Here is a 281,507-nt window from a genome sequence, read left to right as displayed (position 1 = left end):
TGCCACCTCCTCGCCCCCAGGCAAAATTCTGCATTTATAAAATGACCGAGTCCGCTTGCACTGACTGCCTTGCCTCTCCTTCAGTCATGTGGCGAGCTGCGTCCCGTGGATACAGAGGAGTCTTTTAGAACTCAGTCTCTGCACAGCCGAGCTCTGGGGACTGTAGAGTCTTCCCGGCTGTAACGGGCGGGTCCGAGGGGCCTGGGAACCCTCATGTGGTCCGTGTTTGCACCTGGGCAGGTCGATTTCCTGAACACTGAGGCCTCGTTATGAGCCGGGCAGATGTGAGCCCCCGGGGACCACATTGTTCTCCTTATTTCTATCTGTGTTATAGATGGGAAACCGAGGCATGGAGCGGCAAGCTGACCCGCCCAGGTCACACAGCTGGGAACCGCAGGCCCAGGCCCTCGAGTCCAGGTCCCCAAGTCCAGGATGGGAATCACGCTGCGATACAACCTTGATGGTGACCTTGAAATAGAAGTAGGGAGCTGGGGGCTTGGGGCCAGGACTGTGCCCTTGGGAAACGGGGCATGGTGAGGGAAGGAGGTGGGCCTTCCAGGCCACTGCTCACTCCGGAATGGCAGGTGTTTGTGTGACCTTGCATGGTTACGTCACCTTTTCCATCCCAGTTGGTGGTCCCTCAGTTGTGTGGCTCCAGGCCTCACAAAGGGTGGTTTGGGGCAAGGGTGACTCACCCATCACCGATGCTCCCTGGCAGCTCTAGGGCTATACCTCAGTGCCACCGTCACTCCTCTGGGCTCTGCAGAGCAGTGGAGTGGGGGAGCGTGGGGGAATGTCCTAGAGTCCATGGCCGTGCTCGCTGTGACCTTGCAGGGCCATGCTTCCCTCTGCAGCCAGGAAGGTGGTGGAGGAAAAGCCCAGTGATGGGGTTGGCTTCTGGAGGGCCACTCCTTCCTTCCAGGGACACAGACCCTGCCCACCCCCTTGTCTTACTGCTCCTTCCAGCTCTTCGGTTTTCCCATCTTGCATCCTCATCCCCTTACAGTCTTCTCTGCTGCATTCAGCTCATTTCCCCACCTCCATTTATTAAGCTCCTACTGTGTGCTTACGAGTATGCTCAGAGTACCTGGTTCCCGTCTGTGGTCATTGTGCAGTGCGTTAATTTATTCACACAGCCAGCATGTTACAGCCTTTGGGGCTGTCTGCCTGGCTAAGCTCTGGAAACTAAGGGTCCTGTTGAGAGTCTGGCTTACTGCTCTCTCGGCCGGTCCAAGCTCCCTAGTCCTGCCAGGTGCTGAACTGACTGGTTCCGAAATGCTCACGGGCAGGCACGGAAGAGCAGGTGCACCAGGGACTTGGGTTCTTGGTGAAAAGAGCCACAAGAGAGGAAGTTCAAGGTGCTGTAGGAACAGTCTTTCCGGAGGTCATGAAGTTGGACTTGGGTTTTGAAGGATGTGCAGGAGCTTGTGAGATGTGGAGAGCAGAAGACGGAGTGTTGGAGACTGGAGGAGGACCTTGAGCTGCCTCCAAGAGAAGCTTGAGCAGACCAGAGAATTAGGGAAGGGCCTCTTAGGCTGGGGGCGGGGGATCAGAGGTGGGTGGTTTCCTGGACAGCATGGCCAGAGAGGGAAGCTGAATCAGCAGAAGACCCCCGATTCTAACAGCCCCCTCAGGGGTCAGATTTGGGGTGAAGAGGCATCAGCAGCCCTGGCCTTTGGTTTTTAGATTGTTAGTGTTTGCGTGGATTCTTTCTCGTTCCGTGGGCAGCATGGTACAGACGACACCAGGAACAGTGACTCCAGAGCTGCGTCCGCAGACCTTTCTTCTGTTTTGCTTTGCTTTGCTTTGTTTTTTGAGACGGAATTTCCCTCTCGTTGCCCAGGCTGGAGTCCAATGGCTCGATCTCGGCTCACTACAGCCTCTGCCTCCCTGGTTCAAGCAGTTTTCCTGCCTCAGCCTCCCGAGTAGCTGGGATCACAGGCATGCACCACCATGCCTGGCTAATTTTGTATTTTTAGTAGAGACCGGGTTTCACCATGTTGGCCAGGCTGGTCTCGAACTCCTGACCTCAGGTTATCCGCCCGCCTCAGCCTCCCAAAGTGCTGGGATTACAGGCGTGAGCCACTGCGCCCGGCCCACAGACCTTTCTCTCTTGCTGGGAAGTGTCCGCATCTGCAGCGCCCTGTGTGCCAGCAACAAGCTGCTCATGGCCTGGGCAATGCAGGAATGGAATTTTAATTTTTTTTCATGTTAATTAGTTTAACTTTGAATTGAAATCACCGCCTGTGGCTCTTCTACTGGATGGCTCAGGTCTAGAGTGAGACAGAGAACCTCTCCCTGCCCCGGCCAGCCCTTACCCATCCTGGATGGGCTGTTGAGCCGGGCTGGTGGGATTTTTCTGAGCCACAGCCCTGCCACTGAGATGTAAGAGGCTGGTGGCCCCTTCATATTGGTGGGTGCCCGGGGCCGGGGGTCCACCTGGAAACCAGGTGGGGTCTGCCTCTGCAGTTCTCAGAACCGCTGCGGAAGCTCTCAAGCAGAGACAGGCGGTGGCACATCGCCCCTCCAAAGAGCAGGGACTGTGCAGCTATTAGACATAGGCACGTGGCCCAGCGCCCACCCCACAAGCTGGGCTTCATTCACAAAGCGGCTAAATGGCCCGCCCCGCCTTAAAAGAGGGTCGCTCTTCCCAGCTGTACCCCCGGTGTGGTGACTCAGACCCCGTCTGAACTGGGGTGAATAGAGTGTCCCCCTAAACGGCGTGTCTGCCCAGAACCTCAGAATGTGACCCTCTTTGGAAATCGGGTTTTTGCAGATGTCACTGGGTTAAGATGAGGTCACATGGGACTGGTGTGGGCCCTAAATCCAATCCGGTTGGTAGTTCTCAGGAAAAGAGGATAGACAGGCAGGAGAGGCCACGTGACGACAGACGGAGAGTAGCACTGTGGCGACCGCACCCACCAGGAGCTGGAAGAGGCAGGAAGGACCTCCCTTAGAGCGTTCTGAAGGGGGCGCCACCCTGCCCACACCTGAATTTCAGACTTCTGGGCTTCAGAGCTGAGAGAAGAAAGTTCTGTGGCTTTAGCTGTGCCGTTTGCAGTCCTGTGTGATGGTGGCCCCAGGAGGCGTACAGATGGGGGTGGTGGCAGAGACCTACCTTGGCCTGCTGGCTGCTGCCCAGGCCTCCCCTGCGCTGGATGTTAGGTGGCATCCCGGCTCCATGCTGAGCCCTCCCACAGGCTGAGGGGCCCATCAGCACCTCCTGTTTTCTGTGTTCGCTGCAGGACACAATGTTTTATAAACCAACAACAGCCGTTAGGTGCTCATGTGAGCAGGCGGGGTCTTCGTGGATACTGTGGGTGGCCCAGGGGCTGGGACCCGTCTGTCCCTGATTCTGCTACCCTGGTGCACACCCCTGGGCCTTGGTCTCCTCATGTGTGAAAGGGGCAGCAGGGTAGGGCAGGTGATAGCTACAGAAGCGCTCATTCCCGCCGCCCCCCGCCGCCAGAGGTCTAGATCTTGAACTTGACCTCCCAGGCTCAGGGCATCGTGGCCAGAAGGAATGATGGTGCAGGAGGCTGTCACCATGACTACCCGCCTGGCTCCCAGCCTGCCCCTCACCCGAGAGCTAGCTCCTGAGGCCCTGAGAAGGTGCCCGGTCACCTCAGAGAGGCACCCCGAGTGGAGGCGACCACACGGCGAGTGGGTGCTGTGGCTGCCCCGACTTCGATCCCTGGGCAGGGACAGAGAACACTGTGACTCCAGCTCTGGCTCGGAGCAGCGTATCCATCAATAGAAGAGGAAGGCTCTGTGCACTAGTAGAGCGGGGCCTGCCGGGCAATTGATTTAAATCATTTTATAGAGAACCTATGTAAAATAAAAAGCCTTTAATCACATTTGTATCCATTTCCAGGCTCAGTAAATCAATTTGAATTGAGCTGGGTGCCACGGTTACAGCTGATTAGCGTGTGTATATATGGTCAAATTAATGCTGGCCAAGTCCGCTGGATGGGGGCACAGCCATTAGTGTCCCCGGGAGCCTCCCCACCTCAGGGCTGGACTCCACACCCCGATCTCTCCCGCTGCCCCTGGCTGCCAGGGTACCCCGAAGCCCTCCTTGAGGTACATCCCGAAGTTGCCAGGGGAGGGTGCAGCTAGGCTCCCCCTGCCCCATCACGAGGGGGCGGCACTGGAACAGCTGGAAAAAGTGTTAGAACCTTCTCAGCTGCAGCTCAGCCCGGAGCCGCTAGCAGGCGCTGTCGTGTTCACGCAGCAACAGGCCTCAATTCAGACCCCCCTGGGTGCCACCTGGGGCCACGATAAGGGACCCAGGAGCCATCTGTTTCTTCACCCCATGTTCATTGAGTATCTGCCAGCACCTGGGGTGCCCCGGAGCCACAGGGAACAGTCCCTGTCCCCGGAGACAGACAGGAAGCCCCCCAGAGGAACGAGAAAGCTGGGGTGTTGGAAGATGCGGGTGTCCTGGGGGTTGGGGGTGGTTTTAGAAGAGTGGGTTGGGAAGGGATTAAGAAGGTGATATGTGCACGATGACTTGGGGGCGCCGGGGTGTGAGCCCAGAAGCTGCTCTCTGGCAGGGGTGCTGGGCGCAGGGGAGGGCTGGCCTGTGGGCATGGAGGGCGAGAAGGCCCATGTGGCAGATGGAAAGAGCTTGGGCTCAGGCCGGGTCATGGGCTGCTTGAGGAGTCAGACCTGGTGGTGGAGGAGGCGAGGGAAGTGGCCAAGCCTGGTCTCCTTGTAGGAAGGGGCAGGTGGTGCCCCGAGCCCTGCTGGGAGCCTGAAAGCCAGTCTCAGTGGCATAGTCTGATGAGGACGGGGCAGAGAGAGGTGTGACACTGGGCCTGGCTGGATGCAGCCTGGTGGGTGCCCTTTCCTGGGAGACACAACGCCTCTCGGTGGGCCAGCCTGCGGGTGGCTGTGGCCTGTGTTGACACCACATGGCTCCCCTCATGTGGGCAGGAGGTGCCTTCTGCCTGCCTGTCCCTGTCCCCCCGCCGGGGCCTTGGGGCTGCCCTGAGGACCCTGTGGGCTGGGGCATCTTTTCTGTTCACCTGGGCACCACCAAGGTGCTAGGAAGCTGACCCTTGGCGCAAGCAGCCAGGCCTGGAGAGCTGGCTACCACTGGCCACGCCCAGCCCTCAGAGGCAGCAGGTGCCAGACGGGCTTGGCCAGAGGCTTCAGTCGACTTGCTTTTCCTGCTTGTCAGAACCAGCTTTTTGGCGGGGACACAGGGACCTTGATGGCGAATGTGTTTGTTTGATCTATAAATAGACTGCAGGCTGCGCTGGCTGGGAGCCGCACCCCCCCACCCCGCCCCGCCATCCCCTGTCGTCCTGTGCTGAGGTTTCTGGGGTTCCATCTCCAGCAGTTTGGGAACCCAGCAGGCCCCATCCCTGTCTGAGTCTCCCTCTCAAATCCAATCCCCTTCCCTTGCTGCAGTCTACTTTCTTAGGAGTTCTTTCCCTGGAATTCCAGCAATGACGGCAACAGCAGTAAATGCTTACCTGGTGTTTACAAAACACCAGCCCCTGTTCTGAGGGCCCCTCCCACATTGACTTGTTTAATATCCACAAGAGTTCAGCGAGGGGAGGTGCTTTCATATAACCACTTTACAGACGGAGGACTAAGGCCCAGAGAAGCTCTGCGGGTTGCCTGAGGCTGCACAGCTCCGAAGTGGCAGAGGGTGGGTTTGAACACAGGCAGTTTCCAGATACAACGCCCTTAAGTGGCCACACTGCCTACCAGTGGTGACACACACTCAGGCCTCTTCCTTTCCAGAGGGAGCCGTCCCTGGGGGTTCTGACACCGTGAACTCACGGTGCCTTTCTGTTCCTTCCTGAGTTTGCCTGGCATGGAGCTGGGCCCAGATCACACGTGTTCATCCTAGGAGTGTTTGCTGAGCATCTTCTATGAACCTGGAGCCGGGGACAGAGCGGGGACAGAGGTCAATACCCCTGCCCTGGAGAAGCTTATATTCTCTGTGTGTTGGGGGTGACAGTAAACGTCTGAGAGTAGGTGATTGGTCTGTGGCAACGTGCACTAAGAGAGCTCAGAGCCAGGGCAGGGCGTGGAGCCACAGGGCTGGCGCCAGTGGCGGGCAGCGGAGGCTGGTGGGGGAACATAGGAACAGAAGCCTGGCAGAAGGAAGCCATCGAGCCCTGTGATCTCCAGTGAGGGGTGATGCAGAGGCCTCAGGCAGAACTTTGCGTGGTACATTCCCAGTGCACCTGGCTTGAAGTTTAGGACTTTGTATTAGCCGAGGCAGGAGGATTGCTTGAAGCCAGAGTTCAAGGCCAGCCTAAGCAACATAATGAGACCCCATTTCTACAAAAAATTAAAATAATATTAGCTGGGCATGGCGGTGCACATCTGTAGTCCCAGCCACTTGGAGGCCAAGGCAGGAGGATTATTTGAGCCCAGGAGTTGGAGGCTGCAGTGTAAACTGTGATCACACCACTGTACTCCAGCATGGGCCACAGAGACAGACTCCATCTTTACAAAAAATTATAGTATTAGCCAGCTGTGGTGATATACATCTGTAGTCCCAGCTGCTTGGGAGCTGCTCGCTTGAGCTCAGGAGTTCAAAACCAGCCTAGGCAATGTACATGAGACCTTGTCTCTAAGAAAAGAAAAAAAAGAATTAGCCGGACATGGTAGTGTATGCCTGTAGTCCCAGCTACCTTGGGAGGCTGAGGTGGGAGGATCACTTCAGCCCAGGAATTCGAGGCTGCAGTGAGCCGTGATCACGACACCGCACTCCTGCCTGGGTGATAAAGTAAGACTCTGTGTCAAAACAAACAAACAAGCAGGACTGTGTATGAGTTCCCTAAAGCTGCCATAAGAACCTTCCCCAAACAAGGGGCCTTACAACCACAGAAGCGTATCCTCTCCCAGTTATGGGGGCCGGAAGTCTGAAATCCAGGCGTCAGCAGGGGCGTGTTGCCTCTGCAGGCTCTAGGGGAGGACGCTTCTGTGCGCCTTCCACTTCTGGTGGCTCCAGGTGGCTTTTGGCTTGTGGCCTCTTCACTGCAGTCTCTTCCTCTGGCTTTAGGGGGTTCTTGTAAGGACCCCAGTCACGTTGACTTGGGGGCCACCGTATCCCAAAAGGACCTTATTCTTGGTAACTCAGAACATCTGCAAAGACCCCGCTTCCAAATAAGGTCACTTTTTTTCCCCCCCAGGACAGGGTCTCACTTTGTCACCCAGGCTGGAGTTCATTGGTACAGCCCTGGCTCACTGCAGCTTCCACCTCCCGGGCTCAAGTGATCCTCCCACCTCAGCCTCCCGAGTAGCAGGGACTACAGGCTTGCACCACCACACTCAGCTAATTTTTGGTATTTTTGTAGAGATGTATTTTGTATTTTGTAGAGATGTTATTTTTTTAGAGATGAGGTTTTGCCATGTTGCTCAAACTGGCCTTAAACTCCCGGACTCAAGCAGTCCTCCCGCCTTGGCCTCCCAAAGTGCTGGGACTACAGGTGTAAGCAACTACACCTATCCCAAATAAGGTCATGTTCTGAGATTCTGGGTGGATATGAGTCTGGGGGAACACTATCAAATCTGGCATAGACTCAGGTGCTGGAAGGGGCTTTAGGGCTTACCAAATGTGACCCCTTCTTCTTCTGCTGAGGAAGCCCAGCCCAGGAGGGCGAGGTGCCTCCATGGCAGCCCCCATACAGAAAGGAGGCGCCGGGCCCTGTCCCCTGCCCCTGCCACTGCAGGCTTTCTGCACTGACCCCCTGCTGCCTGAAAACGGGGGGTGGTGGAGAGGTCGACCCCTGGGCACAGGGGCAGAGCCCTGCTGGGTCCAGCCCTGCCCAGGAGTTTCTAGGTCAGGCCGGTAGCCTTCCTGTGGGCTGTGATCATGCTGGACTCTTTCCAGCACTAAATTATTTAACACGTGGCTATTCCAGTGTTCTTTGCCCTTTGAGAGGAAGGGAGAAAGGGAGAGAAAAGGCCAGGATGACCGGGCCCTTTCCCCAATAGCCAAGGTTGGGGTCCCTGAAACCCCTGACCCTGAGTCAAGCTAGTTTGGAAGCCCCTGCCCATCATGTTTTCTGAGGGAGAGGATGGCATGGGGAGACGAGGGGCACTGGAGTGGGACTCCCGGCCTGTGGCCCCGTGCTGGCCGCGTGAGCCCTGCCAGGCTGCTTGGGCCACCGACAAAGGCAGATGCTGTCCCGCTGGGTTTGAAGCTCAGATGAGGACATGCTGGGGGCATTTATTTATTTGTTTGTTTGTTTATTTCTATTTTATTTTATTTGAGACAGAGTCTCGCTCTGTTGCGCTCAGGCTGGAGTGCAATGGCGGGATCCCAGTTCACTGCAGCCTCTGCCTCCCGGGTTCAAGTAATTCTTGTACCTCCCAAGAAGCTGGGATTATAGGCGCATACTACCACATCCAGCTAACTAAAAAAAAAATTGGCTGGGCGCGGTGGCTCACGCCTGTGAGCCAGCACTCCTAAATCCCAGCACTTTAGGAGGCCGGGGTGGGTAGATCACGAGGTCAGGAGATTGAGACCATCTCCCGGCCAACATAGTGAAACCCCGTCTCTACTGAAAATACAAAAATTAGCTGGGTGTGGTGGCAGGTGCCTGTAGTCCCAGCTACTCAGGAAGCTGAGGCAGGAGAATAGCTTGAACGAGGGAGTCGGAAGTTGCAGTGAGCCAAGATCATGCCACTGCATTCCAGCCTGGTGACAGAGCGAGACTCCATCTCAAAAAAAAAAATTTTTTTTTTTTTAGTATAGATGGGATTTCACCATGTTGCCCATGCTGGTCTCAAAACTCCTGGCCTCAGATGATCCACCCACCTTGGCCTCCCAAAGTGCTGGGATCACAGGCATGAGCCACCACACCCGGCCATGCTGGGAACATTTTAAACCCCTGCGAGGGCAGTTAGGGCCTAATCAAAGCCTCCTGGAGGCTGGAGGAGGGGAGGCTGAGTTTGAGGCCTGCCAGAGCAGCTTGTCCTGACAGAAAGGACGCAGGAGCCTGGAGACCTGGGGTAATTCATCCGGTGTCCATGGGTCTCAGACTCCTCATTTGTCAAAAGCCCCGGGGGCTAGGGGAATCGATTGTTCTGCAAGCCAGAGCTGGATCTCGGTGTGGAATCCATCCAGACACACTCATGGGGGCACAGCCTCAAACAGGGTCTCCGGCTTCATTTCCCCAGGGCCTGAGCCTACGGTGACAGTGACTTGACCCCACTCCCCAGAGGTGAGAGGTGCCCACTTTCCAGCCGATGGCAATTCCCAGAACCATCCATCTCCCGCCACCCCATGGCTCCAAGGCCGTCCTCAGGGATGAGTGATGGGCCGCCCCTCGTGAGCCTGCGGGGATGGTTACAACAGGTTTATGCCGCGTGAGTGATGGTGTTCGAGCTGCTGATGCCGAGCGCCGCTGGGACCCGACAGTGCCGGAAACGAGATTCACAGAGAGCAGAGCGATAAAACACCGTGTGGAAGCTTCCAGAGCGGGAACCATTACTGCACCCGGGGGACCAGCAAAGGGTAGGGAGGCGGGCAGCCTGGGAGGCCTCACTGGGGCGTGTCTGCGGAGTGGCAGCCAGGCCGGCTGTGGGCAGGGGGGCTGACCTACCCAGCACTGGGCAGCTTTTGCAGGCTGAGGGCGGACATGGAATTGGGGAGAAATTGACTTGTTTGCAGGGAGCTGGGACCGTGGTGTCGTGACAGATAGCTGGAGTGCTTGGGAGATTCAGAGCCTGACTCGAGGCCAGGTTCCATGGAGGGTGTAAGTGGGGGTGGGGGTGCAGGAGAGGGAGGCGGGAGCAAAGAGACACTGTCGCCAGAGACCCAGGACAGGCAGCTCTGTCAAGTGCCCCTCACCTGTTCCTGTACCGGCCAGTTTGGGGCTCAGGGCAGCCCCTGTGGCAGGAGGGTTTCAATGTCTCCCCTTTGGGTCTGGGTCTTTTTTTTCTCTTGAGTAAGAGTCTCACTCTGTCAACCAGCCTGGAGTGCAGTGGCGCGGTCTTGGCTCACTGCAACCGCTGCTTCCCAGGTTCAAGCGATTCTCCTGCCTCAGCCTTCCTAGTAGCTGGGATCACAGGCGTGTGCCACCACACCCCGCTGATTTTTGTATTTTTAGTAGCAACAGGGTTTTGTCACGTTGGCCAGGCTGGTCTTGAACTCCTGACCTCAGGTGATCCACCCACCTTGGCCTCCCAAAGTGCTGGGATTATAGACGTGAACCACCGCACCCAGCCCTGGTCTGGGCTTTTCTGGTTTCATTGAAGCTGCTGGATCTCCTGAGGGTGGAGCAGGTGGGTGAAGCAGGGTGGGCGCGCCTCTTGTGTTAGGCCTCCTCTGCCTTCTGCGCTTTACAGTGGGACTCCTGTGGCAACAGGGATTCCTGGATCCCAGCACGTGTGGCACCTGGAGCGAGAGGCTTCAGCCCTGTGCCTCAGTTTCCTCATCTGTAGAATGGGCCTCTAGAGCTCTCCAGGGGCCACAGGATGGTTGGGATAGGCAAGACCATGCACGTGAATTCTTCAGCCAGTGCCCGGCACAGAGCCATCGTTCCCGGAAAGGCACCCCATTCTCATTTTTAGTCATTATTTTTAAAGGGAACCTATTTTTCTCCAAACTGTGATCACACAGGAACCTGCTGAAAGGGACCAGGCCTCTCACGTCCGGGCAGCAGCACGGTGTGGGTTGAACTTACACCTTTGTCACATCTACAAAGACGCCGTCACTACATAATGTCCCATGCATGGTCCTGGGACTGGACATGGGCACGCCTCCTTGGGGGATACAACCAGCACTTTCTTCAAGGTCTGAGATGGGAACCCGGGGTGGGGCGGGCTGCACTTCTGCACCCCCCCAGCCCAGAGCCTGCACCTTCTCAGCAGCTGACGTGGCAACACTGTGAATCCCCACAGCCTGCCTGGGAGGGTGGCACTGTTGTTAGCCCCTGTTTACAGACGGGGAAACTGAGGAATGAGGAGCTAACATTGCTTTTAACAGAAGTGTGACAGCTGGGATGTGGGGGGGGCGGGTTACCTAGGGACCCCGTGCCCTGACCACCATGCCCGTGTGCTATGTAGGAGTGCCACACCCCAGTGGGGCGGGGTGGGGGGTGGGGGCCTGGTGTGTGTGGGCAGGGCTGTGCTGGCTGATGAAGAAGGGGTGGAGCTGGTGGGAGAGGGAAGCGCAGTGCCCACCCGGATGTTTGCTCTGCAGGCTGTGGTTCCTCTCCCAGCGTCCTCCCAGCCTGTGCCCATCCTTCCCTCCATGGCACTGAGCTGCTGGGGTGTCCTCAGTGTGCGCCCTTCCCCACCCCAACACACATGTACAGATACACACACAGACATAACATGCACAGATGTACAGACATACGAACACACAGACACACACATGTACATACAGATATCCCTGCAAACAGCTGTACACATACACACAGACATGTACACACAGGGACAGACACCACACATACAGACACATACACAGAGATACGTGCATGTACGCAGACATCCATGCATATAGACTTACGCATGCACCCACATGCATACATACATGTGTGTAAACACAGATGTGTGCGTATATGTACATACACATGCACACAGATACACATCTGACATAAGAACATGTACACAGACCAACATCCACACATGCACACATACAACGTAGGCAACCCCCACACTCACACGTGTTTGCACACGTCGGCGTGCGATGGTAACTGTGACAGCAGGGGACAGGGCTGGGGTCTCCCAGGGCTTGGGAGCTTTTACTTTCCTCAGCTTGGGCAGTGGTGCAGCTGGCCAGGGGTGGCACAGGCAGCTCTCACTTGGACTTCAGTTGAAGGAACTGCTATCTGGCCTGGCCACCCTGCCCCCTGGAGACTGGCAGGGCCATTGTGGTTAGAACAGCTTGCACCTGGCTTGGGCTGACTGACAGCGAGAGACATCGCACAGACCAGGAAGAGAAAATGCCAGGTCCAGCAATTGGAAGCTTGATGCCAGAGCGGGGAGACAGGCAGGGTGGGGCTACCATGTGACCTGCATTTAGTGGAAGGGCTTTTTTTTTTTTGAGACGGAGTCTCCTCGCACTATTGCCCAGGCTGGAGTGCAATGGCGCAATCTCGACTCACTGCAACCTCTGCCTCCCGGGTTCAAGTGATTCTCCTGCCTCAGCCTCCCAAGTAGCTGGGATTACAGGTGCCCACCACCATGCCCAGCTAATTTTTTATATTTTTAGTAGAGACTGGGTTTCATTATGTTGGTCAGGCTGGTCTCCAACTCCTGACCTCGTGATCCGCCTGCCTCAGCCTCCCAAAGTGCTAGAATTACAGGCATGAGCCACCGCGCCTAGCCTGCAGGGCTTTCTCCAGGAGGAGTTGAGGCCTGATAGGAAATGCAGAGGAGGAAGCCCCCATGGTAGCCCTTCAGTATAAGTAGGACTCAGGACACTCCTGGAGTGGCTCCTGAGGTCAAGGCTAGGGCACAGTGAAGCTCACTGGAGCTTCGGCATAAAGGACAACCCAGTTTGCCATCAGCCAGAGGGCGCCTGCCAGCTGTCACAGGGAAGGCAGGAAAGTCATCTTTAAGAATGCAGCTCCATGTAAATGCACTTAATATCCCAGAACTGCACACTTCGAAGTGGCAAAGATGGCAAAGTTCATGTGCAGTTTACTGCAATTAAAAATAATTTTTAAAAATTTACATAAAAGCTGCAGTTTGAAGCCACCCTACAGTACCATTTTATACCTGCTCGGTCCGCCCCAAACGTAACATGATAACATCTCTTGCTGGCACAGCTGTGGTGAAGTGGACAGACCTCTGCAGCCCTCGCATCACATACATGGCAAAACCCTTTTGGAAAAGCAAAAAGGCCAGTGGAGATGTTTCTTCGTTTGAATTCCAGAAATCCCTTGCTGGGGAATTTATTGTAAGATAGCAAGTCAAACGGACACACGAACGGGGGTATGCAGATGTTTGTTTCTGCATCAGAATCGCGGGACCCCCCTAAACACCCCAGCACAGAGCAGTGGTGCTAGTATGGCAGAATTTTTTTTTTTTTTTTGAGAAGTACTCTCATTCAGTCACCCAGGCTAGAGTGCAGTCGTGCGATCTCGGTTCACTGCAACCTCCTCCTCCTGGGGTCAAGCGATTCTCTTGCCTCAGCCTCCCAGTATCTGGGACTACAGGTGCTCACCACCATGCCCAGCTAATTTTTCATATTTTTAGTAGAGACGGTGTTTTACCGTGTACGCCAGGATGGTCTCAACTCCTGACCTCATGATCTGCCCACCTTGGCCTCCCGAAGTGCGGGGATTACAGGTGTGAGCCACTGCGCCGGGTCAGTACGGTGGAATATTAGGGCCCCCTCCAGGTCAGCATCCCTGATGTTGCAAGAGCTAGAAAATAACAGGCTGCCAGGTGCAGAGTGAGGCCTGCTCAGTCTGGAAAAGGCTTGTTCTTTTTTCTCCTCCTGTCCTTCTAGGGAAGGGAAAAACAAATGGGAATGTGTTTTGTCGCTCACGTGGATTTCCTGCAAACCTCCAGAGAAGTGATAAACAGATCTTTGCATCCTGGTGCTGGCTAATTTGTTTTCAATAGGTTTCAATCAATTACGTGTGGTCTTGGGGAAGGGGAAGTGCACCAGTAATTGGCTAAAATAAATCACTCGGCACTTCAAAAGCAGCTCTCCGCTGAGATGTGCGCAGCCCAGCCTTCGATTCCTAATAAACGGGCACGTTTGTACCCCACCCTGAGTCCCCGAGCTCCATGGGAACGGAGCACCAAGGGTCTGGGGGGAGGGGCACGTCATGGCAGCGATGGATTTGGGCATGCCACAGAGGGCACTGAGCAGGGTGTGCCAGGGCATCAGCCAGCTGCTCTGCTCTGCCCCTGTCCTCCATGTCACCCCCTTTCCTCCATCAGTGTCCCATGGCTGCAGACACAAAATACCAAAACTAGGGGCCGGGGGTGGGGGCGCTTCCAACAACAGAAATGTATTCTTTTATGTTGTAAAGGCCAGAGGTCCCAGATCGAGGTGTCTGCAGAGCCATGCCCCCTCTTAGGCCCCAGGGAAGGATCCTTCTTCACCCCTTCCAGCTTCCTGACGGTCTCTGCCTCTGTCCGCTCGTGGCTGTCTTCCCGGTGTGTGTGAGTCCCTTCTCCTCTTTTTCTAGGGACTCCAGTCTTGCGATGAAGGGCCCACTCTACTCCAGGATGGCCTCTCCTTAACTAATATCTGCAAAGACCCTCTTTCCAAATCAGGTCACATACATGGCACTACGATTAGGACTTCACTTTTTTTTTTAAGAGGTGGAGTCTTGCTGTGTTGCCCAGGCTGGAGGGCAGTGGTGCAATCCTAGCTCACTGCAGCTTCAAACTCCTGGGCTCAAGTGATCTCCTGCCTCAGCCACCTAAATAGCTGAGACTACAGGCGTGTGCCACCATGCCCAACTAATTTTTAAAATATTTTTATGCAGAGACAGGGTCTCTCTGTGTTGCCCAGGCTGGTCTTGAACTCCTAGCCTCGGCAGTTCTCCCGCCTCGGCCTCCCAAAGCACTAGGATTATAGGCATGGACCACGTGCTTTGCCAAGACTTCAGCATATATTTTGGAGGTGCCAGTTCAACCCACAACACCCCCTTTGGGGTGAGAACTGCCCAGGTCAGGCTGCCGCCCGATGCTGCCCCGGGGCTGTGTGGGTTTAGAATAGGAACCGACCCCCGACGGGGTCCTGCCTCCTCCGCTCACCACCCAGCGCTTGCAGGCTAGATCTCCTTCATATGAGTAATTTCCTTTCTCAGTTTCCACCAGGCCCTGGGAGAACTGTCATCTCAGAATATTTTTGTTGGGGCGGGGTTGAGGGACTGCTCCCCTCACGGGGGTCTTGGCAGGGGAGTTGGATGCCCACCGAGAGCTATCTCTGGCAGGAAGATCCCGGCAGGAGGGGAGTGGGCCGCAGGAGCGCTCAATGGGGTTCCGTGGGAAGGGGCTGTGCTGGCTGCAGGCGCTGAGCCCAAGGAAAGGCAGCTCGCGGTTGAGCAAGGTGGGATGGACCTGCCCGGCCGAGCTTGGGGCGGCCACGGGGGCCATATGGGCTGAGTCCCGAGCCAGCCTTTGTAGGACCTGTGTGGTTGAGTTCTATCCTGGCAGCTTCCCTAGGAGGTCAGCCTGGCCCCTCCCACCTCCACCATGGGTAGCGCATCTTCACGGTCCTGGGTGTGCGGCCGGCTGTGAGCACCGTCAGCTCATCCGTTTGGAAGGACAGCTCCCGGGAGGAAGGAAACAGGACTCTTCCCATTTTACCAATGGGGAAACTGCGGTTCAGCAGGGGGCAGTCTGGACCCAAAGTTCCAGCTATCACCAGTGCACCCTGAGGCTGCAGAGAGAGGTTCTGAGGGCAACGGGCCTTCCCAAGCTCCGCCGCACTGGGCGAGGCCTGAGCCAAGACCTCCTCCAGGTGGTGGTCCGAGTTCTTGGCTTGTCTGCCATGTTGGCTGTGAGGCCTCTGCCCTCGAGATCATGAGCTAAAAGAAGCTGGAGAAGGAACCCTACAGGGTCAGAGGCAAGGCCACCCCTGACCTGCAGAGGAGCCTGGGGGCAAGGTCAAGGAGCCAGCATGGCAGGGCGATCTTGGCAGCTGGGGAGCCAGGAAGCGTTCACTCTGGCTTGTCCAGGGATCCCCCTGAAGCTTGAACAAGGTCAGCCTGGGCTGGAGAGCAGTAGTGGCCCTGGGGGACCAGGAACAGGCAGTGGGGTGAAAAAGAGCTGCCTGGCCAGGCCAGGCCGGGGCCGGGTCCTCACAGAAGGCAGTTTGCAAGGTGGATGGAGGATGGTCCCAGGGGGGAGGATTATCGCAGGAGACAGCAGGGTCTGGGGCTGGAGTGTGATGTGGGTAAGAAGGCTGGGAAAGGCCCCATGAGGAGGCCGGTGGCACCGAGCTTGTATGTGAATAAAGAGAGTGGCAGGAAACCTTCCTGACATTGAGGGACGGGTGTCCCAGGCAGAGGCACGGCCAGTGCCAAGGCCCTGAGGTCTCAGCATGCCCAGCCCATTTGCAGAACAGCAGGAGCCCGGAGTGGGTGGGAACCACTCACGGGGTCGAGGGAGACTCTGAAGCCTGGATTTTCATTCCCTATGACTTTCTCCAGCATCCAGGGGTCGCCGCACTGGTGTCTCAGGAGGGTCAGCTTCCAAAACGACCTGGTGGAGAGGCAGCGCCCGGGTGGGAAGGGCATGGCCAGGCGCAGCCCCTCCTGCCCTAGCTCCCCAGCCTCCACCTGGCCTGGGCTGCTGCTGCTCCTCCTCCTCCACCACCAGCTCCTCCCAAATCACGGCCTCCCTAATGAAGGACCTCAGGCCTGCAGACAACTCTGGGGCCTCTTGCTCAGAGCCAGGTCAGAGCCTCTGCAAAATTACAGCTGTAAGACACGGCGAGGGGGAGCGGGGCCTCTGGCCCTGCCGGTAATTACGGCCCACGGAGCTCTGATTGCCGCAGTCCAATTAATTAAACACGGCAGCGACCCAAATTATGATCTCTTGCCTCGTACCAAGCAGTATTTTTAACCTTAACTGTCGGGGCTGAACTTAAATTTCCTATCTGGACAGAAGTGTCACCCGAGGGAGAAGAAGGCAGTGTCGAAGCAAACCTCGCCGATGACAGACTCTGTAATTAGAAACTGTGGTGTCCCCGAGACTGGTCTTTAAAACTGTCAGAAGCCAAGCGGCCGTCATTTGATACAAGACTATCATCACCCGTGAACCCATTAGCTGCAGGTAAATAACATATTATGCCAGGGACAGAAAGCAGCCAGGCCGGGGAATTTGCTGGCGCTTAATTAGGACCGGCGGTGCGGAAGATAGATGGTCATCCTTTTTGCTCCCTTCATTAGGAGGGAGGGTCAGGTGTGGCGGTGGTCTTGGGAGCCCGGGCTGCTGACCCTGCAGAAAAGCGCCATCGGCTGCCCGCCCTCTGCCTCCCATGGCTCCGCCCGCACCCCTCCTCCAGGCCTGTGTTTACTGCTGATCCCTACCAGCTGGTAGCACTCTGCAGGACCCCATGCATGAAGAGGGGTCGGATGGAACAGGGACCCCGCTCAGCGGAGGCATCTTGGGGTAGGTGGGATGAGGAGTGGGGGTATGGACCCTCCTTGAGACGGGCACTGGGGGTTTGCAAAGCCTGTCATGAGCAAGTGGGTTTGGGCTCGCGCTGTTGCCCACACGCTTTCCCCTTAGAGGCGGAATGGTGGAGCCCGGATCTGGAAAGGTCTTTTGAGACCCAGCGGTCTGGCTTTCCAGAGCTGGGTGTGAGGATAGCTGCAGCCCTCAGAGAGGTCACAGGGGCACACATGTGTGTCTCTGACTCACCAGGCACCCGATGGCTGTTTGAAGGTATTTGCAGGTAGCGTACAGTTAGCGTGAAGCCCATAGGTCCTTGGGTGTCTGGGATCAGGGACAGTCGGGTTAAATAGTGAGTGATTGCCACGTAGTTAAAATTGTGAAATAAAGAGGTGAAAAAAAAAATTTCTGGCCAGGCGAGGTGGCTCACGCCTGTAATCCCAGCACCTTGGGAGGCCAAGTCGGGCAGATCACGAGGTTGAGATCGAGACCATCCTGGCTTACACAGTGAAATCCCCTCTCTACTAAAAATACAAAATCAGCCAGGTGTGGTGGCACATGCCTGTAGTCCAGCTACTTGGGAGGCTGAGGCAGGAGAATCACTTGAACCCGGGAGGCAGAAGTTGCAGTGAGCCGAGATCACACCACCGCACTCCACCTTGGGCGACAGAGCGAGACTTCATTTCAAAAAAGAAAAAAGATTCTGCTTTCGAGGAGCTGGATTCAAAGGAAAAAAAAAAAGGAAAAAAGAACATTTTTAAACACAAATAAGAAAGGTAAATAAAAAAGAAAAAAATGGCAAGTGAGCCAATTTAGATAATAAGTATTAGGTAAATTTATTTGTCCGGATGGGTGGGGCTGCAGGTTACAGCAAACCTTGACTCAAATTGGCTTAAACCGTCTAGGGAGTTTTAATGTCCCAGAGCAAGGGGTGCAGAGCTAGGGCGTAGGGGGCGGCTCCAGGCCAGTGGCTCTGGCCCTCTGTGTGAGCATTGCCCTTGGGGTTGTTTGCTGGATGCATGAAGAATTTATAGGAAGAGGAAGGCCTGAAAGGCAGTTATGACGATGAAGTCGCTGCACTGAGAGAGTTCCCTCTGTTCCCAGCCATTCTACTCATGGGCATCCTGTGTGCACACACACGCGTGCACACACGCACACGCACGTACACACACGTGTGCATGCACGCACACACGCATGCACACACACGCACGCACACACACTCCCATGGGACCCAGCACTCCCATCCCTCACCCAGGCCGAATTTGCCTTCTCCTTCTCCAGTTTGGACCCTGGTTTGCTGAATGTTAGGCCTGGCCCTGTCGTGTGCCTAAGGATGGAATCTCTGACGCACATGGAAGGGTGGCACTGTGGGTGGGAGGTGCGCCGAGAGCAGGGGATGGGGTGATTTCATTCCTGTCACCTGAGGCCTTTCCCTCACCTTTCAGGGCCTGCCATGTGGCCAGGGGGACCAAGGCCACTTCCAGCCCCAATCTCTCATGAGCCCGGGAGTCCGACCTGGGAGGTCTTCCTGAGGCTACCACATGCCCACATCCGTCACAGCGAGTGCACCTGGGCCTGCGATGGTGCCCATCACTTGCCTGGGTGGTGGGGAAGGTCACGGAGGATGGCCCTTGGCTGGTCCTACCAAGAATTTAGAATGGAGCCCAGGCCCTACAGCAGTGATTTTAAGGCACTGCTGTAGCATCACACCCACCATTCCAGTGCCAGCTCCATCACCTGTGAGGGCATCAATGTCAATTGATGTGAAATCAGACATCACAGGGCGAAGGTAGAATTCGGGGGCACTTGCTCCGGGTCTGGCCTGTCTAGATACCTGTCACACATGATTGTGATACAAAATCTTTTGGAAATTGCCTCCCTGGAATTAAGAACAAAAGGTAGACCGGGTGCAGTAGCTCACACCTGCAATCCCAGCACTTTGGGAGGCTGAGGCCAGGAGTTCAAGACCAGCTTGGGCAACATAGCGAGACCCTGTCTCCACAAAAAATAAAAAATAAGAAACTAGCTGAGTATTGTGGTGCAAGCCACTTGGGAGGCTGAGGCAGGAGAATTGCCTGAGCTTGGGAGGTCAAGCCTGTTGTGAGCTATGATTGCACCACTGCACTCCAGCCTGGGGGAGACCTGTTTCCAAACCCTAAACATCTCCAGTTTGTATGCAAGTTTTGAGTGCCTCCTGAATGCCAGGTTTTAAGAGGGACGCCACTGAGTCTGACTGGGCACTCATCCCCAGGGAGCTGACCTGCAGGCACCAGCTGTTGCGAGCAGTTGTGCCACAGAGCTTCCTGCGGTAGCTGCAGCCAGCAGAACTTCCTGCATCCGTGGAGCAATGTCATGTGTCTGGTGTGTCCCTGACGGTCACCGCCAGCCACATGTGGCGCTTCAGCATTTGGAATGTGGTCCGTGAGGCCCAGGAACCGAATTTTTCCTTTGATTTTATTTCAATAATTTAAATGTAAATAGCCACATGTGGCTACCGTATGGATGGCGCGGCTCTGTTGGGGGTGGGGAGGAGCAGGCGCGGTGGTGGAAGGCTCAGCTGATGGATGGCATCCAAGCGTGGCCCTGAGGGATCTGGTGGGTCCACCGGGGAGGGAGGGAGGGACGGAAGGGTTATTCCAGGAAAAGGGTGTCCTTTTCTTAAGTGAAGAAGGAGCCGGAAGAGCAGGGCCCGTTGACAATCCAGGGAACTTCTGGAGTGGCTGGTGCAGAAGGCGTGTTTTGAGGATGGAACAGGAGGTTGTCCCAGGTAGGGGAAACGCACTCTCCTGGGTTGGGTGTGTTCCTGTACGTAGATGGGGTGTGTTTCCAATGCATTTTAACCTGGCGCCGTAATCATAACTGCTGACATTGATTAGCCCTGTGCCAGCCACTGTCATTCATTCATTCATTCATCAACCATTTCGTGAGCTTCTGCTACTTGCTGGGGGAGGTGATCATAGCAGAGGAAGCCTTTGTTCCCCCAAACCTTACAGCTTAGTGGGGGGACAGCGCTAGCAACCCAGCAATTGCTCAGCCACCCTCCCCTGTTGAGCCAGGGGAGGCCCTGACAGCCCTCTCCTCCCAAGGCATGGTCCAGAGATGCATGCACACCGCCCCGCAAGCTTGGAGTCTGTAGCCTTAGTGGCCTGTGCACGCCGACCGGCAGTTCTTCCTCCCTCCTGGCCCTGGGGTAGCCGTGTGGGGTTGCGGTTTCTGAGGAGTGCATCATGGTGACATACTTGGTTGGCGTAGCTGCGTGGCTGAGGATCCATCAGCGGGCGTCCTCGCCACTCGCCGGCCCCGAACCACGTTTTAATTTGCCAGTCTGTGGGTTTCCCATCCACGGATTCATCTAGATTTGTGTCAGGCGAGATTGCTTTTGTCTCCTCCGCCTGCTCATACATCCCTCGGCAGAGCCCCGTCCTCAGCGTTCTGCGTATGTGGTATCCGGTTTGAAAACCGAGTGGGGGGCTGTGGTAGGTGACCCCACAAGGCCAAACCCCACTCGTCTCTCTCTTCCTCTGGCCTCAGACAGGCTTCTGGGCTAGGGTGGAGAGAGCAGCCGGAAGGCTGGGATTCCCATTCGGGACCGCAGGGTTACTGCTCCTTACCCCAGGGTGTGCTACGTTCATCTGCTGGGGCTGCCATGACAAAAAGCCACACACTGGCTTCAGCCACAGAAATGGATGTCCTCGCAGTTCTGGAGGCCAGCAGCCTGAAGTCACGTGGGAGCGGGGATGGTTTCCTCTGGGGCCTGTGGCCTCGGCGTGTGAATGCCGCCTTCCCTGTGTGTGCAGATCTGTGATCGCACCTCCTCTTCTTACTGGGACACCACTCCTATTGGATGAGGGCCACGCAGGTGACCTCATTTGAACTTATCACCTCCTCAGAGGCTCCATTGCCAAATACAGTCACATTCTGAGGCCTGGGGGCTGGGATCCCAGAAGATCAACTTGGGGAGGATGAGAATCAGCCCATCAGAGGTGTCATTTTCCCTTTTTTTTCCGAGACGGAGTCTCACTCTGCTGCCCAGCCTGGAGTGCAATGCTGGGATCCCTGCTCACTGCAACTTTCGCCTCCCAGGTTCAAGCGATTCTCCCACCACACCCTCCCAAGTAGCTGGGATTACAGGCACCCAGCACCACGCCTGACTCATTTTTGTGTTTTTAGTAGAGACAGGGTTTTACCATTTTGGTCAGACTGGCCTTGAACTCCTGACCTCATGATCCGCCTGCCTTAGCCTCCCAAAGTGCTAGGATTACAGGCATGAGCTACCATGCACTGCCTTTTTTTTTTTTTTGAGACAGAGTCTTACTCTGTCGCCAGGCAGGAGTCCAATGGTGCGATCTTGGCTCACCGCAACCTCTGCCTCAGCCTCCCGAGTAGCTGGGATTACAGGTGTGCGCCACCACGCCTGGCTAATTTTTGGATTTTTTTTGTAGAGGCAGGGTTTCAGTATGTTAGCCAGGTGGTCTCAATCTCCTAACCTTGTGATCTGTCCGCCTCGGCCTCCCAAAGTGCTGGGATTACAGGCGCGAGCCACCGCTCCCGGCCCATTTTCCCTCTTTTTCAACTTGAAATGGATGCGTCATATTCATCAGAACAGTTGCGAATACACGCCTCGTGCATTTCTAGGACCTGAGCTCACTGTGTCATAGGCCCCTAGAGGAGAAAGTGTGCGCAGCCCCCAAAAGCCCCCCTGGCCCCCTGCCGAGGCAGCCAGTGCCCCGACTTCTAACATCATCACTTAATTTTTTTTTTAATTTTCGGATGGAGTCGCTCGGCTGGGGTGTAGTGACTCCATCTTGGCTCAGTGCAACGTCCTCTTCCAGGGTTCAAGTGATCCTCGTGTCTCAGCCTTCCGAGGAGCTGGGATTATAGATATATACCACCACTTGCGGCTGATTTTTGTATTTTTAGTAGAGATGGGGTTTCACCATGTTGGCCAGGCTGGTCTCGAACTCCTGACCTCAGGTGATCCAACCACCTCGGCCTCCCAAAGTGCTGGGAAGACACCACGGCCCCCAGCCTCCCTCACTTAATTTTTTGGAACACATGATATTACTACAGAGTGACCCACACAGGTGGCTTCCGCCCAGCACCTGTTCTGTTTCTGCACCATCAGGGGAGAGAGTTAGGACCGGACGGGGGTGAAGCCACCAGCTCCAGGAGGAGCACAGGGCCCTGGAGGGCTTTGTAGGAGCCTGCCTGCGAGGGGGGAGAGGTGGTTGAACTTCACCCTGAACGTCCAGCCATCCATACCCCCAGCTGTGGCCTGGGTGGGTGTCAGGGTGGCGCCCGAGGCCTCTAAAACATCCTGAGGGAGCTGCCTCGTGAACACGTGGCAGTAGTTACGTCCTGAGGGAGCTGCCTCGTGAACACGTGGCAGTAGTTACGTCCTGAGGGCGCTGCCTCGTGAACACGTGGCAGTAGTTACGTCCTGAGGGAGCTGCCTCGTGAACACGTGGCAGTAGTTACGTCCTGAGGGAGCTGCCTCGTGAACACGTGGCAGTAGTTACGTTACCCAGACACAGCCTCTCAGGGCAGGCTGCCCTTGCACCGGACATGCTGGTGGCAGCAGGTATGTTGGTCTCTTTTTCTGTAGAGACTGAAATAAGCAGGCAGCTCTTCATGCTGTGTCTTTTACCTGAACTGGGGCCCTTGAACTTGACGTCCAGCGGAAAGGTTGGTCACCGTGCCCAGCCTGGTGTCAGGTCCTGGGGAATGTACAGTCGTGCGTGTCGGGGTCTCCCCCCACCGCACATGTCCACCGGTTGGGCACACATGGTTCATTGGTCAACAGCACTCCTGGTCACTGGCACCTGGCTGTCTGGGACGCAGTGGATACGTCTGGTAGGGCTGGGCAGAGGCGGGAACGGCAGGGAGAGGGACTTGAACCAGGACCTGAAGGAGAGGAGGGACCCATATGGCCTCTGTAGAGAAGGGCTCACGAGCGGGGTCACTGTGTGATGGGGAAAGTGGCCTGCCCACATGATGGGCGTGTGGGTTTGTGTGAGTGCATGTGGAAGCGAGGGGGCAGGAAGGGTTGGATCCATGCTGGTGACAGCCTTGGGTGGAGGTAGCAAGCTCCCGGCCATGGGAAGGTAGTGTCGGTGGGGGGACCGAGGCTGGGGCCTTCAGAGGCTGCCTGAGTCTCACTCAGTGGCCCCTCAGAACAGTGGGGGAACAGCTGACTCCCACACCGTGTCCTGTTTATCTCAGAAGCCCCCAGCTCCACGTACACATACTAGGAGGAGCCAAGGCCAAGGCCAGGGCCCTACCAGCCTGCTCCAGAGTACAAAGGGGCCGTCGTCTTTGGTGGACAACGCCTCGGCCTCCCAAAGTGCTGGGATTACAGGCTTGAGCCACCGTGCTCCGTCCGAGCTCCGTTTGGCCGGCCACCCTGGCCCTCGCTGTTGTCAGCAGATGCTTTGCAGGCGCCTGATGAGTATGGAGTGACATTGAATGGAGGGGCCTGGAGGCTCCATCTGAGGCCGTGTGCTGGCCCCAAAGACCAGCGTGGGGACCAAGGGCAGACTGGTCATGCTGGGTGTGGGACATGCGTGCTGTTACCGGCACACCTCTGCTGCCCGCCTGCCCCCGACTGTGTGCCCTGAGCCTTATTCTCGAGGGTAAATGTGTGTGCGTGAGTCCTTTCCTCACCTCCGTCAGAGCCTGTGGAAACCTTGCAGGTGTTGGGAAGGGAGAGGAGACCCCCGCAACCCCCCACATCCTGATCCCTTCGTCCCCCGCAGACGGTTCCTCTGACAGAAGCTGACAAGAGCCATTTCCAAGATGGATTGATTCAATTTAGCACAAATTTTTGCTGGATTTGGTGACGTATGGCTCCCTGTTGGAACCACATTGAATGTGACTCCAAAGAGAGAGACTTTATTAGGCCAGGCAGTGCCTAGCAGGTGGGGCCCGGGGGAGGGGGCAGGCACCCCCACGCAGCCATCATCAGATGCACCCGCCCGGGAGCCCCCAGGGCTCCAGCCTACCCCTCGGCTCTCCCATCATTAGGGGGCCGCTCAGCCGCTCAGAGGAAAATGCTTTGTGAGCCGGCTTTTCATTATACTCCGGGGGCTGGATTTCCATTTTATTCCCAGAAGCAAAGTTTTGCTGCCGGGAGGACCCCACTGTGTGAGGCCCAGCCCGAAAGACTTCTTCCCTCTGGGCTGATAAATTCTTAATGGAGGCTGCACTCCAGGGTCCCCTGGGCTCACCCACCACCTCCCCCAGCCTAGGACCAGGGGGAGGACCTAGGGCCCCAGCATGTGTGTGTGTGTGTGTGTGTATCTCGGTGTTGACTGCACAGGCCCCAGCATGTGTATGTGTATCAGTGTGTGTGTTGGTGTGGCCTGCACAGGCCCCTGTGTGTGTGTGTCAGTGTGTCTGTCGGTGTGGCCTGCATGGGCCCGTGTGTGTGTGTGTGTCATGGTCTGCATGGGCCCCAATGTGTGTGTCAGTATGTGTGTGTGTGTTGGTGTGGCCTGCACAGGCCCCAGCGTGTGTGTGTGTGTTGGTGTGGCCTACACGGGCCCGTGTGTGTGTGTGTGTGTGTGTGTGTGGTGTGGCCTGCACAGGCCCCAGCATGTGTGTGTGTGTGTGTCAGTGTGTGTTGGTGTGGCCTACACGGGCCTGTGTGTGTGTGTGTGTGTGTATGTGTGTGGTGTGGCCTGCACAGGCACCAGCGTGTGTGTGTGTGTCAGTGTGTGTTGGTGTGGCCTACACGGGCCCGTGTGTGTGTGTATGTGTGTGTGGTGTGGCCTGCACAGGCCCTAGCATGTGTGTGTGTATGTCAGTGTGTGTTGGTGTGTCCTACATGGGCCCATGTGTGTGTGTCTCTGTGTGTGTGTGTGTCTCTGTGTGTGTGTGTGTGTGTGTGTTGGTATGGCCTGCACACACCTGCCTTGGCAGGGGCACACATGGCAGCCTTGCTTTGTGCCCGGAGCTGTGTACCTGGGAACAGGTCCTGGGCTTGGTACCTCGGCAGGGGTCGGGGCTGTTTCCGAGGCTCTGTGCTGGAGGAAAATACTGGGAGGGAGGGGAACCCAGCCTTCTTAGGGAGGCAGGCCCCCAGGTGTGGGTGCATGTAGCTTTGGCCTTGTAGGAACCCTTCCACAGCTCCCACCCACCATGAAGAGTGAAAGTCAGAGCCCCAACTGGAACCCCAGAACTCCCCAAGACCCCCGCAGGCCTCCTGCTCATCCTGCTCCCCACACCGTGTACCCAACTGCAGCCTCTCAGGTCTCATGGCTCCTGCCTCACAGGTCTCGTGGTTTCTGGCTCACGGGTCTCATGGCTTCTGCCCCAGGGCCTTTGCACCTGCCATCCCCTCTCCCTGGAGCGCCCTTCCCAGATCTGCACAAGCTTATGCTCCCAGCTCCTCCAGGCCTTTATCCAAAAGCAGCCAACTTGACCGCCCTGTCAAAAATGGGGTCAAAAAACACGCAGTTCCTCTTCCAGCTTTTCTTTTCCACTTGTGTGCATTGCTTCCCCTTTTTATTTCCTTTTTGAGATGGAGTCTCGCTCTGTCTCCCGGGCTGGAGTGTAGTGGCATGATCTCGGCTCACTGCAGCCTCCGCCTCCCGGGTTCACACAGTTCTCCTGCCTCACCCTCCCAAGTAGCTGGGATTACAGGTGCATACCACCACACCCAGCTAATTTTTTGTATTTTTAGTTGAGACAGGGTGTTGGCCAGGCCGGTCTCGAACTCCTGACCTTGTGATCTGCTTGCCTTGGCCTCTCAAAGCGCTGGGATTACAGGCGTGAGCCACCGCGCCCAGCTGTATGCTTTGCTCTTTGACAGCAGGTACCCATAAGCTCCACGAAGACAGGGGCTGTGCTCTGTTTTCTTCACTCCTGTGTCCCCACTGCCCAGAGCAGCGCCTGGCACTCCGTGAACATTAGCTGGATGGAAGAATTGCTGGCCCAGTACCTGGCTTTCTGTGGCCATCTGAGCTGCACTCAGAGAAGCCAGAACCTGGAAGGCTTTTCCCTTTGTATGTGTGATAGGCTGAAAAATGGCCCAAGGCTGGCCGTGGTGGCTCAAGCCTGAAATCCCAGCACACTGGAAGGCTGAGGCAGGCAGATCTCTTGAGGCCAGAAAAGTTTAAGACCAGCCTGGCCAATATGGCAAAACTCCTTTTCTACTAAAAACAAAAAAAATTAGCCAGACATGGTTGTGCACACCTGTAATTCCAGCTACTCACGAGACTGACACATGAGAATTGCTTGAACCCGGGAGGCAGAAGGTGCAATGAGCTGAGATCGCACCACTGCACTCCAGCCTGGGCAACAGATCGAGACTCTCAAAAACAAAAAATGGCCACTCAAATGAGGCCCACACCCTGATGCCCGGAACCTGTATACGTGATCTTATTTGGAAAAGGGGTTTTTTCAGAAGTGATTAAGTTAAGGATTGGAAGATGAGATTATTCTGGAGTATTAAGGTTGCCTAAACGCAATCTCAGGTGTCTTCCAAAGAGACAGGCAGAGGGAGATTTGAGACACTCAGGGGCTAGAGTGATGCGGCCACAAGCCAAGGAATGCCTGGAGCCCCGGAGCTGGAAGAGGCAGGAAGGCGCCTCCCTAGAGCCTCCGCAGGGCGCGGGCCCTGCCTCTGCCTTGCTTTCAGCCCAGTGCTACTGATTTCCAGCTCTTGGCCTCCAGAAGTGTGAGGAGGCTGTTCTGCTGTTTTAAGCCAACACAGGGCAGGGACCCCTGCAGGCTGCTTGGACGGCTCCGATCCCAGCCTCTCCATGGCTCTGTAGCTGGGGTCCCCATGCAGGACTGGGGGAAGCTGCTTTGCAGTGGTGGGAGGTTGCCAGGGTGGATGCAATGTGTGGGTGGGAGCAGAGGGGAGAGAATTTGCACAAGGTATAGGGAGCACTGTTCTGTGAGTCCAGAGCCCGGCTGGGCCCACCATGGGCATCGTTAAACCTCAGCTGTGAGGCAGGGGTGTGGCCCTGGGGTCATCCTCAGGCTCAGCAGAGCGCCCTCAACTCCCAGCCTGGACCCAGGCAGTATTCACTGGAGTTGAGACCCAGAGGGAACACAGCAGGCTGCTGTGAAGGGGTTACCGTCGGTGGCAGGACCAGCCAGTCGCTGGAGACAGCTGTTGGGCTCCAGGACGGTGTCTTGCACAGAGGCCTGGCTTCTCCAGAAGGGACTCCTCACTCGCGGTGCTTCTGTGAACCAGGGCAGCCTGTGCCACTCCCCAAATCCTGGCTGTGCCATCCGTCTGCCTGGTGGGAACCCCACGCTTCAGAGTGCTCATGTGCTAATCCAGCCCCTTCCCCAAGATTTTTTCGGGGACTGCTTGTGAGATGTGTGGTGTTTTCTTCCCTCTCTTTTGAGGCAAATGGCTGATTGATTGCTTTTCATCTCCTACTTTGAGTAGCTGTAAGAGCTACTTTATATAAACATCAATTACAGGCACGTAATAAATTAAGGGTCCCTCACACCGCACACATTAGAGTCCACTCCGTTATCAAAGCGTTCCCATCACCCAGGGAACGGGAGCGGCGGGGGCTGATTAGCCAGTGATGTTGGTGAAGACAGAGGCTAATTTAATTGCAGGTCTGAGAGGGTCGGGGATGGGGGACTCCAATCTTGCCTGCGTATTCCGGCCTGCTGAGTCATAGGGACAGCTGGGCAGTGGCACATCACCAGCCAGGGCCTTGAGGGAGTCGGAAGGGCCAGCCACAGCCATGCTGTTCTGCCCACCGCGCTTTACCTGACCCTAAAGCCCAGCTGCTGTGGGGAGCTCTGAAAGCCCTGAAAACACTCCTGTGCCTTCGCCGCTGTCTGCTGTCTCCAGGCCCGCAGCCTGACTTTTGGGCCCTGCAGGCATCCCTATCACTCTGTCCTGTGGCCCATCAGCCATCTGGGCGGTGTCTTAGCTGGCCTGGCAGGGACCCTCGAGCCACACCTGACTCCTGCCACCTCTGTGTCCTGCCTGTCCTCTCCCGGCTCAGAAGTGGTGAACCTGGACTCTGGCCCTCCTGGGTCCCTCTCCCGGCTCAGAGGTGGTGACTGGGATTATGATCCTGAACTCCGGCCCACCTGGTTCCCTCTCCCAGCTCAGAGATGGTGACTGGGAGCATGAACCTGGGCTCCCGCCCACCTGGTTCCCTCTCCCGGCTCAGAGGTGGTGACTGGGAGCATGAACCTGGGCTCCCGCCCGCCTGGTTCCCTCTCCCGGCTCAGAGGTGGTGACTGGGAGCATGAACCTGGGCTCCCGCCCGCCTGGTTCCCTCTCCCGGCTCAGAGGTGGTGACTGGGAGCATGAACCTGGGCTCCCGCCCGCCTGGTTCCCTCTCCCGGCTCAGAGGTGGTGACTGGGAGCATGAACCTGGGCTCCCGCCCGCCTGGTTCCCTCTCCCGGCTCAGAGATGGTGACTGGGAGCATGAACCTGGGCTCCCGCCCGCCTGGTTCCCTCTCCCGGCTCAGAGGTGGTGACTGGGAGCATGAACCTGGGCTCCCGCCCGCCTGGTTCCCTCTCCCGGCTCAGAAGTGGTGACTGGGAGCATGAACCTGGGCTCCCGCCCGCCTGGTTCCCTCTCCCGGCTCAGAGGTGGTGACTGGGAGCATGAACCTGGGCTCCAGGCCACCTGGTTCCCTCTCCCGGCTCAGAGGTGGTGACTGGGAGCATGAACCTGGGCTCCCGCCCGCCTGGTTCCCTCTCCCGGCTCAGCCACTTTGCAGCTGGGTGACTTAAGGCCACTTGCCTAACGTCTCTGTGCCCTGTTTGCCCCTGAGTAGTGTGGGAAGAACAGCCTTCACACAGTGCTCGGAGAAGCACTAGCTGTCCTCGCCGTGGGAGCTCGTGCTGGCTGCCCCCCTCAGCACTCGGGTACCCAGGACTTCCCTCCGTCTCTAGCTGCTTCCTCTCTCCTCTTCCCCACTGCTGCTCCTCAGCCTGAAAACACTTTCCCAGGCTTCACTGGGCCAGCCCTTCCTTGTCGCCTGGCTTCTAGAGGGAGCTGGGGGAATCTGCTGCCTCCAGGCCCCCCCCCTCCTCCTCCAGGAAGCAAAAGGAATCCTTCCCGAATCCCCACAGCTCTCCTGGGCCTGTGCCTCCCGCCTGGCCCCTGGGCCATTCTTCCCTGTCCTCCTGAGAAAGGGCTGCTCTTGGAGCCACCCTCTCCCCGCCCACCCCGGCCCCAGCGCAGACTGGGAGGGGTTCCCACACTCCTGCAAACATCAGAATCCCCCTGGGGCCAGGCACGTGGACAACACAGAAATCGGGGGCCTGCCGCGGCCTCTGGTTCTCTGGGCCAGGGCCCCGGGATCTGCGTCTGCGTTTCTGCTCCCACGCAGTGTGGCTGCTGAACGGGAGTCTTGCGTTGAGACCACTCCACATTCAATCCCTGGGGCCTCCTAAAGACAACAAAAGGCCCCAAGGTCCCCAGGTGTTTCCAGGGTGCGCCATGCTGGAAGAAAGAGGGGTTCTCTCTTGGGTGCACAGCTCAGGGCTACTGACTCCCCACCTCCTCCTAGAAGACCCCCCTGCCCATCCGGCTTTCCTCCCCTGCTCTCTGCCACCCCTCAGCGTCCCTCCTCTGCTCTTCCTCCTCTTCTGTCTCCCCTCTCACCTCCCGTTTCTCTCCTCCCCTCTCCCTCTCTCTTCTTCCTCTCCCTCTAATTGAGTCTCAGGGGAGGAGGGCCAGGAGCCCCCAGGGCTTTCCTGGAAACACCTTTGCACTGCTGCCTGCATTTCCTGCTTCGTGGGACCCCCCCATCCCCGGCACCCTCAGTTCTGCCCCCAGGATCCTGCCTGCTCTTGAGTCCCCCCAAGAGGGCAGCTCCTGGGGCTTCCTTGGCCCCGGAAGGAGGGCAGGGCAGTCAGGCCTAGAGGTGGCAGGCTTGGCTGTGTAGACCCCTTGCCTGGGAGAGTGACGCCGCAGAAGGCTTGGCACGGCCTCTGGGAAGGCGGCCAGCCCCGTCTTCACCCTGCCGGCTCCTCACACAGGCGGCCGAGCTCAGAGGCTCTGCGCCCATTGTCCCTGGGAAGGGCCTCTGCTGCCAGAAACCTCTCATTCCAGGATGGAGGTTTCCCAAGGCCAGGTCACACGTCCAGGCCCCAAGTGCCTGCCCTCTGCCTGCCCCTTGCCTGGGGGTGGTCAGGGCCTTGGCGGGAGGTTCCTGAGCCCCCAGCAGCTCCTCTCCCGGTCCCTGCAGGGCAGGCTGGTGAGTCAGAGGCTTGGCAGGGATGTGTGTGCGCGTGCACACGTGTGTGTGTTTGTACGTGCGTGTGGGCATGTATTTTTGTGTTTGTGTGTGTGAGTGGGCATGCGTGTGTGTGTGTGTGTGTGTGCAGGCATACTCATGCACACATGTGACTATCTGTGTGGGTGGATGTGTGTACACGTGTGTGTATGAATGCCTGCATCTGGATGCGTGCGCACACGTGTCAGGGGCACTCTGCCTCCGGGGACCACGGGAGCCAGCCTCGCCACTCCCAGTGCGCCTCACTTTGACAAACAAGCCCTGATATTTCCCAAGCTGCATTCCAGCTTTCTGAAATCACTGTTTCCATCTGCCGGTGCCCGCCTCACCTCTGCCCCCATCCCTGTCCCAGGGGCCTGCACTCCAGCCTGGGGGCAGTGCCTGGGGAGCCAGGACCCTGCTGGTCTCAGCCCACGCTCCCCCGAGGCCCCTCCTGCCAGCCTCCCGGGCCGAGGGCTTCCGTGCTTGGTGGGGTTAAGTAGCAAGCTGGCAGTGACTGACGAAGAAACACAACTGCTCCTTTAGCTTCGGGGCCTGGGGTCACCCTGAGAGCCTGCTGATGAGATCTGGTAGCGGGTGGGCGGAGGGACGTGAGGGAGGGCAGGAGCTCAGAAACAAGGGCCAGAGGCTGGTCTCTGCTCTGCCTGTGCCCTCTCAGGACTCGGGCAGCAGGGGCCTGGGCTGGGCCAGGCAGTTTTCTGTGTGAGGGGAGATCGCCTGAACAGGTCAGCGGCGTGGAGGGCGAGGGCTGGAGATGGAAATGCCCCTGATGCCTTCCAAGGCGCCTGCAGCTGGTCTGTGCAGAGCTGAGGTCTAAGGCTAGGATGAGGTGGGGTGGAACATTGGACACCACCCCAGTGCTCTTCAGTGGCCCCCAGCACACGTGGACACAGCCCTTTAAGCACCCCAGAAACCCAGGGGAAGAGAGCCTGCCTCCTCCTGCCTCTTCTACCGAGGCCTTAACCCTGCCCTTCCCCGCTGGCTCAGGCCAGTGGGTGCCCCCACCTGGAGCCCAGGATGCCACTCTCTGCTGTCTCAGCACTGCACACGTGGGACGGGGGGCAAGCAGGGGAAGGGATGGAGAAGAGATGGGAAGAGGAGGAATAAGATGCTGGTGCCTGGCAGCAGCCAAGGCTGGGAAGGGAGGCCTGGGGGCAGTGGCATCCCTGATCTTCACTCCAGTCTTGACAGAGCTTCCCTAGAGCTAAGTCTCTGGTCCCTGCTGGGGACAGATCGTTGCATGTGAGGCTCACAGCGACCAGCCCCCTGGAATACTCACTCCTGGGAGGCCTGGGGAAGGGGCGGAGCTGGGCTGTGATCTGGTGCCAGCACCTGTGATCGCAGGATCTTGGGCAGGCTGCTGCTCTACCTGTGACCTGTGACTGGGCCTCTCAGATGGTGCCGGCACCCACTCACCAGAGTTCAAAGGGGCGGGAGGCGGTGTGGTGCAGCCTGCGGGTGGTAGATATTTCAACGATGATTAAATATTCTCTGGAGATCAGCCTGGGCTACACAGCGAGACCCCCATCTCTGCAAAAAATAACAAAAATTAGCCAGGCATGGAGGATCTCTTGAGCCCAGGAGGTGGAGGTTGCACTGAGCCATGATGTTGCCACTGCACTCTAGCCTGGGCAACAGGAGAGACCCTGTCTCAAAGAGATGAGATGGAGTCTCACTCTGTCACCCAGGCTGGAGCGCAGTGGCGTGATCTTGGCTCACTGTAACATCTGCCTCCCAGGTTCAAGCAATTCTCATGCCTCAGCCTCCTGAGTAGCTGGGACTACAGGTGCCCACCACCATGCCTGGCTAATTTTTGTATTTTTAGTAGAGATGGGTTTCACTATGTTGGTCAGCCTAGTCTTGAACTCCTGACCTCGTGATCTGCCTGCCTTGGCCTCCCAAAGTGCTGGGACTACAGGTGTGAGCCACTGCACCTGGCCAAAAAAAAAAGTTTTAAAAATTACCCTAGACTCAGTTTCCCCAGCTGTAAAATTAAAGACATGAACCAGGTGGGCCGGATTCTTTCTAAGGCCCCCCTGCCATTTCTTCCACCTCCATTTGAGGAGCCAGCTGGTATTCATAGCGTTACCACTAATCAGGGGGTGCAACTTGGTGTGGGGGTGTGTCCTGGTGTTTGATGTTCCTGGTGGGTAAGGACTTCTGCCTTCACTGACAGCAGGCTATGTCCCCCTTGCTGGGGAGATGAGAAAGGCACACAGGCCATCATATGGTTCCCTCCTGGTGTCTTTGACGGAGATGGGAGGAGATGGGGTCCCCCGAGGACACACTCGGGGACCTAGGTTCTAGCATAGCCGTGGGTCCTTGGTCCTGCCACTTAGCCTCCCCGTGTCACAGCTTTCTCATCTGTGAAATGGGGCAGTAGAGCTGCCAGTGACCAAGTGAGCTCTGTGCATGAAAAGCTTCCCGCAGACCCCTGGAGAGAGTGACACGAGCGCCCGTGTGTGTCATCTTGTACGGGGAGAAGACACTGGAGCCGCAGCCTGGAAGCTTCCACCTGCTTTCAGGCCTTGTGCCGAAGCTGTTTGCCTGGAGAGAGTGGAAGTGGCTGACCCTCCGGCCCCCAAATCCCACGCTCCCCTCCAGCCCCGCCACCTAAGCGCGAAGCTCGCCCCCGCCTCCAGCCCCGGCAGCTTTTTCTCCTTTTCTCGTTTTATCTCGCCAGCAGAACATCTTGCAGTCGGTCATTCCATTTCATTTCTGGTCTTCGGAGAGTGACATTTACATATTAATATTTTCTAAGGGAGCCCCGTGCGCGGAGCCAGCGCCCGCCTCGTGGCCTCACATACCGTGCGGGAGATAAAGCAGGCTCCGCCGTGAATAACGACACGCCGAGCCGCGTGGCCGCGAAAGGCCTCGCATGTGCCCTGTCAGCGTGTGGCGGCTTGCCGCAAGGCTGATGGAGCACCCCTCTCCCCTCCGAGGTTTATCTCTGCTCACAGAGGACGTGTGCTTTGTCAGGGGCTCTGCCTCCCTGTCGCTTCTTGCTGCTGGCCCCGAGCCGGGAGCCAGGGATGTGGCTCCTGGCCCGAGATGTCCTGACAGGTGCATCTGCTGAAACTGGGCACAGCCCGCCAGCGCCAGCCGGGTTATCACTGCCCTGCAGAGGCTGCTGCCACGGCCTCGTCATCCCCGGCCACCCAGACATCTGTGCCTGCAGGCCCAGGTCCAGTGACCCTATGGCGGGGAACTTTGGGTGTGCCCCATGGGGTCAGTTTTCTCTGGGTGTGAGGGTCCGAGAGAGAATGCAGGGGGTCACCGGGCGCAGTGGCTCAAGCCTGTAATTCCAGCTCTTGGGGAGGCAGAGGCGGGAGGATAGCTTGAGCCCAGGAGTTTGAGACCTGCCTGGGCAATATAGTGAGACTCCATTCTCCACAAAAGGGAAAAAAAGAAAGAGAGAGAATGCAGGCGGTCTCTGGGTGATGAGGGCGCTCACCGTGGATGGGGCAGGTTGTGGAAGGAGCTATGGAAAGGAGCCACAGGGCGGTGCCCTGACCACGTGGCCGCGAGTGTCCTGTGTGCTATGTCTGCATCATCTCATTCGTTGTTATGCAACCATCTGAGGAAACCGAGGCACAGAAATGACTTGGCCAAGGTCACACGACTGGGAGCCGAGGCTGGGCTGCTGAGTGTGTTTCAGAGTGGGTCTTGTTCAGCTTCTGGCCCCAACTCTGCCTTCGGCCAACAGTTGCTCTTTCTGAGATTCTGTGTCCCCAGCTATAAATGGGGACAGCACAGTACTGTGTCTTATGCATAGAGGAGACTCAGAGTCAGGCTATGAAGCCAAAATGTGGTGTGGAAATCACCCAGTGAGCGGGGGATGTGCCCTCAGGTTTGCCCAGAGCCATTACCATGGGTTTAGCACCCCTGTGGTATAATAAGGACCTATCCTTACACAAGACTGGCACTTGGCACTGTGAGATGCCCATGTAGAAAATAAGGGCCTTTCTTGCCACCCAGCTCAGGCTCACACCTGGGCCCCCAACACAGACCCCCGTCCTGTCCCTCAGCCAGCTCATTCTTTTCTTCTGTGGACCTGGATCCAGGCAGGACCATGTGGTGCTGAGGACTGCACACTGGACCCGTCCGCCTGGGTTCAGATCCCAGCCCCTCCCCCACCACGTGTGACTACAGATCACTTTTCCTTTTGTGCCTCAGTCTCTCCTCTGGACAGAGTAATGCAGCCACTACCTCATAGGGATCCATGAGGGTTAAATGAGGTACTGGGTATCAAGTGTTGGGACCACTTAGGTTCTAGGTATTTGTTCATGTTTTCACCTTCGTCACCTTCACCACCATCTGTATCACCACCATCACCATCACTGTCATCATCAGCACCATCAGCACGGTCCCCATCACCACCACCATTTTTGCCACCATCACCATCATCACCATCACCATCATCATCACCATCACCATCACCACCTTCACCATCACCATCATCATCACCAGTCTCTGTCATCACCATCACCACCATCACCACAGCCCCCATCACCACCATCATCACCATCACCATTTTTACCACCATCACTATCATCACCATCACCACCATCATCACTAGACTCCATCACCTTCACCACAGTCTCCGTCACCATCATCATCACCACCATCATCACCAGCATCCTCATCTCCGCTACCATTTGTCATTGTCATCGTCATTCATGGCTAAGGATCCAAGTGTTCCCCTTTCTTCCTGAGGCTGATGCCCTGGGATTTGGAAAGCCTGGCTGGGGGTGAGGAGCAGGAAGGTACCTTTCTCTCATGCTCTCTATACTCGGGAAAGGGTCCCAGAGGCTTCCCCTGATGACCCACTGTGCTTTGGGGCTTCCAGCCCTTCTGGGTGCACAGGGAGGCCCTGTCTTAGTCAGCTCAGGCTGCTGTAACAAGATACCACAGAACAGGAGGCTTAACAACAGAAGTGTATCGCTTCCATTTCTGGAGGTGAAAGTCCAAGATCAAGGTGCTGGCAGATGAGCTGTTTGCTGAGGGCTCACCTCAGGGATCATGGACGGTGTCCTCTCACTGTGTCCCCACATGGTGGAAGGGGGGGCCTTTAACAAGAGCTTGATCCCGTCGTGAGGGGTGTGCTGTCATGCCGCAGTCACCACCAAAGGCCCCAGCTGCTAATGCCATCTCTTCAAGGGTGAGGATTTCAACACAGCAATTGGGGGCAGGGGACACAGACATTTGGATGGTCACAGACCCCCGAGATAAGACATGGAGGGTCTCTGAGGAATCTTCCCGGCCCTGCTGCTTTTTTTTTTTTTTTTGAGGTGGAGTCTTGCTCTGTCACCCAGGCTGGAGTACAGTGGCACGATCTCCGCTCACTGCAACCTCCACCTCCCGGGTTCAAGTGATTCTCCTGCCTCAGCCTCCAGAATAGCTGGGATTACAGGCACCTGCCACCATGCCTGGCTGATTTTTGTATTTTTAGTAGAGATGGGGTTTCACCATGTTGGCCAGGCTGGTCTTGAACTCCTGACCGCAGGTGATCTGCCCGCCTCAGCCTCCAAAATTGCTGGGATTACAGGAGTAAGCCACCGTGCCCGACCCCTGCTCCTGTTTTTATTCCCAATCTCTCGGAGGCCAATACTCCCCAACACACACCCACATTCTGTTTTTCTGATTTTATGCCAGAGAAAAGGGCTCTGTGGATCACAATGGGGACCAGCCTCGGGGGAAGGAGAAACAGGGCAGTGTCCTAGGTGCAAGACCAAGGACGGAGTGGGCCTGGTCCCGCCGGCCTCTGACAGTGGGCCAGCACCGCCCTGGATGGAGGTGGCTTGGCAGAGAGACTGGTTGAGCAGGTCTTGGCTTGGGGCTGGAAGGTCTCAGCTGGGGTTGAGGAGCCTTTGGGAGCCCAGTGAACCGGTTTGTCTGGGTTCTTTGCGAAGATCTCAGAGATCAACACGGTCACTGCTGACACTCTGACCTCCAGGCTGCACCTCTGTCTTGACCACTGCCCGGAGGCCTTCGACCCCTGACCACTGATTGCCATCCAGCGATACTTGGTGTGGTCCCAGGGCAGGGTCAGAGATCAGAGGCACCGCCGCCAGGCCTGGGAGCTGGTTTTCTGTTTAGATTTAGAGACATAAACCCGAAGAGTGACCCTGTGCCTGTACTTAAAACTCACCTTGTGCTCACCTTTGTAGAAGAGGAGCTGGTGCCCAGAGCAAGTTTGTGAAGCAGCCAGGATGGGGTCCGAAGCTCCTGCCTCCAATCCAGTGCGGTCCTCCCATCCCAGCATCTCTGGGCATATGGGCTCTCCTCCTCCCTGCTTCAGAATCCTATCCAGGGCCAGGCCCGTGGGCGTCAGGAGGCCGGGGTTTCAGGCCCCAGCTTTACCTGCCATGGTTCAGCTCTGGGCATGTGTGGGTCCTCTGTGGACCTCGGTATCTTCTGCTTTGCAGTGGTGTCCCTGAAGTCCCCTTCCAGCTCAGGCATCCTTCCCTTGCAGTCAGTAACGTGTGTTTGCAGCCTCCCTTTTCCTCGGCGTCTGAGCAGCGGCTAAGGGGTTTCCAGCTCCCGCCTGGAGGAGCAGGAGGGTGTTGTGTGGAGGGCAGGGGCCTGGCTGTGCACTGCGAGTGCCCTGAGAGGGGCCAGCCTCTTCTGTCTGAGTGTTCTCACCCCATAAACTCCGGAGTGCGCTGGCACTCGGCCCAGGGGGTCGTGAAGGGTTTCCACATGACTGTTTTCAGATCCTCTGCTAATGAGGGCCCGGTGATGCCAAGTGTTCCCATGACAGAGCGTGCCAGCGTGAAGCTGGGCCCCTCTCACAGAAGCCAGGGGCATCTTCTAGCTGCAAAGGTGGCAGCGGAAGCAGCCTCCCACGGGAGCCTCTCCAGAGCCTCCTAGAAACTCCAGGAGCCCCATGGGAAGGTGGCGTTTGGAAGCCAGGCAGGCATATCTGGGTGGGTGGTGGCACTAAGAATTTAATGAGACAATCGCCAGCCCCCACCCAACCAGCCTTAGTGGATGCCTGAGGAACTGGGGCTCCTTCCCGTCCTCCTCCCACAGCCCCGGATGAGTTGTGGGATTGGCCGGGCTGATGGCTTGTCCAGTATCCCCGTCTCTTCCCCTGCACTGCGCCCTTCCCCACGCCTGCCCGAGCTGTGGTCAGGGCCATCAGGGCTGGGTCAGGTATAAAAGATGCCCACAGGCTGGGCATGGTGGCTCACGCCTGTAATCCCGGCACTTTGGGAGGCTGAGGCAGACGGATCACGAGGTCAAGAGATGGAGACCGTCCTGGCCAACATGGTGAAACCCCGTCTCTACTAAAAAAACAAAAATTAGCGGGGCATGGTGGCACGCACCTGTAATCCCAGCTACTCGGGAGGCTGAGGCAGGAGAATTGCTTGAACCTGGGAGGCAGAGGTTGCAGTGAGCTGAGATCAAGTCACTGCACTCTAGCTTGTGCGACAGAGAGAGACACCGTCTCAAAAAAAGAAACAAACAAAAAAGATGTCCACAGCCCGGGCCACCCGCCACCCCAGGACACAGTCTTCCCTCCCCTCCCCCACCCATCCCTCCCCATGTCCTTCTGGGGTCAGCACGACCCCCTCCCTGGCATAGGAGACCTTCCTGCCCACCTCGTCCAACCGACTTGCCCCTGCGTGTCTCATGGGGTGGGAGTAGCCAGTGGTGCTGTTCTGAGGACCGCCTGTGCCTTCAGCCTTAGCTCATGTGTGGCTCACAGATGGGGAAACTGAGTCACCTGGCGGTGACATGACTTGCCCAAGGTGCATAGCAGGCCAGCTCCAAGTCTGTGGGTGTGAGGGCTTGTGTGGGTGTCTGTGTATTGTGCAGAGTGTTGGAGTTTTACTGTGTGTGTGTGTGGTTGTGCTGTGTGGTGTGAATGGGTGTTGGATACATGTATAAGTGTCTTAGTGTGTTGTATGTGCATACAGGTGTCTGTTGTCTGTGACTTTGTTGTGTGCATGGCTGTGTGTTGTGTGATTTTGTGTTTGTGTATGTTGCATGTGCATGTGACTCTGATCTGTGTGGGAGTATGTTGTGCGTGAGATTGTGCATTGTGTATGAATGTGACTATGTGGGTGTGTATGTGTTGTGTGTGTTGTGTGACTGTGTGCATGTGATTGTGTTGTGTGTGACTGTGTGTTTGTGTGTGCCTGTGGTTGTGTGTGCCGTGTGTGTGTGTGTGCATGTGGCTGTGTTTGTGAGACGTGTGTTGTCTGCCTGTGGTTGTGTGAGACCTGTGTGTGTTGTGTGTGCCTGTGGCTGTGTGTGAAACGTGTGTTGTGTGCATGTGCCTGTTTGTGCATGTCCTGTGCATGTGTGCGTATTTGTGAGACTGTGTGTGCACAGGCATGTGGTTGTGCATGCCCTGTGTGTGTGCGGCTGTGTGAGATGTGTGTGTGTGCATGCCTGTGTGAGACCTGTGTGTGTGTATGTGCATGTGTACCTATGGTTGTGTGTGCCCTGTGTTTGTGTTATGTGCGTGTGCCTGTGTTGTGTGTGCCCTGCGTGTGTGTTATGCACATGTGCCTGTGGTGCCCTGGGTGTTGTGTGTGTGTGCCTGTGGTGGTGTGTGCCCTGTGTGTGTGTTGTGCGCGTGTGCTTGTGTGTGTGTTGTGCGTGTGTGCCTGTGGTGGTGTGTGCCCTGTGTGTGTGTTGTGCGCGTGTGCTTGTGTGTGTGTTGTGCGTGTGTGCCTGTGATTGTATGTGTCCTTTGTATGTGCATGTGCCTGTAGTGGTTGTGTGTGCCCTGTGTGTGTGTGCGTGTGCCTGTGTTGTGTGTCCTGTGTGTGTTGTGCACGTGTGCCTGTGGTTATGTGTGCCCTGTGTGTTGTGTGTGTGTGCCTGTGGTGGTGTGTGCCCTGTGTGTGTGTGTGTGTGCCTGTGTGCGTGTGCCTGTGGTGGTGTGTGCCCTGTGTGTGTGTTGTGCACGTGTGCTTGTGTGTGTGTTGTGCGTGTGTGCCTGTGATTGTATGTGTCCTGTGTATGTGCATGTGCCTGTTGTGGTTGTGTGTGCCCTGTGTGTGTTGTGTGCGTGTGCCTGTGTTGTGTGTCCTGTGTGTGTGTTGTGCATGTGTGCCTGTGGTTATGTGTGCCCTGTGTGTGTGTTGTGTGTGTGTGCCTGTGGTGTGTGCCCTGTGTGTATGTGTGTGTGTGAGCGTGGCATTGTTCCTGTTGCACCCGTCCAGCAGAGCTCCCTCTCCTGCCTTCATTAAACCTCATCTCTGTCCTCCCAGTTTGGTTAAACCCCATCACCGTCCTCTGTGCTCAGGACAGTGCTGGGTAAATGTGTTGCGGACTGTCGCATGGAACAGCCTTGGGGTTGGGAGGAGCTGGCCACACTCCCCAGGTCAGGGAGAGTCTGCAGGGACTGGGGAAGGAGCCAGGGCGGGGGCCAGGAAGGAAGCGGGGCTTTGGAACCCCCGGGAACCGCCTCCCACCCCTCTCCTGGCCCCAGCCCTGGGGACTGGAGCTGATGCTGTTCCAGGGGACTGAGGGACAGAGTGGGCCCTCCTCTTGACCGCCTGTGCCCCCAAACCTTCCCCGGGTTCCAGTGTCACCCTAGGTGGGCTCCCCAGACATGAGAGACCCAGGGAGTCCCAGCGGCCTGGCCTGGGTAGCTCAGTGTAGGTGTCACATTTTCCCCAGGGGAGGGGCTTGCCCTCAGGCGCAGCCGTGGTTCACAGCCAGATGCCTCAGGGCTGTTGCCTGGAGGGCAGTGCTGCGGGAGGTGGGGGCAGCCTGGCCCAGACTGAGCAGCAGGGGCGGGAGTGCGCGGGAGGGGGCAGCTGACTCCCTCCATTTCCGGACCACTGAGGAATGCCTTGCAGAGAGGAAGGCTTTTGGGGAGCCACTGTTTCCCAGACCCCAGTGTGCCTGCCTTGAGCCCTGCCTCCTGGGAGGAGGGTCCGGGGCCAGCAACCACAGCCAGGAGCCCCTCATCCCTCTGATTTCCAGGGCCTGGGTCTGGGGGCTGGTGAGGTGGGCTGACCTACGTGTCCAAGCCTCCCCCCTCTGACTCCTGTGCTGATGACTGCCTACAGGTGGCTGGCTCTCTCTGGCTGGCAGACTGGTGGCCCAGGTCTTTGCCCTTTGGATGTCAGCGGAGGTGACGCAGGGTGGCGGGGATGGGAAGAGCTCTGGCCTTGAGACCTCAGGGTACCTCAGATGCGAGCCCAGTCTTACTGCTTGCCAGCTGTGTGGCTTTAGGAAGGGAGCTCTGCCTCTCTGGGCCTCTGTCTGCTCGTCTAGAAATGGGGCTGCCTGCGAAGCTCAGAACAAGATGGCGGAGACATGAGGGCTCCTAGATGTCAGCGTGGCCGCCGTGGCTGTGGCAGTTAGTTGTCAGATGGGACCCTGCTCCCAGGCCAGTAGCACCCCTGGGTCCTGCAGTCTTCTTCCTGGGGCTTGCCACGTATGGGAGGGCGGGGTCCAAGAGGAGCTGAGAGATGCTGAGGCCTCATGCCCCGGGTGGGGAGGGGCTGTCAGCCTCAGCCAGGAAGCCAGGTATGTGGACACTGTCCCAACCTGTTTGCATTCCTGGGCCAGGAAGCCTGAGGCCAGGCCTGTAAACACGAGGGGAGAGGGCACAGGGGCAGGTTAGCTTCTCCCGAGGGTCATCTGATAGCCTCATTGCATCCTGTATGGGTGGGGGGTAGGGGTAGGACGCTTACACCTAGGTAAACTGAGGCAGCTGGTCCACGGTCTCGGGATTGTCTGCAGCAGCCCTGCCTCTTCTGTGCACCGCTGGGCTCTCCGGAGGCCATGGAGGCTGCCAGGAGTGAGCCCGGCAGGATTAAACATGAATGAGTGAGCCCCCCAACGCCCGCTTCCCCTTTCCCCAAACAAACAACCTGCCCCCTGGGGTGATCTGGCCGCCTCAAGTCTCACCTGCCACCAGCAGCCTCTGCTGCAATCAGCCCTCATGGTTTCGTCACCACGCCCACTCGCCCGGTGGGGTTGGTTCGCTGGCCTCCTGGCCTCCGCAGGGAACCTGAGGTCAGTGGGCCAGGGGGTAAGTGGCCCCTGGCCGACCCAGTGGTTTCATCGGCCAGGGGGCACCTTGGCAGCGGCTGACCCCTGCCTGCAGCTGGCTCCTCTGGCCCACTTGACCCCCCCAAATGATGGTGAGGTGACCACCAGGGCCACAGACTGCCCCTCTCCTGGGATCAGTGCCCCTCTCCCTGCTGTGGACGCAGTGTGGCTGGCTCAGCCTGAGGGCAGGGCGGCTGTGGGAGAGTACCTGTCGGCGTGGTTATCTGGGAGATCCCGTGGGCTGAGAAGGAGTGAGGGGGCCAGGCTGACCCCAGACTTCCTTGTTTCTTTTTTTTTTTTTTTTGAGATGGAGTACAGTGGCAATCTCAGCTCACTGCAACCTCCGACTCCCTGGTTCAAGTGATTCTCCTGCCTCAGCCTCCCAAGTAGCTGGGGTTACAGGCATGAGCCACCATGCCCAGCTAATTTTTGTATTTTTTAGTAGAGATGAGATTTCACCATATTGACCAGGATGGTCTCGATCCGACCTTGTGGTCGGCCTGCCTCAGCCTCCCAGAGTGCTGGAATTATAGGCGTGAGCCGCCACGCCCAGCCAGACTTCTTTGTTTTGTGGTGTCTCTCCGACCCTGCTCACAATGCCCAGGGCAGGCTGGCAGCCTTTCCTTTGGGGGTCAACGCCTCATGGTGTAGGAGCTGACCCCCCAAATGGGGGGTGTCACTGCCCACATGCCTGGGAACCAATTACCATCACAGAGCCCAGGCTACAGAGTTACCCACCTTTGGGGTTTCATTTGTCCCTCAAGGGGCAGTGTGTTTTGTGATGAGACCACAGACTTTGCCACCAGTGTGTCTAGGCTCAATTCCTGTCCCCACAGTTGCTAGCTGTGTGACCCCAGATAAGCTGTTTAACCCTCTGGGCTCCAGTTTCTTCCTATAATGCAGGGGTAGTAATAGGACCCGCCTGCCTCCTAGAGGGAGCGCTGGCCGCCTTGGGTGCCTCACCGATGAGGCTGAGCCTGAGCTCGCGGCCCTCCGGCCTCCCATCAGCCTTTCAGGACACCAGCCAGCAGCCTTGCATTGGCTGCATGGACTTTGCTGGGGTGGAAAGGCAGGAACTTGCCAGACGTCTCCAGCAAGGGACCGGGGACCATGCAGCTTTCCCTCTGTCCCCTAGGTCCTAGCTCCTGGGTGCAGACAATCCCCACCCGGTACAGCCGCTGAGAGACAGGCACCTGAGCCTTACACATGACTTCCAGCCCACCAACCAGACATCTCTGCCATCCACACCCTGGGCTCAGCAGCAAGCCGCATTCACTGGGCACCTACTGTGTGCCAGACCCAGCTCCCCACAAGGGATTAGCTCGAGAACCCTCTCCACGGCCCCCCCAGGTAGGGACTTGATGTTCTCTTTTGCCACCTGTAGCAATGGGGCCTCCAGGGCACTGCTGGGGACCCAGGCTGCTGTGCCACTGGCCCCAGACCCTCAAGAGCTACATAAGTGCAGAGGGTTAGGCTGGGCGCAGTGGCTTATGCCTGTAATCCCAACACTTTGGGAGGCCGAGGCAGGTGGATCACATGGTCAGGAGTTTGAGACCATCCTGGTCAATATGGTGAAGCCCCATCTCTACTAAGTATACAAAAATAAGTTGGGCGTGGTGGCGGGCGCCTGTAGTCCCAGCTACTGAGGAGTCTGAGGCAGGAGAATCGGCCAGGAGGCAGAGGTTGCAGCGAGCCGAGGTCGCGCCACTGCTGTCCAGCCTGGGTGATAGGGTGAAACTTTGTCTCGGAAAAAAAAAAAGAAGTACAGAGTGTGTGCCCCACTGTTGGCGCAGGGTGAGAACGGCCAGTTCCCCACGTGCTAGCAGCCAGGACTATTGGCATCCAGGACAGAGGGGTCTGAAAGGGTCAGGCTGTGGGGAGAGAAAGGTGGGTCCAAGGGCAGGGGCTGCCTGGGAGTGAGGCTGGGGTCAGCTGGGCAGGCGCGAGGGACGCGGGGTGGGTGGAGCAGTACAGAGAGGACAGGTGTTATAGGCAGGGTGGGATGTGGGTGGAGAGCAGGGATGAGGGGGCGGGGCCACCTGCCCACCATCAGGGATCTGGGCCCATGTCTACACCGCCTGCCAGCCCGGCTGCCTGTGACTGCATAAGAAAGAATTCAACCCAGCCACCTCTCCGCTCACTTCTGATGATGGATAAAGATGTCTGCTCGTTCTCTCACAGGCGACCAGAGCCGATAATTAGCTTTTAACCTGTCCCCACCGTTAACTGGAAAAGGTCACCATTTGTTCCAGGGAGCTGCTAGTGTATAAAGAGCTAAACACGGCCAGTTTTGTTCAGGATGAATTAAGACTTGTAAATGTAAAATGAGTTCATCTATTTAATTAAGTAGCAGCAATATGGATGTTAAATTAAGCTCACAGTGGAAGTGCCAAAACCGTGTTGTAAAAATATTGTCCCTGGTGCAGGGATTTGGGGAGGGGGTGGCCCTCTCCCTGCCCTCGCCTGTCCGGTCAGGATGATGTGGATGAGGCCCTGACCTGCGCCTCACCTCCTCCGTCTTCCTGAGCAGCGGCCTGACTCCAAGCCCAGGGAGCTGCAGCCCGGCTCCTCGTGCCTCCCTCTCGGGAGGAGCTGCTGCCCGGGCCTGTCTCCCCGCGGGTCCGGCCTCGCCCACCTGTGCACACGGGTGTATTACAGGGCACCATGTGGGCGGATGATTGATGGGAAGGCCACTGGCCCTGCTGGGAGGGCAGGAAGCCGAATAGGCAATGCTAAAGAGACTCACCCTCAGAAGAACCCCTCCCGGGGAACAAGCTGGGCTGGGATGGACCAGGGTTATGGGGGAGGCGGGGGTTGAGGACGAGGGCAGCGTGCCCACAGCTGGGGCCAGAGCCAGGCTCTTGACCCTCTTCCCGGCTGCACAGCCATTGCCAAAAAGGCAGTCACTCTGTGCCAGGAGGCGGTTCCTTCCCATGCACCGCAAGCCACACTGCCCCGGGGAGGGCTTCCAGCAGTCAGTGCAGTGCTGTGACCAGCAGCCTGCCCTGGCGGGGGAGGTGGGGTCAGTAGTGGGCTGGGGACAGGGGGCTAACTGTGCAGCCTGTGCTCTGGAAGACAGCACACGGACCTGCCCACAGCGATGGGTGTGGAGCACGTGAATGGCAGCACAGACACATCCAGGAGTGACCGTCGGAGGAGGGATTAACTGGCGGAAGTGGGAACAGAGTCAGGGAATGTTTCCTGAAGTAGGGGATTTCCTCACTGGGTTTTGAAGGATGGATGGGAGTTTGCCTGGTAGGTGGGAAGGAGAAGGCCATTCCCGGAAGGGAGGGAGGAGCAGGTGCGTACATGTGTTCTCACACTCCAGCGGTTCACGACAGGGAGAGACGGGGCCAGCTGCAGAGGTGGGCAGGGGCGTGAGGGGCTCAGCATTAGTCGAAGCAGCTCGCACGGGCCTGGCAGGGAGCCCTTCAGCCGTTGGCACTGTTCTAACCTGGGTGCGTGGCCGTGAGCTGGGCAGACAAGACTCCCGCCCCTGTGAAGCGTGCAGTGTGGTGAGAGCCTCGAACTAACAGATAAATAGATAAATCTGTGTTAGGTTTGATGGTGAAAAGCGGTATGGGGAAGATGTAATGGAGTAAGAAGGATTAGGGGACGGGGCAGGGATGACTGGGGTTTTTTGTTTGTTTTTTGGAGTCGGAGTCTTGCTCTGTCACCCTGGCTGGAGTGCACTGGCATGATCCCAGCTCACTGAAGCCTCGACCTCCTGGGCTCACGCGATCCTCCCACCTCAGGCTCCCCGGTAGCCGGGACTACAGGCGTGTGCACCGCCATCCCCGACTAATTTTTTTTTTTTTTTAATTTTTAGTAGAGATGAGGTTTTATTATGTTGCCAGAGCTGGTCTCAAAATCCTGGCTGTAAGCGAACCTCCAGCCTCAGCCTCCCAAAGTGCTGGGATTACAGGCTGAGCTCCTGCACCCAGCTGTGGATTGCTGTTTTTGTTTTGTTTTGTTTTTTCAAATGGGGTGGTCAGGAAGGGCCTTCTGATACCCTTTGGCAGAGCACAGAAGAGACAAAGGGTGGGAGGACGTCCCATCGTCTGCGGAAGTACACGTTTATGCCTCTTGTTCCAGCCTGATTATTGATAAAGCCCTTTCTGGTCCTATGGATGCCTTGTGGAGAAGGTTAGACAGGCAAAGGGAAGAGTCACTGCAGTGGGCCGGGGGTGGGAGTGAAAGCCAGGACGTCAGCCAGTGGGAGGAAGATAGCTCGGGACACCAGAGGCCATTGTAAGAACTTGGCCTTTACTCAGCGTGAGATGGGAGCCATGGAGGTTCTGGGCAGAGGCACCCACATCTTGGTGGACCGGCGTCCTCTACTGCTGTGCTGAGAATGGACTGTAGGGGGCATGGGTGGCAGCAGGAGGCCAGCAAGGCATTGCTGCAGTGGTCCCGGGTGGTCGTGGCCGGGTGAGACTTGGTCCAATTCCGGATGTGTGCAGGTGGGACTGGCTAGGGGTGTCAAGCTGTCAGGAAGTTTACAGCAGAGAAGCGGCGCCATTGGTGTGTGGTCCGGAAGGACACATCAGTGACTCCGTGGCACGTCAGCTGTGGTCGGGGACACGGGGGCAGAGTCCCCAGATTGCAGCTGGTGGAAGGCCCCGATGGCTCCATATTCAGCCTGCAGCCATGCTTCCTTGGCTCCTACACGGGATTTTATTTTTTAAGATGTATTGCCGATATTTAAAATTAAAAACAAAGAAATTTCTTCCCCACATTTAAACTCCAGAGTTCCTGCATCTCTTTGAAGCTCCGGGTACCCTGGGTCTGTGCACCCCTTGGCACCTGTTGGGGGAGCTGAGCAGCCCCTGCAGCGCTGACAGGGCAGACGCCCTCCTGTTTGCTCTAGCCACCCCCCACCCCTGCCACCAGGTCCCTTTTCCTGCCTAACTGCTCCTCTCAGCACCCAAGTTTCTAAGCCTGGGCTGGAAGTGTCCCTGGCTGGAACATGGAGGCCTGTTTGAGCGTAGGCGAGGGGAGGATAGGTGGAGACAGAACAGGGAGGCTTCCAGAACCTCACCGATTAGACCTTCTAGCTAGAGGGGGTTTGCCAGAAAGACTGTCTTCCTGATTACTAGGAAACAGGACCAAGAATGCTAGGCAGCTGGGAGCCAGGGAACTCCTCTGTCCCTTGCCAGCAGGACCAGCCGTGGCCTCTAGGGCACCTTGCTGCAGATTGGAAAAGGGATTCCTACTCTTTGTGGAGGGGCGCTGGCAAGACGAGTGAAAGGTCAAGTGGACTTCAGCCTGCTGTTCCCCTTTGCCCAGCCCCTTGTGCAGTGCACAACCTGCCTGCATGTACCTGGCCTTCCTGCCCTGATGGGAACCAGCTCTTGAAGCCTGGTAGGAAATGGAAGGACTGTCTGAATATCCCCAAGGGTAGCGCCTGCCCTCCTGCCTCCTCCAGCCCCCGATTCCCAGCTCAGCTGTCTGCCCTGGCTCCCTGAAGCCTGTGGAACCATTTAAAAGACTCCTAACGATATTGATCAATCTCTCTAAAATGGATTATCCTGTTTGCCTCCCAGCCTGACTGGATGCCCTGGGTAAGATCAGAAAGGAATTATGTTAGCCAGAGGCAGAGGGAGCAAGGGCAAGAATGTATCTCCCCCCCAGTGATGCAATCTTATCAGAGCTGAACTTTGCTCTCTATCTTGGGATATAGGATACTTTGGAGATGTCAGAAAGAAATAATAATCTTACGATTTGCAGCCAGCTCGACACTGAGCCAGCGGGGAGGGTGGTGGAGGCGGAGGAGGCTGTGGCATGGACCATTTTTCGTTGGAGCGATTCCCTGGAGAAATCAAGCCCTTGTAGAAATCCCGCTGGAACCCAGCCTTGGGTGACACACCTGCGACCCACTCCGTGAGGATTACAGGCTGCAGCAAGGGCCCAGGGGACAGTTGCGTTCATTAAAATTTGTAACACAAATGGAAAATTGCTACCTGAAGCCTCACGGAGCAGCCAGCCAGGGGACCCAAGTTCTAGTTAGTGGATGGAATACACAGGAAAGGATTACAGCCTGCGAGGCGGTTCCTTCCAAGACAGTCCAGTCTCCTCGGAGGATGGAAAACCCGAACGTGACCGAGACCGGGGGAAGCCATGAGGCCCAAGCGAGGAGGATTCTCCTCCTGTCGCCTCCGTCCCAGGGCAGAGGCGTAGCCCCTCGGGTGCTCCCTGGATGACAACTTGCCCCGGGTTCCCTTTGTGTGACCTGCGCTGTCGGGTTGCCACCTTGGGCTGAACCCCACCAGGCCCAGCCACGTGCTGGGAGCAGGCACTGATCTCTGGCTCTCAGGTTGCCAGCCGATGCCATGCACACACCTTTGCCTCTGGCTTGGTTTGCTACCTGGATTCAGGCCTCCACTGAAGGATCTCAATGCAGGAGCTTTATTTGGGAAATGATCTCTGAAGCTAGCGGGAGAAAGTGGGAAGGGGGCCTGGCTCAGCTCTGAGAGGGCTGGGTGTTGAGCTGCCAGTGCCCCTGTGTCCTGTGTCCTGTAAGGCCCTAAACACAGTGCTGGGGCAGGGAGGTCAGATGGTGGCTGTAGACAGCCTGGGAGGAGGAGCGAGTTGTCCAGGGCCACTGACCCCCGACATGGGCCCTTGCCCAGGTGGGGGGGCCAGCACAGACTCATCTGTAGATGCTCACAGGGCATGTCAGTGTGGTGTGGGTAGGAGAGAGGGAGGAAGGAGCCCTCTAGGAGGGCCTCAGCTGTCCACACAGGCGTTCCCCAGCCTCTACTGAAAGAATCCCTGGAACCCAAGGATGGCTCCGCTGGCACCTTACACAGAATGTTCTGGAACAGCGGCTTCCGCCAGCCCCCTTCCGCCCTGCCCCGGCCTCACGCTGCTGTACGGCCCTGCCGGGATGTCTTTTGTGTGCAGTTGTGTTTATTCGGCCAAGGGACTTGAAGTCCGAGGAAATGGGGGCGGGGGGCTCCCTTGTTCTCCCCCAGGATGGACCGGATGGCCCTGGCTCCTGAGACAATGGGCCCAGGGAGGGGCTAGGTGCTGGGCGCAGGTCAGGAAAAGGACAACTTAAAGATAAACACAAACCCACTGCGACTTGGGCTGCAGAGGCGAGAGACTTTTGGCTGATTGCGACGCTCCTCCCCTTCCCCTGGTGCCCTCGGAGAGAACACAGATTTCCCAGGGAGCCGACGACCACGGAGAAAGGGCCCGAGTGGTGAGGGGTGGGAGGAGTAGGCAGGACCCTGGTGTCTAGGGAGACAGTAACGGCGGCCAGCCTGCAGCACCAGGCCTGCTCTGAGGGCTGTGTGTGTTGACTGTGTTAGCCTTCACAAACACGGACACAGACACTCCGTTTAATACAGCGTGTAGACTGGCTCCTTATATTAGCTTCTTAGTCTTCACAACTTTGATGACCCCAAGCATGGGGAAACTGAGGCATGTAGGATTACGCCTAAGGCCACACAGCTAAGATGTGGTAGAGCTGGGATGGTTTTGTGTTTCGGAGTCTTGCTCTGTTGTCCAGGCTGCAGGCCGTGGCGCATTCCTGGCTCACTGCAGCCTTGACCTTCCGGGTTCAAGCCATCCTCCTGCCTCAGCCTCCCAAGTAGCCGGAACCATAAGTGTACACCACCACGCCAGGCTAAACTTTTTATTTTTTGCAGAGATGAAGTCTCCCTTTGTAGTCCAGGCTGGCCTCAAACTCGTGGGTTTAAGCAGACCTCCTGCCTCGGCCTCCCAGGTGCTGGGATTACAGGTGTGAACCAGCACGTCTGGCCTAGTGCTGGAATGTGAACCTGGGTGTTTCTGCTCTGGACCCCTCCTTCCTGATCACCGCCCTACGTGCCACGGCTGTGTTTCTTCGGTGGTCGCCCCCACCCCTGCCTAGATTCTGAGCAGAGCTCCCAGGGTCCAGCGTCGGGTGGAAGGCAGGATGGGCCTGTGGCTCCAGGCGGAGACTTTGGCTGCTTTGGAGAATTCTGGCGCACCTGCTACATGTGTATTTTGGGGTCACACCTGTTCTAATATGTGAGGGTGTAGGCAGAGGGCCCCAGAAGCTACAAAGTGCATGCGGCATAAAACGGGTCTCCCCGAAAATCCTGTGCCTGTGACCCCAGGTTTGGTGGTTGTCATTGGCAGACTTTAGGGGCTTGAGATTTTCCCCAGAACATGCCCCAGGTACTCCCAGACCAGTTCAAACCAGTCCACTCCCCATGTTCTATCCTGCCGGAGGCGTCAGCCGCTGCCTATGAAGAGTGTTGATCTGGTCTCCAAGGTGAGGATAGCAACCCAGCAGTCTCTGGAAGAAAATGCTAGAATTCAGTTCGTCTTGTTTTTTAGAAATTTCTCTGTTTGGCCGGGTACACTGGCTGTCGCCTATAATCCCAGCACTTCGGGAGGCTGAGGCAGGTGGATCACAGGAGTTCAAGACCAGTCTGACTAACATGGTGAAACCCCATCTCTACTAAAAAAAAAAATTAAAAATACAAAAATTAGCCAGGTGTGGTGGTATGCACCTCTAATCCCAACTACTCAGGAGGCTGAGGCAGGAGAATGGCTTGAACCCAGAGACGGAGATTTCAGTGAGCCAAGATCGCGCCACTGCACTCCAGTGTAGGCAACAGAGCGACACTCCTTAAAAAAAAAAAAAAAAGAAAGAAATTTCTCTGTTTGCATATGTTATAATGGAGAGCTCTTTAACATATAGTACATAAAAATAACTCCTAAATAAATATGCATATGTTGGCAGATGGGTGTTCAAAGTATGTTTTTAGCTTTTAATGTCAATGTTATTGGCCGGGCGTGGTGACTCGTGCCTGTAATCCCAGCACTTTGGGAGTCTGCAGCAGGAGGATCACTTGAGCCCAGGAGGTTGAGACCAGCCTGGGCAGCATAGTGGGAGTGGGACCCCATTGCTACAAAAAAAATTAAAAATTAGCCAGACATGGTGGCATGCACCTGTGGTCCCAGCTGCTTGGGAGGCCGAGGTGGGAGGATCACTTGAGCCCAGGAGGTGGAGGATTCAGTGAAGCGTGTCACTGCACTTCAGCCCGGGCAACAGAAGGAGACCTCGTCTTAAAAAGAGATAAACTCAGCATTACTGAGGGATTGTTTGCATTCAATAAAATGCACCCATTGTGAGGGTACTGCTCACTGGTGTTTGACACACGCATACATCTGTGTAACCCCCACCCTGCTAAAGTCAAGAACAACCCTGTTACTCCAGAACGTTCCTTCCCAGGTATTCCTTCCCGACCTCATCTCTCTGCCATAGCCAAGCCTTGGCAACCGCCATCTGCTTTCCATCCCTCTAGGCTATGTTTTATTTATTTATTTATTTATTTATTTATTTTTGAGATGGAGTCTCACTCTGTCTCCCAGGCTGGAGTGCAGTGACGCGATGGCTCACTGCAACCTCCACCTCCCAGGTTCAAGCAGTTCTCCTGCCTCAGCCTCCCAAGTAGCTGGGATTACAGGCATGCACTACCACGCCCGGCTAATTTTTGTATTTCTGGTAGAGATGAGGTTTCGTCATGTTGGCCAGACCGGTCTTGAACTCGTGATCTCAAGTGATCTGCCCACCCTCAGCCTCCCAAAGTGCTGGGATGAGCCGCCATGCCTGGCCAATTTCTTTTTTGTTGAAGATCGTGGTAAAGTACACATCGTGTTACGTGGAATCCTGCAGTCTCTTTTTGTGACTGGCTCCTTTTACCCAGTGCAGGACCCAGGCTGTGGCATGGGGCCACATTTTCTTCCTTTTTAAGGCAGGGTCATCTTCCACCGTGTGTGCGTGCCACGTTCTGTGGATCCGTCATTCGTCCGCAGACTCTCGGGTTGCACCTGCCTCTTGGCCCCTGCGGGTCATGCTGTATGAGCTCGGGTGTGCAGTGTCTGTGGGGGCCCTGCTGTCGCTTCTTCTGGGTGATGACTGGGGTAGTGCTGCCCGCTGTGGACCTCACGGAAATGCAGTCACACAGCGCTGCTCCTCTGCCTGTGACATCTGTCAGCGTTGCTGTGAGTGTTGATGGCCTGTTCTTTCGCTGCGCCGTGTTCCGTGGTGGGGAGTTACTGGTTGGGTCCATTCTTTGGCTTGGGTCGCTTCCGGTTGGGGCTATGTGAAATGAGGAGTGAGGAGCCCCTGGTCTCGGAGCCTGGGTGCACAGCATGGCAGCAGCTCCTTACACGCCTATTTCTTAGAGCCGGTTGTTTGGGACTGTCTCATACCTGCAGAGACAGTCTGAGCAGGGGCCAGGCATTCTCAGGGCCAGGATACAGACAGAAATGAGACCCAGCCCCTGTCCCAGAGGGCTCCAGGCTCAGGGAGGTGGAGCAGGGCCGCGCCTGCCTGGGGGAGGCGTGAGCAAGGCCTGCCCTGTGTGTCCCCGACTGACTCTGGCTCCTGCCTCATGGTGCCAAGATGGTAAAGCAGCAAGTTCAGAGCCGTGGTCACACTACAAGGTTTCGTCACGGGGCCCTCGGGGATGAGGCGCTCACCTTTGCCTCCTCTTGTCTGGGGCCACAGCCGGGTCTCAGGGGTATGAGAGTCTCCCAGATGGAAACCCCGGCCTCGGCCTTCCTTCTCCACACCTCCTGGGTTACCTCCGGAGTCAGTGCGATTTTATGGACGCCCTAGACCTGTGTGACCTGGGAGCTTTTCCAGGCAGCTGAGGGAAAGCAGCAGAGGGTAAAGGTTGGCCTCCTTATCTGGGCCTGGGAGAGAGGGATTAAAAAGCAAAGGTGTGACAGTTGGCTGATAAGAGGCAGGCTCCTGGGGGTTGGGGTGATACTGGGTGAAGGGAGAAGTGGGTGGGGCTACCAGTAGGTCCTGTCACTGACCTGGAGCTGCATGTGTCATGATACCAGCCCCAGGGCCTGAGAGACCAGCACAAAACCAGCCCCTGGCCTGGCCCCACTGGGAGCCATTTTTCCACCCTCACCCCTACTTTGCCTGCAGAAATAAAGCCGTTGCCACAGGGCCAGTGGATCATTTTTCTTAATTCCCTCCAGCCTCAAAGGCCTGCCCTGCCCGGCCCTGCCTGTGCCGCATGTGGTCTCTGACAGGCATTCATTGGATACCTGCTGTATACCTGGCAAGCATTTATTGAGCACCTGCCATACAGAGGCCCTAGGCCTAGGCTTTGAGATTCAAAGATGGAAGACACAGTAAGGGCTGAGTCATCAGGACGGGGGCTGGAAGAGGGGACAGTGGCAAAGCAGACCCAGAAGGCCACTAGAAAGAGATTCAGAGGAACTCGGAGAGAACATCTTAGGGGAACGGACCCCAGGAGGGAGGCCCAGCCACCTCTAGAGATTCATGGGGTTTGGCCAGGTCACCAACAAGGCTTCTGTGGCTAAAGGCCAGGAAGTTCTGAGTTGTCTCCGTGGCCTCCCTGGCTTGCTTCCTTTAGGGAAGTGGCTGCTGCTCAGGAGATGTAGACTGGGCGCCTCTGAAAAAGGAGAGGCTTTGGGAGGCTGAGGCAGGCGGATCACATGAGGTCAGGAGTTAGAGACCAGCCTGGCCAACATGGGGAAACCCCGCTTCTACTAAAAATACAAAAATTAGTCCGGCGTGGTGGCAGACAACTGTAAAACCAGCTACTCAGGAGGCTGAGGCAGGAAAATCGCTTGAACCCGGGAGGCGGAGGTTGCAGAGAGGCGAGTGTGCCACTGTACTCCAGCCTGGGCGACAGAGTGAGACTCCGACTCAAAAATAAGTAAAAAAAAAATAATAACAAATTTTAAAAATGGAGAGGCAGAACCTTCTCTCAGTAACCAATAGTGGAGTTGGCTGCATGGGGGTGAGAAGTACGGCCCCATCCAGAAGCTGCAGGAGGCCAGGATGGTTGGCCAAGAGCCTTCAGTTCCCAGGGAGAAGGAGGAGGGTCTCCAAGGCGTTTGCCGCTCGCCAGGCGTCTCTGCAGCCCTTGCCCGTGTGGGCTGTGGCCAGGGCCTTGCTGAGCGCGGATGATGTAACTGCTGGGGCTCTGCTGTTTCCTGCTGTCAGGAGGCAGCTCCTTCACCTACACTCCGTGCGTCAAGGATCTGAGATACCGCGAGGCCACAGGCCCTGCGTGGTGGTGGCTTTGAACCCAAGCCCTCTGGCTCCTGGCCCCTGCCCACCCCAGAAGCCTGGCTGGCCTGAACGGCCATCTCACTGTTCCTGTCTCTGAGGGATGGGAGGGAAGGAAGAGGCACTCCAGGCCTCCTAAGAAGGGTCAGGTGTGGCTAATTTTGCCACTTCTACAGGCAAAGGGATGGGGCAGCTATCAGGATAGATCACTGATCACAGGGGAAGTCTCTAGAAACTCAGGACCTGGGATGAGTTGGCGAGGAATGGTGACTCTGTGAGTTTGGAGAAAGAGCAGGAGGCCTGACGAGGTCATCGAGCCTTCCAGCCAGCAGGCCCCACCCCGATGAGTGGGCCTGCCCTCTCCAGCACGTGGCCCAGGAGGGCTCCAGTGAAACCCGGACACAGCAGCGAGACCCGAGAGAAATTCCACCTGCCCATGTGGTGGCTTATTAGTGGCTCTGGGCAGTGTTTGGTCGGAAGGCAGGTGATGCAGGGCCTAGAATTAGGGGCTGCAGGTTAGCTGTGGATGGTGGTGGCTATGCTCTGGCTGTCCCCATGACAACAGATCACTGAGGCTGGGCCGTGTGAAAGGAGCCAATCCTGATTTTGATTTTCACGGGCATCTGCTCAGAGCAGGGGAGTGGAGAGAGGCAGGACAGAGGACCCCTGCCTGCTCCTGGGAGCTCTGCGATCCCTGATCCTGAGTCCAGCTTTAAAAATGCAAAGGCAAAGCTAAGTGAAGGCTTGAGGGCTGCCTGGCTGGGCTCCTGAGAGCTGGGGTGGAGCTCAGCCAGGGTTCGCCCTCCGGGCTGGAGCTGCCATGGAGCAGGGACCCCCTTCGTGGAAGGAAGCTTCCAGAGGGTTCAGAGGTCACAGTCCCCGTGTGGATTCATGCCCAGCTCCCTTTCGAGGTGCCAGTGTGCCCACTGGGGTGAAGGCCAAAGATGCCCTGGAGAGAAGGATGAATGAAAGACAGAAAAGCAAGGTGTGAACTCAGAGACCACATGGTACCTAGAGCCCCACAGGAGAGTGAGGGTAAAGGAGGCTGGGGAGGTCAGGAGGGCCTCTCTGCGGAGGTGGTGTTTGCGTACAGACTGGGATAGAGCCAGGAGTCATGGATAGCCAGGCAGAGGGCACAGCCCGCCTGAGGCAGGGAGGCAAGCGTGGCTGGAGCAGCAGCGGACGGAAAGGCAGCTGAGGCCTTGGGCCCGAACCCCTCCCTGGGCTGCATTCCCCACTGGTCACGGCGGGATTGCTGGCCTCTCGTCTCCCACAGCTGTAGCTGAATCGGGAGACCCAGGCCAGAAGGGGCAGGGAGAAGAAACGCACACTGGCCTTTCTGAGCCATTGCCGGGCCACTCTAAAGCCACCTGTGGCCGCCCGGCTGGCCCGCCAGCCGTGGGTTTTTAATTATCTAAATATTACCTCTGCCCTTTGCTTTCAGCCAGGACTGCTGAGCCCTGCAAAAGGCAAATTGCTTTCAGTGGCTGCGACTTGTGGGGAGAGGGAAGCTTTTGTCCCTGGCCTGAGTGCAGCGACTATCATCTGCTCGGTTTTCTTGTTGACAGGCAATAGGGCTGCTAGGCAGGGAATTGACAAGTGTGGGGGGCTGGGGAGCAGAAATATAGAAACTGCCCTCCGTCCCCAGCGGCCTTTCACCTCCTGCCATGCACCGTCCTCGCCGCCCACCGCGTGCATGCATCCTTTCCTTTTTCTGACTCCGCTTGTAGCCAGGGAGCTTGACAAGGGCCTGGGTCTCCATTAAAGGTGTCCTGGGGGAGCCGGCCTTGGAAGCTGCTGATGGTTTGACTGGGGACTTGCCACCTTTGGAGGCCCTTGAGGGGAGGAAGTGGAGAAGGAGAGGGCAGGTGCCGCTGCTGGCAGGGAGGAGATCACCCACCAGACCAAACAGCTCTTGGAAAAGGACCCAGGATCAGGCTGTGCCCCACTGCCATTCGCCGAACACTGGATTTAAGCCGCCTTCATTTCCTTTCCTACCTTTACCTCCCTCTTGTCCTGGGGGGCCTCTGGAGCTCCTCCCCATATCCCACCAGTCCCTCTCCAGCCCCTAAATCTCTCCCACCTGCCTCGGTATCCCTTGGCTGGAGTGGCCCACAGCTGCATTCACCAGGAGCGGGTCTGCCATCAGCTCCGCCATCCCAGCCACCATGGCGTCCACTCTTAGGTGCTCTTCAAGGCTGCTGCCCCCACACAGCGCCAGCCCCGTGGGGCATGGCTCACCTTCCCTGCCTCCGCACGGCTTTGCCCACTCCTGTAAGTATCTTAATGAAGGAGCTGTGTAGTTTATTTATGTATGGTCCCAGCCTAATTGGTGTGTTTGTCTTTCCTCGTTATTCCCAGCTGGACAGAGTCGTTTCGACAACAAATCCAAAAAGGCTGGATCTCTGCACCGCAGTGTCTATTTTTGCAAACCTGCTTGGTGCCCCTGCTATTAGCTGCGTGCACATGTTTCCCGGCTCCAGCCACATGCCCGTAAGCACTTAATTGTGGGTGCAGTTAGTCAAGGCGGGAGGCTCTCTGCAGATTTCAGGGGTGAGGGAACCTAATTACACCTGCAATTGAGTGCTTTAGCAGGGACAAAAGCTGCCTGTTCAGCTAATTGCAGGCACCAAAATTGCCCCCACAGAAAGAATCCCTGGTAGAAGCTTTTCAAGCCAAGGCTATGAGCTGTAATAAAGAATGGATAACTCGAAATTATAACGGTGGGGGGTGCTTGTTTTGGCCTAAAGGATTCAGCTTTTTGCAATAGTCATTACACCTCTGCGTTGTTTTTCTCCACTGTGGAGGCCGTTCTGTGGCTGGGTTTGTTTTTTCATTAGCGCCTGCCTTCACACAGAGAAATGTCACGTTGAAGGGAAATCTGGGGTTAATCACCTCCTCTCACCTATCTGCTCACTGACTAGAATGATTCACCAGGCTCGCCTGAAACAGGCAGATGGCTGCCCTGTGCCCTCCCTGAAGGTCTTAGTCCAGTGTGTTCATTTAGTTAGTTTGCTACTGAGCTCCCATGTGGGCAGGGCATTGCTCCAGGGTTCATGGCAGGGAACAACGGAGAGCCTGGCCCTCACGGGGCCTGCACTCATAGGGCCTGCCCCTCACAGGGCCTGTGCTCATGGGGCCTGTGCTCCTGGGGCCTGCGCTCCGGTGAGAGGTGAGACTGTGCTGCTGCTCCTCTTGTTAGGATTTCCTGTTCTCTGCAGACAGCTGCAGGCTTGTCTTTTATTTTTTATCAAAGTCAGTGGGGTTGTTGTGCAGGTGCCTGTAATTCCGTTTTCCAAAGTCACCATGGGTCTGCTTCTGTCAGCTGTTGTGGCTGCTGATTCTCAACTGGGAAGTGCAGTTTCTTGTGTGCCTGGTTCTTTTTGATTGTGTACAGCTCACCGTATTTGAAAGATTTTTGTAGGCGTACTTTGAAGCCCTGAATGAAGGTGTTTTTCTTCAAGAGGAGTTGCATGTCTGGCAGGTGCCTAGAGACACAGCTTTGGACCCCCTTCATCCAGTTCAGGACTTGATGTTCGTTGGGCAGCACTAGAGATGCCACCCTGCCTGTACTTCGGCACAGGGGCTGGTCGATTGCCCTTCACTCATGCAGAATGGGTAGTTCTTTGAAGCCCCAGCTCACTGTGGAGAGGGTCTCCTATCAGATCCCCAACTTGTGCAGAGTGCCTGAGGCTTGGCTTTGTGTTCCGCTCTGACTGTCAAGGCCATAAAAACAGAAATTGAAATTTCCTAGCATTGTAGATGTCCTTTGGGCAAATGTGGCCTCTGCACTAGGTCAGCTTGAGGGTTTCCTGTTCCCATTCCTTTTGGTGTGGGAATTCCTTTTAGTCTTCACAGCCCTTTGGTGCCTTTTTTTTTTTTTTTTTTCTGAGACAGTCTTGCCCTATGGCCAAGGCTGGAGTGCAATGGCATGATCTCAGCTCACTGCAAGTTCTGCCTCCTGGGTTCAAACGATTCTCCGTCCTCAGCCTCCCGAGTAGCTGGGATTACAGGCGCATGCCACCACACCCAGCTATTTTTTGTATTTTTAGAAGAGACAGTTTCACCATGTTGGCCAGGCTGGTCTTGAACTCCTGACCTCAGGTGATCCACCCACCTTGGCCTCCCAAAGTTCTGGGATTACAGGTGTGAGCCACTGAGCCAGGCCTGCTCTTTAGTGCTTTTGAGAAGCTGGAGGTATCGAGGTGTGGTGGCTCATAACTGTCATCCCAGTGCTTTGGGAGGCTGAGGTAGGATTGCATGAGCCCAGGAGTTTGCGACTAGCAATGTGGTGAGACCCTGTCTCTACAAAAAATTAGCCAGGTGAGGTGGCATGGGCCTGTAGTCCTGATACTAGGGAGGCTGAGGCAGGAGGATCCCTTGAGCCCAGGAGTTTGAGGCTGTGGTGAGCTGTGATTGCACCACCGCACTCCGGCCTGAGCAATGGAGTGACCCTGTCTCAAAAAAAAGAAGCTAGGGGCACATTCTTACCTAGCTTTTTGGGTTGGTTTTACTGGCCATTATGAAAAACATTCAGGCCACTTCTCCAAGCAGGGTGGTGTGGCGGGACTGGGGTAGGGGTGGAGACAGCGCCTGAGAGGAGAGTCTGGGGCAGTGCCTGCAGAGAGAATGGTGGGGAGCAGCAGACATTTTGTCCAGTGCAGTCAGGGTGGGAGTAGGCAGCTGTGTGCTGTGTCTGGGAAGAGACCAGCACAGAGGAAGAATCTAGAAGTCAGCAGGGGAGGCCGATAAGCCAAGGCTGGGACAGTGAGAGCTGACCATCTGGGGGGTCCAGGAGGACCGCAAGAGGACAGCTGAGTTGGGGGTGACCGAGACTTAGTCATCCAAGACTTCCAGGGCCTCGGCTAGGGCCTTCCCGAGGGACTTTCTCCATTGCGCCCTGCCGGAGGCCATGCCTGGGTACCCGGAAGAAGCCACACAGCAGGCCTGTCCCACCTGGCTGGCACAGGCCTCGCTGTCCTGACCATGTCCCCACCGCCCCGGCTCAGCTCCTGGGCCAAGTGAAATCCCTTCCTGAGTGCGGCTGATGGGAGAGTCTCACCTGGGGGTCCACACTGTCCCCCACTGCCCTCCTCTCAGCCTGGCCTTAAGGACTCACAGTTGCCAGCCACTCCCTGGCCAAGGCAGAGCACGGGCATGGCACAGAGGGTTCGCTTCTGTGCCTGGGATCAGAGTGGGCCTGAGGCCCCGATTCTGCGTCCTTGTGTAAGAGGCAGAACCACACTGCACAGTGAAGGGCTGTGTGGAGGGCAGAGGGCGAGGTGGTGGTGATGAGCATTACAGGGGGAGTGGACCCTGCGTGCCACAGATCATTCTACACGCGTGTACTCTGCCAGGGGCCGCGTCCCTGCCTCGCTGCTTGTCCCTGGTGCGACCTTGGGCTGACTGGCCCCATCTGCAGAAGGGGAAGCAGTCTCCTTCTCCAGCACCGGGTCCGGGCTGAGCACACGGGAAAGCTGTCTCGGCTCGAGGGAGTTGTGAAGTGTCGAGACGTGTGGTTATGGAAATGCATCCCTTGCCCTGGGGTGGAGAAACAGTATAAAGGGTGGGAGGCCAGAAGACTCAGTCGTGTCAGGGTTTTATTAGGGCAGGCCTCTGCCTTGGCTGCCCTGCCCCACCCCCACCCCATCCGTTTTTGACCTTCTGGGTGGAGGAGAGGGAGCCCACTCTGTGTGTGATTGTGTGTGTGCATGTTGGAATTTGTAGAGTCAGGGCTGGGATGCGGGGAGGGTGTGAACCCACATTTGGATCAGCAGGCGAAGGCGGGGAGCAGGCTGCTCAGGGCAGCTTTCTCTTTGGAAACCCGTTCTGTTTCTTAAATGTCAGAGTGAGCAGATGGTGTGTCTGAGTTTTATTAATCATGGGCTCACCGAGCTGGAGGGCCTGGGGGATCATTTCGTCCAAGCGTCCTACAGAGGAGGAGACTGAAGGCCAGAGAAGGCCAGAGTCACGCTGCAGCTGCCACAGGGGCAGAGCCATGCTGGGACCCAGCATCCTCTCCCACACCGTAAGCCCCCCGCCATGCCGACATGAACAGGTGTGTCTCCCTCTGCCCAGGCGCAGGCACCCTACCTCCCAACGCAAAGCCAAAGCGGAGATGCTTCTGGGAGACTCCACCCCCACAAACAGCTGGAAGGGCTGTCTGGGGCACATGGGCTGGGACTGTGGCTGCTAAGAGCGCCCTGGCCTGGGTGCCATGTTCAGCCCAGCACAAGCTGGTGTTCGCCGTAGAGACTGATGGTCTGGAAGCCCGGGGGGACTGGGCGCACAGCACCTGGTTTGTGGGTGGCCCTGCTGGACCCGCCTCTTCGCCATGCTCCCTCTGAGTCGCATGACCTCCCGCTAAGTCCAGCACCAGGCTGGGCCCCTCCCTCCCTGCTGTTGTAATACAGGGCACTCCGTAGCGTCCCTCATCGCATGACCTTATGAGCTGGAAGCCACTGTTTTTAGCTTAAATGCACTTAAGAATGTCTCCTTGCCCTGCTTTTCCCAAATATCTCCTACACCTCTCCCAGGGGCTAGGAGGGGGCCCCAACCGGGGATACAGCCTGGATTCTATAGAGACAGCCGAGGTAAGGCTAACTCATACTAGAGTGTGAATGATTAATAGTAGATACTGCTTTTCAGAGCAGGCCTTGTTTAGGTTGGGGAGAAAGAGGACTGCAGAGAAAAGGGAGAAAACTGAGATGCCAGAGGCACCAGGGCTGCCCACCCCATATAGTCCTACCCTATTCCCTGTGTTTTTGCATGAGCCCTGTTGGGGGGCAGGCCCTGGGTCCCTTCCCTTCTGATCCCGTTGTCCCGAGTCGCAAGGCCACCCCATCTTGGAACCATTGGTTCTAAGTAGCAGTGGAGCATCTGAGACAGCAGGAAGGCCGGAGCCCCCACGCAGGCCTTCTACGTGTGTGTGGTAAAGCTGGGGCCAGGAGAGGGCAGCTGTCTGCTCAAGGCCAGTGGGAGGAGGTCTAACACGGGTGTCGCCCAGGTGCTGGCTTTTTAGGCTGAGTGGTTCTCTACTGAGGCAGGTTTGTTCCTCAGGGGACAGTTGGCCATATCTGGAAACTTTTTTTTTTTAAATTTGACACAGTGTCTTGCTCTGTCTTCCAGGCTGGAGGGCAGCGATCTTAGCTCACTGCAACCTCTGCCACCCAAGCTCAAGCGATCCTCCTGCCTCAGCCTCCCAAGTAGCTGGGACTACAGGCATGCGCCACCACACCCAGCTAATTGTATTTTTTTGTAGAGATGGGTTTTTGCCACGTTGCTCAGGCTAGTCTCGAACTCTTGGGCTCAAGTGATCCACCCACCCCGGCTTCCCCGAGTGTTGGGATTACAGGTGTCAGACGCCGTGCCAGGCTGTAGCGGTGGTGGTCATCAGGACCGTGCTGTTTTATTTGCTAACCATCCCGTGATCCACAGGACAGCCCCCGCAGTGAGGAATCTTCCAGCCCCCAATGTCAGTTGTGCTGAGGCTAAGAAACGTTGAGCCATGCCCATGCTTTGTAAGTGCCAGGACAAGGGAGCCATTCTACCAAATGCCCCGTGCTGGGGACGCATCAGGAATTCCTTCATCAGTTCCGCCATGACCCGCCGGAGCAGGTAAAGGACAGTTCAAGCCACGGGGACAGCCCAGAAAGAGCAGGCGAGGAAGACTGATAGGAAAGGAAGTGGCCAGGGGTGACTCCGGATTTCTTTGTAAGGTAAAGGCAGAGAAGGGCACAGAGGGCCCCCAGGCACCCCACTCCAGTCTGTTGCACTAAAAAGCTCGCTCGCACCCGGCATGAGGGGAAAGGCAGAGATGAAGCCGCTGGGAGAAACCACATCTTGTTGGCCAGAGGGCTACACGGCCTGAACCAGTCAGGCCCAGGGGGAGACAGCGGGATCTGTGTGTCATCCACAAATGGGGAATTACAGCCTGGCAGTGGCTTCTTGCCCGGCAGACCCCAGCTGCGGACAGCGGGCAGGGCTGCTCACAAAGCCTGTTTCCCTGCAGCAGGGCGGTCTCTGGAGGGCCGGCCCCAGTGGGGAGAAGAAAGCCTTGTCGGTTTGCCCCAGGCAGCAGAGCAGGAGCGTGGCGGGAGCAGGATGTGCGGAGGCCAGCCGTGCCCGGGCGTCCACGGCGTCCACAGATGGTGTGGGCCGCTGGTCCAGGGACTGCGGAGTTGTATTTACTCCCTTATTTCTCCTCCCCTCGGGAAACCTCCGTGGTGCCTTCCAGCAGCTCTTGCCAGGCCCCCATTGGCTCTGCACGATGCCAAATGTTGACAACCAGAGCTGTCTGAGATTATGAATGGACTCCCTCCAGAAGTGGCCCGTCTGCGTCCCGGGAGGTGTTCGAGGACAGGCAGAGGGTCCCTTCACGGGGATGAGCTATGTGGCCTGGGCAGTCCCCAGCGCGGCCGCTGTCTGGTTTCTCTGGCATCTCCGTAGCCATAGGAAGGAAGGCCTTCTGTCATGTTGCTGCCTCTATCTTGTAAACCATTATTTTAAAGAGTTCCCAGATCCTGAGCTGGCGGGCAGGCCTGAACTGGAGGTCGGACACGCAGCTTTGCATGTAGACTGCACACACGGTGTTCTTGCCCTTCCTGTTTTTTATTTGTTTTGCTTTTAATTAAGAAGGGTTTCTGGGCAGAGCGTCTTTGCCATCTCCTGCCACAGAGAGATGAGGGAGGCTGCATGGAGATTTGGAAAGCAGGGGCTGGCTTCCAGCTTGTCTGAGTTCCAGTGTGAGCACTCTCCCTCACTGACTGTGTGACTTTGGGCAAGTCACTTCACTTCTCTAGGCCTTTTTAATTTCCTCATCTAAAAAATGGAGATAATAGTTGCCAGGCGCGGTGGCTCACCCCTGTGATCCCAGCACTTTGGGAGGCTGAGGCGGGCGGATCACCTGAGGTCTGGAGTTCGAGACCAGCCTGACCAACATGGAGAAACCCTGTCTCTCCTAAAAAATACAAAATTAGCCAGACACGGTGGCACATGCCTGTAATCCTAGCTACTCACGGGGCTGAGGCAGGAGAATCGCTTGAACCAGGGAGGCAGAGGTTGCGGTGAGCAGGGCTGCCCTCCAGCTTGGGCAACAAGAGTGAAACTCCGTCTCCAAAAAAAAAAAAATAGAGATAATAGGCTTACTTTTGTTGTGAAAATGTAACAAGATAATGTACCTAAAGCAAGTAACACAGTACCTGGCATGACACAGACATCTGGAAAGGAGGCTACGGGTATGTGTTGGTAGTTTTCTTTTTCTTGAGATAGACTCTCACTCTGTCACCCCGGCTGAAGGGCAGTGGCCCAATCTCAGCTCACTGCAACCTCTGCCTCCCAAGTTCAAGCGATTCTCCTGCCTTAGCCTCCTGAGTAGCTGGGATTACACATGTGCACCACCACACCCGGCTAATTTTTGTGTTTCTTAGTAGAGATGGGGTTTCACCATGTTTGCCAGGCTGGTCTCAAACTCATTGCCTAAGTGATCCGCCCGCCTCAACCTCTCAAAGTGCTGGGATTACAGGCGTGAGCCATCCCGCCCGGCCTGTGGTGTTAGTTAATCTCACACAAGCCCCTGTAACCGAGAGGCTCGACACTGCAGGAGCATCTTCTAACAGAACTTATACAGTAGATATTTATTTATTAAGGACACGCCCGCATAATGTAGGATTGGTGGGGAGCCAGGACAGGGGCCTCTGTCCTTTGGGGAGTTGATGGAGGTGTTGCCGGCTTCAGTATCTGCACTCAGGGTCATCCTAGGAGTCGGCATCCATTACAAAGACCCAGGAAGGGAAAACCGAGGCTCACACAGGCAACTCTTCCAGGCCAGGCCTGGACGTGGCCAGTTATTCCGTCCACCACATTCTCTTGGCCAGAACTTGGTCATCTGGCTGCACACAATTGCCCTAGAGGCTGGGATGAAAGGGCATGGCTTGGTAAGAAGCTGGCTACCAGAGATTCTTGTCCTTACAGTCCCCCTGGCCCCGCAGGACCTGCAGGCGTGTGCAAGGCTAGCAGTTAGAGGCCGACCCTCAGGAAGGCTGGCGGGCCATTTCCCGGGGCAGATGGCCACATCCGATGATCTCCTGGGGCCAGGCTTCCACCCAAAACCTGGCTGGTAAATGCGTGTCACGAGGGGGTGAGATGAGAGAGCGGGCAGGTCCCAGTGGAGTGTTGACGTGAGTTTTGTGGAGGGTGGGCAGCCTCACCACACCCCTGTCCAGGGCCTCGGGATACCTTATCTCAATCTGAGCCCTTGTGACACACCTGAAGGACAGCTTGACCCAGCTGGCCCAAAGCATACGGGTTCCAGACCTGGACAGTGCCCAGGGCTTCCCGGGGCTGGTAGGACAGAGGTCGTTTGACAGAAGTGACAGGATGTATGAGCTTCCTGTGGCTGCTATAACAGATCACTGCAAATGGGGTGGCAGCTTAACACAACACAAAGGTATTCTCTCACGGAATGAAACTGAAATCCATGTCAGCGGGGCCTTGCTCCGGACTCCAGCGGACTCTCCTTCCTGCCTCTTCCAGCACGCGGGGTTCCTGGCGTCCCTCGGCCTGTGGCCGTATCACTCCAGTTTCTGCTTCTGTTTTCATGTGGCTGCCTCTCCTGTGTGTCTTCTCTTTTGTATGCTGCTTTTTTAAAAAAAAATTCGGGGGGGGGGGTGGTACTGTGATAGTTTAATACATTTATATAATTAATGTGATAATTTAATACATTTATGTAATTTGTGTAGATCAAATCAGTGTACTGGGGTTGGACGCAGTGGCTCATGCCTGTAATCCCAGTGCTTTGGGAGGCCAGGGAGGGTGGATCACCTGAGGTCAGGAGTTTGAAACCAGCCTGGGCACCATGTCAAAACCCCATCTCTACTAAAAACACAAAAAGCATGGTGGTATGCACCTGTAATCCCAGCTACTTGGGAGGCTGAGGCAGGAGAATCACTTGAACCCTGGAGGCGGAGGCTGTAGTGAGCCGAGGTCACACCACTGCACTCCAGCCTGGGTGACAGAACGAGTCTCCGTCTCAAAACAAAGAAAAAAAAACAAAAAAAATCAGCGTACTTTGTATATTTGTCTTTTCTTTAATCTAGAAATATTCAAATTATTCTCTTCTAGCTATTTTGAAACATACAGTAGAAACTATGGTCACCTGCTGATCTATAGAACACTAGGTCTTATTTCTTTTTTTAATTGTGAATTTGTACCCATTAATGACCTTCTCCTCCGCCTGCCCTCCCCTCCCCCTTTGGTAGCCGCCATCTACCATGTCTTCGTGAGAGCCCCTTTTTCAGCTCCCACCTATAAGTGATGTCATGCAGTATTTGTCTTTCTGTATCTGGCTTATTTCACTTAACGTAAGAATCTCCAATTCTACACGTGTTGCTGCAAGTGACAGGGTTTCATGCTTTTTTATGGATGCGTAGTATTCCATTGTGTGTATGTACCAGATTTTCTAGACTCATTCATGTGGGTTGGACACCAAGATTGACTCCATGTTCTGGCTATTGTGAATTGTGCTGTGATAAAGGTGGGGGTGCAGATGGTTCCTCTCATTATAAAGACCCCTGCCATTGAGTCTGGGCCCACCCTAATAATCCAGGATTATCTGATCTGGAGATTTTTTTTAATTTGAGATGGAGTCTCACTTTGTTGCCAGACTAGAGTGCAATGGTGCAATATTGGCTCACTGCGACCTCTGCCTCCCAGGTACAAGTGATTCTCCTGCCTCAGCCTCCTGAATAGCTGTGATTACAGGTGCGTGCCACCACGCCCAGCTAATTTTTGTATTTAGTAGAGATGGAGTTTGACCACGTTGGCCAGAGTGTTCTCCATCTCTTGACCTCATGATCCACCTGCCTCAGCCTCCCAAAGTGCTGGGATTACAGGCGTGAGCCACCACGCCCGGCCTGGAGATTGTTTTTTTTAGGATGGAGTCTTACTCTGTTGCCCAGGCTGGAGTGCAATAGTGTGATCTCGGCTCACTGCAACCTCTGCCACCCAGGTTGAAGTGATTGTCCTGCCTCAGCCTCCTGAGTAGCTAGGATTACAGGTGCACCACCATGCCGTGCTAATTTTTGTATTTTTAGTAGAGATGGGGTTTCACCACATTGGCCAGGCTGGTTTCAAACTCCTGACCTGGTGATCTGCCCACCTCGGCCTCCCAAAGTGCTGGGATTACAGGCGAGAGCCACTGTGCCTGGCGTGGAGATTCTTAATTACATCTTCACAGACTCTTTCTAAATAGGGCCACATTCAAAGGTACCAGGCGGACATATCTTTTTTTTTTTGAGACAGGGTCTTGCTCTGTCACCCAGGCTGGAATGCAGTGGCATAAACGTGGCTTACTACAGCCTCGATTTCCTGGGCTCAAGAACTCCTCCTGCCTCAGCTTCCCATGTAGTTGGGACTATAGGCACACATGCCACCAAACCTGGCTAACATTTTTATTTTTGTGGAGATGGAGTCTCACCATGTTGCCCAGGCTGGTCTTGAACTCCTGGGTTCAAGTAGTCCTTTCACCTCGGCCTCCCAAGTGTTGGGATTATGGGTATAAGCCACTGTACCTGACAATGTGGACATAACTTTTGGCAGATTACCATTCTCCTGCAGCACGGGGTAGGCTGGCTAGGCCTCGGCTCTGAGATGAGACAGCACACGTGGGTGGGGCGTGCCCTGTAGCTCCCACCAAGCAAAGGTAACAACGAAAGCTGGATATGCAGAAGTCACCGTGAGGAGCGAGCAGACGGAGCTTCCCGTTTCTCTTTCAACCTCAGACTGGCTTGAGACTTGGAATGTTCATAGACAGTCCAGTGACTTCAGAACTAGAGCCAGACAGAAAGAGAAACAGGGTGTGTCCCCTCCGTGTGTGCCCTTGGTGAGCGCCTTCGCTTCTCTGGGCCTTGGCATCCTCATGCACAAAACTGGGTAGTGGCCACTGTGTTGTCCGTCTCAAGGGGCGGGGGCGCTGGGGTAGGTCCCAAGTAAGATGACATTGCAGGAAAGCTGGTGGTGTGGAGCCCTGGTGCCTGAGGCCCCATCAGTGGGAGCTGCCGTCAGCATCCTTACCGCTGTTATCCGAATCGCAGGACTAATGGCTGCTCTGTGCACGGAGTCTCTGTGTGCCCATCGCCGCAGTCATTACATACATCTGCCCCGAGTGCAGGGGTGATTCACCTCATTTTCCAGGTAAGGAAACTGAGGTCAGAATGTTGACATCACCACGCGAGGGCACGCAGAGGGTGGGGCCCAGATGGAATTTGAAGTCTGACTGCAAACCTTTGCTGATGGTAATGAACATGCACTCTGAGCCAGCCTGGGTTCCCACCCCAGCTCTGCCACCCACTGGCTGTGTGTCCTTGGGCAGGTTGCTTGACCTCTCTGTGCTTCATCTGGAAAATGGAACTCATGGTGACTTTGAACAAGATTGTCATGAGGATCCAATGTGCTATCCAGGAAAAGTGCTTAGAACAGCAGCTGGCACAGACTGAGCACATGGGAAGCATCAGCTGGTATTATTACCCTAAGAGGGAAACAGAGGCTGCCCACCCGAGGACAGACAGGGCATTCCAGGTTAGCCATGCGGCTTCCTGTCCCTCCCTTTCCTGGAATCTGGGGAGCAGTGCCCCCTCCACAGAGGTTGGTTGTAGCCTGGCCTTGTGGGACTACCAGATGCCCGTGGGCACAGCTCCCAGCCGAGGCACCCGCCGCGTGCACTCCAGGCCCCAGCCTGCAGCCTCAATTTTCCTAGCACGTGCTGGGAGGCTATTTATATTGCTCTCAGCTGACTCTCTTGGCCAGCTAGGCTGTCTCTGTGCTGTGGCGAAGGCAGCCCTGCTAGGGGAGTCTGGGGACCCTCTATTGTGAAGGTACAGATGATTGGGGGTCCCCGCATCTTCAGAGTAGGGATCTGGTGGGCTACATGCGACCTCCCGCGAGGTTTTTTCTCCCTATAGAGATGAAGCAATTTTCTTTTTTTTTTTTTTGAGACGGAGTCTAGCTCTGTAGCCCAGACTGGAGTTCAGTGGCGCAATCCTGCCTTACTGCAACCTCCGCCTCCCAGGTCCCTGTTCAAGAAATTCTCCTGCCTCAGCCTCCCCAGTAGCTGGGATTACAGGCGAGTGCCACCATGCCCAGCTAATTTTTTTTTGTATTTTTAGTAGAGATGGGGTTTCACCATGTTGGCCAGGCTGGTCAACTCCTGACCTCGTGATCCGCCCTCCGCCTCAGCCTCCTACGCGTGAGCCACCGAATTTTCTCTTTTTTTCTGCCGTGTTCAGAATGTGGCCCTGAGCTGCTGGGCCCCATTCTTCCCTCTGACCCTGGGTGGGCTTGCAGCGTGGGCAGGGTTTCTCAGGTAGGTGCGGGGCGAGTTTGCTCCGTGGTGTCCCCAGCCTTTAACAAGGGGTACCTGGAGGCTCAGGTCTGGGTGGTCCAGACTGTCCAGTTTCCTACCTCTTTTCCATAAATGTCTGACTCCTCTCTAGCGGTGAGCTCAGGGACAGGGAGAGAGGGCATTGCCACCACTGGGCTTTTCCGGAGAAGTGTGGATAGAGAAAAATAGAGACATCTTTTCCTTGGACAGAATCCCTCTGGGATGAAATCTTACAAAGGGCACTGCCCTTCTCACCTGGGCACCTGGCACTCCGTCCTGGTGTGGCCTAGACTAGTGGCCCGTGACCCCTAGCCAGGCCATAGGCACCCTCAGAGGTGGGGGTGCGGCTCCCCTGGGAATGAATGGCTGTAGTGATGGCTTCCAAAAACCACAGCCAAGCCACAAGGGTCAGTGGAAAGGGGAAAATCCTTCCCACTACCGCGTTCAGCCCCATCATGGCAAACAACTGGCCATTTAATGGAAAGCTGCCAGGGAGGCCGCGGCGGGGCACGGTGGGGTTACTTTCTATTCCTCAGCTGCTTGGCATTGGGTCGGCAGCTGTGGTGTAACCACCCTCCCATAGTGGATCTCATGTTTTCCTCCCTTACAAAGGTCCCTGTCGCCAGGAAATGTCACTAACCTACTTTGAGACGTCCAGACCCAGGGCCAGAGGAGGCTGAGCTATCACTAGAATCTTACAGCTCTCTTTCCCAAGGGTGTGGCTAAAAGCAATTAGGTAATTCGATGCAGGCATTCAAATACTTATTGGGGGAGATGCTTGTCTCGGAGAAGGAAGCAAAGATCAGCTAAGAGCTGGCCCACCAGCGTGCCCACTCCTCTCTGGTCCTTTCCTTCCTGGTCTGGCCTACCCACCGCCAGCCAGGCCTGGGGAGCTCTCCAAGCCCCAGCCTTGCCTCTCTCCTCGATCAGTTTCAGTCTCAGGTGGACCTCGATGGCTGGCTCTAAGTGGTCTTGCCTGGAAGTCAGGCCGATGGGAGCTCCAGACTAGAGACCCCTTTCCCTTTCCCCACAGGTGGCTCCCGGGAGGCAAGCTTCTTTCTGGCATCATCTTCCCCACTGGAGCAGGGGAAGGGGGGCACCCAGCAGATTGGGGGAGCACCCCTCCCTCTGTGCCATGCCTGTGATTGGCCCATAATTACAGGTTTATTGCCTGTACAGCTATTGTGTAATGACATGTTTGCAAATTAATTTTTATGGCTCCTGCCATTAGCATATACAGTAGACGAAGGTTTAGTATTAATTACTACTGTTGTTCGTGTAATCCCGGAGAATTAAAAACCAATAAAAGAATGACAACAGAAACTGATAGTTTAGGGTCTTTTAAAAATAGTTTTTCCCCCCTAAGTAAGATGGGAGATTTTTCCAATTTGAGGGGTTACCGGGTGGGTGGTAGCTCACCCGGGGGGTCTAACCCAGGTCCTGGCCACCGCCGCCCCCCCACCCCGGCCCCCCAGGGGCGCAGATTGAACCGCGCGCGGGTGATAAATGGGTGGGAGGGGGGAGCTGGAGGGGAGGCCTGGCGGGGCGCGCAGGGTAGGGGCAGGGAGGGCAGGTGCTTGACCCCGACCCCGCCGCCCCGCTTGCCAGGCTGCCGCCGGCGGCGGGTGCAAGGGGAGGCGCAGAGAGCGCGCCACCACGCAGCTCCGGAAACAAAGGGCCGCCGGCGCCGAGGGCCTGGCGCGACCTCCAGGGTCAGCGCGGGGCGGAGCAGCCTGAGGCTGGCGGCGGGCGCGGGCGGCCCCGAGCGGCCGGTTTCCTCCAGGTCAGCAGCTCTGGTGCCCTCCCCTGCGCACGCGTGCGCTCGGCCGCCCGCGGGGAGGGGGCGCCAGGCGGGGCCAGCAGGGAGCTGGGGGACTCCGAGACGCTCCTCGCACCCCCGGCGGCCGCCTGCACGCCGCAGCCACCGAGCCGCTGGCGGCAGCGGGGAAGAGCGCCACCCCTCCTGTGGCGGCGAGCGCTCCGCCCAGCTCATTTAAGATTTTTTCTGGCGGGGTAGGCGAGGGTTTGGCGAGTGGCTTGGAGAGGTCAAAAGGCACGCCGCTCCCGCTCCCCAACCTCCTCTAATGTGCCCACCGGAGCTTTTCTCTAGGGTATCGTATTCCGGTAGTTCAGCTGTCATTTGAAGCCGCAGCGTTTAGCAGGGACCCCGGGGCTGCCGCTGGGGACCCCTGATTTACGCAGTGGTTGGAGAGCGTTGGCAGGAACCCAAGCCTGGCGTGACCGCGGTGCCCCGCCGTGCGTACCTGCGGGCTCAGGTCTGTTCCTCAAACCATGATTGTATCTGGGGTCAAAAGGTGACCCCTTAGTGTCACCAAGTCGTGATTCCCGCTGGTTGTGCCACCGAGGGGCCCTTCAGGAGGTAAAAGGGCTTGAAAATAAATTGTCACATCAAGAGGCAGCTTTGCAGCGTGCGTTCAAGGAGGGGGTCGGGGGACGTGGGTAAATGGATCCTGTCTCTTTAAAATCGCTGGGCTGGACAATGAGCGCACAGGATGTGGTTTGGCGGCAGGGTTTTTTCCCCTTCGATTTGGGGAATTATCACATGGGGCCTTCTTGAGCTGGTGTGAAAGGGAGGCGGCGTGGGGAGGAGAGATACAGGCTCCACACTCACACACACTCTGTGCAGTTGATCGTTTTCTTAAACCAAATTAGCCGGGGCTCTCGTTACTATGGTGCAGCCGGGGCTTGCAGAATCCCAGTAATAGCGTTTATTAGGTCTATTTGCCTGGAAGCATGCCTTCCCGGATCTGATAATGCACCAGAGCACGGAGAGTGTGGGAGATGCTATCAAGCATTTGATTACACTTGCAACAGGGATTTTTAGGGGGTGGGGTGAGGGGTGAGAGGGAAAGAAAGGAGGGAAACAAACCGCTCGCCCGAGGAACTCACCGGGGCCGGCCGGCGTGTGCGTTGCCGCAGCCCCGTGTGGGTTCCACACAAGGCGGCCCCGAGTCCCTGGGTCACGGTGTGGGGATTCTCCTCCCGGGTCCTGGCGGAGAGCGAACTCCTGGCTCCCGCAGCTGTCAGTCGTGGGTGGGGAGGGAGGGAGGACGGGCGGGCTGGCGGCCAGAGCGCGGAGTTGGGCAGCCGGAGGGGGGACCAGCGGCGCCCGCAGCCGCCCACTGTTTGCAAAGGGCCCCCGCTTGGGAGCGAAGGGGAGCATCCCGCCTCCAGCAGCGGCACCCTCCCCGGGTTTGGAGAGGGGTGCCCAGCTCCCTGCGCCCCGCTCCCGTCCGCATGGATCTGCCGCCCAGCTCGGCGGCCACGCGGGGAGAAGCTCGCAAGTGAAACTATTATTATCGCCCTGCGAAGCATGGAGCTGTTGGAAGATGCCGCGTAGAGACGGAAGGAGCCGCCGCCGCCGCCTTCAGCCGCCCGCCGCTGCGCCCCTACCCTTTCGCTTTCATTAGGGGAGACAAATCTGCTGTCAGGCAGCCAGCTTTCCAATTTACCGATAATGATTCTTGCATGAAAATTGATCGAGGGGCTCTCCACTGCCGTGCGCTCTCGCCTGCCTCCCCGCTCTCCTCCTGCCTCCTTCTGCCCAGGCGCCAGAGCCCCCGCGAGTTCTTTCTCCTCCTCCTTCCACCCCCTCTGTCTGAGTCAGTGGTGGGACGCCGGGCCAGGGAGATAACCAAAAAACGGGGGAGGGGTGTTGGTGGCGAGAGGGGGAGGGGAGCCGGCGCCCCGGCCTGCTTTCTCCTGCCGGAGACTTGTTTGCAATCGTTGCTTCTTTTATTTACGAGAAGAAATCTCCCCCTCGGTACTTCTTGGCTGTTTGGGTATTAATTTTCTCCTCTCCCCTCTCCCGCTCGCCCCCTCCTCCTCTCCCCGCCACCCCGCCCCTCCTCACCCAGTAGCTAAGGGGAAACAAAACAAAGCCGATTTCTCCTTGGCAACAAGAGATACCCCCTCCCGCCGCCCCCCCTTCCTTTTTCCTTCTGGTTCTGAACGTGAAACCCTGTTGGAAACAGGTCTCTTGACCCTCGCCCTTGACATTCAAATGGCTGAATGGAGGAGAGATTGCTACTCGCACGTCTTGGGGGCTGGTTTTTTTTTTCTCTTCCCCCCCTTTTCCTTTCAAATGAGTAATCCCTGAAGATCTTAACCCCCCAATTTCATCACCCTCACCTCCCCCCTTTATTTTTCTCTCGCTTCTCTTCCCCGCCTGCTTCCCTCCGCTTTGCTCCCCCCTCCTTTTTTTTATTTGCATCTCAAGTCCAAAAGGCAGAAAATACACACGCGGCGAAGACACCCGGGCAGCCGTGGAGGCTCCGGCCCGTCCTTGGTCGTCAATTACCTCATTGTGGATCTGCCAGGGCCAAGGTGGCCGAAATTGCCCGGGCGCTGGCCGGAGAGAGAGCCTTTTGATCATCTTGTGTGGGGGGGGAAAAAGACTGATTTTTTTTTTTTCGTCGCTCTCGGGATCGCTCTTCTGCCTTTATTTTATTGTTTTGGACGTTTTTGAGCGCCGTGGCTTGAACGGTGCTTTTTGTTCATTGCTGGGTTTTAATATTATTTTCCTCCTTCATCCCTCTCTGGCCACTATGGAATTCTAATTTGAACCATGTTTGGATTGAAGCCGCCTCTGTATTACTTACCAGGTAAGCGAGCCGTGCGCCTCCCCGGGTCCCGCGCGGCGCCGGCGCGCCCGGGACCCTCCCTCATCCGACCCCCCTCCCAGACCCCCCAGCCAGGGTCGGGGCAGTGGGTCCGCGGTGCACCCCGCGGGCGGGCGCGCGCGTGCGCGCGCGGCCTCGGATCCTCCCGCTGCGGTCAAGCCCGCGGTGTGCGCGGCTACGTGCGGCGGGGAGCGCCCACCCGGCCCGCCGCCCCCACCGCGCCGCCGCCGGGGGTTGTGCGTCTCGCTCCTTTTGTCTGCCCGGAGCCGGCTCCGCCGCGGCGGCGCGGCGAGCGGCCGAGGCACTTAAGCCTTCCAAGGTGAATTAAACGCCGGGTGTGAAGTTACTTTGCTGCAGGCCGCCCCGATCGGGTAGCATGCCCCCCCACCCCAGTCCTGGGGCTGATTTCCCTCTCCCTCCAGCCAACCCCCTTGCGCGGTCTCGGCGCGAGCGTCCCTCGCCGGCACCCCCCCAATCCCGCCGCCCCCCTTCCTGCCTGGGATTCCCTGGAAGGTTTTGTTCCGACGAGGTCGGAGGAGGGGGCCGGGGAAGCTCAGGAGGGTATTTGGCGTGGCTTCCTGTTTCCTTAACCTTCCTGCGCCGTGACAGCCGCTCGCCCTGTAACTTTCTGTTTCGGGGCTAGTCGCGCTTTCAGCCTGGAGGGGAGGGGAGGGGAGGGGGGTTGACAGCTGGAGGTTTGGGGAGCCCCTCCTGAATTCACCTTATTTGGACTTCTAAACCTTAAACTGAGTGTAGACTAAAGGGAAGCTGGTGATCCAGAAATTCTGGCGAGGGAGCCCTCGGTGGTGGACCCCAGGGCCCTCCCCCACGGCGGCCCGGCACCACCACCCCTGGGGTCGGGGAGAAACGCACCGGCCTGCCCCAGGTGGGGCCACGTGACCGCAGGTCAGGAAGGCTGTCCTGATTGTGGCCGTAGGTTCTAGGAATGAGCTGATTTTATTTTTCCTCCCTCCCTTTGAGGTGATCTCCCTTGAGCTTTGACACACCGTACCTAATGAAGGTGGGGTGTAGGGGGAGGAGGTGATGTGGGGGTGTCGAGAGGAGAGGGGAGGTTCCTAGTTTTCCTATGGTGAGGCTTAGAAAATTCTGCAGAAGACGCTGCCCTGGAGCTTTATTTCTGAATTGTTTTGCTGGGGAAAGGTGCACGTGGCCGGGTGTTCGGTTTCAGGTTTTTTTTTTTTTCTTTCTCTGTTCAGAAGATCCTGTCACTTTTGCTGAGGCTTCCACATCGCCCTGGAGTCCCCAAGAAGAGTGTGGGGGGAGGAAGGGGCCTGGACAGCACCCACTTCCCTTGGACCTGGCCTTTGCTGCCCTAACCAGGGCAAACGTTTTCACTGAGTTAATAGAGCAGGGTGGAGGGTCACCAGAGTCCAACTGACTTTAAAAAAAAAAAAAAAAAAAAGGGCAGGAAAAACTCCTCCTTTAGGAACTCTGTACTTAATTCTTTTTGAGTTTCGTGGTGTCTGTTTTAGTTCCCAGTAACTGACCAGGGCCCTTTTTTTGCTTGGTGTCTGTGCTGTTTTTATAGGAAGAATATTGAATATTTCCCAGCGTTTCCTTTCATTCTTGATCTCTTTTTTTACCCCCTCCACTGCCGGAAATGCAAATCAACAAACAGCAAGCTTGGCTTTTCCCTCCCTCCGCACTTCCCTTAGCGGATCCAATCCAAATTAGAACCGGGAATCCCCAACTTAGTAAAATAAAGGTTGTAAGGCGAGGGTGGAATGAGCCTTATGGGAGCTCAGAGCCATCTCCCCCATTGGAGGATTCCAGGTAAATGAGGGCTGGGTGTGAGTCGCGGTGACATTCCCCAGAGCCCTTTAACCCAAAATGTAACAGATCCTCATGCTGTATCTGGGTTTTTCTTGTCTGCCTCCTCCTGGGCTGTGGCTGGGGAAAAGCAGAGAGCTTGTACCTCCTCCGCAGCTGTGCCTGCCTTGGAGGCGCTCAGGACAAGCTTGTGCCAAGAATGAATCTTCTTAAGTACAGGGCGTCTTCAAAGCACAGGTGTTTGTAATCTACACCCCTCTTCACCTGCCACTGGAGGCTGCTGGTGCATATTTATTCATCAGGTGACCGATTTTCTATTTACACAGGGAGTCTCAGAAAGAGGAGGAGGAAGTGTCAGGCTAGGAAATTCAAAGCCATTAAGGAAGGTCTGCCCAGGCTGGTGTAAAGCCCCCAGTGGGCAGGCAGGAGGGGTGACTTTTGTCCCGACCCCCAGGGAGATGAGGGGAGGGGAGGTCCGGGCAGATCTCAGCCTGTGGATGCAGGCTTTTCCTGCATTGTAGTTTTTTTGGTTGTATTTAAAGTCCCCACTGGGGTTTTACGCTTTATTGTCTTAGTGTAATACTCAGGGTGAGGGCTTACCGGGAAGAACCACAGTCAGGTGCCCTGGCTTCCCAGGCCGGGGTTAATGCGTTGAGAGTGATAGAAACAGCAGCTGCCTTGTCCTCCTTGTTTTTTTTGTTTTTTTTTGAGATGGAGTCTTTCTGTGTCACTTAGGCTGGAGTGCATTGGTGTGATCTCTGCTCACTGCAGCCTCTGCCTCCCTGGTTCAAGAGATTCTCCTGCCTCAGCCTCCCAAGTAGCTGGAATTACAGACACCTGCCACCATGCCAGGCTAATTTTCGTATTTTTAATAGAGATGGGTTTTTGCCATGTTGGCCAGGCTGGTCTCGAACTCCCGACCTCAGGTGATCCACCCATCTCGGGCTCGCAAAGTGCTGGGATTACAGGCATTACCTGCCCAGCCCTGGCTTGGTCCTCTTGAGTGCTGTCAGGCCCTGTTACAAATGCTTTGTGGGGTCTCTGTAGATCTCACTTCCTCTCTCTCAGACAGGTACTGCCATCTGCCCATTTAACAGATGAGCAAAGTGAGGCCCAGGGGCTGAGCAGCGGAGCTGGGACATGGAGCTGGCTTCATCTGCCACACTGATCTGAGAATGAGGCAGCTCAGGTGCAGCAGCCAGCCTGGCTTGCTTCGGGCCTGAGGTTCTGGATGACAGGCAGACCCCACCCCACCGAGCCTGACTCCTGGGTGCTCTGAAGCCTCTTGGACTTGGTTTCCATGCCTGATGCCAGATCCCAGACACTGCAGGGAGCAAGGGCCCAGAACCCGCCTGTCCAGCCATTGCCCCGGGGGCAGTTCTCAGTCAGGCTGGCATCAGGCACCTGCTCCTCCTGTTTGACAGGCGGAGGACTGAGGCTGGGTATTAGGTTTGAAGTCAGGCTCTGCCCCTTGCGAGCTGTGTCCTTGGGCAGGTGACTGATGCTCTGAGTTGAGTCTGTTTTCCCATTTGTAAGATGGGATCCATAATTGTATCTCCCTCGGGATCAGTGGAAGGCAAGGGTCAGCAATCCATGGCCGGGTCTGTTGTAAGTCAAGTTTTATTGGCACACAGCCACGCCTGTTCCTCTGGCAGCTTTCACATTATAATGGCCAAGTTGAATTGTGAGCAGAGACTGTCTGGGCTGGCCACACCTAAAATCTTTAGTTATTATCCAGTCCTGAACAGGAGGAAAGTTGCCCACCCTCTGTTGCAAGAAATGGAATGAGCAGGTCCCCTGAAGATGGTGCCTAGGATGAAGTTAGCGCTTGAAATTAGAGTGATAACTGTAATAATCATCATTATTATTTTGTCATGGTCATTATTGTTGTTACTGAGGTGGAATTATTTGCAGCAAGTCACAGAGCTTTTTTTTGAGATGGAGTCTCGCTCTGTTGCCAGGCTGGAGTGCAGTGGTGTGATCTTGGCTCACTGTAACCTCTGCCTCCCAGGTTCAAGTGATTCTCCTGCCTCAGCCTCCTGAGTAGCTGGGATTACAGGCGTGCGCCACCATGCCCAGATAATTTTTTGTATTTTCAGTGTAGATGGGGTTTCATCATGTTGGCCAGGATGGTCTCGATCTCTTCACCTCGTGATGCGCCTGCCTCAGCCTCCTAGAGGATTGCAGGCGTGCACCACCGCGCCCGGCCAGGTCAGAGCTTCTTAGTGGGACCTGAGCTCTTGGCTTTGGCCTGGGCTTCTTGCCACCACGGTTGTAGTGTCTGCTTCTTGCTTCGCTGGCCAGGGGGAAATGGTAGCCATGAGGGGACGCTGGCTGCAGGGAGAGCAAGGTGCAGGGCCGTGTGTGAAAGGAATGGGGCTGGCACGTGGGAGGGCGTAAGGTGTGGCCTCCACCTTCCTGCAATTGGGGCGACTGGGAAACTCAAGCAGAGGTCCCTTCTCAAACCTTCCTCTGTATGTACTTGTGCCTAGATTCCCCCTTTCCTGAACTCCACCAGGCATCTAGCCCCACGCTGGCGGGGTCTGGGTGTCTCCTTTTTACTGGACTCAGTACCAGGCCTATAATAACAATCCTAAAAATAAAAAAAATAATAATGAGGACTGGGCAAGGTGTCTCACACCTATAATCCCAGCCCTTTGACAGGCTGAGGTAAGTGGATCACTTGAGCCCAGGAGCTTGAGACCAGCCTGGGCAACATGATAAAAACCCCTCTCTATAAAAAGTAAAAAGGGGCCGGGTGCAGTGGCTCACGCCTGTAATCCCAGCACTTTGGGAGGCCGAGGCGGGTGGATCACAAGGTCAAGAGATCGAGACCATCCTGGTCAACGTGGTGAAACCCCGTCTCTACTAAAAATACAAAAAATTAGCTGGGCATGGTGGCGCGTGCCTGTAATCCCAGCTACTCAGGAGGCTGAGGCAGGAGAATTGCCTGAACCCAGGAGGCGGAGGTTGCAGTGAGCCGAGATCACGCCATTGTGCTCCAGCCTGGGTAACAAGAGCGAAACTCTGTCTCAAAAAAAAAAAAAAAAAGTAAAAAAAAAAAAATTAGCCAATTTTGGTGGCATGCCCGTAGACCCAGCCCCTCAGGAGGCTGAGGTGAGAGGAAGTCCGCGGCCCAGGAGATCGAGGCTGCGGTAGCTGTGATCGTACCACTGCACTGCAGCCTGGGCGACAGTGAGACTCTGTCTCAAAAAACAAAGCAAAACAAAACAAAAAGGCCAGGCGTGGTGGCTCATGCCTGTAATCCCAGCACTTTGGGAGGCCGGGGTGGGCGGATCACCAGGTCAGGAGTTCAAGACCAGCCTGACCAACATGGTGAATTCCCGTCTCTACTAAAAATACAAAAATTAGCTGGGTGGCGCGTACTTGTAATCCCAGCTACTCAGGAGGCTGAGGCAGGAGAATTGGTTGAACTGGGACCCAGGACGGGGAGGTTGTAGTGAGCTAAGATCGTGCCACTGCACTCCAGCCTACAGAGCAAGATTCTCTCAAAAAAAAAAATTATTAAGAGGAAGAGGCAGTGGCTGCCTCATGTGCTGTTCCCATTCCACACCAGACAAGGTGCTTCCTCGAAGGAACTCTGGGAGATCAGTCTCCTCTCGTCCCACTAGACAGCTGGAGAAACTGAGGTACGGAGCGGTTGAGGTCACAGTGCAGTAAATGGTGCAGCCAGGCGCTGACCTGGGGCAGTCTGGCTCCAGAGTCGCTGTTTCGTAAATATTTGCTGTCCGTGTTGAGGGGAGCTGGCCGCTGGTATTGGCAGCGGCGCCCTTCCAGCCTATTATCTGGTTCCTGTCGTTTCTGGAGGGAGGACTCCTCAGCCATGAGCTGACCCCACCCCAGCCCCACACTGAACTCTGGATGACCTCGGCCTTCTCTCAGGATCACTGTCCACTGCCAGGAAGGCTGCCCCGGGCCCTCCAGGATGCTGGTCTCTGCACAGGCCCTCCTGGTTTGGGGGTGGTGTCTGGAGGTGAGATTAGGCTGGAACCCAACTCCCAGGGTGCTGGGAGCCGAGGCGGGGAGGGGGCACCCATAGGGACAGAGGTCTTGCATGGCCTCAGGCTTGTCATGGGACTTAGGAAACCGTAGCTGTGGCGCAGGAACCACCCAAGACCTGCTCCAGGGGCAGGTTAGGTCTAATGGGGTCTGACTCAGATAAAAGGAAAACATGGCTATTTTAGTTGTGATTGAGAAAGCTGCTTATTCACAGCTCAGAAGCTCAGCGGGGACAGGCATTTCGGCTTCCATCTAGCACACTTTCCAGGCAGTCACTAATTAATCTTCCGATACCCCTGAGAAATGGGGAGGCCGCCACGGTTCCATCTGTCGCCTGGGAAAGCCGGGGGCCCTTTTGTCCCAGCTGCAGCCCAGCCCTTCTCTGAGGGGCCTGGTCTGGTTCCCACCCCCCCTGCCCAATTTGGTTCTCATTAAGGTTTTTTTTTCTTGCTTAAATGTGTTGTTGTTACGCCGTGGGTGGGAAACTGATACAGTCCCACTGGAAACTCTCTTGCTTCTTATCTGCTTGACTCAGGAGACAGAAGACGTTTCTTTGTACTCTGGGAGCAAATGGTCATTATGTTACCTGGATTCCAGTGCAGGAATGAGTGTCCTTCTATGCAGGGGAAGCTCAGGGTGGGAGCCGCAGGTGGGCCGAGCCACAGAGCTCCTGGGCAGAGCCGGCGAGAGGAGGATGTGTCTGGACTTGGCCTCCTGCCTCGAACCTGGTGCTCCGTGTCACTTGTCTATCCTCCCCCTGGATGTGGACACATGTGAGGGGAGCAGTCCCACGGGGCTTCCACTCACCAGCGTGCAGTGGGATCGTGTCGCCTGGTCTACCTGGCATCGTGTAGATGAGGACCAGAGGTCAGGAGATTCCGAGGGGCCTGTTGACTCCACATTCTTTTCCTTAGACTTTCGGGGAGACTGGACAGTAGAGGCAGCCTCTTCGTCACCTGGGATGCATCCCATCGTACTCTTTGTGGGAAAATCATCAGACTGTTGTGGCCCCTAAAATGCCTCTCAGGAAGGATGGTGGGGTCCCCTTTTAGGGGACCTCCTCAGCAAAGCAGATCCTTGTCCCCATCTGGGATTGTCCCCCTTCAGTGGTGTAGCTGCAGGAGCAGCAGAAATTCTGACGCTACAGGGGCCGTGTGTTAGAAGGGAAGACGGAATTTGGGGGTGAGGGAATAAGAGTCTATGTGGTAGCCTCCTCTTTTTTTTTTTTTAAGAGCTCCGTATAGATTTAAAGTGCTTTTGTTAATTTAGGAACATAAAACTGTGTGATGTATAGTTTGATTTGCTCGTAAAATGACTAAGTGTGGCGTATTTAGTGCTGTGAAAGCTTGAGGTAAAAGGAAAAAAAATCAGTGAGCATTTTCTTACAAGTCTTCAGGGGAAAATGTTCTTTTCCGGCTTTTTCCCACCCATGCCAGGCCCTCGGCAGCTGGGGTTGGGGTTGCTTGCTGCCGTCAGCCCCACTTAAGCCATCCTGGAAGCCTGGAGCAGATGCTGGGGCTGGGGGATTACGGGGCAGGGCACTGGCGGGGTTGGGGTCAGCCAGCTCCAGGTCTCATCCCCAGAGCGCCATCACTCCCAGCCCTGGAGCCCAGGCCTGCCGGAAGCCCAGGTCTTGAAGACTCTGGGCAGCTCTGTCATCCTCTCCCTCCCACGGTGAAACAGGAAGCGCCCTCTGACCAGGCCTGGACCGCCGCCCAGTGGGCATTTGGCTGCTTGCTTAATGGCCCGCGGGGTCAGGAAGTCATGGAACATTGGACTTGGGAGGGACCTCAGAGGTCAGACGGCCTGTCCCTCCCGTCTCTGGACCTGGGGGTCTCATGGTCACTTCAAGCTGGGCACATGCAGGTCTTGCCCTTGGTTGGTCCGGGCTGTGCCACTGTGGCGAGGTAGGATGTCGGTTTTTGCACAGAACACCTGCCTGTGACCCAGTCCTGTCTTCCGAGGACACAGACCAAACCTCCCCCTCCTGAGCATCTTCTGGTCTGGCCTCCCCCTGAGCTGGGCAGGGCCTGCGCCAGTGGGTGCCACGTACTGCGCTGCATCTGTTCACTGGGCAGGAGCAGCAAAGGAGGTCTGAGTCTTATCCGTAAGTCACTGGGAGCAAGCAGAGAGCTGAGCAGAGGGAATGCTCTGGAAACTATTAGAAGCACTGTGGCAGAGGGAATCCAGGAAGGCTTTCTGGAGGAGGGGCACTAAAGGCAGGCTTGGAAGTGTGGAGCTCTGAGGTGGGTGAGGCTGGAAGGAAGAGGCTAGCACAGTGAGGAGGGATGAGCAGAAACAGGGAAACTGGTCTTCCAAGACTCAGCACATTGAGTTCACGGTGGGTGTGCCGAGAGCTGGGCATGGTACCTTCCCAGCCCGGGTTGTGGTGGTGGTGTGGGGGTGTGGATTGAGTAATCAGGGTGACAAGTACTGGAGCTGAGAGCTGTGAGTCGGATTGTCTCGGCATGCAGAGGAAAACAGTTTGGTTTGAGACGGGGGTGAAGGCTGTGTCCAAGAAGGCCACAGAGCGGAGGTGACATTTGACCTGTCCTTCCTACTCTGGGGAAACCCACATTCCTCACCAGTGGGGACTTGGGAGGGAAGGCCACCACTCCTGTCCTCAGCAGCACCCTCTAGGGGTGGGGCTCTGAAGCCTGCTCTTCCTTCGGAGACACCATGGGGACACTCCTGGAGGGTGTCCACAGCAGCGGGTTCCAGAAGCCGAGGAACAGTAGGAGAGAGTGTGCAGGCCGCAGGAGAGAGCGCGCGGGCCGCAGGAGAGAGTGCAGGCCGCAGGAGGCCACGTGGAAGGGACGGCTGTGCCTGTTTCCCGCTCCTCCCCGGCCAGCCTGGGAACTGCGAGTCCACATGCCCCAGGCCCTGCAGGCCAGAGAGATGCGCTCGGCCCAGTCCTTGTCCTCAGAGAGCCGGGGGTGCGGCAGATGGGGCCCTGCACAGCTTCCGGTGGGAAGCAGAGCCCAGAGGTTAGGGTGGGGAAAGTGTGGCAGGCGGGGGGGGTAACGTGAGAATGAAGCCGGGGAGTGGGTAGGAGCCATGTCTTGGAGGGTCTTGAATGTCATCAAGCCAGTGACACGTGAACTCGATTCTGTTGTCAGTGAGAACCTGGGTTCTTAAAAGCAACCGACTCCGCCAGGCACGGTGGCTCACACCTGTAATCCCAGCACTTTGGGAGGCCAAGAAGGGCAGATCATGAGGTCAGGAGCTTGAGACCAGCCTGACCAACATGGTGAAACCCCTGTCTCTACTAAAAATACAAAATAAAATTAGCCAAGTGTGGTGGTGCATGCCTGTAATCCCAGCTACTCAGGAGGCTGAGGCAGGAGAATCACTTGAACCCGGGAGGCAGAGGTTGCAGTGAGCCCAGATGGCACCACTGCACTCCAGCCGGGTCGACAGAGCACAACTGCATCTCAAAAAAAAAAAAAAAAATGGCAAGCAGTTCCCCGGGCTTGTTTAATGCATGTAGAGCATGAGCCAGGCACAGGAAGATGCCACCAAGAAGCCCCAAGAGCTGTGTCCTCATGCAGTGCCCACGCCGGTGAGGGGCCCATGGTGAAGGGTCCCTCTAGGGAGACTCTGCAGAGAAGGGGTGGGTGTGGGGGGTGCCGTGTCTGTTTCCTATGGAGTCTGCGTGTTCTTGAGCCCTCCCTGGGATTCCAGTGGCGGCTGGAGTGAGAGAACGGGCCTGACCCCTTTACCTGACCCCGGCCACCAGCAGGAGGTTCGAGAGAGGGCTGTGGGGCGAGTGGTGCTCGAACCTGGCCTAAGGCCGGAGAGAAGGTGTGAGAAGCAGCAGGAGGGACCCCAGGTCTCAGCCATGCTCCAAGAGGAGCTGGGTCCAGACGGTGAGTGTTCCCAGGTGTCCTTGCTGGGTCTTCCGGCAGGCCCTGTGGGTGCACGGGCAGCAGGCTTCTCTGAGGCTGCCGTTCTGCCTCGGCGCTGTGTTCCATCCTGCCTCTGCTCCTTACTGGCTGTGTGACTCTGGGCTGGTTCCTTACCCTCTCTGGATCTGTGTTTCCTCATCTCCTAAATGGGACCAGGAGCAGAGCCTGCCTCCTGGGCTTGCTGAGAGCGTGCGATGAGTTAACTGGCAGGCTAGAGGGACCAAGCACTGTAGGACCCTGAGCTGCAATTACTGTTTGGGCTCCTGGCTATGGGTGTCACACCATCCATGTCTTAGATTTGGGAGTAGCCTGGAAGAGGAGGGCCCTACCCGGGAGACCTGGCCAAGTCACTACACGTGGGGGCAGGGAGGGCCTCAGAAGAGCTCAGGCTCCTGAAATGGCTGTCAGCCAGCCTGGGCCATGCACAGCGCCATGGTCACAAGGCGGCAAGTTCTGAATAAGTAAAGGAGAAATGGAATCGCCTGCTGAGGTCGTCCTGGTCCTCCCTCCACTGCCTCCCATGTAAGCAAAGCCGAAGTGCATGAACCCCGGGCCCCAGAGTCATTGGATGGAAGACGCCATTGGCTAGCCCGGCTTCCATGGAGAATCTCATTGGAATAGATTTCTTCTTTGACCTCCCACCCCCAGAGGACTTGAGTGTCACCCGTAGCGAGTGACAAGCCCACCGCCAGTGCCCTGAGGCCGACGGCACCTTGTCTCAGACTCTGGGGCCTTTGAACTGGCCCGACCCTCCCCACGTCTCGTCATTCTTGTCCTGTAATTCACTTAGGATTAGCTTTCAGACCTCCTCGCCGGCCCTAACTTCTGTCGTCTTGGTAACTGTGTCAACCGTTTGCTGGTTTCCCGTGATTATCTGACAAGAGAAAGGGGGGCTGGCAGGGAACATAAAAGAAGGGAGGAGGAGATAATGCCGGGGTCTTAATTGAACTGGCTGCAGAGGGGCCTCAGAGGAAGGGCGGGGAGGTGAGGAGGGCCAGCCACTGCATGGGCGGTCGGTCCTGCAGGCCTCTCACCCGCTCCAAAAACCTGTGTCGGAAGTGTCACTGCCTTTATCTTAGATCTTAAGGGCCCAGGGACCGAGGTGTTACTCCCACCCCCCTGCCGCCCAGTTTCCCTCCTGGAACATTTCACTCACAGGCAGATTTCCACTGGCTTTATGAGAGCACTCACCGCAGGGTGCTGGCCTGTGGGTGGGCAGGTCAGACCAACTGTTTCAGGGGCTGGTGGGTGGGTCTGCGGGGGACCCAGACTCCTGGTATGGAGGAAGACTTCATGAGCCAGTGTGTGATCATAAAACATGGTTTATTCTCCCAGCTGCTGTGGGTTGGAGATTCAGAAAGGGAGTGGTGGGGTCGAGCCAGTCTCTGGCCAGCTACGCCTGAAGACTAGGAGGCGAGGTGATTGGCCATGCGGAGCCTGGAGTCGTCTGAAGGCTCTTCTCACTCAAGCCTGGCAGTTGGCGCTGGCTGTTGGCCAGACCACAGCCAGGGCCCTCACGTTGGGGCGCCTCCTCGTGGCCCCTAAGTGTGGGATGAGCTTCCTCACAACATGGCGGCCTCAGAGCTCCAAAGGCAGGGGTCCCAGCTCACAAGGGGGAAGCTGCAGGGCCCTTCAGGGTCTAGCCTCAAAAGGCAAACTGTACCACGCCGATTCTACTGGTTGCAAGTGAGGGACAAGCCTGCCCAGATTCAGCTGGAGGAGAGTTAGGCTTCATCTGTTTTTGTTCGGTTGGTTGAGACAGGGTCTCGCTCTGTGGCTCAGGCTGGAGTGCAGTGGTGCGATCACAGCTCACTGCAGCCTCTGCCTCCTGAGCTCAAGTGATCCTCCTGCTTCAGCCTCTCAGGTAGCTGAGATGTTAGGTATGTACCCCCACACCTGGCTAATTTTTAAATTTGTTGTAGAGACAGAGTCTTGCTATGTTGCCCAGGCTGATCTCCGATTCCTGGGCTCGAGTGATCCTCCTGCCCCGGTCTCCCAGTGGTGTTAGGATTACAGACATGAGCCAGTATGCCTGACCTAGGCTCCAGCTCTTAATGGGGGAATGGCACCCTCGTGGAAGGGCATGGGTTTGGGAGATGGGTCTAATGTTGCCTCTCTGGAAGATGTCATCAGCTGCACGTGCTCCACTCACCCACGGCCTCTCTGGTCTGTTTCCAGATAGTGGCAGCCTTGCCTTGAGGAAGGGAAACGATTCCATCTTCTTTCAGGGTCTGCTTCTGAAGTTTCCTGAAGACATGTGACATGGAGCTTTGTGGGCAGAGGCCTTGGTGCCCTGGTGGGGAGGCTGGTAGGCCTCCTGGGTGGGCCTCCGCTGTCATGGCAGCCCCCAGTTTCAGATTCATCAGCTCTCTGAACCGTGAGGGTTGTCTCTGAAAATGAAGGCGCTGTTTCTTGTCACAGAGGTAAGACCAGCCCCTCACTAGATCAGTGGGAAGACGAGAGTGCCTTTTGGGGAGCTACTAATGAGTTATGTCTGATTTTTATGAAACTCCATGGTAAATTATTAATTTGGGCCAGAAATGAAAGTGTGGAGCCGGATGGGTTCATGAATATTCATTGTTAACTTTAGCACAGGGTTGATCAGTGGCTAGAGCAGGCAGCCAGCCTCGTGACCCAGATACGGGCTTATTACCTGGGGCGGAGGCTCTTGGGAAACCCTTCCCCATTCACTGCCTTAGTTTCTTGGTCCAGAGGTAGGGCTGGTAAGTCACAGCTCATTAGCAAAGTTGAAGCCAGACCAGGGCTGGGCTGGGGCCAGCTCAAGATGGGAGCGGAAGTCAGAGGATTCTTGAGCCCCTGGGTCACCCTGGGCTCATGGTGGTCTGTTGCCACTGTGGACCTGCTGATGAGTGTGACGTCGGTGCAGAAGGAGCTGGAAGCTCCTGCTTCTCTGCCCCTGGTCCCCAGGGCTTAGAGCCTCCTAGGGGATGATGGGGACCCCTAGAAATGAAGGTCCCTTTCACAGATAATCTTTGGTTCTGGAGTATGATCATGGTTAGTATCACTGAGGTCGCTTTCTGGGTGGCATGCCACAGAGACTCCTCCCAAATTCGAACCTACTTGAAATAGTGAGTTCACATTTCCAGGATGGTTCTGCTGGGATCCTTTCCTCCCCGCCAAGGCCCACCTTGCCTAACACTCTAGCCTGACCTTCTCTGCTGTTCTCCACACCTTTGTCGAGGCTGTTCCTGCTTGCAGAGCGCTGAGCTCCAGGGTCTGGGAACGGCCAGTGCTCCCTCCTGTTAGGAGTGGCCGCTCCCTGCTGTGTGCGCTTGGGTAGTGAGCCAGCGTGACCTACCGTTGTAACTCTTTAGTAGCTGAGCTCCTGGGCCCAGGGGCCAAATGGTCAGATTTGAATTCTTGCTCTGCCTTGACTCCTTGTGAGACCGTGGGCAAGTTACTGAAACGCTCTGGGCCTCAGTTTACTTGGGTGGTAAACATGGAGGATAGCTTTCCTGAGGCTGGTGTGAGAATGAAAAGGCTGTGTACGTTTAGAGAGCTTAGCGTGGTGCCCGGACTGTCAGGAAGGGCCGACCTGCCCTTGGTATCATCGTTCATCATCGCCGTATTTCCTGCTGGGACAGAAGCTCCAGCGCAGGAACTCCGAGGCCTCCCCGGCCCGGTGCCAGCACACAGGGGCACGTGCGGGTGGCTGGAGTCTTGTGTTATGTGTGTTTTCCCTGCTTCTCAGGATCCGAAGAGCTTACACTGCCACGGCGGTACGTGCGCCTTGGGGAAAGCCTCGCACCGCCTGAGGGCCGTGGGGGTTTTGCTGGTCTCTCTGGGGGGCCTCGCACCTGCCCACTGCCTGGACAGGCCCGTTTGTAATACAGGCCCTGGAGAGTGTCCACCTCTGTGTGCAGACGAGGCCACTTCCTGCCTGAGCTCTAGGGGGTGGAGGTGGGGGTTTCAATTCCCGCCTCTCTTGGAGGAGGACAGAGAAAAGTGAGGTTTCTGGTGGCTTCCGGGGTTAGAGCCGAGATATGAACTGCAGCCCTGAGTTCCCAGGCTGAACTGACCACTTCTGCAGTGGCTTTTTAGAGACGCAGCCGCCGGGCTGGCTGAGTGGCCGGATGGGAGGAAAGGTTGCCTGCCAGAGTCCTGGGCACAGAGGCTGGTTCTGAGGGCCTCTCGCAGGGCGAGGGCAGTTCTGGATGGCCTTGGCGCTTGCTCAGTGTCCGTCTTCGTGGGCCTTGGCATTGGAAGTCCTCAGCACCTCCCAGCGCGTGAGAAGCTGCCAAGTCTGCGTATGGGAGGGGGAGTGCCCTGGGGAGAGGAAGGACCTGGCCTTGACCCGCTGTCACCAGGGCTTCTCTGGGGCTTTGGGGGTTCCCGCAGTGGCCTGCTGGCTGGCAGTTCGAGAATGACACCTGCTGTGTGACAAAGTCGTGGCACTCGATCCCAGCCTGCAGAGAGAGTCATGAAAAGCATGTGCGGTTTTATTTGGTTATTGAAACCCATAACTCCACCTGCCTGGCTTTTTATCTGATTCTGATGCCTTTGACTCAGGGCTCTGTCACCTACCAGGTGCCAGGGCTCTCGGAGAGAGGCGGCCAGCGGGTCAGACTGGTGGGGTGAGCCGTGTGGGAGGAACAGGAACGCAAATAGCCCACAACCAACTTTGTTCTCCTTGCCCTGGTTTGGAAAGAGACGTTGGCTTCTCGCAAGCATAAGTGCCAGGGCAGTTCCTGGGCACCTGTTGGTGCCAGGCTCTGGAGGGGCTGAGGGGGAGGATGGAAAGTCTGTGACAGGCTTCTCTTCAAGGCCCTCCCGGACGCTGGAGGAGGCAGGAGCTCAGCCTCAGGCAACTGACTCCAAGTTTCTGGGGGTTGGAAGGATACAGATGACTCCAGGCATTTGGAGGATGGCAAGTTTCCCTTTGACTGGAGTGATCTGGGAGGACTTCCTGCAGGAGGTGGTGCTTGGAGCAGATTCTGAAGTGTTGGTTGGTTTTGAAAAGGGAAGCAGGGGGAGGTGTGAAGAGGAGTGTGCCACAAACTGTACTGTGTACTCCAATGACCTGGATCTTGCTAAAGGGAAGGTTCGGATTCAGCGGGTCTGGCACGGGCCCTAGGCCCGGCCTTTCTAAGAGGGCACAGGGGAACTTCCTTCCCTTGAGCCCCGGAGTCACGTGCACCCTTCCAAGGCTGGGGCAGCGTCATTGCTGCTGGCGCAAAGGCCTCGCATCGGGTAGCCAGGACACTGGACCTGCACCACCTAACACAGTAGCCACTAGCACAGATCATGACGGTCAGACCTGAACACTAAACTGATTAAAATTAAATAAAATGAAAACTTCAGTGCCTCAGTCACAGCAGCACCATCTTCAGCACCCAACAGCCACCTGGGGCTGGAGGCGGCCCAGTCGGGCAGTGCAGATAGAGAGCATTTCCATTGTTCCAGAAGGTTCCCCTGGACTGTGCCAGTCTTCAGCCCAGAAGCTGCAGTCCTCGGAGCGATACTGGCACGGGCCCGGGAGCGTCGCCAGGTCTTCCTGGGGAGGCTCTCAAGCGCCCAGAGGGGAGGACTTTGCTGTGTTTGGGGCCGCTGGGACCTGGAGGAGGGACCTGACTGACCTTTTGACATTAAACACAGGAAGGACTGAGGAGAAACAGGTCGGAGGCCGCAAGAGGCCCCAGCAAGGGACGCAGAGGTGTGGTGGCAGAGCTCAGGCTGCAGAGGGTCCCTGTGGGTGGCCAGGCCCAGGGAGGAGCTGGCAGCAAGGGGCATGTTTGGAATCTGAGACACTGGCTGTCCGTGAAATGGGGAAGTGAGTTGGGTGTAGGGGCGGAAACCACCAAGTGGCAGTTTCGTGAAGGAAGGAGTGGTTTCCAGTGGCAGGTGGCTTTGGATCTGGGGACCAGGTGGACCCTGAAGGACATCAGTACTAGTGTCTAGTGATGCACACATACAACACATAGCACACACACATGCACAACACACATGCATACACACCACACACAAAACAGCACACGCACCACATAGTACACACACACACACACCAGACACACCACACAAACGCCACATAGCACACAGACACACACACCACATACCACACACACACCAAACACCACACACACCACATAACAACACACGCAACACACACCACACAAACACACCACATAACACACAACACACACCACACACACACCACATACCACACACACAATGCACACCACACACACCACACAAACATACCACATAGTACACACACCACATAGTACACACACAAACACCACATAACAACACACGCAACACACACCACACAAACACACCACATAACACACAACACACACACCACATAGCACACACACCACATAGTACACAAACACACCACATACCACACACACAATGCACACCACACACCACACAAACATACCACATAGTACACACACCACATAGTACACACACAAACACACCACATACCACACACAACACACACACACCACATAAATATACCACATAGCACACACACCACATAGTATACACACAAACACCACATAACACAACATATGCAACACACACCATTCATACACCACACACCACATACCACACACACCACACCACATACCACACACACACACCCCACACACACAACACATACTACACACACCACATAGTACACAAAAACACACCACCTACCACACACACCACATACACCCCCACACACAACACACACCACATACACATACCACATAGTACACACACACACCTACCACACACCACATACACACACCCCCACACAACACATATATACACACAATGTACTACACACTGCATACCACACACAACACACAACACATAACATGCACACCACGTAGTACGCACACATAACACACCACACACACCGCATACCATACACCTCACACACCCAACACACAAACACACATACCACCTAGTATACACACAAACACACACCACATAACATACACACCACACACCACCCACACACACACCACATGTACACACACCACATACACACACCCCACACACACAACACACAAACACACATACCACCTAGTATACACACACACCACATAACACACACACCACACACCACCCACACACACACATGTACACACACCACATACACACACACCACACACACCACACAAACACACACACCACCTACCACACACACCACATACACCCCCACACACAACACACACCACATACACATACCACATAGTACACACACACACCTACCACACACCACATACACACACCCCACACACACAACACATACTACACACAAACAGAACACATAGTACACACACCACATAGTACATACACCACCTACCACACACACCACAAACACACCCCACACACACCACATACCACACAACACATACCATACACACAGCACATACCACACACACAGCACCACACACCACACATACACACCATACAGTACACACATAACACATACCACACAGAAAACACACAACACAGACCACATATACACACACACATCACACATACACATACACACAACCCTGCCCCCCCACACCCCAGGCCGTGTGTGAGCACAGGTGCCTTGCTTTCTTTTCCAGAGCAGGTTAACTGGTGTGCCTGGGATGGGCTGCTCGGAACCCACTCTCCTCCCTCAGTTCCCGAGGGCTCCCCCATCCCTAGGGGCCCCTGCTGCCCCGGGACCTCATCCGGCAAAGGGGGGCCAGAGGGTGGTCAGGGGCTTTCTGGAAGAGGTGTGGGCCTTCGTCTGTTACCTGAAGGAAGGCCCACTTAGGAGAATTTGCAGATGAACAAGTCAGGGCATCGTGAGAGAGAGAAACATTCAGAGACCCGGCAGTCGGCAAGCTTGGGACTGGGCAGGGGAGGTTTCGGTTCTCAGAGAGAGTGTCGCTGCTGGGTGTGGGGGACTCTGCTATGGGGCACCTGGAATTCCAGGCAAGGACTTTAAGGGGCTTTTCATGGCTCGCTTCATTCAACTCTCAGAACTCCTGCCAGGCAGGTGGTCCTGTTATCAGCCCTCAGGGGGAAACTGAGGCATAGAGCCTCACACAGCTAGTAAGAGGTGAGCCAGAGTTTGAACCTTGACATTCTGATTCCAGAGAGAGTGCCGACTCCCTTGTTGTTCAGCCTCCCAGTTGCCCTCAACCCCAGGATCAGGGCACAAAGCTGCTGCGTGGGGTGGAGAGACAGGAGCCCCACCCCAGCCTGCATGCGGCATCACCCGCAGTCACAACTCCGTGCACGCCCCTTACACCTTCCCCAGCCTCAGTTGCTTTTTTTCTCATTATTGAGATGTAATTCACCTACTATGAGAGTCACCCTTGAAAGTGTACAATTCACCCTGGTGTGGTGGCACACGCCTGTCATCCCACCATTTTGGGAGGCTAGGTGGGTGGATGGCTTGAGCCCAGGAGTTCGGGACCAGCCTGGGTAACATAGCGAGACCCCCCTGCACCCCGCCCACCGCCCGCCGACCTCTACAGAAAAATAGAAAAGTTAGCCAGGTGCGGTGTCGTGTGCTTGTGGCCCCAGCTGCTCGGGTGGCTGAGATGGAAGGATCACCTGAGTGTGGGGAGGCGGAGGCTATAGTGAACTGCGATCATGTCGTGGCACTCCAGTCTGGGCAACAGAGTAAGACCGTGTCTCAAAAAAAAAAAGGGTGTACGATTTAGTGGTTTTTAATACCAAAAAGTTGTGCAACTCTCATTACTGTCTAGCTCCAGAACATTCTTTTAACTTCTAGAAGGAACTCAAACCCATTGGCAGTCACCCTCCAGTCTCCCTCACCTGGGCACTGGCAACCACAGGTCTGCTCTCTGTCTCCACAGATTCACTGGGGGCATTTCACACAGATGGACTTGCAGAATGTGGCCTTCTGTGTCTGGCGTCTTTCAGTTAGCATCATGTTGTCAAGGCTTATCCATGTTTGTTGTAACATATATTAGTACTTAATTCCTTCATTCCTTTTTTTGAGATGGAGTCTTGCTCTCTCACCTGGGCTGGAGTCCAGTGGTGCGATCTCCGCTGCTGCAACCTCTGCCTCCTGGGTTCAAGCGAGTCTCCTGCCTCAGCCTCCTCAGTAGTTGAGATTACAGGCGCACGCCCCCACACCCGGCTAATTTTGGTATTTTTAGTAGAGACAAGGTTTCATCGTATTGGCCAGGGTGGTCCTGAACTCCTGACCTCAGGTGATTCGCCCTCCTTGACCTCCCAAAGTGCTGGGATTACAGGCATGAGTCACTGAGTCTGGCCTATTTCTTTCTTTTTTTTTTTTTTTTAAGAGATGGGGTCTTGCTATGTTGTCCAGGCTGGCCTCAAAGTCCTGGACTCAAGCCATTTTTGCTTTCCAAGTAACAGGGACTACACGCGTCCACCGTGCTGGGCCATGACTTCATTCCTTTTTATAGCCGAGTCGTGGCTGGGGGTGATGCCACATGCAGGCAGGACCTGGCACTGGGCGGGGCTCCTTGCCTCTCCATCCCATGCAGCAGTCCATCGTGGCGTGAATAGACCACGTTCTGTTCATCCATGCATCTGGTGATGACACTTGAGTTATTTATGCTTTTTGGCTATTGCAGATAATGCTGTTGTGGTCATTGGCGTGCAGGTTTGGTGCGGCTGTGTGTTTTCTTGGGCTTGTATCTGTAGTGGCATTGCTGCTCCATCTGGTAAGTCTGTTTAACCTTCTGAGGAACTGCCAGACTCTTTTTCCAAGCCTCAAGTTTTCCCAGCTGTGAAATGGAGCTGTGTCCTGGGACCTGCTGGTTCTCTGTGTCAAGTAACATATTTTATTTGGAAACACAAAGGAGCCGAATGGTATCTTTCGTTGTTGCTAGTGATAGCAACACCCAGCCATCACGGCGGGTGCGTCCGGAGTGGGAGCCTGCAGGCGCACTGGCTGGTGGCACTCTGGCCAGGGAAGCGGTTCTCCTCCTCCAGCCACCAGTTGCTGAGATTGGAGTTACTGTGAGTAAGTGTCCTCCATGTGTTTCTGGGGAACTTCCTGGGAATTCAAGAAAATGTTCTCCAAAGCTGAATTCCACAGAAAAAGAGACCAAAGCTAGGAAGGGCGGGTGACAGCTGCCACCCTCCTTGGGTGGGAATTTCAGGAGAACTCGCCAGATGTGGCACCATCTCTTTGGCCAGGGAAGAAGCAGGACATCCCATCAGCTCAGCCCCCGCGGGGACTAGCCTGGGAGAGGCCCGCTCCCCACACATGGCGGGCGGGGGCGCCGGGCCTCCCATCTGGTCCTGACAAGCAGCCCCCGGAGCCTGAGTTTTTCTTGGAGGGCGTCCAACTGGTGCAGAGCTGGCTTGGCCCAGCGCTCTTGTGGGAGAGAAAGGAAGCCATTGAGGGCCGGCCGTGGAAGTTGTAAACTGGATAAATGACCCTCAAAGCAGGCCCCCAGAATGCTTTTCCTCCGCTCCGCAGTGAGAAGCCAGCCTGGGAAAATCTCAGTGTTCATTATTCAGTTGCTGCCCAGAGAGGGCGAGTGACCTTCCCGGGGTCACACAGACAGTGAGAGGCCAGACTAGGCGGGCTCTTCTTGACACCTGGCTGCGCCTTTCAGGGGCGCTGCAGTCTGCTCCGTCTGCTATCCCATTAAAACCCGAGGCTTAATCCCTGCGTGTCAGCAGTAGCTGAACTCTGCAAAGTTGTCCCTTCTGCCTCTGACGAGGCCCTGGAGTCAGGAAGCTACAGGGAGAAGACCTCATAGAAGATACCCAAAGCCAGGTCCTTCCTTTCTGAGCCTCTCTGCCCGGCCTCCAGAGGACACCTGGGCCATGATGCCAAGAGCCCAAGAGGGTGCTGGTGTGGAGTGTGCCAGATGTTTGCTTTTTTTCCCCAGAAAGCGCCGTGCCAGCCTGTCCGCTGCTGGCTCTGCTGAGATTTGGCTGGTCTCCTCCTGTGCTTCAGGCCCCCTGGGTTGCCTCCTCACCCAGCTACAGCCAGGGTGGGAGGCAGCAGGCATCAGTCGCGGACCCTCGGGGGCTCCCTGCTGGAGCCTGCCCTGGTTATATCGGGATCTGCGCTCCTGGCAGGCAGGGGATTTAACCCCGAGCGCCCCCTCTTTAGATTGAGCCAGCTTGTCTTCGCACCCTCCCGACAAAGCCAGGCAGCCCCCCTGCCCTGCCAGCGGCTTGCTTCAAAGGTTAATCCCCTCACTCGGGAGTGGGCTCCCCACCCCCCCTCTCCCCCGCCCCCGGCTTTTTACGCTCCAGTTAATTAAATGTGGCTGCCTATTGTCAGAAGACAAAGTTGGATATTTATCACACCTTGGCGCTACAGAATGTCAAAGGCACGCAGTTTGAAGAAATACTGGCAGGGAATGAGGCCGAGCATATGTCTTCAGGGCCAGGGCAGGCAGGTTGTAGCCACCTCTGCGACCTGCGCTGCTCCCAGCTTTGGCTCTGGCCAACAGCTTCCCTGCGACGGTTTGTGTTTACCCGGGGAGTTCTGGCGGAATCGCTGGGAGATCTGTTATCCAGCATAAACATCCTGGTTCCGGAGATTATTTCATTGGAAGGAATTAAAGATGCCGTTAAAACATACACAGACCGTCCTAGCGTCGTTCCACTGCTGTGTGCCCCGTGGATGGGCCTGAGGAAGGGGGACCATCTCCCCTCTCTTCTGATCTCCTCCTTGGGCTTTCACGTTTTATTTTTATTTTTTCACTTGGGCACTGCAAAAGCACACGGCTAATTGTGATTTCTTTTTCATGGAGCCGGGGAATATGGAAGTGTTCATTTTATAGGGTTTTTTTTTCCTCCCCCTTAATAATAATGCTTTAAAGATGTTTGACATCTGTAACGAACAGCTGGCATCCTGTTATGGAAGAATGTCCTTTTATTTCAAAGCAGGTTGAACTGTCATTAATAGTATAATTAGGTGATTATCACTATATAGCAGAAAACTGCTTAATTGTAGAGATCGCTTTTCTAGGATTCCAGTCTTTTTATGGTTATATTTGTTTTAGCTGTTTGAATTTTCATTATATTTTGGCATTTGGTATGCTGCCTCGTTTTTGTTGTTGTTTTTTTTTTCCTTCTTGTTTTTTAATGTGTCTGACAGCTGTCTTTGGGAGCATTTGGTTCTGAAGATGCTGCTGGTATTACAGCAGTGATGAGGAGTATTACCTGGAAGAGGCTTCTCATCCTGGGGCCCTGCTTTACACGTTCCGTGGCAGGCCCGAGGCTCACGGGAGCAGGGCCGGAACGCCGGTGCCCTTTGATTCATCTGATCTCTCTGTGGGTAATAGTATGGAATTAGACATTTAACCCTGGAGCTAAGGTTGTCTGGTAAGAGGCCACTTTTACAATGCAATTTATTTTTATGGTGCGTCCTTAATACACAATATTACCAAATGCTTTGGAGTCTCTTGGATTCCAGAGGGGAAGGCACACTGAAAGGGACGTGGTCTCTGGTATAACTGGAATTTGAAAATCAATAGGTTTTGCAGACTCTAAGAGGAAATAGTTTATCTCTTAAGGAAAGACTTTGAAATGAGCGTAGAGGTGGGCTTGCTTTTTAAAAGCAAAGAGAAGCCACACGCGCCCCTGCCGCTGCTTGTGGAGCCTAGACTCGGTGTCGGTCTCTGCCAGAGGCCTGGGGTAGGTGCTGGAGCTCGATCACCTGACGTCTGGGCAGCACACCTTCCTCCAGCGAGCCCCCGGTTCACTGTCCCCTTTCCCAGGGGGATGTTGTCCCCAGACCCTTTCTTTCTTGCTTTTTTTTTTTTTTTTTTTGGTGAGACAGAGTCTCGCTCTGTCACCCAGACTGGAGTGCAGTGACACAATCTCAGCTCACTGCAACCTCCGCCTCCTGAGTTCAAGCGATTCTCCTGCCTCAGCCTCCTGAGTAGCTGGGACTACAGGTGCCTGCCACCACGCCCAGCTAATTTTTGTATTTTTAGTGGAGACAGGGTTTCACCATGTTGGCCAGGATGGTCTCGAACTCCTGACTTCATGATCCACCCTCCTTGGCCTCCCAAAGTGCTGAGATTACAGGCATGAGCCACCGCACCCGGCCCAGACCCTTTCTTTCTAACTAAGCAGTGCTAAGAGCAGGGGTATGTTATGGGCATTACAGGGCATTTTTTGAAGCGTCACCCATTCTTGATGTAGAGTTTTAGAAATGCCTTTCCTTTCCAACTGTTCCAGGAGGACTAAAAGCACTTGTGTCCTGGGGTTGCAAATGGGGGCTTCAGGCTCAGTTGGGCACTGGTGCCCGGGTGCGTCCTTGGGGACATTATGGTGCTTTTGCCACCTCAAAGCCTGTGGGTTATACCCTGGCTTATCACTGGGCTCTCGGCTTCTCCCACCCCGGTGTTGCAACACTGCCTGGTTGACAGGAGCAGGCAGGCCCTTCCCTGACTGTGGGCCCTGCATGAGGGCTTCAGGTGACCCTGTCTTGATTGGCACAGTCAGGATGCTGAGGTCCTGGAGGCGAGCTCATCTGTCCCCTGGCACCTGGCTAGGGGCAGATGCAGGTCTTCTCTGAGCTTCTCTTCATGGTAGGTGGTGGCTGATGTCCTTGAAGTTGGGGTCTTAGAAAGCGGAGGCGCCTGGCCTGCCAAGTGGTGACTGTGTTGAGGAGGGAGGTCCTCTGAGGGAAGTGGGTGTGCATTCGGGGCACTTTGGATTTTCTCTGCTGTCTCTGCAGGGGTGGGGGAGGAAGTGCTTCAGGGCCCGCCAGGACAGGCCTGCTGTGACAGGTACCCCCACCACCCAGCAACTGGAGGACCTCCAGAGAGTCCTCCATCCTGGGCTGGCCAGAGCAGAAGCTTTTTGAGAGCGTACTGTATGCAGTACCCATGCGGGCTCATTCCTCTTTCTCACTAGCCCAGGAGGCAGCGCTGTGATTATCCCCCTTTCACAGAGGAGGGGCTGAGCCCCAGAGAGGCACAGTCACCTCCCCAGGGTGTGAGCGTGGCACAGAGATGGAGGGTGACCCGGCAGGTCCTGATCACCAATCCTAGGATGGGGTGAACGGGCTCTACCGTTGACTTAGGAACTGATGTTTCTTTCTACCCTTGGCCAGGAGTTTCAGGAAGAAGCCTGGGTCCCCACCACCAGCAGGGCAGATAACAGCTTGGCTTCCAGGTTCCTCTTTTCCTTCTTAGTCTTCCAGGGGCTCCAGCACTTTGCATTTCTCAGCTGAGCTGAGCCTTCCAAGCCAGTCAGCAGCGCAGCCAGTCAGCAGCGCAGGTGTGGACGCCTGATGGCTGTGCCTTTGCAGAGCCGGGTGCGCTGTGTGGCTCTAGACAAGCCCCTTCGCCTCTCTGAGCCTCTTTCTTCGCTGTCAGCCACCTGGTGTTGGGAGGCTGTGGCCTTTGTTCTCCTGCAGGAGGCTGCTGAAAGGCTTGCAGTTCTTCCGTTGAGGGCGGCCCCTCCCAGCTCCCCACTCTGGCTGGCACCCAGCAGGCTGGAGGTGATTGGCAGGGCCTCTCCCCAGGACCGCCTGAGCTGCCCCAGATACTGCGCGCCCACACCTGGGAGGGCGGCACCGGGACAGCTGCTTGCTGTGCGGCTGTCCCTGGGTTTTATGGCCGGAGGGATAACCATCTCATCAGTGTTTTCACCTTAATACCTTGGATAACGGTGTCAGCCTGTCCCCAACTCCAGGCTCCAAGAGCTGAGGCTCCCCACATGACAGAGCACAAATCACTGGGCCTTTAGACTTTCTGTTGGCAGGGGCTGGTTCCCATTTCACAGAAGGGGCAGCTGAGGCTCAGAGAGCTTCTCCCCCGCCCCTCACATGCGTGGCCCTCCCTTTCCCAACTCTCTCGTTCTCTGCAACAAGTCCAAGTTAGCTGTTGTTACTGTTGTGCAGGGAGGAACAGAAGCTTAAAGGGTTAACTGACTTGCCCTGCATCCCAGGGCCAGGAAGTGGTAGAAGCAGGATTCTAACAGAACAGCAGGCCAAGTGTCCCCTGAATCAGACACCCGCCACCCTGCACATGTGACCTGCATTTTTTTTTTAAGCATCTTAATGTGTCTTCTCTGCTGGACTGTAAGCTGCCCCCAGCAGAGTGATCCGTTTTGTCTTGTTCTCTGTGGCATCCTAAAGCTGAAGCTGACACAGTACCAGGCACGCAGCAGGTGCTCAGTCAATGTCAGTCAGGTGGATGCCACACCTCGTGGCAGATCGAAAGCTGTCACCTTGGGATTTCTGTCCTTAGGCCCAAGTAGCCTAAAAAGGGAGAACTTGCTGGGAGAAGCGGGGTGACCTCGGCGGTGTCAGGTTGGAGCTTCTGGGCTTGGGGGAACCCGAGTAGTTTAGGGGCAAGGCTGGTGCAGATGGAGGGGACCCTCCCCTCTGGGTGGGGCTTGGGGTATCAGAGGGCCCTCCTCTTGGGGCAGGGCTTCTGGCTAGAGGGTGGAATGGGGTTTCTGCAAAAACTAGCCCACCCTCTTCTTTTGAAATTCTGGCTGGGGTAGACACAGCAGGGCTTTGTATCCTTGGAATCCTTCTGAAGCCAACTTGGGGAGGGCGCTTTGTATTGTAAATTTCTGCAGAGTAATTATGTCTTAATGTATGATAATCCAGCCTGGCCCTGGTGCTGGGCAGCCTGCGTCTGCAGTGGTTGCCGCTGGGGACTCACAGGCGGGGTAGGCAGGTCAGAGGGACGTGCCCTGGAGATCCAGGGCCAGCAGGGTCGCTCCTGAGGGCCCTGGAGCCTGGGAGATTTCCCCAGACCTAAGCTTGGGTGACCCACCCGTCTCTTCCTAGCCAGAGTCCTCCAAGGAGCCCCATCTCAGATCCCAGCCCCAGGTTCCTGCAGGAAGTTCCTCTTTGCTCTGGGCCAGGAAGAAAGTTGTGGAACTACCAAGTCTTAGGTTAGAGCTAGCCCTCAAAGATCGTCTAGGCTTGGCTTGAAATACCTCCGTGGACGGGGAGCTCATCCCATTCAATCAGCAAGCATTTATTGAGCATCTGCTAGCTGCTAGGCACCGCATACTAGTCACTAAGGCCCTGGAGAACCAGGGCTAAACTAAAGAGACAAAACTCCGGGCCTCTGGCACTGGCTTAGTATTAGAGAGGCAGGCAGGAGACACAGCGAATGAAGTGGATACATGTCAGGGCTGCAGAGAAGGGTGGAGTTTCCATGGGCCAAGCAGAGCGGGCCTCTCTGAACCAATCCCTGATGGTCGTAGGGGAACCAGCTGGGTAGATTTCTGGGGGAAGGGGAGGCCGGGGGAAGGGAGCGGGAGGTGCAGAGGCTTCACGGCTGGAACGTGGCTCCTGGACTGTGCTGCTCTGAATGTTCACTCTGCGGATGTTTGTTGAGCTCCTGCAGGAGAAGAGGAGGTTCTGGCTGGCCCCCGATGCTCCAGTCTCACAGTGGAAAAGCATATGGGGAGAGATAGAGAGCAAAGGAGGGCCCACTTCCTGGAGAAGCGGAGGCCTCGGGCAGCAGCCGGTGACCCCCGCAAGCTGGGCAGCATCTGAACCCCTGCCAAGGAGGGCCTGCTCTCTGCCACTGAACTGGGCTCCTTCCTGCCACTGAGCCCCTCAGACCCATTCTCAGCCATAGGGACCTATTTAGACCCATTTGAGACATGCCCCAGCCATGCCCAGGAAGGCTGTGCCCTCCTGCTGGGACACATGGCCTGGCTGTGGTGGCCGAGGTCTGTCGGGGCCCCTGTCACAGACTGAACGTTTGTGCTCCCCCATATTCAGATGTAGAAGCCCCGACCCTCAGGGTGGCTGCATTCAGAGATGGAGCCCCTAAGGAAGTAGTTATGGTGAAGGGAGGTCCTCGGGGGGGCCCCTGCTCTGCTAGGATTAGTGTCCTCATGAGAGGAGACCCCAGAGAGCGTACTCTCCCCACCACGTGAACCCTCAGCCCAGGAGGTGTCCGTCTGCAACACTAGCGGGGAGCCCTCCACAGAAATCAACCCTCCCGCCACCTTGATCTTGGCCTCCCAGCCTTAAGAACTGTGAAAAAAACAAATTCCTGTGTTTAAGCCACGCAGTCCAGGGTGTTTTGTTCTGGCAGCCTGAGCAGAGGGGCACAGTTGCTGAGGCCCTGGAGCTGACACCCGGGCATTGAGCTCTTGTCCTGCTGGGCATCAGGTCAGAGGGATACTGGTGGTCGGCTGATTTTGCCTTTGAGCAGGGATGATTTTAATAAGGATTTGGTGAGATGATCAGCCTGTGGGGGTTGGGGGTCACACATGGGCTCTCTTCCCTGAAGCAGCTCCCCAGCCTCATTCAGAAGGGAGCTTCAGTGGGGAGGGGGGCTGGTGGAGGAAGCCCTGAGAGAGGGGGAGGATCTGTTTCTGCCCCCATCCTCCCAACCCCTTACCACCCAGGAAATCAGGCAGGTTGGCAGCTTTGAAGCAGGGAGATAAGACCTTGATGTTTCCATGTTGCTGGGGGCCACACTGCACAGTGTCCCTGGTGACTGGAATGCGGTGCTCTGGACTGGGTGGGAGAGGTCTTTGCTGAAGCCGGATGAACCCTGGGGAGTGCCTTTTAGAATTAGGATTTTGGGGAGCTGGGTTATCAGGCCCTCTGTTTCTAGAGAGAGGTTTGTGCCACATTTGTGGGGAGGGACCCCAAGGCAGGACCCTGGAGAGCCTGGTCCTCCTGCTCTTCTCTTCCATAGAAGTTCAGCCTGTGTGTGTCCATGCACGTCCATATGCACGCAGGGCGAAAGACAGGCTTGGTCCAGCAACCCGGCTGTCTTGAATGCAGTGTGTGTTTCTGTGCTCAGGGTGAATTGGGCTGACCTATGACCAGTCTGCTTCGGTGAGCTCGCCCTTCTTCCAGGGGAGCGCTGCATCAGGCACGAGCGGACGGAGTCTCCACCCAAGGCTGCAGCTTCTCCTGCTGAGGTTCCTGGTCCCCGCTGGCTGCATCCAAATCTCACGGGGTTCTAGAAAATACAAATTTCTCCGGCTTTCTGCCACCTAGCAAATTCCAGCCAGAGGATCTGGGGTGGGGCCTGGGAGTCTGCATTTTCCAAAGCTCCCCATCCCAAGTGGATGATCAGTCAGATTGAAGAGGCAGATACCGCCAGCGTGGGGCTCCCTGGGGTGGAATGGGTGCTGGCTTTTGTGGGATCCGTCTCCTGGGCCTCCATCCCTGGGCTCCTGGGGTGGAACTGGGTGGGGAAGGAGGCAAGAGGAGACACAGCCACTTCTGCAGGTACCCCGGTGTCGTCTCACTGAAAACTCCAAACCTGGCAAATGCAAGAGGATTCGCTTAGCACCCGAACGGGGCTCTGAAAACATCGCCCCTCCTCCCCCGAGGTGTTGGCACCCCCTGGATTAATGTGTCTCGGTGAGAAGGGAGCGTGCCAGTATTCAGTGTGACCTTGGCTCCTCCACGCCTTCGCCTTCGTGTAGAACTTCGCTGCGGAAGCTGGCCGTGGTTCAGGGGGGATGGGGAAGCCCCCGTGTGCTGGGTTCCCGGGAACGCTAAGTGCCGGGAGGAAATGGTGTTCTTGGGGCCTTTTCTGGGACTGGCCAGAGCCTGGTCACTTGGGAAGGGGTGAAGCTTCCTTGGCCCCGACATCACCTGGGAGGACCTCCCCTCGGTGAGGGGATGAGCCCTGCCTGGCTTGCTTCCTGGGTGGCTCCTCCCTCTGGTGGTCCCCAGGCAGCACTGGTGGCATCCCCAGAGCTGACACCCAGTGCCCCCCACGCAGCCCCCTGGGGCACCCAGAGCTCAGGCGTCCCTGTGTTGATAAATTGAGCGTCTCTTCTCCATGGTTCAGGGCGTCGGGGTGGGGATGGGGCCATCCTGTGCAGCCCCCCGCGCCTCTTAATGCCTTTTCACCCCCGAGAGCCCGTCTGCACAGCCTGCGGTTGGTCGGCCGCCTTGTCATTTAGCTGTTCCGAGCCAGCGATCAGGAGGCAGCACAAACTGTGGCATTTGCTGAGCGTAAAAATTCAATTAATTCCAGAAGGCAGATTAAATATAAGTGAGTTTTAATAATTTGCTGTAAAGTCGGAGGATTACTGTGGGCACGGGGAGGGAAGCCACACATGTGTGCTTGAGCAGGCTGGCACCATCTCGGGGATGCCAGCCAGGGTGGCTTCCTGGAGCCACTAATTCCTCTTCGCAGGGTGCACCCCCAGCTGTCCAGTGGCCACCTTCCTGTGAGAGGGGTGTCCTGGGAGTCTCCTGCTGGAATGCTAGGGGCAGCAGGGCACGCTGGCCCTGTCTTTGATCCCACCCCCCTGCCCTCGATTCTAGGGGTAACAGGCAGGACGTGCAGTGATTCTCAGTTGGGGTCTCCTTCTAGAATCCCCAGGGAGTGAGCTGTGTGTCCAGGCAGCCCTGGCCAGGTGTGCCCTGTGCCCTTTTCCCTGTTCCCCCAGACTCGCCTTTGTCTGCTTGCCTCCAGGGTCCTCCGTAGCTGACGCCTTCCAGGTCTAGGCCCCAGCGTGGTTTTGTTGTCATAACTTTAGAAAGTAAAGCAATAGCAAGAATGAGCTGCAAACTCCTCAGATTCCGAGGCTCTTGGCCCTTCCAGGACCCCCCCATTCCAGCACACACACACACGCACGCACGCACGCCTGAAGTCACACACGCCTGAAGTCACACATGCTCACACATTCGCACGCAAACTCACACCCGGGCCCTGTGCTCTCCCGGCCTGCCAGTGAGTGAGTCACCTTCCCGAACCCCCCCATAATTCAGATGCACGTGGGATCGGGGGCTTTTCATGCCTGCCTTTTGTCTTTTCCCACTGCCAAAACACAAAAAAACAGAAGAGGAGGCCTCACCCGCCCCCCATCCTCCTCCTGTCGTGCCACGAGAAATGAGGCCTGACCCAGAAAAGGCAATTGGTGGAGGGGCTGTCTGGAGCCTGCCTCCCCGGCGGCCTCTGCTCCCGGGGAGGGGAGCGAGGGAAAGGAGGCAGGCAGCTTTTATGTAAAGACAGTGATGGTCCAGTGAGTACAAAACGCTGTTTCAAAGCCAGCGTTCATCACTACCACTTCCCACTGTGATCTCCATAGATTTCTTTGTCTCCTTCAATTGGCCCTAATTATGGAGCTGGAGGCCGCCTGATCAGTTTCATTCTTGTCATGAAATCCTGAGGGCACGCATGGGGACGGGGACACAGGCTCGCCAGCTGCACAGCCCGCAGACTGGCCTTGGGTCTTTGTGTGCGTGCGTGTGGGTGCGTGGGCCCCTGTCTGGAGACCCGCTTCCTCCCCCTCTGCGTGTTCTCCGAGATGCCAGGCTGGTTCAGGGCCCCTGGCTCCTCTCTTTTTGGGCAGGAGGGAGTTCCCAGTGGGCCTCCCAGCTGAGAACTGGCTAGCTGGGATGTGCATATGGTAGGCAGGCTGGGATGCTGGCTACCACCAAGATGAACACCTGCAAAGATGAAAGCCACAGCCAAGCGTAGCACGCCCCGCCTTCCCTCCACGCTGCCTCTAATGCCCTAATTATGCCGTGTTTGTTTCAGTAATTTACACTCTCCGGGTACTGATCCATCAATAATGAATGTATTACCTGTCTCGGTAAGGTTTGGGAGATCCGGGATGCTGCTTTGAAAACGCCTGCGAAGCAGTAGCATCGGGGAGGTGGAGCGGTTTCCCCCACCCCTTCCTCTCCCCGCACACGCTCTTTCTCAGATGGCAGCGTTATTTGGCGAAAGGCATCTGAGGCTGGTACTGGGTACTGCTTTTCCGTTCCCCCTCCGTTTTATGCCTTTTTAATATTTAAAACCATCATTGGGCTGAACGATAAAATTCTTTCAAATCAAATTTTATCCTCCAGTCTCATGCTTTGGCTTCCCTCCGGCCGGAAAAGTTGGTGGGAGCAGCTCGGCTGAGCAGGGTGTGGGGGTGGCTCTGCGGGACGGAAGCTCGTGCCAAGGTGCAGGTGCCAAGACCCCTGCCCCCTGCACTCCTTCCCCCACCCCCTCCAGCCCCATCCACCACTCCCTCCAGCCCCATCCACAACCTCCAAGGAGGCAAACCGTGGGGCCGCCTGGCCCAGGTTGTCACAGTGACGGGACACGCCATAGATGGCCAGGGAAGCCCGAAGACCTCGTCTTCCAAGGCCAAATCCAGCGTATGAGGCAGGAGCTTTCACTGATGGGAAAGAAAAGTTGCGAGGACATTTTTTTAAAGGTGAAAAAAAGAGGCATGATCAGCTGCTGAGCCTTGCCGCTTTCCACCTGCTGTTGTCTCTGGCGAGGCCACAGAGGAAGGGAAATAAAAATGTGCCTGGCCTGTGGGAGCCCCTACCCCAGCTCTGCCTGCCACGCTGCGTGTCGCCGGCGTCTCGGGTCCAGAGACTTCTACCCATTGCTCCCTGAGGGCTCCAGGGACCAGAGGCCCAACCAGGATGGCTCCAAGCCCCGCCCTCATGCCAGGCTTCCAGAAGGGCCCACTCTGCCTAGGGACTTTCCTTTTATTTTCCCTTTTTGGTGGTTCTTCTGTGTGGCAGCCGAGAGGGCATCTTCAGGGTGCCCAAGCGTGACCCCTGAGCCTGGAGGCCTGTGCCACAAGACCCCATGGAGCATGCCCAGGGCAGCAGGACTGTCTTCTGTGTCACTCACAGCTTCTCCAGACGCTCTCTTTGGCACATGGTTGGTTTTGGGGGTTTCTCTGCCCAGCTGTGTCTCCATGTAGGGGGAGGGAGACTTTCCTGCCCTGTCCCAGCCCAAGTTTTAGACGCCTCCCATCGTTGCAGTCAGCTGCAGGACTCCAGGGGCCCAGCCTGGTTCTGGCACTCTCTCCCCTCATGACCGTGAGCAAGTGCTCTCCCTTCTCTGGACCTCAGTTTCCTTTGTGTAGAGCTGACGGTGATGACACCAGCATTATCCCACCCTGAGAGCTTCCCAGCGAGGGTCCGAGCGAAGTGTCTGTTCCACATACACTTCCTTTGGCTGCAGGTACGACCTGGAGCCGGCGTCAGGAGTGTGGACTTGGAGCCAGCCTGCCTGGGGTCACTTCCTGCCTCTGACAGTTGTTAGCTGTGTGATCTTGGGCAAGTTAGCCAACCTCTCTGTGCCTCAGTTCCCTCATTTGTAAAGTGGGGATAACAGAAGAGCATATGTCTTGGTGGGAGGTGCAGGTTCACCCCAAGCCTAGCTCCCACTGAGGGCTAGGAGGGAAGGGTGTGTCCAGCAGGCCTCTTCCCGACTGGGCCGTCCGTTCCCTGCGTCTCTTGCGTCCTCCTCCTGCTATCTGCATCTGTCTCTGTGTCCAGATTTCCCCTTGTTAGGAGGACTCCTGTCATTGGGTTCAGGCCCACCCTACCCCGGTGTGACCTCATCTGAACTAATTAATTCCATCTGCAATGACCCTACTTCCAAATAAGGGCACATTCTGTGGCACTGGGGGTTAGGACCTCAGCGTATGAATTTGGGGGACACAAGTCGGCCTATGACGTCAGCGTTGCCTTGGACAGAGGGGCCCTGGCTGGAGTGCCTTTCTCCATGAGGTTCCCGAGTGAGTGTGGGAGGGGCAGCCCCTCTCCTGCAGCCCTGTGCCTCTGATCTCACCTCCCTGTGGGCTCCTCCCGAAGGCTGTTTTTTGAGCGCCATCATCGGTTGGCCCTGGCGTGTTTGCTCTCCAGGGGCTCCCAGGATGGATCTAGTCCCTCCCGGGAGCTGGCCCACACCAGCTGTCCCGCTGCCAGGCTGCACGGCCAGGAGTCGAAGCAGCTGCTCCTACGACGTGCTCACAAGCCCGACGCCGGCCCCCGTGCCTGCGCACCCCCTGACTGCCCTGCTCCGTGGCTTCCCATGTGGAAAGCATCACCTCTCCCACCTCTGAGAGCAGCCGTGTCAAGCCCCCATCCACAGCCCCAGCGTGGAGGGCCCCTTTCTCCTGGGCAGCAGGAAACCCCGGAGCCTGGTCTGTCCTCTGTGTTCCCAGGCCCCCCTGCAGCCCCTCCCTACTCCCCCAGTCCAGGCGAGCTCAGTGCAGAAGGCACAGTAGCTAACTTTCGTATTTTAAATAATTCCAGCATGCAGCACAGGAGGAGTAAGTGCCCACAGCTGCCAGGGGCTGGATGGAGCTGTTTTGATTGCACTACCGCGGTTGAGAGTGAGGGTTGGTTAAAGGCTGTTTCCTTGCTAGGCTCACATCACCCGTCTAAGGCACGGAACTGTGTGTGTGGTGGGGGCACCTCCGTCTCTTGTCACATGGAGGAGACAGAAGTGGGATGGACCTCGGCCTCAGGCTGGAGACCAGGGTGCTGGTCTCAGTGTGGGTATCCTGGTCCGAGGATGAAACCCCCACCCCCGGCAGCGTCTGGAGGGCCCGGCATGGGGAAGATGAAAATGGGAAAGAGCGGGAGGGAGAAATAAAGGGGAAAACGGCGATGTGGAGCCCCAATTGCTAGCAGATGGTGCTGGTATTAGGAAAATGAAAATACATGCAGTAAATTTGCTATTTGCCAGTGTTAATTTCTTATCCCAAGGTAAAACCTTCCCCCTGGCCCTGGCCATGCCATCTGCATGTTCATAAAACACATCACAGCAGAACTGATCGTGAGGCGGTGCGCATGTGGGGCTCCGGGTGGTCAGGCTCCAGAACGGGAGGGCGAGGGGCACCGCGCACCTGCTGGGCTCCTGCGGACGCACCGGGGCCTTCGCACCTTCAACCCAGGTATACCTAGGCATGAACCTGGGCGAGGTTGGGGCTTGTCAGTTCAGCCCAGGCCCCTCTGGTTTTACCCGATCACTGAGCAGAGGCCAGAGCATGGTGTGCAAGGACCCAGGAAGGTTCTGCCACTGAGAACCCTCTCCTGACCCAGCTGGTCCTCAGGGAGCCAGTGCTTGAGGGCTGGATATTTAGTCTGGGTTGGTGGAGAAAAGGTTGCAGGACTTTTGTGCTGGATGGTAAAGAGCCTGTTCCTCACCTTCCCTACCCATAAGCCTTCCCGGACGCTTGGCCCGGACGCTTGGCCGGGATTCCCATGACTGGGCAGTGAAAGAGTTAAGGTTTTGCAGGACAGGCAGGCCCGACCCTGCTTCAGCTCCTGCCTTGCTGGGCTGGTTGTTAAATGTAACGTTACCCCTGTGGATGCCCTCCGTCATCGTGATTGGCCACCTGGCTGTCCCTATCCCCCATCTTTCTACAGAGGAGGCAGTGCCTCTGCGTCCTTCTCTTTCCAGAGACCAGGGGATCCACTACTACACCCACCCCTCACCTTTTTTTTTTTTTTGAGATGGAGTCTCACTCTGTTGCCCAGGCTGGACTGCAGTTGCATGATCTCGGCTCACTGCAACCTCTGCCTTCCAGGTTCAAGCAACTCTCCTGCCTCAGCCTCCAGAGTAGCTAGGATTACAGGTATGAGCCACCACACCCAGCTAATTTTTGTATTTTTAGTAGAGGCAGGGTTTTACCATGTTGGCCAGGCTGGTCTCAATCTCTTGACCTCGTGATCTACCTGCCTTGGCCTCCCAAAGTGCTGGGATTAGAGGCGTGAGCCACTGCGCCAGGCCTGTACCCACCCCTTTAGTGTCGGGCAATGCTATCTTCGCCAGCTTCACCTCACTGGGGTGACACCCCCCCCGCCCCCCAGCTGGCTTCTTGCATCTCACTCAGTTTTCTACTAGTAGGACAGGAGAGGGCCGGCCAAGTATTGTACCCACTGCTGGCTGCCACCAGCTTCCCAGAACGCAGCGTCCCCTATGTGGCATCGGCCACTACCAGCCTGGCTGCTCTCGAGGGGGTCCTTGGGCCTTGAGAGGGGCAGCACATGCTCGCTGGCTGGCTGCTCCCCCTTCCCTCCTGGGGGCCTTGGGGGACCCGTGTCCCAGCCTGGGCCTGCTAGGCAGCTAATTACCAGTGTGGGAACGGTTTTATGATCCTCAAGCGCCCTGAAAGAGCCCCCCACATCTGGTCAATTAATGCTGAATCTGTAATTCGGATGACATACAACCCCGGCCAGTGCTCCAAATGAGGCAATGAAAGAAAGGGCTCTTCTCCTGCCTCGCCAAGAACAAGCAAAAGCGGGGGCTTCTTTCTTTCTCAGGATGGATAGGCCCTGTCTGTGACCTTTGCTGGGACAAGAAGCATTATCAGGAATATTTCTGTATCGCCCGACTTGGTGGGCTGCATAAATCTCCTGTCAATGCGGACAGGCACCGAAATCTGTGGTGGCCATTATTAACAAGGAGCACTTTCTGGGAGGGAGGAGGGCCTTTGTCAGGGGACCCCGGGGAGGCTGGGAGGGCCGGGGACAGCCCAGATAAGCACCCGCGGCCTGCCACCTTCTGAACGACCCTCAGCCCCTGTACCTGCTGCCCCTGGGGGGGGGCGGGGGGCAGCAATGCACAGCTCCGGGGGAATGAGAGGCCCCCGGGGACTTACACATGTTCACACACACAGTATCTTGCATTCATACTCACACATGTTCACAATTCACACACACAGTATCTCACATTCACACACGTTCACACAGTATTTCATTCACACGTGTTCACACAGTAGCTCACAGTCACACGCATAGTATCTCACATTCACACAGGTTCATGCAGTATCTCACATTCACACACATGTTCATACAGTATCTCATATTCACACATGTTCACATGCAGTATCACATTTACACATGTTCACACACAGTATATTCACACTCATGTTCACACTCATTCACATGTTCACATGCAGTATCACATTCACACACTATCTCACATTCACACTCACATGTTCACACCGTATCACATTCACACTCATGTTCACACACAGAATCTCACATTCACACTCACATGTTCACACACAGAATCTCACATTCACACTCACTGATGTTCACACACAGTATCTCACATTGACACTCATATTCACATACACAGTATTTCACATTCACCCTCACCCATATTCACATACACAGTATCTCACATTCACACCCATGTTCACACACACAGTATCACATTCACACTCACCGATGTTCACACAGTATCTTACATTCACACTCACCCATATTCACATACACAGTATCTCACATTCACACCCATGTTCACACAGTCTCATTTGCACTCACACATGTTCACACACAGTATCTCACATTCACACTCATGTTCACACAGTATATCACATTTGCACTCAAACATTCCACACATGGCATCTCACATTCACACCCATGTTCACACAGTATGTCACATTCACACCCACACATGTTCACACAGTATCTCAGATTCACACTCACATGTTCAGACACACAATATCTCACATTCACACTCACCCATGTTCACACACACAGTATCTTACATTTGCACTCACACATGTTCACACAGTATCTCACATTCACACTCATGTTCACACACAGTATCTTACATTTGCACTCACACATGTTCACACAGTATCTCACATTCACACTCACCCATGTTCACACACACAGTATCTTACATTTGCACTCACACATGTTCACACAGTATCTCACATTCACACTCATGTTCACACACAGTATCTTACATTTGCACTCACACATGTTCACACAGTATCTCACATTCACACTCACCCATGTTCACACACACAGTATCTTACATTTGCACTCACACATGTTCACACATACAGTATCTCACATTCACACTCACACATGTTCACACACAGTATCTCACATTCACACTCACCCATGTTCACACACACAGTATCTCACATTCACACCCATGTTCACACACACAGTATCTCACATTCACAGTCACACACACATGTTTGCACATATTCATACTCTCACTACATGCCTGGAGGGCCATGGGCTATCCTGACTTCCAGGCCCCAAATCCTTTCCTTCCTGGTATCCCCATGTACCCCACCTCTCCCCTCCCTCCCTCCCTTCTCTCTGTCCAGCTGGGGACTTTTCAGCCCCTGCCCCCACCTGCTTCCTAGTAGGAGCTAAAAGGAGTGTTGACAACCATTCTGCAACCCAGCCCTCTCACCCGGGGCATGGGAGACCCAGGATGCCACCAGAGCACCTGTTGGGGTGGGGAGGTTGCGGGGGGTGCTTCTAGCTCGGGTGGGGCCTGGTTGCTCAGCTGCGGATGTAGGTGGAGGGTGCTGTGGACCTGAGACCCCTGGACTTTGGGCAGAGCCTGGATGCTGAGTGGGCAGGGCCTGGGCTGGGTAGGAGCCTTGGCATGGATGGGGCAAGGTGGGCATTTTTGGAGGAACTCCAGAGGAGCCATGGCAGGAACCTGGCGTGTTGAGTTTCTCTGGTGTCTCTGGAAGGTGGGGGGGTCCCTGGTATTTACCAGTTCTCCAAGTGGAAAACATTTCTGAAGCATTGTGCATGTGTGTAATCCAGTGTTTGTGAGTGTGTATGTCAATGTGTGTGAATGTGAGTGAATACATGTGTGATGTGTGGAAATGTATGTGTATGGAATGTGAATGTGAACGTGAGACAGTGTGTGTGTGTGAAAGTGTGAATGTGACTGAATATGATTGCATGAGCATGTATGATGTACGTGTGACTGAATGCATGAATGTATGTGTGAACGTGTGAGTGAACCTGTGTGAGATACTATGAACATGTGACTGAGACATTGTGTGAATGTGTGATTGTGAATCTGAGTGAGCATGAATGTGAAAATGTGTGAATGTAAATGAACATGTGTGTGAACATGAGACTGTGAATGTGAGAGAGATTGTGTGGTGTGTGTGTGAATGTGAGATTGTGTGACTTGTGTGAATGAATGAGCATGTGTGATATTGTGTATGTGAATGTGTGGGCTTGCCTGTGAATGAGTGAGTGTGTGATTGTGTGAGCATGTGTGACATTGTGAGAATGTGTGGGCCTGCATGTGAATGAGTGTGTGTGCACGTGTGTGACATTTTGTGTGTTTGTGTGTGAATGTGTGGGCCTGCATGTGAATGAGTGTGAGCATGTGTGGTTGTGTGAGAGCGTGTGTGTGGGAGGGGCTTAGTGTGTGTGGAGCACGTCTGGCGGTCCCTTTGTGGAAGAAGTAGGTGTCGGGCTCCTGCCTGGCCACACTGCACCGCCGTTGGGCGCTCTGCCTCTTGGGGCCTCTCTTCTGTACTGTGAAACGGGAACCCTGTTTTCCCCAAGGCTGGCCCAGGATTCTTGGGATGATGCTCGGGCTGTGCTTGGTGCTGACGTATGATTGGCGGGGGGGGCACATGTGCTCTCGGAGCTGGACCAGAGGCAGCCCACAGCTGTGTGCCCTCCAGGGGAGCAGGGCGCCTGGCATTTGAGGCGTGTGTCCCGATGGCCACCCTGCCGTTTCTGCCTTCGTCTTGTTCATGTTGGAAGAGATGCTAGGGCAGAGGGCATCAGGACTTACAGACCCCCTGACATTGGTGGCAAAATAGGTGTCCTTCCCTGTAGTCCTAGCAGAAGGCCCACGGCTTTCATGGGATCCTGAGAACAGCGCCTGACCCTGGGGTGGAGGCGTAGGGGCCCTTTGGGGCGCTCCTGGTTTATTTCCAGGGCTCCTGGAGGTACCCAGGAATTCAATTGTTTAGCTGTAGTTTTCTCTCCAGTTGCTACCCTGTCACCCTAGACTGCATTAGAACTGAGCGCCCCAACTCGGAAAGTGGGGAGATGAGGATGGTCAGTTTGGGCTAAGAGAAGGGAGATTTGGGAGCCCAGTGTCCCTAAGTTTTCTCCCCTGACTCTCAAATGTAGGTGGAGCCTTGGTGGGAATGGGTTCTTTGCAAACAGAGCCACCCTTTCCTCCTCACAGCCTTGCTGGCTCAGGGGCATGGGGGAGGGATCCTGGAGGCGGTCACCTGGCTGTCGGCAGGGTCCCCCCCCTCCCGCCCCCGCCGTGGCAAGACCGACCTCCCCCTCCGGCCCTGGGATGGGCATGGGCTAGCCTGCAGGCACGGGCTGGCAGGGCTGGAGGCTCCTGGCTGCAAGCAGACTGGCCACTTGGCCACTCAGGGTCCGTACCTCACCGGGACTCCACAGGCTCCTTTTCAAAATCAACCCTTGTTCTGTATAGTAGAAGCATTCCATTCCTTCTTTCACTCCATCATGGACAGCCAGGGACTGTCCTGGGTGCTGAGAATTCACCGCCAACAAAAGATAAAAATCCTGTGTTCCTGGAGCTAACTTTCCAGAGCAGCATTGTCTGCTGGAACATTCTATAGTAATAGAATGTTCTAGATTGGCAATGCCCAAATCGAGAGCCTCCAGTCACATGTGGCCAGGGAGTGCTCAGAATGTGGCTGGAGCAGTGAGGAACGGATGCTCTCATTTTATTTAATTTTAATTCATGTCAGTTTAAGGCTAAGTAGCACCTGCGGCCAGGGGCACCCCTGGTCAGTACAGAGCTGGGGGAACAGCGCCGCGTGAGGAAGAGCGTGGCTGTGCAGATTGCTCTTTTTTTCTTTTTTTGAGATGGAGTCTTTCTCTGTTGCCCAGGCTGGAGTGCTGTGGTGTGATCTTGGCTCACCGCAACCTCCACCTCCTGGGTTCAAGTGGTCCTCTTGTCTCAGCCTCCCAAGTAGCTGGGGACCACAGGTGTGCGCCACCACGGCCAGCCAGTTTTTTTGTTTGTTTTGAGATGGAGTCTTACTCTGTTGCCCAGGCTGAAGTGCAGTGGCACAATCTCGGCTCACTGCAGCCTCTGCCTCCCAGATTCAAGTGGTTCTCCTGCCTCAGCCTCCCAAGTAGCTGGGTTTATGGGTGCCCGCTACCACGCCTGGTTAATTTTTGTATTTTTAGTAAAGACAGGGTTTCACCATGTTGGCCAGGCTGGCCTCGAACTCCTGACCTTGTGATCTACCCACCTTGGTCTCCCAAAGTGCTGGGATTACAGGTGTGAGCCACCGAGCCTGGCCGATTTTTGTATTTTTTTGTAGAGACGGGGTTTCGCCATGGTGCCCAAGCTGGTCTCAAACTCCTGACCTCAATTGATCCATCCACCTCGGCCTCCCAAACTGCTACGATTACACATGTGGGCCACCGTGCCCAGCCTATGCAAATTTTCTTTGCTGACCCCGGTTGCAAGTCACAGGAACCTTCACACGTGTCTGGGAGGGTTTTGCCTGGGCACTTGAAAGGGTGGGCGGAAGGAGCCTTTCTACCTGTGGCCCCCTCCTCTGCTTAAACATGGCAGATCCAGAAATATCACTCCAGGAGAATGCAGCCCCTCAAGGATGGGGGTCTTGATGACATTGCTTTTTATGTTTAATTTCCACCAGAGCTTGGCATTTCAGGGGAGCCTGAGACACAAATGTGTGACAGCTCCTGCTCTGCCGTTTACAAGCTGTGTGACCTTGGGCAGGTTACTGAACCTCTCTGTGCCTCAGTCAATAGAGTTGGCGATGGCACCCCTCACAGACCTTTTGGAAGGCTTAACTGGATGAGTCACCCTAAGCATTCAGAGCAGTGTGGGTGGGGTGCTGTGTGTGGAGGAGACCAGGGGGTGCCTGGACTCCCTCACGGCCGCCTCTCTAGGCCCCCACTGCCTCTGTTCAGCCAACTTTGGGAGAATTGGATTGCATTTGGCTTTTGGAGAGCATCACCCCATCTTTTAGAGCTGCGGGGAAGTGGAGGAATCATCCTCTCTAGGCCTTTTGTTTGGAAAGTGAGCCCAGAGACCACGAGTGACCTGGCTGGCTTCACACAGCTGCTGGGTCAGTCACAGAGCTGGGGTCAACCATGGGCGTCCCGGTCTACCAAGTGGGTCATTCTGGTGGCTGCCAACTACCTGACCAAACCTGGTCCTATGGGGCAGCTCTCACCATGGGGCAGCCAGCTGGAGGGACGGGCCCAGGTCACCCCGCCCCACCCCTCTACGGGAGACAGTGCCCTGGCTCCACCGGGCCCAGCACGAGCTCTGGAGGCCGCAAGGTGCCTCCCGTCCAGGGCCTGGTGAGGCTGGCTCTCTCAGGGCCAGTTAGGTCAACTGCCTTGATTTCCCTCTCCCAGAGGCCTGATGCCATCATTCTGGGGCAGCTTGAGGGAGGCTGCACTTCCCACTGCCTCCTCCCATCCTCCCCTCCCCTTCCCTGCTTCTCCTTCTCCTTCCTGCTTCCACGTCCTGACCCCCTGGCCCTCCTGGCCCTCCCCAGCCCAGCCCCTTAGCCTCCCCTTGCTCCCACCCCCCTTCCCCCACCCCGGGCTGCCCTGTGCTAGCGCCTGCCTGTGTGAATGTCTAATCTCCAATTTTATTCGCTGGGCTCCAGCCCATTTGCATAATCCACACAGTCACCCTGGTTTTAATTGCCCACAACTCTGCAGAAAGATCATGTGGTTAAGTGGTAAATCATAATTAGATAAATAATTGGTTTGGCCACAGCAAGCTGCTTTTGTTACACCTGCCATCTGCTGGACCCGTTTTTTCTTCTGGCCAGAACAATGCGGTTCTGATGACAGAGCATGCTGCTTCTCTCGTCTGGGGGAGGCCGGAGGGGGTTGAATGGAGGGGCTCGGAAGCAGAGCCTGGAAAATTGCCCAGTTGCTGGGGTCCGCGCCTGGCCTGTGCCTCTCTCTCTCCGAGCGGGCGCACCACACACTCCCCATTCATTACCCGGCTTGGTTAATGCATCAGAGTGGCAAATTTGACTTCTTTGCAAAAAAGGGTGGGAGGGGAGGGGCCTCAGGGAGGAGGGGGACCAGCCAGGGCTGCCCAAGGCCTGGCCTGCCTGGCAGTTGTCGGGTGGCCCTGACGGGCCAGGGCAGGAGGCCTGCTGTGGAGGGCCTGGGTCCAATCCCTCGGGGCTAGGGGGGCCGGAGGGGACAGGCGGGCAGGGGTTGGAACCGCCAGACCTCCCTGCCCTGCCACGGTCAGCTTCTCCATCTGCTCTCCACTGAAGGCTCTTTATTTTCCATGCCTCAGGCCCCATCTGTGAGCCCTGAGTCTCCAAGGGAATCGCAGCTCCTGGGCTGGACGGGTCGCCTGGCCAGGGTCTTCCTCCGGGCTGCTGACTTTTCACGCTGTCCCTCCAGTGAGCTCCTGGCCCCTAGACTCCAGGAACTGTTTGAAATTGTCCTTCCTTCACTGGCTCCCTCACACACGCACGCATTCATTCATTCATTCATTCATTCATTCAGCAAACGCCCACGGAGCTGCTTCCTACGTGAGAGTGCAGGTTCTAACTTTGTCCCCGTGGATCAGATGCCCGCTGTGTGATGTGAGCAAGGTTCTCAGCCTCTCGGAGCAGGATTCTTCCTCTGTAAAGCAGGAGTCGTTATTGTCCCTGTCTGATGGGCTTATTAGGAGGATCAAAGGACAGGATGTGGATACAGTCAGTCTGGGGCCACTGCACTAAATACATGCACCGTGCCTGTGGTTGGCAGGTGCGTGACTGCCGGTCATGCCCGCTCCTGGGGAGGGCACCAGCGCCGCTTGCCTTGGCCATCATTGGAGGCCCCCGAGGCTGTGCTGAATGCGCGGATGGAAGAGGTACCACGTGCCGTGGGAAGGGCCCAGGATTGAGGAGCCTTGGAAAGAAACCAGGGGGCGGGGGTGGAGGGCAGAGGGGCATCGAGGGAGGGCAGGTCCTCTGGGGTCCGCACAGGCCGGGGCATTCCTGACTCTGTTGCGTTCAGAGCAGCACGTGCATGGCCCTGCTCTGTCCCCGCATCCCCTCCAGGCAGTGTTCTCTCCTGGAAGCGCTGCCCAGCCTCACGGGCTGCCCTGAGTGTCTTTATTTCCTGTGGTCTTCCAGCATTTGCCTCTGCAGAAGCTGAGGAAGCATCCTTTCTTTTTGGGAGCCCAGCTTCACCTTTTCAGTTTGACAGAGGCCGCCACAATGCTCAAGGCCCCTCTGTGGAGACCGAGAGACCTAGGCTTGCTGGGAGGGTTGTGCCTCCTGGCCAAAAACCCCTCAGGGCAGATGGCTGGCTCAGAAACCCCACGGTCTTGTAGATCAGGAAATGCTAGTATGTTCCTTCCTGAAAACCTACTGATGCCTGTTGAGAAACCTCTACGACACATTCCAAGTGCTCGGGATTTTGTAATGTCAGATCTCTTCAGTGTTTTAACATTCATCCATCCATCACCTACCCATCTACGTTTCATCTGTCCTTCCTTCCTTCCTTCCACCCATCCACCCTCCATCTGCCCAGCCACCCACCCATCCACTCATCCATCTACCCACCCACCCATTCATGCACTTTTTCCTCTATCCATCTCCATACTCATCCATTCACTCATCCACCCAGCCATCTATCCATCGATCCATCCTTCCATCCACCCACCCATTCTTCTACCCACCCACCCATTCTTTCATCTACCCACCATTCCTCCATCCATGTACTCATCCATCACCCATCCATTCCATCCACCCACTAATTTCTCTATCTACTCACCCATCCTTACATCCATCCACCCACCTACTCATCTCCCCACCCATGCATCCACCCACCCATCTATCCACCCATCCATTCCTCCATCCACCCCGAACCCATCTATCCCTCCACCCACCCATCCATTCGTTCACTCATCCATCTACCCACCCACTCATTCATCCACCTGTTCCTCTGTCCATCCCCACACCCATCCATTTACTTATCTACCCAGCCATCTATCCATCCTTTCATCCTTCCATTCATCTGTTCCTCCATCCATCCACCCATTCTTCCATCTACCCACCTACCCATGCATTCACCCACCCACTCCTCCATCTATCCACACATTCATCTACCCACCCACCCATTCCTCTATCCACCCCCGAACCCATCTGTCCCGCCACCCATCCATCCACCCATACACCCACCTATTCCTCCATCCACTCCTGAACACATCTGTCCTTCCACCCATCCCTCCACCCATCCACCCATCCACCCACCCATTCCTCCATCTACCCCTGGACCCATCTGTCCCTCCACCCATCCACTCACCCATTCCTCCATCTACCCCTGGACCCATCTGTCCCTCCACCCATCCACCCACCCATTCCTCCATCCACCCCTGAACCCATCTGTCCACCCATGTACTCATCCACCATCTATCTGTAGTCCCTCTGTTCGGTCTAAAGGTGGGCTCTTTTCTCTGGCAGAGACTGGCTGTCTCACCTGCTGCTGCATCACAGCTGGAAGGAAGCCCGACCAACGTGGCAAAACCCTGTTTGTTTCTACTAAAAACACAAAGATGATCTGGGTGTGGTTGCACACACCTGTAATCCCAGCTACTTGGGAGGCTGAGGCAGAAGAATGGCTTTATAATTTTTTTTTTTTTTTTGAGGTGGCGTCTCCCTCTGTCAAGCAGGCAGAGGGTCTCACTGCTGGAGTGCAGCTGTGAGATCACGGTTCACTGCCTTAACCGCCTGAGCTCAGGCAGTACTCCCACCTCAGCCTCCCCAGTAGCTGGGACTATAGGCATGCACCACCACGCCTGGCTAATTTTTGTAGAGATGGGGTTTTGCCATGTTGCTCAGGTTGGTCTCAAACTCTTGGGCTCAAGTGTTTTGCCTGCCTTGGCCTCCCAAAGTGCTGAGATTACAGGCATGAGCCGCTGCGCCTGGCCGGATTCTTCAATAACTAAAAGATGGGCCACCCTCAGCCGTTACTGGTCTGAGGTTAGATCTTTTTGCATTCTCCCTATAGGAGAATGAGCTGGGAATCTGATTTGAGTGTTGATCTTCTCTGCCGCTGTGTGACTAATTCAGGTGTTTGACCTTTCTGGCCAGTAGAGATCGGCCCCGAGGATATTCAGAAGGGGTGCCTTGCTGCTTTTGGAGTGGTAGAGAGGAGAGTGGAAAATGGAACATAAAACGCCAAAATGAGTGGCGCACTGAGACGCGACACCTCGGAACCTGACCCTGGACGGCCTCAGGGAGAAAGTGTGTCCCAGCTGGGGAAAACAGTGTGAGGCAAGGATGTTTCTCTCTCTCTGTCTTTCTCTTCCGGGCTGGAGGTTTGGTTGGTTATTTGTTTTTTGTTTTTTTTTTCACTTTCTCGTCTCTCAGCAGAGGAGAGGATGGACAAGAGGGCCCGCAAGGTGCTTTGCAGCTGGCTCCTGCTCTCTGGGACCCATGTGCTGTGCTTGGGTTTGCCAGCACCCAGCTGCGCAGGGCAGTTCAGGTGGGCTGCCCGTGAGAGCTTGTCCCCGCGCCTCGCTTAGGCCTGTCTGTGGGCATCAGCTTTCGGAGAGTGCCCAGCACGGTCCCAGAGCCGTGTGTCTGGCTCTCCGTGCTCGGTATCCTACCTGCAAATTATGCATATTAGAAACCAACTTTGGCCGGGCACGGTGGCTCATGCCTGTCATCCCAGCACTTTGGGAGGCCGAGATGAGTGGATCATCTGAGTACAGGAGTTCGAGACCAGCCTGGACAACATGGCGAAACCCCGTCTCTACCAGAAAATTAGCGGGGCATAGTGGTGTGTGTCTGTAATTCGAGCTACTTGGGAGGCTGAGGCATGAGAATTGCTTGAGCCCAGGAGACGGAGTTTGTAGTGAGCCAAGATTGCGCCACTGCACTCCAGCCTGGGTGACAGAGTGAAACTGTGTTGCAAAAAAAAAAAGAAACCAACTTTGATCTTTCAGAGATTGCCAGTGTACTTGACAACGAATGTACTTAAGGACGCACGAGCACTCCAGATAGCTGAGCAGGGGCATTTAATCTCTAGTGCTTGGACCCCACGCTCCCAAAGGCAAGGGAAGGTGCCTTCCGGGCAGCCAGACCGGGAGGCAGGGGGCTCCAGGCCACGTGGGTCCCCCAAGTAGGCGTGGGACAAGGGCTGCACCCCCCAACCATTGAGTGCTGGGAGGTGGCTTGGCTGCTTGGACCTTGGCTGTCACCTCTTCCAAAAGTGCTGTCCAGATGGGCTTCGTGGCGCTGGCCCCGTCGTTGGTGTCTGTAGCCCCTGGATGAGGAGGTGGCTCCTTGCTGGCTGGAGCATGGACTCGTGGCCTGTGATCAATGACAAAGCCCACAGGCAATGATGGGAGCATCAGGCAGTGGGTGGCACAAGAAACTGCCAAGCCACAGGCCCTGCTCTGTACCCTCCTCTCTCCTCCTCCCCCTTAATTATTTTTCTTGGATGTTGTGAATTCAATCTTCCAATAATCGCAGGAGACGTCTTCGGGTAAGGCCCGCTCACATCTTCGTGCGCCGATAGAAGTTGTTAACTGAATAATGTTGACTTACACTAGGGACCCAATTCTCTCTGAATATAATTCCCCTTCGAGTTACTCGGAGCTTCCTGGGGAAACCATAAAAATAATAAACACGTCTCGATATCAGAGGTTGGTGATGCTGCTTCAGATTCTTTTGGAGAGAGAGACGGAGGAGAATAAATAAATTACAGTTAATTTCTAAAAGAGGATCACGCCACAGGCCAGATGATGAGGTGAGCTGGCGTCACGGGGCGGTGCTCCGGGCCGAGGCTCCGGGGCGAGGCTGAGAGCACCCCCTGCGAGTCGGGGCAGGGGCTCCCTGTGGACAGTGCTGGTTCCTGGGCTCCACACTGGACCTGCCCCCAGTCTGGAGTGTGGGTGACAGAGGTGGGGGTAGTGACACGGGACCAGCCGGTTCTTGTGCAAAGTGAAGGTTGGGGATTGTGAATCAGTGGAAGTGGCGCTGGGGTGCATGTTGGGATCTGGCTTCCTGGCCACATGCTGCCCTGGCCACCTGTGACCGCAGCCTCTTGCATCTCACCTCTGTGGTCTTCTCTGGACCTGAGGCATTGCCAGAAACGGGCTGAGGCAGTTGGAGGAGCTGGAAGAGACATTTAGCACAGGCCCTGCCCTCTCTTCCTTCCTCTTTCTCCTTCTGTCCTTTTCTCTTTTCTTTTTTTTGAGATCAAGTCTCGCTGTATCTCAAGGCTGGAGTGCAGTGGTGCAATCTTGGTCACTGCAGTCTCCAACCAGGGTTCAAGCAATCCTCCTGCCTCAGCCTCCCGAGTAGCTGGGGCTTCAGGCACGCGCCACCATGCCCAGCTAATTTTTGTATTTTTAGTGGAGATGGAGTTTCACTGTGCTGGCCTGGCCGATCTCAAACTCCTGACCTTGTGATCCGCCTGCCTCGGCCTCCCAAAGTGCTGGTATTATAGGCGTGAGCTACTTGAGAGTCTGAGGCAGGAGGATTGCTTGAGCCCAGGAGTTGAGGCTGCAGTGAGCTATGATTATACCACTGCCCTCCAGCCTGGGCAACAGAGACTTGCCACCTAGAAGACAAATGAGGCTGTCACCACGGGCAGGGCTCTGAGACTCTTCCTCTCAAAATTGGGAGGGCAGCAGATGTCCTCCCTGTGTCAGGGGCCTGGCAAGGTCCCTCCTGTGTGGGGCCCCCGAAGCCGTGCCCGGCTACCCCTCTGGGTCTCTGTGACCTCCGAGGGCGGCTGCAGGTACTCTCCACGCATGTGCTGCCACAGCTCTATACAGCCAGACACCGGGACCTTCCTTCTCCAGGCCTGATCCATCCACGTGGCTTCTTTGAGCTGCGTCTGCTTTTAAGGTGCCACCTTGGGTTATTAACGGGAACACTCACGGATGTGGGGGCAGAGCGGTGTGGGGACTTCCCAAAGTTGAGAAGCAATTTGCTGGCTGAGCCAGGAATAGAACCTGAGCCAGGCTGCAATCGCCCTGTGCTCAAATTGCCAGGCAGGCCGGTCTGTGCAGGGAGCGGAGCTGGGAGGAGGGGGCTGGGCCTCTGCGGTGCCTCGATGCGGGCCAAGGGGAGGGGCTGGGAAGCTGTCACCGGGGCCTGATGGTGAAGGCCAGGCCAAGGGCTCTCTCAAAGGCCACTGTCTTTCGTGGGAGAGGAGGGTGTTTGAACTCTGGGTGAGAGGCTGCTGTTGAGAGGTGGCGGCTGTGGCTGGACAGGCTCTGGTGTGTGTGTCTGTGTGCTTCTTTTAAGATCATTTGGGAGCCTTGTAAACACACACACACACACACACACACACACATACCCCAAAAACCCAGGTGGCTCTTTGCAAAACACTCCAGCTATGAAGCGGGGAGGGGCTGGCGTAGCATCGCAGATGTAGAGACTCCGAGGGCTGATGAAATAAACCCATCCTTGTCAGTTGGGGAAAGGCACTCAGCAGTCCTGGACAAGACAGCGTGGGGTGTATCCTGCAGGAGATTCCCGTGTCCTTTTTTGGCTGGGCTTATTTTGGGGACAGGAGGGCTGCTTGGCGCTGATGAGAGGTTTTGTCCTCCTAGGGGCTTCTTGATTTCATTTAGCTCGGTTTCCTCTCCAACAGCTTGGCTCAGTGAGCGCCTGGCAGGGAGCGAGAATGCCAAAGCCACCCCAGGGTGAGAGGAGGGAGGGTCAGCTTCCACCAGCGGGGGTTAGAGCTGCCATCCAGGAGGACTCCCTGGAGGAGGCAGAATTTTAAGCCAGGGCTTGAGGGAAGAGGTTAGGGCTTGAATAAAAGAGATGGGGCTGTGCTGGGGAGGATACAGCAGGCCCAGGGAAGGGTGGTAGGACTGGGTGAGTCTAGAGAGACTCTGAGACACTTCTAGAAGCCCGGTGCAGTCCTAAGGGCCAGGAGGGAGCCTCGGAGGGGAAACAAGGCCTTGGGAGCCCCAGAGGCAGGCTGAGGGAGAGGGGTGGCCGGAGGGGTCGGGGTGTGTGGGCAGCAGGGGTGGGGCAGCCATGGGTGTCTGCCAGGTTCACGGCAGAGTCAGGGAACCTGGCAGCAACTTCTCAGGTACCAGCCGGGATTGCAGGGGCCAGGCCCGTGGGGAGGAGGCCTTTCAGGGCGGGAGCTCGCAGACAGAGGCCTGAGGAAGGCCAGGCTAGGCAGAAGGAGGCAGAGCACTAGCAAACAGGTAGAAATGAGGCCGGGCATGACCCGTGGACCCCCGCCTCCAGGCTCACCTTCAGCTTGGGGCCCGCGGATGCCCAGAAGGGCCAGAGGCAGCTGTCTAAAACCTCCACGCCAGGAACTTCTCTCGGTGAAAACAACTGTCCATCCAACCTTCCCTTTTGGATTATTTTAATTTGTGACCAAATTATAAAGAATAAACACAACAAGAGCCAGAGCAGAGGGTTCCTAGCAGCCGTCCTGAGCTAGGGGGCCCAAGCCTGGGCCTTGCCCCGGTGTCCCCAGGGCCCGCCTCTCCTGCAGTAGGCGAGGGCAGGTGGGGCTGCCTGGACAGCAGGGTCTCCTCTGTCTGCCTGCGTCCCTTGTCGAGGCTGCGAGTGATAAAGGCAACTGGGATTTGATTGTCCAAGTGACAGTTTGTGATTTTAATGACAAGCAGTAGCGTATTAATCAAGACATTTGTCAGGAGCACTGGGAGGTGGCGGGGAGGGAGTGGGAGGAGAGAGAGTGCTGTTCTAGAAGCGCCTCCGAGGCCGTCCAGGGAAGCTGCTGGTCGGGTTTGCAGCAAGGATGAAGTCAGAAAGCCGGGCTCATAGCGGGCACTCGACAAATGCTGATTTTGAGCAGCCAGGGCTGCTGCCAGGGCCGTGTTAGCAGCACACAGCGCCCAGGGGGCTTGTTTGGAGGCCGAGGCAGGGGCCAGGCAGGGGGCAGCCTGTGGACCGAGTCACAGGCCTGTGCTATTTGATACGTAAGAGAACTTTGAAGGCTTTTAACATGTGGTAGAAAATCAGGAAACAGGGACTCAGAAATAAGAGTGTCTGAGGATCCCTGGGAGACTTCTTGGGGGCTAACGGAGACCTTGGGCCCTGCCAGCCTGGGGTTCTGGAGTGCCTCCTGGTGTGAGCCCACTCCCCCTGCCTTGCCCCACCCATGTCTGATCTGGCCTAGGTGCCCAGCTGCTCCAGAACCCGCCCTCCCGGGTGTTCTCTCTGCATGTGGCCCATCTCTGGGTGGTGACCTTGGTGGGGGTCTGTGGAGTGGTGTCCTGAGTCAGCAGATGGACCAGGAAGCCACAGGAAAGCCCCGTACCCTGCCCGAGGACGGCCGCTTCTTCTTCGCCAAGGAGGACACTTCCTCCTGGACTTTTCGGCGAACCACCCAGATTTCTGGTTCACTGGTGTCCACGCTCCGCAGGTGGACGTGTACTCACTGCTACCACAGATGTCCCCGGCTACGGGGGCTGCCCTTGCCCTCCCCTGCCGGGGCCCCACACACTGGCCTCAGGTCAGGGGTCCGGGACTGGGGGCTCTGTGGCCAACTGGTGAGCTCTGCAGGTCTTGCTTCCCTGTGCCCCTGCCTGGGCTGCCATCCCCTCCCCTCCAGGCCTGCCAGGGTCACAGCTGGCCGCTTTCCAGGCGGAGGAGCCGCCTCGCAGCCTTGTTTGGAGACAGGTATGTGCCTTTCAGTGTCACGACCTCCAGCTGCTCAGAGCTCAGGAGGTGGCAAGGCCTGCCCTTCCACATGGGAGAGCCATGGGTGAGGCCAGAAATAGATCAGTGTTGGGGGAGCTCAGCGGGGTGAGGGGACATTGTCACCCCCTCCATCTCAGAGCTTGGGTCCACAGAGAGGGCGCCCTGTCCATGTAAGGGGGTGGGAGGCTGGCCAGGGAAAGTTCCCTGGAAGCAGAATATGCTGGCGCATGGCTGGCTTCTCTATGACCTTCAACCTCAAATGCCCAAGGGTTATGCCCACGGCCTCGAAGGGGGTTTCCACGGGCTGCTTCTCCTAAGGCCTCGTCTGCTTGAGCCTTCTCTGGAAACTGCAGGCCCTGCCCTGCATCTGGCCTCTCCTGGGGATAGGCGGAGGCCTTCAGATTGGATTTTTTTGTTCTGTTTTGTTTTGAGACAGGGTCTCACTCTGTCACCCAGGCTGTGGTGCGGTGGCATGATCATGGCTTACTGCAGCCTCGACCTCCCAGGCTCAAGCCCATCCTCCCACCTCAGCCTCCTGAGTAACGTGGACCACAGACATCTACCACCATGCCTGGTTAATTTCTTTTTTACTTTTTGTAGACATAGAGTCTCACTATATTGCCTGGTCTGGTCTCAAACTCCAGGGCTCAAGCGATCCTCCCTACAGGTGTGATCCTACAGGTGTGAGCCACTGGGCCCCGCCCAGATTGGATTGGTTTTATTTGAGGTGAAATTCATGTAACATACAATTAGCCATTTTAAAGAGTGCAGTTCAGCGGCATTTAGAACATTCATAATATGCAGCCTTCACCTTTGTCTGGGTCCAAATCATTTTCCTTTTTTTTTTTTTTAAATGTAGTTGGTTGACGGACCTGCAGGCCTTGCAGGAAGCATGAAGCTCACAACTGCTCAGCTTCTGGGGAGGCCCCAGGAAACTTACAATCATGGGGAAGGTAAAGGGGGCTGGCACATCAAGTGCCAGATAGAGGGACCAGTGGACCACTCCAAAAGGAAACTCAGAGCCATAAGCGGCCACTCCCGTCTCCCTTCCCGCAGCCCTAAGCAGCTCCTCGGCTGCCTTTTGTCTCGGTCTGCCTGTTGCGGGCATTTCATACAGATGGAATCCTCCAGTATGTGTCCCGTCGTGTCTGGCCTCTTTGAGTCAGCATCATGTCTTCAAGGGTCATCAGTTGTGGCGCGGACTAGCACCTCAGTCCTTTCTATGGCCAAGTAATAGTCCACTGTGTGGATAAACCGTGTTTTCTTCATCTGTCCATCATCTGATGGACAGGTAGGTTTTCAGTTTTTGGCTATGATGAGCAATGCTGATAGGAACGTCTGTGCAGGTTTGGCGTGGATAGGAAGGGATGTTTCACGACTCACTGTATTTCAGGACCCTTTTGGTGGCTGGGTAATTCCAGTGTACACACAGGACACATTTTGTTCATCTCTTCCCCTGTTGATGGTCATTTGGGTTGATTGGATAATCTTTAAAGATGCAGCTTCTGACGCGGGAGGATCCTTGAGATGAGGAGGTCGGGGCTGCAGCGAGCTATGATTGTGCCACTGCACTCCAGCCTAGGCAACAGAGTGCGATTCTATCTCAAAAACAAACAAAAAAAAGGCTACGTCTCTCAGAGGGAAAGCCAGACAGGGTGCTTTCAGCGTCTTTCTTTCTTTCGGTGAATTGTTGCTGTTGTTTTTGAGACGGAGTCTCGCTCTGTTGCCCAGGCTGGAGTGCAGTGGCACAATCTCTGCTCACTGCAGCCTCCGCCTCCCAGGTTAGGTGATTCTGCTGCCTCAGCCTCCCGAGGAATTGGGACTACAGGCGTGTGCCACCATGCGCGCCTAATTTTTGTATTTTTAGTAGAGATAGGATTTCGTCATGTTGCAAAGGCTGGTTTCAAACTCCTGACCTCAGGTGATCCACCGCCTAGGCCTCCCAAAGTGCTGGGATTACAGGTGTGAGCCACCGCCCAGGCCTGCTGTCAGCATCTTCATACTCAGAGAAGCCAGGGCCCTGGGTGGCCGGCCAGGCCCTACCTGCTGTCCTGCTCGCCTTGCCTTGTGACCAGCCAGTGGCCGGAGGGGCTGGGCTCATGCACCATGCTGGTGTGATTCTTGGAGTGTATGTGACATTCTAAGGCCTCTCCTGTCTGTGGGGAGGAGAAAGGAGTTCTGCTGCCCTCATTCCAGGCCTGATGTCCCAGGGCAGAAGTGGTCTCAAGTGACCGACCTCCCTGCCCGTCTGGTCTGGCGCCTGGAAGCGCTTCCTCGTAAAACTGTTTGTACGCGCTGCTGCCCTTCCGCTTCTTCCGCACGGCAAATGGAAAGGAATGCTTCTGAGCTCCAGCTGCATCCCAGGCACGGGACGGGACGTGGCTGTCTCTCTCGTCTTGTCTGGTCCTCATGGGGGCAGGGGGCGTGTTCCTTGCAGGACAGCAGCTAAGGAAACCGGTGCATGGTAGGTGATGTGCCTGGTGCAGCAGCTTGACCGTGTCCATCGTCCCCACCCCACCCCGACACCGTGTGTGCTCTGCAAACCCACATTTGAACGTTTGCTCTCTGGGTGGTCACTGAATGGGGTTAACACGTCTGGCCCGGGTGGTAAGTGGTAGACAGGGTGCTGCCCATAGGGAGAGAGCCAGACACACTGAAGGCCGCTTTGTAGGTGATCGGAAGCCTCAAGTGCCAGGCCAGGCTCACTGGCGGCCCAGGAGCTGAGACCGCATGGCTTGGACTGGAGATATTTTCCTGATGGGAAGAGAAATTGCGAGGAGGAGACACTGCTTCCCTCTGGCTGCCGGGGAAGTGGACCTGCTTCTGCTGTGGCTTCTGTCCAGTTGACATTGTGTGTCCATTGGGCTTGACTGTCATCCCCTGCCCTCCTCCTCCCTCCACCACAGAAGTTTCGGCCCCTGCCCTTGAAGGCTGCGTGGCACAGCACCCTCCAGCAGGCCTGCCAGGTAGACGGGGCTCTCGGCGGGCCGCGATTTTCTAAAAGCCTGCTAAAATAAGACCACTCAGGAACACATGCTCTCCCTGCTTTACATCACCAATGTTGACAGTAGGAGAATTTGGCCAGGTTTCTCTCAAATATGAAAAATGGGAACTAGGCATGCGAGGAAATGAAAACCTGGCATCACCACCCCAGACAGCAGGAGCCCTGGGAAGGCAGGGCGGGTTCTCCGAGCCTCCACAACCTCATCTGGGCACTGCAGTGGTGCCCACTCGCAGGGCCCTGAATGCCAACCTGGTCAGGTGCCCTCACACAGCCGTGCCGTCTGGGTGTGCGGGGGACGGGGCAGAGAGCTTCCGGCCACGGGAGGAGGTTCCTGGCGGAACGTCTCCTTGCCAGGAAGGGGCCACTTTCCCACTGAGTCTGCTCTCCACTGGGCCCTGGAGCTTCTGGGTGACCTGAGAGAGGGGCAGGTTGTGGAGAACAGCTGAGCCAGACTCGCCACCAGGGTGCAGGACCCAGCCCGGATGCCCTACGATCTCCCTGGCTTGCCTTTGGCAGCCCTAGTGGACGCAAGCTCTTCCCAGGATTTCAGACCCCTGGATGGTTGCACTTGACCAGGGCCCTGCGGTTAGCAGGGGCCAACTTGACCCCAGACAGTAACAGGGCAAGGGGCATGTGTGTGGGTGGACTCACTGGTGGCAGAAGGGTGCAAAACTCCAAGGATTCTCTGCCCCTCTCAAGGGTCCGAGCACTGTCCCCACCCCCGTTCCCCTTCCACTGCCTCAGCCTGGCCCCGCCATATAAAGTTTAAAGGTTTTAAATGCAAATATTTCTCTTTTATAGATGCCAGCTGTCTCCAGAGAGCGCGTTTCCTTGCTGTTCAACTTTATTGTCCAATTAGCTTCCCATATCTGGATACTGGAGAGCCTGGGGTGGGGGGGCAGGAGGGAGGGGGGGCAGGAGAGCTGCAGGAGGAAAGAGGGGGGCAGGAGGGAGGAGGGGGCAGGGCCAGCAGGAGGGAGGAGGGGGCAGGAGGGAGGAGGGGACCCGTGGCTCCTGGGCCAGCTCTGGAGCTGGAAGCTGCCCTCTGGGACCTGTATCTGGGTTGGGGTCAGGGAGCCCAGGTCACAGGGTGGGTGCCCCTCCGGAGGTGGGGGCACCCATTTCAGAATTCCCTGCTCCAGAAGGAGAGGCAGGAGCTGGGGGGAGGCTGGTGGCAGGGGTATTCTTTTCTGATTTAGAAAAATAAAAGCCGGCAGCCCCAACGCACACTGCTTCCTTCTACTCCCTCTCCCGCCCGCTTTCTAGCCGCGGTGGCAGCGTCCCCATTCACCAGGGCTCCGCCGCGCTCACAAAGCGAGGCAATTAGAATTGAAAATCTATGCAAAACAGCTGTTAACTGATTGTAAAGGAGTGCAGCTGTGTGCGGGGTGCGGATTGGAACCAGGCGCTGAGAGGGCAGGAAGTGTGGGGCAGCCCGGGGTTAAGAGGAAAACTCCTCAGCGGGGAGTTGGCCGGGCCTTAACCCTTTCCTGTTCCCCTGGAGGTGACCTGGGCTACTGAGGGCCACCTGAGCTGCCAGGGTGGGGCTTTCCCCAGCGTCCCTGGAGAATCTGGTTCCTCCCCCAGAGGGGCAGGCAGGGAGAGGCGGGAGCTGCTTTCCCCTCTCTCCCTCCAGCCTTGATCAGTTCAGCAGACCTTGGTGGAATCTTCAGTCCTGCCCAGGGGCTGGGGACCCTGTCCCTGCTAGGAGACAGGAGGCCCTCTTCCCTTGAGACCCCGATGGCCGCTGGGAGCAGGGAGCCTGGGACTGCAGCAGACACGCTGTGGCCTGGCCTGCAGGGCCGCTGGTGGAGGATGCTGCTTCTCAGGACCTGCTTGGAGACCTTCGCTCAGTAAGGGGAGGGGCCTGGGGATCTGTATTCTCCTTCCCCGCTTCCCATGATTTAAGACTCACTGCACTGGTGATCGCTATCTAAGAGTGGGCTGCAGCATGGAGAGATGAATTCCAGAGGCAGGGATGGGAAAAGCCTCTTGCAAGAGATAAGATGTAAGCCGGGCTTTGAAGAATGGGGAGGATTTCTGGGCCAGTGATAGCAGCAGGGCAGGAAACAGAGAGAAGGGTGGAATCTAAGTGACGGGGGCTAGCACCTTCACCCAGGCGTAGAGCAGGCTGGGGGGCTGAGGGCAGACGAGGCAGCTAGGCAGCCTTCTGCCTCCCCTCAGCCTGTCCTGGCCCCCTGGATTTAGTGCCCTCTTTGGACTTAGGCTCCCCTTACCCTGCACCAGGGCTGGTAGCCTTGGGGAGGGTAGGCCGTAGATGAAGGGGACTTGGGTGAATCCCAGGGTACTCAGCTCTAGGCAGCGAACGGCCCCCTGCCCCGGCCCCCAACCAAAATGGTTTTCAGGCACTGGACAGCTGACAAGAGGTGACAGCATCGACGTGAAGGTGCTTGAGACCTGTCACCCCCCGCAGGTGTATCTTTCTTAATAATCAGAGTGACCATGGCAGGTGGTTACCGAGAAATGCTGCCAGGTGTAAGAGCCACGTCTGGATGAGACTAGTGGTGGAATGTGTGTGCCTGAGGCAGGTCAATTAACCTTCTCAGGTCTCCCCACTCGGGCTGTGTAATGGAGGTCACTGCCTGCCTTGCAGGGCTGAGAGGGCTTCCAGTGACATGTGCTGAGCGGCGCTGGCTCTTGTTAGGTGCTTGGTGAGTGGCAGAGGTGATCTTTAGTTCCCGGGCTTCAGACATCCAGGTCCCTGATACTTATTTGCGGATGCAGGCGCTGAACAAGGTGCCCAGGCAGCATGATGAAGGTGACACGTAGTCCCTACGTGTTGGGAGCAACTGGCCAGGGTGGAGAAGGACCTCAGGTTAGGCTGTGTGCTGTTCTGCTGAGCCCTAGAGGAAGCAGAATCATAAAGCACGTGTCCAGGACTCGTCCTCGACCAAGACTGGGCCCTGTGCTAAGACCTAGTGACAGTCACATGTGGCACCCTCACCCCGGAGCACCTGATGTGGCCTAGGTTGAATGCCCGGGCAGTGGTGATGGTCTGTGCTGTCAGCCTGCCCCTTGCCTTCCAAATGCCTTGCTGCCTTGAACTGTCTCCTCTGTCAGCATCTGCTCTTTGGTGTTCATCCCTTGTCCCCCACTTAAAAAAAAAAAGAGGGTCTCTGTGGGTCAGGCACTGGAGTGCTGTGGCACAGTCATAGCTCACTGCAGTCTCAGACTCCTGGGCTCAAATGATCCTCCTGCCTCAGCCTCCCGAGTAGCTGTGATCACAGGCTTGCACCACCAGGCCTGGCTAACCTTGGCCTCTGTGAGGCGCTTGCTGAAGGCTTGCTGGAATTTTCAGTTTTGTTTCTGGAAAAGCAAGTGTGAAACAGAGCCCGGGGTTTAGTGTGTTTGTTGAGTGAAGAACCACCCACCCCTGCGGTTCAAGGCATCCCTTTATTTCTGGGCGATCCTGCTGGACCTCATGCCTCCAGACACCCCTCTGAGTTCCTAGGCTCAGGGAGTAAGTTTAACGTGGCTCCTGTTCATCTGAGACGGAAAACTTTTTTTTCCCCTTTGGAACAGCATCTCACTCTGTCACCCAGTGTGTGGTGCAGTGACACAGTCTCAGCTCACTGTCACCTCTGCCTCCTGGGCTCAAGTGATCCTCCTACCTCGGTCTCCCAAGTAGCTGGGACCACAGGCACATACCACCATGCCAGGCTAATTTTTCTTTTTGTTAATTTTTTAGAGGGACAGGATTTTGCCATGTTGTCCAAGTGGTCTCAAACTCCTGAGCTCGAGCAATATGCCTGCTTTGGCCTCCCAAAGTGCTGGGATTTCAGGGGTGAGCTACCATGTCCTGTCAGACAGCTTTTAAAATTTAAATCTCTTTTTATGGTGCAGGTGTGATCGGTTCCAGGGCTGTGGAGGTAGGGTTGGAGTTTGTACCTGGGTGTCACTGATGCAGGTACCTGAAACAGGTGAGGGGCTGAGAGCCGGCCTCCCACTCTTGGAGGCACAGTTTAGCTTGGCAGGGGCGAGCAAGCATGCACCAGCCAGCATCCTGTTGCCCTGGCACAGAGGACAGTCCATGGTAAGGAGCATCGCGGGCAGCTTCACCAGAACACGTGTCTGGCTCTGGGAGATGCCTCCGCAGGCCTGGCCCTGCCACCTACGTAGCTCCTTCCAGGCACATGGAGTGGAGGGTGGGGAGGAGGTCCAGGGAAGGAGAGCTGTGCCCAGGAAGTGCCAGCACTATCTGGGGCTGCGGGGCTGTGGGTAGGGCGAGGCTTAGGAAGAGAGAGGAGGAGAAGCCAGCCTGGAGGGTAATGGAGGGCGGCCAGGCTTAGCCCCAGTGCCGGGAAATTAGGAGTCAAGCGACAAACCTCGTTAGCGAGGAGCGCCCCGGCTGCAGGAGAGCAATTCCCACCCTTAAACTCCGAGGCCATGCTCCGGATTACTAATTTCCGGGGGCCGGGCGCACTGACAGTGAGTGTCATCCATCTCCGCCGTGCCAGCCCGCCTGGTGGCCGCCAGCGTTTCCCGGCCAGGACTCACAGAGCGGCTCGCTGCTGCCCCCCGGCGGCCGCGGGGGTGTCCGGCAGCTCCTCGCTTCCTAGGCCTACTGGGCTGGGAAGGGGAGAGACTCCAGGTGTGAGCAGTGTGGGCGCAGCTTGCGTGCACGTGATCTAGAGCAACTCTGGGCCTCAACTTCTTCATCTGTGAAACGGGGACCAGACCACCCATCTCGTAATCCAGGGGAGCTAGATGTACACGCCAGAGGGATTGGCCAGCTCTGAAAAGTAGCCAAGCGCTACACCTCTGAGTGGCCGTTCCACATGCTTTTGCGGTTGCCTGTCGTGGTCCTGCTCAGACAGGTGGAGAAACTCACCCCGCCTTCACCCCCGGCCCAAGGGTCTCTCCGAGGAAGTAGGGAGTAGGCGGTGGCACCGTGTCCCGGTGAGAGACGTGGAGGTGGGGCCTAGGTGTCTACCTGGAGAACTAGGCCTGAGGCAGCTCCCGGCCAGGTGCGAGAGGCTCATTTGCATGCTGTTCCCCTCCCCCCGCAGCCTGTAATCCAGGTGGGAAAGGGGCTGGACTAGTCCCGGAGGTGAATTTTGTTGTTAAGGCTCCGGGCCAGTCGTCGTCCTTTTCTTCCTAACACCTCCCTATCCTCCCCTCCCCCCGCCCGTGACTCCCGGCGGGTGGAGGCGCCCCTCCCCCTCCCAGCCTGGCCGCCTGGGGCCGGGTGAATCCGCCGGCCAGTGCGCGTATAAATTACCCGGGGCCGCGCGGCCGAGCCACCGTGTGGTGCGTAAATTACAGCGTCCGGCCAAGGCCGAGGCCGCAAGGAGGGGCGCCGCCGGGGAGCTGGCGGGTTGTGAGGGGACGCAGCACCCCCCTCCCCGCGCCGTGCCAGGGCCGCCCGGCGTCCGCAGGTAGGAGCCAATAACGGCCTGACCCGGCCTCGCCGGTCCGTTTCCCTTTTCGTTTGTGGTCGGCCCGGAGCCTTGTGCAAGGCGGGGGGGCTGACCCGCGTGCGCCCGGTCGGAGGTGGAGCGGGGAGCGCGGGGCCTGGGGGCGCCCGTCAGACCCCGCCCCCCAGAGGGCACACAGGCTGGTTCTGCTCCCTGCTGGCGCGGGCCCCGAATGCTCTAGGCGGGCCAGCGTCATCGGGAACAGATGGATGGGGGGTGGCAGGCGCCCAGCGCTCGCTCCCGTCGCAATCCGGGCTGGCGCGGGGAACGGGAGGGAGGAAGGCGGGGGAGGTGGGCCCGCGAGGACGGCAGCGTGCGCGCCTGCCAAGCCTGGCGCGGGCATGTCCCGGGGCAAGTTTGGGGCTGGCACGGGGGGCCGAAAGTCCAAACCCGCAGCGCAGCGCTGGGGCGGCCGACCTGGGGGTGCCGGTTTGCCTTCGGTTTCAGAAGTAGGGACGCTCCAGATCAGAGGGGTGTTGGAAGAGGACGAGGAGGGAGCGACCCCGGGGCCTGAGCCCCGTTGGGGTTTACAGCCCAGGCGGGAGAAGGCGGCGGGGGAGGCCTGGCGACCCCGGCCCCTGAGGCCCGCCCCTTTAACCCCGAGCTTCCTGGGGACGCGCCGGCCGCGATGGGTTGGGGGCGGGGCGGGTGGGCGGAGCCGGGGGTGGGGAGGCTGGGGCCCTCAGTCCCTCTCCGCGCTGCCTGTGGGTGCCCAGGAATTTCAGGACGCTCCCTGAGTCATTCCAGTCAAGTGCCTGGGTGAGGTAGGGTGGGGGGGTGCCAGGAATGGGGAGGCGCTGCGCTGGGGCCAGAAGCGCAGTGGGTCGTGCCAGTTTCTGGAGGCGGGCGACCTCGCCTCTGACCGCAACCCCAGCTACTTAATGATCCCCCTGGCAGAGCGGCGCCTCCATGGGCTCTCCAGCCCCTGGGCCGTGGGTTCTTTAAAGAACTAACACCCTCTGCAGCGGCCCGCATTGGGGCCTTGCCAAAAGTTACTTAAAACGGGGGAATGGGGTATGGAATTTTGAGGCCAAGTTCTTAGTATTCAGCCTTTTCTAGTTGGGGTAATAAGGTCAGGCATGGGGGGGGCGTGGGTATTCCGCCTATTTTGTGTCGCCTTATCCCACCCCACGCGCCAAGAAAGTTGTTCTCCAAAAGGCCTCCAGGACACAGAGTTATCCGTCCGCCCATTATTGGGCCTGCTCTTTGCCAGGCACTGTTCTAGGCTCCCGGGACGCGGCTGCGAGAAGTGTGAGGGCTCCTCTCACGTAGCGAGCGTGCTCCCTACTTTTAGAGTCTAGTGGCCGGTCGTTGCCACGAAAGTGTCTGGGACCCCCGAGCAGTACAGCCAGGGGTTCCCGGGAGGGTGGGGGTGGCACCTCCGCGGCCCTGCTGGTGTCCTCGGCTCACCTGGCGGGCCGGGCTGGGGAGGGGCGTGCGCCTGGGCGGGTGGACCCGGGCGCCCGTCGGTGCGCGCGCGCGCGCCTGTGTGTTTGCGGCTGAAACCCGACACCTCCCGCTGGCTGAGGTCAGGGAGCCGGGAGCGAGCCAGTGGCCCGGGAGTGGGCGGCGTTGCGTTTGGGTGTGTCCTCGGCGGCGGCGGCGGCGACAGCAGCAGGTGTTTCTTGGCCGGGGCCCCGGAAGCTCCACCTCCCCAGCGGGCCCGAGCTGCCGCCGCCGAGCAGCCCCGGGTGAGATAAGCAGTTTAGACAAACACTGGGCGACGGTAGCTCCAGCATGTGTCAGCCGAAGCGGAGCTGCGGGGCCCTGGCATGAAAGGTGAGCGCGTCGCACCGGGCCGGGGACGCGGGTCTTCCCCCTCCCCCCACCGCACTCTCCTCAAGTTCGCGGGTTCCGCGGGGGCGGCCGCCAACGGCTTCGGGGCAACTTCCCCGGAGTGTGAGCAGCGATAAGAGTCGGGAGGGCGGGCAGGCGACCAAAGGCCACCCCTTTCCCCCCGCCCGCGGGTCGCGGCTTGGGCGGCCTGGCTGCGGGCGGGGACTCAGGGGCCCCGGGCTCAGCGGGGGGTGGGGGGGTGTAAGTGCGCACGGGCTAGAGGGCTGACAGAGTGGGGGGATGGGGTGGTGGGGGTGTTTCGGAGAGCTGCGGGTGCTCTAGAGCTGGAATGAAAACTTTGCGGCAGCGCGGGAGGGAGCGAAGGGGGTGTCTGGGCGCCCCCGCGGCAGGTGCTGGCGATGGCCCAGGAGGGCGGGCGGGGGGTGGTTTGCCACTGGGGCCGCCCCGGTTGGGGGTTTTGTCTTGTTTCCCTCCCCTTCCCCGACCCCTCATTCCGGGGGAGTTGGTCGGGAGGGCGGGACCGCAGCCTCCCGGGTCTGTGACCCCCACGCCCTGCTTCCCAAGGAAGGGCACGCCCCGGGCTCGGCTGCTTCTCTCCTCCCTCTCCCCCCTCCCCTGGTGGAGCGGCTCCCTGCCCCTCCCCTCCCCCCGCAGAAGATGGCTGCCCCAGCCTGGGAGGTGGGAGAAGGATTGCACATCCGCCGCCCCCCACCCGCGCTGGCCTTTTTCCCTCCCCGGCCCTTCCTGCTCCGCCTGGATGCGCCTCCCCGCCCCCAGCCCTCCCGGGCCCTGTGGCCGCGCTGATGGGCGGCGAGTGGCCCGACCGAGTGGAGCCGATTCAATTATATTGCAGCACCAGAGACACCTCCTCGGCCGCCCGCCTGCCTCTCCAGCAGGCTAATTAAATTCCCTTCATGGAGGCGGAGCGGGAGTGGAGCTCACCCTCCCTGCGCCCGCCCACCCCCCAGCTTCCCGCGTCCCCTCCCCGGCACCGGGTGGGGGACCAGGGGGCCACTGAGAAATGTGTAGTGGAGACTCGAGGCTTAGGCCTTGGGGAGGGGATTCCCAGATTGGGGGAAGGGATACCCAGTGGATGGGGGTGGAGGCTGCGCCACTTCCACGTGGTGGGCCGGGGGTCTGGCTCCAGTGCCCTTCTGAGTTCGAGGGCAGCGTGCTGGCGGTGGGGAGCACCTGCCACCTTCTCAGCTGGGCGGTGGATGCCAGCCGGAGTTGAGTCGCTTTGGCTCTAACAAACTAGCCTTTGTCTGCAAAGTGCGTTTAAAATACACTAAACCCTTGCTGACCCCTGCGGTGCCTTATCTGGGGCCTGAGGGGTAGGGGCCCACACAGGTTGGGGTTTGGAAACAAAAAGCGGGACCACCAAATGGAAAGAGGGCTCCTTTTGTCAATGGCGCCTGAACAAAAGGCCCAGCCGCGCTCCGGGTGGGAGCGTCCCCGCCTAAGCCGATTTCCAGGAGGCGGGGGTGGGGAGGGTGGGGGGGTGGGATACAAAGGGGCAGAGAGAAGGTCTTGGTGGGGCGCTTTGAAATGTGTCCCCTGGTCGGCCGCCTTGTCCACTCCCCGGGATTCCGCGCGCCCACTCCCCAGCAGGGGTCCAAGGGTGGCGGGGCCCAGGTGAGCAGCCTTCCCCGGCCGGCCTCGGTGCTGCTTCTGTTCGAGTCACCTCAGCCTTACTCGCCCTGTGTTTACGGCCGCCTCCGCCAGCAGGGACGGCAGAACCTGAGGCTCAGGCTGCGCCTGACTCAGCCGCCACGCCACAGGTGAGGGCCCAGGGCGCAGGCTCCGGCAGCGGCGTGTGTCATCTCGGCCGCCGGCTGTGCAGGGAGCCGCCCCGCCCAGGTAATAGGGAGACTGGAAGAGGCCCTGGCCTGCGAGGGCAGCGCCCTCTGTGCTTCCTAAGAGACTTTCCGAGAGCTTCGTGTTGGCAGCATTCCTGATCTCCCTTGGGCCGGGTGCAAGGATGGCTTTTGTCACTCTGGCAGAAGACACCAAAGCCAGTAGGGGAAGCGGGGGACCTGGAGCGAGCCACAGTTTTGACGCTCCAGGTTTTCTTTCCTGGAGCCTTGGGGGCGGTGCCGCGCCAGAGCTGGGGAGAGTCAGCCAGGTGGCCTGGGGTCAGCCCCGCCTTGGGAAGGGAGCTGGGGAGGTCCTGGTTCTAGGCACAGTGAGGCTGCGCTCCAGACGAGGAAGGCGGCAAGGTGTCCACTGGGAGCAGGCCCTGAGCTGTTTGGGGCAGTTTTTAGGACCCTGGAGTGTCCGAGTTCAAAGAGGCTTGTGGATCTCCAAACTAGGTGTCTTCACACTGTTGCTGCCGCAGCCTTCCCAAGCCCAATTAAGCTACCGCCTCTGGGTTCTTGAACCCGATCCTGGGGGGTGGTTTTCAGAGCTCTCCAGGTGATCCTAATACAGACTGGGGGCAAACTGAGGCTTGGGGCCAGGAGTGGCACGGCTCTCACAGTAGGAAGCCTCCTCCGGAGGCCCCATGAGCCCTCCCCTCCAGCAGTCACTTCCCTGTCTCTGGGGGAAGTTCAGGGGCTGCAGATCTCAGTACCTTGTGGTTTTAGAGCAGAAGCCAGGCCTGCCTGTGGGCTCAGCATCTCTGGCCCGAGGAGGCGCCAAGTCTGCACAGCGCCACTCTGTGGCAGACCAGGGTCCTGCACCTCCAAGCTGGAGACCACCCCCACCAGCCCTGGAGTCCTAAACTCCCCTTGAGCGCCCCTGGGGCAGATACCATCAGGAGCTGGTACCTCCCACTTTTCTGGGAGAGTGCTGGTAAGCCAGAAGCCTGGCTGCTACCTTTTCCCTGCCCCCAGGAACTCGCAGGGGCTTGTGGAGCCGGCTAGCAGGGCCGGTTTTTCCTGGCCCTGTCTGAAGCCTTGGAATTCCCAGCCTGGGTTACTTGAAGTCTGAGGATCGAACCCCAGGATCAGGCTGGGCTTGGATGGGAATCGTCTCTGGGTAGCATGTGAATTGCCTCTTGTGGCTAACAGCAGGGTCCTCTGAAACCACAGGACTTCCCTCCCTTTCCTGGTGTGCCGGGAGAGCTGTTATTTTAACCTGCAGAGATGCATGTTCCAGATGACATTTCAGTTTGGTGACTGTGCTGAGGCCTGGCCGGCTGGCTTTAATTCCCCCCCCACCGCCCCCCCCAGAGCCTCAGATCTCGGTGCTGTGTGGGACGCCGTGCTGCTGGCTTCACTTCCGCACACTGGCCTTTCTCCCCCGGCTGAGGCCACAGCCTGGGAGGTGACGTTTCTGAGTGTCCCTGTCAGTGAGAATTTATTGAGCTCCTCCTCTGAACCCAGCCGTGTGCTTGCTGCTGGGAGGTGTACAGACAGATGAAACAGGAGCGTGGCCAAAAGCAGCCCTTTGCACGCCTGCCAAACGCACACTCGGGGGCCTTTTAATCTTGCTTCTGCAGCCCTGATCCCCCACCAGCCTCTTCTCTCACGCCCTTGGCTCCAGCCAGACGAAACCACATGCCGCTCTTGACACTCCGGAGTTTGGCCACGTCCCTGTCCTTGCATGGGCTGTCCCAGCAGCCTGGGATTCTCCAGTCTGCTCCAAAGCCCACCTGCTCCTCCTGACCCGATACCCGCACGCCCACCCCCATGTCTGGAAGCAAGTTCAGAGGGGAAGTGAGAGCCACCCCGGGAGGCTGGGGCCCAGTCCAGGCCTGGAGGAAGAAGCTGCAGATGAGGGCAGGCTGGCGCCAGAGCAGCCTCTGGCTTCACCCGCACCTGCAGCGCATCTGTGGAAAGAAGGGACTGCGCTTGAGGCTTTTGTGGGTCCGTGTGACTTGGGGGTTTCTAGGGAGGCAGGTGGAGGAAGTGAGGAGCCTCTAGCGCAGTGGTCTCTCCTGGCTGTACTTTTGAATCACCCGGGGAGCTTTAAAAGCAGCAGTGCCCAGGCTGTTCCTCCAGGCAGTTCAGCCCACCTCTCGGGATGAGGCCTGGGCGTGCAGCGCAAGCTGAGACCCTGGCTTCGCTTTCTTCCACAGTAGCTTCCTAGTCACCTGGGGGCCAGGGCGGGAGGTTGGTTGGTTTGTTTTTGTTTTTGTTTTTTTGGAACGGAGTCTTGCTCAGCTGCCCAGGCTGGAGTGCAATGGCGCAATCTCGGCTCATTGCAACCTCCGCCTCACAGGTTGAAGAGATTCTCCAGCCTCAGCCTCCCCGAGTAGCTAGGATTACAGGCTCTTGCCACTATGCCCGGCTAATTTTTTTGTATTTTTAGTAGAGACAGGGTTTCATCGCTTTGGCCAAGCTGGTCTGAAACTGCTGACCTGAAATCACCCACCTTGGTCTCCCAAAGTACTGGGATTACAGGTGTGAGCCACTGTGCCCAGCCAGGGTGGGAGCCTTTCAATGCTTGACCTCCCTACTCCCGAAGGGCCTTCTCCTGGGGGGAGTCAATGTGGGGAGGAATTCCTTCCCCTAAGCAAGATGGGCTGATGCTGTTTAAGGAGACTTCCCACCTGGGAAGCCAGAGACCGCCTTGCTTGCCCTGGAATTGGATGGAGCACTCTAGTGACTGAGAGTGGACATCTCCCCCCTGCCCCACCTTGCACACAAGACCGGGCACCTCTCACCCAGACGGGCACTGGACATCTCTGGGCCTTGTGTTCGCCCCAGGCAGAATCCTGATGGTGGTTCGTGCCTGGCCCAGGTGTGCTTTGAGCCCTTCCGGAGGGGCTTTCAAATGCAGACTCCCGTTGACATGGGTAGATTTCCTATCCTGAACCGGTCCTTCTAGCTGGAGGTCTGAGGAGATGTGTTACTGTGGCTTTGGGATGCTGGATGGGCGGTGGAGGGGTGGTGGTGCATGTTAATGGTGACATAGACCCTCCCATGTTGATCATCAGAGCCCCACCCCCACCCCAGTGTTCTCAACTGTAAGTTGAGGGTGAGGATGAGATGCTGTAATGGCCGCCCCACGCCCCTGATGGTAAATGACAGATGCGGGTGAGGGCTGAGAAGGCCTGGAGTGCGGGGTGATTCCCTGGCCAGTGTCGGCACATCTGAGAGTTCATATCCGCTTCCTGCGTCGCCTGGGCACTTGTGTTCTGGGCCTCAGTCTTCTAATCTGTAGAATGGGAACGATGAGGTCACCTGCGTCCTGAGGCTGTTGGTTAAAGGCTTTTTTACCCAGTGCTCAGTACAGCCCTGACGCAGGCTCCGCAAGCCTTTGGGCTACTCCTGTTGTTGTTTTAATTACAGACAGGGGCTTGCTCTGTTGCCCAGGCTGGAATGCAGTGGTACGATCACAGCTCCCTATAGCCTCAAACTCCTGGGCTCCAGTGAGCCTCCTGCCGCAGCCCCCTGAGAAGTTGGGACCACTGGTGTGCGCCACCGCACCTGGCTTTTTAAATTTTTCTTTGTGGAGACAGGGTCTCACTGTGTTGCTCAGGGTGGTCTCAAACTCCTGATCTTCAGTGATCCTTCTGTCTCAGTCTCCCAAAGCACTGGAGCTACAGGCGTGAGCCGCTGCATCCAGCTTAGCTTTCATTAATAAGACTCCAGGTTCTGTTCCCTTTCCCTCAGCTCACTCCCTTGCAGTGTTGGGGGTGGGAGAGGGGCTGTAGCCCCTTTTCCCGCCAAGCTTGGAGTTGCTTGTTCTGCCCTGAGGCTCCAGGCACTAAAGCAGCCCCTGCCGAGCCCTCTGCTGGGTCAGCAGCCAGAGGTTCTGCTGTGGAGCCTCGGCGCCCCCTCGGGCTCACACGCACACCACTGCCTCCTTCGTGGTTCGGAGTCTGGGCCCAGGTAGTGGGAGGTGCTTTAACAAACTGTCCCTACCCCAGCCCTGCCCTTCCTGCCTTGGATGGCAGGTCTGTGACTGCAGGCAGCAATGAACAGTATTGATTGCCCGGCTTTTGGTCGAGCAGTATTGATGGTGGACAGGTTAAGCTGTCCCGAAGGAAAATCTATGTGTCAAGCTGAGCACAGGCCAGCTCACGAGTGGGGAGGAGGGTGGGGACACAGCCTCAGGGGCCTCTTCTGTGCTAACCCGGAGTCTTTTCTCTTCTGAGGTGGGAAGCAGAGCCCGGGGATGCCAAGTGACACCCCGCAGCCCCATGGGGGCCTGAAGGGACGGCAGGCGCCTTTCCGTGGTGTTGTCTGTGGCCAGATGGCGCACTGGCCAGGTCTTGATCCCACTTATGGGGTTGTCTCTGGGATTTAGTAACCAGATGGGAAAGACTGTATTCCCGCATCCAGAGGTGCTGAGACTGCCCTGGCCTGTGAGGGTCACAGGGTGGGCTGTGCTCCAGGCACGGTACGGGGATGTTCCCACTCCAGTGCTCTGCTCCTCCCCAGGGAGGCACTGGCTTGCTAGGTAGGGATTATCCCCATTTAGCCATCAACCGGGGAAGAAAGGGGCCCTGGGGATCCATATCCTGCCTGAAGTCACACAGCTGGTAATTGGTAGAGGAGCAGAAACCCATGCAGTCAGATTCAGCGTCAGGCCAACTCCCGCCCTGTCTGCCTTAGAGCCTGGGGTCACAGGCTGATTCAGAAGAGCCTGTTGGCAGCTGAAGCCTGTCATCCCAGCACTCTGGGAGGCTGAGGCAGGTGGGTCGCTTGAGCTCTGCAGTTCGTAACCCTCTCTCTACAAAAAAATTTTAAAAACAAACTAGCTGGGCAGGGTGGGACGGCCTGTGGTCCCAGCTACTCAGGAAGCTGAGCAGGGAGGACCGCTTGAGTCCCTGGTGTCGAGGCTGCCATGAGCTGTGATCACACCACGGCACCCCAGCCTGGGTGACAGAGCAAGACTCCTGTCTCAGCAGAAGAAAAACAAAATTAAACTGAGTTGCCTCACCCAGTCTCAGGATGTGAGTGGATTCTTCCAACTGAATTCCCAGTGTACATTTTTCTTTGAGTGTATTTTTGTAATGTTTTTGCATTTGACATGTGGTATTTTTTCCATTCACTTAAATACATGAGGATCCACTAGACAGCCGATGCTATACTGGGTGTTGAAGACACAAAGTGGAATGCGGTTAAAGCAAAAATTCTTAGCCAGATGGGCGCATTGGAGAGACTTCCGCCTCCCAGAGGCTGCGGATCCTCGTGTCTCTGCCGCCCGTCAGGAGAGTGTGGTTGGTCACCCCGTAACAACAGATAAGAAAAGATAAGAATACGGTTTCGGAATGGCCCTTGTGGAATGCCTGGGCCGGCGCACTGCTTGGCCCTGGGTCTCTGAGCTGTTGGGGAACCCCTTTAGATGGTCTCAGCCCCGGGTCTCTGTGCTGTTGGGGAACCCTCTTGAGAAGGGTTTCTGGCCTGCTCTGTGCCTGAGTTTGCGGGGGAGTGGAGGTGTGTGCTGAGATCGTGTCTGTTCTAAATCAAGCCTGTGTCCTGGCTTTTTTGAACACGTCGTCTTAACGTTTCACAACTAGCTGTTTCCACCTAAATGTATGTCTTCTAAGACTTTGTAGGACTAAGGCAGTTAATCCATCCTTAGCAGGGATGCTGGACCCCTGGAGCCTGTCCCCTGGGCACAGGGAGGACATTCAGCCAAGCAGCTGGCTTCCAGGTGGCAACTGGTAGGATCCTGCGGAGTGACTCTGAATCCACTAATGGCAGGACTGCGTCTGCTGGGATGCTGGAGCTGGAGTTTCTCCAGCCGTGGCCGGCAGCGTGGACTGTGGGATTTCGTGGCCTCTGTGTCTTTGCCCACTGGAGAGGCTGTTGTGTTTGTTTTGCCAGATTAACCCTTGAAGAAGAGGGGTGGGGAGGGCGCTCCTGCCCACTTCTGCTTACCTGCCTAACTCGGGCTCATTCTCCCTCCCCGCCCCCCACCCCCCATGCTCCCACAGTCTGCAAGACAGGAGACATAGCCTGGACTTCTTGTCCTGGTGCACTCCGGGAGAGCTTTGTTACCAGTCATAGTGGGCAGAGACTGCCGGCTCCCAACAGCCGGGTCTGGACTTCGCTGGGAAACTTACAGATTCCTCACTGGGATTCTGGAGGGGTGTGTACGTGGGCATGTTGGGAATTACAGAATCATTTAGATGTAAGCAGTCAGCCGTTCGGCAGTTGACGGGATGTTGGTGACCAGTTTGCCCTGTTTGGTGGCTGGGTTGGACGAGGGAGTCCAGGACTCCTGGCACGTGACCGTTCTGGGAGCTTTTCCCCGACGACCCTATTTCAAAGCCCCATCTTGGCTGTGGGGTCCTTGTTTTTTTCCGGTGAGGCATTTAGTGTTGTTGGGGCACAGCATGTGGGGCTTTGCAGATGGGAGATGAGTCTGGATGAGGAAACACCATTAGAACTTGGAGCGTTCTGGGCCCTTTCTTTTTCATCCTGTATTTCCTCTGCCTGGGTGGGTCATATTGGGGGAGAGGGTGTTAATGCTCATGGGTTGCTATTTGGGAAATCCTGTGCTGTAGGAGTTTGTGGACTGGGTTTGCAGGTGCTATCCGTCTTGACACGTGTACTCCCTGGGGTTTACAGGTAGGCTCTGTGAACTTGGTGAACTACGTAACATGCCGTCTCTGTGTTTTCCTGGGGAAAGGGTCTGATCTGCCACTTTGAACCCTCATGAGAATGGACCTTTTTGCAAAAGCAGATGTGACTGCTTATGACTTGGACAAGCCCTGGCTTGGTGAGCTGACTTAGATTCATAGGCGGGACTCACCTTGGGATTGACACACACCAGAATTGTGGCCTTCATAGGTGTCCTCCGAAGCTGGGCATGGGAAAGGTTACACCCTGATGGAGTTAACGTGTTAACGACATCTGAGCTGCGTGTCCCTGCGCTGAGGGTCGCTGCTGGAGCTCCAGCAGGGCTGTTAGTTGCTCAGACCTGGGTGTGGTTTCAGAACTGGGGAGACCAGGCTGGTGTTAAGGAAGCTGGCCGGCCTGAGGCCATAGGGAGTCGGCGGGGTGGGGGGGGGGGGTGGGCAACTCTGGCAACCTGGAGACTTAGGGACAAACTAAGGGACAAGTGCCACTCGTGAGATTGGGATTTTTCTAGCTTTGATTTTTCAAGAGAAACTGGATACCTTCATGTTGACTTGAAACCTATTTTAGAATGTGGTCCATTGATTCTCATTTAAACGACATAGCCTGACTTCAGGTCAGATAAGAACAGGTTGAAGGGTAAAAGGCTTGCCCCTTGTCCACTCTTTTTTTTGTTTGCTTGCTTTTGAGACAGGGTCTTGCTCTTCACCCAGGCTGAGCGCAGTGGTGAAATCACAACTCACGGCAGCCTCAGCCTCGTGGGCTCAAGCGATACCCTACCTCGGCCTCCCAAAGCGCTGGGATTACAGGCGTGAGCCACTGTTTGCTGACCCTCTAGTCTGATCATTTCCACCCTCTCTCCATGGTACTGACGGGGGAACTGAGGCTGGGGTCATGCAGTGCCCTGCAAGTCCGCGTGGAGCTGTTGGGCGTGAGTCAGCCTGGGACCACCACAGCCTCCTCAGGTTTTCCAGCTCAGGACCAAGCCATTTTAGCTCAGCCCCCATAGTGTGTTCCCTCAAGCTCCACAGCTCTCAGTGGAAGTTCAGGCTTGCTGAGTGGGATGTGAGAATCCCGCTGACTTAAAGGCACCCATTTCCGCTGGTGTGGGCATCCCCCCTGCTGGAGGGAAGGGACCTTTTCTAGTCCTGGCCATCTCCCCGCCTCTGGAGCTGGAGACCCTGGGCCCTTCTTCCAAGGCCGTGTGGCAATTCCTGCCCCCGCCTTGTCTACCCTGGCCCCTGCACAGCCCAGCCGGGTCCCTGGACACGAAGGGCCCTGGGCAGGGGGAGTGTCCTCGCTGCCCCAGGTGACCCATAGTCAGGTGTTGTCGACATTCACTCGGTTTACAGGCAGGACAGGCACTTGTAGGAGGCGTTCCTGGGTCCTCTGTCCCTCCCACTTACCTGAGGGAGCTTGTTAAACACTCAGCCTCCTCCACACTGGGGAGCAGGAGAGGGTCCTTGGTTCCATGGGTCCTCATGAGCAAGTGTCTGCATCCTCCTCCCTCTGGCTCTGTCCACCTGAAGCACACGCGATGAGGACACGTGGCCTTGACCCGTGCGCCTCCAGCTCCAGCCCCCTTCCTCCTGCTGGCCCAGGCCCCCAGCCCCACCCATCTGTAAAACGAGCACAGCACACGGGTGGGCACCCAAACGGGCACCACAGGGTGAGAGCTGCTGCAGGGAGGGGACCCCCAGTGACGCCAGCCATTTGCAGTCTCTTCTCACATTAAAGGGAAGCACCCGGAACCGTGGCCGGGACAGCTGGGTCTCTTTCTGGCTCCAGTCATGTCTGGGCTGAGGGTGTGAATCTCCAGCCTCTGTTAACCCCATGTAGACGGGGAGTGAGCATCCCGCTGTGCGGAATAATTGGGTGGAGGGTGGCTTCTGGGCCTGGGCACCGCCAGGACCCCTGCCTCCGAGAAGCAGCCTGTGGGGAGAATGCAACAGGGGACTCCAGGGACCTCTGACAGCACAGAGTGACAAGAGGGGCTGGGAACCGGCCAGCGTGGGTGAGTCCCCGGCTCCGTCTTAGCTGAGCCATGTGGCCCCCGCAGCCGATGTCACTTTGCTGTTTGTGCAGGGTTGGTTTCTGGGGTCTGCTTACACACACAGTAAGGGCACAGGTAACCGGCACCCTGTAAAAGTCACCCTCTGATACCCCAGAGTCCCAGCTCTGGACACGGACTCCAGCCTTGACCCAGGGCCCCGCCCTCCCCTTGGTCTGTCGTGCCCGTTAGGAGGCCACCTCCCCACCGAGGCCAGGCTGCCGCCCGCATCTGCCAGTCCCACCCTTCCCGCCGCCCTCCTCTCCAGCCCTTCATCTGCCCGGCCTGCTTCTCCGCACACGCAGCAGCCGCTTAGGATAATCGCGTCAAATGTTGCCACCATCTGTTGCCTGACTTCCCGTCCCTCGCCCCCATCCGGGAACCTCCGGGATGCGTCTATGGCCGTGAACCTGTCGTGGGACTGTTGACTCCTAGGAGGCCGCTGTGCGCTAGCCCCAGGATGCAACCCCAGTGTCCGGCGCCGTCACGCAGAGCCCCTCGCTATCCGAGGAACTGCAGTGCTGCACCCAACCTGGGAAGCTCCTGCAGGTGACCCGGCCCCACTGGGGACACCCCCGGGTTTTACTTGGTCCCTTGCACTGTCCAGTGCCCTTGTGTGAGGGCCTTCTGAGAGCTCTGCATCCCGTGTTTTTCTGCAGAATGTGACCCACCTTGTGTTCCCAGCATGGCGGTGGGCAGGACTGCAGCTTTAAGGGTGTGGTGGGGCTCAGGCAGAACATGGGGTTCAGGGTGGCTGCTGGAGGCCCTAGGCATTGCTTGGGAGCTGGCTCATTGCGGGTGGCTCTGCATGGTTTACTGGGTCCCTGGCGGGCAGTGTCTGGGGGTTCCTGCCATGGCTCGGTGAGCGTGGCTGAGGCGCTGGTCTGTGTGGGCCGGGCACTGCGTTACTCATTTTTCTCCTGGGGCAGGGGCTCCGGAGGCTGCGCAGGCTGACCCCGCCCACCTGCCTGTGTTTTCCTGGCCCTTCTAGTTCCGAGTCAGGATCCAGGCCACCTGTGAGGGCTGCCCCTCGCCATAGCCATGAGTGATGGCCCTGGCCTGTTTTTGGGGCATAGAACTTGGGAAGCAAGTCCAGTGTGAGGACTCAGGGCAGCCTGGAGGAGGTGTTCTCAGTTGGAAAAAAAAATTAAGGCAGAAGCAGGCTTACCCCCATACATCTGGAGCAAGAAGACCTCCCCCTGGGGTCTCCCGGCCTCCACCCCCGAGAAAAATTGCTTTGTGTGAGTGCGCTCGGAACACGTGGAGGGCAGATATGATAATGAATTGATTATGAAGCCGCCCAGGCTCCCGGGATCACGTGGTGCCCAGGCAGCCTCAGCCGCCAGGGTCTGTAGCAGGGTGACCCGTCCTCCTTAGGGCCACGGAAGCTTTGCCCTTTTGTGGGAGTGGGGATCACGGGGGCGGGCACCGGTCTCTGAGCTGGGGGATGCCCTTTATTTGTTCACAAACATTTCTTTCTGCGGTAATGAAAAATTACCAAGAGGGGTGATTAGAGAATCCAGGTCCAGATTGTGCATTCGGGCCCTGAAAGTGAAGCCCTGCTGGGCGCAGCCCCACGGGGTGTAATTACCCCACGGGGGGCTGTCAGGGGGAAGGGGCGGATTGGTGCTTGAACCGGGACCCAGCAGAAAATTCATCTCAGCTATTAGCTTGTAATTACAGAGCACGGAGGGAGCAGGCCTGAGGTCTGGTGCCGGGGAAGAGCAGGGATGAAAGGAAGCAGTAATTATAGGATCCGCGGGAGGCCGGGAGGGCGGCTGGCACGCTGATTAATAAGCCCTCCACCCTCGCGGGGAGGGGGAGCGAGGGTTGGGACACCATCTTTAATGGAGTAGAGAGGCCTCCTCCCTCTTTGAAATCCTGCTGTCGAGCGTTTGGACAGCAGGCAAGCCCGTTTGGGGTCTGTTCTGAAGAACCAAGAACAAGCCAGGCTCCCAGGGCCAGCCAGCCATGCCCCTCGCCACTGGGACTTTGCTTCCTTTTTTTCTTGCCTTTTTTTTTTTTAATAGCATTGTGCTGCTTCTGACCGTATTAGAAAGCTAGGCAGAGAATAGGAGAAAAAGTATTGATTAAAGCGATGCTTTGTTACAGGGGCGAGGAGGGCAGGGGAACTCGCCCCAAGGGTGGTGGTCTTTGCTTCCCCAGACCCTCCCTGTCGGTGAATTGTGGGGCTGAGGGTTTTGGGGTGCTATGGCTGCCTGCCTCATTCTCTGTTTCCTGCCCTCTGGCTTCTGGCAGAAGCCTCTGGTTCTCAGCTCTGCCAGACAGACTGTGTAGACCAGGTGGGTTCTTTCTGGAAGGGTTCAGGGAGCAGACAGTTGAGGGTCACGTGAAAAGGGGTCTGTCCCCTGGATCCTCGGTTTAAGGGTGTCCAGGGCCGAGGGACCGTTAGGGGTATGGATGTGGCGGCTTTTTTTTCCTGGGGGGCGGGGGGAGCAAAGGTGGCAGCTGACAGTGGCCCGAAGGGGTCTGTCCAGAGTAGCATGTGATGTGAATAAGCGGTTGGGCGTGGGTGGGGGCCTCGCAGATACGATCCACCTAGACCCCTGGCTCGTTTTCGCCTGCTGAGCTGCACATGTCAAGAGCGCTTGTACGGTGTGGAGACAGCCCCCAGCCCCCCGGTACTCATCCATCACAGGCCTTCACACAGTGGAGCTTATTCCCAGCTGTTAGGATAATGAATTTACATGAGCTGATAATGTAGACAAGAATTCAGTCAATGTCCAGGAGCGCAGAAGTTAATAAATACCTTTCTAATGAGGGCAGCAGGTGGTGTGCTCTCCCAGGGCCTCCCTCTCCCCTCTGCCTGGCTGCCCCTGGGTCCCCCACGGACACCTCGGCACCTGCCCTGGTCTCAGCCAGAGAACACCTGTGTGGGGGGAGGCCCGAATCTACCTCCCTGGAGAGGGCTGGGGGCTTTGTGCTGAGGCCTGGGGGGCAGCAGGCCCCACCAGTGACCCCACCAGGCCGGTGACAGAGGGGCTGGAGGCAGGTGGGCCCTGTAGGCCGTGTCCATTCACAGCAGGCCCAAGGGGGCCTCTCCAAGGATCTCTGGGTTCCCAAATGCTTGGCCTCCGGTCCTGGCCTCGAGGGAGCGGCCTCCCGCCAGCGCAGCCCCTGCCCCGCCCGCCCAGTGCACACATACTGAGTAGCAGCGCTAATTTTAGATTCCTCTAATGAAGCCGCTCATTTGGAATTCTATTTTAAGTGACCTGACATCAGCAGAGCTGCTTCCCATGCTCCCAGCTCCTCGGGAGCCTGCAGCTGACACCGGGCAGGGATGCTGCCTGCAGGGGACCCCCAGGGACCCAGGGAGACCGTACCTGGGGCTGGAGCAAGCCTGCGGGGCCCGGGGAGCAGGTATTCGGCTTTGTCAGGGGCTGGGGTAGGGAGGTTGCTGTCAGGATGCCAGCAGCCTGGTGATAGTGCCACTGAGGTAGCCTCAGACCTCGGCATGGAGGGAGCCCACAGGGGGCCTCCCTGGTCACCAGGGAAGGGCTAGGAGCTGTGGGTGAGGGCTCAGGTGCAGACTCCCTCGGGGACACCCCGGTTCCCTCCACTCCTGCCCTGGGGCTGGATAGCCCCGTGGACACCCCGGTTCCCTCCACTCCTGCCCTCGGGCTGGATAGCCCCGTGGTTTCGCTGGCGGTGCCGACTTCGTGCGTCGAGCCACCATCCCTTTGAATCCAAACAGCCCCTTTTTAAAACCCTGGTTCACTGCAGAAGAAATAGAACATACAGAGAGAGAAAAATGATGAACGGGAAGAACACAGCTCCTCTTCCTGCCATCTGAATACACTGCCAGTAACCTCAAGGTGTGTGTGCCATTTAGGGTCCAGCCTGGGATTCATGCCCTGGCCTCTCCTCTGTGCCACTGATAGTGTTAGGATGTGTCTCATGGAAATGGGACCTCCAGTGTTGGAGGGGGGGCCTGGTGGCAGGGATTGGATCATGGGGTTGGATCTCATGAAGGGGTTAGCTCCATCACCTTTGCCATCGAACTCTGATGGTCCAGGAGACATAACATTTCTTTGCATGAGCCTCACCAGATCTGGGTGTTGAAAAGCCTCAGTGAGCTCTCTCAAGATCTGGGTGTTTAAAAGCCTGGGACCTCCCACTCTTGCTCCGTCTTACGCCGCCGGACGTGCCGGCTCCCCTCGCCTCTCGCCATGATGGGAAGCTTCCCGAGGTCTTCCCAGAGGCAGATGCCAGCACTGCCTTTCCAGTACACCCCATAGAGCCAGGAGCCAGAATAAGCCTCTTTTCTTTATGAATTATGTAGCCCCAGGTATTTCTTTATAGCAGCACAAACAGCCTCGTCCAGCCACCCAACCCGTGCCCATGGCTGGTGGTCACAGCACATCTGCCTGGGTGACCAGCCAGCCTGTCCTGAAGGCCAGGGGACAGAGAATTGGCATCTGCTCCCAGACCTCCCGAGCGTGTCACCTGGAGGTGAAACGACCGTACATCGTCCCATGTCCCCCTTCTTCTATGGCAGCATGTGGTGTGGACCACACAGCAGCCCAACCCGCAGTGGAGATCCACCCTTCCCGCAGCCCCGGAGCGGGTCTGGAGCTGGGCCCTGGCTGGCTGGTCACGCGGGCAGTGTGCTGAGGTCATCTCAGCCCTGCTCTGTTCTGGCTCTGGGATCTGAGCCTGCCTGTGCCCATCTGGGAAAATGGGCCCGGTCACACCTTTCTCACAGGATGCCCAAGGTGTAGAGTGGCTGGCTCTCTGAGGAGTATGGGAAGGGGGGTTGCTGATGGCCTCTGGCATTGCAGGCTCATGTTTTGGAGACTCTGGGTGAAGGTGCAGAGTATATGTGTGCAGATAGTTGTGCTTCTTGGCTTTCTGATGGATTGAAGGGACATCCTTGATGAGGAGAGGGTGTGGAGACGCTCACTGTATCAGTTATCTAGAATTGTGTAACCCACTCGCTGCAACTCAGTGGCTTAACAAAATCTTTGTTATCTCTGTTTCTGTGGGCCAGGAATTGGAGGGTGGCTTAGCTGGGTAGTTCTGGCTCAGGGTCTGTGATGACCATGTTGGCTGGGGCTGCAGTCTCATCAGAAGGCCAGCCTGGGGCTGGAGGATTCATTGCCAAGGTGGCTTCTCACATGGCTGTTGGCTGGAGGCCTTGGTTCCTTGAAATGCAGGTTTCTCCATGACCTGCTTGAGCATCCTCATGACATGGCGGCTGCCCCCGCTCCACTGGAGTGACCCAGGAGGGCCAGGAGAGAGCTAGTGTCTGGCGATATCGCCTTGGCAGCTGCAGACCGCCGCTTCCGCTATACTCTGTTCATCAGAAATGAGTTACACAGTCTGGCCTGTGCTCGGGAAAGGGAATGCGTCTCTACCTCCTGAAAGCATGATGGACGAAGACTTTCTAGACATTGTTTTTATTTTTTTAGTGACAGAGTTGTGTCACCCAGGCTAAAGTATAGTGATATGATCATAGCCCATTGTAGCTCCATCTCCTGGGCTCAAATAATCTTCCCAAACACCTGGGACTACAGGTTCGCACCTGTAGCTGCAGGGTAATTTATAGAGACGGGGTCTGTGTTGCCCAGACTGGTTTTGAACTCCTGGCCTCACACAATCCTCCTACCTCACCCTCCTACTTAGCTGGGATTACAGGTGTGAGTCACCATGCCCAGGATGAATGTTTTTAACCATTACAGTTCAGTATGTCTTAGCCGTGTGTGTCTGTGTGTGTATGCGTGTGCGTGTGACCGTTCACGCCTTCTGATCACGTGCCCTGGTTGGACCATGGAGTGGGCAGGTGCTGGTAGTGAGCAGCGGAGGCCCAGGAAGCCAGGTTCCAGTCCTGGACGTGGAACCCGGATGGCCTTGGACCAAGCTTAGGTCATCTCCTGGCCTCGGTTTCCCCATCTGCACTCGAGGCCTCCTGGGCTTGGGCGCTGGCTGTGAGGAGTGGGACACAGGCCGGGATGATGGGTGACAGCACGGCTGCCATGGGCTCTCCCGGGCTCGTGGCGAGGCTGTCTTGGGAGGTCTCCCACTGATCTGTGACTTCTGAGAGCTGCTGCGGTTTCCCTGGAGGTGGCGTCTGTGGTCCCCGCGGCTCTGCTCCTGTCTCCAGGCAGCCCTCCTCTCGCCGCCACCCTCAGCACTGGGACCACCAGGACTTGGTTTGTGATGTCCTCCTGGGTCCCCTTGAGGGTGGGGCTTGGTCCTGTGCCATTTGGTCTTTCTAGACATTCCCTCATAAATATCCTGTAGCCTCCTGCGTGTGGAGCTGAGGGTGCTTTGGTGACAGGTGGGACCTGGAGGTCCTCTGGACTGGCCCTTGGCAGCCCCCCCATGGGACACGTCCTCCAGTGTCCCCTGCAGGCAGCAGGACGAGAGCTCTGGTCTCCCCCCCAACCTTGGTGTCCTGTCGGTCACCTTTCCCCAGCCACTACCCTTTTGGGGTCATGGACTGGCCCTCTGTGGGAGGTGTACAGGCTCATGGGCCCAGGGCAGGGGACTCTTGGGCAGGATGCCCACCAGCTGGATGCCCTGTGCCCTCCTCTTTGCGGCTCCAGCCCCCAGGTGGGGAGGGCAGCGCAGACCCAGAGTGTGGGTGCCATTTGCTGGGACATCTGCATGCCCTTGGCCGGACCCCCTGCCTGCTGGGACTGGCGTCTCTCATGGTCGCTGGAGCGCTGTCTGGTAACGGCCCTGGGGCGCCCCACAGGCTCTGGAGCCCCTTGCGTCAGTTACCCCATTACGCTCGGGGGAGTGGCCTCACGAGGTCGGCTTTGCTGTGCTGTTACCCTGTTAGGTAGATGAAGAGACTCGGGCCCTGAGGACTGAAGTAACTCACCCAGGGTTGTTCAGCCAGAAGCGGCAGAGCCTGGGTCTGACCCACAGATGCATTTCCCTCCCTCCATCTCTGTGCACAGGCAGAGGCGCTGACAGCAGAGCACTGCGGGGGGACAGGCGGAGGCCAGGCCAGCCTCGGGGGCAGTGCAGCCGGCGGCATGGAGCACAGAGCAGCTGGCGGGGGCCAGGCTGGCTGAGGAAGGGCTCTTGTTGGCAGCCCGTGTTTTCTGGCAGTCAGGCTGCTGGGCAGACGGCCTTGCTCTCCTGCGTGGTTAGGTGTCTGTGCCAGGTTGAAGCGGCCTTGGAAAGGCAGTTCGGGGTGTGCAGGGCCCCCCCCACCCCTGACCCCTCCAGAAAGAGCCGAGGGAGGACGAGCTAGGGTTGGCCCTCTGGCCCGGTGGGGCCCACTGCTGCAGGGCCTGGGCACGCCGCCTCGTGACTGCCGGCAGCTGGGCAGGCGCGGGGCTCTCAGGTCCTTTGTTTCTGAGGTGTGAGCTCGTTCCCGCCTCGCTGATCTCTCATTGGCAGCCCCACTCACAGTCAGTGTCCCCGGCCCTCCCCTCAGAGCCCCCAAAAGAGTTATTTTCCCCTGCAGCCCCTCTGTCAGGAGAGGGGGGACTTGGCTCCCTGAACACACGCCCAGGGCACGTGGCCTTTGGCCGGGGGGTAGCAGGTGGACAAAGGAGGCCTCCAGGGGTCCTCCGCACGCTGTGCCCAGCCTGCAGCCCACGCGAGCAGGTTCCAGCCAGACTTGTCTATGCGACTTAGAATCTGGCAGATGTGAGGTGGGCTCTGGAGGCCAGGGCAGCCTCCTGGGGGTGGGTCCACAGCCCGGGGAGGGAGCCTGGGGGCCCCCTTGCCCTCGCCCCTTAGGAAGCGCACAGTCTGCCCCTCTTGTGTTGCGTGCCCCCCCCCACCATGATCTCTGAGATGCCAGCCCCACTGTGTGTGGTCCCAGCGCCCCTCCCCTGAGATGTATCCACAAGGAGGGAGCCGGAACCCGGCCTGTGGGTGATGTGGGGGTCGGTGGGGGTCGGGGGCGTCTCTGGGGAGGGAGGGGACGTTGGTGGAAAGCATTTTGACCAGGTTGGACATTTATTGATTGTACACACAGGGTGGGAGGACTGAGGGCACGTTTGGAGGTGGCCATACCCTTCCCCTAGTGGTGTTGATGTCACCCGGATGGCTGCACCTGGGCTCAGACCGCTTCCTGCTGTGGCTGTGGGTGCCACCCCCAGCCAGGAGGGCCCGGTCAGCCATCGCTGGGCCAGGTGCGCCTGAACTTGGCCTGGGAGGAAAGGGAGGGTTCCACGCTGGACAGCGGTTTGGATTTGCGGTTGTCTGTTTTCAGCCTCTGATGGCAGACTCTGCCCAGCAAGGGGCCACAGTGGGGTCTTCGGAGCGGCTGTGTTCTTCCCCAGCACTCCTCATCAGCCTGCCTGTGTGGCCCGAACTCTGGGACCCGTCTCAGACAGAGACGCACAGGATCCCTGGGTGGCGGGATGCCAGGGGTCTGTGCCGAGTACCCGTGTGGACTGGGCCGAGCTGGGGCCTTGGTTTCCTTTTCTGTAAGGTGGGGCAGCGCTGGTGCCAGCCTCCCGAGGGCACTGCCATGCATGCCTGGTACTGTGTACGTGTCACGTCGGTGGCCACAGCAGTCGTCTTGATTCTCGTCCCTGGGCCTTCTGCCAGCATGCTTCTATCCTGAGGATGCGGCCGAACGCCCCCTCACCCTGGGCCCGTCTCCTAACCTGCACCCTTTGATGGCTGGGCATCTGTCGGTTGATGTGTGGCATCCTCCTTGGCCTGCCCAGCCCGGACTGCCCTGGAGAGGTAGAGGACATTGCTGGCCCAAGCCATTCAGAATCTGGGGTCCTGGGGGCCCCTGGGGTCTGTGCCAGGTCCCAGCTGGACTGTGGGGACGGGGTCTGTTCTCTCTGCAGCACTGGCTCTGTCTGCTCTCGCTTGGCTTGCTGGAGCCCCCGGGGCCGCCCCTGCCCCCTGCATGCTGCTGCTGACACCGGCCCCCCCACCGGCCCTGCCGACCCTGCTCTGGTGCTGGGCGCTCCTGCTCTCTGGGTGACCTCTGGTTCTTCTTTTCCTGTTTCAGGCATGAGCCATGAGCCCAAGTCCCCTTCGCTAGGGATGCTTTCCACCGCGACCAGGACCACCGCCACCGTCAACCCCCTCACCCCCTCGCCGCTCAATGGCGCCCTGGTGCCCAGCGGCAGCCCCGCCACCAGCAGCGCGCTGTCGGCCCAGGCCGCGCCATCCTCCAGCTTTGCCGCCGCGCTGCGCAAGCTCGCCAAACAGGCGGAGGAGCCCAGAGGTAAGGGGGCCCGCCAGGCTGTGCGTGGGGGGAGCGGCGGCTCCCGAGGCGGGGACTCGGCCTCCCGCGCACTGTGCACGTGCACGCTCATAGCAAGTCTCGTTTTCCCACGCCGTGTGCTCCGCGTGGAGCAGGCAGCACTGTCGGAGCTGCAGAGCTTGGGCCCGCCCGCCCCACCGCCCCAGCACCTCCGCTTCGCCTCTGCTTCCCGTCTCTCCTGCCTCTGTCCTTCCTCGGCCCCCAGAGCCGTCGCAGGGGTTCCCGGCCGTAGCGAGGTGTTCCTGCCAGCCCTGTGGCTCAGTTAGGAGGAGGGTGGGACCAGGGGAGCTCCAGAGGGAGAACTGCTCCCCGAGTGGCCCCTTGCTCAGGCTTCAACACCCACTCTAGACATGGCAGAGATCATGGTGTCCCTGGAAACACACTGGTTTGGAGCGGGGGTCTCTGGCACGGTGGACCCTACTACTGTCTAACTCCAGGGGGCGCAGATGAGGACCTGGGGGGGGGATGTCCTGAGCCTTGGCTCCTGATGTCACCAGGGCAGGACGTGCTGTGTGCCTTGGGCAAGTGCTGACCCTCTGAGCTCCATTTATTTGGTCTGTGCAGAGAGGCCCCCTTTGGTTCTGACTTTGGGGCGCTTTTTGGGGCCCATGATCACCGTTGGCTGCCTGTGCCCGGGTTGCTACTGGCATGAATGGGAGGGGCAGTGGGCGGCTGGAGCTGCGGGGGGCCTTGGCGCTGTGCATTCTGGCCAGGCTTCGGACACACTCTGGCCTCGCTGCTCATGGGCAGGGGGCTGAGGAAGCAGGGACCCCAGTGGCTCTGCCTGTCATCTGCTTCATTCCCCTCAAAGGCCCAAGGGTTAGGATCCCGGGTTCCAGGACCCTCCTGGGTGGCCAGAGAGCAGCGTGTGCAGGAGCGGTGTCTGTCTTTACATGCTGGGGTTCCAGCTTGGCAGAGGGGACACTTGCCCTGACCAGGGTGGGCTGGGGGTCTTCTTTCTGAATGTCTCCTTCCCAGGTCCTTTCTGCCTCTGCTCATTGGAGACTGGGGAGTGCAAGAGGACAAACCTGGCACTGAAGGGTGGGGGCACTGGCCCGGAAGGGAGGCCAGGTGGGGTCTGGGTTCTCTACCACCAGGGGGCACCCCCTTGGTAGCCACACACCAGGCACAGCTAGCACCACCAGAAAAGCCTCCATGCCTTGGGCAGGGGACTCCCTGGCCATGCCTGAGCAGCCGGGCTGCACAGGCCCCAGCTGTGTCAAGAGTCTGGGCAGCTGCAGGCAGATGGCTCAGGGGAAGCAAGGGTCCTGCCTGGTGCCCCCTGGCATCCTGGGCTCTCTGGGGTGGTGAACAAGGCAGCTGAGGATATACCCCGGGAGGAAGTTGAGCTTGGAGTTGAGACTCGGGCTCTCCTGAGAGGAATGGCTGAGAAGTGAGGAGCAGAGAGAAGGGAGGGACGGCTGAGAAGTGAGGGGCAGAGCTGGCCCAGCTCCTGCTGTGGTTGTCTTTCTTCTCAGCGTTTGGGGGCAGGAGAACCAGGGCTGGTGCGGGATTTCCGAGGCCACGGGTGACAGGTGGCTGGCGCTGGTGCTGCTGGGTCTGAGTTACCCCTGCATCCTGGCTTCAGCCAGCAGCTGTGTCCGATTTGGGGCCTCTGGGCTCCACCCTGGGTAACGCTGCAGGGACGCGGTCAGGAAAGGGCAAGTTTCCCCACCTGCCAAGGAACGTGGTGGAGAGGTGTTCAGACTCAGCTTCCCTCCGTGGGCCCGGCACGTCACGGGTGTCACAGCAGGAGCCTGCCTCGTGGGGCTTCCTCTCTGCTGCCCCAGCCTGGCCCCAGCACTTGGCTTGGTTGTTTGGCCAGCGGACGGCCTAAGTGCCAGAGGCCGCTGGTCCCCACTGGCCGGGAACAAAGTGTGCTGCTGGGCGCCCATGGCGGGAGGCCACACACCGTGGCCTCGGGGCCCTTCCTCTCCCAGCTGTGACTTGGGCACTGGAAAAAGGCTCTGGGAAGGATCCCCCAGGAAAGATGCCCCCCAGGATGGATGCCTGGCACTGAGTGGCACGGCCTCGGGAGGGCGGGTGAGCAGTGGCAATGCAGCTGCCTGAGCCTCGTGCCTGCCAGGTCACTCACGCAGGTCACCTCCTGTTGAACTGGGAAAGCTGAGGTGTGTGGGGCTCAGGGTCTGCGCACGTGGAGCAGGGTTTGCGGCTGGGCCCTTGGTGCTCCCACCCCGTCTTGATGAATCTCCATCTGGTCAACCCCGGTCCGGCCTTGGTCTGGTTGGGGAGGGACTGGGTTACTCCTCTTCGTGACCTCAGCCACTTAGTGTACCTGGTCCCCATTATCATAGAGTCGCCCTGACCCTGACCTAACCTTTCCCCGTCTGTGGAACTGGCTGGCAGCCCTCCTGGGCCCCTCTTGCAGGTGTGAAGGCCGAGGTTCAGAGGTCAAGTCGCAAGACGGTGGCCACCGCGGGTAGGGTCATGCCAGTGTCCTGCTGCTGCTGGGCCTTCCCGGGTGGGCTGGGAGAACCGTCTGTAGGAGGACAGTTCTGAGCAGGGGGTCCCGGTGGTCCCTGCTGGAGAGGAAGCCCTCACCCCTAGCAACACTGCTGTGGTGTAGGGAGCTGGCATTGGGTGCACCAAAGTCTCTGCCTGGCCATCAGCGCGCTGACCCTGCCTTCCTGGGGGTGTGGAATCCTGGGTGACCGCAGGGGTGTGTGGGGCCCGCTCCCTGTGCGCCCAGCTCCCTGTGGCACCTCCACCTGCACCAGAGGGCAGCAGGGAGAATCCTCAGTGGACTTGTCAGTGGGAGGGGTCTGGATTTTTTATGTAAAATTTTTTAAGTTATAATTCACATGCCATAAAATTCACTCCGTAGAAGTGCGTGATTCGGTGATTTTCGTGCACAGTTGTGCAACCGTCAGCTCTCTTAATTCTAGAACATTTGGGTCACCCTTGAGAGAAGAACCTCAGCTGCATGTTGCCAGCATCCCCCACGCCCTCCCCCAGCCCCTGGCAGCTGGTGTTTCTGCCTCTGTAGACAGGTCTATTCTGGGCGTTTGGTACACACGGGCTGCCTAGGTGTGTGTCTGGGCTCCTCTGAGTGTGACGTCTCCTGGTCCTTCTGGGTTGTCTGCGGCATGACAGCCCTTACCACCTCTCCTGGCTGGACAACCCAGGCCGAGAAGAGCTGAGTGGGGCCAAGAACCTGAAGCTGCCTTTCTGCTGCATCCTGGGGGGGACCAGGGCCTCCCCACGGTCATCACACAATGGCTGTGTATTGCACGCCTGCTGTGCACCTGGCAGTCTCACTGTGATACTAACACAACCTTTGCCTCTGGTGGATGGGAACTGAGCCTCTGGCATGCCCGGGTCCCACATTGTAAGTGGTGTGGGGAATTCCAACCCCCAGCTCGGGCCTGAGACTTCATAGCCTTCTCCCCGCCATTGCAGAAAGGGAGCCTGGGCCTCTGTGAAAGCCACGCCTCCCGGGGAGCTGAGTCCCTCTGGTGTCTGCCAGGTGCTCAAGAGGGCACCAAGCCCCTGCAGGCTGGCAGCTGAGCTGGTGAGCTCACAGGCCTGCAGCCAGGGCCGCCTGCTGGCGACGGCACATCCTGGGCAGAGGGGGCAGGATGGAAGCAGGGCAGCTCCCAGAGCTGCAGGCGATGGCACATCCTGGGCAGGGGGGCAGGATGGAAGCAGGGCAGCTCCCAGAGCTGCAGGGGGAGGTGGCAGGGCTGGTGGCACCCAGGGAACCGCAGAGGCTGTGCTGCCCACGTGGCCCGTCCTCGGGGGTGCCCTCGGCCCCGCCTGCCGCAGCCTCCTCACCTGCCCTGAGCCTCCTCTCCAGCACGCGCCCGACTTCTGAAAGTGCCTCTCGTTTTTCACCATCTGACCACGATTGCCTCCGCTTCTCTCCTCTCATCGTGTCTCAAGGGTGCAGTTTAAAAATTCAATTCAGACGAAGCCATGGCGAGCGTCGCCCGGGAGAAAGGTTGGGAAAGAGAGGAAGAGGAGGCCCGCCGCTGGGATTTATTTTTCTGGCGGCGCTGAGACGTGTTCTTACCTTCAAAGCTCAGTTGCCCGCCCACTAGCGCAGGGCCAGACACCCATCCCCAGGGTCAGCCTGACCCTTCAACCTACGCTATCCCGAGGCTGAGCCTCCTTGGGTGAGGGCGGACCCCTGGGAATTGCTGATGCACACCCCTGACACCTTCCTTCCTTGCTGTGTGATCTGGGCAGGCCACTTCACCTGTCTGAGCTTCCGGTTTTTCTTGGGTGAGGAGCAGGTCTCTACCTGGTGAATCGTGGGGACTGAGTGGGAATGTACTCAGCCGGGTGCAGTGAGTGGCGGGAGCGTAAATGCCGGCCCCCGCCCTAGCTCCCGCCCCTGCCTCCCCTTTCCCGTCCCCCACCCTAACGCTGCCTCCTGTCACTTCCTTATTCTTGCCACGCCCCCCTCCTCGACACCCTGCCCCACCCCTCCCTGCACTCCCAGTCCTGCCCCTGCGACCCTCATCATCTGCCCCGGAAGGCGTGTGCTTCTGGGTGGGGTTGGAAGGTGTGTGTCCGCCAAAGCTTCCCTCCGTCGATGGCCCTGGGTGGTGTCTGCAGTGGTGCGGGGTGCAGGCAGGGCCCGGTGGCCGCCTGTTGACTTTTTGGTTGGAAGTGGGGCTGGGAGTACCCAAGGCCCACGCGGCGCATTCGAGAAGGAGCCTTGGGCCGCACGTTTGGGTGTGAGCCCGAGTTGATCTTGGGTTGCACCAGCCCCTTCCCAGCAACTGGCCAGGGTTCCGGCCTGAGCCCAGGAGTCCCCGACCCCGTTCCGCCCTGGTGGCTCTTGGTCTTTTTGTTCTTCCACATTGCTGCAGCCACCAAGAGACGTCCCTGGGGCAGCCCGGCCCTCCCTGCCTCCCCCGACCCCCCACGTTGCTGGGACGTGTCCCGCCGTAGCCCAGGCTCCTTGAGTGCAAGGTGGGCCCTCTCCGCTCCTGGGATGATGGCCTGGCCACCGCCTCCCTCCCTGCCTCGTTTACCAGGACCTCTTCTCACAGAGACCCAACCACCCCCATAGGCATCTGAAACCCCAGCATAGGAGTCCCAAGACTGGAGGGTGGGTCCCAGCTGTGGGCCCCTCTGCCCCACCCCCTGCCCTGGACAGCGTTGGACCCCCTCTGAGCCTCCCGAGCGCCAGGCCTAGCTGGCCTTGCAGGAGTTTCGGGATCCCACATCATGCCTTATCCCTGGAGATGCTTGTTGCCCTGAGGGTGTCCCAGCAACACCTGTGCCTGGAGCCACGCCTTGTGCCTCAAGCCCCCAGCCCCACACCCTGAAGGCAGCCCTGAGCCAGGCAGGGGTCTGCCAGCTGTCAGGCCTGCCCCGGAACTGCCCAGGCTGGGGGCTGTCTGGTGACTCTGGCCCTTCCCCTCTGGCCCCTGCGGAGGACAGGCCTTGGAGCCCCCACCGCCGCCCCCACCAGCGTGCGATGAAGCCAAGGCTGCTGCCAGGCGCCCTTGCAAGCTGTGTGGCATCTGCTTGCCATGCGCAGCAGGCAGCAGCCTCCCACGGGAATGCAGTGCCCGTCTGCCAAGGCGGCGGGGGGCGGAGGTATGGGGAGCCTCCGGGAGGCACAGGCAGCACCTGGGGCCAGGCACCTCTCCCTGGGAAACAGTGAGGGGTGACCATGCTGCCGGCCTTTGCTCCGGGAACAGAGTGGTGCCTCAGCCTTCCCAGCTGGGCCGGGAGAGCCTCCGTCTGGAGGACGGTTCTGAGCAGGTGGTCCTGGCTGGAGAGGAAGCCCCACCTTGACTCTAGCGCCACCCATGGTGCAGGGAGCTGGGGTTGGGTGCACAAAAGGCTGAGCTTGTTCCTACCCCTCCTTGTTGTCACCAGCCTAGTGGCTGGGACTCATGGCTTTCCCGCCCACACTTTGCTCCCTTAACTCCAGCCAGGGGGCTTGTGGTGCCCGCCCTGGAAGTGGCCCTGGGCCTCTCCAAGCAAGTGTGGCCCAGCCACCCACATCCCGGCTTGGGCCTCGGGGACAGGGTTGAGGGGCGTGGCAGTGGAGCTGGAACTGCTCTCTTGTCATCAAGGCCCAAGGGGCCCGGCGGTGTCTGCTGGCCGCCTGCCTCATCTTGTCACTGGTTTTGCAGGCAAGAGGGGTGGCAGATCTGGTTACTGTTCGGTCCCTGGTGCCACTGGAAACCCAGCTCCTGCCCGAGTGAGCAGGGAGCGTGGAGCCTTCCCGTGAGCTGCCGTGGGAGCGATTCCGCCATGGAGCCAGCCTGGTGGGGGAGAGGCTCCCCTTTCTGCCGCTGCCTTGGAAATCTGCCTCTCAAAGAAAACAGTAAAACAAACATGGAGGAAGGATCCCGCCTGGCAGGCGGGCCTCGCGTGGGTGTCAGTCTGCGGCAGCGGCTCTGCAGGCGTCTGGAGCCCGTCTGCCTCCAGCACAGGTGTGAGTGCCTCGGCGTGCTCCTGGCTGGGGTGGGGAGGGAGCAGGGGAGTCCAGAGCCAGGGGAGCAGTGCCCATGGAGAAGACCTTACCACCTATCCTGGCCCCTTCTCTGCATGGCACAGAGGGGAGTGTGGGTGGGGTGGCGGGGCCCAGGACTTGGCGTGTCAGCCGACGGGCCTGCCCTGGGATGACAGAGGCGAGGCCTCCCCAGCCACTCCACCCGTCTTCCTCCTCACCCTAACACCCCACCTCCCTCGGAGTTCCCTTCTCAGTTCCTTTGGCCCCACGTGGACTCTCCCAGCCCCATCCAGCTCCCAGGGGCCAGCATCTCACCTCACACTGTTGAGCAGATAATCGGCCCCAGGAAAATACATTTCAAACCAGGAACCCACACCTCCCATAGAAACCCACACCTCCCGCTGTCAGTTCGGGTTTGATGACTGTGGCACAGGATGGCCAGGTGGTCACAGGAGCCCGCCGCTGGCCGGCCGCCCCACACTCTTTGTGGCTGTGATGTGGGGTCTTGTGGGTGGACGCAGCCTGCAGGTCGGGAGACCCCCATCCGGGGAACCTCGTAGGGCGGCCACTGCTCCTTCATCTGGCCGTTTCGCCCTGAAATGCAGGGGTCGTGGCTGTGACTTCAGCCCTGCACTTGGGGCGTGCCCGCTGTCCTGTGTGCCGGGGCGTCAGTGATTCCGGAAGGCTTCCCCACCTGTTCTCGTCTCCTGTGCAATGGGGGCTCCACCTCATGGACCCGGATGATTCCCAGCGGGCAGAGGGGCTTACTGGCTCGTTCCTTTGGGGTCTGCTGGGTAGATTTCAAGGAAGGTGGCTGGGTGACTCAGCCCCTGTCCCACTCACTGGCTGGCGACCTTCTCTGGCTCCTGTGGACCCGCTGGGCCTCCTCCAGCCGGGCTCCTTTCCACGTCCATGTCAGGACGAGTCCACCAGGGCCGAGTTCCCAGGTTTCGGATGGAAACAGGTTGGCAGGTGAGGGTAGAGAGTGGAGGAGCCCTGAGAGGCGCAGGTTCTGTGGACCCACCCCTCCCTCCAGCTGTTCAGCCCACACCGGCCGAGGGCCCAGCTGGTAGAGTGAGGCCTGGGAGGCCATTGGCATCGCCATGGGCGTGGCTGCTCCAGAGTCATGGCACATGATACACCAAGACTTCTGCTGGGTAGCCTCTGTCCAGAGGCTGCTTAAAGGTTGAGCCGGGGGCTGACATGATGCTGCATAGTCCCAGCTTCTCGGAGGCTGAGGCAGGAGGATCACTTGAGCCATGGAGGTCGAGGCTGCAGTGAGTCACCATCAGAGCACTGCATTCCAGCCTGGACGGCAGAGAGAGACCCTGCCTCTAAATATATTTTTTAATTAAAAAAAACTAGGCCGGGCACAGTGGCTCATGCACTTTGGGAGGCTGAGGCGAGTGGATCACAAGGTCAGGAGTTTGAGACCATCCTGGCCAACACGGTGAAAACCAGTCTCTAATACAAATAGAAAAATAGGCTGGGTGTGGTGGCATGCACCTGTAATCCCACCTACTGTGGAGGCTGAAGCAGGAGAATCACTTGAATTGGGAGGTGGAGGTTGCAGTGAGCGGAGGTCGAGCCACTGCACTCCAGCCTGGTGACAGAGCAAGACTCCGTCTCAAAAAAATTTTAATACTGACTTGGGGACAGAACAGAAGATAGGAGGGAAGAACCCCCAGGTGAGTGGACACGCAGGATCCCCTGGGCTCCCTCCCCGGCCAGCACCTGCCCACTCATGGTTGAAAGCAGGAGGCAAAGCGCAGCTGGGGACCCTCCTTCTACGGGGCTGAGACGGAGCTCTGTCACTCACCCATCTGTTCAAGCTGCCCCTCACTGCGTCTCCATTGGCAGCATGGGGTAGGCACGGGCTGTGGACACCTGAGCCGTCCCCTGGGGCTCTGGCCCTGCTTAGCTCTGGGCAGTCCTGGCCACGAGAGTGGGCATCTCACGGAGACGTTTCAGGGACCCTCTTTAGGGAAGCGCGTCCGTTAGTCGCTGTTGGTTCTCTCTGTCACTCCCTTTGTTGCAGCGTGGCTGGGCTTGGGGGCGGGTAGAGGCTGAGGGCTGAGCAGAACGGCAGCCGGGGAGTGCCTCTTTACCCCTCCGAGTGTTCCGCCCTCCCCGTTGCTTCCATGCTCTCTGCTGGCCTGGCCATGGCCTGTGGCTTTGGGACCTGACCGTGGTGAGGCCCCACCCACCTCCGTCTCCAGTACACCGAGGCCTGGCCTCCAGGCGCCTCTTAAAAGCTGAGGACTCTGCAGGGGGTGCCGTGGTTTTTGGCTGGCGGGGTGGGCCGAGCCTGGGTGTCTGACAGGTGCTGCTGCAGCGCTCCGGTCCCGTTTTCGTCCTCAGTCCGCTCCCCGGCTGATTGTGGGGTCTCAGCTGTTAATTACATCTGCCCGTGGGCCTTGGCGCTAATCTTCGAGGTCATACAGCGGAGGTGACGCGGACGCGCGCTGCCTCTTGTCATCCCCAATCCAGATCCGTTTCATTGACTCACTCCTGGCTGAATACCGCCAGTTAATTATAGCAATCATAGACCTTCCTGCTCCAGCCACGCAGTGAGAATGAGGGTTCGAGGGCCGAGCGCCAGCCTTGTTAATGGGCCTGGTGTTGTGGGGGCATCGATCGAGGCTGAGCTGGCTGGTGAGCAGCACCCCCAGCAGGGATTAGGCCGCTGAGTCCCGATGGCCTCCCCTGGCCCCAGGCAAGTCCCTGCCCCAGAGAGGCTTCCCTCCCCTCCCCCTCTCTCACTCTCTCACCCACTGGTGCTCAGAAACGAGGCTCAGAGACTCTGGAGTGGTCTTGGTCGCGGCGAGGGTTCTCTCTGGGAGGTGGGGTTCAGAGGGATGGAGCAGAGCAGAGTCTGGAGGCAGGCAGCTCTCGGTCTCCATGTACCCTCATATGCCAGGGGCTGCAAGGTCCTCCCTGTTTGTAGGGTTGGGGTACGGAGATGTCTCTGAGGTCCCTGCGGCTTGGCACATAGTGGGGCTCAGAAGCTCCTGCCCCCAGCTCCCCGCTCTGTCTGTCCGGTCCCCAGGCAGGACCCAGAGCACGCTTGGCCGTTGTTCCCAACTTTTCCGCTGGGCAGCAGGAGCCCCGGTCGCGATCTGTCAGCAGCGTGCGCCTCAATGGGTGGCGATTCTTGGTGTGTTTCTTGCCTTTTTCAGCTCCAGAGCACAAATGTCCACATTTTTCCCACTCACAGCTGCTGGAATCTGGACAGGGGCACCCCGGGTTTGGGCCAGGTGCAAAGGAGGGCTTTCTAGGGGCCCAAGGCCGGGTGTGAGCATCACGGAGAGTGGTGGGGCAGGCGCGGTCACCCATGCCTGTAAGCCCAGCACCGTGGGCCACCGACATGGGAGGATCAGTTGAGTCCAGGAGTTCAAGACGAGTCTGGGCACCATAGTGAGACTCTGTGTCTACCAGAAAAAAAAAAAAACTAGCTGGACCTGGTGGCACATGCCTTTAGTCCCAACTCTTCAGGAGGCTGAGGTGGTAGGATCTCTTGAACCCGGGAGATTGAGGCTGCATTGAGCCCTGATTGCACCATTGTACTCCAGCCCAGTTTGGGCAACAGAGTGAGATACTGTCTCCCAAAAAAAGAGAGGGCTGGGCACAGTACCGGTCACAGTGGCCACAAGGTGGGGCCCAGCTTGTGTGCCACCCACTGAGGGGCAGAAGAGCAAGCAGCCGGTAAACCGAGGCACACTGTGGACTGTCGGCCACAGGAAGGAGAGAGATTCTCTTTGCTGCTGCGCTGTGGATGAGCCGTGAAAACACAGCTCCCAGTGACCGAAGCCCGGCAAGAAAGGCCACGCAGCATGGGATTCCCTTGATGGGAAGTGTCCGGAACAGGCCCCTCCGTAGAGATGGAAAGCCGACACGTGCGGGGGCTGAGGGAGACGGGAGTGGCTGCTTGTGGGTAGAGGTTCCTTTTGGGGTGACGGAAATGCCCTAAAACGGACTGTGGTGAAGGCTGTGAAGGCTGCGCGACTCCAAACGTGCTGGAACCGTGGGACCGTGCGATCGACAGGCGTTACACGGGGTAGAGTCGTAGTGCAGGAAAGCCGTCACAGCTGGAACCGAAGAGCCGTGAAAGTTCCATGCCAATTTTTTTTTCAAGAGAAAGATCCTTTCTTTAGTTTTTTTTTCCCTAAAAAACTTAAAGCGAACTTTTTCTCACTAACTAAATACGCGCAGAAAAGGACATACCCGCCAGTGTCTGGAGCGAACCCACAGATCGGGAGGGCTGAGGCCGTTCTCCTTCCCCACCCTCTGTCCCCGAGGTGAGGGGCGTGGAGCCCTGCCCTGCTGCTGCGTGTCCCTTCCCTGGGTGGATCTAGTACCCAGTCCCAGGGGCTGGCCCTGTGACTTTTGGTGGAGTTCTCAGGGTGTGAGCAGTAGCTGCTGGTCCATCTGGGGGTCTGGGGGTGGGTCACACCTCAGGACCAGCAGCTGTCAGCCTCACTTCCCACCTGGACCAGGCCCCAGTGCATGGGAGCGTGACACAGGGGATCCTTGCCTTGGGCGGTTCAGGGGGTTGCTGGGCACAATGTGAATGTATCTGGGCTGCTCTGGGCATGGCGGATCTGGCTTGACTGAGTGTCTGCTAGGAGCTTTTCCTTGTCCAGTTGTGCGGGCTGCGCACAAGCCTAGGAATCCGCCTTAGAGAGGCCCAGACAGCATCTCTGCGGGAGGCAGCAGGACCGTGTCCTGGGGAGAGCAGCTTTTGGAGAGCACAGCTCTATTTCGACATCAGGGTACCCATGGGGCCTCTGCCTCCTGCTCACCCCACTGAGGCAACTGGCTGGCTGAGGCCTCTGAGCACCCCTGTAAGGAGTTTTCTGTGCTGAATGTGCGTGTGCACACTCGGGATGCAGTGAAGGGGACGTGAGGCTGCTTCTGCCCCCGGAACCGAGGCCAGTTCTGAACAGAAGCCGGGGAGGATGCCGGGAGTTGCTGGCCTGGGGTTCTCTTCTGGGAAGGGTGTTTGATCCCTGCTTCTGCCATGCCCTGGGCTGCAGGTGGCCCTCAAGTGGGGCTTTTGCAAGCAGAATGGTGCACAATTGTACCACACCTCCTCAGAAGGCAGTGTTGATCCCCATGAGCCCACGTGCGAGCTCTCTGAGCCGCTGTGACCCAGCGTCTGGGTGCCTGGACGCCTGTTGCTGCTGGTGGGTGGACGTGGCCTGGTCCTGCCGGAGCCCGCCCTGGTGGGCTCTGTGCTGTGGCACCGTAAGATCCAGGGCACCTCTCAGCCTGCCCTGCTGGGAACCTTGGCCTGTGCTGGACCCTGGCTGGGTGCTGTGTGTGGTGCTTGGGGGTGGAGATCCGCCCTGGACCTGTATCGGGGGCCCAGGGAATGGAATGTGGGGAGGGTGAGCCAGACACTGACCTGTGTACAAATCCACAGCCGTGCAAGTGGTGTGTGTGTGTGTGTGTGGTGTGTATGTGGGGGGTGTGTGACCGTGCACCCCCTGGGTCTCATCAGTCTGGGCAGGGTTGTTGACCCCCAAGCTGCAGAGCTTCTGGGGCCTCAGCCTCTGGGGAGCTGCTCCCCCCTCAGTAACGGGGATTTGACCCCCTGGAATCAAGGGTGATATCTGCTTGGGGACACGAGGCCTCTTAGAACAGGTGCCTTTGGACATCCTCACTCCCACCCCTGCTACCACACACACTCGGTCCCCTTCTGACCTGGGGAGGGAGGGAGGGAGGCAGCAGAGCAGAGCCCTGGTCTGAGCAGGCAGTTTTGCTCTGGATGGCGGGAGCCCCTCCCCTAGGGCCTGGGAACATTCTTCCCCATCCGCCCCTGTCCCTGCCCCTACTGCACCTGCAGATTGGCCAGCGTGGCCCTGCCCGTCCATGCCCCCTGTCCTTGGGGTGTCCTCTTGGCTGTAGCCACCAGTCACCCAGGCCCTGAGCCCTCCTGCCTTCCCTGTGCCCTGCCCGTATTACCAGCCAGGTCACAGCCTCCCGCTCTCCAGTCCCCATGGCGTCTGTGGGGCTGAGGGGTTCTTTCCGGGGTCGGTCGCGGTGGTGGATAGAAACAGTAGACCTATGCCAGCCCCTGGAGTTTACTCTTAAAGATGGTGAATCACATTGGTTTCTGACACGTAAAAACAAATTCATCTTTTAAAAACTCCGCCAGGGTCGCCCTGTCAGCCACCATCGTGCTGTGTCCCTGCTTGGCTGGACCCCCACCTGTCTCCGAAGCCCAAAGGGAACCCCCAGAGGGGCACCTTCTCCTGTAACCACCACACCCTCCAAGCACTCGGGGGCTTGCTGGGAAGACTCAGGCTTGGGGTCTAGGCTGCCTCTCAGCAGGGCAGGGTGCTTGGCCCGGCTGGTCTGTGTGTCCCAGGACGTCCACAGCCCCCGGCTCATGACACCACCTAGAAACGTGCGCTCTCCTCCAGGGCTCCGTGTCTGGCCTGGGAGGTGCCACCTTTGGCTGTCACTCAGGGATGTCGGGCTGGGTCCTGCGCGCCCTGCCCCGGCTCCTTTCTGTCTGGTGGCAGTGGGTGGCCCTGGTCACCGGAGCATCTGTGCTTTTTGCCGAGTGACCAGGGCCCGTGGGGCGAAGGGAAAGGGAGTGCCCGGGGCAGGGTATGCTGCTGGCCCGATCTGGCCTCAGGAGGGGTGTCTCCATCGTCCACCAGTCTTGGGTAGGGGCCCACGAGGCTGGTAGACCTGGTGCTCCGGGGGCTCACTTGGAGCCCAGGTCCCCAGCTGGCACGGTGAGTGGCTGTCACCGTGCCTCCTGCTCAGTCCACCTTCTTCTCCTCCACAGGGTCCTCACTGAGCAGCGAGTCGTCCCCCGTGTCCTCTCCGGCCACCAACCACAGCTCCCCCGCCAGCACACCCAAGCGTGTGCCCATGGGCCCTATCATCGTCCCCCCTGGGGGACACAGTGTGCCCAGCACACCCCCCGTGGTGACCATCGCCCCAACCAAAACCGTCAATGGCGTCTGGAGGAGCGAGAGCCGGCAGGTGAGTGGCCCGGGACGGGGCGGGGCGCCCGGCATCCTCTAAGGGGAGGCTGGATTCGGCATTTGTTGAGGGCTTTAGAGCTTTCAAGGTTGAGCTTAAATTCCAAAGACACAGCCCCTCACCCTGAGCTTCCGTCTCCTTCTCTGCCACGTGGGGGTGACGTCACCCGGCTGGAGGCCCTGTGCAGGTGAGGGCAGCGGCCCACACATCAGTCTGCCTGGGCTGTTGGAAGAAACCACGGGCTAGGGGGCGTCCCCAGTTACTGTCTCCTGTTCTGGAGGTCACAGGTTCGTGATGTGGGGGCTGGCTTCCCCAGAGGCGTCTCCTGGGTCGCTGCTGGCCGCCTTCTCCCTGGCTCGTCTGTGGTGTGTCCGTGTCTGGCTGCTGATCTCCTCTTCTCATGAGGACACCTGTCAGTTGATTTAGCGCCTACCCTGATGGCCTCATCCTGGTTTAATCGCCTCTTTCAAGACCTTGTCTCCAGTGCAGTTCCTTCTGAGGTCCTGGGCATCAGACTTTGACATGCAGACTTGGGCGGGGCTGGGAGTCCGGTTCAAGCTGTAACGCTGTGGCATCGTAAGGTGGTGTTTGCAGAACGCTTGGCAGACTGGAGCTGTGACTGTCATAGTCTGTGCACTGAGCAAGGAATTGAGCTAGGAAAGATGCCAGCCCAGAAGCCATCAGAACAAGACATCTGCTGGGTTTTTTGTTTCTGTCTTACTTTGGGGCTCCCAGCAGAGGCCCCTCCCCAAGTTTTCAGGGCTCCTCATCTTAGTGGGCCCCTTGCCACTGCACTGGGGCTTGCCCACGTGGAAGGAGCTGGCATTGGGAGCTGCTGTCTGCCCTGCCTGGGACTCGCACACCCTCAGGTGGCTCCCTGTGGCTCCCCACTGCAGCTCCCCGGTGCCCCCATGACTGCATGCAGCCTGGAGTGGGCCCTCCGTAATTAAGAACGATTCTCAGTGGCTGCTCTCGCCTGGACTTTTCTGCTGAGTTCCGAGAGGGAAGCCCCACTTGGAAATGCTAATTAAACCACAGAGAAGACGAGAAGGAAGGGAAGAGAGCGGCCCTCTCCCCCAGGGGGACGTGGGTGTCAGAGCCACCTGGTCATACCAGGACCTGTCTTCTAACCCCAGAGATGGGAAAAGAGCCAGCCTCAGTCCACAGGTGACACCCCTGGGCAGGCCCTGATCCAGAGTCCCTGTGGGGATCCCTCAGAGCTCTGGAGTGGGACCCCCGGGACCTGACATTACCTCTGCTTCTTTCCACGTCTTCTCTGGCTGAGGGGACACACCTGCCCGGGTCCTTACCTTGCTGGACCCCTCTGCCCTTGAAGCTTCTCTTAGTTTCTCTTCCCCATGTGTGGTCTGGAGCCAGAGGGGCCTCCACACCCCATGGGGCATGGAGCAGCCCAAGGCAGCGCTGGTCCTGGTTTGAGGAGGATGAGGGAGTTGTCACCAGCTCCCTTGTCTCCAGAGGCCACCCCCGGGGTCAGTCTTGACCCCTGGGGCCCTGAGTCACCTGACGCAAACATCTGAGGCTCCATGCACCCCCAGTGGTGGGGCCTGGCTGGTGGCACCGGAGCTCGCAGCTCACAGGAGGGTACTTTCCTGCCCCAGCCTGGACCAGGAGGCTCCACCAGCAGGACCCCATACCCAGCCACTGCCTTGAGCCCGACCAGAGCTCCGGGCTAAGGCCCAGGACACCTCAAGGAGGTTCCAGCGCCTTTCCCGCTGACTCCTGTGCCCTGAGCTGCTCCCTCTCCTCGGAGGGGGTCCTTCCCGCCTCAGGAATATTCAGCAGCCCCAGAGCAGAGCAGGGGAGCGACAGATCTGCTCTGGCAGTTTACCGCCGCGGCGCTTAATGGAACATGGAGCCACTGGGGAGGGCTCGGGGACGGGAGCTGGATTAGCAGGTGATGTACGGCTCCTCGCTCGGGCACAGAGGCTCAGCGGGAAATGTAATCCTCTCAGGGAGCGGGGAGGCGGAGAGAGGATTCCCCTCCCAGAGCTGTGACCAGGAATCGCAGTGGCCTCTGAGGCGGCAGATGCGAGCGGGGGCCGGACGGGAGGCTTTTTGGCCCCTTCTCGGGGTCACCCCTCTCTCCCAGGTAGTGGGAGCTGCGAGAGGAGAGATGAGATGAAAAAGCCTATTTTAAAGCTAACAGGGCATGTCCTGCCTGTCTGACTGTGGAACCCTCGCTCTAATCACCCGAGAATGACGGATTTGCCTCCTCCCCTCAGCCCCCCTCTGCCCCTCCTCCCCTCCCACCCCCACCGGCTTCTTTCTTTCATCGTTGCAGCTGCGCCTGCAGCCGCTGCTCAGAAATGAAAAGCTGCCCGCAGATGCGCCGTGATGCGCCTGTCTGTCGAGATGGAAGTGGGACCTTGGCCGCTGCTGTCGGGGTGCCTTGGGGTGGCTGCCGGGCCTCCCGGGCCTTTCGTGGGTGGGGGGCAGCTCTCTGCCTCGCTCCAGGCCCCGCTGACCTAGTTCCCAGGTGTCTGTGCCAGGCTTGGCCGGGCGCCAGCCAGACGAAAGCCACAGACGTGTCTGTCTGGCTTGCCGGGCCCCTGCCCCGCCTGCTGGCTGCCCCCCGCCCACCTCCCGGACTCCCTGTCTGTCCTCAGCCAGGCCAGGAAGGTGCCATCTGGCCTGGCCACTTGCAAGCAGGGCTTTGTCCTCGGCTGAGGGGAGAAGGGGTTCAAGGGCGTGTCTGGAGCGAGGACAGGCCCCTCCCTGTGGCTGGGGCCCTGTGCTCTGCTGTTTGACGTGTTCCACAGTGGGGAGCATGTGGAGGAGGACGGCAGGCCTGTGTCCGTCCTGGGGTCAAGGTCTGTCCTCCAGCCCTCTTCTGACAATCATTTGGACGCTGACTGCCTGGGCTGACATCTCCCTCATGCCCTGGCCAGGGGAGGCCTCAGCACCAGCCTGGGAAGTCGCCCCGGTGCCTGAGCAGGCAAGAGCCCATTCTGGGAGTCCGGAAGCCCACTAGCTTTGGGCCTGGTGTTGACTGGGGCGCTACCTGGATGCTGGGGTTCAGGGGCCATTCCATCTTGTCCAGCACATCCCAGCCTTTAGGGACAGGGCGTGTCCTTCCTCACGATCTGGTTCTTAGCTGTTCAGTCCTGTACCAGGTAGGGTAGAGGCGTGAAGGATGACCTAGAAGCCCTGCCTGGAAGTGGCCTCACAGGGCCGGTGTAGGCGGGTTAGCCTGGCGACTTGCCTGCCCTGTCCCCAGCTCGCCTGTGCCCAGCTGTGCCATCGACCCCACTGCTCTTTGAGCGGGTGCCGTGATGGGTACATGCCATTGATGTGTGCACAAGGCATTCCAGGATGGCCAGGTCTCCTGGTGTCAGGTTGGCCCCTCGGCCACCTCCCTGGTTGCTGACACAGGCTGGAGACCCCAAGGCCAGGTGCTGGCCCCTCAGTTGGAAGTTCCCGCCCCCATGCAGGGCGTCAGTGCCCGTGTGTGCCTCCCACCCTTGAGACCAGCACCTTGGAAGGGCAGGTCAGAGGTTGTGAACCCAGGAGGACCCTGCAGAGAGCGGGGGCCCGGGCTGAGCCCTCGGGAAGGGAGCAGATGCTGCCTCTCATTGAAGATTCCAGGCGGCGGCGGCTCCTCCAATTAATCCTCACTGCCTGTCGCCTGGAGGGTGGAGCTCAGGAGGTGCCGGCCGGGCCTGGCTGCGCTGCCTCTGTGCGGGTGCCATGTGCCACTGCCGGGTCACCATCAGCCACCATGAAGATGGATAGGCCAGGAAGAGGGGCTGGCGGGTCAGGGACGCAGCTCAGCTTCTGGGAGGCAGATGCCTCCCCGTACTGGAGCAGGTCTTAGAGCCCTACACCATCACTGCTGCCGATTTGGTGGGGAGATGGTCACAGGCCCCTTGTTTTCTGGGTATTTGGCATTTTGTGGCTCAGGGAGGCAGAACGGAGCGCTGCCTGCTGATCAGCATTCGTTACCCTGATGTGGCCACGTGGGATGTGAGGAAGGGCAGGGAAGCTCGGGGGGCCAGCGTGGCCACGGCTCTCAGATACCCCCAGGTCAGGGTGGGCGCTGGGGCTGAGAGCGGCTGCCCCGGTGATGGAGTGACGTCTGGGCTGGCAGCCTGGAGTGCAGAGCACAGCCCCTGTCTGGGCCACCCTAAGCCTTGCCCCGCCCCGCTTAGTCACACAAATAACGGGAAGAAGCAAGGCTTTTCCCACTCTGGTTTCTCTGGGCTGGACTCTGCGTGGATGGGTCGGAGGGACGGCCTTCCGAGTGGCTGGGGGTGGCACGGCCCATTCTTGAACTTGGCGGGGACCTCAGCCAGGAAGGTGGGCCTTGGGCCACCACCTCCTCCTGCTTTGTGCCTGGAGCAGACTCCTCATCTGAGTCCCCTGGGCCACCTTGCCCAGCTAGGCCCAGGTCCATTCTATGTCCAGGAGCCTAAGACGGGTGAGCTGTGGCCTTCCCTGTCCCACCGTGTGTGAAGGTCGGGTGCAGGCCAGTTAAGGCCCAGCTGCTGCCTATTCTGGGCTCCAGGGCCAGGGCCACCCCAGGAGTTGGCTGGGAGCAGACCAGCACCTTCAGCCAGGGGTCAGTGCCAGCTTCCTATGGCCCCTGCCCTCCACATGGGCACCAGGGACGGGACATCTGAGATGGCGGTGGGCAGCTGCTGGCACAGCTGACATCTTGGCTACATGATGGCACTCACTTCACAGCGTGCTAGGTGCCAACAGCGTCTACTTCCCCGGGTGTGGGCACCAGGGCGGGTAGGAGGCAGGAGCTCCTGTCGCCCCTCGTGCATCACCTGCGGACGCTGTGGTTCTCGGTGGGGGATGGGGGTTCTACTTCTTCCACTGGCCTGAGGAGGCCCAGGGAGGGGGACAGGAAGGCCCTGAGATGGGCCTCACCCCATACCTGGCAGAGCCATGTCCCCTCCTACAGTTTTACCTCCCACGCCACCTGCACCATGTTTTGTGTAGAAAGCCTTAGGGAAAAGATGTTTCTAGAACCTGAACTAAATCTAGACCTGGCTCTGTCCTGTGTGCACTGGCCTGTACCAGCTCCTGCCCTGACCGGACACTCTCCTCTGCAGGACACCGGCTCCAGGAGCAGCAGTGGTGGTCGGGAACGCCTCATTGTGGAGCCCCCGCTCCCCCAGGAGAAGGCAGGGGGCCCAGCCATCCCCTCGCACCTGCTCAGCACCCCCTACCCCTTCGGCCTCTCCCCCAGCTCGGTTGTGCAGGATTCCCGCTTTCCGCCACTCAAGTAAGTCAGCCAGTGGGGGCTTCGTGAGGCAGCCATGCGGGGACACGGTGTTCAGGGTCTGGGTCCCCAGGCAGCCTGTGGTCTGTACCACGTAAGGCTGGACCCGCCAGAGGGTCATCAGCCTCTGCAGCCGCTCAGCCCCGGAGTTGCAGCCCTTTCTGTGTCCCTCCACGCTGAGGTGGTGATGGCAGCACACTGCCCACCCTGCTTCAGCTCCGTTCTGGTTCTGGGTGCCAGGAGTCTGGGTGCCGGCTGAGCGGCAGCGGGGACGCCGGGAGGTTAGCCATCCCCTCAACAGGAGCGGGTCTCCACTCACCTGTTCCCATCTTGCCCACTGTCCCGGCCTGCAGCCTCCAGCGGCCTGTGCACCACGTGGTGCCCCCCAGCACCGTGACCGAGGACTATCTGAGAAGCTTCCGGCCGTATCACACCACTGATGACCTCCGCGTGTCCTCACTGCCTCCCCTTGGCCTGGACCCGGCCACTGCCGCAGCCTACTACCACCCCAGCTACCTGGCCCCGCACCCCTTCCCCCATCCGGCCTTCAGGTGAGGCGGTCCCCACGTGCCCTCTCATCCGGGCACTAGTCTATTCCTGGCAGGATGGAACCTGGCGGGAAGGTTTCTTACAGCCTGGAGGCCAGGCTCCCAGGGGAGCATCTAGAGTGGCCCCCAAAATCGTCCCCAGCTTTGAGCTCAGATTCAGCCCTGATGGCCCACTGGTGGACAGTTCCCTTGGTGACTGCGCTGTCACTGTTGAGAGCAGGGCTTTGCCTGTGGGAGGGGTGCTGCTTGGCCGTGTGGTGGGAGAGCCTGGGTCAATGGAGAAGCTCCACACATCCTAGCCAGAGGGGCCTGTAGTCACGACACGGACTGCCCCAGGTCAGAGCAGCCCAGCCTGCTGGCCGGCCTCGGAAGGGCCTGTGCGCTTGCTCAGTCTGAGCCGAGGGAGGTGGCAAGTAGCGTTCTGGATCCCCAAGCTGTCGGCGCCCAGCGGCTTCTGGCCTTAAGGGGCTTTGGGGCTAACAGCAGGTGCGGCCTTCGCCTCTGGCCGTTTTGCCACGTTCCCCACACTCAGGCAGGTGTGCGTACCTGGCCAAGGTGCACCTGTTGATAGGGCTGGGTCTTCCCCTTGGTTTTAGAGTTTGGTGCTCACGGCCCCATCTTCTCCACACAGGATGGATGACTCCTACTGTCTGTCTGCCCTGAGATCTCCGTTCTACCCCATCCCCACCCCCGGCTCCCTGCCCCCACTGCACCCATCAGCAATGCACCTCCACCTCTCCGGGGTCCGCTACCCACCTGAGCTCTCACACTCATCCCTGGCGGCGCTGCACTCAGAGCGTATGTCCGGCCTCAGTGCGGAGAGGTAAGTGTGTCCTGGCCCGAGGAGCCCCTCTACCCTTCCTGTCCTTAGATGGCAGTGAGGCAGAGAGCCTGGGCTGGAACCTGACGGGTCCTAGGCCGTGCCTGTCCTCAGTTTGTCCACCTGCCAAATGGGACAGTGATTGTTGGGGCTCTGTGCTCTGAAACAGCGCCTGTCTCGGCAGCCGTAGACTCCTGCTGTAAGCCCACAGGCTGAGGCGCTCTCGGGGGGCGCTTGGGGGTTTTGTAAGCCACTTTGATTGTATGGACCTTAAGTTCTTCCTGCACCAGCAAAAGTGAGGGAGATGCTGCTCACCTCCCATACGATTTGGATCGGTGCCCTGGCTCGTTCCTGGGCGTGCTTTTTAAGGGCCTGCCGCAGGTCCCCCTCTTGCTCCTGGCGCAGCACAGCCCCAACTCTTTCCACACACTGCAGGCTGCAGATGGACGAGGAGCTGAGGCGGGAGAGGGAGCGTGAGCGTGAGCGCGAGGCTGACCGTGAACGGGAGAAGGAGCGTGAGCGTGAACGTGAGAAGGAGCGTGAGCAGGAGAAGGAGCGGGAGCGTGAGAAGGAGCGGGAGCGGGAGCTGGAGCGCCAGCGGGAGCAGCGGGCCCGGGAGAAGGAGCTGCTGGCCGCCAAGGCCCTGGAGCCCGCCTTCCTGCCTGTGGCCGAGCTGCACGGGCTGCGTGGCCATGCCACCGAGGAGCGGGGAAAGCCCTCGGAGCAGCTGACCCCAACCCGAGCAGGTACCTGGGCGGGGGCGGGCTGTGCCGGCCAAGGTCTCAGCCCCCCATGGGGAGGAGCCAGTTGCCATGGTGTAAAGGCTCCCCTGCCGAGTTCACCCTAAAAGCCTGTCGTAGCTGAACACGGAGTAGGGAACAGAGGCACTTGGGCACACGATACAGACACGGGATGTAGGTGACCCCACGAGCACAGTTGTGAAATGTAGCCAAGGTGTTAGGAAGGGATAAGTTTTGAGTGCTTTGTTAATTGTAATATAATTTATGTTCCTGTTCAGTTTACAAATAGTTGTTTAGTAATAACCGGCTTTTGCATGTTTCCCGAAAATTTAACAGTCTGCTCTTTGAGCCAGTGTGAGCTGGCTCTGGCACCCCACTGGCTGGGCGAGACGTGCCACCCAGCCATGGAGCGCCTCCTTCTAGGGACAAGGCATGCTTCCTGGAAGCTCCCATAAGGCCCTCTGGAATCTCTTGGTTCTGGCTGTGGGAAGAACCCTTTGGAAGGGCTCTGGTTTCTCTGGGCAGTTGGGTGAGAGGCGGGGGATGGAGCATACTGGCCCGCGTGGCTGAGACCCTGCCTGACCGTGTTTCCCCCCACAGAGAAGCTGAAGGATGCCGGCCTGCAGGCACCCAAGCCCGTGCAGCACCCCTTGCATCCGGTGCCCACCCCACACCATGCGGTGCCCAGCCTCATCTCCAACCATGGCATCTTCTCTCTGCCGAGCAGCAGCGCTGCCACGGCCCTGCTGATCCAACGCACCAACGAGGAGGAGAAGTGGCTGGCACGGCAGCGGCGGCTGCGGCAGGAGAAGGAGGATCGGCAGTCTCAGGTGTCCGAGTTCCGGCAGCAGGTGCTGGAGCAGCACCTGGACATGGGCCGGCCCCCAGTACCTGCAGAGGCGGAGCACAGGCCCGAGAGCACCACCAGGTGGGCCCCGGGCAGCGGGGACTCGCATGTGTGAGCCCGGGGAGGGAAGGAGGGGTGAGCCTTCATGTTCAGATTTGTTCAGTGTGTATTGAGCACCTGCTGTTTGCCCGACATCCCGCCCCAGCGTTTCTGCCTGCCTCTTTCATTTCTGCTCTTTCATGTTCACGTTACAATGCCTGTCTTGCCTGTGGGGAAGCTGAGACTGAGGAGGAAAATGGTTGCTCAGAGGTATCCCCAGCAGTAAGTAAGGAGACCAATCAGGTCCATGTTGAGAGCCAGGGCCCTGCCCACGCAGCCTGGCCCCGTTCCCAGGAGGCCGTTCACAGCAGCTGAGAGCGCAAGGTGGAAGCTTTAATTACTCATAATACCTGTTCCTCCATCCTCCTCTGCTTTTGAGCCTGGGCTTTTTTTTTTTTTTTTAAAGAGAAGGGGACGGCTTTTAAGGAAAAAATGAGTTTTATTGCTTTCGTATTAATAAGATAATGCCCATTTTCTAGCCCTTTATTCCCAGGAGGCTTTGTGGCAGTGCCTGGGACCCCAGCTGCAGACACAAGTCTTACGAGCTGGGCCCGAGTGCCCCCGGGCCTGCCTGCTCCTGCCTGCCCTAGTGCTGTGCTGGTCCCAGCTCCCGCCTCACAGCCCCCTAGGGCTCACTCTCAGCAAGAGTGGGTGGGGATGGCCTGTCAGGCTTCTCTAGCTCTGGGACCTAGGGACACTGCTTCTGTTCCCTGAGCTTCAGTTTCCTCAGCTGAGGAGAATGGGGTGTTTTCTGAACCTCGTTGCAGCTCTCAGGGCCATGGTGCTGTCGTGGAATAAGAAACCCTCCAGCTCTGGGACAGGAGTGTGCTGCTATGTAAAATCTGCCCTCCCTTCCATTTGCCTCCGTTGTCCAGTAGGGCAGCGAGGAAATGCATACTGCTGATCAGGGATGACTGTCACCGGGCCCACCGCAGAGTCTCCCTGTGGCTCATGCTGTCCAGCACGGCTGAAGGGAGGCCCCTTCTGCCGACTGTCCCTCTGCCTCTCAGCTTCTCCCAGCCCCCACCCCCAAGGCCTCTCAGGCTCAGCCTTGCCTGCTACCCAGAGGACTCAAGGCAGCCAGCTCCCCACTGGCATGGCCTGATAACATGGGGGTACCCTGACTCCTGCAGGCATCTTCTTCCTCAGAGCTCCCTAGGGCCCCAGTACAGGTGTTGTGACTTCGCCCACACATGGACTGCTTCCAGCCAGGGCAGCTGCCCCATTTGGACCTGGGCACAGTGGGAAGCAGGGCCCAGGCCTCCCCTGGCTATGGAGGTTCTCCTGTGGCCGGCTGCACACATGGCCTTACAGCAAGCTGAACTGGGGTCCTCACAGGGCCCTCATGCTCCAGGCTGGAAAAGTGTCCGGTGCTTGGCGTGGCACGTGCAGTATTTATTCTCCTGCAGTTTTAATTCCTTTGCTGTTCACTTAAGGACAGGGTTTTTTCCCATGCTTCCCTGTTGTATTCTCTTAAGAGGGGCGGCAGCGCCAGATCTGTCCCCAGCCTTGAGTCTGGAATTACTAGGGAGGGCCTTGGTGGCACCGGGGCAGCTTGGCCAGGTGCCTGCCATGGCCTCTGTCTCTTCCTTCCCCTCAAGCCTTTCACAGAGTCACTGGGGAGTATTGGTCCAAAGAAAGCCAGGCACAGTGACACATGCCTGTAGACCCAGCTGTTCTGGAGGCCGAGGTGGGAGGATCACTTGGGCCCAGGAGTTTGGGGCAGTAGTGCACTGTTACCTATTGGGTATCCAAGGCAAGTCCAGCACCAATGCAGTGACCTCCCAGGAGCAGAGGACCACCAGGTTGCCTGGTGAAGGAGGGGTGAACCGCCCAGGTTGGAAATGGAGCATGTCAAAACTCCCATGCTGATCAGTAGTGGGATTGCATCTGTAAATAGCGACTTCGCTCCAGCCTGGGCAATACAATGAGACCCATCTCTATAAAAAAAATAAAAAGATAAACTTTGGAAAAACAATACTAAAAATAGCCCTTTGAGTAGATTAAATCCCCTCCTCCCTCCCTGCCTCAGCAGGACTTAGTCTGGGTCTTTGAAGACACTTTGTTTCGGGCCTCTGCCACTGGCCACTTGGGGTCGCTGCAGGGCAGTGTCGGCACAGGCCCCATCCTGGCACTTCACTGTTGGTTTTGGCTCTTGGTTGGGCTGGGCAGGCACTGGAAGGTTGTGGCTTGCGGCTGCCTGCAAGGGCAGTGGGGAGGGAAGAGCACTGGCCCTGTGCACGTGACCAGCCTGCCCCTACAAGGCACAGCAGGAGGAAGGTGCTGGTGGCAGGGCCACAGCCTAGCATAGAGTGGGTTTCCCATGGAAAGTGAGGATGCTTGCCCTTGGGGGGATTTGCACAAGCAGGGTGGGAAACTTGAGCACAGTGGGGTCTGTCCTGGGCCCGAGCGGGTCCGCCTTCCCGAGCAGTGCAGGCTTAGAGCCTCCCTGTCCTCTTGGAGCGGCCTGCACATACCTGCCACGGGTGTTAAAAGAGGAAATGGAGGGCCAGGCTTGGTGGCTCACTCCTGTAATCCCAGCACTTTGGGAGGCCGAGGCAGGTGGATCACGGTGGATCACTTGAGGTCAGGAGTTCGAGACCAGCCTGGTCAACATAGTGAAACCTCATCTGTACTAAAAATGGAAAACATGAGCGGGGTATGGTGGCACACACCTGTAATCCCAGCTACTCGGGAGGCTGAGGCGGGAGAATCACTTGAACCCAGGAGGTGGAGGTTGCAGTGAGTTGACATCACACCACTGCACTTCAGCCTGGGTGATAAGAGCAAAACTTCATCTCAAAAAAAAACAAAATGAAGAGAAAATGGAGGACAGAAAACATGGTCCTTGGGGTAGGGTGTGTGCCCTTTCCCTGCAGCCCTGCTGGCAGCAGCTCTCTATGGGGCTGTGCCATCTGAGTCATCTTAGGAGCGCAGGCTGCTGGGGAAGCCCGTGGGGGGCTGAGGGGTCTTTTCTCCCTGACTGACCAGTTGGTCTCACTCCCTAGGCCAGGACCGAACCGTCATGAGCCAGGTGGCCGTGACCCTCCGCAGCACTTTGGGGGGCCACCACCTCTGATTTCGCCCAAGCCCCAGCTCCATGCTGCACCTACAGCCCTCTGGAACCCCGTGTCCCTGATGGACAACACCTTGGAGACGCGACGCCCTGAGAGCCACTCTCTGCACAGCCACCCGGCTGCATTTGAGCCTAGCCGCCAGGCAGCCGTGCCACTGGTGAAGGTGGAACGGGTCTTCTGCCCGGAGAAAGCGGAAGAGGGGCCACGGAAGCGTGAGCCTGCCCCCCTGGACAAGTACCAACCACCTCCGCCACCACCACGAGAGGGAGGGACCCTGGAACACCAGACCTTCCCACCCGGGCCTGGGCCCTTCCTCGCTGAGCTCGAGAAGTCGACCCAGACCATCCTGGGCCAGCAGCGGGCCTCCCTCCCACAGGCAGTCACCTTTGGGGAGCTCAGTGGATCCCTGAAGCCTGGCTCGCCCTACCGGTCCCCAGCACCACGGGGCCCTGACCCTGCCTACATCTACGATGAGTTCCTGCAGCAGCGCCGGAGGCTGGTCAGCAAGCTGGACCTGGAGGAGCGCAGGCGGCGGGAGGCCCAGGAGAAAGGTCTGCCGCCCTGAGGCCCCCAGCCTGCTCAGAGGGAGCTCTACAGTGGGGAGGGGGAGCCTGCGTGCCAGCCACCCGCCCCTCCTGCTTTCTGCCTGGGGTAGTCCCAGGCCCCAGGTGGAAGCACTGGCTTCTGTGTAGCAGCTTCACACCCCTGTAGGGGAGACAGACCCTAGGCCCCATGCCTGTCCTGCCTCCGTGCAAATTGTCCCAAAAAGCCAAATCAAAGCCTGCCTGTAAAGACAGTTCTGCAGACATGCATGATAAATAAGTGATGAGCAGAGACTAATAAGATGGTTTTAAATATTAATAGTGCAGCATAACAGGAGTGCCCGCCTGGGCCCAGCAGGGGCTCCACATCCGGGGCTGCCTGCAGCAGGTGGGCCAGGGCGGGGAGGAGGTGGCAGCTGACACTGCCCCAGGTCGGGGCAGGAGGTCAGGCACCTCATTCGCATTTCTGCTTGGGTCGGGGAGTCCTCAGCCCGCACTCCCTAAGAGAGCCAGGAAGAGCATCCAGCAGGCTTCGGTGTGAGGAGAGAGCAGGGCTCCAGCCCCGTCTCTTTCCTACTGCTGGACACTCGGTCCTGTCCCATGCCGAGCTCAGCCGCCCCTTCACTAGAAGCTGGGGCACAGGCCATCTTCCTGGTGCGGGGAGGCTGGATGGAGGGCCCAGCTAGGCTTCTCTCCCCTACTCACTTTGGAAGGGAGGAGGGAGCTACCCCAGTACCCCTGGGCAGGGGCTCTGTTATCGTTCTCTGTGCCTTTGAGAGCAGGGGCCTGTGTGCCTGTCCCCTCCCAGGGGTCAGACCCAGACGGCCACAGCAGTGGGGAGTGCATGCGCACAGGCAGCGCTATGTTGCCGTGGACATGGCCCCAGGCCTGTGTGATGGATGGTCCCTGGCAGGGGGAGGAGGGAGGTCTTGCCAGCCCAGGGGACCGCCCAGCCACTTGGAGGCCTCTGAGGGCCGTGGATCCCAGGGAAGCCTGTTGCCTGCGGTCACACAGAGCCCTAGGACTGGGTTAGTGGTGGCTTCCAGCTGGGTGGAAAGGAAGTAGCCTTCAGGGTGCTCAGGTTCTAGCAGCCTGGCCTAATGGGTGGGCTGCAGTCATGTGCCTTGAGGGCATGTCCGCTGGACAGATGAAGGCTCTTTGTCCAGCTGAATACAACCATTTTTATCAGGGTACTACTACGACCTCGATGACTCTTACGATGAGAGCGATGAGGAGGAGGTCAGGGCCCACCTCCGCTGCGTGGCCGAGCAGCCGCCCCTCAAACTGGACACGTCCTCCGAGGTACTGGGCTCTCCTCCCCACTGACACACACTGGGCTGGCCCGGGCCCCCACATCAGTGCCTACCTCCCAGCTTCCACACCCCGGCTTCCAGCCCTTCCCATTGGTTCTAGGTTCCTCCAGAAGTCCTGGTGGGGTTGGTCCCACCAAGCTCCTTTGTAGCCAGGCACAGCCAGCCATGGCACAGAGACTTCAAGGACCCCAGGAGGGGGGCCGGGACAGTGAAAGAATACCACTGCCAGTGGCTTCCAACTCCTTTGTTTTCTTTCCCAATCTAGAAGCTAGAGTTTTTGCAACTTTTTGGCTTGACCACCCAACAGCAGAAGGAGGAATTGGTGGCCCAGAAGCGGAGGAAGCGGCGGCGGATGTTGAGAGAGAGAAGCCCGTCACCCCCGACAATTCAGAGCAAGCGGCAGACGCCTTCACCGAGACTGGCGCTGTCCACCCGCTACAGCCCTGACGAGATGAACAACAGTCCCAACTTCGAAGAGAAGAAGAAGTTCCTGACCATCTTCAACCTGACCCACATTAGCGCCGAGAAGAGGAAAGGTGGGGCCTCACCGGGGTAGGAAGGTGGGGGCTCAGTGGGGTGGGCGTGGGTTTCTGAAGCAGCAGACGCCAGGCAGGATCTGGGATCACTCCGCTGGAGGCTGCCCCTTCACTCTTCCCAGCTCCCGGGAACAGCCTCTGCTCATGGAAGCCCTCTGCAGCAGCCCTTACCTGGAAGGCTTTGCTCGGAGACCCCCACCGTCTTGAGCTGAGGACTACCCTTGTCACTTATCCATCTCCCAGCGCCCAAGAAGGTGCTCTTTGAGCCAAGTGTGCCAGTGACTGCACAAGGCATGAGGGGAGGTGCCAGGCGTTCAGGTTCATCTTGCTGCAGGCCTTTCCTCTTGCTGGACTGCTTAGGTGGTCAGCTGGGCATTGTGTCTTGGTGGCCAGAGGCCTGGGGAAGCTGCCAGGCAGGGCAGCACACACTGAGCAGATGGCTTGCCTTGAAAGATGCTTCCAGTTAGTCTGGCCACACAGGGCCACGTTGGGACAGATCCTCTGGGCTGGAGTCCACACGGCAGAAGAGACAACGCGGCTATAACCCCCACTTAGTGTTTTGGCCTCCTTGGCCTGCGACGCAGGCTGGCTGGGTGCCCGCGTGATGACGTTCCTGGCCCTGCCCCTTGGCGAGCCTCCAAGTCCTCAGGGACCCCCGGCCTCCTCTCTGGGAGAAGGTCAAAGGAAAGCAGAGTTACTTCTCGGTCCTTTAGCTGCTTCAAGGTGTCTGTCAGGGTGCAGCCGTTTCCTTTCTGCTTTGTGCCAGTCAGGAGGCGTTCTCCTTTCTCTTAGCGGGCTGGTGCTGGGTTGCTTGCCAGCCCAAAGTCCTAGATACAAAGCATCTTTTGATGTGGCTGGATTTTTAAAAAATTCAGGGCAATGCAGCCCTTAAGTGTCAGAGTCAAGAAGGGCCGTGTGACACCAGGAATCTGCTGTGTGTAACAGCATGGGGTCATCTTTCCTTCTCAGGAAGTGCCAGTATGATAGGGGTGTGATTGAGTGCCAGGAGCGGGCCAGGAGATGGCACCCTGCCTCAGAGGCCAGGCCTGGGCCTTTGGGGCATTTCCTGGTGTTGGGGCCACCTTTTCTCACTTTAAATAAAATACATCCTCACACACCACCACCGAGGTCCGTGGGCACAGTGTTTCACAGAGGTGTAATCACTGCACAGACAGCTGTGCACGTCTAAGACTTTGTGTAGTGGATACGTGTTAGTCTGGGCTCACTGTAACGTGGTGTCTTCTTTTAAACCGGGCCTGCCCCGTCGCACCTGCTTTTGGTTTTTCTGGCTTTAGCGCTTTACCTGCCCATCAAGGCTCTGCTAGAATCCCACCATCTTTCCCTCCAAAAAAAAAATGATGCAACTGGCTCGTTAATCTCAGGCTGCTTTTCCCATAGACAAAGAGAGACTTGTTGAAATGCTCCATGCCATGAAGCAGAAGGCACTGTCACCAGCAGTGGCCGGCTCCTTGACAAACTCTCCGAGGGACAGTCCTGCCATCTCCCTGAGTGGTAAGGGAAGGATAGCCCCACCTGCCACCACCCTGGATCATCCCGAGGGCTGCCCCGGTTTGGAGGCGACCACTCTAGGTCCTCATCGTTGCGAAAGTGGCCTCCTGCAGACTGTCTTCTGCCATTCTTCTTGCACAAGTGTACCATCCTTGCACAGTTGTGACGGTCATGGGACAGAACATCAGTTTGAAGGCGGGCTCAGAGTTGAGGGGAGGGTCTGGCTTCTGTGGAGCTCCGCGTGAGGTCCAGTGTGGTGGTAGTAACCTATCCCTCAGTTATAGCACAGAAGGTCAGACGGAGCCCACTCCAGCGGCCCCATCCCAGGAGGGTGGGCGTGCCTGCGCCCTGGTCCCGCCACTGGCCTGCGTGCTCTGGCTCTCCTCCTGCATCTTCGTCTTACTCACTCTGCCTTCTGGGCCCCGCTGGCACCTCCTGCCCTGCTTTCCTCCTCTTACATCTCTAGTCGAGCGACCTCTGTCCTGTCCGATGTCGCAGGGAATCTTTATAGTTCATCCCTGTTCTCGGCTCCACACACAGTCTCTCGTCTGGTTGGAGTGAATCCCTCTCTCTCCCAGTCCCGTGGCTGGGGGACTTGCTTCTTCCTGCAGATCTGTTTCTTACTTCTTGGGATGTCTTTCAAGGATGGACTTGCCACCAACCACCACCGTCTTCAGAGCGGAGCCACGTGCACAGCGGTTATTTACGTGTTCTTCGGGTGTTGGTTCTTTGCACTAGGTCTTTGTTAAGAGTAAGCTCTAGAGACTGGGATCTGCGTGCTCGACTCTCAGCCTGTTAACTTGCATCTCTTAATGTTTTCCTTGACTTTCTGTCTCTAAAAGAACCAGCCATGCAGCAAGCCTCTCTGGACGTGGAGAAGCCGGTTGGTGTTGCTGCATCCTTTGATGTCCCAAAGGCCGTGGAGCCTGGGAAGCTTGAACAGGTCCGGCCCCAGGAGCTGTCAAGAGTCCAGGAGCTAGCTCCTGCCAGTGCGGAGAAGGCCAGGCTGAGCGAGGGCCCTGGAGGCAAGAAGAGCCTGAGCATGCTTCACTACATCCGGGGCGCTACACCCAAGGACATTCCTGTGCCGCTGTCCCACAGCACCAACGGGAAGAGCAAGCCATGGGAGCCCTTTGTGGCGGAAGAGTTTGCCCATCAGTTCCACGAGTCAGTGCTGCAGTCCACCCAGAAGGCCCTGCAGAAGCATAAAGGTAATGAGGCTGCCAGTCCTCACTCAGCTCCTGCCTGTGGTTGAGGCTGGCCCCAGTCCCTGAGCTGCCACAGCTGCTCAGCCGTGGGCACCAGTTTTTATAAACTCCAATCACCAGAAGAAAATAATGTGGTTACTATGCCAAAACCATGTTTGTTTTACTCCACACTCTAAAAGCTGAACTTGTAGGTGAAAAGCATTTTTAGGTGCCAGCGCTGATGCTGTGCTGTGAGCAGGGGTGCATCGATCCATAAGAGGTAACGGAGAGGAGAGCAGTAGGCACTGGTTTTTGCTGAGATTAAGAAAGGTTCCCCAAAGGCAGGAAGAGTGCGTGATTGGATTTTTACCAGCATTCATTTGAAATAATCATGTTTTTCAAGATAGAATGTTTGACTAGATTCAGATGGCTGCTACTCCTCAGGGTAGAGATTCCCTTCCTTCCTGGTGGTATGTAAAGATGTCACCTCCAGTCCTCTGGATCCATGGGTTCCACGTGTTTGGATTCAACCGACTTTTTTTTTTTTTTTTGAGACGGAGTTTTGATCTTGTTACCCAGGCTGGAGTGCAATGGTGCGATCTCCGCTCACCGCAACCTCTGCCTCCTGGTTTCAAGCAATTCTCCTGCCTCAGCCTCCCAAGTAGCTGGGACTACAGGCATGCACCACCATGCCCAGCTGTCAACCAACTTTAGATTAGAAATATTTGTGGGTGGGTTGGAATGCCACAACGTTCCAAAAGCAAAACTTGAATTTGCCAAGCACCAGGTACTACATTGAATCCATGCAAATCAGGAGAAGTACAGGCAATATATTAAGTATTACAAGTACTCTAGGTACAAGTGTAGGCAGCATACTGGGTGTTACGTTGTGTCCGTGTAGGCTCTATTCTGGTATGTTCAGGTACTATGCCATTTTCCGTTAGGGACTTGAATCTCCTTGGCTTTTGGTATTCACAGGAGGTCCTGCACTGCAGCCTGGGTGACAGAGTGAGACTCTGTCTCAAGAATAAAAAAAATGGAGGCTCAGAGATAAATTTCATCAAAATGGTCCACGTACCAGGATCGACTGGTACTCAGGGCTGTGCTGTCTCAGACCTTGTCACGCTGGGTCTGTGGCCCAGAGGCCTTTGGCTAGATTCCCTCCTCTTTGTGCAGTGTCACGTTGGTCCCTGGAGACCTGCAGTCATGCTGACTCTGCAGCAAAGGCAGGGCAGAGCTGCCTTCTGAGACAGCACCCTGTGTCCCTACCCCCAACGCACTGACGCAAGCCCTGTCCCTTCTGCAGGGAGCGTGGCTGTGCTATCCGCAGAGCAGAACCATAAGGTCGATGCGTCTGTCCACTACAACATTCCCGAGCTGCAGTCCTCCAGCCGTGTCCCTCCACCCCAGCACAATGGGCAGCAGGAGCCCCCCACTTCAAGGAAGGGCCCCCCAACGCAGGAGGTGGACCGGGACTCAGAGGAGGAGGAGGAAGAGGATGAAGATGGAGAAGAGGATGAGGAAGCCCCCAGGCGCAAGTGGCAAGGGATTGAGGCTGTTTTTGAAGCTTACCAGGAACACATAGAAGGTATGGGGTTGGTAGGGAAGAGGGGAAGAGGGTAAAGGACCTTTGGAAAGGAAGCTGAGCGACAAGTTCATGCCGACTTCTGCCAGCCTGGGGACTGTTCCTGCGTCCTGAGGCACAGTAGATATAAATACAGGAAGGTTCCTCTGGTTTCTGGTAGTGTTGATGCCCCATGGTGGAACCTGAGGCCAGTCTTACTGGGGCATCAAGCACCACAATGCCAACTTTCGTGGCACCTGTCATTCTTCACGTGGGCCCTGCTCTCGGAGACCCAGCATCAGTGCAGATGTTGGCCTCAGCTTCGGATAAGGGCCCTGGCAAATGACCTAGTTGACTGATTTTGCTGAGCTCCAGCAGCCAGGCCTGGTTACTGCTTGAGCATGCCTCCTGCCTGGCTGTAAGGATTACTCTGGGGCCAATGGGTACCAGTCACGTTTTCAGCTACCTTTACTTTAGCCAGGTGCTATGCTGGGGGTCACAGGCTCCTGGCAAAGGCTTAGTCGAAGGGTCGCTGCCTCTCAAAATACCCAGGATGTTTTGATTCCCCCTGGGAATGTACATGCCAACCACCCGCTCCCCCCGCCTCCCCGCCAGGAAGCCACAGCACCAGGCAGACTCCGCCACATCTCCTCTGCCAGGGAATAGAACCATGAAACTGGCCGCTGCAGTGTTTGATCCTTCTGTATACAGCAGCCCACCTCCTGCCTCTATGCCTCAGTTACCCAAGGATATTGCCAAGGCCCATTTGGCTTGGCCCAGAGGTGTCCAGCCTTCATTTTGTACTCACCATCCTTACTGCATGGGCACTGCTGGACAGGGGTGCAGCCGTCTACAAGTGGTTTATTAGCATATCCTAGATGACTTTTTATCATCACGTATTATAGTGTTGTAAATATAAGGACTTGATTATCAATGTCAACCTTTTCAAATACTTTGAGAAGTAGTTTTTTCTTTTGTCTCTTGCCACAACTCACTTTGGAAAAGTGTTCTCCAAACTAAAAACAAATGCCCATGTAGCCAGAACCAGGGCATCAAATCCTGTATTTGGCTTCCTTTCCTCCTCCCGTGGAATCTTTCCAGTTTATTGCCTACTACTACTTCCCTGCATGTTTCTAATTTTTTGGTTTTTTTTTGAGATGGAGTTTTTTTCTGTAGTCCATGCTGAAGTACAGTGGCGTGATCTTGGCTCACTGCAACCTCTGCTGCCCAGGTCCCAGGTCAAGCGATTCTCCTGCCTCAGCCTCCTGAGTAGCTGGGATTACTCAAGAGCCACCATGCCCAGCTAATTTTTGTGTTTTTAGTAGAGACAGAGTTTCACAATGTTGGCCAGGCTGGTCTCAAACTCCTGACCTCGTGATCTGGCCACCTTCCAAAGTGCTCAGATTATAGGCATGAGCCACGGCACCCGGCCCCATGTTGCTGTTCTTTAAGTACACACATAAATAGCCAGAAGCAATATGCAGAGTGATTTTTAACTCTCCTAGGATGAAATATTTCCATCTTTTCTGGTTTTGTGGGTTTCTTGGTGTGGTGTTGAGAATTCTTTCCACACACCAAGGCTATAAGGCTGTTCTGCAAGTTCAGCTTTTTCCTGTTCTATGTAAGATTCATGTGTACAGAGTAAGGTAGAAATCTTAACTACATCTTTCCCACCCAGACAAGCAGTTACTCTTCTTCCCTGCCTCACTCCTACGGGATGGGCCTTTGCCTGGCAGGGCATGACCTGCCCTGAACACATTTCCTCTAAGCTACTACTGTTCAGCAGGTCTTGGGCCATGGCTTTCCCCCAAAGATGTTAGGATCGCCTTCTGTTCCCCTCAAAGAGTCTGGTTAGGATTTTCAGTTGCACTGAATTTACGGGCTTGGTTGGCATGTTGGCATCCTTGTTCATGAATATGGTACCAAACTATGAAATCATTGTGATTTGTGATCATTTGGGACTAGATTTAGTTTCAGCTAGCACATAGGTTTTGGGGGCTGTTTGTAAAAACCATTGTAGCTTACAAAGCTTTAGGATTTTTTTAATCTATGGTTATTCCTTAGATCATAGGAATCACAGATGATCAAACCTTCTGCAAATATAAGTTTTGGTTCTTTCCTTTTGAATTTGTCTTGTCACTCCAGTGCTGCCGAAGACAGGCACAGGTGGGGCCCTTGTTTGTGAAACTGTAAAGCGTCCCGTGAGAGAGGGACGGTTCCCGTTCGCAGAGTTGTTGATGCTTTTGTTCTGGCTGTTGCTCCGTCCTTGCTAGATTTGTAATTTGCGTTCTTTACTTTTATTGTTCTGTGTTATCCAGACTGTTGTCACCTTCGCTGTTTGTCAGTCTCTGAAACACTCTGCATAAAATAGGGACTTAAAGGTTTGGAGTCACTCCTAAAATTAGGCCTGGTATCTTCTGATAGAGCAGAGACTATTTTACTAAATAAATCTGTGTTCTAAGTTTATTCTGGCCTTTTTCCAACAGTCTAAACTGAAAGCCTGTTTTTTTTGAAAGATGCATTTTAAGGCCATAAAATGTCTTCCTAATCTGTATCAAATTTCCTTTAGGTCCTGGCTCCTTTGTCCTTATTCCCGTGGGTTGGATCTAATTTAATGTTGTTTATGTGTTAGTACAACAATTCAAAGGTCTGGGACCATTGTGGCCCACAGGAGAGGCCTTTGCTGGCTGCAGTGGTGAGGGCTTTTGGGTACTGCCAGACAGTGTGTAAAGAGGAGAGCACTCACCAGGCCTTGGGGCCCCTGCACACAGACGACACATCACCATCTCTGGTCTTTTCAGAGCAAAATCTGGAGCGGCAGGTGTTACAGACGCAGTGCAGACGACTGGAGGCCCGGCACTACAGTCTCAGCTTGACGGCAGAGCAGCTCTCCCACAGTGTGGCGGTGAGTTGGGAAGGCACGGAAATCTTAAAACACACAGCCTTTTGAGTTTGGGTTCAAAAGCACCCATGAAGGTAAGTTTTAGAGAGGTAACGTGCTCTTAAGAGAGCAAAATTTGGACTCTGTGCAATGGCTCACTCCTGTAAGCCCAGCACTTGGGGAGGCTGAGGCAGGAGGATCACAGGAATTCAAGGCTGCAGTCAGCTATCATCATGCCACTGCACTCCAGCCAGGGTACCAGAGCAAGAGCACTGTTTCTTAAAGACTACAAGTTTTGATTTTTTTTTTTTAAAGGGAAAATTCAGGCAGCAGTTGACTATCTAGGATTTAGCTATAAGTAGGGAAATACCTTTAACTTACAGCATATTGATCTTGGAAGGGTACGGATGCTGTTTGCAGAATGAATTCTTGCCTGTACCAGTCTCCCTACTGTGATTTGCACTTTAGGGGACAGCAGCAGGGAACTTCATTGGAGAAGGAAAGCTGAAACCGTCTCAGTACCCATTAGCTCACAGCTGCATTAGCAGGACTGGTCCAGCAGATGTCCTCGCTTGGCAAAGAGGTCTCCGATCCCTCCCAAAAAGTTTTTACATTTGGGGGTTCCAAGAACTCGAGTTTGAGCCAAGACAGCAGCAAACATCAATTCTCTAGGACTCTGGAAGAGCTCAGCAGAGAACATAGGCTGAGAAGGGGGACTTTGTAAGTCTTGCTCTGTTGTCCAAGCTGGAGTCTGGATCTCCTCACTCCAGGTGATCCACTCGCCTCAGGGCATGAGCCACCACACCCAGCCAAGACATTTTGTAACCGGGATTGCCTTTCCTTCCAACATGTTTGGGTACAACATGCTTGTTCTTACAGAAAAAGTGGGTTGGTTTTGACACAGATTTCCCTCTCTCCAGGAGTTGAGGAACCAGAAACAGAAGATGGTCTCAGAACGCGAGCGGCTCCAGGCGGAACTGGACCACTTACGAAAGTGCCTTGCCTTGCCTGCAATGCACTGGCCTAGGGGCTACCTGAAGGGATACCCCAGGTGACGGTTTCCCTTGCACTAGGCCGAACCTATAGTATAGAAATATTATCTATTTTATTACCTTGAATATTTAATATTTTTCACTGGGAGGTTTGAAGCTTAAAAAATGAGAATGTGCCATGCATGAAGCAAAGGATTCCAGGCTCCAGAAAAAAAAAAAATGAACTCACCTTGACTTCAATGCAACTGAATCACCTTTGTCATTCAGCGAGCAACCAACGTAGGATGCCATAGATTCTTTTTACAGGCGGTTTGAGTTCTTCCTCTCCCACATTGTTTTTTAATCTGAACATGAAGGCTCCATTACCAACACTAAAACTTTATGATTTACAGCCCTCTGTGCATATGAACGGATCACACCGGTTCTGTTCTTTCTTGTGTTGCCATGTTACTATGCCTCAAGCCAAGTCTGCTTTTGCGGCAGTGATGGGGTCAGTCTCATTCCTCCCCAGGAGTGAAACTTGCTTCACTGAAAAGAAGGTTGGGTGCATTGTAAGTAAAAAGGGCTTATTTCTTTCATTATTTACTTTCCTGCAAAATTTTCTTCAAAGCAACAAGTCCTAGGAGCACACAAAGCAACCCAAAGGCTTTTCCCTGGAAAAGCTCTTACCTAAAGAGAAAATGAATTCAAAAACTGAAGGTACCTTTTTATTACTCCGTGGGGAGCATGTACAGAGCTCTGTGGATACACAGCTTCACACCCACCAGATTGTTACTACAGTGGGTGGGGTTTTCATACAGACGTAAATTTTGAGAGAAAAGTCAAAGGTGCTTCAGCCTTGTACTGTGTATATATATTAAAAAACAAAGTTTTGTATGTTTTTATTACTTTAACTATTGTTATAAAAAGCCTGCCATTTTTAATATGTGGTTTGGGGGATTTTTGTTTGTTTTTCCTGTTGGGGGTTTTGTTTGTTGTTTTTTTGGGCAAAAAAAAAAAAACCCCTTGCTTTTAGTGTTTGTACTGCTGCTGGTCAGGACATTAAAATATTGAAGTGTTTTTAAAAATTAAAGAAGAAGAAAAGCAAAAGAGCTTACCACTGGCGCCTATGCGATCACTTCATTTTTAGCTTGGGTTGCACCAGAAGCTACCGTAGAAAGCCATGGGCTACTGCTTATCTCCTCCACTCCCCGTTCCCCACCCCCAGCATCAGGACAAGCTACTATCAGCCATTGCTATCAAGGGAGGAGGGGGTAATCTGTAGAACCTGTGTGTGACAACCATGTGCATGCATGGGCGGGGGCTTTTAAAAGCCTTCCAGAAACGAAATGATTTCCGCGATAGAATTCTGAGGTGTCTGAGAGCAGGTACAGAATAGGAACTTTAGAGGCTTAAAATCCAAGGCTTTGTAAAAGCCTAAAGTAGCACAAACAAGGTCTGAGCTGAACCCCTCCTTTTTGAACTTTTACTGTGACAAGCACAGGAACGGCCAGAAACTGGGCTCCTCACACCAAGGGAAAGCACTAGGCGTGTCCTCCTCCCAGTTGCTGCTTGTGGTGGTAGTGAGATCATAAAGGCATCTCTTGCTCCCATGGGCCCTAACCAGAGGCCAGGACCCCCACTGACTGGTCCAGGGGTGGAGTCCTGAGCTTCAGGCAGGGTGCCTGACCTGTATGCTGGCTGCTCACTGCTCAGACCAGCAGCCGAGCCCTTGGCCCCAGCCCTTGCTGTGCAGAACAGCTTGCTGGCAGCTGGCAGCCTGTCACTTTATCTGCCCCCGCACAGTTTGCTTTGTAAGTCTGCCAAGAATCTTCCAGTTATTAGCAAACTCAGATAAATGTACCACCAGTATTATCAGCAGTCAGCAAGGGCCTTGCTCTCCACAGAAGCAGCTGGAAGAGAACTCGGGGGACTGTGCTACAGGCCTCCCCCCGAAAGACATGGGGAGGTCAGCATGTTCCACAGGTGTTAAGAGGGAGTCCGATACCAACAATCAGGACAAAATCTCACTGGATTTCTCCACTGAAAACCTGCTTGAGGTTTCTGGTCTGAAGGCTTAGGAGTCACATCTTAGCACTTCCACACTCAGGCCGCCTCCTCCATCACAGATGTCTGGATGCTTTTGCTACTTAGCTTTGGTAAGGGCCTTGGCTGAAGTAAAAGGGAAACAGATCTCATAACTTAAAAACACAGCCCATCCCTTACCATCCAAGGCGCACTCCCTTGGTTGGCTTTTCTGTGACAGCACAGGGGACAGGTGGCACACTCTAAGAGGTCTGCCCGGGGAGGGGAGCAGTGTCCCTGTAGCTAGCAATAGCTGCCTTCTACCCAGCCCTTGAGCTTCTCTCCTACTGTCTCCCCATCCTTCCACCTACTGTGGTGATCTCCAAGTACTCTTACTCAAGTAATACGACAATCAGAATACAAACCAATAAGACAACACAGATAAACTAAGAAGCATCTCTCAAAAATGAAAGCACACCACTAAGACACAGCACCCAGTCATGGTTCTCCCATCGATAATTACTTGCATACTTCGCAAAATTACTTTCAGATGATTCTCAACACGGTAGCATCTAAATCTGTTTTCAGTTGGGCTTAAAAATTGACATGCAACCTCTAAAGCTTTTTGTTCAGCTATTTTGCGTTGAGTACGTCAAATCCACTCTGGAGCGGATTATGCCACTTGTGTGTCAGGCTGTCCATGAAGCCCTCAGCTTGGTCCCTTTGACCATCTTCCTGTATTACCTGGAAGGGAGCTGCCATCTATCCTCCACAGGGATACCTTCTAGTAGTAAATTATCTGGTTTCTCGTTGAAACAACTTATTCTTTGTTGCATATAATGAGAGCCAGACTGACATAAAATACCATGTTCCTAAGCCAATGTCTCAGACAACCGAGACAGTATTGTCCACACTATCATCTATAATTCTCAGCTCAAAGGAACAAAGCACTGAATTGGCACTAACATTTTGATAGGTTGCACCCGTAAGAGAATTCAGAGTATCTAAAGGAGCCCACACCTGCAGCAGCAAAGGATTCTGACACAGGGAATCCACAGTTTGTAGCAGAATGGTATTTTCTTCAAGTAGTTCATAATACTGCCAACTCTCAAAAATTAAGCTGAATTTCAAACCAGATACTCCCCTTTCCCTGAGCCACATGTTTCACGCAAGTGTAGAAAATTCCAGGGATCCACCACAAGATGGAGATGGTCAAGACAACCGATTCTGTTCCTCTTTAAACTGTATTAGCCACTTAGCAGTCTCTATACTCTTTCAAGTAACCAAGCTGTTGACTTTCTTACTACTTGCAGTAGCCTGTCCCCAACTTTTCAATGCAGTGCTTAACCTAAAGAACTCCTTAAACTCTGCCTTGACCTGAGGAAGACCATGCTCATTGGTGTTGTTTTGTACGTACCCTGTGCTTAATTCTAGAACAGTAAACCCATACACAGGTGGGAGGGAGGAACACCGGTGCCTCGGTCACTCTGGGGGCAGTTTAGATGCTGTGAAATTAAACCTGTTCTAAGTGTACTTGTTTGAATTAATTGTATTGTAATATTATTTGTTGAATGTAGTAATTAGGTATTTATGAATATATTGCTGTAATTTCTGACAACATCCAAAAAATAAAATCTTCCTAAATCATGTTAAGAGGAAAATCTTTTTTATGATATAATAAAACAAGCCCAGACAATAAAAAGCTCAACAGCTATTAAGCTCCACAGGTAAAACATGCAGACAGATGCAGCTGCCTCGACTAGCTCAGGTTCTAAGAGCAGGGCATTAGGATCCCTCGCCCTCCACAACAAGTGGTGTCATTTGCAAAGACTTCCAGGTGAAAGCTGGAGGATTCCGAGGAAGGGTGAGATGAAAGAACAAGCCCTATGACCTGAATGAACTCTGAACAGCACCTAAAATTACGGAGACCTCATCCCCCACTTTTCCAGGTCTGACCCTTCAGGGTCAGAATAACAACCCACACCTGCCTGGCGGGGACATGTGGGCAGCAACACGGAGCAGTAGTGCACAGGCACACTGTACACTGGAAGAGGGCAGACCCTGGGCCGTCGTCTTTAGGCTCAGTCTGTCACACATGTGCGTTCTCAGAGCTCTCCAGACAGCACTCAGCCAAAAATAAGCCAGGCATGGTGGCTGTTGCTTGGGACAATCCCAGTGCTTTGGGAGGCTGAGGGGGGAGGATTGCTTAAATCCAAGAGTTCGAAGCTGCGGTTAGCTATGATCACGCCACTCTACTGCAGCCTGGGTGAAAGAATGAGACCGCGTCCCAAAGTTCCTTTTCAAGCCAGTAGCAGAACCTTCTATCCATTGCATGATGCTGGACAACTTCACCTCTCAAGGTAATATAATTTCTACAAAGGACCTAGCAGTTCCAAAATGCTACAAATAATTTTCTCTTAGAAAAAAATAATTTCCCCTGAGCCCATGGTTACCTACAATGAAGAGTCCTTTCCTGGCCCAGCATGGTGGCTCACACCTATAACCCCAGCACTTTGGGAGCCCGAGGCAGGTGGATCACAAGGTCAGGAGTTGTAGACTAGCCTGGCCAAAATGGTGAAACCCCATCTCTACTAAAAATACAAAAAAAATCAGCTGGACACAATCTGTAATCCCAGCTACTCAGGAGGCTGAGGCAGAGAAGCACTTTAACACTGGAGATAGAGGTTGCAGTGAGCTCAGATTGCGCCACTGCATGACTCTGTCTTAAAAAAAAAAAAAAGTCCTAACTCCATGAAAAGCAGCGTTAAAAGTCTGCTTTTCTTCTAGCATTGTCTTAAGTGTCAATCGTGCTTAATACATCGGATTGTATTTTCCTGACTCTCCTCTTAAACCTGAGCCACACATAGCCCAGAGCACGAGACACCCAGGTGCTGGTCTGCAGTTTCCAGTGGACTGCTGTGCACCTCAGTTTCGTTGACTGGATCATCTCAGCCACAGGGCTCAGTTCTTTCACTTGGTAGTTATGCAGGACAAAAACTTAAGAGTCAGAGCCAAGTCCATTTTTATTGTGGGTCTGGGCTCACTGTGGTCAGCATCCTTAGCTGCACCATCTGCCATCCTCTGGGAGCCACCTCTGTGGGAGAGTCTCAGTTTAACCCAAGAAAATCAGGATCAAGAAGGGGGAAAAAAAGCCCTTGGCCACATGGCTGCTCCTGCTGTATTTACACCTAACAGTCGCTGAACACTTACCCAAGTGTGGCAGTTTCTACGCAGGAGACCCAAGTGGCTCTGCTAGGGAGAATAACTTACTTGCCTAAAGCTTTTTTCTTTTTCAAAAGTAGGGGCGGGCGCGGAAGGCTAGTTTCTAGAATCAGATGTGGAATTGACTGTCCCAGGGAGCTAAGTTTTAAGGACGAATCACAAACTTGTTGCTTCTCCAGCAATGTTATGAGTCCATTCCTTGCACCTTCACACGTTTTTCATGCATTCAAAAGTATTTCTAGAGCTCCAGAACCACAAGTACCTCATGTCCTGAGCACTCACATGCCCCAGCGAGCCGCCTGCACCAGGCCTTTCTCTAGAAGTCCTGAGACTGGGTACTCTCCGAAGGCTGGAGGTTTGTGCGTAGTTTGTACATGTGGTTCAGCGCTTGTGTGAGGAAAGTCCCGCTGGTGTTGATCTCCATCAAGGTCAAGTTATCCAGCTAAAACAAGAAAACAGACCAAGCTGGCAAACGAGTTTTTGATTTTGAGAAAAAGGCAAACTCTACCGAATAAAAATAAGAAACCAATGAACCTTTTAAAAAGCACAGCTAGTAACGCCTGCCTACAGTAGCCTCAGCAGACAGGATGCCATGCGAAATTCTGCAACATCGAGGCCACCAGCACTCAGGCAAGGTGGCACCTACCTTGGCATGTGCCTCCTGCTGTCTCACAAAGCTGTCAGCAGACACTCGGAGTTTGGCTATACGAGTGTCCCACATGTCCTTGACGAGGGTCCGGATTTCATCTGCCTTCGGGATGTTATCGGAAGCACTGAAGGAGCAAGGGGGAGAGTCAGCCAGGGAACACTCCATTAACTGAAGCAATGCTTGATAAAGTGGCTCTTTCCAGGCAAAATACTCCGGCCATTCCAGACCCACAAAGTCTGTTTTGCTTTGTTTTCAATTCTAAGATGTAAAGATTTGTAGCAGTTAAGCTAGGTGCCATGGGCATTTGGCAGTGATCCACATGGAGCATCTTTTGCTCACATTAACCACCCTGTGGTAGGCTGCTGAACAGGACCTCTGTTTACCTAAGAAAATTAGTAGCGAATCAGCTCTAAGTCAGAAGCCTCTGTCTCAGAGTAACAGCATTCCCTGCTGCATAACCTCCATCTACAAGGAATCGGTTTCAAGAGCTGGCTCAAAGGTCAAGTTCTATTGCTCCTTATGTACCGAGTGTTGAGGAGGATCCCTATACCACACGAGGAATCCAGGGCTCACAGCCCAGAGAAGGAAAACACCAGCTCTGTGCCAGGTACTCGGCTTAGCACATTACCTGGCATTTCTATCCTCACCAAAGCCCTAAAGGGAAGGGGTTCTCCTGCTCTTCAGAGAAGACAAAACCAAGTTTCAAAACTCACAGAAGAAACTGCAAATTAGTATCCAGTGAGCACACCTACACACAGCAGGATTCTGGCTGGAAGTTCAAAGTCAGCAAGGGCTGAAGGAAAGCTTTCACAAAGTCAAGGCTCCCTTTGAGAAACACTTTGAACCTTTGAAGAAAAACTACAAGATAAAAGCAGAAGCTAATACTGTTCATCACTAGGCATTCCACGCTATGCTGGACATTCTCTCTCCATATGCTACAATTAACTCCCGACCATTAGGTGACAAATCACTGGCACAAAATTTATGTATTGAGTTTTATTTATAAACCCCAGCATTCAGATCTCCTGCTTTGAACAGCAGGTTAAACAAAGGACCCCAACTCCTTGTCAACTGAACTGCAGAACAAACATAAATTTAAGTCCCTTAGCCGAATGAATTATTAAACAAGGTTTTTGATAAAGACTATATACATAATATATTTAGCTTCAAAAATGAAAAATGAATAGGCCCCCTCACCTATGGCAGATTCTTCCCTAGTCTGTTGATAGATCCTCTCCCTTCCAGCTACCATCCCCACTGCCACTGCCATCTCTCTTAAGTCCCTCTGAGGCTGCACGCCCCTCCCAGAGGCTGGCCATTGCAGGAGAATCTATGGTTCCTCTCCCCTGCTCCCACAAGTGTACTAAACATGCTCAAACACCTCTGCTTGCCTGGCTACCCCAGACCCCTTCACACACTGTGCCTTTACATTCATCAGCTCCTCCTGCCTCACCGCCCTCTTCCCTCCCATCCACCCCTGCAGGTCTGTGCTCCCAGCAAACCTCTATGAACCCTTCTCTGCCACGACCTGGCCTTGTTTCGGTCTGATGGACTATCGAGAGTATTTGTCACAATGAAGGTTCACTATGGGTTCACAGACCTACATCGCTACCAGGAACCCACATCACACCAGGAACCGGACCTACAGGACAAATTCCACTGCTGAGTCGAATTCTTGGTACATTGCTGGTTCTCAGCTTTTATGAAATGCATAGTTGGCTGCAGCCTGCTATCGACCTACACACAAGCCCATATTGCATACCCCAAGTTTTCATTTAGACTCAGCAATGCCACTCCGGGAGCCCAGCCCTTCCCACTGCTCTGCAGCACGCAGTAGTACTAGGGTCCCAATTTTTGATTCTAGTTCTGCTCCTGAACCCAGTTCAAGGATGCTTGGGGAGCCTCAGAAGTTTACATTGTACAAATTATGTTCTACATATCTCCCAAGCAAGATGATCCACACTTGTCAGCCTTTACCTGTTTCACTCTTTCACTCAACAAACATAAGCCCCAGGCATCTCACTGGGGACATATGCATACGGGAGCCAGCCCCTGCCCATTCAAAATGGGTACATGTGATGGCACAGCCAGACAAGAAAATCAAAACTGGCAAATGCCATAGCAACGTGTAGAGCTGCCAAGAGAACATGTATACTCAACCCGGGAGAGACATACAATGCTAACCTGAGGAGGTGAGCAGAGGCAGGCAAAGGATGGACTTACAGGGCAAAAAACAGTACATGCAAAGTCAGAATGCTACAAGAAACGACAGGGGCCAGTGTGAGCCTGAGCCCTCCAGAAGCAGAGGAAAGAGCCGCAGAGAGGGGTCAGAGAGGAAGGAGGAGCACGCACCAGGCTGCACACTGGTAGAGTGCCACGCACAGGACTTTATACTAGAACGCTGGAAGACTGAGGATTTTAAGCAGGGAGTCAGATGGCAGTTCCACATATTCCAAGGAGAAACAAGAGTGAAGCTGTGCTCAATAGAATACATACGTGACTAAGGACGGCTACTGCCGAGATGCTGGTGGCTTACACCAGGGCCCAAGGTGGAGTGACATGAGGCAGAACGAAAAGAGCCAAGGGCTTCACCGGAGGGTGGAGAGAAACAAAAATAAGAGACAGAAAGGGAAAGAACAGAGAAATGACACACACAGATGGACAGAGAACGCCTGGCAGGTGTGTGCACACAGATGACCTCCTTGTCACGGACCTAACGGGGCCACGGCTGCCACTTTCTATGGCAATAAGCAGGGAAGCAGAGAGGAAAGGTGAGGGTGAGAGGAAGAGCGTGGTAAGTCCAGCCTCGGGTGTGGCCCCTAAGAGGGGGTATCTACTTACTGATTTAATAGCAGCTTGGTAAGTTCCATATAGTAAGGGCTGGGCATTGGGGTGAAAGTTTCTTCCTTTCGTTCATGATCCCTTATCTTCTCCAACTTTTCTGAAATTCAGAAGTTAATAGATTTTACCATCATTATAAATAAGATATTAAACCTGCCACATTTGCCAATGGCCTACATTATCTAGCAAATATGTGGAAAAAATGTTTTGGGAAACATCTGCCTCATTAACTAGATGAATCGAGACCTCCTCCTTGAAACTCTCTCCAAAAGAAAGGTAAATTTTTTTTGCTGCTGCGGCCTGTAGTACATATTCCTAAAAAGAATGTCAGAGTCAAAAGCTCAATGTTTGTTTTGGTATTTAAGGGAAAGAACAAAGTACTTTACTGTTATTTGTTTTTTTGAGAGAGGGTCTCTCTGAAGCCCAGGCTTGGAATGCAGTGGCACCATCACAGCTCACTGCAGCTTCAACCTCCTGGACTCAAACAATCCTCCTGCCTCAGCCTCCCAAGGAGTAGCTGAGATCACAGGTGCATGCCACCATAACCAGCTGATTTTTTTTATTTGTTGTACAGATGAGGTCTCACCATGTTGCCCAGCCTGGTCTCAAACTCCTGAGCTCAAGTGATCCTCCTGGCTCAGCCTCACAGTGCTGGCATTACAGGAGTGAGTCACCATACCTGGTCAGTACTTCACCTTTCATGCAGTAAGAGAACAAAACAGTCAATGACTTAAATTTATTTATACTAAGCCTTATTTAGAAAGAGCAAGACACCTTACAAAATTAGAGCCGCCCAGACCTGGGAGTGCTACAACACCCTCGGGAGTGGGGGCAGTGAAGCCACCCCAGCCAGGAGGAGGCGTAAGATCCTAGAGGGGTTAAAGCCCAGCAGCTAGAATCAAGCGGCTGTGTCCGATTCCACCGGCACCAGCACTGTTCTCACACATGCCCATTTCCCTCAGCCCTCCCCCTCTGCGGAGAAATCTGTCCTGCGTGTGGACTGTGGAATGTAGCTGAGGGACAAGCATGCAGCACAACTATGCTGCAAGATCCCAGTGAAAAGTGCCAGCTACCCATCCCCAGGGCCCTTGCTGCTGTCCTGCAATCCTGGCCCAATTCCCCAGTCCACTCACCCTCTCTCCACCTCTGTCAGCACCACCTCAATCCACCACCCGCCTCACCCCTGACAGCCAGCTGAGTGTGACCCGCATGCCACCCCATCCGCCAGCCTCCCTGTGTAGCTCCCACCCACTAGAGGACCAGCCTTCCAGGAGTCCTGGGGCCCTCCTCTCACCTGCACAGAAAGGCACTCCAGTAGCTCTCATTCTCTCAAATGACCACTGTCCCCTCCCTGCTTGACCCTCGCAAACACACGAACATCTACCGCCTTAAAAAGAAGGCCCTCCCTCATCCAAATCCCTCTCCAGGTACCAGGATACCCCTCTGAGCTTTCTTCTGACCTCAGGAGGTACCCCTTCTTGTCACTTGCCAATTCCTCTTGACCTCTCGACACCGGTACGGAGCTCAGCTCCCAACCCCTTTCTCCACTACCTCAACTCACATCCATACCACCTTGTCCAAATATCACCTCATGCTCGGAAAGACCTCCCAATGTATGCCCCCATCAGCCGCGAGTCCTAACTCCTGACTCAATGCCTCGTCACTGCTGTAACTTTCCCCTGAATATCCAAAAAGCACAACAGTTCAAACCCCAACTCCTGGTACCCCACTGCAGCCCACACCCTGCTCCTACAGCCTCCCACCTCAGGACACAGCAACTCCGTCTCCTTCTGGGCCTCAAGCCAACAGCCTGGCTGTCAGCTTTCACTCTTCTCCCTCACACCCCACGGTCAGTCCTTCAGCCAATCTGGGTGCCACTGCCTTCAAAACATACCAAGACACCCACCAGGTCTCCCACCTCCATCAGCTAGAGGCTACTCAGGCCTTGCCTGGATGAATCCCTACTCCACTCCCATCACCCCGACCTTCTCTACACAGCACAGTCACCTTTCACTAACATCTGAGTCTGCTTATCAAACACCCCTGGTCCAACTTTCTAGCAAGTCAAAAAGACACAATCAAAATTTCTGGCCAGGATATGGAACAATGGGAACTCATGTACATTTCTTCTGGGTAAACACTCAGCTGCTCTGGAGGACCAGGTGGCAGTTTCTTTCAAAGCTGAGCATTATCTGTCCTAAGAGTCGACAAGTCCGTCATACTACGTATTTGTTTACCCAAGGGAAAAAAACGTATCCATGAAAAGACTGGGACAAGAATATTCACAAAAGCCTTATTAAGAATAGCGAAAAATGAGCCAGGCGCAGTGCCTCACACTTGTAATCCCAGCACTTTGGGCAGCCGAGGTGGGAGCCCAGGAGTTCAAAACCAGTCTGGGCAACAAAGTGAGACAAACATTAGCCGAGTGTAATGGTATACACCTATAGCCCCAGCTACTTAAGAAGCTGAATGGGAGGATCAGCTGAGCCCAGGAGGGGGAGGCTGTAGTGAGCCCTGATCACACCACTGCCCTCCAGCCTGGGCATCAGAGAGAGACTGTCTGAAAAGCTAAAAATGAGCCGGACACAGTGGTGCATACCTGTAGTCCCAGCTTCTAGGGAGGCTGAAGCAGGAGGATCGCTTGAGGCCAAGAGTTGGAGGCTACAGTGATCATACCATGATCACACCTATGTCCAACCACTGCACTCCAGCCTGGGCAACAGAGAAAAACCCATCTCTTTTATTTTTTTTTTTTGAAACGGAGTTTCGCTCTTGTTACCCAGGCTGGAGTGCAATGGCACAATCTTGGTTCACCGCAACCTCTGCCTCCTGGGTTCAAGCAATTCTCCTGCCTCAGCCTCCCGAGTAGCTGGGACTACAGGTGTGTGCCACCATGCCCAGCTAATTTTTGTATTTTTAGTAGAGATGGGGTTTCACCTTGTTGACCAGTATGGTCTCGATCTCTTGACCTCGTGATCCACCCACTTCAGCCTCCCAAAGTGCTGGGATTACAGGCGTGAGCCACCGCACCCAGCCCCCATCTCTTATTTTTATTTCTTTATTTTTCAACGCAGTTTTGCTCGTCACCCAGGCTAGAGTGCAATGGCACAATCTCGGTTCACTGCAACCTCTGCCTCCCAGGTTCAAGCACTCCTCCTGTCTCAGCCTCCCAAGTAGCTTAGATTACAGGCATGTGCCACCACACCCAGCCATTTTTTTTTTTTTTGTATTTAGGAGAGACGGGGTTTCACTATGTTAGTCAGGCTGGTCTCAACCTCCTGACCTCAGGTGATCCACCCACCTTGGCTTCCCAGAGTGCTGGGATTACAGGCACGCACCATCACACCTGGCTTATAATATTTTTTAAGAGCCAAAAATGGGAATCCCAAATATTTACCAACAGAAGAATGGGTGAACAAATATGTGGTATTCTCATATGATGGAGAGTACCCAGCAATGGAGGTATGTAATGACACAAGTAGCAATCAGTGAATCTCAGAAACGCTCTGTTGGGTAAGAGGTCAGAAACAACAACATGCTAGATTATTCCATTTGTATGCAGTCCCAGAAGCGGCAGAACTTATCTATGGTGAAGTCAGAGGCAGCAGGCTGCTGGCATATACAGGGTCTACCAACTGGCTAGTGGTGCCTCACTGTTCCCATGATACAGCTCCAGCCCAGCAAGAAAGCTCAAGGAGAGCTCTCCACACCTTCTGACTCTAGCCTGCGATGAGACAGGCCCTTACCATGTATCACCTCAGGTCTGGATGGGCCCAAATTGCCAGAGACCGATTTTAAATAAGGGGCCTGAAGAGGATGCTGCACTAATGGAGCGAGCCCTCGTGGATCTCTCTGCCTAAAAAAAAAAGCCTTCAGGCCAGAGGCAACAACCCACACCTGTAATCCCAGCACTTTAAGAGGACTGCTCGAGTCCAGGAGTTTGAGATCAGCCTGGGCAACATAGCAAGTCCCCCATCTTCATCAATCAATCAATCAATCAGTCAGTCAGTCAATCAGGCATGGTGGTATACACCTGTAGTCCCAGCTACTCAGGAGGCTGAAGCAGAAGGATGACGACACGGGGAAGGCTGCAGTGAGCCATGATTGTACCGCTGCACTCCAGATACACCAAGCAGTCTGTCTTAAACGAACCCGAGAGTGGCTAGCTCAATGAGTTCTCGCTTCTAGGAGGGAGGTACCCCCAGTGATTCCCAGTAAGGAGAGGCAGTCAAAAATCACTCAGGGCTGAGACCCCATTGACACAAAAAGAAAAAAAATCACTCAGGGTCTTTTCAAATTCCACATACATGACCATATCCCTATCCCACAAAAAAATAGCAAAATTAAAATTTTTTTCCTATAATGAGCTACTCTTATCTCCCAAAAAGGAAAAGGTTGCAAAGGCTCAGAACAAAAACTGTCTGCATCTTTGATGCACTGTTTTGTTTTTTTCTAGCAGCGTTATTGAGGCATAATTAACGTATCACACAATTCAGCCATTTAAAATATACAAGTTTTAGTAGAACTGTGGAGTATTAAAAACACAGTGTACGGAGCCAGGCACGGTAACTCACGCCTGTCATCCCAGTACTTTGGGAGGCCGAGGCAGGCAGATCACAAGGTCACAAGTGCGAGACCAGCCTGGCCAACATAGTGAAACCCCATCTCTACTAAAAATACAAAAATTAGCCAGGTGTGGTGGTATGCGCCTGTAATTCGAGCTACCCAGGAGGCTGAGACATGAGAATCATTTGAACGCAGGAGGCAGAGGTTGCAGTGATCGGAGATGGCACCACTGCACTCTGGCCTGGGTGTCAGAGCAAGACTCCATCTCAGGAACAACAAGTAAAACGGTACAAGTCAATGGTGTTTCGCGTATTCAGACCTGTGCAACCATTACCTCAATCAATCCCAATTTTCATCATGCCAAAAACAAACTCCACAATTCCTCCATCACCCTCAACACGCACATCCCTAAGCAAATATTCATCCATACTGTCTCTATTGATTTGTCTATTGCAGACAGCTCATATAAACGCAATGATGCCACGTGTATAGTCTTTGTGCCCGGTTTCTTTCGTTCAGCAAGAAGCTGAAGGTTCATCCACGCAGCAGGATGTATCACAATTTCAGCCTCTTATAGCTGAATCTTATTCAACCCTATTGTGATGTATTATTTTCAGGCATTCTCTTTAACTACTCTGCTTTTCTACATGCTAATCTATACTTATTTTTAAAACTTTAAAACCAGTGCTTCTCTTTGGGAGGTCGAGGCGACCTCTTGATCACGAGGTCAAGAAATCGAGACCATCCTGGTCAACATGGTGAAACCCCGTCTCTACTAAAAATACAAAAAATTAGCTGGGCATGGTGGCGCGTGCCTGTAATCACAGCTACTCAGGAGGCTGAGACAGGAGAATTGCCTGAACCCAGGAGGCGGAGGTTGCGGTGAGCTGAGATAGCGCCATTGCACTCAAGCCTGGGTAACAAGAGCGAAACTCCGTCTCAAAAAAAAAAAAAAGAAAAAAGAAAACAGTGCTTCTTTAAGGTCATTCATTTATTTTAAAGCAAAATGAAATATCTTAGACTAAAATATAGGCTGGGCACAGTGGCTCACGCCTGTAATCCCAACAGATCTGCCAAGGCGGCCAGATCGCTTCACCCCAGGAGTCTGAGACCAGCCTAGGCAACATGGCAAAACCCCATCTCTATAAAAACGCAAAAATTAGCAGGGTGTGGTGAGGCACACCAGTGGTCCCAGCTGCTTGGGAGGCTGAGGTCACCTGAACAAGGAGATAAAGGCTGCAGTAAACCGAGATTGCACTATTGCTTTCCAGCCTGGGCAATGGAATTAGACCCTGTCTGAAAAAGTAAACTACAGTTTTCACAAATCCCAAAACCTGATATTAGTAACAGCGGTTAGACTCTGCTGAGAGGTGAATCTGGAAGTATTCTTTTCAGCTGATCACTGGATAATGAAGCAGAAGGAGACCAGACTTAGGAAGGAGGCCCCATGCCTCCACCCGTGGGAGAGGGCGTGACCGCAACCCAGCACCACCCAGGCGTCACTCACGCATCCTTACCCACGTCCATCCACTCTGGAGGGAGCAGCCGACATTTCTGTCTTTGTTTCAGGTTAATTGCCAGCCACAGGGGCACTTCCACTGGTAAACCTGGGTTAAAAGGCCCCAGATCCCCCTGCCAAAAGTAAAACAATTCCCCGTAAGATTATAAAAGAACAAAAAGCATTACTGTGTGTCACTGTTATCAAATAAGCGGCAAGGCATTGCAGAAGCTGAAATCCAAACGCAAGTAAAAACAAAAGCCCTGCTGTTATCAGACTCACAACAAAGCCCCTGCTAAGCAGCTCCGAGACACCTGCGAGCTGGGGCGCAGTCCTCCTGGCCCTTCCGCGGAGGAAATGCAAGGCCCCCCTGACCGGGCGGGGACACTCCCCTCTCCTCCCGCCTGCAGCCTCCAACTCAAGAACAGGTTTCACACACCCAGTGTTGGCGTCCTGGGTGCCGGGAGGTGAGTGCGGGCAGGTACTCCTTCTCTAGGACTCCCAGCACCCCGGTGCCTCCTTTATACTTAAAACTCAAAGCTGGGCAGGTGCGGTGGCTCACACCTGTAATCTCAGCTGCTGGGCAGGAGAATCACCTGAACCCGGGAGGCGGAGGATGCAGTCAGCTGAGACCGAACCACTGCACTCCAGCCTGGGCGACGAAGCAAGACTCTATCTCAAAAAATAAAGACAAAAACAAGCAAACGCAAAGCGTACTCTTGCCCATAATCCCAGCGCTTTGGGAGGCCGAGGTGGGAGGATCGCCTCGGGGAGCCCAGGAGTTCCAGGCGAGGCTGGGCGACATAGGGAGAACCCCCATCTCTACCAAATAAACAAAGTAGCTGGCCGCGGTGGCTCAGGCCTGGAATCCCAGCACTTTGAGAGGCCGAAGCAGGTGGATCCCCTGAGGTCGGGAGGTCGAGACCAGCCTGGCCAACCTGGCGAAACCCCATCTCTACCAAAAAAGCAAAAACTAGCCAGGTGTGGCGGCGCACGCCTGTAGTCCCAGCTACTCGGGACGCTGAGGCAGGAGAATCGCTTGAACCCGGGAGGCGGAGGTTGCGGTGAGCCGAGGTCGCGCCGCTGCACTCCAACTTGGGCGACTGAGAGAGACGGTCTCAAAAACCAAACCAAACCAGACAAACAAAAACCCTGTAAACCCGGGCGCTCGGGGCCACTGGCGATGGCGTACAGCCTGGTTTTCCTCATTCGAGAAGCGGCAACGGCGGTGCGCGAGAGCAGCCCCGAGCGGTGGCTTCCGCAGAAGCGGGAGCAGGGCGAGCCCGCCACCCCAGCTCAGAAGGCCTCGCGGAAGCCCCGGACGCGCCCGCCCCGCGTCCCACGGAGGGCCCGGGCCTCACCCCGATGAGGTAGATCTTGTCCAGACTGAAGTTGGGGATGATGGTAACCAGCTCCTTCTCGGCCAGGAACTCCACCTCGGCCGCGTCCATGGCGGCGCGAGTCGCCAGCCAGCGCCTCACGGGCTTTTCTCGCCCCTCTACGTCCCGGAGGTGGTGCCGCGGCCGCCGTTTTCCCGCCACAGCGAGAGCCCGCCCCCACCGGAAGACGACCTGCGCCAGCCTATAGGAACGCGGCGGCTCAGTCCGCGGGCGGCGGGTAGCCGAGACCACGGTCGTAGGAACCCGCGGATTGGCGAGCCCGAGTGAGGCTGAGCGCCGGCCCCGCCCCGGCCCGTGACAGGCCCCGCCCCGCCCGTGGGCGCGCACCTGGCGCTGTCAGGGCTTCTTGCGGCTGGCGGCAGCATTGTTGTCCCGTCGCTTGCGCCCGGCGCCCACAGTAAACACCGTTCCGCATGGGGCCAAAAGTAAACGCGTTTATTTTATTTTAAATTTTAAACAAATTTTTGTGGATTTGGGATCTCGCTACGTTACTCAGACTGGCCTTGAACTTCTGGCCTCAAGCGATCCTCCCACCTCGACCTCCCAAAGTGCTGGGATTACAGGTGTGAGCCCTTGTGCCAGGCCAAGAGTAAATGCATTTATTGGCCCAACTCAGCACCCGACCCAGGATGCAGCATCACCTGGGCTGACAGATAGCGAGATGAGGGAAGAGGTTGTTTCCATTAATTTCACAATCTTCTGCCCTTTTTGCACACATTGGTTAAAAAATCTATTAAAATGCAGGTTCCTGCATCCCACCCACAGCTTCCAGTTCGGACACTTCAGGACAGGGGCTCGGAATTTGCACTTTGGGAGGAGCCCCAGATGACACGGGATTGGCAGGTTTGCACCACCTGAGCAAATACCTGCTCGTTGGACAGGCTGCCCCCGCACAGTGGGCGCAGGTGAAGGAAGCCAGAGCGGTGGCTAGAGCGCACCTGTGTGAAAATCCCCTAGCTGGTGCCCACTGTCCGTGTGAACACTGCTGGGAGTTGGGATTCAGGAGTCTGGGGGAGGACAGAAAGCTGAATTTCATCCAGGGCCAGGTGATTTTGATGGGGTGGTCATGGCAGAAAAACTTCCCGAGGGTGAAACAGTTGTCTAGGACCGCACTCGAATTGGAAACCCTGATCATCAGGCCCTGAGAAAAATCACAGGACACAAGAGGATTCCAGGGCTTGGAATTCCAGCAGGAAAGCTACCCCTGCCCACCAGCTAACCGGGTGCTCTCCTCTCTGACCTCCCTGAAGCCTCATGAAAGGTTATTGGAAAAACGAAATAAACCCGTAGTGACATTCCGCCCGCCCACAGGGCTGCTCACAATGCTGTGTCTGTTGTGTATCTGCCTTGGAAGTTGTCCATTACAGACCTGGAGATTTCACTGAGTTACCTTCACGTATGAAGACAAATACTCTTGGCCAGGTGCGGTGGCTCATGCCTGTAATCCCAGGACTTTGGGAGGCTGAGGCAGGAGGATCACTTGAAGCCAGGAGTTAAAAATCAGCCTAGGCAACATGCCAAGACCCCATCTCTACTAAAATAAATAAAAACAAAAACAAAAGATAAAAGACAAGTATGCTCAAAGAGAAGACATAAAAGGTCACTCTGGATGCTGTGTGACCAAGGGCAAGTGACCACTCTGAACTGCTGTCTCTTCATCTTCAAAATGAAGTAAGAAGAGGAGCCTGGAGTGTTTGCGGCTGATGGGGAGCTGTGGGCCACCTGGCCCCTCCCAAAATAGGAAGTTCCTCAGGCAGTTGCAGACATGTGTGCCAGCCTCTCTGGGTTTTGATTTATTGTCATAAAATAAATTATTAAATTTATTGGGGAAATGTTTTCTTTTTTTGTTATTTGGGATGGAGTCTCGCTCTTGTGGCCCAGGCTTGAGTGCAGTGGTACAATCTTGGCTCACTGCAACCTCTACCCACCAGGTTCAAGCGATTCTCCTGCCTCAACCTCCCAAGTAGCCAGGATTACAGGCATGTGCCTTCACACCTAGCTACTTTTTTCTTCTTCTTCTTTTTTTTTTTTTTTTGTATTTTTAGTAGAGACGGAGTTTCACCATGTTGTCTAGGCTGGTCTTAGACTCCTGACCTCAGGTGATCCATCTGTCTTGGCTTCCCAGAGTGCTGGCATTACAAGCGTGAGCCACCGCGCCTGGCTTGTACCCCATTTTTAATCCATTCAGATTTTGAGGGGCATTTAGGTTGATTCCATATCTTGACTATTGTGAATAGTACTGTAATAAACATGGGAGTGGCCGGGCGCGGTGGCTCCCAACACTTCGGGAGGCTGAGGCGGGTGGATCACTTGAGGTCAGGAGTCCGAGACCAGCCTGGCCAACATGGTGAAACTCCATCTCTACCAAAATACAGAATTAGCCAGGCATGGTGGTGGGTGCCTGTAATCCCAGTTACTTGGGAGGCTGAGGCAGGAGAATCACTTAAACCTGGGATGTGGAGGTTGGAGTGAGCTAAGATTGCACCACTGCACCCAAGCCTGGGAGACAGAGCAAGGCTCTATCTCAAAAAACTGAGTAAATAAAATATTGGTTGGGTGTGGTGGCTCACACCTGTAATCCCAGCACTTTGGGAGGCCCGAGTGGGCGGATCACCTGAGGTCGGGAGTTGGAGACCAGCCTGACCAACATGGAGAATCCCCATCTCTACTAAAAATACAAAATTAGCCAAGTGTGGTGGCACATGCCTGTAATCCCAGCTACTCAGGAGGCTGAGGCTGAAGAATCGCTTGAACCTAAGAGGCAGAGGCTGCGGTAAGCCAAGATCAACCCATTGTACTCCAGCCTGGGCAACAAGAGGGAAACTCCGTCTCAAAGAAAAGAAAAAAATAAAAAAAACCCTCCCAGCTCCACCTGTACTATGGAACCACCTGCCCCACATCCAGGCCTCCTCCTGGACCAAAGAAATGGGCACCTATAGGGGCAGGGCTGGGGCAACAGAATTTTCCAGACTCCTCAGCCAAGGTTAGGAGCCACTGCTGTGGCATGAAGTGAGCTCAGCCTGTCTCCTGGGGCCTCCTGGGGGCGCTTAGGGGAAAGCAGTAGCTGGCAGCTGGTGGTGTCATCACTGAGTGGAGGAGGGGGCTAGAAAAACAGTGACACAGCCAAAAAGACACACAGAATGGAAAATAAGTCTTCAGGGGTCAATCTTCCTGCCCTGCCTCCACTGAAAGAAGCCAGGCCTGTGGCACGGAACAGGACCCTGAGAACGGAAAGGGATGACTTTGCAAGCGGGGCGTCCACTGTGCACTGGGGGCCGGAGAGTGGACACCTCTGCGGCTCCTGCTGGGGGACTTGGGCATTCACTGTGCCTCGGTCTGGGAACGGATGACCATGTGGCCTCCTGCGGGCCGATTCCACCTGGTGCCCATGACCCAGTGTTTCTGGCCAGCAGCAGTAGCTCTGACGGACTGGGCCCCTACCACTTCCCCTGTGGCCTATTTTGAGCGTCACCTTCTCCTGGAGCTTGCAAGGTTTAAAGGGACTGACACCGGTGAAGTCCTCAGGGGTGTCTGGCACAGCCTTGCTCAGACCTCCAGGCAGCAGCAGAGCTTGTTTCTCACCAGCCCTGCAAGACCGTCCTCTCCCGCTGAGCGCAGCATCCCACCAGGGCAGGGGTGACTGGTGAAGCCAGAAAGACGGGTGGCGGCCAGCCTGAAGGGGCCTGCTCTTGTGAGCTACTTTGAAGAAATTGGACTTGATCCTGAAGGCAATGGGAAGCGCTTTAAGGCAAGCCATCTCATTTATTTATTTATTATCTATTTTTTTGACACACAGTCTTTCTCTGTCGCCAGGCTGGAGTGCAGTGGCTCGATCTTGGCTCACTGCAACCTTCGCCTCCCAGGTTCAAGCAATTCTCTTGCTTCAGCTTCCCGAGTAGCTGGGACTACAGGTGTGCACCACCATGCCTGGCTAATTTTTTGTATTTTTAGTAGAGACGGCATTTCACTGTGTTAGCCAGAATGGTCTCGATCGCCTGACCTCGTGATCTGGTCACCTCAGCCTCCCAAAGTGCTGGAATTACAGGCATGAGCCACCACAACCGGCCTATTTTATTAATATTTTTGACACAGATCTCACTCTGCCATCTAGGCTGGAGTGCAGTGGTGCAATCACAGCTCACTGCAGCCTTGACCTCTTTGGGTCAAGTGATCCTCCTGCCTCAGCCTTCTGTATAGCTCAGACCAAAGGCATGCACCACCATACCCAGCTCATTTTTGAATTTTTTTATAGAGACAAAGTATCTTTTTGTTGCCCTTGCTGGTCTCAAACTCCTGGGCTCAAGGAATCCTTCCACCCCAGTCTCCCAAAGTGCTGGGATTATAGGTGTGAGCCACCACACCCAGCCTATTTTATTTTAGAGACCAGGTCTTGCTGTGTTCCCCAGGTGGAATCCAGTGGCATGATAGTAGCTCACTGCAGCCTCGAACTCCTGGGCTGAGGACATCCTCCTGCCTCAGCCTCCCAAAGCAATGGGATTCCAGGTGCACAGCACCATGACCAGCCTAGATATACACTAGAAGGGAACTTAGGGTGCACGAAGTCGAGGGTAGGATGCAGTGTAGCCACAGGAGACGCAACTGGATGCAGGTGAGCAGAGCAGCCAAGGCACCAAAGAGCGGGTTCTGTCTGAATCTAGAGCCCGTGGACCATCTACACTCTGCCCAGAGGAGCCAGGCACAGGGAAGCTCCCAGATCCAACCCGGGTGGCCACAGGTATTTCCCCATCTACCTGTAGCTCTGCACAGCCTGGCAGCTCGTCCCACGCCTCCTTGGGGGACCCGCATGTTCCTGCCTGCAGCGCGCTGGCTCCTGGGTTCGGCCGGGGAGCCATCATGACAGCCCCGCCGTGCACATTATGGCTGGGCCAGGCGTTCTCAAATGGCTCCGACATGGTGTGAATACACTCTTGTGTCTTTTTGCCATCTGCTGCTGTCATTAAAAAATTACATTTCCATCTGTTTTCACACTTTTCTCCCTCCCAACCTCCCTTCCTGGAGGAATACAACATGAATCCCAAGTTTCAAGACCAGAACGTTCCCTCGCGTCTTGGAACCCGGGGACCTTCCCCTGACACACCAGGGTTAGGGTTAATGGGCTTTGCTGGCAGCCGGTGCTGTTAATTTCCGTCTATTTCCTCTTCACTTGCCATTTACTGTGGCCCCACGCTCCCCCAACACACACTTCGGGGTAGCCATTTACAAAGCTTTTTTATTGTTGGTTTTAATCAGTATGCTTGGCTTTGGCATTGGAAATAAACGAAAAATAAACTGCAGACGTTAGGAACCATTCCCCCAGGATGTATTTAAAGAAAAACAGACAAAAAATAAGAATAGGGGACCAGGAGCAAGGGCTCACGCCTATAATCCCAGCACTTTGGGAGGCCGAGGCAGGCAGATCACAAGGTCAGGAGTTGGAAACCAGCCTGACCAACATGGTGAAACCCTATCTCTACTAAAAATACAAAAATTAGTCAGGCACGGTGGTGCGCACCTGTAGTCCCAGCTACTCAGGAGGCTGAGGCAGGAGAATCGCTTAAACCCTGGAGGCGGATGTTGCAGTGAGCTGACATCATACCACTGCACTCTAGCCTGGGTGACAGAGAGATACTCCATCTCAAAAAGAAAAAATAGGGGAGGGATGTTTTGGGTTCAACATAAATCCTCACTCTGGACTTGCTCCAAAGAGGCACCCACCCCACCTACAGAGCATCCCGGCCTTTGATGAAGTGTCCAGTTCACTGAGAACCCAACACCCCAGCAACGCTGTGACACGCGAATCAGCCTTGCTCTTCTCCAACACAGCTGTGCAAACATAGGCACTGGTGCTAGCATTTCCGGTTCCTCGTGTGCGTTCAGTCACATCATCTTCTGCACAACCTGGTTACTGTCTCCACTTGAAGATTAAGGAAACTGAGGCTCAGAGAGGCCAAGTGACTTGCTTGAGTTCATCCTGTGATAACCTGCTTTTTGCCAGCGAAAACTAACTCTCTCTTTCTCAGATTAAAAGCTGTTCAGGCTTTAGCTTCCTGAGCTGGACAGACTCCATCTTGGCTTCTTCATTTTAGTTATTTTCCCACCATTAAGTATGTAACTGTAGTGTGTAGCTGGGGCGGGCTGACACTGGGCACCTCCAGGAAGGCATTTGTTGCTAAGAGGCCGAGTTAAGTGGTACCAGCAGAGCCTGGGAATGCAGGTGCTGTCGTGCGCCCAGAGCCCCCATTATCTATAAGTTGTGTCTTTTGTGACAACCTTACCCCTCACACCTGGCACTGTTTTATTTCTCATGTGCTAGTTTATCTTTTAACTTCTGCTTACTCTGCTTTTGTGAAAAATTTGCTTCAGCTAGGTTCCCCTCCCCTTCAAAACTAGGGTATAAAAGACCACCTAACCTTTTCTTAGGGGCCGGGAGAATTTTGGGCGTCAGCCGCCTCTCGGTCGCCGGCATAATAAAGGATTCATAATTTCGTGACTTGCTGGGATACAACAATCCAGCTGATGGGTGGAGTATGGGAACGTCATCTGAGGCTGGGTCCCCAAACAGGATCCAAGTGGAAGTGGTTTATTCGGAAGGCAGTCCCAGGAAGGGAGGTTGAGACGGGGACCTTGAGAAGGAACCGGTTCAGGTTAGCGAGCAGGTTTCTACTGCTGGCAACCAGGGCTCAGTCCCACTGGGAACCTCTGGGCAGCTACGAAGCCTCGTGGTGGGTGGATTACGTGGATGATGCCACGCAATCCTCATGTGCTTCCATAAAGTGGGTAGTTACCATCCCCACTTCACAGGTGAAGAAGAGGCTCAGAGAGGTCGAGTGACTTTCCAGGATCACGCAGCACAACACGGAGCTGACTGACACCAAAGCCCTTGCTCCTACCCATTCCCCAGATTCCATCTCACAGCTCAGGGGTGGGGTGCCAGGGCTGCAGTGGGTGCCCTTCCCCTAGCTCCCATGCCTTCCTGTGTGAGAGCTTGCCCGGAGCAGGCCCCTCTGCCGTGCCCCTCCCTTCCTAGAGGAGGCAGAGCTTATGGGAGGCAGAGGCACGAGGGACAGAGGAGCTGTACGGTGGGTAGACCACACGGTTGACTGCAGCGTGGGGGGCAGCTGTCACCAGGAAGGGTCTCTCTGCCCTTAGCAGACACCATCATGGGGTAGCACCTCCCAAACGCTGACCTCACCAGAGATGCTGACCAGGGCTGAGGCCTCTGGCCACACCAGGCCCAAAGCCGGGGATTGCTGTGGATGCCTTGGGCCCCAGTTCCTCGAGGAGATAAGGGAACTCAGCTCAGGCCCCTGAGAGAAAGACACGCCCAGCCTCCTGGGCCCTTGCAGCCTCTAGCTGGCCCTCCCACCTGTGTCCCCAGCTCAGAGCCCTCATCCCGCTTGCTGTGGGCCCCAGAAATGTAGGCGGAAGCAGGTGACCAGCCATGGCAGGCCGCTAAGCAGTATTCAGGAAGGTGTGAGTTTCCTTGCTACCCTGAGACCCAGTGGCCCCTGGATTCAAGAGGAGGGGCAGAGGGTCTGGTCTGCCTTCTAGGTGGACAGAAGGGGCTCTGAGAAGCCAGAAGGAAGCGGGCAGCGATTTGCCTGAGAAGCAGGTCCCTCGGGCGGTAAGACCACAGGCTCTGGGTTTGAATCCCACCTCTGCCACTTACTTCAGATGACCTTGGGCAAGTGATTTCACTCCTACATGCCTAAAGTCCCCCATCTGTAAAATGGGGGTAATCAGAGCACCGACCTGTGGGAGATTAGATGACTGTGTCCCACTCACCCTTCCCGCTCTCGAGGAGAATTCTCTGTCCCTTCCTGGTGCCGGGAAACTTCCCGGCTCTGTGTTGGGCTTGGCCGTGTCACTTGCTTGGCTGAGGAAATGTGGCCACGTGTCACAAGCAGAAGCTGCGAAGCAATTGGCTCTGCCTGTGCTCTGTGCCTCTGCCACCCACTGAGTGAATGAACATACTCTGGTTGGTTCCTAAGTGAGAGGACACTTGAAGGAAATCGGAGTCCAGCTGCAGCTGATAAAGCCCAGCTCCTCACAGGCACATGGCAAGGTCACGGCCAAGCCACAGAGCCAAGAGTGAGGAATCAGTGCTCGCTGTTCTAACCCACTGAGTTTGCTGGCGGGGGGCAGAGCGGGGGGCGGGGATTGTTACACAGCAACATCGCAGCAAAAAGAAAACTGACTAATACACTATCTCTCAGGATTTCCATGAGAATACTGTGAGTTAAAATATGTGTAAAGTGTGAGGAACAGTGCCTGCTACATGGCAGACAATATGAAGGTTAAATAAAGGCTGGATTGGGAGCAGTGGCTCACGCCTGTAATCCCAGCACTTAGGGAGGCCATGGCGGGCGGATCACGAGGTCAAGAGAGTGAGACCATCCTGGCCAACATGGTGAAACCCCGTCTCTACTGAAAAAGCAAAAATTAGCTGGATGTGGTGGCGGGCACCTGTAATCCCAGCTCCTCAGGAGGCTGAGGCAGGAGAATCACTTGAACCCGGGAGGGGGACGTTGCAATGAGCCGAGATCATGCCATTGCACTCCAGCCTGGGCGACAGAGGGAGACTCCCTCTCAAAAAAAAAAAAAAAAAAAAGGGCCAGGCACAGTGGTGCACACCTGTAATCCCAGTGCTTTGGGTGGCCAAGGCGGGATAATTGCTTGAGCCCCAGAGTTTGATCACACTACTGCACTTCAGCCTGGGTGACAGTAAGACCTTGTCTCCAAAAAACAAAACAAAACAAAAACCGAAAACTAAATAAATGCATTAGCACCTATGATAGAGGTGCTGGGAATACACCGAAGAGTGAGACTAAGTCAGTACCTTTGGGAAATTTATTTATTAGAGCCAGCGGCAGGGGTCGCTGGGATGTTGGTGACTTGCTGAACCTTAGGCCCTGAGCCCCAGGGACAAGGCACCCGTTCCTGTGATGTCCTGCACATGAGTGACTGGGAAACACCAGAAGGGCATCCTGCTCACAGCGGAGGGAGGGAACACCTGCTGTGGGAGCCCGAGGGCAGCAAGGCTTCCTGCTGGCAGGGCCTGGCACAGAGGGGCACCAGGCTTCTATGGAACTGGATCTTACGGAGACACTGGGATTGGGGGCAAAGGCATTCCAGGGACAAGAACTGCCTGAACCGGGTGACAAGTTGTAATTCCAAGTGGGGCCACAACATCTCCCATCCCACATTTTTTTCTTCTCCTCCTCCTTCTTCTTTCCTCCTCCCCCTCCTCCTCCTCCTCCCTTTTTTTTTAGAGACAGGGTCTTAATGCTCTGTAACTCAGGCTGGAGTGCAGTGGTGTGATCACAGCTTACTGCAGCCTCCAACTGCTGGGACTACCGGTGCACACTACCACACAAGTTTATTTGTATTTTTCTTTTCTTTTCTTTTCTTTTTTTTTTGAGATGGAGTTTTGCTCTTGTTGCCCAGGCTGCAGTGCAATGATGCAATCTTGGCTCACCGCAACCTCCGCCTCCTGGGTTCAAGCGATTGTCCTGCCTCAGCCTCCTGAGTAGCTGGGATTACAGGCATATGCCACCATGCCTGGCTAATTTTGTATTTTAAGGAGAGACAGGGTTTCTCCATGTGGATCAGGCTGGCCTCTAATTCCTGACCTCAGGTGACCTGCCCGCCTCAGCCTCCCAAAGTGCTAGGATCACATGCATGAACCACCACGCCTGGCTTATTTTTTATTTTTGTAATGATAGGACCTCACTACATTGCCCAGGCTGGCCTCAATCTCCGGGCCTCAAGTGATCCTCCCCCCTGGGCTTCCCAAAGCACTGGGATTATCGGCAGAAGCCACCTCACTCAACCTGTGCTCTACTTATGCCTTTGACATTGTTCCCATCAGGAGGTGGTGCCTATGTTCCCTCCTTTTTAATCTAGGATGCCCGTGACTACGCAGAAGTGATGTAATGTGACTTCAGAGACTGGGTCTTCACAGGCGATACAGCTTCTACCTGGTCGTCTGGAGATGCTCTTACTTGGATGTCAGGGGCCATGCTGTGAGGAAGCCCAAGCTGCCCAGGGAGAAGTTCTTGTGGAGAAAAACAAGAGCCCAGACCCAAGCTGGCAGCCACGTGGCAGGTGCTTCACCATGTGGATGTGCCATCTTGGAAGTGGATCTTCTAGCCCCAGATGACATATACGTCTCGGCTGCTCTCTCTCTCGCTCACTCTCTTTGGTCTATCTGTCTGTCTCTCTCTCTTTCTTTCTAGAGTCTCACTCTGTCGCCCAGGCTGGAGTGCAGTGGCATGATTTTGACTCACTGTAATCTCCGCCTCTTGGGTTCAAGTGATTCTCCTGCCTCAGCCTCCTCAGTAGCTGGGATTACAGGTTTGTGCCACCACACCTGGCTAATTTTTTATATTTTTGTGGTAGGGATGGGGTTTCGTTGTGTTGCCCAGGCTGGTCTCGACCACCTCCTGAGCTCAAGTGAGCCTCCTGCTTCCACCTCCCAAAGTGCTGGGTCTACAGGTGTGAGTTACAGTGCCCAACCCCAGTGAGACAGAATGAAGAGTTGAGGCCGTGAGAGGAGCGATTAAGTCAGGAGGGTGGAGAGTAAGGTGAGCTGCCTCGCCCCTTTCACCGGGCAAGGATGTGGTACAAAGGCACCCTCTTTTGAAGCAGAAAACAGGCCCTCGCTTGACTCCAAATCTGCTGACACCTTGCTCCTGGACTTCTCGCCTCCAGGACTGTGACCCATACATTTTATTGTCTATAAATTACCCAGCCTAAGGTATTTCTGTAGCAGCAGGAACAGACTACAACAGTTACTCAGCTAAAGGCGGTCCACCGTAGGAAGATTCCATGTACATGAAGGGTGAGAACAGGACAGAGGAACCCATGGTCAGGGATGGGGACAGCAATGACCTCTCCAAGGGCCCAGGGAAGCCTGTGGCCAGGGTCACAGCGACGTCCTCTCTCGATCAGGGAGGTGCTTTCATGGTGGACATGCACACACACGTGACTTCGCTGCATGCTGATGTTGGGGTATACTTAACTGTACAGGTGATACCTTAATACAGAAGTTTAAAAACCGGAGGCAGTGCAGCAGCTCGCACCAGCGCTTTGGGAGGCCGAGGTGGGCAGATTGCTTGAGATCAGGAGTTCAGACCGGCCTGGCCAACATGGTAAAACGCTTTCTCTACTAAAAATACAAAAATTAGTTGGGAGTGGTGGGGAGGGGGGCACCTGTAACCCAGCTACTTGGAGGCTGAGGCAGGAGGACCGCTTGAACCCAGGAGGCTGAGGCTGCAGTCAGCGGAGATTGTGCCACTGCACTCCAGCCTGGGACAGAGTGAGACTCCATCTCAAAAACAAAAACAAACAAACAAAAACGCTGAGGCAGGATGGGGCGGCGGCTTAGCAGCTTAGATGCTACTGCCAGGCTGCCAAAACCATTTCCCATTTCCCGGGATGTGGAACGGTTCCTCCAACATGTGTGAACCTCTGAGGAGGATGGGCTGAGGGTGACAGTAGGCAGAGGCCCCCCAGGTGGCTGTAATGCCACCGCCACGTCAAAAAACAAAAATTAGCCATGTGTAGTGGCACGTGCCTGTAATATCAGCTACTCGGGAGGCTGAGGCAGGAGAATCACTTGAACCCAGGAAGCAGAGGCTGCAGTGAGCCAAGACAACACCATTGCACTCCAGCCTGGTGACAGAGTGAGATTCTGTCTCAGAAAAAAAAAAAAAAAATGAGAAGAGATGGGACTCTGTGTTGCCCAGGCTGCTCTTGAACTCATGGGCTCAAGTGATCCACCCACCCTGGCCTCCCAAAACCCTGGAATTATAGGCATGAGCCACCATGCTGGACCCTGATTGAGAATTTCAAGGAGCGACAGCAGAGTGTTGAACACAGCGTGGGCTTTTGAGACCGGTCCTGTGGCAGTGTGCAGGACGTATCCAGAGAGCAGGCCCTGGCCACAGGGTCCGCCATATCCCCAGGACTCAGAGCCTGGTGCGTGCGCACACATCCTCTGTGAGCACTGCTGTCCGTGGGTGGATAGGCTGGGAATGCTGGGTGACTCTGGAAGCTGCTCTTGGCCAGTGATGAGTGGGAGGGGGCTGGTGCACACCCCCACATCTCACCCCTCAGGGGCCTGCTCACTGAAGGGATCCACACTGCCTCCCCAGAGGCCCCAGGGACCGATGGGGTCCCCGCCTCCATGGCACCTTACGAGCTCCTTCCCGCCCCGCCTGGCCTCTTGCACAACGAGAGATCAGCCATGTCCAGAGACAGGCCTGGCCTTTCCCCCGTCACCTCTAGCCTTCAGAGAGTCCTGCCTGACGAGAGTGTCTTTGTTTGCCGAGGTCGTGGGCTACACAGGGTGGCCTAGGCTCAGCATGGGATTTATGGTGGGGCCCGGGGCTACATGCTGTCAGCTGACCTTTGGAGGAGCTGGAAACTAAGGTCAGCCACGCGGTATCTGCCATATCCACGTGGCCAAGCCCCGATGAAGCCTCTGGACACTGAGGTTCGAGGTGTCCCTGGTTGGTGATGCTCTGTGCGTGTGGTTCCACATCGTGGACAGAAGTTAGCACTTGCCTGCTCTCCGCAACTCGTCGGTCAGAGGATGGCCGGGAGCCTGTGCCTGTCCTGTCCTGGGGTCTCCTGCCCTCTGCTGATTTTAACTTGTATTTGCTTGCCATCATAAGCCATCACCAAGATGCACATGGCTTTTCTCAGTTCTTCTGGTGGATGATTAGACCTGGGGGTGGTCTTGGGGACCCCTGAACTGCCCTTCCCAACTCCCCTACCTGTGTGTCCTGGGACCGCCTCCAAATCTACCCCTTACGCCCAAAGCCTCGGCTCAGGCCTTGCTCTGGGGACCCTGAGACACAAGAAGAACCAAACTCAGGAGACACCACAGAAAATGAATACATGCCACACACACATATGCACACATGCACATACACAGGCACCCACATACACACAAACACCACACACACTCGCATGCACACACCCCCACACAGACACACACACTCATGCATACACACACACACATGCACATACACAGGCACCCACATACACACAAATGCACACAAACACCACACACACATGCACGCACCCCCACGCAGACACACACTCATGCATACACAATCACACATGCACACACATACAGACATGCACACATGCACATACACAGGCACCCACATACACACACATGCACACAAACACCACAGACACACTCATGCATACACACACGGACACACATCACACATGTACACAAGTACACACACGCACACATGCACATACACAGGCACCCACATACACACACATGCACACAAATACCACACTCATGCATACACACACGGACACACACATCACACATGCACACAAGTACACACACGCACACATGCACATACACAGTCACCCACATACACACACATGCACACACCCACACAGACACACATGCATACACACACGCACACATGCACATACACAGGCACCCACATACACGCACATGCACACAAATACCACACACACATGCACACACCCCCACACAGACACACTCATGCATACACATGGATGCACACATACATCACACATGCATACATGTACACACACACTCACACAGATGCATACACACATCACACACACTTGCACACAAGCACCACACACATGCACACACCCCCACACAGACACACTCATGCACACACGGACGCACACACATCACACATGCACACACGTACACACACGCACACATGCACATACACAGGCACCCACATACACACACATGCACACAAACACCACACTCATGCATACACACGGACACACACATCACACATGCACGCAAGTACACACACGTACACATGCACATACACAGGCACCCACACACACACATGCACACAAATACCACACACACATGCACACACCCCCACACAGACACACTCATGCATACACACGGACGCATACATCACACATGCACACACGTACACATGCACTCACATACACAGATGCATACACACATCACACACACTTACACACAAACACACACACTTGCATGCACACACACCCACACAGACACACATGCATACACACACGGACGCACACACATCACACATGCACACACACCCCCACACACTCATGCATACACACACGGATGCACACACACATCACATGCACACACGTACACACACGCACACATGCACATACACAGGCACCCACATACATGCACACACCACACACACATGCACGCACCCCCAGACATACTCATGCATACACATACGGACGCACACACACATCACACATGCACACACGTACACACGCACTCACATACACAGATGCATACACACATCACACACTTGCACACAAACACCACACTCACATGCACACACACACATGCATACACACACAGACGCACACACATCACACATGCACACACACCCACACTCATGCATACACACACGGATGCACACACACATCACATGCACACACGTACACACACACATGCACATACACAGGCACCCACAAACATACACATGCACACAAACACCACACACACTCGCATGCACACACTCCCCCACACTCATGCATACACACACACATGCACATACACAGGCATCCACATACATGCACACAAACACCACACACACGCACACACACCCCCACACACATGCATACACACACGGATGCACACACACATCACAATGCACACACGTACACACACGCACTCACATACAGATGCATACACACATCACACACTTGCACACAAACCACACATTCGCATGCACACACACCCACACTCATGCACACACACAGACGCACACACATCACACATGCACACAGCCATACACACATATGCACATACACACATACACACATATACACACACACCTACATACACAGATGCACACATCACATACATACTTGCACACAAATTCACCCACATACACACCTGCACCCATATACATACACCACATTCACACACATGCACAAACTACACATGCAAACATACATGTACATTTACACATACGTGCACACACATATACATATGCACACACCTGCACATGCACACACCCACTCGTGCACATACACACTACCCACACATGCACACCAATGTCAGAGTGCTCTATGGGAAGTTGGGAACACTGACTTTATTTACTTGGATTGATTGAGAAAACGTCTCATTATGTTGCCCAGTCTTGTCTTGAACTCCTGGTCTCAAGCTCCTCCTGCCTCAGCCTCCAAAGTGCTGGGATTACAAGAGTCAGCCACCACACCTGGCACTGATGTGATGTTATTTAAAAAAACCAACACAATATTGCCTCTCACCCCACATCACCAGGATCCTACAGCTGGGACTCAAACGAGGTCCATGTGACCTCAGAGCCCAGGCCTGGGCCATGCTGAAGCCTCCACACAGGCTGAAAAAGAAGGGGCTCAAGACCTCCACAACGGCCTGCACACTAGACTGGCTCTTCCATGTTAAACGTCTCTCTTAAACCCACGCTCCACCTCGTGTGCTCCATCGCCTCCTCCTGACCCAAGAAGCAGGATTCACTGTTTGAGGCCAGGCGCGGTGGCTCACGCCTGCAATCCCAGCACTTTGGGAGGCTGACGTGGGCAGATCACCTGAGGTCAGGAGTTCGAGACTAGCCTGGCCAACATGGTAAAACCCCACCTCTACTAAAAATGCAAAAATTAGCTGGGTGTGGTGGCTCCTGCCTGTAATTCCAGCTACTGAGGGGGCTGAGGCAAAAGAATCACTTGAACCCGGGAGGTGGACATTGTGATGAGCCGAGTTCAGGCCACTGCACTCCAGCCTGGGAGACAAGAGGGAGACTCCATGTCAAAAAAAAAAAAAAAAAAAGGATTCACTATTTGTTACAGAGGATCTTTATTTATAATGCAAAAAAGAAATTATAAATCCCATTTTGGACTGTTTCCATATCTGTAAAACAACACATAAAAAACAGCCACTCCGCCTGCAAGAAGTTCTTGTTTGTGTTGATGGCAGAGACCCATGTTTGCCCGGCCCAGGGGACTGGGAGGGTGTGTTTGTCCAGAAAAAAGCCTTTCCCTGGGACCCCGACAGCCAGGACCACGGCGCTGTCTCTTACCAGGCCAGAGTTGGCAAGAACCTGGAGGCGTCAGAGGTGCGTCCACTCAGCGGGGCCTGGGAAACCCTGTTGTGGAAGCAGGCAGGCCGGATTCCTCACTGGTCCTGCCACGTCTTTCTGAGCGGCGGCCCAGATTTGCTCTGTTCCCATCCAGGGTGCTCAGCCCACCTTCCCCAGGCAGCCACGCCCCTGGACACCTGAAGCCAGGACGCTGGAGCGAAGAGTCCACCAGACAAGTCGATGACACCGCCTCAGGCTTCCGGGTCGATTTCTCCATCATCCGGGCATGACCCTGTCTCATCCAGCCAGACTAGGAGAAAGAGGGATGGACACCTGGATGCACCCTGCCCCCACCACACCCAGGCCCGCTTCCCTGGGAGCTGCAGGGCAGGGGCCTCCGGGCGTCCTTGTTTTCTGGTGCTGCCAGAGGCTGAGACGGGACCCAGTGATGGTGGATCCTTCTGGGTGAATCAGACCCTGGAGACGCTTAAATTTAAGAGACACCCCTCCCAGGGTTCAGGAACCTCCCTGGGGCTTGGACCTTGGAGAGTAACCCTGTGTCTCTGCTGTGCCCACACTGGTCCTGGGAGCAGGGAAGATGGTATGATCCCACTTTATAGGTGAGGACACAGGCTCAGAGAGGGAAGGGACTGTGACAGCCGAGCTAAGGACTGGGCCTCTGCCCACACTTGGCTCTCTGATTAGACACCTCTATGGTGCAGCAGGAGAAGTGCAGCAGGGGCCCAGCTCTTCTCCCACCTTGCTGTGTGCTCCTGGGTGAGGCACTGTCCCTCTCTGGACCTGTTTGTTTCCCCATTTCTTTTCCTTTTTCTTTTTTTGAGATGCATTTTCACTCTTGTTGCCCAGGCTAGAGTTTGATGGCGTGATCTCGGCTCACTGCAACCTCTGCCTCGTGGGTTCAAGTGATTCTCCTGCCTCAGCCTCCAGAGTAGCTGGGATTACAGGTGCCCACCGGCACACCTGGCTAATTTTTTGTATTTTTAGTAGAGACAAGGTTTCTCCATGTTGGTTAGGCTGCTCTTGAACTCCCGACCTCAGGTGATCTGCCCATCTCGACCTCCCGAAGTGCTGGGATTACAGGCGTGAATCATGGAGCCTGGTTTGTTTCCCCATTTCTAAACTAGAGATAAGGGTGGTCCTCACAACCTCACGGTTGGAATGAGAATTAAATGAGATTTATAAAAAGCATTTAGCCAGTGCCATGCACTCGGAAAGGTCACAGAGGAATGTGCCCCACTGCAACCACCATAACACCTGCACTGCTCAGCCCAGGGGGCCTGACAGCTTTCTCCCAGTCACTCGCTCTGCTGGGCAAGCGGAGACCCAAACTCAGGACATGTGGAAGGGTCTATGGAGTCCCTCTTCCAGACAGCCTTCCACACACCCCACACAAGCCTCATGTGTGCCGTGTGCCCTGCACAGGTCCAGGAGGACCCACGTCATGATGGCTATCAGCTGATTGGTGCCACCTGCGGGGAGAGCATCCGGCCTGGGGGCCATGGGGCAAAGCTCAGATCACATAGCCTTGGGCTGCATCCCTGCTACACCACCAACCAGCAGCATGGCAAGTGTCTCAACCTCTCTGAGCCTCAGTTTACCCATATCTAAAATGGGGATGTGGCTGGGCGCAGCGGCTCACGCCTGTAATCCCAGCACTTTGTGAAGCCCAGGTGGGTGGATCACCTCAGGTCAGGAGTTTGAGATCAGCCCAGCCAACGTGGTGAAACTCTATTTCTACTAAAATACAAAAATTGGCCAGGCATGGTGGTGGGTGCCTGTAATTCCAGCTACTCAGGAGGCTGAGGCAGGAGAATCACTTGAACGCAGGAGGCAGAAGTTGCAGTGAGCCAACACCATGCCACTGCACTGCAGCCTGGGCAGCAGAGCCAAACTCCATCTCAAAAAATAAATAAAAATAGCCCAGGATCAGTGGCTCATGCCTATAATCCCAGCACTTTGGGAGGTCGAGGCAGGTGAATCACCTGAGGTCGGGAGTTCAAGACCAGCCTGACCGACATGGAGAAACCCCCGTCTCTACTGAAAATACAAAAAACTTAGCTGGGCATGGTGGCCCGTGCCTGTAATCTTAGCTACTGGGGAGGATGAGGCAGGAGAATCGCTTGAACCCGGGAGGTACAGGTTGGAAGTTGCAGTGAGCCGAGATCTCGCCACTGCACTCCAGCCTGGATGACAGAGCAAGACTCCATCTCAAACAAAACAAAACAAAACAAAACAAAATCCATTCATTACACTCAGTACAGTGCTACTTATCATGACCTGGTATCACCATTATTGTTATTATTATTCACAGCAGCAGCCTCAGTACCTGGCATAGGCCCAGCTCAATAAATCTCTGCTCAATGAACACGTGAACAAGTTGTCCCTGGGATGCCCATTTGGGGCTCTGTCTCCCACCTCCTCACCCTCTCAATGGGAAGAACTCCACTTTCTCCCCATTCCCAGCAGTGAGCTGCATCTGGAAGGCCCAGGGTCCAGCCCCAGCCTTGGCATGGGCATGGGCTGTGTTTCCAAGTCTGTCCTGTTCAGCCAGACGGCAGCGGCCAACAAGATGGAGCAGCGGTCCTCCCGCTGGCAGGGGAAGGAGCATCCATCAATTACCTTGGCTGGCGGGAGCCGCGTCGTGGCGGGCCAGCCGGGCTCCATCCATCAGTTGGCTGGCAGGGGCTGTCTACTAATTACTTAACACGCCACATTGCACTGAGGCTGGCGCCTTGGTGGGGGGCTCACGGTGCAGTGTACACAGGTCTGACCATAAATGGTTAATAAACCCGGGGGAGGTGAGGATGCGAGCTCAGCCCCGTGGCCCAGAAGCACGCCCCTGAGAGCTGTCTCTGCCGGGCCCCCAGAGCCAACCAGGCTTGATGGCGCAGAGGGCAGCCTCACCTGAGTTCTCCGAGTCCCTCGGCAGCATCATGCCTGTGGGGGTGGGGGGCGTGATGATAATGTCGGGCACGTCCAGGTTCTTGTCGTTCAGGACGGGGGCCTCCTCGTGGCTGCTGCTGCTGCTGCTGACACACATTTTAAAGCCTGAGAAGCCAGGCGTGGAGCACACACGCACGTACACACACGACAGAGAGACAGGATCAGTGGCCGCCAGGAACCGTGGGCTGCCCCCCATTCACTATCACTTGAGTCCCGACACCTCACAGCAAAGGGCGCCGCTGTCCCCGCCTCACAGATGAAAACCCGAGTCTCAGGAATGCTAACTGAGCCCCCATCACATCTCACAGAACCATGAGACAGGAAACAGATTTTGGGAAATGCTGCTTACAGGCTAGTCAGCCTCTGGGTCCAGTTTTTGGCCTTCACCGTGTGGCCTGGCTAGTTCCAGCCTCAGTCCCGGCCACCAGCCCCTACACTCCAAAGCACTCATACTTCCCCAGACTCCCTGGGCTCCCTGGGCCCCTTCGTGCCTTTGCATATGCTGTTCCCCTGGCCTGGGATGCTCTTTCTTTCTCTGCCAGAGTAACAAGCTCCTACTTATCCTTCAAAGCCCAGTGCAACAGGCTCTTCCTTGGGAAAGGCATCCCAGCAGATCTGCGGCTCCCTCTTTTGCCCATCTGCACTCCCTCATTCATCAATGAATGACATTTTTTTTTTCATTTCTGTCGCTCTTTGCCGTAAACACCAGGAGGATAGTTACTACTTCATTCACCTGTGTTTCCCTTGAGCCTAGGACATACTCCCAACAGAGTAAGTAGGAGTGCCTTACTTTCTAAATGCTGGCTGGGAGTGGTGGTTTACACCTGTAATCCCAGCACTTTGGGAGGCCAAGGTGGATGGATCACAAGGTCAAGAGATTGAGAACATCCTGGTCAACATGGTGAAACACCATCTCTACTAAAAATCCAAAAATTAGCTGGGCATGTTGGTGGACGCCTGTAGTCCCAGCTACTCGGGAGGCTGAGGCAGGAGAATCGCTTGAACCCGGGAGGCGGAGGTTGTAGTGAGCCGAGATTGCACCAGTGCACTCCAGCCTGGTGACAGAGTAAGACTCCATCTCAAAAAATAATAATAATAAAATAAAATTTAAATGCAACCAAAACCATCAGGCACCGTTAAGCTACATGTTACAATCTTTGTCTCTACACCCCATCACTTTGGTTTTGCCCCAAACAGTGCCAGGCTAGGATTAAATTAGCTCAAGCATCAGAGCCCCTGACCAACAGGAGGAGCTGAGTATAAGGGGTTGGGGGGGACCTATTTTTCCTAATGTTCTCAGGCATCCCTTGACCACCATCAGGACAATGTTCCTAAGTGACCATTGTAGGGTCAGTGCGGGGGTTCTAAAATACGGCCCTAAGAGGTGGAGTGTAAGATGGACTTGGTGACTTGCTTCCAACAAACAAAATGGGAGAGACACGATGGTGCATGACTTCCAAGGTGAGGCCATAAAAGACATTGCAACTTCCTTCTTGCTCTCTCTTAGACCACTTGCTCTTGGGGAAGCCAGCCGTCACGTTATGAGGATGCTCAAGTGGCCTATGGAGAAGCCCATGTGGGTGAGGAATTAAGACCTCTAGCCAACAGCCATGAGGGAGCCACCTCAGCAGCGGAGCCTCCAGCCCCAGTCCAGCCGTCAGATGAGACTACAGCCCTGGCTGACATCCTGGATGTAACATCATGATCGACCCTGAGCCAGAACCATGCAGCTAAGCCACTCCTCAATTCCTGACCCACAGAAACTCTGAGATAATAAGTTTGATGTTGAAGCCACAAAGTTTTGGCATAGTCTGTTAAGCAGTGATAGATTACTGACAGAGTCAGCAAATCTTTCCCTGACCTCGGGAGGAAGGGATGGCAGGTGCACAGTGGGGATCGTATACCTGGCTGTGGGGAAATCACAGGGGGCTTCTCAGGGCAACCTTTGTTCACCAAAGGGGTGTTCCTCTGAGGGGCAGGTTACCCTTGGGCTGTCCGGGACAGTCTGTTTGAATCCACAAAAAGCATGTGCACCTAGGGGATCTGAAGCCATGCCATTCAGGCCAAACTCTTGGTTCACCTGCCCCTTGACGAAGGCTGTAGGCTCAGAAAAACTGAAGGCAGCAGGCACACCGACTTTGGAATCCGGCCACCAGCTGCGTGACTCTGGGTGCACTGCATCTCATCTCTGGGCCCTTTGCGTAGTAAAGAATCTGGCCCAGCATGGTGTCTCACACTGTTATCCCAGCATTTTAGGAGGCTGAGGCGGGCAGATCCCCTGAAATCAGCAGTTCAAGACCAGCCTGGCCAAGATGGTGAAACCCTATCTCTACTAAAAATACAAAAAACTAGCTGGGCATGGTGGCAGGTGGCGGTAGTCCTAGCTACTCGGTGGGCTGAGGCAGGAGAATCACTTGAACCCAGGAGACAGAGGTTGCAGTGAGCTGAGATCGCGCCATTGCACTCCAGCCTGGGTGATGAGAGCGAAACTCCATCTCAAAAAAGAAAAAAAGAAAGAAAAAGAATTTAACCTTGCCTAAAAAGAGGTCTGATTTCTGTCTGCAATTTCTGCCAGGTGCTCTCTCAGCCCTTGGACTATCCTGACTGATAGGAGAGTCTTTGTTTTCCGGGGGCCTTGGTTATACTAGGCGTCCAAAGATGTGATTGATGGTGGGGGCCCTGGGTCATGCCCAGAGAGACGGCAGCCTGCAGCCTGAGCTCCAAGTGAGCAATCAATCAGCCTCCAGAGGAGCCCCCATGCCTTCGTCTCCTGGGGTTGCCACAGCAAAGCACCATCAACTAGGGGGCTGGAACAACGGACATTCATTGTCTGACAGATCTGGAGGCCGGAAGTTCCAGATCCAGGTGTTGGCAGGGCTGGATCCTCCGCAGGCTGCAAGGGAGACTGTTCCAGGCCCCTCTCCTGGCTTCTGGTGGCTGCTGACAATTTGGCGTTCCTAGGCTTGTAGAAGCATCACCCACCTCTGCCTCTCGCCTTCACACTGTTTCTCCCTGTGTCCTGTCTCTGTCCAGGTTTCTCCTTTTTGTTTTTCAGATGGATCTCACTCTGTCGCCCAGGCTGGAGTACAGCCGGATGATCTTGGCTCACTGCAACCTCCACCTCTTGGGTTCAAGCAATTCTCCTGCCTCAGCCTCCCGAGTAGCTGTGATTACAGGCATGTGCCACCACACCCAGCTAATTTTTGTATTTTCAGTAGAGACAGGGTTTCACCGTGTTGGCCAGGCTGGTCTTGAACTCCTGATGTCAGGTGATCCGCCCACCTCGGCCTCCCAAAGTGCTGAAATTACAAGCATGAGCCACCAAGCCCGGCCCAAATTTCCCCTTTTGATAAGGACCCCCGTCCTTTTATATTAGGAGCTCACACTACTAAAATGGCCTCATCTTAGCTCATTACACCTGCAAAGACACTACTCCCAACAAGGTTCACATTCTGAGGCCCTGGAGGCCAGGAGGATTACTTAGGAATTTTTGGGAGACACAGTTCAGTCCATAATGCCCCGTAAGAACTGTGGCCACTGAGGCCAGGGGCTTCCCGCCTGGCGATGCTCCATGCCATCACACACCATCGTCATCGGCAGGAGGAGTGGGAGCTGTCCACAGCTCCATGGGGAGGGACAGCAGGAGCCTGTGCCTGGGGCCTCCTGGGATCTGCCCTGTGAGCACCTTCCCTTTCCTCTTTGACCTGGGTCCCTTCCCTGGAATGAGCCATACCAAGAATCAAAGCCTCCAGTGAGTTGTGAGTCCTTTCAGCAAATGAGCAAACATGAGGGTGTTTTGGGGAACCCCCGAACTTGCAGCTGGCAGCAGAAGGGTAGGTGGTCTCGTGCACCCCTCCACCTGGCGGTGAGTCTAACTCTTCACAGACTTCTTGTTTTCATGGACAAGTTCAGGGTGGTAGTGGGGAAATCAGCTGCCTCCCTGGGCTGGGGAGAGACCGCCATGGTCCCTGGCACACACGGCCGGAGGGAGGTGACCATGACGAGCCACCTTCGTTCTATGCACGGCCACTGACTTCCCTCACCTCATTCTCAAACCCACAGTGACCAGCATCCTCCCCTCCCCTCAGCCACTGCCCCCCCGACCACCGTCACCTTCCCACCCTCTGAACCCCAACCCTGTTCCCTCCTTTGGAAGGCTCCTGGCCCCCGACTGGAGAGTTTGTAGGAAAAGGCAACCTTTCCCCGATGCAACGCCGGGCCCCTCTGCAGCCCCCACACGGCCCCGCCAAAGCAGGCCTAATGCAGTGGTTTTTAAACCTTCTTCTTTTTTTTTCCGAGACAGAGTTTCGCTGTCACCCAGGCTGGAGTGCAGTGGTACCATCTCTGCTCACTGTAATCTCCACCTCCCAGGTTCAGGCGATTCTCCTGTCTCAGCCTCCTGAGTAGCCAGGATTACAGGCACACACACCACCACGCCTGGCTAATTTTTGTATATTTAGTAAAGACAGGGTTTTGACATGTTGGCCAGGCTGGTCTCAAACTCCTGACCTTAGAGGATCCACCCGCCTCAGCCTCCCAAAATGCTGGGATTATAGGTGTGAGACACCACGCCCAGCCGAACCTTCTTTAAAGAAGAGAACGTTTCTCCTGCAATCTTGCACAGAAGCCCAGAGTATGAAACAAAGCAAAGGAAGCCACTTGGAGAGAGGTGCCCCCACCCCAAACGACCCCAAACAAAGGGACGTGCTGCTACCACACAGACAAGCTTCCGGGGCCGAGAGCGTGTGTCCTTCAGGCTCCACTGCCACCGCGCTGGGTGTCACCAGCCCCAGCTCACAGACGTGGAAACTGGGAACCTAAGAGAGTAACATCTACACACAACCGAACAGCTAGTGGGAGGCAGAGCCAGGATCCATCCCCACACTGCGATCTGGCTGAGTCTAAGAGTTGGTGCTTCCTGCAGCCATAATCCCAGGGAACAGCTGGCAAACTTTCTGCAAGGGGCCAGGCAGGAGTCTCTGTGCCCACGCAAACTACACACAGCTTTGCCACAGCAGCCTGAAAGCAGCCGGAGGTAACATGGAAATGAACGAGCCTAACTCTGTCTCAATAAAACTTTATTTCTCAAAGCAGCGTCCGGCAGGATTGGGTGTCAGGGCTGTGGTGCCAGTCCCTGCTCTAGCACATCCAGGACTGGCTGCAGAGGGGACTTGGGATCTAGGACGCATCTGATGTCATAACCGGCAATAACAGAACCTCCAAAGCCTGAGGCTTGTTAATGCCAGAAACAGAAGCCACAGCCAAAACCCCAGCTGCAGGTGGGCAGGGCAGACCCCTCTTGAAGGGCTGCATTGAGGAAATGAACGAAATCACGAAAGCACTTTGCCCAGCCAGCGGCCCGTAAGTGTTCTCTATTATCATCCATAAAGAGCTCCTTGCAGAGGCCCCTGACAAGAGGAGTCGCTGATGATCATATCTGTAACAGGAGGGAGCCTCCCTGCTCAGTCTCCAAGCCCCTTCCTCAGTGAATACTCCACATTCTAAAATAAAACGCCCCACATTTGCATTTTAACACGGTCTGGAGCTTGAGGATAAACCCACACGTATAATCTGGAAGCATCAGGTTCTCAGTGAGCCCAGGAGAGGCAGAAGGCTCGGAGGAGAGGGGGTTGGAAAGAGAGGAGGGAGGAGGGAATGGAGGGAGGAGGAGAGAGAGGAAGAGAGAGGAGAGAGAGGAAGAGAGAGGAGAGAGGGGAGGGGAGGAGAGAGAGGAAGAGAGAGGAGAGAGGGGAGGGGAGGGGAGAGAGGGGAGGAGGGAGAAGAGGGAGGGAGGAGGAGGAGGTGGGAAGGAGGGAAGGAAGAGAGGAGAGAGGGGAGAGGAGGGAAGGAGGAGAGAGGGGAGGAAGGGGAGGAGGAAGGGAGGGAGGAGGGGGAGAAGGAAGAGGAGGGAGGGAAGGAGGAAAGAGGGAAGGAGGGGGAGAGGGAAGGAGGGGGAGAGGGAAGGAGGGGGAGAGGGAGGGAGGGGGAGAGGGAGGGAGGGGGAGAGGGAAGGAGAGAGAAAAGGAGGGAAGAGAAGACAGGGCTGGAAGGAGAAGAAAGAAGGAGGGAGGAGATGGGGAGAGGGAGGAGGAAGGGAAGGAGGAAGGAACAGGTAGGGGAGAGGAGGACATGAGGGAGAGGGGAGGGCAGGCAAGGAGGAGGGAGGGACCCTGGCCCCTCTCACATCCCCAGGGGCTGCACTGGCCAGCCTCAACAGCAGAGGTGGCCAAACAGGAGGGAAAAGCTCTCAGGAGGATCAAGCACAACGCTGGGGATTAAAAACCAAATGCCAGCTCTAGCCCCAGACAAGGAGCTCATTTGTGCTAAGGCCGGAATTGTTATTTGTTAATTACGTGCCTGCCTCGGGCTATTAAAAGCCTATTTCCTGAGCCTGGGATTCCAGTTGGAAGGGAGCAGATCCCAGGGACACAGCCCCATCCCAAGGCTTCAAAGGGATGGAGCTCTTGCAGGAAGCCCTTCCTTCCCTCTTCCAGGGAGGCAGCCCAGCCTTGTGCTCCGGGTCACCAGGCCCTGACCCCCACTCTGCAGCCTGCACTGTCCTCTGCAATGGGGGCAGAGCCACGCAGACCAGACCACAGAACCCGGGTCCCTGGAGCCAGCCTTCCCTGCAGGTTACACAGGCAGGCGGTGGCAGGGTGAGGTCAGACAGGTGTGGAGACCCGGCTCTGCGCTTCCCTGGTCCCAGGACAGTGGTTTCCATCGAGGCTGCCCATTGAGACCACCTGGGAAGTTAACAATTACCCATGCAGGACCTCACCCCAGAGGAGCCAATTCATGGCTCTGTGAGCAGTGCCAGGAATTTGAAAAGCTCCCAGGTGACTCTAACAGCCAGGACTGGGAACCCCTGAGCTACGGCCACCATGGGAACAGGTGGCTTTACTCCTGGAGCCTCAGTTTCCCTGGCTGTAAAAATGTTACAACACCAGCCTTGCAGAAAAGGCCAGGTGTGGGGAGAAACGGCTCTCAGCGAGCCAGCTGGCCGGGACCTGGTAGGGTCCTAAGCTGGGGGTGTCATTTCACCTCCCCACTGAGACCACCCCTTCCTAAGCATCTGGGGCTGCGCTCTGGGCTGAGCCTGCCATTCGCACTCCTGCATGCAACCCTCACACCATCCCTCGAAGACGAGGATCACGCCCATGCCACAGAGAACACTGAGCTTTGGAGACGGGAGGTAGCATGCTGGGAATACACAGAGACTGGGGAGCAGGGCTGGGGCTTGATGTGGCTCCAGGCCCCATTGCCCTCACCACTGCTGGGATCCACTGCTACTTCTCATCCTTCAAAAGCACTGAGCCAGGCAAGCCCGTGCCCGAGACGCCACATGCAGGCTCTGCGCAGGATGCCCAGGTCCCTGGGGTCAGGGCACCATTCTCTGTGCCAGCTCGTGGTGAACTCCCGGCCGCCCTGAGGCCACTGCCAACGGGCGCTGGAGACAGGAGCAAGCGCTGGCATGACGGCTCACAGGCGCCCTCTCCTGGTGTGTCTTCATTTCATTTAAATTAATTGCTTGTTTATTTTGACACGGGTTCTCTCTGTGGCCGAGGCTCACTGCAGCCGTGACCCCCCAAGCTCAAGCGATTCTGCCATCTTGGCCTTCCAAAGTGCTGGATGAAACGACACGCACTCTCCACCACACCTGGCTAAGTTTTAAACTTTTTTTGTAGAGACAGGGCCTCACTATATTGGTCTTGAACTCCTAGGCTGAAGGGATCCTCCTGCCTTGGCCTCCCAAAGTCCTGGGGTTACAGGTACGAGACACCCCATGCAGCCTGATGCTTTTAAAAACAGTGCTCAGGGCCGGGCACCGTGGCTCACGCCTGTAATCCCAGCACTTTCGGAGGCTGAGGCAGTGAATCACAAGGTCAGGAGTTCGAGACCAGCCTGGCCAATATAGTGAAACCCCATCACTACTAAAAATACAAAAAAATTAGCTGGGCGTGGTGGCAGGTGCTTGTAATCCCAGCTACTTTGGGAGGCTGAGGTGAGAGAATCACTTGAACTCAAGATGTGGAGGTTGCAGTGAGCCGAGATGGTGCCACTGAACTCCAGCCCAGGCAACAGTGCGAGACTGTCTCAGAAACAAACAAAACAAAACAGTGTTCAGGCTGGAGCCCGAGGCGTTCCGCTTGGAGGCCCTGAACGGGACCACACCCTCTTCCTCAGCGCACCGTCATACACACAGAGGACTCCAGCGTGTCGGACCCACCATGCAAGTAGCGGCCAGAAGGCCTACCTGGGCCACAGTCCACCGGGGCAGCGGTTCCACCTGTGTGGGCCTCTGCTTCCTCACCTCGGAACTGGGGTAAATAACAGTGCCCAAGTCTGGTGGGCAAACACGAGAGGTTAAGCACCACACTGGAGTCCAGGCAAGGTGGTGCGATGATTATATATGCATTTTGTGCAAGAGAAAACCCCAGTGCTGGCCTTGCTGTGCACACTCAGTAAACACAAGCTGTCATTCACATCACAAGTTGATACTAAGCTTAGATTCACATCACGTAATTTGAACCACAGGTGTAACTGTCCTAAGTCAGGGCCCTTATTCACTGGTTCTGCCAATATGCGACACCTACTGGATGCCACCGGCTACTGATACAGCCCCATGAGTGGGCTGGGGGCCTGTCTCCCCCCTGCAGTCACACAGCTGGAGTAGATGCTGCACAAAATATTCCTGGTTCCAACCTGACTCTCAGGGGACACTTCTCCCTTACTGTATGGGAATGGCCAGGGGCTTGGGAAGGAGGAAATCCCATCTGACTCTCACTTCTGTTTCCTGCCGTGACTTTGCCTCTGGCCTGGGTTTTCTCACCTGGAGAACCAGCTTATGTCACGTGCTCCTTTGCGGCACAGGTGTAATGCCCCAGCTCTGAGCCTGGGCCAGTGAGGTGCCCAGCCAACAGGCATGTATTGTGCACCTGCTGTGTGCCCCGCATGGCCCCAGGTGCTGTAGACGCTGCTGAGGAAAGAATGACCTCTACAGAGGTTTATCTGTGCCTTCCCTCTACACCTCCTGTCCTGGCTTCCGTCATAGGATGGGGCCCCAAAGATTTCAGGGTCAGCTGGAAAAAAAGGAGGAGGGTCTCTGGTGATTGAAGCCATCACTGGGAGGGGCCCACGATGCTGAGCTTTGAGACTTGGGCTTGTGGGAGGCTGGACTGTCTGAGTGTCTCTGCACACTCATCATTTGATCCTCGCAATGACGCAGACCCCATCCTCCAGATGGGTAAACTGAGGCATAGAACAGTCAGGGCCCCTGTGCCCTGGGGGCTAGAAGCACACAGATATTTCCAAGAGCCTGGGTCACTTCTAGTAGGGATGAGGGGCAGATGATAAGCCTACTCACAGCGGGGAGAAGCAGGGTTTAGGGGAGACTAGGAGCTGGAAAAGGCTTCCCAGAAAGGACCATCAGAAAGCAGCAGCAGAGATCCCTGAGGCACCCACAGCACACGCAAAGGCCCTGGGGCAGGAACACAGGGGCCACAGGGGCTGAGCGGGGCTGACACTAATCCCTCAGAGATGACTGGGTAGCTGGATTTAGTGCAGGTCTTTCCAAAGCAAACTGATAAATTCCTCCAAGGGTTCCAGATGCATTTAATCTTTTTTTTTTTTTTTAATTCCAATTACAGGGAAAGCCTTGTGTTATTATGGATGAGGCTGGGGCAGCTCTGGCGGTTTTACCTTTTTGAGGCATCCCAGGCCTAATAGAGACAGCAGTGGATGTTTTAAATCTCTTTTTAATTAAGGAAAAAGCCCTAGCTTGCGTCAGGGATGAGCTGCTGGAGAGAGAACCTGAGAGGAGCTGGAGACAGGAGGCATCAACACACCAAGCGGGGGGAAGGTGCCCCTGATGCTTCTGCCCGGCCAGTCCACCTTCCTGCCCTGAGCACTGACTGCGCTTCTTCCCTCCCGGCCAGCCCTCCCAGTTCCCGTGGACCAGCCCTCCTCATCCTAGCGCTGGGTGTTTGGGAAGGCTGTGCAAGGTGAGGGTACAGTGCGGCGAGCCCAGGTTCTGAAGGCTGGTTCCAGGGCGGGCACAGTGACTCATGCCTATAATCCGAGCACTTTGGAAGGACAAGGACAAAGGATGGCTTGAGCCTGGCAATCCTGGTTCAAGACTGGCCTGGACAATATAGCAAGACCCCTTCTCTAAAAAAAAAATTTTTTTTTAATTAGCTATGCATGGTGATGTGTACTGTAGTCCCAGCTACCTGGGAGGCTGAGACAGAAGGACTGCTTGAGGCCAGGAGTTCAAGGTTACAGTGAGCTGTGATCACCCTACGGCACCCCATCCTGGGCAACAAGTGAGATCCTGTCTCAAAAAAAAAAGGGTCAGGTGTGGGGGCTCATGCTTGTAATCCCACCATTTTGGAAGGCCGAGGCAGGCAGATGACTTGAGGCCAGGAGTTCAAGACCAGCCTGGGCCAACATAGTGAAACTAAAAATACAAAACTCTACTACAAAGACAAAAAAAAGTTAGCCTGGTGTGGTGGTGGGTGCCTGTAATCCCAGCTATTTGGGAGGCTGAGGCAGGAGAATTGCTTGAACCCAGGAGGTGGAGGTTGCAGTGAACCAAGATTGTGCCATTGCACTCCAGCCTGGGCAACAAGAGCAAAACTCTGTCTCCAAAAAAATGAAACCCAGGTCCAGCCCTGGCCCCATCACTTCCTGGCAGTGTCCCCTCCCCCAGTCCTCAATCTCCTCATGGCTAAAATGGAAACAAGAGCAGGATGACCATGAGAATTGAAGTTGAAAAAAAATAATAATAAGCCAGGTACTTGGCACGCTGCCTGGCCATGGGAATGCTCGCGTGTGGCCCAGGGTCCCCTGGCACTGGCGCTGCTGACACTTTTGTCATTCTCTGTGGGGGGGCTGTCCTGTGTGTCAGTGATGTTTATAGCAGGTGTCCCTGGCCTCTGGATCCTGCAGAACCCCAGCTGTGATGACCAAAAACACTTCCAGACATTGCCAACTGTCCCCGGAGGGCAGGGTCACCAGGTAAAATGCAGGCCATCCGTCATGTCACATCTGAATCTCAGGTTAACAAACAGTTTTTCATTTTTATTCTTTGACGTGGAGTCTCGCTCTGCCGCCCAGGAGTGCAATGGTGCGATCTCGGTTCACTGCGACCTCCGCCACCCAGGTTTAAGCGTTTCTCGTGCCTCAGCCTCCTGAATAGCTGGGACTACAGGCGCGTGCCACCACACCCGGCTAATTTTTGTGTTTTTAGTAAAGACGGGGTTTCACTGTGTTAGCCAGGATGGTCTTGATCTCCTGACCTTGTGATCCGCCTGCCTTGGTTTCCCAAAGTGCTGCGATTACAGGCGTGAGCACTGCGCCCGGCCAGCAGGTCGCTTCTTAGTAGAGCCTTGCCCCATGCAATACGTGGGACATGCTTCTGTTTAACACTATTCCTTGTTTATCTGAAATTCAAATAAAACCGGGCATCCTGTTTTTATGTTTTTGTCCTCCTCAATCTGGCAACTCTACGTGGGGCTGTGGGGGAACCAGGCCAGTCACCCCCGATCTTGAACCACACAGGTAACTGACATTCATTACAACAGTAACTAGGCATTTCAGGGCTGGCCCTACACGCCTGGCACGGAGCTACTGGCTTCGTGTGTCCCCATGTGGCCACAGTGCCTGGGGCTACACGGAGGGCCTCCAGGATGGCCCAAGCCAGAGACTGCCCTTGACCTGCTGTGTGGTCTGAACAAGTTTCTTACCCTCTCTGTCGCCTGTTGTAAAGGGGGCTATCGAGGCTAACAATTGCTACACATGGGCAGCTCTCTCATTGGGACTGAGATTCTAACCTCTATTTTTTTTTTTTTAGACAGAGTTTTGCTTTTGTTGTCCAGACTGGAGTGCATGGTGCGATCTTGGCTCACTGCAACCTTTGCCTCCCAGGTTCAAGCGATTCTCCTGCCTCAGCCTCCTGAGTAGCTGGGATTACAGGCACACAGCACCACGCCTGGCTAATTTTGTATTTTCAGTAGAGATGGGGTTTCTCCATGTTGGTCAGGCTGGTCTCGAACTCCTGACCTCAGGTGATCCACCTGCCTCGGCCTCCCAGAGTGCTGGGATTACAGGCGTGAGCCACCTTGTCGGTTTTTTTTTTTTTTTTTTTAAGAGATGGGGGTCTTGCTATGTTGCCAGGTGGAACTCAAACTCCTGGGCTCAAGCAGTCTTGCTGCCTTGGCCTCCTAACTCCTGGGCTCAAGTGATCTTCCTGCCTGGGCCCCCTAAGTAGCTGGGATTATAGGTGTGAGCCACTGTGGCCAGCCCTGCCTGTAACTTTTGCCCTACATAATAATCCTTATCCTGCAGGGCTGTTGGAGGACGCATGACATGACATGGAAGGTGTCCAAGGGCAGGTTCTTAGCGAGGCCGTATTATTAGTACTATTATGACTGCTATCTATGTCATATAAGCAGGTCGAGTCCAGTTAGGACCAGAGAAAGGAGGTGGATGGTGCTACTTGAGCACACTGGGGGTCTCCCAGGGAAGCTGGGCCCTGTGGGCAACTGAAGCAGGGAGAGGCCACAGCCAGAGAGCAGAGCAGACAGCAGGCGGGGCTGGACATTCAGCTGCAGGTAGGAGCAGCTCTCGGGAGCAGAAACAGCAGGAAGGACGTCACTCACAGCTCAGCTGCCGTCACTGCCCGGCTGGCTCTCGGCAGAGCCCTGGCTCCCTCCAGGGTGGGACCTGGGCCCCGGGGCTGCCTTGCTCTGCTCGCTCCCTGATCAGGGACCAGGCCTTTGCTGGGCTCCCACAGCAGCAACATGGTCTGGACCTGGCCTTTGTTGCCCAGGCAACCTCAGTGAACCTCACAGAGGGGCTCACTGCTGACGGGAAAGCCCTGGCCCAGGGCCCCTGTGTTAAGAGACAAGCGCAGTGACAGCTCCTCGATGCATTTCATGGTGGCCTGGATGCTCCAGAAGCCACTGCCTTTACAGACTTGGCTTCCAAAACGATCTCAACAGCCCCTGCTGTTATTCGGCCCAGCCGATAATGGAAGAAACGGAGGTGAAAAGAGGCTGAGTCGCTTGCCCAGGATCACACAGCTAAGGACACACAGCCCATCCACCAGGGGCGGTGTCCCACCTGTAAATGGTGAGGCTCTGTTTGGCAACAAATGACATTCGAGGGTGACAGCCAGGAAACGGGACCTCACCTAGAGCATCTCCTGCAGTCCGAGTGTTAGCGCTGAGAGAGGCAGGTCAGTCCTCACTTCACAGAAACTGAGGCTGGGAGAAGTTCAGGTGCGGACCAAGGGTCTCTCTGCGTGGAGGAGCTGAGACCACAGCTTTCACGTACGGGCCGGAGGCTCACCCCTCCCTTCCATGCGGCCGGCGCACTGAGCCTCCAGAGGAGGGTCTCAGAAGAGCTTCAGGTGTGGTGTGGGCGGGTACAACTTCCTTGCTCAACAAGAGACACGTGGAGCTCAGTGCAGGTCAAGATTAGGACTCAGGAGCTTGGCTGCTCTTGCAGGGAGTTTGAGGAGCTTCTGGGGAGCTGAACTGTTTGTTGGTCAGTGTGAAAATGCATGGAGCAGCTGACTTATGACCTGGGTCTTTTCTCCTGTATGTTACACTTCAGTCAGAAGTTAGGCCAGGCAGGGCATAGTGGCTCATATCTATAATCCTGCACTTTGGGAGGCTGAGGCCAGTGGATCACTTGAGGTCAGGAGATCAAGACCAGCCTGGACAACGTGACAAAATCCCATCTCTACTAAAAACACAAAAAATTAGCTGGCTGTGGTGGTGCGTGCCTGTAATCCCAGTTACTCCAGAGGCTGAGGCGGGAGAATCGCTTGAACCTGGGAGGTGGAGGCTGCAGTGAGCTGAGATCATGCCACTGTACTCCAGCCTGGGTGACAGAGCGAGACTCTGTCTCAAAAAAAAAAAAAAAGAAAAGAAAAAAGAAGTTAGGCCAGGTGCAGTGGCACATGCCTATAATCCCAGCACTTTGGGAGGCCGAGGCAGGAGGACTGCCTGAGGCCAGGCATATGAAGCCAGCCTGGGCAACAGAGCAAGATCCCATCTATACTGGAAAAAGAAAAAAAAAGGAGAGAAAAGTTAAATGTTTCCTGCTAAAAAGAGAGGAAACATGACCTCCTGAGGTACTGTTTTGCACCCATCAGATCGGCAAAAATGGGAAGGCTGTTAACGCTGTGGCCTTGGTCATCCCCCGCAGGGGGATGGGGAGGGCTGCTGGTGTGGCTTCAGGGGGGTCATTGACAAAGCTGTCAAAATGTAAAGGGTGCACACCCTCCAACCATCTAGAATGTTCCACCCTAGGATGCCTCCTGAGTGGATGTCTGTAGAAGGATTTTTACTGAAGTCCTGCTTGGCACGGCAAGCCAGGTTTGGGTTTGAGGGCAGTGGTGTGTGCACATGGCGGTGCTGTGTGGCTGCAGGAGAAGGTGGGCAGTGCTACGGGGGTGACAGGAGCCATCCATGGTCTATGCTGTTGGGTGACAAGAACAGGGCACAAGAGCAGGCTGGGGCCTGGAAGCACATCTGCACCCTGGAAACCAGGCCCCTGGGAGGGAAGCAGCAAGGGCCCAGCCCGGGATAGCGAGGCTGGTCTGCTCCTGTGCCCAGCCGCACCCAGCCGCTGGTAAGTGGTCAGCACTGCCCTAACTTCCTTTTATGGTTTTTTTTTTTCAGAGACAAGTCTCACTCTGTTGCCCGGGCTGGAATGCAGTGGCACCTGGCTACACTTATTTTGTAGAAATGGGGTCCCACTCTGTTGCCCAGGCTGGAATGCAGTGGCACCTGGCTACATTTACTTTGTAGACATGGGGTCTATGTTGCCGAGGCTGGTCTCAAGCAATCCTCCTGCCTCGGCCTCCCAAAGTGCTGGGATTAGAGGCGTGTGCCACTGCACCCGGACTGCCCTGGCTTCCGAGTCTCCAGCAGCAGGAAGCCAGGGAGACCCCCGATGGGACTGTGGGTGTCAGCACCCGCCTCACTCTCCCCCTGTCTCCCTGGAGGCTCACTCCCCACTTCCCCTGACCCCCGATATCTCTAGAGCACATGGCGCTTGCCAGGCCCTGAGGAAACTGCAGGGAATGAGGAGGAGGCTGTGGCTGGGCTGTGGCCTTGCTGGGCTGGGTTGTGTTCCCGAGGCCCCCAGGGATCCAGCTCAGCCGCACTCTGGCTGAGTGACCTTTACCACCCGACACCTCAGCTTCCGTATCTACAATGGGAAAATGAACGGTGTGGAAGCCTTGCTGTGCGGATGAGAGGAGATGGAGGGAAAGAGCCGAGCTGCATGGCGAGGTGTGAGCTTCGGGAGCGCTGAGCTCCCTGCAGGATGATGGGGATGATGGGGAAGCCACCCCAGCTGGCGGGAGGGTCAGTCTGGGGAGGGTCTGCATGCGGTGGCTAAGGCTGAGAGCGCACTCATTCTGCAAACATTTGTTGCAGGGCCTGTGTGTGTCAGGTAACCAGGTCTTGGGCCAGGTGCCAGGGCTACAGGGATGAACGAGGCAGCGTGGTTCCTGATCCCGCAGAGCCAGGAGTGTGAGGAGGAGAACGTCCTTGGGAACTGTCACCCGAATACCAACACTGAGTGCTGGGGTGTAGACCAGCTGGGCTGACCTATCCAGGCACAGCTGGGGACAGCGCCTCATCTCTCACCTGCTGCGTCACTGGCCCCGCCTCCCTCCTTCCTGAGGACGTCAGGGGCCCCAGGTTTAGCTTAAGCATGGGTGACTGATGGGGAGACTGGCTAAGTCCCTGCTGTGAGCCAGGAGGGCTGCCCCCGCTGCCCTGGGCAGGGGGTGGGGCGAGATCAGGCGCCATCTGCTCCCTCATTTAAAACAGGCTTTGATGATCCACCCCACTCCCCTGAGCTGAAGGGAGGCTGGCTGGAGGGGATGTCTCTCAGGAGCTCCTGCCTCCTGGGCAGAGGTCTGTTGAGAAGGTTCCAGAAAGAGCCCTGGAACCGAGCCTGCACACCTGGGTTCCCAGCCAGGCTGACTTGCTCACTGTTACCTTGGGCTGTCAGTCCCCACTGCAGCCCCCATCTACAAGGCAAGGGCATTGACTGTCAGCCTGGGCCGCCCAGTAGAATCACTAGGAAGCCCCCTAGAGCACCAGTGCCTGGAACCTCTGGGGAACCGGCCAGGGCTGCATCTGTTTGGAAGCCTTCCGGGAGATTCTCATGTGCGGCGGAGGTTTAGACTCCTGGGCTAGAATGATTCCAGTGCTTTGCATTACTTCTTTTTCGAGATAGAGTCTTGCCCTATTGCCCAGGCTGGAGTGCAATGGTGCAATTTTGGCTCACTGCAACCTCCATCTCCTGGCCTCAAGCAATCCTCACACCTCAGCCTCCTGAGTAGCTGGCACTACAGGCGCATGCTACCACGCCCAGCTAATGTTTCTATTTCTTGTAGAGATGGGGTTTCGCCACGTTGCCCAGACTCGTCTCAAACTCCTGACCTCAAGCAGTCCGCCTGCCTTGGCTTTCCAAAGTGCCGGCCTGTGTTACTGTGCCTGGCCTGTATTACTCTCAGTTCACACCCCAGCTTCTACCACCTGCTGGCCCCAGGGGCCTCAGCTCCTCCAGCTCAGCCCGGCCTCCATACCTGCCTCCTTGCTTGATCTTGCCTCAGAGCCTTTGCATCTGCTGTTCTTTCTGCCTGGAACACTGTTCCCTGCATCCACATGGCTGACTCCAGTGTCAGCACCACAGAGAGCCCCTCACCCTTCCTCATCCCCTCAACTGCACCCCCTTGCTCAATTCCCTTCACGGTGCTCACCACGACATCCAGCCTGCTGGGTGTGCGTTTGTCCACACACGCTTTATGATGTGTCCGTCTCTCCCACACAGACAGGAGCTCTGCGCTGCTCGCTGCTGCATCCCGAGGGCTGAGGGTGCTGCCCGGCGTGTGGCAGGTGCTCAAAACATGTCGTGAGAAGTTGCCTGGGACACACCCTCGTCTGGGCTCTGTCCCACAGAGGAAGGGAACTGGTACCCTGAAACACCTACTGTGTGCTGGCCCCTGTTCACGGTGTGGGTGTGGAGGTCAGCAGAGTAGACAAAGACCCCTGGAACATGGCGGTGGCATGGCAGGCAGCGGGCGAGGACCTCAGCCAGGATCCCTGCAGGCAGGAGCCTACAGCCCATTTTATAGACAGGGACAGGAAAGCTCAGGGAAGTGGGGCACTTGACCTTGGCTACTTTTTTTCTTGAGGCGGAGTCTCGGTCTGTTGCCCAGGCTGGAATGCAGTGGCACAATCTCATCTCACTGCAACCTCCACCTTCCGGGTTCAAGCGATCCTCCTGCCTTAGCCTCCCAAATAGCTTCGGACGACAGGCATGCTCCACCATGCCCAGCTAATTTTGCATTTTTAGTAGAGACGGGGTTTCTCTATGTTGGTCAGGCTGGTCTTGAACTCCCGACCTCAGGTGATCCGCCCGCCTCAGCCTCCCAAAGTGCTGGGATTACAGGTGTGAGCCACTGTGCCTGGCCCTTGACTTTGGTTATTTTCTAACTCCTGGTACAGCAGGGATTGGATTCTACCATGTGACCTCCCTTCCAATGTATGAAATTCCCAATTTGTTCTGAAAACCGCTCAAATGTATTAGTGGAAAGGACACTTTCTTTGCCCTCCCATTTCATGGAGCTCCTGTCCCTGGGGGTGGAAACTCCACGTTCCCTGCCTGGCTCCAGCTGGCTGCTCCCATCCTCGCCGGCACTGTGGCCCCTCCAGTTCTTCCACCATGCACGCCAGGCTCCTGCTTGCTTCCCAGCCTGTGCCCATGAGTTTCTGCTACTGGGAACACCCACCCCTTCTCCACTCTGTACCAGGCCAGCTCTTCAGGCTGGGCTGCTTCCTGGGTGATGCCACCCCTAGCCACCCTGGGTAGGCAGTGCTAGCTTCCATCCAGCACTGAGTTAGCACTCAGGTCATTCCTCGCCTCTGTAACCTTCTGGTGGCCAGGACCACACTGCCTAGTTCATCCTTGTAGCCCCAGGACTTGGGCCAGCGCCCAGCACACAGTAGGGATGCCATACATGTTTGTGGAAGGAACAGCCTCTCACGCAACTCTGGCCTGCTGCTGTCCACCAGCGGAGCCAGGCATTCACACCACACTGTCATAGGACTATAGGGAGGGACTCTAGATTTTGGGTTAACCAGGGGCCAGATGCAAGCCTCTGAAGGCAAATCAGAAAAATGGGTGTTATAATGGCCAACGACCAACCACCCCTAGGCTGAACCCCCTGAGCAAGGGAGTGAGAGCCATGCCTGGCAGCCAGGGGTCCCCACAAAAACGAGGAGAGTCTGAGAAACTGTCACAGCCAAGAGCCTAAGGACATATGACAACTAAATGTCATGTGGGGTCCTGGGACAGAAAAAATAGATGGGTGAAATTTGAATCATGTGGACATTAGTTAATAATAACAGATCTGGCCGGGCATGGGGGTTCACACCTGTAATCCCAGCACTTTTGGGAGGCTGAGGCAGGAGGATAGCTTTAGTGCAGGAGTTCAAGACCAACCTGGGCAACATGGCAAAACCCCCATCCCTACTAAAAACACAAAACAAATTAGCTGGGTGTGGTGGTGCTTGCCTGTAGTCCCAGCTACTCAGGAGGCTGAGGTGGGAGAATCACATGAGCCCAAGAGGTGGAGGTTGCGGGGAGCTGATACTGTGCCACTGTACTCCAGCTTGGGCAACAGAGCCAGACCCTGTCTCAAAAAAACAAAAAGTGTGGACATTAGTTAATAATAATGGATTTGGCCAGGCGCGGTGGCTCATGCCTGAATCCTAGCACTTTTGGAGGCCAAGGCTTGAAGCCAAGAGTTTAAGACTAGCCCGGGCAACAAAGCAAGACCCCTTCTCTACAAAAAAAATTAGCTGGGCATGGTGCTGTACACCTATAGTCCCAGCTGCTTGGGAGGCTGAGGCAGGAGAGTCGCTTGAGCCTCAGGGATCAAGGCTGCAGTGAGCTGTGACTGTACCACTGCACTCCAGCCTGAGCAACGGAGGGAGAACGAGATCCTGTCTCAAAAACATAAGTAAGTAAATAAATAAAATACTAAAAAATAAACAACAACGGATTTGTAATGATTCATTTGTGGTAATGAATGGCCCGTGTGAGTGTAAGATGTTAATAACAGGGAAGCTGGCGTGTGGGAACTCTCTGTACTATCTTTTCAACTTTTCTGTAAATTAAAACTGTCCTAAAAAATAAAGTCTACTAAAAAAAAAAAATAACAACCTACTAACCCCAGACAAAGCCTTCATCTTTCCCACCAAACCCCAGGCAACCCCAAGGGACCTTCCCAGGACAGGTGCTGGGACCAGTCTCGTTTCCAGGAGCCTGTATCTATGGTGATGCTGGAGCTGACGCCCCACCCCCCAACCCCCACAGAACCAGATACCACAGGGGGCCTCCCAGGTAGCGCTGATGCCCCAGCCAGCCACTCCAGTGGGAAAGCCCATGCCTCCAGTTTAACTCTTCCTGCAGGAGCCCCCCATACCTGCAGCCTGCTCCATGGTGCGAAGCTGCAAAGGCTTCTTGGGCGCCATCTTTAGTGCGTATCTCAGAAAACCCTCGAGACCTGACCCAGGAGATCTTTCCAGTCGCCACTCCATTTTACAGATACAGAAAATGAGGCCTGGGCATGGGAAGTGACTTGCACAAGGCTGCAAGTCGATCAGAGGCAGACTCAGAATATGAACTCAGATCTCTGACTCCAGAGCCACTTTCCCAGTGATCCTCAAAGTTACATAGCCACTGGAATCCCCCGGAGGACATGCTGGAAACCTTGAGTTCCTAACTCAGTTGGTCCAGTGTGTCCTAAGAATCTGATGGTCCGACTGGTTCCCAGGGATGCCTCTGCAGAAGGTCCCAGACCCCACTGAGAACCACGCGGCAGGACCACACCATTTCCTTGGCTGTGCCGCCCTGCTGGAGCCCGGAGAGGGAGCACTTAGGAACCAAGGAGGCGACTCGCCCTTTCCCCTTCCATCTGTGAAGCTAACCTCTGCTAACTGGCCATGTGGCCTTAAGCCAGTGAGAGATCCCCTGTGCCTCAGTCTCCCCATCTGTAGAGTTCAGCTGTGAAGAGGATGAGCCATGCCCAGCTCCTGCTGATGCCAGGACATGCCAACCCTTACAGGGTAAGACATGAGGGAGATGTTCTTTGGCCTGTGGGACACTTCCATGGGTCACAGTTACCACCGCCAGGCCCCTGAGCAGAGGGACTCCACTTAAGGTCTGCCAATGCAGCCCCTCTCCTTTGGACTCAGAAATAAAGGGGTGTTGGCCCAGCCATGTTTCTCCCATGCCACCCTCGGAATATCTACCACCCTTGGACTGAATCTTTGTTGCCAGACTAGAGAAGCACGTTCCTGCCCCACACAGGGGAAGCTCAGAGGTGAACCGATCTGATGGGGGCTGAATAGTGTCCCCAAAATTCACATCCACCCAGAACCTCGGAATGTGACCTTATTTGGAAATGCGGTCTTTGCAGATGTAATTAGTTAAGGATCTCGTGATGAGCTCATCCTGGATTTAGGAGGGGCTCTAAATCTCATGCCTGGCATCCTTAGAAGAGGAGAAGAGGGAGACCGGACACAGGGTGACACGGAGACAGGAAGGCCACGTGAACTTGGAGGCAGAGCCTGGACCCAGGATGCCCCAAGCTATCAGAAGCAGGAAGAGGCAGGAAGGTTCTATCCTTGGGGCTGAGGAGGGAGGGTGGCCCTGCCGGCGCAGATTTCAGAACGAGGAGAAAATAAAAATGGCTGTTTAAGCCCCCCAGTGTGTAGTCATTTGTCACAGCAGCCACCAAACAGTTATGCATAGAGACGGAAGCCAGCCCAGCAGCGGGCGGACACCACCCCAGCCAGCCACATCAGGTGCCATCGACACAAAGCCGGCCCAATGGGGAAGGGGCCTACGTCTTCCTGGGCAGTTACACGGCCTCAGAGCCCATGGGGGAGCTGAGGAAGGAGGAGGTGGCGAGGGCTGGGGCTTCACACCCACCGTAACCCTCACATTGCTGAGTGGGCTCAGGCCACGTCTCCCGTAACCACTCCTTCTGAGGGAACCAGAGCAGGTCTTGGAGATGCCTCCATATAGGAGCGCAGGTCTCACTTCTAGTAGGTGTGACTGTACCTGGTCACTTCCTCTCCTTGGGCCTCCATTTCCTTATCTGTAACATAAGGCTTTGCAAAATGAGTGCCAAGCTGCCTCAGAAAGCCTACTTCAAGCCGGGTGCGGTGGCTCACGCCTATAATCCCAGCACTTTGGGAGGCTGAGGTGGGTGGATCACGAGGTCAAGAGATCGAGACCATCCTGGTCAACATGGTGAAACACTGTCTCTACTAAAAATACAAAAATTAGCTGGGCGTGGTGGTGCGCGCCTGTACTCCCAGCTACTCAGGAGGCTGAGGCAGGAGAATTGCCTAAACCCAGGAGGCAGAGGTTGCAGTGAGCCGAGATCGCACCATTGCACTCCAGCCTGGGTAACAAGAGTGAAACTCCGTCTCAAAAAAAAAAAAAAGAAAGAAAGCCTACTTCAGTTCTAGAGGGAGAGATTCCCAGACTGGAGGGGAAGGGAAAGGAGGGCAGCAAACTAAATCCCCCAGACCAGCCGCTGAACCCCCAGACCAGCCACTGAACCCCCAGATCACACAACTAAACCCTCGGACCAGCCAAGTCACCCCAGTCCAGCCAACTGAACCCTCAGACCAGCCAATTAAACCCCTAGACCATCCAACTAAACCCCCAGTCCAGCCAAGTAATCCCAGTCCAGCCAACTGAACCCATAGATTGGCCAATTAACCCCCACATGAAACAGGTAAACCCTCCTAGACCGGCCAACCAAGCCTCCAAGACCAGCGAGGTGAAGCCCCCAGCCCAGCCATGTAACTTCCAGACCAGACACCTAAACCCCACAGATCAGCCAAAACCCCAGACCAGACAACGAAACCCCCCAAACCGTAAAACTAAATCCCCTAGACAACTGAACCTCCCCAGATCAGCTAACCGAATCTTCCAGACCAGTGAACTGGACCCCACACGTTAAAACGATGTTTGGAATATACTGAATTAAATAAAACAGTAAAATTAATTGTACCTGTTTCTTTTTACCTTATTCATGGGACTGCTAGAAATGTTAAAACCCATTTCTACTGGGTGGTGTGGCTCTAGGTAGTAAGTCCCTGGGCAGAGTCCTGTCTTTATGATCCCTCAAGTCCTCTCCAAAACCCAGCACTCAATAAAACCTGTGGGCTGGATGCAGGATGCCTCAGTTTACCCCAGAGGAAACGGAGGCCTCGAGGGACAAGGTCACTTGCCCTAAGGCAGCAACCACTATGTCATTTGTGGGGCTCAGTGGAAAATGAACATGTGAGCCCACTGTTCAATATGTATTAAGAGCATTAAACTGAGCACGGGGCCCTGCACAGCTGCAGAGGTCACATGCCCGTGAAGCTGGCCCGGCTCCAAGGTCGAATCGTTGTTAATGGGCAGAGCTGGGATTTGAACCTAGGGAGGCCTGGAGCTGGGGGCACAGTGGAGGGAGGGTCACCTGGAAACAGCTGGGCAGCTCTGAGTCCCTGGGCTAGGCTGTGGGGCTAGAGCAGAGGAACAGAGGGCCTGGGTCCTGGCGGGTCCCTCCTCCCAGTGCCTGGGGCAGCATACAGTGTTGAGGCCCCAGGGAGTGAGAGAAATTGTACCCAGGGTTGAATGGTGCCCGCTCCAAAAGATACATCTAACCAGAACCTGTGAGTGGGAATCTGACCTTATGACAATAGGATCTTTGTGATGGAATTTTTTTTTTTTTTTTTTTTTTTTGAGACAGGGTCTGACTCTGTCACCCAGGCTGGAGTACAGTGGTGTGATCACAGCTCACTGCAGCCTTGACTTCCTGAGCTCAAGGGATCCTCCCACCTCAGCCTCGCAAGTGGCTGGGACTACAGGCGTGCACACCACTATTCCCAGATAATTTTTGTATTCTTTCGTAGGGATGAGGTTTTGCCATGTTGCCCAGGCTCGTCTTGAAACCCTGGGCTCAAGAGCTCCTCCTGCCTTGGCTTCCCAAAGTGTTGGGATGACAGGCAGGAGCCACCCGGTAGCCCTGCCGATGTGATTGAATTAAGGATCTTGAGATGAGACGATCCTGGAAGAGGGCGGGCCCTAAAGCAAATGACAGTTGTCCTTAAAAGAGAAGGGAAGACAGAAGAGGAAAGCCATGTGCCACGAGGCAGAGGCTGGAGCTAAGCGGCCACAAGCCAAAGGATGGGTGGTGCCGCTGGAGGCTCTGGAGCCCCCCGACAGCTTCCAGAAGAAACAAGGCCTGCTCACACCGGGATGGCACACCTCTGGCCTCCAGAACTGTTTTAAACCACCTAGTTTAGGGTAATCTCTTACTTATGGCAGCCCATGTTACAGAGTTCCTGGCTACTTCAAATGTCGAGTTAAAATGTTTCTTTCTGGGCCAGGCGCAGTGGCTCATACCTGTAATCCCAGCATTCTGGGAGGCTGAGATGGGCAGATCAGTTGAGGTCAGGAGTTCAAGACCAGCCTTGCTAACATGGTAAAACCCTATCTCTACTAAAAATATAAAAATTAGCTGAGCGTGGTGGCACGTACCTGTAATCCCGGCTACCTGGGAGGCTGAGGCCGGAGAATTGTTTGAACCCGGGAGGCAGGGGTTGCAGTGAGTCGAGCCTGGGTGACAGAGCGAGACTCTGTTCCCCCCTGCAAAAAAAGAGCTCTAGCTCCCCTTTGCCTGAGTCACCCCCATGCTTGTGTGGGCCTCATCACCTCCAGAGACCCAGGCTGGGCGGGTGGCAGGGACCAACAGCAGCAGAGCCGGCCATGAAAAATGGATGAACAAGCGGCACTCGGGGCAGGAGCCGTTCCAGTACTTAGCAGCTCTAGAGCCGACAGGAAGGCGGTCCTTTTAAAAGCTCCCAGCCCCAGGGGCCCTGAGCTGGCTGCCTGGCATTGATTCATGAGGGGTGGGGGTGGGAATACATTTCCCAGGTACTGTCAGGATCTGCAGTGTCTTGGTCTACCTTCCTGGTAAAGCCGCAGCCTTGGGCTGGAAGGAAAGTGGTCCAGAGACATCTCCAGGGCCTGGTTTCTTCATCAAAGATGTCTTGACACAATTGCCAAAAACTGGAAACACCCCAGTGTCCGGCGTCGGATATGCGGATAAAGAAAATGTGGTCCGTAGCCGGGCGCGGTGGGTCACGCCTGTAATCCAAGCACTTTGGGAGGCCGAGGCGGGTGGATCACGAGGTCAAGAGATTGACACCATCCTGGTCAACATGGTGAAATCTCGTCTCTACTAAAAATACAAAAAAAATTAGCTGGGCATGGTGGTGCGTGCCTGTAATCCCAGCTACTCAGGAGGCTGAGGCAGGAGAATTGCCTGAACCCAGGAGGCGGAGGTTGCGGTGAGCCGAGATCGCGCCATTGCACTCCAGCCTGGGTAACAAGAGCGAAACTCTGTCTCAAAAAAAAAAAAAAAAGAAAGAAAGAAAAAAAAGAAAATGTGGTCCGTATACAGGACGGAATATTATTCAGCCGTGAAAAGGAACAAAGCAGTGACGAATGCTACAATGTGGATGAGCCTAGAAAACGTCACGCTGAGTGACAGAGGCCGGACACGAAAGGACAAATGCTGTGTGATTCCACTTACAGGACGTCCCAAGAGCAGATTCCTAGAGACGGGAAGTAGAATGGTGGTTGGCAAGGGCGGGGGGAGGGAACGGGAAGTTAGTGCTTAGCGGGGACAGAGTTTCAGTGGGAGATGATGAAACCTTCATTCTGAAGATGGCGGTGCTTAATGCTACTAGCACGCTTCATGGTTAAAAAGCCAAGTTTTATGTTATATATGTAATTACTTAAAGAAGAAAAATGGCCTTCATGGCATCCGTCAGGTACTGGGAAACTCATGTCTAAGAGAAGAAAGTCCTCCAGTTTCAAGGGTTGAGGCTAGGTCCTCTCAACTACCGTCTGCTGCTGGATCAACCTCAGCCGCTCACACATACTCATTCAACAAACATCTCCTCACTCCTCTGTGGGCTCAGCCTGCCGTCTCAGAGGAAGCCAGGCCCTGGAGGGGACACAGGCTGTTGGTGCCTGTCCAGCATCCCATCCCACTTAGCAAATGACACCCGGATATTCACCAGGGGAACCAATCTCTCTGCAAGCCGTCTTGGAGGAGCTGTCAATCAAGATGCACCGCCCCCCAGGCCAAGGGGGCGGGCCTAAGACCTAAGCTGGGCCAATCAGATGCTCTCCTGGAGAGGATTCCTCCCAGCCTGGGAAGCTGAAGGCTGGTCCGTTCATCCTGGCTCCCAGCAGGGACCTTTTCGCACCTCCTTATTTTACTGTTCCTGTGGGCTCCCCTCGACTTTCCAGTAAATTCCTTGTTTCCGCTTCTGTAGCTTGCACCCAAAAGCCCTAAGCCTGCCTAAACCCAAAAGATGGGCTACAGAGCCTGATGAATTTGATGAAGGAAATAACGCAATCAAGAGCAGCCACTGCCCGGGTGTGCCAGGCCCTGCTCTCGTGCTCCTGGTGACCTGAGACGCGTCCGCCGTGATCACCATTTGACTGATAAGGAAACCAAGCCCCTTGCTCCAGGTCTCACAGAGGCAGTGGGGAGGCCAGAACTCACACCATGCAGGTGGATCCCAGACAAGCGCAGCTTCCGGCCGCCTCTCCAGGTGGGCCGATGGCCTCCACCTGGAAGGGGCTGCTGAGGTCAGGCAGGTTGCCCCGGGGCAGGCTAGGAGCCTGGCCCTCACACCACTGGCCACAGGACACCTGGAGCCAGAGTCGGTCTCAGGCAGTGGGGCCCCACGTCAGAGCCTGGAGTCTCAGGGGAAACCAGGCTCTGGAAGGGATGCAGACTGTGCCTGTCTGGTATCCCATCCCACTTAGCAAACGACACCCCAATTTTCACCAGGGAACCAATGTCTCTGCAAGCAGTCTTGGAGAAGCTATCAATCAAGATGCACTGCCCACCTGGACCGGGGCTGCCCACCTGGACCAGGTGCCACCCACAAGACTCCCAGATTTTTGGCTGGGGAGACCAGAGCAACTGTCACTGAGTAAAGAAGAGGGGCAGCAATGGACTTGGGGTGGGAGGCCTCCGGCATATTGGTCTGAGGTCCCCCAAGGTCATCCACACACAGGACAGAGGTCTGGACTGCCTTCACCAACACCCACAACATCCTTCAGCGGTTTTGTGTCTTTCTAGAACTTTCTCCCGCTGACCTACTCTCCCAGCACCCGGACGCTGGACCTCCTATCTGGGTGTTTACAGGCCCAGGTGTGCCTGTGAAAGCAAACAGCCCCATGTGTGCCTGGCTCCTTCGCAAAGGCCACCCCTCCCTCACTCTCCACAGCCTGAAATTAGTCCCCCTGAGGGGGAAACTGAGGCAGCAGGGCATTGTCACTTTCCCAGTCACTCACTGATAGTGAAATGGAAGGCCTAGAGGGGTGCTCAGAGTCAGGACAAGCATTTATAGAGCACCTGCTGTGTACAGCACTGCTTAAGGGATGGTACCCCTTTCCCTCTGCAGGGTAGATGGCCTCATCCCCCTCCCTTCTGCCCCCTAGCCCAGCCCACCCCCTGCCACGAGAGCTGGTGGGGGCAGATGCCCGCCCAGCCTTACCTTTCAGGCAGGACATCTTGAGCCCCATGTCGGCGCCTCCACAGGCCTGTGGGGAGAGGAGAGTGTTCAGAGAGGGGTGGCCGCCACTTGTTTGTACTGGCCCTGTGTGGCCAGGCCCCCACCCCGGCCCTGGTGATTACACAACAGGAGGCTGTGCTGGAGAGAAACCACCAGCCTCTAGGCCACACCACCTGTCAACATCTGGGCTGGAGTCTGCGCTGGCGGAAAAAACTTGAGGGTGCCTCAAAGTTAAATATACAGGAGGCCAAGGTGGCGACGGCAGCCCCAGCTCTGTGAAGCCGCTTGAACCCAGGAGGCAGAGGCTGCAATGAACTGATGAGGGGGAACCGACACCACTTTCCTTTCCTTTCAAGAGCCACAGGAGGGCTGCTGCTGCTGCTGTGGTGTGAAGACCTCCCAGCCGGGGCTGGGGGGTGGCCCGGAGGCCCCCAAGGCAGGTGCACCTCCCCTTCTAATGCTGCCCCATTTTTTTTTCTAATGCTGGTTCTCTGGAGATCTAACAGTCTGAGCTCTAGAGGACGCGTGGCCCCCAGCCCACAGGATATTAGAATTGTCCCAACCAGTGTTCTCATGATGTTCCTTCCACGTGAGGCATCCTTAGAGTTCTGAGCAATTGAAAAGTAAAATAAAAGCAGCAGCCAGTGGTGCGGGGCCCGCGTGCTCTTGACACTCACTCCTCAGTAACAGCCCTGCAAGGTACTATCACCATCTCCACTTCAAAGACACCAAAGTCAGGGCTCATGGAGGTGGCGGCATCTGCCCGAGGCTACCAGCTTACTAGGGATTGTGGAGCTGAGACTCGAACCCAGGACTGTCCTGATCCCCAGGCTGGAGCCCCACCCCACAGAGACCTGTAGCGTCCAGAGGTCCAGAGGAAGATAAAGGCATTGGGGGTAGAAGGAAGCAGGGGGTGGGAACTCAGGCAGGAACAGGTGGGGAGAAGCCAAAGATGGATTGGACCTGGGGTCTCTGGGGCTGCCTTGGAGTTAAGAGCTTATTCTGAGGACGCCAAGGAGCAAGTCTGCTTTCTAGAGGGCTGTGTGGCTGGGGCCGGTGAGGAGACCCTGGGCCTGGCCCTCACCTGCAGGCTGTTGATGGACTGGTAGCATCAGCACCCTGGGGACTGGGGAAAAAGGCAGCAGCTCAGGCCCACCCAGGCGCACAAGGCCCCAGGGATTCCTGTGCCTGCTGACATTACAGATGCTTGCTCTGGGCCAGAAATCAGGAAGGTGATTGTGAAGATGGCAGGTCAGGAAGGGTTCAGAGGGAGAAGGAGCTGGAAGTTCAGGTGGAGCTAGCAGGACATGGATGGGAGATACCACCAGGACAGAGACTGGGGGCCTGGGGAAGAGAGGGAGGGCCACAGACACTGATGGGAACAGGCTTGGGCCAGCTGCATATGAAAGGCAGCCATTCCAATTTAGCAGCGGTCTCTGGAGCTTCCCCACCGCACCAGCTGGGCCAGGTCCCAGCTTGGCAGCTCCCAGCCATGTGATGGCGGATAGTTTATCTCAAGACTTCATTTTCCCCAGCTTTAAAATGGGATCAGGTAACCAGGCGTGGTGGCTCACGCTTGTAATCCCAGCACTTTGGGAGGCCGAGATGGGTGGATCACCTGAGGTCAGGAGTTCGAGGTCATCTTGGCCAACATGGTGAAACTCCATCTCTACTAAAAATACAAAAATGAGTCAGGCATGGTGGCGGGCACCCGTAGTCCCAGATGCTCGGGAGGCTGAGGCAGGAGAATCGCTTGAACCCGGGAGCGGAGGATGCAGTGAACCAAGATCGCAGCACTGCACTCCAGCCAGGCGACAGAATGAGACTCCATCTCAAGAAAAAAAAAAAATGGAAAGAGGCACATAACGGTCATAGAGCAGCAGAGAGAGTTGAGTGTCAGGAGGTGACCCGCACTGGGGACAGAGGAAAAGTCCAAGCAACATCAGCTGCTGCTGTCCTTTATGACAGCGAGGGAGGGAAGGGAGGTCGAGGTTTCCAGCTAGGCCTTTTCTCCAGGGCCTTGCTGTTCCCAGAGTGGCCCATGGAACCTCAGCACAGGCTTCCCGAGAGCTGGGCATACAGGGCCTCAGGCCTGAGCTGGGCCTGCCCACTCAGAACCTGCATCCATGTTACAGCTGAGAAGAGCTGGGCACTGCGGCCTCCGCACATCACCCAGGAGCTTTACAAAATACTGCTTCATCTGGATTCGGTAACTCGCCCCTGTCATCCCAGCACTTTGGGAGGCTGAGGCGTGAGGACGGCTTGGGGTCAAGAGTTCAGGACCAACCTGGGCAACATAAGAAGACCCTGTCTCTATATGACAAGCTTGTACAACCCCCAGCCCTCGAGTCGCCTGCAGCTCAGGACAGCTTTGAATGCGGCCTAACGCAAATTTATAAACTGTCTTAAAACATTGTGAATTTTTTTGAGAATCGTTTTTCAGCTCATCAGCTATCATTAGTGTATTTTATGTGTGGCCCAAGACAATTTTTCTTCTTCCAATATGGCCCAGGGAAGCCAAAACATTGGACACCCTGGCTATAAAACATTTTTTAAAAATTAGTTGGGTATGGTGGCCTGTACCTGTAGTCCCAGCTACTCAGGAGGCTGAGGCAGGAAGATCACTTGAGCCCAGGAGACTGAGGCAGCAGTGAGCCTTGACTGTGCCACTTCATGCCAGCCTGGGTGACAGAGCAAGAGCCTATCTCTTTAAAAAAAAAAAAAAGCTGCTGTCTGAGTCCCATCCCAAGAGATTCTGGGGCAATTGGTCTGGTGTGTGGCTGGCATTGGGATTTTTTTTTTTTTGAGATGGAGTCTCACTCTGTCACCCAGGCTGGAGTGCAGTGGTGCGATCTTTGCTCACTGCAACCTCCACTTCCCAGGTTCAAGCGATTCTCCTGCCTTAACCTCCTTAGTAGCTGAGACTACGGGCGTGTACCACCACACCCAGCTAATTTTTGTATTTTTAGTAAAGACGGGGTTTCACTATGTTGGCCAGGCTGGTGTCGAACTCCTGACCTCAAGTTATCCGTACACCTCAGCTTCCCAAAGTGCTGGGATTCAGGTGTGAGCCAGCGTGCCTGGACTGGCACTGGAATTTTAAAAAGCTCCCGCAGGACTCTAAAATGCAGGAGAGAGAATCCTTCCTTAGGGGAGGAGTGAGGGGTAGCAGAGGAGCTGGGGCTGGTGCGGAGGGGAAGAGAGCCCAGGCCAGCGGGAGTGACAGGCACATTTCCTGGCACTCACCATGTGCCCGGCTCTGTCCAGAGCCCTTTATGCATGTTCATGGTTAGTGAATCCTCACGACAGCCCCAGGAAATTGGGATCATTCCTGTCTCCATCTCACAGGAGACAGAGGCACAGAGAAATGAGTTAACTTGCCCAAGCTCATATGGGTAGCAAGTGGCAGAGCAGGGATTTGAAGCCAGAACTCTGGACTCTGGAGCCCACGCTTTCAGTGACCAGGCAGACCCGGAATGTCTTGGAGTTCCCGGAGGACAGAGCTTCCAAGAACAGGGGAGGGCGGAGCAGACCTCATCTCCATCCCTCATCAATTATGCCCATGCTGGCTCTCCTGCCGCCAGCCTTGCCGAGGGGTCCTGCAGCCCTGACGTCAGGATCAACCACAGATAAGCCACACAGAAAGCTGCACAGAGCCCCAGGGCCTCTGCCGGCCGAGCTTCCCAAACCTCCCTGGACTGCGGCCTCCTGTAAGACACATACTCAACATCCCAACCAAGTGCAGGCAGGCTCTGCACAGCGCACTCAGATTTTATCGTCTAGTGCCTTCCAGCCTGTCTTTGTTCAGCACTGATCACAGCCCACCTGGCGGATTTTATGACACAGCTCAACCCAGGGGTTGAAAACCAGTGATCTGTATGAAAGTTCTCACAGATGGAGTGATGTCTGCAATTTGCTCTAAAATACTCCAGTAAAACATCAGCAACAACAGCAAGACGAAGGACAGAACAACAAAACGGCATGGGCGCAGGGAGGCGCGGCCATGACAGCAGCGGAATGCTGTTCACTGACCGGGAGGCGAGAGAGCACGACATACTGGTGTGCTTGTCTGAAAAGTAATGACCAGCCTGGGCAACACGGCGAAACCCCATCTCTACAAAAAATATAAAAATTAACTGGCTGTGGTGGCACATGCCTGTAATCCCAGCTACTCAGGAGGCTGAGGTGGGAGGATCACTTGAGGCCAAGAAGTAGAGGCTGCAGTGAGCCATGATTGTGCCACTGCACTACCTGGGAGACAGAGCAAGACCCTGTCTCAAAAAAGAAAAGAAAAGAAGTAATAAAATGGTCAGAAGGGAAACAACTGTATTCTAGGTGAGTTTGGGGTCAATATTAAATTTTCTGATTCCGACTATTGTACTGTGTTCTGTAAGAAATAATCCTTGCTCTCACGAGGTTAGGAGTTCGAGACCAACATGTTGAAGCCCCATCTCTACTAAAAATGCAAAAATTAGCCAGGCGTGGTGGTAGATGCCTGTAATCCCAGCTATTCAGGAGGCTGAGGCAGGAGAATTGCTTGAATCTGGGAAGTGGAGGTTGCAGTAAGCCGAGATCACACCACTGCACTCCAGTCTGGGCGACAAAGGGAGATTGTCGAAAGAAAGAAAGAGAGAAAGAGAGAAGGAGAGAAAGAGAGAAAGAAAGAGAGAGAGAGAGAAAGAAAGAAGGAAAGAAGGAAAGAAAGAAAGAAAGAAAGAAAAAGAAAGAAAAAGAAAGAAAGAAAGAAAAGCAATGATCCTTGCTCTTAGAAAACAGACACTGATGGCCGGGTGCAGTGGCTCATACCTGTAATCCCAGCACTGTGGGAGGCTGAGGTGGGCAGATCACCTGAGGTCAGGAGTTTGAGACCAGCCCGGCCAACATGGTGAAACCCTGTCTCTACTAAAAATACAAAAATTAGCTGGGCTTGGTGGTGGGTGTCTGTAGTCCCAGCTATTTGGGCAGCTGAGGCAGAGAATTGCTTGAACCTGGGAGAGGTTGCAGTGAGCTATCGCACCACTGTACTCTAGCCTGGGTGACAGAGCGAGACTCCATCCCAAAATAAATAAATAAATAAAAATAAAAATACAAAAAATTAGCCAGGCGTGGTGGCAGGCATCTGTAATCCTACCTATTCAGGAGGCTGAGGCAGGAGAATCAGTTGAACCTGGGAGGTGGAGGTTGCAGTGAGCCGAGATTGTGCCATGCACTCCAGCCTGGGTGAGAAAGTGAGACCCTCAAAAAAAAAGAAAAGAAAAGAAAAGAAAATAGACACTGACATGTCTGGGGTCAAGAGTCATCATGTCTGTAACTTAACTGTCAGATTGCTCAGCAGGAAAATAACGATATGCACAAATATATGCAGGGAGAGGTGAGGACGAGCCTGCAGCTAAAGGTTCATTTCTGGTGAAGGATATTTGCAGGGGCTCTTTATAGTCTCACAACTCTTCTTTAAGTTTGAAACTGCCTCAAGAAAAAGGCTTAAAAAGGAAAGAAAGGCAACATCCAGAAGAGAGAACAGCTCAGTCCACGCACCCCTGGGCTCCCCACCACGGTCTCCCACAGCGGGACGCGGGCTGCAGCCCGTGCATCGGATCCCGTTTTCCTCCAAGCAGCTTCTGTGATTTGGTGGGGATGCGTTCCTGGGGCCAGGCTCTGGCCGAGCCAAGGCTCTCTCTTATGCTGTGCCTGGCAGCACCACCTCCCAGAAGAGGTGTCTGGAACTGAGGGGTTTTGTCCGAACGGCTGTCTTGCAACTTGAAAGACCCCTACCTCAAAACACGCAGGGGAATAAAGGAAGGCAGGGAGGGAAGGAGGGAAGGAGCAAACCAGAGAATGGGGGGCCAGGATCGGCTCCAGTCAGGGTTCAGGTGACACCAGGGGCAGAAGCTGTGAGGGTCAGGCAGGTGCAGCATCGAGGGCGGTCAGGTCCACATATGGCAATTCGATGTGGGGCGTGTGGAACTCACGCACGGAGAGTTTTCACACGTCACGTTTTCTCATCCCCCACAGTGTCCCTGCAGTTGCCCTCGTCATCCTGCTTCTGCCTCCCTCCAAGGACAGTGTGAAGGCAGTGGGCACAGGACTGGCCGAGGGGAAGAGAAAGAATCAGGAGTCCAGAGGAGCTGCGTCACCTTGGGCAAGTCATTTCCGAGTCTGAGGTGCTGGGGCTCGGTTCCCCAGGCACCGTGTCCTCCTCCACCAGATAGGCATCAAGGCACCAGCCTCCAGGACACAGCCTGGGACAGAGCTGTCACTACCACCTTCATCATCACATCATTATCTGTTATTGTCATCATCATTGTTCTCATCGTTCTTATTGATATAACTTGGATATTTGTCCCATCCAGACCTCATGTTGAAATTTGATTCTGAGCGCTGGAGGTGGAGCCTGGTGGGAGGTGTCCGGTCATGGGGCGGATCCCTCATGAACAGCTTGCTTGGTGCCATCCTTGCGGTAATGAAACAGTTCACTCCCTATTGGTTCATGCAAGAGCTCATTGTTAAAAAGAGCCTGGGGGTTGGGTGCAGTGGCACACGCCTGTAATCCCAGCACTTTGGGAGGCTGAGGTGGGTGGATCACTTGAGGTCAGGGAGTTCGAGACCAGCCTGGCCAAGATGGCAAAATCTTATCTCTACTAAAAATATAAAAATTAGCTGGCTATGATGATACATACCTGTAATCCTGGTTACTCGGGAGGCTGAGGAACGAGAATTGCTTGAACCCGAGAGCCAGAGGTTACAGTGAGCTGAGATCATGCCACTGCACTCCAGCCTGAGTGACAGAGAGAGACGCCATCTCGAAAACAAACAAAAGAGCCTGGCACCTTCCCTGCTTCCCACTTGCCGCCACTCTCTCGGCACGGGATCTCTGTGGCACCTTCCGCCGTGAGTGGAGGCAGCCCGAGGCCGTCACCGTGCTGACGCCATGTTCCCGTGCAGCATGCAGAACCCCACTTTTCTTTTATCGATTACCCAGCCGTCGGTGTTCCTTTGTAGCAACACAAACAGAAGACGACAGATGTCACCTTACGGTTGTCATCCTCGTCACTGTCATTGTTGCTGCCACCTTCACCATCATCCTCCTCATCATCGTCATCAGTGTGATCGCGACTAGATAGCACCAGGGCACCCCCACGACATGGCCCAGATTCTACAGCGTGGGAGCGCAGAGAGCCCTGTCCACTCTTTTTGAGATCAGGGGCCAGTGCCCTGCAGAGACCACAGATGCTGACACGGGAGAGGGTCCCTAAGACGAGCTAAGTATCTGAGCAGAAGTTACAGCTTGATTCTACATCTGTCTGAATGGAAGCCATACAGTTGTCTAACCCCGGAGAGGAGCTACTTCTGCCTTAAACTTTATCGTCATCATCATGACAACATCAGCCGAGAGATATCCAGCTAATGTTTGCAATATGCCAAATTCTGGGCCAAGTTTGCTATAAAAATGACACCACTGAACCCTAACAGCGCCCTAAGAGATAAACATGATCACCATCCTGTTTCACAAATGAGGGGCTGGAGCTCACAGATGTCCAATGACTTCCCAGCACCCAGGGCTAGCAAGCTGCAGTGCGGGGCTGCCAGACACCAGAGCCAAGCCCACGTCACTGCACTGGGCTTAGGGTTCTGTTGCACATGCTGGGGATCTAGACTGTTTGAGTTTGTTATAAACAAAGACATATATCTTTGTCACTAGAAAATAAAGATTTAGGCCGGGAGCGGTGGCTCACACCTGTAATCCCAGCATTTTGGGAGGCAGAGGCAGGTGGATCACCTGAAGTTGGAAGTTCAAGACCAGCCTGGCCAACATGGTGAAACCCCGTCTCTACTAAAAATACAAAATTAGCTGGACATGGCAGCACACGTCTGTAATTCCAGCTACTCAGGAGGCTGAGGCAGGAGAATTGCTTGAACCCATGAGGCAGAGGTTGCAGTAAGCCAAGATCGTGCCATTGCACTCCAGCCTGGGCAACAGAGAGAGACCCTGTCTCAAGATAAATAAAGAAATAAAGAAATAATAAAGATTTAATAGGAGAAAAAAAGATTTAAGGCTAGGATACCCTTAGCCTGGCATGATGGTATGGGAGCAGTTGGGCCCATAAGAACTGCTGGTTTAGGTATAAATGTTCTATCTTTTTCACGCATTTGCAGGGGTGTGAAAAACTTCCGTTTCATATTGAATTGGGCTCTGTTTATGTTCCCTCTGAAATATCGGAGTCTTAATTATTTGCACAACAGCTTGAAGAAGAACAGGCTCTTTCTTGCACCCTGGCATAAAAATCTCGCTGTCAGATGGGCACAGTGGGTCACACCTGTAATGCCAGCACTTTGGGAGGCCAAGTCAGGCAGATCACCTGAGGTTGGGAGTTGGAGACCATCCTGGCTAACATGGTGAAATCCTGTCTCTATTAAAAATACAAAAATTAGCTGGGCGTGGTGGCGTGCACCTGTAGTCCCAGATACTCAGGAGGCTGAATCAGGAGAATCACTTTAACATGGGAGGCGGAGGTTACAGTGAGCTGAGATCATGCCATTGCACTCCAGACTGGTGACAGAGCAAGACTCTGTCTCAAAAAAAAAAAAAAAAAAAAATATATATATATATATATATATATACAAAATTAGTCAGGCATGGGGGCACATGCTTGTACTCCCAGCTACTCAGGAGGCTGAGGCAAGAGAATCACTTGAACCCAGGAGGCAGAGGCTGCAGTGTGCTGAGATCATGCCACTGTACTCCAGCCTGGGCAACAAAAGCGAAACTCCCTATGACCGAATAGTCATGAGATTCTCTCTGATGGCAGGGATGAACAATTATAAAAACTGACTTCCTCAGCAGAAGTCCACCTCCTCCTGAGGGGCAGCAGGATGGAAGGACATCAGACGTCACGCATACCCCACAGCTTCTCTAAGGCTAAGAGCATCTCCAGGGACAGGTCCCACTTCCATGTTGGCCGTGTTTGTTTTTGCAATAGCCTTGAAGGCAGCTGCCACAAATTACCAGCCCACAGCATGACTGCCTGCCAGCTCACCCTCTACAGGTTTTCAGTGCAAAGAGAAACGAAAAATGATGTGCTCTTTCACAAAGTCAGAAGCAACCAAGATGTGGCACTGCCTGTCAGACACACAATCTCCTGCCGGCTAGAGGGACCCTGCTTTTCAAAGCGGGTTCCGACGTTTACCGTGGCCTTTCAATTACCACTTCTGTGGATCACAGAAGTTCAGCTCTAGGGTATGAGATAAACCCATCCTGGAGAGATTCACACAAATCTAGAGCTGGAATTAGTCAGAGAGGGCTGCCAGGGAAAATACAGGATGCCTAGTTATTGCATGGGACACACTCATAAAAACCACTCATTGTTGATCTGCAATTAAGCTTAGCTGGGGCTGGGCACAGTGACTCATACCTGTGATCCCAGGACTTTGCAAGGATGAGGCAGCAGGCAGATGACTTGAGGCCAGGAGTTCAAAACCAGCCTGGCCAACACGGTGAAACCCAGTCTCTACTAAAAACACAAAAATTAGCCAGGTGTGGTGGCGGACACCTGTAATCCCAGCTACTCAGGAGGCTGAGGCAGGAGAATCGCTTGACCCCAGGAGGCAGAAGTTGCAGTGAGTGGAGATCGCACCGCTGCACTCAAGCCTGGGTGACAGAGTGAGACTCTGCCTCAAATAAACAAACAAACAAAGAACAACAACAAAAACTCAGCTGGATAACTTAGTTATCCTCGTGTTTATTTGCTGAATCTGGCCACCCTATGCAGGGTCATCTGATTTCTAATATCTGCCTGTCCCAAATGGGGACCTGGAGAACCAGACAGGGAAAGTGAATGAACTGGTCCCCGCAGAGCCACCTCCCAGATGAAATCAGAGTAACCCCATGGAGGTCCTGAGTCACTGTGGCACCTTGCCCTGCCTGCCTAACAAAGACCTCCTGGCAGGACCCAGGAGAGGGCAGGAATGAAGAGGAGTCACAGCTGAGCAATGTGACAGTTTGCCAGGTGAGTGGGCTCCAATCGCAGTGGGGCAGGGTGGTGGGGAGGCTGGATAAGCACCTGCAGCTCTCTGGGCCTGGTCACGCTGCAAACAGGGAAGAGAGTGTGGGCAAGCTGGGCTCCCAGCAGGCTCATGACACACATGGTGGTTTTCTTTCTTATTTAGGAAAGCCACTTTCTTTCTGCAGCAGGATTAGAATTCCTGCAATTCCAGCCAAAGGAACTGGGTTGGGAAGTGCATTCACGTGCCTCCATCCTGGTACGCAGAGTGGGAGATGGGGGGCTGCCTGCAGCTTAGCCAGGGTCCTGCAGGGACAGTGAGCTTCTCTCTGAGTAGCTGCGACCTCCACCTGGCCCATGGGACGCCTTCACCAGCGGGAAGCAAAACAGGATGGGGTCAGGGCAGGACGCCCACTGAAATCCCTACCTGCTCGGTTTCCCACGAGCCATGCGACTGACAGCAAAATACTTGCCCACTGCCTCCTCCGAGCCACTGTGAAATAACAGAGCTGAACACCTTAGGATTCGAGAGCCTTTCCGTACATACAACAAGAAAAACATTTGCCAAAAATTAAGAGGGCTTTGAGACCAGCCTGGGCAATATGGTAAAACACTGTCTCCACAAAAAATACAAAAATTAGCTGGGTATGGTGGCACGCACCTATGGTCCCAAACACTTGGGAGGCTGAGTTGGGAGGATCACCTCAGCCCAGGAGGCAGAGGCTGCAGTGACCCATGATCATGCCACTGCTCTCTGGCCTGGGCAACAGAGTGAGACCCTGTCTCAAAATAAATAAAAGGGGTCTACCATTAGAAGTCAGGTTAACGGCTACCTGAAGGGAAACCACGGCTGGGAGGAGCATGAAGGGATGGCTGGGGTGTCCAGGGGGCTGGAAGTCTGACTACAATGGTCATATCATCTTGTCCACAAAAAGTATCAAATTGTAAAATATTTGAAGAGATTTATTCTGAGTCAAATATGAGTGACCAGAAGGCCCCAGGAGATCCCGAGAACACATGCCCAAGAGAGCTGGGCTACAACCTGGTTTCATACATTAGGGACACACAAGGTACCAGTCAGTGCATGTAAGATATACATTGGTTCAATCTGGAAAGGTGGGACAACTGGTGGGGGTAGGTGGGATGGGGTTTTTTTTGGGACTTGGCTTTTGGGTCATAGGAGGACTCAAAGATTTTCTGATTGGCAACTGGTTGAAGGAGTTATTATGTAAAGACCTGGAGTCAATAGAAAGGAATGTGTGGGTTATGATAAGGCGTTAGGCTTCAGAGAGAATACATTGTAAATGTTTCTTATCAGACTTAAAGGGTCTGTCCCATCAGTCTTAAGTTCTGCATTGATGTCAGTGCTGGTCAGCTAGGCCTGAATTTCAACAGGGAAGAGGGTATAATGAGGCATATGCAACTGCTCCTTCCCATCATGGCCTGAACTTGTTTTTCAGGTTAGCTTTGGAACGTCCTTAGCCTAGAGGAGTGGTCCATTCGGATGGTTGGGAGGCTTAGAATTTTTATTTTTGTTTTTTGGTTTACAATCTCTAATCTTTTTTTTTTTTTTTTTTAAAGAGATAGGAGTCTCACTATGTTGCCCAGGTTGGTCTCAAACTCCTGGCCTCAAATGATGCTCTTGCCTCAACCTGCCAAAGCCCTGGGATCACAGGTATGAGCCACTGTGCCTGGGCCCCATCATCATTTACTAATTTTTTTTTTTGAGATGGAGTCTCACTCTGTTGCCAGGCTGGAATGCAGTGGTGCCATCTTGGCTCACTGCAACCTCCACCTCTCAGGTTCAAGTGATTCTCCTGCATCAACCTCCCGAGTAGCTGGGACTACAGGCGTGCGCCACCACGCCCCAGCTAATTTTTGTATTTTTAGTAAAGACGGGGTTTCACTTTGTTGGCCAGGATGGTCTTATCTCTTGACCTCGTGATCTGCCTCTGCCTCCCAAAGTGCTGGGATCACAGGTGTTAGCCACTGTGCCCGGCCCACATACTAATCTTTGTAAAGATGGGGGAGTTATACTTAGCAGACCCAGAGGCCTGGCCTGGCCTCCACTGTAGGTAAGAGCGATTCAGTGCCATGGCTCAGGGTTCCAGGCCTGGCCTTGCCATTTTCCAGCCATGTGACCTTGCGTCAGTCACTCTGCCTTTACAAACTTCTCTTTTCCTCATTTTTATTTTTTAATTTTTGGGGTTTCTTTTTTGAGACAGAGTCTCCCTCTGTTGCCAGGCTAGAGTGCAGTGGCACGATCTCGGCTCACTTCAACTTCCGCCTCCTGGGTTCAAGCAATTCTCCTGCCTCAGCCTCTCCAGTAGCTGGGATTACAGGTGCACGCCACCAGGTCCAGCTATTTATTTTATTTTTCATAGAGACAAGGTTTCACCATTTTGGCCAGGATGGTCTCCATCTTCCGACGTTGCGATCCGCCCCCCCACCCTCCCAAAATGCTGGGACTGCAGGCATGAACCACCGGGTTTTTGGGTTTCTTTTAAGAGACAGGGTCTCCCTCTGTGGCCCAGGCTGGAATGCAGTGGTGTGATCATAGCTCACTGCAGCCTCAACTTCCTGGGCTCGAGGAATCTTCCTGTCTCAGTCTCCTGAGTTAATGGGACTACAGGTGTGCACCACACCCAGCTAATTAAAAAATTGTTTGTAGACGGGGTCTCACTATGTTGCCCAGGCTGGTCTCAAACTCCCGGCCTCAAGCGGTCCTCCTGCTTTGGCATCCCAAAGTATTGCAATTACAGACGTGAGCCACTGTGCCCAGCCCTATTTCCTCACCTTTAAAATGGGGCTAACAGTATTTGGTTGGAGAGTTGGTTAGGAGATTAAAACGGAAAACACAGGGTCTGGTGCACGAGGAACGCTTGGTAAGCATGCAATACCACGTTCTCTTTTTCAGTGTCCACTGACGGGACGCTCCCATTTCAAGTCTCCTGAGGTGACCTGCACCTCGGGCTGGGAAAATACACTCTATGTGTGTTTGGGGTGCACGCGGCCGGCATGGGAAGGCGCTTCCAGGGAGAGGAGATTAGGTGGTGAGCTTTCAGCCTCCTTGGGGCTGGCAGAGGGATTAAGTGTTTCCATAAATACATGGCCTCCTCCCCTCCACAGGACCTGGGCCGGAGCAGTGGGGGCGCAGAACCCAAGGAGGGTGTGGCCTGCACAGGTGAGGTGGTTTTTGGCGTAAACCCAGCCCAGAACGGGGGCCTCCTCCCACTTTGGGTGGGTGGGGTCTAGGCAGGAAACGCCAGCGCCTGTGACTCAGAGTATGTCTCTCTGAGTCTCAGTTTCCCCACCTGTACATTGAGGCGTCCGTTTCCCGAGGCCTGCACTATCTCAGAAGTGCCTCTGCCTCGCTGCCTTCCCTTCCTCCCTCTTCCTCGGGCGTCAAAGGCTGTCCAGGCTGCACAGATTTTCCCTTGATTCCAAGTGGGCCCCGCAGCCAGAGGCGGTCTGAGAGAAGTCGCAGCTGCCCCCGTACCCCGCCCACCGCCTATCCCTGGGGGGAGCTACGGGTACCCTTTTTACTGAGGCCTCCCCCAGTTCCGCCCGAGCGCAGACAGCCACGAGAAGGCACGGGTGCGTTCACACGGGTCGCCCTTTGCGGTTGCAAACCTGCTTTGATGCCCTGGGAGCGCAGGGCGCCCCTAAGTGAGGCGGTTTATAAATAATAGATTTGGAAATACTCGATCGAGGGGAAATGGTTCCTCGGGAGGCCTCCTGCCCCCGCCCCTCGCCGGGCTGCCTTCCAGCTCTCAGGAATGGCGTTCTGGTCCATTCCCAAGGAACCCGTGACAGCCCGGGGTGGCCGGTGGGGAGTGGGGAGGCCAAAGGCTTCCGCGCGGGGACACACCCCCATCGCCGGTGCAAGTTGCAGCGCGGCCGGAGCCAGCCCAAGTTTCCCAAAGCCTGTGTCTCCGCGGCAAAGTCTGCAAGAAGTTGGGGGGACGCCAGGGCCCGCGTGGGTCCCCCACCGCCCCCTGGGCTGCCTTGCTGGGCGTGGACGCCTCCCGGCCGGGGCCGCGGTGCTCTGGGGAGGCGGGCGTCCCGGGGAAGGGGCGGCGGGCGCGGGGCGCGGGGCACTCACCGCTTCCTTCCTGGTGGGCTTACTGCGGAGCCGCGCCCGGAGCGCGCGGGGCACGCCCGGGCGCTGGTGGCGGTGGCGGCTGCGGCCGGGCTCGGGGGGCCGCGGCGACGAGCCTGCAAGAGAGAACAGCGGGGGTCATGGCCCGGCCGGCGCTCGGGCCGCCGCGCGCCTCTCGCGGTCCCGCCCCACTCGTGGAGGGCGGCGCTGACTGCAGCCGCCGGGCAGCGGGCGCCGGGATTGCACCGGCCGGGCGCGGGGCGGAGCAGGCCCGCCCGCCACCTCCCTGGAGCGTGCCAGGACCCGCCCGGAGCACTCGGCGGCGGTCCGGACCCCTCGCTGCTCGCCTGGTTCCTCCCGCCAGGCCCTGGGCAGTCCCGGGGAAAGTTTGGGCTGCGGCCTGTAGGGCTCCCCACCGTGCGCCCCTCTCTGCGGCTGGGCGCCGGGCTCCCTGCCACCCTGCCCAGCCCTGGGTGGTGAAACGGAGCACCAGGGTTCCTCCTATACTGGGGGGCTCGGCTTCAGTGAACCCCACCGCCCAGATGCGAATAGTGGAGGCGAGAACAGGGAGCCCCCGCATCTGGCCATCTGCAGCCGCCCTCCCCTGGTGCAGGACCCCAGGGACTGGTAGGCAGTGCCCCCTCCCTGTCGCTCCAGCTATGGGGGTTCCCTTTTGCTCCACGCAAGCCTTTGCACCCCACTTCCGGGTAAACCTGGGGGTCCATTCTACAAGGAGGTCAGGGCTTGCTTCCGAGCCCCCTGGGCGGCTGCAGGTGTTTGGTGCTGACCTTGAGCACCCGCGAGAGGAACCCCCAGCTCCCCGCAGTGTGGACACAGAGGTCTTTTGTCCAGATGGGCTTCTTAGGAGGCACACTCCCTCCGTCAGCCCCACCTGTGTGGAGGCCTCTGCGGACATCTGCCCAGTGGGGCAGGAGGAACACAAAGATGCCTGCCCTGTGCTTTCCATGTCATTGTCATAAGCCTGTGGTACCTTCCCCACCCTACAAGCCCAAGGTCTCCACACCCTGGGCCCTGTATATTTCTGGAGTCTTAGGAGGGGAAACTGAGTCACAGAGCAGGAAAGTGACATTGCCTTAGTGAATGTGGCAAAGAGTTGCAGGAAATGGAATCATCGTCCTAGCCGTATACTGTTGCTTGAGTCATTGCCAAAAATGGGGTGATCTTTAGGTTACCCTGACTGACAGGCAGGAAATGGATCATGGCCCCCACTCCCATCCCTCTAACAAAGACAAGGGTAGGCCTGGGGCAGGACCTTCCTTCTACTTGTCTCCACCCTCCAGAGGCAGGATGGGACCTGCCGCTGGCCCGTCCTGGGCTGGTGGGCGTGCCCATCAAAGCTGCTGCCCCAGCTGCAGGGCTGGGGGGTGGGGAGGCCGTGATCAGATCTAGGCTCCTGAGGAACTGAGATGGACAAACCTAGGCGACTAAGAACTAAGGCTCTGAGACCCCACAGCAAAGCACTCCCTCCTCCATCAGTCACCTCAAAAGCCAGCTGTGCCTGCCCTGGAGCCAGGTTCCCTTTCAGGATTGGGCTAAGATTTGCTTATACATCTGTCTACCTGCACTGCTGGTTCCAGCCCTTCCCAGGGGCTCCCTGTGCCCCAGTCCTTCAAGGAGTCAGCGGGTCTCAGGGAAAGTGCAGCCCCTCCTGAAGGTCCCAAGGGGCCATTTCCTGGGCTGCTGAGGGTCCCATGTCCTGCTCCTCCCCAGGGAGCTTTGGGGCAGAGATGCTATGAACTCTCTCCTCTAATAGTGGTGGCGGAAGTCCCTAGGGATGACCGACAGGCAGACACCCTCACCCCGCCTTCTTGTTCTGGAATGGTGCAGAAGGGGTGACACTGATGGAGATGGGCTTGTCTCTGGGCCTCAGTTTCCTCAAAGGAGAACCTGGGATTTACTTATTTATCAGGTTCTGTATTTAACCTGGTGCCAACTGTGCAGGCGGCCCTCACTGTGCAGGCGGCCTGTTTGTGGCAACCCTCCCAGGTGTGGGGCCCTAGGCTTAGGGAGGCCACAGGTTGTGGGTCTTCTAGCCAGCAAGGAGTGGAGACTCCTGGGCTCTCCTGCCCCCAGCGGAGGAGACAGGAGCCACTCATCCCTGGGGAGTTTGGCTCCAGCCTCAGCCCTGGGGGAGGGGACGCTGCACTAATGAGCGGAGGCCAAGGAGGATGTGTTCTGTCAACTATACAGACTGAGATGAGGAACGGAAAGAATCCGGTTTAATCTGCCTCCGCCCCCAGGAGGCTGCTGCCATGAGAACAGTGGGTTTGCCCTCCCGCATCAGTTTCCCAGTGTCTGCGCCGTGGGCATCTGTGCCAGTCACCCTCTGTGAGGGGGGCTGTCCTGCGCACTGTGGGTGCTGAGAACCATCCCTGGCCTCTGCCTCCGAGGTGCCAGGAGCACCGTCCCTCAAAGTCATGACAACCAAAATATATCTCCCAACACTGTCACCTGCCCCCTGGGAGCACCATGCCCTGGGCTGAGAGCCCCTGGGTCTTTCCCAAAAGTTCTCTGCCCTGACTGAATGCCAGGGTCACCCGGCGAGCTGACAAATAAATAAATAAAAGTGAATAGAGCAAACACCCAGGCCCTGGCATCACCCCAGGTGCTCTGACTTAATTGGCCCAGGTGGAACCCAGGTATGGGTGTTATGTAAAAACCCCAGGTGAGGCCAGGTGTGGTAGCTTATGCCTGTAATCTCAGCACTTTGTGAGGCTGAGGCGGGAGGACTGCTCAAGTCCAAGAGTTTGAGACCAGACTGGGCAACATCATGAGACACCTCCCACCCCCACAACCCCTGCCGTCTCTACAAAAAATACAAAAAGTTTGCCAGTTATAGTGGCGCACACCTGTAGTTCCAGCTACTTGGGAGGCTTAGGTGGGAGGATTGTTTGAGACTGGGAGGTTGAGGCTGACCTGGGTGATGTTAATAGTCGCCTCTGACAGAGAAGTTTGAATCTAGCATCAGAGGGCCCACCTGCATGTCACTTTCCTGGCAGCCAGGAGAGGTGCCTGCCCGAGGAACTTGGTCTTAATCTTGGGGTGGGGCTGGTGGTGGGCAGCTGCTGGTGGGGACCCAGGGGCTCTGGGAGGAGAGTCCTGCTCAGCATCCTCACCTTGCACCGCCACCTGGGAAGAGCTGCAGGGAGCACTGAACCTGCAGACCTGGAGATGAGGCCAGGGCTGCAACCCCACACCCGCTGTAATCGGAATCCGCTGGAGTGCGGGGAAGGGCAGATGCTGGAGACTGGGATTCTTTAGGTGCGGGGCGGGAAGCTGGCCCCTGACACCAAAGCCCTCTGAGTCTCGTCCTTCCCTCTCAGACCTGGGAGACTCTGGGTCTGCAGAGGAAGTAGAAGAAGAATTAGGGCAATTTCTCCCCTCCTCTCCCCTTGGGTAGAAGTTGGGAGAGCAATTTCCTGTGCACACAGTCCCACAAGAGCTCTACACATTTACTGGTGCCTATCAGGCAGCGCTCCACGCCCTGAGAAAACAGCGGCTGAGCAAGACAGACCAAACCCTGCCTCATGGGCACCAGCGCCTGACTGCTACGGAGAAAACGTTTACAGCGGAGGCTACAAAGGGTGAGGGTGGAGAGTCAAAATTGTAGACAGAGTGGGCAAGAAAAAGCCTCTATGAGCCAGTGACTGGAGGAAGCCCAGGCAGGTGCAAGGAGAAAAAACTCCCAGGCAAGTTCTGGGTTCAGGATGCAGCAGGAAGAGCACCATGCAGCCACACCCGCTCGCCAGGGACCTGAGCCCGGGGGCTCTGCATCACCTCCCAGGGGTCCTGCAGGGTGGGGAGTGGGGCTAGGAGGGAGACCCTCGTTCTATTCACAATTCCCCACGTCTCCACCAACGTGCAGTGCACCTGTGACATTCAGTTTTCCTTTCTTTCTTTCTTTTTCTTTCTTTCAAAAGAGTCTTGCTCTTTCACTCAGGCTGGAGTGCAGTGGTGCGATCTCGGCTCATTGCAACCTCCACCTCCCGGGTTCAAGTGATTCTTCTGCCTCAGCCTCCTGAGTAGCTGGGACTACAGGCGCCCACCACCATGCGTGGCTAATTTTTTGCATTTTTAGTAGACACGGGGTTTCACCATGTTAGCCAAGATAGTCTCAATCTCCTGACCTCGTGACCCACCCGCTTCAGCCTCCCAAAGTGTTGGGATTACAGGCGTGAGCCACCTCGCCTGGCCTCAACAATGGTTTCTTAAGTAGGGTGGAGGGTTAAAGGTGGCTGGGGCCGGGTGCAGTGGCTCACGCCTGTAATCCCAGCACTTTGGAAGGCTGAGGGGGGTAGATCACCTGAGGTTAGGAGTTCGAAACCAGCCTGGCCAACATGGTGAAACGCCGTCTGTACAAAAAATACAAAAATTAGCTGGGTTTGGTGGTGGGTGCCTGTAATCCCAGCTACTTGGGAGGCTGAGGCCTGTAATCCCAGCTACTTGGGAGGCTGAGGCAGGAGAATCTCTTGAACCCGGGAAGTGGAGGTTGCAGTGAGCTCAGACTGTGACACTGCACTACAGCCTGGAGACAGAGCGAGACTATGTTTCAAAAAAAAAAAAAAATGAAGTAGCTGCAGATCTGTCTCCCTCCCCACTCCTTAGCACTCAGCTGGCCCTGCAACCAACAGAATGGGACAGAAGCAAGGCTCTGCCAGCAGAGTCCCGAGGAGTGGCCTCTGCTTCCGCCTTCCTGGAATGCTTATTCTGGGGGTGGCACGGTCTGAATGTTTGTGTCCTTCCAGGATTCAGCTGTTGCATCTGATCCCCACTGCAATAGCATTAGGAGGAGGGATCTTTAGGGAGCTGATTAGGTCATCTGGGAGGAGCCCTTGTGAATTCAATTATTGCTTTTTTTTTTTCTTTTTTTGCAACAGAGTCTCACTCTGTCACCCAGGCTGGAGTGCAGTGGTTTGATCTTGCCTCACTGCAACCTCCGCCTCCTGGGTTCAAGCAATTCTCCTGCCTCAGTCTCCCGAGTAGCAGGGATTACAGGTGCCTGCCACCATGCCCTGCTAATTATTGTATTTTTAGTAGAGATGGGGTTTCACCATGTTGGCCAGGCTGGTTTCAAACTCCCAACCTCAAGTGATCTGCCCGCCTCTGCCTCCCAAAGTGCTGGGATTAAAGGCATGAGCCATTGCACCCGGCCAATTTTTGCTTTTATAAAAGAGGCCTGGGGTGATGGGGCTTGACCCTTCGGCTCTGCGAGCATGCAGCCAAAAGGTGCCACCTTTGATGCAGAGAGCAGAACCTCACCAGACACCAAAACTGCCTTAATCTTGAACTTCCCAGCGTCCAGAACTGTCAGCAATAAATGTCTATTATTTAGAAATGGCCTGGTCTAAGCATTTTATTAGAAGCCCATAGAGACTAAGACAGGAGGCTCCTTCTTGGACCCTAACCACTGTGCCTTGAGATGCCCAAGCCAGCAGGAGGGCCTGGGCGTAGACTCGCTGGGGACCCGCAGTTGAGCACTCTGCCCACGAGGGCCAGCATACTCACACTCGCCATGTGTTGAGCCAGTTTGGACGCCCAGCCCAGGTGAGCCCCGTCACATGACAGCAGCCCCAGCCAGTGTCATGAGGTGCCCAGAAAGCACCTGGCAGAGCCTAGGCCACACAGAACTGGGAGAAAATATAAAATAGTGATTGTCTTAAGCCACAAAGTTTTGGGATGTTTTGTTACACAGCAATCGATTGGTAATAAGTACCAGGCACAGACATGTTCTGAGTTAATGTTTGCTTTAAGCTTTGTTAAGACTAATTAGACTTCTAAATTAGTTTTAGCTGTAGTTAGATTTTTGAACTATTTCAAATGTCCAGAAAAAGTCTAGAGCATGAGAAAAGGTATGCTCACCTCTTCACCACCCAACTATCACAAACCAATTTGTTATATTTGCTTGAGCTTTTTTTCAATAAGACATTTTCCTCTTCATTACAGGCTGGGCGCGGGGGCTCACACCTGTAATCCTAGCACTTTGGGAGGCCGAGGTGGGTGGATAAACTGAGGTCAGGAGTTCAAGACCAGCCTGGCTAATATAGTGGAGCTGCTACTAAAAAAAAAAAAAAAAATACAAAAAATTAGCCAGGTGTGGTGGCAGGTGCCTGTAATCCCAGCTACTCAGGTGGCTGAGTCAGGAGAATCCCTTGAACCTGAGGGGCGGAGGCTGCAGTGAGCCAAGATCACACCAGTGCACTCCAGCCTGGGCAAAAGAGTGAGACTCCATCTCAAAAAAAATAAAAAGAGAGGCCGCGCACGGTGGCTCATGCCTGTAATCCCAACACTTTGGGAGGCCGAGGCGGGCGGATCACCTGAGGTCAGGAGTTTGAGACCAGCCTGTCCAACATGGTGATACCCCGTCTCTACTTAAAATACAAAATTACCCAGGCGTGGTGGTGCATGCCTGTCATCCCAGCTACTCAGCTACTCCCCAACCTGGGAGGCAGAGGTTGTGGTGAGCCAAGATCATGTCATTGCACTCCAGCCTGGCCAATAAGAGCGAAACTCCGTCTCAAAAAAAAAAAAAAAAAAAAAAAAGAGAAAAAAAGAAATTCTTTGTTACAGATATTCAAAGCGCTGCGTGTGCCCCCTCAGTCTTGCTGCATTCCTCCCCTTCTTCCCTGCCCTGACTCTGGAGCTGCCCCCTGCTGTGCTTTTATTGTTTGGCCGCCATGCAAGGTAGTACGCACTGGAATCCCATTGTACAGGTGCGGAAACTGAGGCTCAGAGAGGCCACATGGCTGGACCAAGGACACCTGGCTGGAAAGGGGTAGGCTGCCTCTGTGGTCAGGACCCAGCACACGGGCAGACATCAGGTCAAGGGCAGGCGGCTCCATTGGTTCAGGGTGACTTTTGTGTGCAGATGTGTGCTGCACTTGTACTGAGGGACTCCAGAGGGGTGGGCCCAGGCCCGAGGGGACAGGGTGCCAGGAATGTACTCGGTGCCTGGATGGACAGACACAGTGGTAACTGTTGGAGGTGGGTGACGGGCACGTGGGGTTTGCTGTGCTAGTCTCTCTCCATATATATGTTTGAAAACTCCCTAAATCAGAGTTTAAAAAAGAAAGGCCGGACACGGTGGCTCATGCCTATAATCCCAGTGCTTTGGGAGGCCAAGGTGGGAGGATCACTTGAGCTCAGGAATTTGAGACCAGCCTGGCCAACATAAAGAGGCCTCATTGCTACTAAAACTCAAGAAAAAAAGTGATGGCACCTCCCAGCTACTTGGGAGGCTGAGTCCAGGAGGTCAAGGTTGCAGTGAGCTGAGATCACACCACTGAACTCCAGCCTGGGCGACAGAGTGAGACCCTGTCTCAAAAACAAAAAATAAATAAACAAAGCCAAAAAGCAAACAAAAAGAAGTACAGGGCCAGGCTCAGGGGCTCACACCTATAATCCCAGCACTTTGGGAGGCCGAGGTGGGCAGATCACCTGTGGTCAGGAGTTCGAGACCAGCCTGGCCAATGTGGTGAAACCTTGTCTCTATTAAAAATACAAATATTAGCTGGGCCTGGTGGTGCATGCCTGTAATCTCAGCTCCTCGGGAGGCTGAGGCATGAGAATTGCTTAACCCCGGGGTGGTGGAGGTTACAGTGAGCTGAGACCGTGCGACTGCACTCCAGCCTGGGCAGCAGAGCAAGACTCCGTCTCAAACAAACAAATAAACAAACAAACAAGAAGTACAGGCTCTGGGGAGATAGGCCTCAGGAGACTCAGGTGGGGGGACTCTGATGGGCACAGAGTCAGGGACGCTTCCGTCCATGCAGGAGGCTCATGCCCCCTCCTCACGCCCCTCTCCAGCCTCCTGAGTGTTCCCAAACCCCAGGGTCCGCTAACCCCACCCCATATCCTCACAGCTCTGCCTCCCTCAGGGCCGAGGGTTCCTCTTGCAGCAGTAGGAGCTGAGCCTGTCATGACGGAGCCCTATGCCCGAGCCCCTGGCACACTTTGGTTTCTTCAGCAGCATCAGCGTGGGGCCAGCGACATCAGAACAGCCACTGCCTGAGCTTTCAGATGGATGGAGTGAACCTCACTTTGTCTTCCTGGGAGCTGCTGTCGGGGAGCGACGTGGCAGGGGATCTGGAATCCCCCAGCTTGGGTTGAAGCCACGGCAGCCATTCGGCCTCTGAGTCTCAGTATTTCGCCCCAGCAGGGGCTGAGCAGCCCCACTCAGAGGACTGTCGTGAACACGGAGTAAGCGTGAGTGTAAATTCACCGTGAAATTAATGCAACCAGACGAATCCTAGCTATTGTTTGTCGTGAGCTGCCTAAGTTCCAGGCACTGCTTCAAGGGCGAACTTTGCATAGACTTCAGAGGCCAGGACTATTTTGATTCCCCTTTTGCAGTGGAAGTGACTGATGCGTGGAGCGATGTCCTCACTTGCCCCAGGTGAGTGGGCGTCAGAACCTGGGTTCCTGCCGAGGCAGCCTGATCTGACACTCACCGTGCTGTTCCTCAGTGGACATGGATCAGTCACACACTGTGGCCACCCAGGTGTTAAGGAGATGACAGGAAACAGACCTGAGCAAGCCCAGGCCATTGCACCCAGCACAAAAGCGCCCTCCAATGGAGGGGAAGTCGCAGGAATAGTCAGCCACATCATAAAAATTGCAAAACCCTGTCTTTAGAAAAACAAACAGACTGGGCTGGGCACAAGAGCTCACAGCTGTACTCCTAGCACTTTGGGAGGTTGAGGCAGGAGAATAGCTTGAGCCCAGGAGTTCCAGACAAACCTGGGCAACATAGGGAGACCCCATCTCTACAAAAAGTAAAAATTTAGCCAAGCAAGCCAGGCACAGCGGCTCATACCTGTAATCCGAGAACTTTGGGAGGCTGAGGTGGGTGGGTCATGAGGTCAGCAGTTCAAGACCAGCCTGGCCAAGACGGTGAAACCCTGTCTTTACTAAAAATACAAAAGTTACCTGGGTATGGTGGCGGGTGCCTATAATCCTAGCCACTTGGGAGTCTGAGACAGAGAACTGCTTGAACCTGGAGGTAGAGGTTCCAGTGAGCCAAGATCACAGCACTGCACTCCACTCTAAGTGACAGAGCAAGACTCTGTCTCAAAAACAAAGAAAAAATTAGCCAGGCAAGGTGGTGTGTGCCTGTGGTCCCAGCTACTCGGGAGGCTGAGGCAGGAGGATCATTTGAGCCCAGGAGGTTGAGGCTGCAGTGAGCTATGATTGCACCACTGCACTCCAGCCAGGGTAACAAAGCAAGATCCTGTCTTAATAACAAAAACATCACTGGGCAGAAGATTTCAGTAAATAGTTCACCAAAGAAGATGTACAAATGGCCAAGACATACGTGAAAAGATGCTCAACATCATTGGTCATCGGGGAAATGCAAATCAAAACCACTTTATACACACAAGGAGGGCTGATTTACAAAACAAGAAAAGAACAAATATTGGTAAGGATGTGTAAGAATGCTTAAATTACCGCTGGGAATGTAAAATAATGCAGCCACTTTGGAAAACAGTCTGGCGGACTCTTCAAAAGTTAAGCATTTATTTGCCATGTGATCCATCAATTTCACTTCTAGGTACTACCCAAGAGAACACATGTTCATACAAAGACTTGGACACACGTGTTCACGGTGCTTGACTCACAGTAGCCACAGATGGAAACAACACAACTGTGGGTTGTGGGTCAACAAATGAATGGATAAACAAAATATGGTTCAGCCAGATGACAGAGGTTTTTTTTTTTTTTTGGAAGACAGGGTCTCACTCTGTCACCCAGGCTGGAGTGCAGTGGTGTGATCTTGGCTCACTACAGCCTCTACCTCCCAGGCTCAAGTGATCCTTTCACCTCAGCCTCCCAAGTAGCTGGGACTGCAGGCATGCTGCATCACCACAGCATTTGGTATACAAAAATACAGTAATTTTTGTGTTTTTTGTAGAGACGAGGTTTTACCATGTTGCCCAGGCTGGTCTGGAACTCCTGCGCTCAAGCCATCTGCCCGCCTCATCCTCCCAAAGTGCTGAGATTACAGACGGGAACCCCCATGCCCGGACTACAGTGAAGTATTATACCGCCATAAAAATACATAAAGTGCCGATACATGCTGCAATGTAGATAAACCTCAAAAACATGATGCTAAAGGAGCCAGTCACACAACACGACATACTGGATGGGTCCATGTCTATGGAACGTCCAGAACGGGCAAGTGTTTAGAGACAGAGAGCAGACGGGTGGTGACCTGGGACCGAGGCTGGGAAGGAAGAGGGCCTGCAAAGGGGCAGAGAGACCTGTCGATTCCCTGAAACGATTGAATTGTATACTTAAAACGGGTGAATTTTTTCTTTTTTTTTTCACGATGGAGTTTCGCTCTTGTCGCCCAGGATGGAGTGCAATGGCGAGATCTCGGCACACCACAACCTGCACCTCCCAGGTTCAAGTGATCTCCTGCCCCAGCCTCCTGAGTAGTTGAGATTATAGGCATACACCACCACACCTGACTAATTGGTGTTTTTTTTTTGAGATGGAGTCTTGCTCTGTCGCCCAGGCTGGAGTGCAGTGGCATGATCTTGGCTCACTACAACCTCCGCCTCCCAGGTTCAAGTGAATCTTCTGCCTCAGTCTCCCGAGTAGCTGGGACTACAGGTATATGCCACCACACCTGGATAATTTTTTGTATTTTTAGTAGAGAGGGGGTTTCACTGTGTTAGCCAGGGTGGTCTTGATCTCCTGACCTCGTGATCTACCTGCCTTGGCCTCCCAAGTGCTGGGATTACAGGTGTGAGCTACTGTGCCTGGCCATTTTTTGTATTTTTAGTAGAGATGGGGTTTCTCCACATTGGTCAGGCTGGTCTCGAACTGCTGACCTGAGGTGATCCGCCCGCCTTGGCCTCCCAAAGTGCTGGGATACCAGGTGTGAGCCACCATGCCTGGCAAAACAGGTGAATTTTATGGCATGAAATGCCTACTCAGTGAAGCTGTAATACAACAATAATGACAACAATGACAGCCACCATGGCCACACCTCCAAGGTGTGGCCATGAGGGCCAAAGGAGGAAGGGGTGCTTCACCCAGCAGAGCAGCCAGGCCCTGGCATTTCTGCATCACCCGCAGATGCCAGGCAGCCCCACTGCTGCGGCAGAGCCAAGGGTGCATGGGCCCTGCAGTCCCAGTGGCTGGCTCTGCAGCAGAGAGAGAGGAACATAACTGGGCATGGTCGTATGCACTTGTAACCCAGCACTTTGGAAGGCTTAGGCAGGATGGCTTGAGGCCAGGAGTCGCACACCTGGGCAACATAGCAAGATCTCGTCTCTTCAAAAAATTAAAAAATTAGCTGGACATGGTGGTGCATGCCTGTAGTCCTAGCTACTTGGGAGGCTGAGGTGGGAGGATCACTTGAGCCCAGGAGTTGAAAGCTGCAGTGAGCCATGATCGAGCTACTGTACTCCAGCGCGGGTGACCGAGTGAGAACCTGTCTCAAAAACACACACAAAAAGAAGAACAGCCTGGCCCCGAGTCGGGGCCAGCCTCCTGCGGGAAGAAGGTACAAGGGCAAAGTGGGTGCTAAGAGAACAAGAAGATTCACATGGAAAGAGGAAGAAAGCCAGAAAGCAGAAGCCACTGAATAGCAGAAGGAGATGTAGGGGAGGAAAAGAGATGGGTGGGGCACTGAAGAGGACGGGGAGCCGTGCCGGGTCCTGGAGGGTGCCCCAATGTCGCAGGTGAGGAGAGTCAAGTTGTCACGTGGGGAGCAAGCTGCTGGAGGTCCCCCGTGGGTTAGGGGGCATTTGGGATTAGGAGTCAGGTCTCGAGTTGCCCAGCCCACGCTTGGGACAGGAAGAACCACGGCAGTCTCGCACTCCCTCACTCATTCCTGACATTACTTCCCAAGCATCTCATATGTGCTGGACACTTGGTCAGGTGCTGGCAGTTCGGGGAACAGACAATCAAGAACCCCTGCCCCCAGGCCTCCTCCCCCACTCATGGAGTCTGCGGCCATGACTGATGGTGAGTGTGAGGCGGGTGTGGAAGCAAAGTGGAGGGGCCAGAGGGGCAGATGGCAGGGCTGGGGTTAGAGTGGGCAGGCCTGGGAGGGCAGGATCAGCCGGTTAGGAGGCTGGCGGGCTGAACCCAAGGGCGTGGGCAGTGTGGTCCGCGGAGACCTGCAGGCTCTGGGGTCCCGTTCTGGAGTCTGGACTCCCGACTCTGCCAATGCTAGGAGCTGGCTACCGAGTCGTTTTCAGCAGGGGCGGGCGGCAGAATCCGTGGCTGCCTGGGAAGCTGGCTCCACCTGCTGCTGCGGTGAGTGGGTGCTCAGCAAGGCTGGTGGGGCACAGAGTACTCAGTCAGGGGAGAGGGGGCTGCACTGGGAGGTGGGCAACGCCTGGGTTGGTGAGCTCTCCAGGAACCTATAAAGGGGTTCCAGAGAAGGGAAAAACCCCCAAAACTAAAAGCAAAAGACTGCTTTGTAACCATAAAGAAATAAAGAAAGGCGGCTGGGCGTGGTGGCTCAAGCCTGTAATCCCAGCACACTGGGAGGCTGAGGCGGGTGGATCACGAAGTAAGGAGTTCCAGAGCAGTCTGGTCAGTATGGGGAAACCCCATCTCTACTAAAAACACACAGAATTAGCTGGGCGAGGTGGCACATGCCTGTAGTCCCAGCTGCTCGGGAGGCTGAGGCAGGAGAATTGCTTGAACCCAGGAGGTGGAGGCTGCAGTGATTGGAGACTGTGCCACTGCACTTCAGCCTGGGTGACAGAGCAAGACTCTGTCTCAAAAAAAAAAAAAAAAACACACAGAATGACAAAGCTTTTATATCCTGTCATCTTTGTTTTTTGACTCCTGACCTGAGGTGATCCGGCTGCCTTGGCCTCCTAAAGTGTTGGGATTACAGGTGTGAGCCACCTCGCCTGGCCCACTATTACATTTAATAAGTTACCTATAGCCAAATAATTTCAAATGCAAAATTTAAAAAAGATATATATTTTATCAAATTGCTACTCTGATAGGAAATGGGAAAAAAATATTTTTTTGCGTGTTCCAGAACAAATGGTATTTCATGGTGTAGGTGCGTGGGGTTTTTTATAAGCTTGCTGGGCTCAGGAGTGGAGCCTCCCAAAACAAGAGAGTGGGAGGCCCCAGCTTTGCTTATGGGTTGACGCCGTGGGTATGGAAATGTGGGATGGGTGTGTGGGGGAGTGGAGAGGTAAAGTGAGTCCCTGTGACGTGGGGTGGGTGGGATATAGGTGGGGACGGGTCTGCGGCCAAGTGGACAGGGATTAAGTGCAGCTCCCAGATTTCAGCCTTGCGCCTCCCTCAGCCCATGGGTGAGCTTGCTTTGTTGAATGAATGATTTCCTGCCAAATTCAGGAAGTAGCAGACGCTGAAACTGTCTCGAAGACACAAAGATTGGTACTTTGCTGTCTGTAGGGAACTTGCTGCCTTCGAGCAACAGGCATTTCTATTCATAGACCGATTATATCCTGAGAAGGACAGCAATGCCATTTATGTGAGGGCACACCTGGGGACCGCACCTGTCAGCACCTCGACAGAGAATCAGGAGGCAGCAGAGGAGTCTAGGGGGACTCAAAGCCTGACACCAAAGCCCACCCAGCAATCAGAGGCAAGAGCTGGCCCAAACTTTTGGCCTAGCTGGTTTTCTTTCTTTCTTTCTTTCTTTTTTTTTTTTTTGTGAGGAGTCTTGCTCTGTCACCCAGGCTAGAGTACAGTGGCATCTCGACTCACTGCAACCTCCGCCTCCTGGGTTCAAGCGATTCTCCTGCCTCAGCTCCTGAGTAGCTGAGATTATAGGTGAGGACCACCACGCCCAGCTAGCTTTGTATTTTTAGTAGAGATGGGGTTTTACCATGTTGGTCAGACTGGTCTTGAACTCCTGACCTCATGATCTGCCTGCCTCAGTTTCCCAAAGTGCTGGGATTACAGGTGTGAGCCGCCCTGCCTGGCTCCACTTGTGGCCTAATTGTACATATACTGAATAAGCTTGGCTTTTCCAGCTGGGCAGAGCAGAAGCAGCTGTCTGAAGGTGGTTTAGGTAGGCTGTGGAGGAGGGGCTGCAGGGAAGGAGGTTGAACACCGCGCCCTGCCCTGACGCAGCAGGAGCCAGAACGAAGAACTGTGAAAAGGAGACCCAGCATCCGAACGGTGTGGCTGCTGGGGAGAGCTGTGGAGAGACCCCCAGCCCAGTGTTCCACGCCCAGTAGTGCCAAAGAGTGTTTTGGTCCAACAGAGTCCAGCCTCGGACCTCCCTACACCACCATTTGTCATAAAGAAAAGGACAAATGCCATTGTTAGACACTTCTCCCCTAAACCATTACCATGGTCAATTAAGCACTGTGCTTCCAGGGTTAAAAGTCAGCTACCTGGAAGCTTAAGTAAAATCTTTTTTCCCAAGTGTTCCAAATGGGCAGGGTTTCTGCACATCTTTGAAAAGAGAGGGGAGTGCTGTTGAGTCCAGCGAGCTTCCCCCCGAAATTCGGACCATGTGCCCCATCTGCGCCTGGGTGACCCAGAGGCTGCAGGGTTAGAAGCCTTAGCACTCTTTTACTAAAGCCTGCCTGGCTCGGCTGCTCAGACCGGCAGCTTCAAAGTTAGTTAACCTTTCTCGAGCATCAGAGTGGGCACATCCAGGCTCCTGCCTGGGCTGGCCTGGGCACCGCGTCCTGGGGGCTGAGCACAGCTTTGGCATTCTTCTTCCGTGAGGCCTCAGGGGCAGGCAGAGTGGTTGGCTCAAACCAGTGTGGTCCTGGCCCCCATGGGCTTTGCATGAACACACTGAAGGCAGCGCTAGAAGCGTGGGGGTGTCACATGCATCGGTCAGTGGTTGGGAGGGGCCGGGGGTGCACACCAGACCCCAGAGGGGCCTGAGCTGTTCTGCAGGATGCTGCTTCCCGGCCATTGTGAGGCCCTGCCCAGGGGAGGGGATAGGTTGGCTGGAGGACGCTCAGGCCATCCTTCATGGGCATGGCTCCTGCAGCCCATTAAAAAATCCATGTTAAAAAAAAATGTAGGCTGGACACAGTGGCTCACGCCTGTAATCCCAGCACTTTGGGAGGCCAAGGCCGCTGGATCACGAGGTCAAGAGATGGAGACCATCCTGGCTAACATGGTAAAACCCCGTCTCTACTAAAAATAAAATAAAAAAGTAAAAAGAAACAGGTGAAATTCACTGTAATAACATCTTTCATTTACCCCAATGAGTCCACTCATTTCACCTGGAGTGTCAGACCCTCACCAAGGGACCTGCCTCTCTGCACAGTCTGAGAACACCAGGAATGGGGCCAGCGGGGACTCTGACGCACCATGGTCCTGTTCTAAAGGGTCTGGCCACTCCCACACTCCTTCATTCACTTAGGTATTCACTTAATTAATTCATTCATCCGTTTGTCCATTTATGAAACTCTCCTGGGCACTTCCTGTGGGGTGCCAGGCCGGCAAAGCCTAAATCCAATAAAAATCTAGCTTGAGCCCCAAGTGCCACTTACAATTTCCTAGTAACCACGTTAAAAAAAAAAGTAAAAAGAAATAGGTGAAATTAATTGTAATAACATCTTTCACTTAACCCAATTTATCCAAAAATTATCATTTCAGCATGTCATCAATATTAAAATTATTAATAAGATCCTTTCCATTTCTCTTCTTTTTGTCTGAAGTCTTGGAAAGCTGGTGTGTATTTTACATTAAAACACACTTTGAGCCAGGCATGGTGGCTCATGCCTGTAATCCCAGCATTTTGGGAGACTGAGGAGGGTGGATAACCTGAGGTCAGGAGTTCAAGACCAACCTGGCCAACATGGTAAAACCCCATCTCTACTAAAAATACAAAAAAAACTAGCTGGGCGTGGTGGCAGGTACCTGTAATCCCACTACTCGGGAGGCTGAGGCAGAAGGATCGCTTGAACTCAGGAGGCAGAGGTTACAGTGAGCTGAGATTGCACCATTGCACTCCAGCCTGGGTGACAGAGTGAAATTCCATCTCAAAAAATAAAAATAAAAAACACCTTGACTTGAGCCAGCCAGGGGTCAAGGGCTCTGGAGCCACCTGTGGCTGGTGACTGCCAGTCAGGACAGTTCAGGTCTAGGGATACAAAACACAGTGAAACCCAGATCCTTTACTGAAGGGATTTCTGCCTAGTTGGGAAGCTGAACTTGATCTAATTCCAGGCTTGGTCAATGCTACAGTGCTGGAGAGCAGAGATGGGCCTGTTTAGAATCTCCTATCTGGAATTGATGGTTTGTCCTTTGGTAACTGTGCGCTGGGCCTGGCCAGCTGCAGAATGCTAGTCAGCATTTAATGCATTAACCACTACGAGATTCCACTCCATGCCATCAACTGGCAAAATTAAGAGCCAGTCCCTGCCAGAGAGCTGAGGCTGTGGCGTCTGGAACTCCCCTCTGCTTTGGGAGTGGCAGGGGGGCAGTTCTTGGAGGGCATCGGGCAGCTCTGGAAAGCCCATGCCTTGGACCCAGCAACTCTATTTCAAGGTCCTTCTCCCTAGGAAACTCACACACCCAAGCACAAAGAGGCAGGCATGGGGTGCAACTGCAGCATCGTTGGTGAAACTGCAAACTTGGGAGTAAATGTTCATCAGAAGCACGAATAAACCAGCTGTGGCCTGTTCACACAGTGGAAGCCCACGGCACAGCCAGAAGGAACACGCCAGTTCCGCCCGAACCCACAGGAAACAGCCAAGGACACACTGGGTGCGGGAAAGCAGAATTGGACAGTGACATCCGGCACGAGCGTGTCTGAGACACACAGCAGCATCCAGCATACAGAAACACCAAAGACCACCAGGGAGGGACGCTGGCTGGCTGCAGAGGAGCGGGTGCTTCTGAGAAGGGGAAGAAGGCAGGTCAAGGCCGGGCACGGTGGCTCACGCCTGTAATTCCTGCATTTTGGGAGACCGAGGCAGGTAGATCACCTGAGGTCAGGAGTTCAAGACCAGCCTGGCCAAGATGGTAAAACCCCCATCTCTACTGAAAATACAAAAATTAGCCAGGCATGGCAGAGGGTGCCTGTAATCCCAGCTATTTGGGAGGCTGAGGCAGGAGAATTGCTTGAACCCGGGAGGTGGAGGTTGCAGTGAGCCGAGATAGCACCACTGCACTCCTGCCTGGGAGACGAGAGTGAAACTCTGTCTGAAACCTCCCCACTGCCAAAAAAAGCCACAACCCAGGTCAGAGAAGACAAAGAGGGTCTTCTCAGAGCATTTCATCCCTTAAGCGATTAAGCAGATCCAGCAATGTATGGCGCCTTTGGTAAGTATCTGGTGGATGCGAAAGTCTTCTTTGTACTTTCCCATTCTTGAAGTATTTCATAATAAAAACTGAAAACCCCTCTCAATTAATACAGTGAATTAGGCCTGGGTGCTGTGGTTCACGCCTGTAATCCCAGCAGGTTGGGAGGCCGAGGCAGGCAGATCACTTGAGGTCAGGATTTCCAGACCAGCCTCGTCAACATGGTGAAACCCCATCTCTACTAAAAATACAAAAATTAGCCTGGTGTGCTGGCACACACCTGTAATCCCAGCTACTCAGGAGGCTGAGGCACAAGAATCGCTTGAACCCAGGAGATGGAGGTTGAAGTGAGCCGAGATCGCACCATTGTACTCCAGCCTGGGCAACAGAGTGAAATTCCATTTCAAAAAAATTAAAAAAAAAAAGAACTAATGAATGACCTTGAGAAAGCCACCCAACTTCTCTGTGCTTAGTGTCCACAGCTGAAAATCTGAACAACGGGACGACAGTGCCTGCGTCAGTGGTACTATTTTGATGTGGGACAAAAATGCATCCGAGTTTTAATGAGCAGCATCTGGAAACGGAAGGCCCTCATTATTAGCAGTCGTGGACATTTAGTGAGAGCTGGCTATGGGCTGGACACCAAAGAGCCACCTAAGCACAACACGCATA

The 281,507-nt window shown here is 55.8% G+C and overlaps 3 protein-coding genes across 9 annotated transcripts; 1 reads left to right on the top strand and 2 right to left on the bottom strand.

Moving 5' to 3' along the window:
* The first annotated feature begins 71,125 nt into the window (after positions 1-71,125).
* On the top strand, positions 71,126-191,205 carry GSE1 (Gse1 coiled-coil protein). Of its 5 annotated transcripts, none has more exons than XM_021671038.2 (15): positions 71,126-72,398; positions 165,449-165,648; positions 170,730-170,902; positions 171,253-171,450; positions 172,079-172,270; positions 172,703-173,013; positions 173,608-173,935; positions 176,962-177,581; positions 178,762-178,874; positions 179,151-179,421; positions 180,820-180,933; positions 181,773-182,141; positions 183,424-183,705; positions 186,483-186,586; positions 187,483-191,205. In XM_021671038.2, exons 1-15 carry the CDS (start codon positions 72,362-72,364, stop codon positions 187,615-187,617), a joined length of 3,447 nt encoding a protein of 1,148 aa, XP_021526713.2. In that variant the 5' UTR covers positions 71,126-72,361; the 3' UTR covers positions 187,618-191,205. The 5 variants fall into 5 exon arrangements, with proteins under 5 accessions (XP_021526713.2, XP_064226028.1, XP_012321529.2 ...); XM_012466106.2 differs by lacking the exon at positions 71,126-72,398 and adding an exon at positions 132,364-132,439; XM_064369957.1 differs by lacking the exon at positions 71,126-72,398 and adding an exon at positions 152,141-152,165.
* GINS2 (GINS complex subunit 2) lies at positions 188,551-203,850 on the bottom strand. The gene is made up of 5 exons (XM_012466102.2): positions 203,696-203,850; positions 202,354-202,468; positions 196,271-196,370; positions 193,427-193,553; positions 188,551-193,222 (listed from the first exon to the last, which is right to left on the bottom strand). The coding sequence occupies exons 1-5, from the start codon at positions 203,783-203,785 to the stop codon at positions 193,097-193,099; spliced, it is 558 nt and encodes a 185-aa protein (XP_012321525.1). The 5' UTR covers positions 203,786-203,850; the 3' UTR covers positions 188,551-193,096.
* Positions 203,851-219,445: 15,595 nt separating this feature from the next.
* CUNH16orf74 (chromosome unknown C16orf74 homolog) lies at positions 219,446-263,765 on the bottom strand. 3 transcript variants are annotated; one of them, XM_064369937.1, is made up of 4 exons: positions 263,595-263,765; positions 249,474-249,519; positions 222,748-222,891; positions 219,446-220,132 (listed from the first exon to the last, which is right to left on the bottom strand). In XM_064369937.1, the coding sequence occupies exons 2-4, from the start codon at positions 249,499-249,501 to the stop codon at positions 220,074-220,076; spliced, it is 231 nt and encodes a 76-aa protein (XP_064226007.1). In that variant the 5' UTR covers positions 249,502-249,519; positions 263,595-263,765; the 3' UTR covers positions 219,446-220,073. The 3 variants fall into 3 exon arrangements, with proteins under 3 accessions (XP_064226007.1, XP_064226006.1, XP_012321523.1); XM_064369936.1 differs by lacking the exon at positions 263,595-263,765 and adding an exon at positions 256,169-257,302 and having other exon boundaries at positions 222,748-222,869; XM_012466100.2 differs by lacking the exons at positions 249,474-249,519; positions 263,595-263,765 and having other exon boundaries at positions 222,748-225,031.
* Positions 263,766-281,507: the final 17,742 nt, after the last annotated feature.

Source organism: Aotus nancymaae, unplaced genomic scaffold, assembly GCF_030222135.1.
Source record: "Aotus nancymaae isolate 86718 unplaced genomic scaffold, 86718_ANA_hifiasm-v0.15.2.pri h1tg000095l, whole genome shotgun sequence".
Lineage (NCBI taxonomy): Eukaryota > Metazoa > Chordata > Mammalia > Primates > Aotidae > Aotus > Aotus nancymaae.
The sequence above is the reverse complement of the archived record's forward strand: the minus strand, read 5'-3'. Positions and strand labels throughout refer to the sequence as shown.

What these genes read in the sequence shown, in the direction of transcription:
- GSE1 (XM_021671038.2), top strand. Translation starts at nt 72,362, where the DNA reads ATGTTTGGATTGAAGCCGCCTCTGTATTACTTACCAG. An exon ending in TTCCCCCATCCGGCCTTCAG is followed by an intron (nt 171,451 to 172,078) that starts GTGAGGCGGTCC and finishes TTCTCCACACAG; the next exon opens with GATGGATGACTCCTACTGTC. An exon ending in TCCTGCCATCTCCCTGAGTG is followed by an intron (nt 180,934 to 181,772) that starts GTAAGGGAAGGA and finishes TGTCTCTAAAAG; the next exon opens with AACCAGCCATGCAGCAAGCC.
- GINS2 (XM_012466102.2), bottom strand. Translation starts at nt 203,785, where the DNA reads ATGGACGCGGCCGAGGTGGAGTTCCTGGCCGAGAAGGAGCTGGTTACC. An exon ending in ACAAGATCTACCTCATCGGG is followed by an intron (nt 202,469 to 203,695) that starts GTGAGGCCCGGG and finishes TACTTTTGGCAG; the next exon opens with GGGGATCTGGGGCCTTTTAA. An exon ending in TCCAGAGTGGATGGACGTGG is followed by an intron (nt 196,371 to 202,353) that starts GTAAGGATGCGT and finishes TCTGAATTTCAG; the next exon opens with AAAAGTTGGAGAAGATAAGG.
- CUNH16orf74 (XM_064369936.1), bottom strand. Translation starts at nt 256,250, where the DNA reads ATGATCTCAGCTCACTGTAACCTCTGGCTCTCGGGTTCAAGCAATTCT. An exon ending in CCGAGTAACCAGGATTACAG is followed by an intron (nt 249,520 to 256,168) that starts GTATGTATCATC and finishes CTCTCCCCACAG; the next exon opens with GCCTGTGGAGGCGCCGACAT. An exon ending in CAAGATGTCCTGCCTGAAAG is followed by an intron (nt 222,870 to 249,473) that starts GTAAGGCTGGGC and finishes GTGTGTCAGCAG; the next exon opens with CAGCAGCAGCAGCCACGAGG.